Source organism: Pelobates fuscus, chromosome 2 (genome assembly GCF_036172605.1).
Source record: "Pelobates fuscus isolate aPelFus1 chromosome 2, aPelFus1.pri, whole genome shotgun sequence".
Lineage (NCBI taxonomy): Eukaryota > Metazoa > Chordata > Amphibia > Anura > Pelobatidae > Pelobates > Pelobates fuscus.
Genome location: NC_086318.1, coordinates 430,101,047 through 430,389,404, shown reverse-complemented (window position 1 = coordinate 430,389,404; position 288,358 = coordinate 430,101,047). Strand labels below are relative to the sequence as shown.

The following is a 288,358-nucleotide window of genomic DNA, read 5'->3' as shown; positions in this document are numbered from 1 at the left end:
GGCAAACCTAGTCTCTTATTTTAGATATATAGACGACCTTTTTTTTTATCTGGGATGGACCGGAAAAACATCTTATTGATTTTATTAACCATTTAAACACCAACAATAGAGGCATTATCCTTACACATGAATTCAGTAAACAATCCATCAATTTTTTAGATCTTAATATTTTCATTAATAAGGGACAACTCCAAACAAAAACTTTCTTTAAAAAAGTATGTGTAAACACAGCGATAGACAGATCCAGTTGCCACTACAAGCCTTGGTTAGAGAGTGCTCCTAAGAGTCAGTTTTTACGCCTCCGCAGAAACTGTTCAGAACTCATAGATTTTAATGAACAAGCAGAGGTTTTAAAAAATTAATTTATGGAAAAAAAATATTCAGAATCAGATCTAAATACCACAATCAATACAGTGAACCAAAAGGAACGAAAAGAACTTTTGATATACAAAAATAAAGAAAATAATGAAAATATATCACTTCCAGTTATTTTTAATTTTAATAATAAAAGCAACGATGTTAAAAAAATAATAAGAAAACACTGGCACATACTAAAACACGATGAGATACTCAATCCCATTATACCCGCTCACCCAAATATTGTTTTTAGAGGAGCACCCAATTTTAAATCAATTTTAACTACAAATTTTACTAAAAAATCTCCTCCAAAAAATCTATCCTTTTTCCCTCAGACTAAAGTTTTTTATAGATGTAAATTATGTATTGTGTGTAAAACTGTGGATCATGTTATTTTATCTAAAGTTACAAAATTCATGTCTAATCAAACCAAAACAGTGTATGATATTTATGATTTTATATGCTGCAATACGAAAAATGTTATCTATCTGCTCGAGTGCCCATGTGGCCTCCAATATGTGGGGATGACCACAAGGTGCCTAAAGATAAGACTGAGCGAACATTGCAGAAATATTAAAAATGGATACCTAAACCATACAGTATCCAAACATTTTATTATGCACAATAAAGACCCACGCCTACTAAAATGTATCGGTGTAAAAAAATGCTCTACCTCTTGGCGTGGAGGTGATATAAAAAAGTTACTTGGAAAAACAGAGATGGAATGGGTGTACAAACTTCAGACTCTTATACCCCATGGCCTCAATGCAGATTTTGATCTACACAATTTTTTATGAATATTTATGTAACTTGATGCCTGTACCTTTAAAGCAAGGTTTTACTGTCATTTATTTTATTTACATATATCATGGTTTTACTGCTACCTTTTAAAACCTAATTTTTTACTATAATCTTTTACTTACCCTGCTCATTTTATTAGTATTGTCCCCTTTTTAACATAAGGTGTACTTGTTCCTTTTATCATAAATGTATTAATGGTTTTTCCCATATCATTCCTCTTATTTTATCAGTTCCCTTTGGGTATTTGCCTCTTAGTTTTTTATCCTAACTACATTTCCCATATAGCATTTCGGCCACTATTGCCGAAAATCACGTGACCATTTCTAACTGTCTAAAACTACTATTTGGCATCTTCGTTTTTTTCAATCTACCCCTGAATTAACATTAGATGAACATGTGAAAATATATGTCTGAGTTTAAATGATTTTAGAAACGGCCGTTGCTCGCGGCCAAATTTAACTACATTTCCCATTGAGCATTGCGGCTAGACTGCCTCAGGATGCGTGCGACCTCCGCCCACCTCTACGTCATCACGCAAACGCCAAACGTGTGGTTTTCTAATGCGGTTATATTAAGACATAATGCTAATAAGGGCTTTATATGTTTCATTAAAGGTCAGGAAGACGAGAGGGGTAAATGCCAAATTCTGGCAGGTCTACGGATCCTTACCTGCAACTACATTAGCTTTCAACAAATAACTGTCCTGCAGAGCCGATGATCTTTCCATTCTTCCCTGGGTGCTGCGTTTTATAAAATATTAAAACCTGCAGCATAAAATGACACAATGGATAATCTGAAAGAGAAATCATACATTTAAAATTAACCCCCTTATTGCTGGGTGCTTTGAATTGCATTACCTAATAACTTCGACCAACTTTAATTAACGAACTCTTTTGCACATAGTGATTTCAGCACTATTTGCACCGATAGCAAGATGGTACCCCACAGACATCAGACGGGACATGGAACGTACAGCACATCGGGAATCTCCAAAAGAGGAAAGCCACGAGGAGAGCAAGATTGCACCCCTCGGACATAAGAGGAAAGCCACGAGGAGAGCAAGATGATGGCTAGGTGGAAGCCCAGTCCCCCACTTCAGAAATGTACCCTGCATTGAAAAAAAAATCCACCAAATGCTGCAGGATGTTTGGGGCACACTGCAAGCAGACTACGGCAGCTTTGTGGCGGACCTCCACAGAGACATTAAGGTGTTCAGAAAAAGTATTGAGACTACAGCGGACAAACTCTGTGTAGCACACAATGAGATAGTGGAGGAGCTAATGGCTTTGGAGAGAGAACAAAAGCGTATGCTGGATAGGATGGGATGCCACAATTTCAGGGTAAGAGGCATCCCCGAACATGTAGTATCAGAGGCCCTACCCCAAAACCTGCTTTTCCTCTTTATGGCCATCATGCCAGCCAATTCAAAAGGAGATTGGATAATAGACAGAGCCCACTGAGTCCCAAAATCTAAAGAAGTGGCTCTTGACATCCCCAAGGACATTGTAGTGCGCCTTCACTACTTTACTGCCAAAGAAGCCCACATATCCGCCACAAGGAAGCTCAAGCACCTACCTGACCCATTCAATGAGATGGCTCTTTTTGCTGACCTCTCCACTACCACAATGGCCCACTGCCATGACTTTATCAAAATAACTAAACTTATAAAGAAATCACCAAATTCTATACCGTTGAGGAACCCCACCAAGCTAATTATCTGGCATAATGGCTCAATGACAATAGTGAACAACCCTGAAGAGGGCCAACAACAACAGAAAACATGGAACATAGTAGCCATTTTCCGAAGATGCCATTACCTCTTCCCAAGGTTCTCCCACAGCACACAGCAGGACCTTACCCCATACAGACAACCAGATGATGAATGCTTCGGAACAGGTGACCTCTTCCCAGGTTTAATGCTTCCATCCAGTCCCTCTTATCATTGTGAGCAAAATGGTCCAATTTCTGGAATTAAAGGCCAGGTGTTCCTCCCTGTCAGATTTTAGTTGCTTTTTTTTGGGCCAATTATTGGTTCAAAATCTGATTTAATATAAAGTTCATAATAAACTGACTGTATCCTTGCATAAGGTGGCAAAAGGTCCCATTCTATAGTGAGCAAAGTACAATAAACAGTTAAAGTAATACCACTCGCCTCCACAAGAAGGCCTTATTCTACTCAACTACCAGACATTCGTTTTACACAGGATAAAAAAATGAACATAGAAAAATCATATGAGTGGATGGGACAAAATACGTAATTCGATTCCATTAATAAATGACAATTGCAAGCTATCTGCTCCATTTTTAATTTTCAGATCACTACGTTGCCATTTTATCCCGCAAGCCTACACAAGACATTGTGAGTGACGCATTAAATTTTTTTGTAAAAATAAACCATTACTCTACTTGCATACTAGCAGCTCACACATGGTTAGTTCTTCTAACAGCCCATGTTCTAATGTCTCTTATGCATTGGTCAATAATTTGTTAACTGTATTGTAGTGTGTTTTCTCCCCTGTTCTTTCATTCCTCTAACATCTCCCTCCCACGCACCCAACACCGTGGCGATCCAAAGCGGAGGATGGGTGACACCGTAATGCATATGGTGCCTGAATCCAACACATACCCAGAGCCACACGTCATTGTAACCAAGTGCCTTATTCCCACACCATCAACCATCTTGATTTACCCTACCAACACGAAGGGACTCAACAGCCCACACAAGAGAAGAATGGTACTCTGACACCAAAAAAGTAAATGTTGCAATACTCTGTATATTTGAAACACACTTTTGCATTGCGAATCCTTCAAAATTTTCCTCCAAGCTTTATCCCACCTCGTTCCATGCTTACCACCCAAGAAAATTAAAGGAGTATTAGTCCTGTTCGATAAAAGCTGGGCATTTCAAGTCAACCAGCTCCACATAGACCAGGGCAGTAGGTTGTTAATCATGGAGGAACTCCTTAATAACAAACAAACCACCATGACCACTCTGTATGGCTCCAACCAGGGTAAGATCCCTTTCCTGCAGAAAGCTTTCTGCAAAACCAACTCCATGAAAAAAGGCCACCTAGTTATTAGTGGTGACTTTAACTGCACACCAAACCCCCTGTTTGACACTACTATCGACTACTGTCGACCCCCTGCCAGAATAAAATTGCAGGGCAATCGAGACCTCATGTTTAGCAACACGGCACCTTCTTCTCCCATGTACACAAAAAATATTCCATCTTTGTCTTATGTATTCCCTAACCATACCATTCACGCTCTCAGTCAAAATAGGATCCATCAGCTGGTCAGACCATGCACCAGTAATGATAACCATCTCTACCAAATGAATGTGCAGAACCATGAGTCTCTCTCAACAGAGCTTTAATAATATAGTAATAGGTTTAGCTTGCTGGATGAACCTATCATTAAAGAAACTCTGCATAAAACACTTTCAGATTTTGGTAGCTATACAAATTCACCCGACATGTACATATAGTATGTATTGTAGGATTTCAGCATATTTAATTAACCTGCAGGACTTCCCCTAAATGAAACTAAATGAGTCCAGTCTAAAACACAAGAGATAGAATGGCATCTGTCTAAAACATGAGCAAATGGATGGGACTAGCATCCAGTCTCACCAGGGACGTGAGATGTGATGGAGTCAGTCTAAAACACAAGAGAGTGAATCGGCCCCTTCCAAAAAAGGAAAGATGGATATTTTACTTGAATTAAGGAATACCATATAGATCTTCACATATTTGTATACATTTACACGTAACAAATAATTGGTCTCTTCACACTATGAATCGATTGCCATAAGAAGACGTTATTGTGGGAATGCCATCTACAGTGTCTACATATCTGAGAATTTTTTTGGTTTAATGTTAAACATATTTGTTTTGATGCCCTTGTGTTTTGGTTTGTCCTTTGTTTACCATTAGTCAAAAACTGCATGCTATTATTAATGCAAAATGTGTTCTGGTTGCAAATGATCAGACCGAATATAGCTTCATTCTCAAAGCCATGATTGGAATCGAATGAAAATGTCTCTGCATTATGTTGCTCTCATGAAACATTAGCGCAATCTTTTCACTCGCCTCTCTGTCAGCCTTAATATCCCAATCTAAGGAGACATGATTATCTATCAAGGCACATATTTTATTGGTTTTCTGTGATATTTAGTAATGCTGGCAGAATCCAAAAAAAGGTTCTGACCCTTCTTAATAATGGCCCACAACATAGAGAACTTCTTATTAGCTGTGATTAATTGCAAGACACTCCGAAAAATTGAATATATATTTGCTCAAGAATGACAAGAATGACAGGTCGGGGGTAGCCGGGAGTGTCGACGGGGAGGCAGGAATGAGAGAGAGAGAGCGGTGCTGTATACGGTTATATTGACATATCTCTCCGTATGATTCAAGAGTGTCTTTTACTTTGAATAAAAGATAACTCGAATTTTCAATTACGGCCCTGTCATAAGTGAAGAAAATGTTAGACTTCATACAGCGACATTAAAGTTTCATTTTAAGTTTTTGCTTTATTGGTAGAAGCAGTTGTTAGAAGCAAAGCTAAAAATCTTGTTTCCATCGTAGTGGCGAAAAAGCAGCTTGTATTGTTGTAGATACATCGTGTTCTACACAACTTGCCATCTGACAGTTGGTGACTGGTATGTCACATCCAATTCGAATTGACTGCAGACATAGAGATAGACAGCTATATTTGTTAAAAATAATTAATTTAAACATGAGTTCTATGATTAAGTAGGGATACTTAACGGAACACTACACACACCATAACAAATATTGTCATTCTGTAGTGGTTATGGTGCCAGGAGTGCCCTGGTATGTAGTCAAACCATTTGAGAAATTACCGTCTCTTACACAAGATTTTCCTATCGGTTCCACCAGTCTGCTGGAGATGTGGAGGAGGGATTGGATCAGAATGCCCTGTTATCCAACCTTATTGGTAGATGATTAGGGACACCTTCACTGAAATCTTCGAACATCTGCCACTATACGCATTTAAAAATGTTTTGCTCCATGTCACATCCCTTCCGATGAAGTGTAACTGCTTTTACCTGTGCTCTGGAAGAAACCGGAGGATCCCATTAAACAGAACTGGTTGGATACAGTGGAAGATATTAAAGCAGCCAAATATTTCATAGCTTCCCTGATAGGCACTGGAGCTAAACACGCAGAACAGTGGTACCCATGGGACGATTGGGATGTCTGGTCAGGAGGGAGCGACAGGAATGGGAGGCAGATGTACTATACACATAGTCAGATTATCCCCGATGGGCTCCTTCTCTGGTTAACAAGATTGCCGATTTAGTGGTGATAGGGGCAATGGGTCAGAAAGATACACGGGGTGTGCCTAGGACAAGTAGGGGTGGGTACCTAGAACACATTGCGTAGTTGGTATTAATTCTATTTTCTTTCTTTCCAATACACTATTTTATCTTCTCTATTTCTTTAATTTGTTAACTTAACTACTGACTCAATTACCTGAATACTTTGGCATTATTCTTCCAATTCTTATTCGAGGCTGAATACATTGTTTTTTAACCAAGCTATATCCAAACAATTATGTTGTATATTACTGAGTGCTACTAACTGCTATATTTCTTTTTCCTATTCTGTAGGCTGATACTTGTCTGAAACAGCACAATAAAACACAAATTTAAAAAAAAAGAAAAAGAGGGAACCTGTCGACACCTCAACGTTATACAAAGAATTTGGACAAGAAAAAAAAAAGATTTAGTAGTATAAACATTACTATATAGTGCCAACACATTTTACAGCACTTTACAATTATCAATGTGGTTACTACTCAACAAGTAATAGACATAAATAAACTTCAGAGACGCAAGAGATAAAAGCCCTGCTCAAGCAAGCTGACAGTCTATTTATTTATCATTTATCCAATATATATTATTTAATCAACGAATGGACAGATCTCTGGAATCAATTATAGCCCACGATAGGTCCAACCAGGGCCGGATTTTCCTATAGGCTAACTAGGTTTCAGCCTAGGGCCTCAAGATCAAGAGGGGCCTACATTCAAATTGTTAGCAAAATTAAAATTACACTATTCTAAAAACAGTGAACACTAAAACACTGAACCGAAAATAAGGAGAAATTCGACGCATATGATATGACCAGTGGCGTACTAAATCACCCCCCTCCCTCTCACAATCACCCCCCTCCCTCTCACAATCAACCCCCGTCTCACAATCACCCCCCTCCCTCTCACAATCACCCCCCGTCTCACAATCACCCCCCTCTCCTCATTATCCCCCTCCCTCTCACAATCACCCCCCCTCTCCTCATCACCCCCTCCCTCTCACAATCACCCCCCCTCCTCATCTCGACTTTTTTATTATTTATTATTCGTGCCACATTTTTTATAAAGGTTAGTACCAATCACAACATGTTTCATTTAACATATTGATATATATCACAGTAATGATGTATTTTATTGTCTCTCGTGTAATTTACAAACTTAAAAATGGGAGGTGAAAGGGCCTCATAAGTGGAATAGCCTAGGGCCTCTTTTCATCTAAATCCGGCCCTGGGTCCACCTCTCGCACCCATATCAAGGGTGACTTACTTCCTTTTTCTTTCAACAACTTGAGGACCTCCGTTATATTTGCACAAATATTGTGCTAACTGTTGAATCACTTAAAAAACAAACCAGCGCATCTATGAATGAAATGACTGAATTGTATTTAAATTGATTTTATTCATTGAACAAGCTCATTTAAAGAATCCGAGTCTATGTGTACAAGTTACAGAACCTGCAGATTTTGGGTCTTCATCAGTTCCAGGATGTCTGCATCTTAGATCAGACGGCATTCTGACTCCAGTTTATCGCCTATGGTTATACCGGTCAGTGACCACAATTTGAAATAAAACTGGATTCTGATTGGCTGAAATAAAGAACAAAACACAGCTGTGATTATAGGTGGACCTGTTGGCATTGAGTTTCCTCCTGTCTTTTCCTGTAGTTTTTTATTTTAATCTGCCTTCTCTATATTTTTTTTCTATCCATGATTTTATTAACAAAACACTTTATAATATAGTCTTTCTTTCATATTTAAAGGTTAAAATTTGAAAACTTTATTAGTAAGAATTTATTAAATGGGGGTGGCGGAGCCAACGGCACACTGAGGCAGTCGCCATCTTCAACAGCTCCGTCTAGACGGCACAAAAAAAACCGAACAAAACCGGGACATAAACGAACGATCAACAGAAAAGGGCTACAGGCACAGACTCCATGCATCCAGCTGAATCTGCAGATGCCTTTCTTCCAACCAGCGGGCACAAAACGCCATGTCAAGGGAGCTGGGGCCTACCGCACACGCGACCAGAACCTCGCCAGAGAACTGACAGCGTGGCTGGAAGCAGGCCCGCGACTTACCACTGCAGACCCCCGTCTCATGGACGACATGGGACAGAAGTCCCACAAGCAAGCCTCAACGGCACACACATCCCACCAACATATAGGGAGCATGCTGCAAAACCCCCGGCCTGCACGGACCAGAGCGGCCACAGCAGCCTCCCAAGAGAGATCAGAGGACAAAGACTCCCTGCACAGTACGACCGCGGTCAAACTAGGCAGACCACACACCCACAACATGGATACTCCTGCCCCAGCAACCAAGCAGGACATTCAGACTATGCTGGCCGGTCTGCAATGGAATTTACAACAATTGTGGCAGGAAGACCTGAAAGGGCTGGCAGCAGAGGTGCAGGCGGTTTCAGCCCAGGCCACGGCACAGGACGTGAGTGAATTGCGCCAAGACCTACACTCAATGCGCAACAAAATTGCCCAGCTGCAAGCAGAACAGGCAAATACATCAAGGCAAGTTAATGTACTAGACGACAGGGGAAGGAGGAAAAATTTAAAGATCAGGGGGATATCCGAAGTGGTGCCATTGGAGGAATTACCCCACTTTATTAGATGCCTGGTGGTCTCCCTTATACCAAACAAGCAAGCAAAACACTTTACGTTTGACGGTGTATACCGCATCGCCAAGCCCCTGACGGACAAAATAGCCCTCATGGCAGCCCTAAAAGGACAGACGCCCTATAACTTTGAGACGCACCAGCTCTCCTTTTTTTCAGGACTTGTGCAGAGATACAGTGTTATGGCGGAAGAGCCTGCAACCAATAACCACCACTTTGCAAGCGGCAGGACTTAAATATAAATGGGCGACTCCCAGAGCGTTGTGGGTGACCAAAGGAGAACAGCACTATAAACTCACCAACGTAGAAGAAGGCCCAGCGCTGCTGAACACAATGGGACTTACCAATGGCGCTGCGGGACTAACCTCCCCGCAACCCGGACCAGCGACTTGAGTCCTGAACTGAGCATCTAATGCTACCGTTACCAGTGTCCATGTTGCCTGTTTAACATGTTTCTTTCTCGTTTTTCACAGGTTTTATTTTATTATGACAATTAACCTCTGACAAACCAATGTACTCTAGACACTTAGCCTTTCAACCGGACCTATCTGGCTCATACTGTGCTTAGGCTCCAACATACACCCTCCCCCCCCCCCCCCCCCCCAATGCCCCGGGGTTAAGGAGCATAGCGAAAAATGGAGCACCCACCCACTTACACTCTACTAACCCACGGGCACTACATAGTCTCAGATCCCAATCACAATGAACCGAGGCCTGCAAAGGCTCCAACAGCCAGGTTCCAAAAACACCTATCTCTCACATAGATGGTTTCTTAGCACCTAGCCCTAACTCCAACGCTTAATCCGGCGCACTATAGGGAGGCTTTCCAGCACCACACCGATGCCAGTGCCACACTCCTACAGTCTAGATTGACTGATATGACACTAGCTCATACCCATATAAACACCACTGACATAGGCCACCCAGACCATTGTAACAAAAAAGGTGCACAGATCATCCTTACCCCAGCAGCAGGATACTCAGATAATGTATTGTTTTTTTGTAGATGCTGTTGTGGTATACCCACAAATGTTTGTACTATTGATTCTGCACTGAAAAATAAAGAATTAAAAAAAAAAAATGTATGAAATAAGGTTGTTATCTCCACAGAAATCAGTAGGTGGGGGAGGGAAGGGGGGAAACATTCCATGTTTGGAAACCTGACTTCCATTATTAGGAGATAAAACATTGGTTTCTGGTGTACATTACTAAAGTCTGTGTAGAATGTGACTATTGGATTAAGATCCTTTTGAGATCAGGGTATTAAACGAATGTAGGGCACTGCAGTGCGTTCCGTCTGTCTCTGCAATCCGAGATGAAACATTTTCTAATTACAACAAGGCACCTTGATACATTTGCTAAATTAAACGTGGAAAAAAAGCATAGACGTGTAACCCGCTCACTGGGTGAGTAATTTACTGAACACAGAGTGAGTCAGCCATGAATGCACCCCTTTTAAATGTGCCTCATATTAGAATGCAAGGAATTATGACGCAGCTCTGAGACCAACAAAAAAATGTAATTTAGGAATGAGTAATCATAACATATGTCACTCTAATAAGAAAAATAAACACAATTAGAGGGTACTGTCACTTTTTATAACATACACCTTTGAATAAAAAATTTTTTTTAAATCACCTATAACTTGCATTAAACTTTTTTTCATGTGTATATGCATATAAACGCACCTTGACTTGGAATGTTGACCTTGACTTGGAATGTTGACCTTGACTAGTTTATCCATTGGTTTCTGTACTCCGACCTAGACCTTTGACTTGTATTGTCATCTTGTTGTCTTGCTGTATCCTTTGACATTGTCCTGTCCTTTGACCAGTGTTGCTTTTGATATAATGTTAAAGGACCACTAAAGTCACCCAGGCCATTTCATCTCAATGAAGTGCTTTGAGTGTAGTGGTCCTTTAGTTTTAACCCTGCAATGGAAAACAGTGCCATTTTTATGAACTGCAATGTTTACATTTCAGATTTAAACACAGCTCTAGTGTCTTTCTTCCTGACAACCACTAGAAATGCTTCCGTGGGACTGACCGAGTAAAACGTTATTCAATGCTTTATTATGGAGCTGTGCATGAGCATCAGGTCCCCAGTGAACCTCTGAGAGCTCCTCTTGAGCATCAGGTCCCCAGTGAACCTCTGAGAGCTCCTTTGGACTATGATTCCTCTGATGGGCAATAAAAGGATCGTGACAGTAGCCCACCAACATAGATTGCTTTCCTGAGTTGTCTCGCTGACAATTTGGTATTTGACTGTGTGACATAGTCACCGGTGTGAATCCTCTGGCAGCTTTTGTATAATCTAATAATGAAACAGATTTGGATCGGAGAGCAGCCCACAAGCGGAAAGACAGCATCGTTCATCCAGAAATGTGAGCAGCTGCTGTCAGACCCCCACCAAGCGACAAATAGCAAATGAAGGAGACAGAATGAGGACATGTCTGACGAGAGATACGCACTGTCAAGAACTTCTAGGAGGAGAGTTTTGATGTCCATCCTTTTCACCCTGTTTTAATTTGCAGAAAAATATAAAATGTGTTGCATGTTTTGACGTGTTATTTACCATATTTTGCCAATAATATATCTTGTTTTTAAGACAAGCAGTCCCTACATTGCCTTATGATATCTTTAAGATTCAATCACAATCTTTATATGTACTTCCAGTGGAGAGAAGTGAAGTATAAAACATATTTACTTCCATAGCACTTTGTGTCCAGGCACAGACATCCTCCACATTATTCCGAGTACACCAGTACATTCCTGAGTATCTGATTCAAAAGTGCTGTATGAGGGTGGGTGCTCTTAGGCCATCATTTGCATCATGTGCCCAGACTGTGCCAGGCAAGTTCACTATACAATTAGTAGAAGCTAGAACAAAATTGTTGTTAGCTATTAGAATAAGAGTTAATTTAACAAATTTCTGAAAGCTTCTAGGACAGATGAGCAGGGTTACATTTAACGCAGGGCAAACGGGGAAGCTGCCCCGGGCCAAGTGAGTTCAGGGTGCCCAAAGCAACTGCCCCATGTGCCCCGCTGCCCTCAAGAAAAAAATATCCGCCATTGCCGGGGGCCCACATACTAAGTAGGCCCACCAGGTGGCCCATGCACTTAGTGCCACCCGGTGGGCTTGTTTTTAGCAGGGGACCGTTAGCGTGCTGTGGCCCTTCAACAGTGCAACCGGGCCCCTTGAGAGAAGTCGTGCGGGAGGGGGCAGAAGTAGCCACGCGGGAGGGAGGAGGAGAAGGAGGCAGTGAGGAGGGGGGCTCCTCACTCCCATGAGCCTTAGGCACCACACTGGACCCCAGGGAAGCCACCTTCCAGAAAAAGGTAGGAAACTGGAGAGTGGTTTAAAAATGTAAACTGTACATGTATGTCAGTGTGTCTGTCTGTGTATGTATCTGTCTGTGTTAGTATTTATGTCAGTATATGTGAATGTGTGTAAGGGTTAGTATGTCTGTCTGTGTGTGTCAGTATCTCTGTCTGTGTGTCATTATGTCTGTCTGTGTATGTATCTGTCTGTGTTAGTTTTTATGTCAGTATATGTGAATGTGTGTGAGGGTCAGTATGTCTGTCTGTGTGTCAGTATGTCTGTCAGTGTATGTGCCTGTGTGTGTCAGTGTGCAGGGCTGGTGCAAGGATTTTTGCCACCCTAGGCAACAATCCATTTTGCCGCTCCCTCATGAATGCAACTACATTTCCTCAGAGGTTTATTCATTAGACTCTGAATTGCAGTGAAGAGACATTTAGAGAAAGGGACGCACTGGGTAGACATTAGAGGAAAACTATAGTGCCAGGAAAACAAACTTGTTGTTCTGGCACTATAGCTCCCCCCTCTGTCAAGGCCCCCTCCCTCTATGGTGCTGAAGTCCCCCTGCAGGGGAGACCTAATGCACATGCGTGGCAATGGCCGCCCTCACATAAGGATTTCCCAATAAGAAAGTATCATACAATGATTTTCTATGAGGTTCTGGATTACACTGGATGTTCCCATGCATACCGTGAGGATGTTCAGGGTCAGTTAGGCGACCAAAAGTCGCCTAACAGCTCGGAAGTCCCTGTAGGGGCTGTCTGGTAGACAGTTTCTTAAAAACTGCAATAATTACTGTTGCAGGGTTAAAAGACCTGCACGCATGAGAAAATGGTAGAGCCCCAGCTGTCAAAGCATTGCTGGAATTGCATGATAGATAAGGATCTACCTTCTGGCCACCCTTGCGATTAGGGGGGGCCCAAAAAAATTCTTGCACCAGGGCTATTTCAACTTTAGTCCGTCACTGCGTTGGGGTGGAGGTCTTGATTGCATGCCAGAGAGTGAGGCGGGTTGGCGGAGGCAGGGTCCAGGGGGCCCAAGCAAATGCTTGCCCAGGGTATGATCAATATTAAAGACGGCCCTGCAGATGAGTGAAAAGAATAGATGCTTAGTATTCACCTTCTGCTTTACTAGTCTATGTGGTAGTGAGATCTGCCTAAATGAAGAATGAATATATTGTGAGTTTAGCATCCATGAGGACTTGCATTGAGTCTTTGATCCTGTAATCTGACAAAGCGCGGGAACTTCTGAACCACTAGAACAGCATATATTTTATTTTATTACCCTCCAATCCACAGCCAATGGGATGGAGGAAGAGGTGGAGGTAATTTGTCCGTCTCCTAACCTTTAGTCAATTATTGTCCTGCAACTAGCACACAGAGAGCAAAGGATGAAATGATATTCTTCAAGTCTCATACCAGTCTGTGAAGTCACCCATTTGCATATTTTGGTTAGCCATTTGGCTCTCCTCGTCATAAGTCCCTTCAGGTTATTTGGAGTACAGACTCACAGTAAGAAATGTAAACGTGTTTATGTGTATTTTATTTCAGAACTAAAAAAGAGGGGGCATTTAGCCCCTCCTGGCTTCAGTCCTAAAGCGTTCATTTATCTTGTTTTGTTATTTAAATGACAGGACTTCGGAGGAGGCGATTGGGGAACAATTAGTGCATTCATTATTGGCAAATTGTACTAACCAATGAAAAAAGAAAACAGAAAATGATTTCTCATGCAAAAAACAATGTAAATGAATGATTTCAATATATGAAACATTTTTTTGAATATAGATAAAGAGAGAGGCAGTGCGATGCAGTCTGTTGGTGTCTGTCAAATATTTTCCTCAAACATGTAATACTTTTGTTTATGTTCACTGGTGCTAAAAACCTTTGCTTTAAACAATTGTCCCTGGATTTACAACAACCCCCTGCTTTCTAAGAGGTCAGCTCACCCCGTGTTCCATGGACAGTCTCGTTTAATGAGCTGGGAAACATTACATCAACATGTTCTATTACCTGCTATGTGACTTACTTCCTTTTAAACACTGACACATCTCCGCAGTTTGCAATCCTATAATTGGTGAAACGGGGTCTGACCAATTGTTTCCACTGAAGTAGGTCAGGTCACTAGAACAGGAAAGGCTTACATAGATTATATAGGAATTGCTGCTAATTGTTGAAGATAATGAATGAAACACACAGGTAACGTAAGAACCATTCTATAGAGCGATGGATAACCCTTCGTACACTGCTTCGCTGGCCTACACCATCCATGGTGCCGAAATAACATTTCAGCTCGAAATCCTGATAATTTGCATCAAGCACTGGAACGTCAAAGGTGGCTATCAATTCTAATATTCTACAAAAAAAAAAGACTTGCGTCCATCAAGTTCAGGTTGATCCAAAATTAGTAATAAGAAAAAAACAAAACAATCTGATGCTCTTTCCAATTTTGATGGAAACACTGAAAAACATCCATTTATCTTCTTTTTATATTGCATTTCATATCCAACATGCAATGTCCGAATAATAGATTGCATGTTGTTAATAGATTGCTGCATTGCTATACTTGGAATAGTTTGTTGTGTCTTATCGGCTGCTTTGTGTAAAATTAATTTATGTTATGTAACGTGATAGTATTTTTTTTTTGTTTTCATGTAAATTAAAAGCAAAAAAGTAGACTTTGTTGTTTATATTAAATGCTGAACTCCCAGATTATGAAATGCCTGAATGTCAAATCAGGCGTAATAATTATTTGAAGATGCAAATAGCATGTGGTTATTTATAGAGGCTTATTTAATGAGAAAATTGACTTCTGCTGGAAGTGTACGTTTTATTGAAATCAAACTGTGTATTTACATTCAATGTATTAAATGACATAATAACAGTAATGTATACAATACGCTGGTTATATAGATTTATACAGAATAAGGTTAGTTTGCTGTCATGTGGAATTGACATGGTAGATCTTCATGATTACTAACATTCAATCCATGCGTTATGGTAGTCTGATTGATGGTAAAATGATTGATGGTAAAATTTTAAAATGGGTCCATCATTCCATATAAATGTTGTCACTAATAGCAGGGTTTGGGGAACTTAGAACCCCTTAAGATGCAGGTCAAGATAGCTCTTAGAAATGTGCAGTATGTATGAGCGTTCTTCAAAGCTCCAAAACAAAGACTACGTTAACATGCATAGTGTAGGAGTGAATCACAGAGCTCCACCGCAATAAAACTCACAATAATGTACAGTGTGTGAGTGGCTTACAAAGATCCACCGCAATAAAACTCACAGCAATGTGCGGTGTCTATGAGAATATCACAGAGCTACCTCAACCTCACACTAATGTACAGGTTGTACAGCAATGTGACCTCCCCTAGGTTAGCCCACCCATATTAAGCATTTTAACAAAATATAATTCTATTTGTTAGATCATTGTTAGATCAACTGTTTTTGTTTTTAAAATAAATCCACTAGATCTATTCTAAAATATGCAAAATTAACACTTTGTTTTTGGGTGGGGGGGGGCCACCCCCCTCCACAAAATTGTGGACAAAATTTTATTGACTATGATAGCTCAACGTTAGATCAGGTTTGATCATGGCTGGTCCCACCTCAACTTCAATTTGGACAAAATGTTACTGATTTTGGTAGATATTCATTAGATCAGGTTTGAACAACTGTTTTTTCATTAGATCTATCAAGCGTGAGTATTCACAATCCTATTTTGTGTGTGGGGAAAAGATGAATACCTTTTAGTAATGCATTACAGAAGGTGATAGATACAATACCACACTGTCAGACAGGGTATAACGTGCATCTTCACTCCCATAACGAGTCACTTCCTTGTTGAAGTTAGAGCCGCACTGATAGGTGACAAATCTCTTTGTCCAGAACTTACTGTTAGTAGTATTCATTTAGAAGGTATTTTTATATCATGATATATTTTCTAAAAATACTAAGCTATATTTTAGCAGTGAGCACACCCCAATTTCCCCTGGCAGCAGACTCTGAGTGCCAGTCCTGTTTATAATTGCACCATTTATCCAGTACAAACTATAATTCTGGCCAAAGGAAAATACATTCAAATATTTTCCAGCCGGTTTGTTCATGGCGAAATACTTTGTTACTTTATGTTCAAAAATCAGCCTTCCAGTAAATCACATTTAATAGCAGCCATGGAAATCCTGACTGAATTTTAATGCAATTTCTCCTGTCGGTCGTGCAAGAGAAATGACAAAACGCTGTCATTATATATCCTTCATTTATCTGTGACAGCCTTTGCAATTCAGATGCCTTCTGACTTTGTAATTTTTAGATGAGAATAATCATGATGCAAATTATAAATTTGTTGATATGGTCAACGGATAACTATTTTTCATTAGGATTAACGCAGTGATTGTCCAATACAACAACTGAGCTTGACGGAGAATTGTCAGTTCTACTGGAATTCACACCACTGATAAAAACATTGAAAATCACCGATACCGTGTGTTGAACTTTTGTTGAGGCTCTGTTTTTATTCAAATTCATGGTGAAAGTTTAGCAAATGACATCATAATCCGGTTCAGACAAGGCAAAGCCAGGGCAAACATTGCCAATAAGGAGGAAACATATTATTTGATTTCTCCTCTTCCTTGTATCCATTCTCGATGCTGACTGACAGGTGATAAGGGCGGAGCTTATAACAATGACTGACGGAGCTAAGATGGAGGCGCCCGGTTGCAGGATAAAGATGGGTGGGTTTCTAAATGTAACTTTTATTTTTCACACCTGGTAGATGGGTGTTTGTTAAATACAGGATAACTAAATATGTAGTCACAGTTCTCCCTTGATTTCAGTAAATATGGTGCCCTAAGAAAGACAATTACTCTTTCTCTTTCCAATTTACAGAAATGGGAGACATGTTATTAAGAGTAATTTGTTTAGTATGTTTTTAATTCAGTGATGTTAATAATAATAGTAATATTTTGAATATCACACACTATTTTGCTGTCTGCTAATGATATTTATTTAAACCACACCAAAGTATTTTGCAAGTGGGCGTATTAATACATTGATGGACAACATGCTATTTTTAGATAAAATGTTGTGTTCCTCATAATATCATATAATATAATATCATATACACCAGTGAGCTACAGTAGAAGGACAACGTTTGAGATACATTTAGAATTATATAAACTCTAATCGTCCACTAATTTTACTATAGTATAACCTCATCCTTGTTTACACCCCAATAATAAATACTGTTTCATTTTATTTTTCTTACCTTGTCACCAAACTACATTAAATTAAACGTCCTAGCTCATGAGGTCACAACGAATTGTCACGATATTAGCAGCATCTCTTGCAATATCTAATTATTCATTAATCTACTAAAATCGGAACAAGAGTGGTGTACTCCACGTGAATCTGTGGACAATACCGCAAACTTCCATAGAAAACATGACATTCGTTTCAGATTTGTCATTGAAAACCTGGAAGACCCAACTACTGGAATGGTGGATTGTGGACAGATGAGAAAAACTTTGGACTTTTTGGTAAAAATGAGAAATATCTGTTTGACAAATATCCAATTTAGTTTGGCACATCAACACAAGTACCTTATCTCCTCCGTGAAGCAGGATTGAGGGAGATTATCATTCGAGGCTGCTCTGCAGGATCCAGATGGCATGCAATAATTGAGGGAAGTGAACACACTGGATTATGGCTCCAAAGTCGATGGAAGATGAGTTTGCCTATTCATAACTGGATCTTAACAGAATGGCTGAAACAGAGGAAATGATTTATGAAATGATTTATGAAAATGCAGTGTTTAATCTGTACTGAGCAGGCCATGCAAAGCAACTGGTAAATATCAATCACCTGAATCTATTCCTTGAAAAAGAATGAACCTCAATACCCACCAGCAGATGTATTGTTTAAATTTAAACCATTGATGGTAACATAGGTCAACAACATATAAATGTATGTTGGCACTCAGAACTGTAAATGGGTGCAGATATCGAGGTTAACCACCTACAATAAACTCAAAATATACATAAACAAAGTCAAAATAGTGATACCGCATACTAAGTTGATGCGCAAAAAATTTAAAGAATTTGAATTCATATTATACACAGGAATAAAGGTAATCAATTAGTGCATCCCTTTATATACTTCTACAATAGGAAAAAAACTCATTTTATGTACACACATAATAAATCCATACACTTCTACAATAGAAAATAACCCAAATTCATATTATGTTCATAAATTATATATAAAATACCTGAAAAAAAATCAAAGCCATAATCCATATTATATACATTAATTGAAAAACTGTTCATCAAGAAAAAAAGCATATGTCCTGAATCATGACCACATCAAGGACCAATACCTAGTAAATATTCTGAGGTGCCAACTACCATAGTCCATACTACTATGAAAGGATTGGGTTAATCTTCTTAGGCAATTACAAGATCTCTTAAAGAAGAAAAAATAAAAAAATAAAAAAATTGGGAAAAAATTGTAAAAAATATGTGTACAAATTTTTTATTAATAAAAAAAAATATGTATATATATGAGATATATATATATATACACATATTATATCTATATATATGTTTATATATCATATATAACATCATACTAAGTGTATTTTTATTAACATATACATATATTAATATAAAAATACACTAAGAGTAAAATTACACACATATATATCTATATATAAAATAAGTATAATAACTATATATATATTATATAAATATATTATTATAAAAAATAAATAATAATTAATTCAAAATAAATAAAAACATTTAAGAATAATAAAAACATTTTTTTATTTTATATATATATGTAATTTTATTCTAACTGTATTTTTATATTAATATATAAATAATTTCATATATAATAATTATATAAATAATTTCCAATATACACGTAGACTTTAAATATATTAATATGTATATATATTTAAATTCTACGTGCATATTTATGTAATATTTTTACATAATTAAGTAATTTTATTGATTGCAATTTGAGGGACCTGCCTGACAACCCAGGCCGAAATTCCAGAGAATTTACTTTGCTAGCACTGTATTTAACCCTGTAACTTTCCATGACACGCTAAAACCTGTACATGGGGGGTACTGTTGTACTCGGAAGACTTAGCTGAACACAAACATTAGTGTTTCAAAACAGTAAAACATAGCACAGCGATGATATTGTCAGTAAAAGTGACGTTTTTTGCTTTTTTCACACACAAGCGGCACTTTCACTGATGATATCATTGTTGTGATACATGTTACTGTTTTCAAATACTAATATTTGTGTTTAGCGAAGTCTCCTGAGTATAACAGTACGGCCCATGTACAGGTTTTATAGTGTTTTTGAAAGTTACCGGGTCAAATATAAGGCTTGATTTTCCATTTTTCAACATTTAAATTTGCCAGATTGATTATGTTGCCTTTGAGAGCGTATGGTAGCCCAGGAATGAGAATAACCCCAATGATGGCATACCATTTGCAAAATAAGACATGTTCAGTATTTTTTAGTAGCCACTTAGTCACAAACACTGGCCAAAGTTAGCATTCATAATTGTTTTTTGCATTTTTAACACACAAACAAATCTGAGCGCTAACTTTGGTCAGTGTTTGTGACTAAGTGGCTACTAAAAAAGACTGGACATACCCCATATTGAATACCCTGGGTTGTCTATTTTAAAAACATATGTACATGTTAGGTGTGGTTCAGAGATTTATGACAGATAACAGTGTTACAATGTCATTATTGATAAATTTGAAATATATATATTTTGAAACAGCAATGTCCTACTTGTACTCATAGCCCTATAATGTGCAAAAAAAGCTAAGAACATGTTAATATTAGGTATTTCAAAACTCAGGAAAAAATGTAGAAACTATTTAGCTTGGGTGTTTTCGGGTGGCTGAAGATGCGTAACAGATTTTGGGGGTCAAAGTAAAAAAAAAGTGTTATTTTTGACATTTTTTCATCATATTTTATAATTTTGTTTATAGTAAATTATATGCTATGATGAAAATAATGGTATCGTTAGAAAGACCATTTAATGGCGAGAAAAACAGTATATAATATGTGTGGGTACAGTAAATGAGTAAGAGGAAAATTACAGCTAAACACAAACACTGCAGAAATGTAAAAACAGCCCTCGTCCTTAACGGTAAGAAAATTGAAAAACGGTCTGGTCACGAAGGGGTTAATGGAAACAAGGAATACCCGATTTCTCTCCTTTATCCCTTACATACTATAACATCTTTAAGAACCTCTAAAACAAAGCCAATGGGTGAGGCGTATGGGGAACAAGTTCTAAGTTATTGGACTGAAGGGATTACGTACTAATCAGCCGCATATATTGATGAAAACATCATTAAACAATTGAACAAAAAATTCACAATAATCAATGTTCCATGTTTTTTATATTTTCACTTTAACTACCGAAATATGTTATCGCTACATAATGGCATTACCATGAAAATGCTTTCAGAAAATATTACATTCAAAATCTAGTGTTAAATGATCACTGTGTGGGTTTTTTTTGTGCAGAAAGAGAACAAACATGAACGTGATCAGACGAGTGTCCTAACTCAGGGATCAGGCATTGCTAATGTGAAGCTAACATACTTCAGACCTTTACTTTGGGGGTAGAACCTGAAGGAGCTCCCACAATCTGCATATCCTGGCTCAGATGTACCGGCAGCATCCACATTAGTTCTGCCCTGGTCTACCGAGACAGACTGGGTCTAAACCAAATCATTACACTTAGTTACATCTCAATGAATCTTTATTTAAAGGAGCACTATAGGGTCAGGAACACAAACATGTATTCCTGACCCTATAAGGTTAAAAACACCATCTAGCCCCCCTCCCTAAAAATAGTAAAAATTTACTTGTATTCAAGTCTGCAGCTGTTTCCTTTAGACCTGCCCACTGCCTGCTGACATCAGCAGAAGTGGTAGCCTGAACCAATCACAATGCTTCCCCATGGGATTGACTGAGACTGACAAAGAGGCAGATCAGGGGCAGAGCCAGCACCTCCTCATAGAGATGAATTGAATCAATGAATCTCTATGAGGAAAGTTCAGTGTCTGCATGCAGAGGGTGGAGACACTGAATGTTTGGATGCATTTTAGGCAGCCATGACCCAGGAAGGATCTCTGACAGCTATCTGAGGAGTGGCCAGTGAAGTTATCACTAGGCTGTAATGTAAACACTGCATTTTCTCTGAAAAGACTGTGTTTACAGCAAAAAGCCTGAGTGGAATGATTCTACTCACCAGAACAAATTCAATAAGCTGTAGTTGTTCTGGTGACTATAGTGTCCCTTTAACATTATTTTTTATTTTACTTTTTATCTAACATTATTCAATTGGCTACATTTCTAGCAACCTTTAATGCACCTAAGGGGTAAAAGAACTTGATAAATGTATAAAGAGGCATCATTTATTAATTAATATGACAGATGGTTTACAGTAGGAATTCACAACAGCTTGAATGATGGAACCATTACTGTCTGTAATTATCAGATCTTTTTACAAGAAAACTCAATTTCAACTACATTGGAAGCTCCGATTTGAATCCAGGTTGCATTTGACAACACAGAGCGCTCTAAGCAGACAGATGTTAGCTGATTGCTAGATGAAAAAGCCAATGACATTGGCCTGCGATGCCTGACTGCACTTCAATCGGAATCTATAACATCCAATTCTTTTCTTCCCAGATGAAGAACTTCAGATTTTCTTTGTAAATGAAAACCACCAGAGGAAGGAGGTAAATGATCAACCGAGTATTACTGAGTAAGCTGAGAAATATCTTCTAACTGGGCTTTCACTCTGAAACCGGCAGTGATCACGCAAACAAAATGTTTTTTATTTCTACTTTAGTAGCTATAACTTCAGTAAAGACTCATAAATCGCTGTGACTGTAAGATTTGTATCTCGCATTGGAAATGTTGTAGTGAAGTGTAGAAAAATCAAAATCGTTATTATATGTAGCGTGATATAGTGTTTATTTATTTATTCTATAATATGAGTTTGAGGGCCTGCTCAGTGAGTTTACATGTTAGAGGGAGTGGGGTATAGTGACACAGTAACAGAGGGATTGAGGGCCTGCTCAGTGAATTTACATGTTAGAGGGAGTGGGGTATAGTGACACAGTAACAGCGGGATTGAGGGCCCTGCTCAGTGAGTTTACATGTTAGAGGGAGTGGGGTATAGTGACACAGTAACAGAGGGATTGAGGGCCTGCTCAGTGAGTTTACATGTTAGAGGGAGTGGGGTATAGTGACACAGTAACAGAGGGATTGGGGGGCCTGCTCAGTGAGTTTACATGTTAGAGGGAGTGGGGTATAGTGACACAGTAACAGAGGGATTGAGGGCCTGCTCAGTGAGTTTACATGTTAGAGGGAGTGGGGTATAGTGACACAGTAACAGAGGGATTGAGGGCCCTGCTCAGTGAGTTTACATGCTAGAGAGAGTGGGGTATAGTGACACAGTAACATATGGATTGAGGGCCTGCTCAGTGAGTTTACATGTTAGAGGGAGTGGTGTAGAGTGACACAGTAACAGAGGGATTGAGGACCCTGCTCAGTGAGTTTACATGCTAGAGGGAGTGGGGTATAGTGACACAGTAACAGAGGGATTGAGGGCCTGCTCAGTGAGTTTACATGTTAGAGGGAGTGGGGTATAGTGACACAGTAACAGAGGGATTGAAGGCCTGCTCAGTGAGTTTACATGCTAGAGAGAGTGGGGTATAGTCACACAGTAACAGAGGGACTGAGGTCCTGCTCAGTGAGTTTACATGTTAGAGGGAGTGGGGTATAGTGACACAGTAACAGAGGGATTGAGGGCCCTGCTCAGTGAGTTTACATGCTAGAGGGAGTGGGGTATAGTGACAAAGTAACAGAGGGATTGAGAGCCCTGCTCAGTGAGGTTACATGTTAGAGGGAGTGGGGTATAGTGACACAGTAACAGAGGGATTGAGGGCCCTGCTCAGTGAGCTTACATGCTAGAGGGAGTGGGGTATAGTGACACAGTAACAGAGGGATTGAGGGCCCTGCTCAGTGAGTTTACATTCTAGAGGGAGTGGGGTATAGTGACACAGTAACAGAGGGATTGATGGCCCTGCTCAGTGAGTTTACATGTTAGAGGGAGTGGGGTATAGTGACACAGTAACAGAGGGATTGATGGCCCTGCTCAGTGAGTTTACATGTTAGAGGGAGTGGGGTATAGTGACACAGTAACAGAGGGATTGCGGGCCCTGCTCAATGAGCTTACATGCTAGAGGGATTGGGGTATAATGACACAGTGACAGAGGGGGTTGAGGGCCCTGCTCAATGAGCTTACATGCTAGAGGGAGTGGGGTAATGTGACACAAAGGGTATAAGTAGGGGTAATAAAATAGGTTGCTAGGATAGTATTCACTGAGGACTTGGGTTATTTTTGACAGTTGCAGGAGAGGAGTGATAATGTTTACATTATTATGTCTTACATCATGGACTAGATTTGATTTGTCTGAATTGGAATCAGTAATAATTCCATTCTTTAAAAATAGATACTTTTTAAAAATGATTTTTGTACAGAAGTCACAATTAAATTATATGGGAATAAGTAAATCATTTGAATTAATTTGTTTTTACCAGTATCACAAAATGCATGTTACGTATAAACCAGGCAATGCTCAGTTGTCTACTGGTATATACTTGTATATTTAAAAAAATGTACAAATATTTTTATCCAATACATTACAGAGCTCATCGTTTATTCCAGAATTTCTAGGTATAGATAACTTTTATTTATAATGATGCAAAGCAAAAGTTGCAAGTTTTATTTTTTTTAAAAATTCGGTTTTGCAGCTTTCTGCATTCATCTAAATCTATCAATATTCAGGTGAGAGCTAATGCAATTTATACAAATTGCTGCCCCATGCTGTGAAGTAAGCTTTAGTCTACATGACACAGCATAGTTGTCTCTGAATTTATTCTTCACAGGAGCAAGCTATCAGTGGGAGATTTTTAATTAATTATTTGATCACAGAAGGTCATCCCGAATTAGACAAAAATCAATGAGATTTGCCGACACAATGCAATTTTATATTTTATGCCTGCACCTTTTCAAGAATTAACTGCTCATTAGCGATGCCCTCCACGTTTAACTTGCAGTAAACGGAATGATTACTGAATTATAAATAAGAGACACAAGATTGGAATTATTGTAAGGAATACTCAGTGGGAAGACATGTGGGTTTGATTCAATCAAGAAAAAACACGAAGGTTAGAAAAATCCTTAATGTATAGTAGCATCCTGGCACCCGTATAATCTAACCAAAATTTATTATTCATTTGTTTACCCCTTAACTATCAAAAACTATCAAAAATACAACCCCAACGCTTTCCACAAAAACAATCCCTTTTTAAAAATGTTTGCACAGGAAACAATATGCTTACTTTAGAAATAAACAATATAGAATCAGTTTTCAAATATACTATATACATGACAGTCTATGTAAACGCAATGTGTTTATATTTGGAAAGGCAGATTAGTATAGATCTCTGGTTAAAACCTGGAAACTGTATATACAATGGAGTATATGTAGTCTTCCCTTCTATGGAGCTCAAAAAAGAAAGATATCCAAAATATTAAGCCTATTTAGCTGAATTAGATACACTTTTCAGTCTAGTTATTTTGACCTTAAATTTGAAATTGACTTTGACTATATCCTTTACATGTGTTTAAACGTACTCCTTCAACCTCTAGCAGCTTACTATTATTCTTTTTAATACCAATGGTTTTTCACTAGACGTTAACTGCTTCAATTTCAATAAAAAACTAAAATAAATGGAATGTTTGACGTACTATGTGTATCTTTATTTATCACGGGTATATCGTGTATATAAATGACTGCCTGTTATATCAATGTTTATATACCATGTTTTAGACTGCGCAGATGATAACACTGTTTGTGAAATTACCCCATTTAACAAACGGTTAATAATGCACGGATCACCCCTGTGAAGTCTGGTGGTCCCAATCTCAATGGACAGGCGTGTCCATTAAGGGCATTGCCAGTAAGGTGAGTCACATGGTGAGGCCTCCCCTTTCCCGATCTTTATACCTCATAATTTCAGAATGTGTATGCTTAAACTAACACTAATCCTAAACTAAAAATACCATGTCATACAAAAAATGCACAATAGGTAAGTGTGTTTTTTTTAGGAGACGATAATCTTTCTAAAGCTAAAAACTAAACATCTAAAAACCTAGAGTGTCCTAGAGACGGATTAATTTGAGGTCCCCCCTGTTAGCTGTAAAAAATGTAAAACAAAGCATTTTGCTCACCTTTTCTCGGCACGCCACCCATGCTCACTCACTCATCAATGGACAATCCAACATGCACTGATGTGCATATATGGCATTGAATTCAATGATTCCCTATGAGCTGCATTCATCCCATGACCTAGTTTTACTCGATTGTTCCTGCGGGAGTGCCTCTAGTGGCTGTCAGGTAAAATGACAAGATGTCAATGTTTTACATTGCAGAGTTCAAATGACAAGACCACTGCACCCAGGCCACTTCAGAGAGATGAACTGGTCCTTTGACAAGTGATGCTAGGAAATGATCTGATCATAGAAAAATGTTGACAATTTTATTTAATTTTTATTAGAAAACAATTGTTAAATGTGTCATGACAAGTGGCTAGATCTAAAGGAGATATTTTAATTCTGTCTCAAATTTCCTTTATACAAGGCGATACGTTTTATATCCAGGCATTATTCTTACAGTAGCTTTTTAATTCTTTCGCTTTATTGCAGTGTCTTTTTCGACCATGGAAGGTCATCCAGAAATAGCTCTTTTTCTCTTCCCTGGCACTTGTAGCCGGCTGTCTTCTATAGGAAGATAATTATCTTTTATGGCATCTTTCTTTAACATTACCCAGGGTATATTATCCTAATTATGGCATCATCAAGACTGTGGAATGTATAGAAATTGTCAGAATATATTTGCAATTCAGTAACATTTAGTATGGAAACGTTAACGTTCATGGGATATTTATTTCTGTTCATGGGGAGTTGAGGAAATGTTTCTTACCTATGTTCCCATATATAGAAATATATTGTAAACAGGAAGCTAGATCCTAAGGTCTAAGCCTTTTACATTGCTAAAGCCCATTCATTTTAGGTTTGTGGTTTTTAATTACATTTTATTTCCCTTCTTAATAACCAAAACACATATGTAGGAGGGGGGAGAGGGGGTAAAATCAGTAAACTCCAAATTGTTGGAAAATGTAAAACTGTCTGACAAAATGGCCAGGCTGTGATTATAGAGTTGGAGAATATTTGCTAATTTGTTGTTATTGCCTAAATGTTCCCATTCGTTTTCAATTTGCTACAATTTGGAGTTTAGTGAATCCATACTGCATAGACATTGCAGAGGGGGGCTTTGGGAACTGATGCCTATGGTGTGGGTCCCTAAAGCCCCAGATCTCTACAGTTGGTGGAGGGGACATGACAATGTTGTTGTTGTTTTTTTATTTTTCCCAGGCATGAGCATCTCAGAGTAGCCGCTCTACAAAATGAAAGATCAGTTGTATAGTAACCCTGTCAGGCACCAACCCCTCCGTCAAGTGAGAGGGTGGTGCCCCCCAGGTGACTGTCAGGGGCAGGGCCGGTGCGTCCATAAGGCAGCACAGGCGGCGGCCGCCTTAGGGCGCACCGGCCTGGGGGGCGCTAGATTAGAGTGACCGGCAGGAAGGAAGCGCACAGTGCTCCCTTCTGCCAGTCACTCAGTGTAGCGTGGCTGAGCGGAGCGGACGGCGTTACAGGAGATTCAGTTTTGCTTACTGAGAGTACGCTTCCTGTCTGTCCGGCCGGGTACAGGAAACAGAAGCTTCTGTACCGCAGTCCGCTCTGTGCGGCCACGGTACAAAGAGAAGTAGGAGGCACACCGGTGAGGGGAGGGGAGAGGAGGGGTGAGAGAGGAACACTATGGGAGAGGGGGCACTGAGGGAAAGGGGAGGGAAGGAAAGGGAACACTGGGAAAGGGGTGGGACACCACTAAAAGAAAGGGAGGGGAGAGGTACACTAAGGGGAGAGGAACATTAAGAGGAGTGGGGGCACTAAGAGACCTGGAAGGGAAAAATAACCTTAAGGAGAAGAGGGGGACCTCTAGAAGAGAGGGGAGAAGAACACTAAGGAGGATGGGGGGAACTAAGAAAAAGGTAAGGGGGGTGGGGGGCACTAAGAGACAGGTAAGGGGGGAAGAGAAACATTAAGGGACAGAGGATGGGGGAGAAGAACACTAAGGGACAGGGGAGGGAGGGGAGAGGACCACTGTAGGCACTCAGACCAATTTCTGAGAAACTGCAATAATTACCTCTGAGGGTTAACTCCTCCACTAGTGGCTGTCTACCAGACAGTCATTAGAAGGACTTCCAAACCGAAACAAAACTTTGGTCCGCTATCTGACGCTGGACATCCTCACACTGTGCATGAGGACCTCCAGCATCAGTTTTTCCCCATGGATCCCCATTGAATAATGGTTTCCTATGGGGAGATACCAATTCAAGAATTCTACAGTGCCAGGAAAACAGGTATGTTTTTCTGGCACTATACAATCCCTTAAGGGACAGGGGAGGGGAGAGGAACACTAAGGGACATGAAGGGGAGACGACCACTAATGGACAGGGAGAGGAGAGGAACACTAAGGGGACTACTAAGGGACATGGAGAGGGGGGTAATGGGAGGGGAGAGGAACACTAAGGGACAGGGAGGGGACTACTAAGGGACATGAAGAGGAGGGGAATGGGAGGGGAGAGGAACACTAAGGGACATGGAGGGGGAGAGTGGCACACAGGCAGGCCTGAGTGGGGAGAAAGACACACAGATGGACATGAGGGGGAGAAATATACACAGATGGGCCTAGTGGTGAGAATTACACACAGAGGGACTAGGGATGAAAGAGACACATAGGGGCTGGAGAAGAGGAAAAAGAGACATAGAGGGGCCGTGGGGGAGATGGACAGGCTGGAGGTGAAAGAGAAACACACTGAATAGCTGTAAAAGGCACAAAGGGGCTGGGAGAGAAGGAGACACACAAAGGGGCTGGGGAGAGTAGACACACAAAGATGGGTTGTAAGAGATACACAAGGGCAAAATAGGGCATAAGATACACTTAAGGGTGTAAGACATTTAACAAGGGGGATAAGAAACAAAAGGCGGGTTTAGAGGCACACAGGTGAATATGCTTTATTGGGGGGGAGGGAGGGTGCCTCAATCATCTTTGCCTGTGTATCCAAAAGGCCTTGCACCGGCCCTGGTCAGGTCAGGGGTGTTGGGGAACAGACTTTGCTGTACAGGCCTCTATTGGTTAGGGGATGGCACTGAATTCCTGGCTGCACGGTATGTGCTTAATTTCAGCTATGTGTTCACTGAATTCCCAGAGACCACTAGCAGCATACCGTTGACATGTAGAGAGGACAAGACATGACCTAAAAAGGCAGCGGGATTCCAAGATATATAACTATCTCTCTGTTAGTTGAGTGGCCATTGAGCTCAAGCCCCAGGTGTTTCCAGAACCTAGCACCGCGTCTGCCATAGTGTTTGACCAATGAGTACGATAGTGCTTGCTGTGTTTTTGTGACAGCCATACAGACAAGGAGACAGGCAGATGAATTGAGGTTGAGGGATTTAGGAAACAAATAAAAACACATTTGTTTTCTCATAAAAGTTTCTGATTAGCATTTCCACTAGGATATCCAGACTGTGTTTTATTTTCAATGTGGTCTAATTATACAATGTCTCCTTTGTTTTATATCTGGACTGGCCATTCTGTGGTCGCTTAATATGTTTATAGATTTAAATTGTATGGATACAGCAGGACAGCAACATTAAATACATCAATAATGGATAATTATTTTGCTTTGATTTTTCATCTGCTAGTTTCATTACGCCTGAAAGAATAACACAATCATTTTCATTTTAAATAATCTCATATTGGATGTAGCTAGTTTTTCCACGACAAATACATCAGTCAGTACTCTGAACAACAATAAGTGCGTGCAAATTATTTATTTTATATTAAGTGAAATCACCCTTTATTGCACAGATACCGAGGGAACAAAAAGCACATCCTATCAAGCAGATCTGTAATCAATGGTTGGGAAGTCAGAGGCCCCAGAAATTAAATTAAAGCAGCTTTTACTGAGTTTGTTTTGATGTAAAGTAGAAAAACACATTTTCAAACAGTTTATGCTTTGAAAAATGTCCGTCAAATTAATAACACTCATATTGTATCAATAAACGTTTCACAGAATCTTCATCAGTCGGTTAGTGTGATAATGAAGATAATGAAGGTTGATGTGCAACGCTGGTGCCATGTTTGATGTAAACGTGTTGCTCCCTTTACATTTTATTGATTCTACCCGGGGAAGGTTCTGGATGTCTATTGAATAACTACTGAAATGCTGGTCCTGGTGCATCTAATGGCACTGTTGGTATAGTTCCTCTTTCCTAACACTGCCATTGGAATGAAGGGAACAATGACACATGAATAGAAAATGTGATGTTAGTTTGATTTAAACAGTAATGTAATGCACAACATCAATAATTAATGTCACTAGGTTTTTACAGGCAGCGTGTCTGCCCCAACATCAGAATAAAGCAACGGATGCAGGTACACGGGGGAAACGTGAGATGGATTGCAGTGAAGCTATTCTTTGGTACCGTCACCCCGCTCCCCCACCTGCAAAATGAGTATTTCATAAAGATAACATGTTTATCAAATGCTCATTTTAAATGTATTGGAATTTACCTATGGAGGCGGCGGGATCCATTGACCTCAATGCTGAAGCACTAGCAATAGAAGAGAACTGGCCAGAGGAAGATGAGACACCTGCGAGGGGTAGGTTCAGGTAAGCAGAACTCATCTTTGCCTGTCACCCCCACCGGCCACGGGACCCACCAGCGGCGATGTCAATGTCGGGTGACCTTGAAAATGATGCAAAGTCCCCAGACCGTGACAGTGCCACTGTAATGTATAATGCACTAAAAGTCATATGCAATACAATAAATGCATTTACTCAAATCTTTGAGCTTTTAGCTTGAGCTCAGTTAGCTAACCATGATGCCCATTACACCTTCTATGGCATTGCTGAGCTTATTCTATATGGACCTCCTGTAACTGTGATATAAACAACTGCAACACCCAGAAACCCAAGTCATAATTTCACACACAGTAAAAGGGAAATCACTAGTTTCAGAAGAAAGGGCATAAACGACAAGTTCCTACATGACAGTTAATTATTTAAAATACTTTACTGTAACAATGAGTTTACATTACTTCCAAATAATGTTCCATCTCTTTTAAATCTGTGATTTTTAAATTATTCTTTTTTTTTATTATCATTTCACAATTTTATTATGTTTTTAATGTTCATTTCATTGCTCAGCATAAAAGAAGCATTCTGGTTACATCAAATAGTATTGCAAACACAGAGGATGGTGGAATGTTAGCATTATGAGTTCTTAGAAGCAGAGAGATGTAATTTGTTCCATAGGACTTCAAAAAAGAAATGAATTAACTTATGTAAAACCTCTGAAGAACATGTGATTTGTCATCTTTTAAAAGAAAAGAAAATCCAAGCGACTGGAAATTCTGCAAGAATTTGAGCAAACGTGGCATATTATTTAGCTAACCCTATGCTCTAAATTGGATTATGAAAAAGTACAATTTGGATCACGCACAGAGGGCCAAGCATGAGATATGGTTACTATTTTCGGAGCAATAGCTATTTCCGTAATCTCAGCAAAGTGCCAAAGAAGTCATCTCGTGGATTGTACTTCTCACAATTTATTAATTAGACCTGTGGGAGACGGAGTTATGGCATGGTAAAAAGCCAAATTCCACTAGATTAAGATAAACAGATTATCCCTATTATTAAAATTCTTTATTAGTCATCAGCAAGGGATTAGGTAGATGTCAACGGGAAAGAAAAAAGTGCGTAGAGATTTGATCTGCCGCCTCCAATAACAACCAACACCATATCTGATACAATCTGGATGGTTTCCATACTCTCTTAATTGACTTAAAGGGAAAATGTAAACACCAAAACGACTTTAGCTTAGTGAAGCAGTTTTGGTGTATAGAACGTGCCCCTGCAGTCTCACTGCCCAATTCTCTGCCATTTCTGAGTTAAATTACTTTGTTTATGCAGCCCTAGCCATACCTCCCCTGGCTGAGACTCACACTTGCTGAAAATAGACAAACTGTTTAGCTTCCCTTAAATCATTTTATTTCATTTAGAATGTATCTCCTACTCTTTAAATAGTCTGCTATAGCCGGCATGAGCCTCCTCTGCATGATTCAAGTTCAATTAACAAAGCAGGAGATAATAACTTCTAAATTAAACACATTGCCCTGGCGTTAACACATTTTGGCGTTATAGCATGTAATTATGTTCGCTTAATGCAAACATGGTTCATTTAAATTACCCGTGAAGGACGGTTTCATTTAATATCCTATATGTATACCTAAGTAAAATATTAAAAATGGGGGGGGGGGGGGGAATGAAACAAACAATAACATTTTGTCACATTTTTGCTTAAATTAACTTTTACACATTCAGTGAAACTAATTTAAAAAAACCTCAAACTAGATTAAATTAATTTTTGTAGTTAACACTATACTAACTATACCCCTTACCCAACGCATTAACTCTAACTTTATGCCTACCCTAATCGAACCCTTAACGTCAACCCTACCCTGTCTTTTACCCTCAAACTGCATTTGAGTTTAGTCTGAGCACAGAGCTCATTGGTCAGTCTGAGGCCACTAGAAATGGCCCCGGCTGATTAACAGGAGCCCCAGTTATCCATTCACGCCTGGGGTTAGTGGTGTGAGCAGGGATTCCTGCTCAAACTGCAAGCATTGTAATAGGCATTTAAATGCATGTTTAAAGAGCTGTTTGCAGAACTGTGGATTCCAGCACTTCAAACAGCTCATTGAAAAGTCTGGGGCTACTAACAATGGCCCCAGCTGACAGAGCGGAGCCCCAGGTATTCATTGCTACCTGTGACTCTCTGTTGTAACCCTGCTCACACCAAACCTGTAGGGCATGTCAAAATGCCATAAGTGCATTAAAGTCCATTATAGTTAGGACATAATGACATGCCCTAACATCATTAAGGGGTTAAAGGAAAACAGCAAATATAGCACCAAAAGGTCAAGAACACATTTTGATGGAAGATAAGCCATGTTGAGACAGAAACATGAAGAGCTGTCTCATACGTTACTGCGGTGAGCTGGACAGCTGTCCATACATTATAACTTGCTCACAGAGTTTCTGTAGAAAATATGTTGCGTAATTGAATGAAGGTCTGTTGTGGTGTTCGTCCATGCTGCTATCATCTCCGACCTCGAATACTGCAATCTCCTTCTCACTAGTCTTACGCGCTGCCAGTTTGGCCATGTTACACTCTAGATCCAATGCTATGGAAAGTCTCATCTTCCTGTCATCCCGACCTCCCCCCTCTATTGGTCTTTACACTGGCTCAGGGCCGGACTGGGGATACGGAGCAGCCCTGGCAATAAATATATGACAGCCCCATAAGTCATTGTGCTATGTAGTGTGTTATATACGTATATATGTATATTGTAACGAAACTCACTGTACTCCGACCGAGTACCTTCCATTAATGGACACTTCCTAGCCTGCGCCGAGGACCACAAGCACCGCACTGGACACCACAACCACTGCAGACTCCACAACTGCCGTAGCTTACCTGGAGTCTCGCCGTCTTCCTTCCACCCTGGATCAGCCTCTGTCCTCCAGGACCGTGTGGTGAAGACCTCTCCTCCAGGAGAGCGTATCAGGAACAAGCTCTTAAAAGAGCTAAGTGATTAAAGCTCAGGGGAGTATAGCTGTCCCCTCCAATAACTAGACGAGGCTACGTTTTGAAGGATAAAGAAGAACTGTCTAAAACTTTATTTTACTTGGGACTAGCCCATATGGTCATTACATTGACATTGCTATGAACTCAATAAAATAAAAAAAATAAAAAAGTCAAATCATAGCAGGCAACATACAGTGACTTATTATAACACAATGGCATATTTTTAAAGAGGTGGGGAAGACAATAATTAACAGAAAATATCTAACGTGCCTGCAGAATTAGCAATATGCAAATGTACCCAAATATGCAAATGGACCGGTCTTGCTATTCAGGTAGTGCATATTGCTGTTGCTACCAACAGAGGGCACTAGACAAGCTCCATAGCCAATTCCACAGGCAATACATCCCAGGGGCCATAGTCACATGGCAGGAGGCTGGCAATCAGTCTTCTCCAATGCCCAGTGGCGAGGCTGGGTCCGCCACATTTCTCCCCTTTCCCAAAAAGACTAACAAGGTATCGGGCCTCCTGTCAGTTAGTTCTTTGGTTAGTCCAGCAACCCACCCACAAAACATAGTCAGTAGTGCAGCCCACCCACAATGAAAAGTTACTGCACCTGGGGAAACGTGCAGCCAGTCTTTGTCCAGGGGCTCCATCACGGCTTTGTGGGGTATGGGTACTCCGGATCTGTGGGTTGCTGAGTGGGCAGAGACCAGCAGTACTCTGCCCTGATGCCAGCGCTTCAGCTGAAGTAGTCTGGTTGGAGCCCAGCTGTGAAGAGGGGGTAGTAGGCTCCTCTTCCTGGACCCTGTGCTGCTGCTGGAAGGGGAGACCGACTGTCTCCCCTATTGATAAACAGTCCTGCTGCTGGGGATCTGGACCAGCTACCCCACACCCCTGTAGATCGGGTGCAGAGACCGCGGTCCCAACTGCCCCATCTGGGAGAATAAGGTCTCCCCTTTGGGAAATAAGCTGCCGCTGGGGAGAGGTGGTTACCGGCTCCTCTCCTTTATACTCTCTTCGATGTTGGAGAGGGGGACCAACTGTCTCCCCTTCCTGTAATACACTCTGCCACTGGGGAGAGAGGGTGCTGTGCTAATCTCCCTGAAACACAGGCTGCCGTTGGAGAGGGAGACCGACTGGCTCCACTCCCGTAACATTGTCCTGCTGCTGGAGAGAGAGACCAACTGTCTCTGCTCCCTGTAGGACACACTGCTGCTGGGGGGGGGGGGGGGGAGGACGACACCTTCGGCCCCCTGGAACTCACACTGCCGCTGGGGAAGAAGGACGACACCTTTGGCTCCCTGGAACTCACACTGCCACTGGGGGGGAAGGACGGCACCTTCGGCTCCCTGGAACTCACACTGCTGCTGAGGAGGAAGGACGGCACCTTCGGCTCCCTGGAACTCACACTGCTGCTAAGGATGAAGGACGGCACCTTCGACTCCCTGGAACTCACACTGCCGCTGGGTAGAAAGGACGACACCTTCGCCTCCCTGGAACTCACACTGCCACTGGGGAGGAAGGGCGGCACCTTCGGCTCCCTGGAATTCACACTGCCACTGGGGAGGAAGGACAACTCCTTCGGCTCCCTGGAACTCACACTGCCACTGGGGGGGAAGGACGACACCTTCGCCTCCCTGGAACTCACACTGCCACTGGGGAGGAAGGGCGGCACCTTCGGCTCCCTGGAATTCACACTGCCACTGGGGAGGAAGGACAACTCCTTCGGCTCCCTGGAACTCACACTGCCGCTGGGGAGGAAGGACGACACCTTCAGCTCCCTGGAACTCACACTGCCGCTGGGGAGAGAGGCCAGCTGCCTCCTCACCCTGCAGAACTCACTGCTGCTGGAGAGAGAGACCGGTTGTCTCCTCTCCCTGGAACTCATTCTGCCGCTGGGGAGTGAGGCCGGTTACCTCCACTCCCTGTAGGGAACACTGTGTCAGGGTACCTGTGGTCTCTACCTCCGAAAGAGGTAGAGACTTAGCTGTTCCTCCATCCAGACGGTCTGATGGCTCCCTTCCCCGCGGTCTATCCGGTCATGCTAGGCCGGCCGCGAGGGAGTGACTGCCTTTTACAGCATCTAGGCAGGAAGTAGTCATCAGGACACTCCCCCAGAACAACCTGTCAGTCAATGGCTGCAGGACCAATCAGGACGCCTTGGGGGCGTGGTTACTGCTCTGAACAGGGTATTTGACAGAGCTTCTTTCATTAGCTCATTGCCCTGTCGTGGTTCTAGCTTGTTCTAGTCACTCAGTGCTTGTGTATTCTATTATCCCTTTTGGTTTTGACCCGGCTTGTTTACCTTACTCTGCTTATCTCTGTTACCCTTGATTCGGCTTGTCTCTCGCTTACCTGTCTTCTGTTACCCTCGACCTCGGCTTGTCTTTGACCATTCTATACTGTACTACTTACGTTAGTCCGGCCATTCTAAGGTCCGGTATACGTATCTGGCTACTGTTTGTACTCTGCGTGTTGGATCCCTGTCCCGATCCTGACATTACGACAGGGCCAATGGATCCTGCAAGTACAAACAGTCAGCTGGCTGCTCCTGATCCTAGGTTTGAAGCCATGGATCACAGAATGGATCAGATGGCGCTTGCGCTACAGGCTCTATTAGCTTGTGCCAATAAACCACCAGAGGAGATACGTAATACCCCTGTTTCTCCTGTCGGTTCAGGTCTAGAGGTAGCCACAGTGGGTGCTTCTTCTCACATTACCCCCCCAGTACGCTATGGTGGGGCTCCTGAGAAGTGTCGTGGTTTTTTAAACCAAATTAGTATCCACTTTGAATTGCAACCTCGCTCTTATCCTACAGATAGGGCAAAAGTAGGATTTATTATCACCCTACTCATTGAGAAAGCTCTGAGATGGGCCAACCCACTATGGGAGAACGATAATCCATTAGTTTATAACTATAACGCATTTGTAGCTGCTTTTAGAAGAACATTTGACCCTCCAGGTAGAAAGGTTAATGCAGCCAGATTACTGTTGCGCCTGAGACAGGAGAACCGAACACTGGTGGATTATGCACTAGAGTTCAGGTCTCTGGCGGCAGAAATCAAGTGGAATGAGCAGGCGTATATGGATGTATTTTTGAATGGCCTATCTGATGTAATCCTTGATGAGGTTGCTACCAGAGAACTCCCTGAGAATTTAGAGGATTTAATTTCGTTCATCTCTCGTATAGATGAACGTCTAAGAGAGAGACAGAACACTCGAGAGGGGAACCAGAGACCTTCTTTTAGGTTAGCTCCCGCTGTTCCAAGTCCTGACTCCACGATATCTTTGCTTACTGAACCTATGCAGAAAGGGTATACCCGCCTCTCTGAGGAGGAAAGACAGCACAGGAGAAGAGAGGGTTTGTGTATGTATTGTGGAGCCAAGGGTCATTTACTCTCGAACTGTTCTAACCGCCCGGGAAACGCTCGCACCTAAGTCTCTCTAGAGGACAGGCCTTGGGTGTTTCTATTTTGTCCTCTACTCCTGATTATAAAGATCACAGGCTTCTGCTACCAGTTTCCTTAACTTGGGGGAAGGAAGTAGTAAGGGCTATGGCATTGATAGATTCCGGTGCTGCTGAGAATTTTATCGACCAAGCCTTTGCTAGTAAGAACAATTTCCCATCCCAGCTAAGGGAGACACCTTTGGCCGTTGAGGCCATAGATGGTAGACCACTACTAGACCCTGTTATCTTTCGTGAGACCATACCCATTAATTTAAATGTGGGTATCCTACACGTGGAGAATTTATCTCTTCTGCTCATTTCGTCTCCTTCCGTTCCCATAGTTCTGGGGTACCCATGGTTGAAAAAACATAACCCTATTATCGATTGGGAGTTAGGAGAGATACTCTCGTGGGGCCAGGGCTGCCAGGATCGGTGTTTGTGCAAGGTTTCTCCATTAGCTAATATTAACATACCGGAGAATCCTACTCAGTCCACAGAAAGACAAATACCAGACCTTTACCTAGACTTAAGGGCAGTGTTTGACAAGAAGAATGCCGATTCTTTGCCTCCACACAGGTCATTTGACTGTAAGATTAAGCTTCTACCCGGCACTATGCCTCCGAGGGGCCATGTATATCCTTTGTCTGTTCAGGAAAACTCGGTTCTAGAGGAGTATATTCGGGAGAATTTAGAAAAGGGATTCATCAGGAGGTCTTCTTCTCCGGCCGGGGCTGGGTTCTTTTTCATTAAGAAGAAGGATGGCACGCTGAGACCTTGTATCGATTACCGAGGCTTGAATAAAATAACTGTCAGAAATGCCTATCCTATCCCACTGATTACCGAGTTATTTGATCGTCTTAAGGGCTCCAAAATCTTCACCAAGTTAGATCTCAGAGGGGCTTACAATTTGGTGAGAATCCAGCAAGGTCACGAGTGGATGACGGCATTCAATACCCGGTATGGCCATTACGAATACACTGTTATGCCATTTGGACTATGCAATGCTCCTGCAGTATTTCAAGATTTGATTAATGAGGTACTTAGGGAGTTTCAGCATGATTGTGTTATTGTTTACCTGGACGACATACTAATACACTCTAAGGAGATTGAGACTCACCATAGACAGGTCAGAAAGGTATTACACAAGCTGCTGCAACATGGTCTATATTGCAAATTGGAGAAGTGCAGTTTTGATCAGTCTCAGGTAGACTTTCTTGGATACGTGATTTCTGGGGAGGGTTTTAAAATGGATCCTGTAAAACTTCAATCTATTTTAGACTGGCCCTTGCCCAAAGGACTCAAGGCTATCCAAAGGTTTATTGGTTTTTCCAACTACTATAGGCGCTTCATTAAAGGATACTCCTCTATCATTGCGCCTATTACCAATATGACCAAACAAGGGGCTGATACTAAGTTCTGGTCTAAGGAAGCTCTGGGTGCTTTCAAGACTCTCAAGGAACTTTTTGCCTCGGCTCCCATTCTAGTCCATCCTGATACGACTCTGCCTTTCTTGCTCGAGGTCGATGCCTCTGAGACAGCAGTTGGGGCTGTTCTGTCTCAAAGGTTAGGGGTGGATAAACCGTTACACCCTTGTGGTTTCTTCTCTAAGAAATTTTCTGGGCCTGAGAGCAGATATGACATCGGGGAAAGGGAACTGTTAGCAGTCATTAAAGCCTTAAAGGAGTGGAGACATTTGTTGGAGGGGACCCTACACCCTATTACGATTTTGACGGACCACAAAAACTTGTCCTATATTGGGGAGGCTAAGCGCTTATCCTCTAGACAAGCTCGTTGGTCCTTATTCCTGACTCACTTCAATTATGTACTGACTTACAGACCTGGTTCTAAAAACTCTAAAGCCGATGCATTATCTCGCCAATATGAACCTTCTACTGTACCTGAACCAGTTCTTTCTTCTATAGTTCCGAAATGCAATATCATTGCTAATACGAATCTCAGGATTCATTCTCCATTACTGGCCGAGATCATTAAGTTGCAACATCTAGCACCTAAACAGACTCCTGCGGGCCGTCATTTCGTTCCTCCTGCTCTTCAACTGGAACTTTTACAGTGTTTACATAATAGCAAGATGGCGGGACATCCTGGTATCCGCAAAACTTACGCGTTGATCTCTAAGGACTTCTGGTGGCCTGCTTTACGGAGGGACATTGAGGAGTTCATCGCTGCATGTGAAGTTTGTACTAAAACCAAACAACCCCATACGCTTCCATGTGGATTCCTGCAACCCTTGGAGGTTCCAGAAAAACCATGGTCCTGTTTGGCCATGGACTTTATTGTCGATCTACCTATCTCTAAAAGACAGACTGTTATCCTCACCGTGGTTGACAGGTTTACTAAGATGGCACACTTCATTCCCCTGCCTAAACTCCCGTCTTCTCCCGAATTGGCAGAGATATTCGCTAAGGAGATTTTTCGCCTACATGGGATACCCTCTCAAATTGTATCGGACAGAGGCTCCCAATTTGTTTCCCGCTTTTGGAGGTCCTTCTGCTCTCAACTTGGTATTAAATTAAACTTTTCTTCTGCCTATCATCCTCAGTCTAACCGAGCTGCTGAACGTACCAACCAGAAAATTGAACAATATTTACGATGCTTTGTTTCTGAACACCAGGATGATTGGGTCGGTTTGATTCCTTGGGCGGAGTTTGCACACAACAATCTCGTTTGCGATTCTACTCATTCAAGCCCCTTCTTCATGAATTATGGTTTTCATCCGTCTATTCTTCCTTCGGATTCCCCTTCCCAGGGGGTGCCGTCGGTTGATGTTCATGTTGCCAATTTGAGGAAGTTGTGGGATCAAACTCGACAAATCCTTGTGCACAACTCTATGTTGGTCAAGAAACACGCTGATAAACGTAGAAGGGCGGCTCCGGTCTTTGTTCCAGGTGATAGGGTATGGCTGAGCACGAGGAACATCCGTTTAAAAGTGCCCTCCATGAAGTTCGCTCCTCGTTATATTGGACCCTACAGGGTGCTGACCCGTATCAATCCAGTTGCGTATCGTTTAGCTCTTCCTAATACCTTACGCATCCCGAACTCGTTTCACGTTTCATTGCTGAAACCACTCATATGTAACAGATTTTCCTCCACAATAGCCCCTCCTCGCCCCGTTCAGGTGGAGGGTCAGGAGGAGTATGAGGTTAACTCTATTATTGATTCTCGAATCTCCCGGGGGAGAGTACAATATCTGGTTGATTGGAAGGGATATGGTCCTGAGGAGAGGAGTTGGGTACCTCAGGAGGATGTTCATGCTCCCCGTCTCCGCAGGGCGTATCACTCTCGCTTCCCATCTCGTCCCGGTTCATTCCGCCCGGTGGGCGTATCTGAGAGGGGGGGTACTGTCAGGGTACCTGTGGTCTCTACCTCCGAAAGAGGTAGAGACTTAGCTGTTCCTCCATCCAGACGGTCTGATGGCTCCCTTCCCCGCGGTCTATCCGGTCATGCTAGGCCGGCCGCGAGGGAGTGACTGCCTTTTACAGCATCTAGGCAGGAAGTAGTCATCAGGACACTCCCCCAGAACAACCTGTCAGTCAATGGCTGCAGGACCAATCAGGACGCCTTGGGGGCGTGGTTACTGCTCTGAACAGGGTATTTAACAGAGCTTCTTTCATTAGCTCATTGCCCTGTCGTGGTTCTAGCTTGTTCTAGTCACTCAGTGCTTGTGTATTCTATTATCCCTTTTGGTTTTGACCCGGCTTGTTTACCTTACTCTGCTTATCTCTGTTACCCTTGATTCGGCTTGTCTCTCGCTTACCTGTCTTCTGTTACCCTCGACCTCGGCTTGTCTTTGACCATTCTATACTGTACTACTTACGTTAGTCCGGCCATTCTAAGGTCCGGTATACGTATCTGGCTACTGTTTGTACTCTGCGTGTTGGATCCCTGTCCCGATCCTGACACACTGCCACTGGGGAGAGAGGCCGACTGCCTCCTCTCCCTGCAGAACACACTGCTGCTGGGGAGAGAGACTGGTTGTCTCCTCTCCCTGAAGGACACGCTGTTGTTGGGGCACAGGGACAGAATACTTCACCATCTCTGCCCGCCATTCTGCTTCCTTCTGCATCTCCTCGGCCACGACTCTCCTCAGTTTCTGTATACTTTGCTCTGTTGGGTTGGGTCCATAGAGAGCCAACAGCCCCTTCAGTAAAGGGTCAAACCGTACGTGACTGTACCAATACTCCAGGCTTGCTTGGTGTTCCCAGGATGCTGCTCCTCGAACTAGGGAAGCCATCCCACAGCTACCACCACTGTAATGGAACTCTCCGTACTCCGACCGAGTACCTTCCATCGATGGACACTTCCTAGCCTGCGCCGAGGACCACAAGCACCGCACTGGACACCACAACCACTGCAGACTCCACAACCGCCGTAGCTTAACTGGAGTCTCGCTGTCTTCCTTCCACCCTGGATCAGCCTCTGTCCTCCAGGACCGTGTGGAGAGCATATCAGGAACACGCTCTTAAAAGAGTTAAGTGATTAAAGCTCAGGGGAGTATGCAGAGCATAGCAATCCCCAGTGTAAGTATAGCTGTCCCCTCCAATAACGAGACAAGGCTAAGTTTTGAAGGGTAAAGAAGAACTGTAGAAAAATGGATACAAGGTGTATTAAACAACAAATATTAGGGGTTGGCAGCTACATACATTCACAAGCGTCTGAAATTGAGTGGTAGCTCAAAAGAATATAAAAAAGTATGTGCGCTCAAGAATAGATGTTTAGAAAAATATGACTATTGTATTTATTGAGATATAACTCCTATACAATAAATATATTTATTTAAAAAATCAAGGGAAACATTAAATAAATAAAAAATCACAATGTGTGCACGGATCCACTATAATAAACAATGTACCAATCAACTCTCTCTTTTGAAAATATAATACAATACAGAGTGGAATGTAAATAATTTATCACCTAACTCTATATTGTGGGTACAAAGTGTAAAATAAAGTATAGTATCAAAACAGCTGCCAAAAAGATCAAATAATAACATAAAAAAGCAACCACAAAAAATGTATCTACAAACAATAAAGGAATGATAAATATAAAGAAAATATATAAAAAGTCAATAAACAATAATAAAAGTACCTGCCTCGGTGTGGGCCCCCCACCGAGGTAATGGAAGAAAAAACCCCCAAAAAACAGGGGGGGAAGAACTGTATAAAACTTTATTTTACTTGGGACTAGCCCATATGGTCATTAAAGGGACTCTCCAGGCAGAGTATTTTACTCACCTGGTTCCAGCGCCGGGAACCTCGTGAAGCCGCGCCCCCTATTTTGTCAAAATTCCGAAATAGGCAGGCGCGAGCAGGGAGCAATCGAACGCTTCCATTTGGAAGCGTAATTGCTCCCTTGTGCGCATGCGCGGCTTTGCCGCACATGCGCACATACTTCAGAGGGCGTCATTCATGCCGTCATTCATTTGCGGTGTGCGCGGCCGCGAGCTGAGCTGACTGACAGCTCAGCTCGCGGTCTTTTGTATCACTTCCCTTAAAGGACTAGGGCTGCAGCACCTTCCTTTACTGTGCGTCCAACTCGTCTTGTTGCCACTACTTGTTTGTTAGTCCACCTATTGTATATTGATGCAGAATTTGTTGTCACTTTATAAATAATAATAATAATAATAATACACAACTGTACAATTATGCTATTGTTGGGGTGCAGAAGTTAATAGTCCTCTATAAGCTCAAACAAAAAGCTCTCAATCATTTTGTACCTGGTTGAAGAAAACATAACTGGAGAAAGAGCAAAGCCAATAGCAAAGTTTGCTGCAAAGCAAAGTCGTTCAGAGTAAAGACCCTTTAACATGACAAGCACTGTCGTCCCTTTTAGATGGTGCAAAAATATAATTTTATAACATGACAGGAGGCTTCATATTTGCTTAAGTCTCTCTTTACTAGAACTCCACAGCAGTAAAAAACACAGAGAGTTAAACAACCAATCAGAAAATAGTAAGGAGACCATATAACTCCCTTCCCAGCATTCCATTTCCTCTTTCTTTACTGCTCCGCATCAGTAACAGGTCAGAGTACCACTGCCTCCTGCTTTTTAGTTGGTGGCTTTGGGTTTATTATTGGATATTATCTTACTTCATGTACTCTTATTGTGGGTTTATGTACTTGATGTGGTTTATGTATTTTATGTATTTTACTGTTCTGTCCATTTAAGATCTGGGGACTCCCTTTCATTCTGGTGTTATATCCCTCTGGGGATCTCTATCCCCGTTTCTCTCACTGTCCCCTTTTCTTCCTCCCTTTGGTGTCACACTTTTTTCCCTGCTCGGGGGTTTCTGGAGGCTGGCCCGTTCTGCCTCCTCCGATCCCCCCGAACACCGGGACCGCGGAGTACGTCTCCAGCGGTCCGTGAGGTTTTTTCCCCTCAGCTCCGGTCGCGGGGCGCTCGTTTCTGAGCGCTCTCCCGCCGACCGGAACTTTCACCACGTGGCCGCACCTCGCGGCCGCCCCGATCCGCGGACCGCGTGTGTCCGCCGGGCGGAGAAGGGAGCTCTTGCTCTCGCCCCCTCCCCCGCCCGTTTGATTCTCGGCGCCAGGCTCCCTGCTTCTCTGCCGGCGCGGGGGGCTCCCACTCACACAGACCGCGGCTGCAGGCCTGTGTGGGGTCTGGGAACCCCCTCTCCTCCCCTGTGTAGTACAATAATGGACAGTCCCAGGACTAAGTACTATTTTTAGTCTGAGGACAAAGCTCACTGATCTAATCCACCTACCTAAACAGTTATTTGGGTTTTTGTATACATTGGTCCCTTTCCTTGGCCCTGCTCAGGTAACTTTTATTTTTGGTGTACTGTTAACACCTCAAGGCAAAGGGCGTTCAGTGTCCCTTAAAGGTGTATGCCCCATTTTATTTACATGGTATATATTTCATCCTACACTACTATTTGAGAGCACGTACCCAGTTGCTTCTAGTGCACATGTGACTGTACATACGATATTGGCCTGCTGACACCGTGCATATTCTGGCCTGCTGTGTCTGTGCCCATTATACTGGCCTGCTGTGTCTGTGCCCATTATACTGGCCTGCTGAGTCTGTGCCCATAAGATTGGCCTGCTTTGCCTGTGCCCATAAGATTGGCCTGCTTTGTCTGTGCCCATAAGATTGGCCTGCTTTGTCTGTGCCCATAAGATTGGCCTGCGTTGTCTGTGCCCATAAGATTGGCCTGTTTTTTATCTGTGCCCACAAGATTGGCCTGCCTTGTCTGTGCCATAAGACTGCCTGCTGGGCCTGCGCCTTTGCCGGCCAGCCCTGACTATATTTACGCTCGGACCCCCTGCCTGTGCCCTATTACGAAGCCGGCTCTGACCGTGCTCAACCCCCATCGGCTGCTGGCCTATATTATTCAGTGGGGAGTTTATGCGGGGGTCCTCTGGGGCCATACTGTTGTCACTCATACATTGCTCTCATATTAACCGGGTCTCACCTGTCCTTTTTACTCCAGGCTCACGCTGCTGCCCTGAAATGGACGCTTCGACCCAAGAGAACTTGCAGGCTATGATCAATGCGGCCGTCGCCGCGTCAGTGGAAAAAGCGCTCTTGCGCGCTATGCCCCAGCCACCCCAAGAGAGGGAGGCACCGGAGGCCCAGCGCATGCTGGTCGAGTCCGAGCCCGACTCTCCAGACAGGAGCCAAGCACGCGCACCTAAGCGCTACTGGAAGGGTGCAGGCCCTGAGCATACTGCCCGGAAGGGCAAGGCTCCTGCTAAGCGGGCGTCCGCTTCCTCTCCAGCACGCCCGAGATACTTCCCCGAAGAGGAGGAAGATTTCACCCTTCCCGCGCCTCTGTCTGTCCTGGATGAATGGCGGGCGGACCAGTTCCCCTCGGAGGACGAGGGCGGGTGGGGTGGGGAAGATTCGGAGGAGGAGGCATACCATCAGGATGCCGACGAGACCACCTCGGAGAACCTACGCGCCCCTCTGGGGGAGGACGTGTTCCTGGATGCCACAGGCGTGCCCCTCTTTGATCCGCGCAACATCCGGCACCCCCGGTCTCCCGAGTGGTCTCTGCCTGATCACCTGGCCCAATTTGTTCACTATTGGGTCCGCAGACCCCTCGACTGGGCAGTTCGAAAGAGGCTGAGGGCTGAATGCCCGAGACCTACCTTGCCAGACAAGGTCGCTGTAACACCCGAATTTGATCCGATGATCTCCACCTACTTGACCCGGACTGGTCGCGACCCCAAGAAAGGGGTCGAGCGCAACCTCCGCCTCGCACAGGATAAAGTGCTGGACGTGCTCGGACCGCTATCGCGGATCCTGGCCATGGCGGATGAGGCCGTCACTCAGGGCTCACCCCTGGACGCTACTGCCATCAGGGATTGGGCATTGCGCTCTGTTTTCCTGCTGGGCAACTCCAACTCGGCCCTGTGCACGGAACGGAGAAGAGCAGTCCTCATGCGCATGGACGGCAAATTGTCGGAGCTGGGTTCCAAGGAGTTGGGCCCGTTGGCCAAGGGCCTTTTATTTGGCGAACCCTTCATCAAGGAGCTCCAGAGGCATGTTAACCTCTACACCACCCTGAATAAGGCGCAGACTTCGATAAAGAGGGTGTTTCGTTCCCACTCTACACGTGTTTTTGGCAGGGCTGGTAGGCAGCGGGGTCGTGCCTCCAGCCGCTTCTGGCCTTCGGGCCAACGAGGATCCCGCTCTCCATCCTTCTTCCCCAGCTACCGCCCGGGGTCCTTCACCTCGGACCGCGGCAGAAGTGACCGCGCCCGTGGTCGGGGCAGAATGCCATCAGGTGAGACACATGACACCACATGTTTACCACAGGTATTTGCATGCCGGCCGTTTACGTTTTTGTCTCGACAGGTGGAAAGACATCTCCTCGGACGCATGGATCCTCCAAACGGTCCGGGGTTACGTCATAGACTTCCATTCCCCTCCTGTTCAGGAATCCCTCCCCCGGATGCCGGTATCGTCGAGGGAATCAAAGGCCTTGGTGGACGCCGAGATACGAACCCTCTTCGACAAAGGGGCGGTTCAGTGGGCTCCGGACGACGGCGGTTTCTTCAGCTCGATTTTTCTGGTCAAGAAGAAGTCTGGAGAATTCCGACCGGTTATAAACCTGAGGAGTCTCAACGCCTTCGTTTCTTACCACCACTTCAAGATGGAAGGCATCCATCTACTACGGGACCTCTTGCATCAAGGAGATTGGTTCACTCGCCTGGATCTGAAGGACGCATACCTGTCCGTTCCGGTGGCGACGGAGCATCGTCGTTTTCTACGTTTCGTTTGGGAAGGAAGGCCTTGCCAGTTCACCTGCCTTCCCTTCGGCCTCAGCTCGGCTCCGTGGTGTTTCACCAAGCTGCTGAAACCGGTGACCGCATGCCTACGTTCCAGGGGCATTCGTTGCCTGATATACCTGGACGACTTGCTTCTCTTCTGCGAGGACGCCTCCAGGCTGAAATCTCAGACGGCCTTCACGGTCTCCTTGTTCGAATCCCTGTGATTTGTGGTCAACCGGGAGAAGTCAGCCCTGTCACCAACGCAGGTGGTTCAGTTTCTGGGTTTCGAGATCGATGCGGTTCAGTGCATCCTACGACTTCCCCAGACGAAGATCACGGCCATTCGGAAAGAGATTCGAAGGATTCTACGCCAGGTCACGATTCCTCTCAGGGTTCTGGCGCGAATAGTGGGTCTCCTGTCCGCCTCTATCCAAGCCATCTACCCGGGCCCCCTTCACTACAGGGCCATGCAGCGCCTGAAGGCGCGCTTCCTACGCCAGACGCCCTCTTACGACCAGCGAATATCCCTCACTCAGGAAGTCAAGACCGAGCTCCGGTGGTGGCTGTTACACATGTCGGCCTGGAACGGCAAGGCGATTTTCGGGCCGACCCCAGACTTTGTCCTAGAATCGGACGCGAGCTTGTGGGGCTGGGGTGCGACCTGTGCGACTGCCTCCACAGGAGGCCCCTGGTCGAACACAGAGGCAGGATACCACATCAACTGCCTGGAGATGATCGCGGGGTCGTTTGCTATACGCAGCCTTGCGGGCCACCTGTCGGATTGCTGCATCCTCCTGAGGATGGACAATATCTCGGCGGTGCAGTATATCAACCGCCTGGGGGGGGCACGTTCTCAAGCCCTGACGGAAGTCACGAAGGAGATATACAACTTTTGCCTTCAGCGCAATATCACCCTCCAGGCGGAGTATCTTCCAGGAGTATCGAACCTGACGGCAGACTGGTTCTCCAGACACTGGAGAGATGCCAGCGACTGGCGACTGCATCGGCAAGTCTTCCTCGAGGTGGCGCGACGGAGGGGCCCTTTCACGGTGGACCTGTTCGCATCCAGAACGAACTTCCAGGTCCCGAGGTACTTCAGCTGGCTCCCGGACCCGACGTGCACGGCGGTGGACGCCTTCCTTCAAGACTGGCCGTCGCTGGGAGCCTATGCTTTTCCGCCCTTCACTATGATACCCAGGGTACTACTTCAGCTACGACGTCAACGAGTGTCGTTAGTATTGCTGACACCTCTGTGGCAGGGCCAGGCCTGGTTCCCGGAACTGTTGGAGCTGTCTTGTCAACATCCGCTCCTTCTCCCGGAACTGCCGACACTCCTGTCAGACACTCAAGGCAATCATCACCCCCTCGTTCTGGAGGGCCATCTCCGTTTGGTGGCTTGGACTCTTTCCGGGGCTCCTGGAGGGTCGAGGACCTATCGGAATCGGCTAGGGACCTCCTATGGGACTCGTGGGCCCCGGGCACGAGAAGATGTTATTTATCCGCCTGGAACGTTTGGTGTCGCTGGTGCGTGGAACGGAGTGTCGATCCCTTTACAGCACCTGTCCCCAGCGTTCTGAATTTCCTTTCATACCTGTTTGTTCAGGGTAAATCTTATCGCTCAGTGAACGTGGCCAGGTCGGCCATCTCGGCGGCTCATGTCCCTCTCCTAGGGACGCCGATTGGACAGGATCCTTTGGTATGTAGGCTGTTGAGAGGGATCAGACTGTCGCGCCCCCCGGCTCCTAAATATACATCGCTCTGGGACGTTCATCGGGTCTTGGATTTCATTCAGTCTTGGCCGGAAAATCAGGATCTCCCTCTACGACAACTGTCGGCCAAATTTGCGCTTCTGTTATGTTTGGTGTCTTTTCGTCGGGTCTCCGACGTTAGGGCTTTCGATGTTAACGCCTTCTCCTTTTCCCCGGACGGGGTGACCTTTTCAATTACAAGGCGTACCAAATCTGACTCTTCTACAGTCTTCTACCCATTTTTTCGAGAAGCCCCTAGGCTCTGTGTAGTTTCTACCCTGTCTCGTTATGTGGCTGTTACCAAGCCGCTTCGACCCTCTCAATCAGGACAGCTGTTGATCTCCTACGTTCGCCCCCATAAACCGGTTTCGACCGTTACCCTGGCTCGCTGGATCAGATGGCTCCTGTCCTTGGCCGGTGTGGATTCGTCGTTCGGTGCTCACTCAGTCAGAGGTGCGGCAGGTGCTTCTCTCTCCGAGATTCTACGTTCAGCAGACTGGTCTCGAGAGGACACCTTCCGGAGATTCTACTTCAGACCGGCGGAACATGCATCGTTGTTTCTTCTGAATGAGCGTTAAAACAGCAAATATGAAGCCTCCTGTCATGTTATAAAATTGTAGATTATGCTAGCTTTAGTGTACCTATAATCTTAATTTTATTAATGACAGGAGGCGAATATTTCCCACCCTTTTTCCTTTCCCGACCCTTGGTTTTTTCTTGGTTATTGTATGTTTGTTGAATAAAGAATTACTATACCGTTCAGTTTCTATAGTGGTTATTTCGGTATTTTCTAATTCGGGGGCGGGCCCGATAGACTTGGTGGTTGGCTCTTACATATTGTGTTGGGTGGCTACATGATTTTAGAAGTACACTTCATTGGCTAATCACCCCTTTCGACTGTATTTTTCTCGTTTCAGTGTAAAGTTATCAAGATGAGGTCAAGTTCAAGTCCTCGTTTCGGTTGAACAGTTTCTGCATGGATCGTTATCTATGTCAAGAGGGACCTTCTGTTTATTGTGTTATGCTTTTCCTTACTTTATTTGTTGTCGCAGTTAGAAAGAGGAAATGGAATGCTGGGAAGGGAGTTATATGGTCTCCTTACTATTTTCTGATTGGTTGTTTAACTCTCTGTGTTTTTTACTGCTGTGGAGTTCTAGTAAAGAGAGACTTAAGCAAATATTCGCCTCCTGTCATTAATAAAATTAAGATTATAGGTACACTAAAGCTAGCATAATCTACAATTGACAAACTCCACCATCTCCACTAAACTACCCTGTCTCCACTAAACTCCACCGTCTCCCTAAACTATACAGTCTACACTAAACACTGTCTCCATTAAACTCCACTAAACTATACCGTCTCCATTAAACTTCACCATCTCCACTAAACACCACAGTATACACTCAACTTCACTGTCTCCTTAAACTACACAGTCTCCATTAAACTCCACTAAATTATACCATCTCCATTAAACTCCACCCTCTCCATTAAATTACACTGTTTCCATTAAACTCCACCATCCCCACTAAACAATACCATCTCCACTAAACTGCACCATTTTCACTAAACTCCACAGTCTCCATTAAACTCCACAGTCTCCATTAAACTCCACCATCTCCACTAAACTATACCGTCTCCATTAAACTTCACTGTCTTCACTAAACTATACCGTCTCCATTAAACTGCACCATCGTCACTAAACTTAACCGTCTCCATTAAAGTACCTCATCTTCACTAAACTCCACCGTCACCTTTAAATTAACTCTCCATTAAAATCCACTGTCTTCATTAAATTACACTGTCTTCAGTAAACTCCACTATCTCCATTAAATTACACTATCTCCAATAACCTCCACAATCTCTATTGAACTCCACCAGGGCTGGACTGGCCCACTGGCATACCGGAAATTTCCCGGTGGGCCGACGGCACCTTAGGCCACGGAGACATCTGGGTGACCTGCGGCCGCAGGGGGAACTGTGATGGCGGCCGCATATGGAGCTCTTCTGGCGGCCGCAGGGGGAGTTGGCTGTTCTGTCTCTTCTCCCCCATCCTCGCGCGCTTCTTAATAAGATCGGGGCCGAAATATGATGTCATATTATGGCCCCGGTCTCATTAAGCTGCGCGCTGGGGAGCAGAGACAGAACAGCCACCTCCTCCTGCGGCCGCCAGAACAGCCAGCTCCCCCTGCGGCCTCCATCAGAGCTCACCCTGCGGCCGCCAGCACACCCATCTGTCTGCCCACAGGTAGCAACAATTATGTGTGTCAGTCTGTCATTGGGAGTGTATGTGTGTGTGTCTGTGTGGTGCTGTGTGTGTCTGTCATGGTGTGTGTGTGTCTGTCTTTGTCATGGTGTGTGTGTGTCTGTGTAATGGTGTGTGTGTGTCTGTCATGGTGTGTGTGTGTGTCTGTCTGTCATGGTGTGTGTCTGTCATGGTGTGTGTGTGTCTGTGTCATGGTGTGTGTGTGTCTGTCTGTGTCATGTAATGTGTGTCTGGCTGTGTCATGTAATGTGTGTCTCTCTGTGTCACGGTGTGTGTGTGTCTGTATCATGGTGTGTGTCTGTGTCATGATGTGTGTGTTTGTCTGTGTCATGGTGTGTGTGCCTGTCTGTCTGTCATGGTGTGTGTATCTGTCTGTGTCATGGTCTGTGTCATGGTGTGTGTGTGTGTGTCTGTCATGGTATGTGTGTGTCTCTCATGGTATATGTGTGTCTGTCAAGGTGTGTGTGTGTGTCTGTGTGTGTTTTTCAAAATAGTGTTTTTACTAACCTTTTTTTCCCAACGTCGTGCTGGTCTCCCCTCGACTGGCCCTGCACTGACACAGGAAGCACCTCTAGTGACCGTCTGAGTGTCTGTCACTAGAGGTGTCACTAGGAAGCAATGTAAACACTGACTTTTCTCTGAAAAGTCAGTGTTTACATTGAAAAGCATGTAGGGACAGGCTATAGACACCAGAACCACTACATTAAGCTGTGTGTGTGTGTGTGTGTGTGCGCGCCTGCTAGTGAGTGAGCTTGCTTGCATGTGTGTGTGTGTGTGTGTGCCTGCTAGTGAGTGAGCTTGTGTTTTTATGTCAATGAGCTTATGTATATCAGTGAGATTGTTTGTCTATGAGGCTGTGTATCAATGAGCTTGTGTGTGTCAGTGTGATTGTGTGTGTCTGCATGTGAGTATGCTTACTTTATAATTAAACGTTTTACTCTGAAAGGACCAATATTTTATATTAGAAGATGCAATATATATTTTATATATTTCCTAGCCTGCGCCGAGGACCACAAGCGCCGCACTGGACACCACAACCACTGCAGACTCCACAACCGCCGTAGCTTAACTGGAGTCTCCCTGTCTTCCTTCCACCCTGTCTACTGCTTTGTATCCCCAGTCTGGCCCTGAACTCAACCGTCTCCATTAAATTACAGTCTCCATTAAACTTCATCTTTACTAAGCCTGCCTTGTGTCCCTAAAACCATTCCTAAAAGACTATAACACCCACCCTAGCTTTCCCTACCTTCCCTTTCCGAACTACGCCAAAAGAGCTCTTCCCCATCATACCTGTAAGCGGTGTGAAGAAATTACCCTGTTATTTCGGTACTTTGCAATTTTTTCCGTTCGGTAGTTGAAACTACCAACCACCCCACTGGCTCATTAACTTCAAAGAGAACACCAGTCAAACTTTACGAACACCTGCTTCCTTTTCCCAACCAGTCAGGAGAGCGCTGTTCAGTTGTTTTGTTCTAGGGGAACTAGGGGAACAAACGCTACTATGAGCCAGGGGGTACTGTTCGGTGATTTGTTCGGTTTACAGACTTTCCGAAATAGACCGACCGCACAACCTAAACTCATGGAACTATTTCTGGGCAAGAGCCTCATGTGTGGTCGGTCAAACTAAGACTTTCATGAAACTCCTAAACCCCTGAATTCATCTGGGTGATTTTTGGATATGATGGTCACCCAGATCAGGGCTATCAGGGGATGTAACATTTATGGGGATTTCATGTGTTTTGGGGTACTTTGGAGGAAGTACTTTGTACTTTGGGGAAGATGTGTTTTTTCTGCCTGGAGATAATTGAGTTATTGCAGTATCTGACTCAATTATCTCCCAGGCAGAGAGGAGGGATTGTATGTTTGTTATGGGAGTGTCATACTTTGTAACCCTGTTGTTATTGGTTTGTAAGTTTGTGTTGGAGTCCCCTACAAGGCCCATGTGTGGCACCATTAAAATCATTCATGTTACGCCTTTCATCTAGTTTCGACTGATGTTTGGGTACCTGTCTACTTTGCTGGGAGAATACACTTGAGAGGCCGACATTCGTATGGAGAATCGTTCGAACAACACCCGAACTGCGAGCTATAATCACTCAGCAGTTTGGGAAAAAAATAGGCAAATGGGTATCGGTTATACTAGTGGTCGTTACAAGCGGTCCTAGGGAGCCGGAGTAAGCCGTCAAGACTTCAAGGGGACCTAACTGTAAAGATCTAGAACTCCGGGTCGGCCACAATGAGTATCACTTCCCGGTCATATTCCATCTCTGATTTCACCCACTTTGCCTCAGTCTATGAGAGCACTATTTGAAAGGAAGGTACAACAGATACTATGGAACAATCGCTCCCTGAAAACCAGGGGGAGCCTCCTTGTTTCACCTGCCAGGAACACTCGTAAAATGACAGGCCGTCAGCACTAAACTCGAGGATCTGATTTTGGGCAGGATGTATCAAAAAGCCGGATAAAACTTTGTCTTTATGGCATTTTCCCAATTATTTATGGATCCAAGCTCTCTTTTGTCATGGGTGCACAGATCAGACCTTTCCAAGAATCTATCACATGTGGGGATTCAGGGTTGTTTTCCTCATGTTTTTGTATGCTGGGCTGTGTCCAGAAGATAATTAATTTAAATGCTAGATAATTAAATCGTCTGTTAGACACAGAGACCAAGGAGGGACTGCCTGTATTGTCAATGGAAACCCCCTGCTTATGGTCTGTGTATAAAAGTTTGCTTTGTCACCAATAAAGGTTGTCATTGTCCCAACATCAAGTGTCATCTGATGTGTAGGGGAAATAAAGGCTATAACAGTGCTTTCTTCGAGCTTGAGGGATAATCTAGCGGAGATACCCAACCAGGGTATTGGAGCTCCGCTACATACTCCAACTCCATTAAACTAAACCCTTTCCATTAAACTTTACTATCTCCATTAAACTACACTGCCTCCATTAAACAACATCTTCACTAATGTACACCGAGTAGTGGGAGAATTGTCTGTACAGAACTCCCACAAACTGATCCTAATAATATGATGTGTGACTTTGCTGTGTTTTTTGGAAGCAGATTACTTCATTCCACATCTGCGAATGTTGTGGGAAATGACTGCTGATGTACAGAGGAGCCAGATTTTTTTTCTCTCTTCGTGTTTCCATGTACACACATTAATTTCAGTCACTAAAGGTTTATCATAATATTCACCGCTGTAAATTGTGACTCCAGTGTAGATATACTCTCTGTTAATATCTCTGTAAAGACATACTTTGTGATTTGATCTCTACAGAAAGTGTTGTGGATGAATTGTATAACCTTTACGGAGAGTGGTAGGGACAGTGATTTAAAGTGGTCATGGTGCCTGGAGTCTGTATGTGTAGCATTTTCCTATGAAACTCTGGGCATTCTATGTTTAACCCCTTTGCTGCTGGAGACGTAACTCCACCTCCGGCAGCGTCACTCGGCATCATACGCCGACCAATGTCAAATGTTTCCTCATTCTAGAACACCATGGGAATATCTTGTATAAAATGTCTGCACATAATGCATTAGATTATTACGGCAAATGATCAAGTTGTGCCTATCTAAAATGGATTTGCCTTCATAAATATCATCAATGCCATTCTCTTAACGGTGAATAGATAGAAAATGGAAATCAGAGCTTGCCTGACCTTCGATTTTTGAAAAGCTTCACATTTGGTGAAATGACACACAGTGTGATAATGCTGCACTTATCTAACGGTTCTCTAAAACAGATTTCAGATTGGTGGAGTGCGATGGTTGCTGCATGTAAGCCTTACTACCTCAATGCTTCTATGAGAAGCATCTGATTGGACATAAGTCACAACCATTGAGGACTTTACCAGAGAAGGAGCAGCAGTACTAATATTTTGTACGTTTTAAAAAAAAAATTATTGAGGAAAGGTAACAATGTAACGTTAAAATGTAACTCCACACCTTGACAGCAATATGCGTTGGGTTTCGCTATGAATTACTGCACATAGAGAGTTTTAATGCCGCCTCTGACCACATTATCGGGCCGTCATTAGCCAAGAGCTCGGTTCAGCTAATGTGAATTTGATGCAAATTTGACATCTAATGCTAGCACGTACAGCATGCTGGCACCAATCAGCCATTGGCAGATCCATGCCCTCCCCTTAACTCTCCCTCCCTGAGTGTGATGTTAGCCTCGGAGGATCAAGGGTACTTTTATCTTAATTTAGTGTATTTCGGGGAGGGCAGACCAACACAGCGAGGTTTACTCTGGAGTAGCCTTTCAAGTGTAACATACTTATTTTTAAAGTTAACATGTTCTTTTAAGGCTGTCTGAGAATCATGGGAAATGTAGTTATGAAACATTTGGAATGCCAAGTTTACCCAGTTCAGCCCTATCTATAGAATTATCACCAAAACTTTTTTTTTTTGTACAGTGCATCTTATTTTGCAAATATTTCTGACAAGCAACACTGAACGCTAATTAGAAATGAAGAGTTAATGGGTTTTATTATCTGTTGATTTAAGTATAGAAGAGGCACAGTAACTGCAGTGATTGTTCAGAGAGCATGTCTGTGTGTGGCTGAGAAGTTAATTAACTGCAGACCTCAGAGACACGAGACCCAGACTATTATTGGCTCTCAACGTTATAGCAAGCATTTGCTCAGCACATGGCGAAGAAACAAGCGTTTCGCTAGGTCTATGTGCCAGCCGGCGCCGTTATCAAGAAATTTACTATGCAGATGTAAAGTTACCAGATGCTTTTGGCGAGCTGGGACCAGCTTAGCTGTGCTGTGATATGTATCTTTGTAAACCCACAGGAATGCTAATAATGGCATGCTCTTGAAGAAATAAATTCAAATGAAATATAATTTAGATTACGCCTCCTTTTTGCGCTTATCACTAAGCATTTTTTTCAGGAATACAAATTCCATTTTGCCCATTGTTTCTTATCTTCTAGTTACACAAAGGGTTTTGCCCACTGGGTGATGCAAACATGTGACTTTGGTGCCACAAATTTCAGAGGCATTGCTACAATAACAGCTAAGAGTGAGCGTTTAAAGGGAAACAGGCTATTTTATTTTGTTTTTGAGCCAACATATATTACTAACAGAGAAGTCTTGTTAACAGTAGTGAAGAAAAAAACTACTTACCCTTCTAAGTAACTTGATTTCTCTCACTTCTAGGCTTCTTATAATAATCTAGAACAGGGGTGCCCAAAAGGCAGATCCCCAGATGTTACATAAGTACAACTCCAATAATGCTTTCCATTCCTTGGCAAAGGTACGCTCTCTAGTTCTGGAGGTCCTACTTCATGACGTCATCATGAGCACGTTAATGAGGAGTGGTCCGATCGGCGTGGGGGACAGGGTCTCGTGCACTTTGATCACGGGTAAGCTTATCACTTTCTTTTAATTTTATCGGGTATATATACTCTGCATTATTGTTTATACAGCATCTTGATAAAGAACTAGTAGTTAATGTCGAAACATTGATTTCCTATGCAAATTTGAATACACGATCATTGACTTTTAGAAATTCCATCGAGTGCTCTCTTCTTGTCTTTTGGATATATATAGCAATATATAAATAAAAATAATATATGTATGTATATATACACACACACACATATATATATATATATATATATATATTTAAATTATAAATATATTTATATAATATTTTTACATAATTAAGTCATTTTATTTATTACAATTCAGGGACCTGCCTGATATCATTGTTGTGATTTGTTTTACTGTTTTGAAACACTAATATTTGTGTTCAGCGAAGTCTCCCACGTATAACAGTACCCCCCATGTACAGGTTTTATCGTGGTTTTGAAAATTACAGGGTCAAATAGAAGGCTTGATTTTCTGTTTGTTCACATTATAGTTTGCCAGATTGGTTACATTGCTTTTGAGAGCGCAAAGTTAGTGGCCAAAGTTAGCATTCATAATAGTGTAAAATATATATTTTAAAACAGCAATGTCCTACTTGTACTTATTGCCCTATAGCTTGCAAAAAAAAAAAGCTAGGAACATGTTAACATTGGGTATTTCTAAACTCTGGACAAAATCTAGAAACTATTTAGCATGCGTGTTTTTTGGCGGTTGTAGATGTGTAACAGATTTTGGGGGTCAAAGTTAAAAAAAGTGTTTTTTGTTTACATTTTTTCATCATATTTTATTATTTTTCTATAGTAAATTATATGATATGATGAAAATAAAGGTATCTTTAGAAATAATAATGGTGAGAAAAACAGTATACATGTGTGGGTACAGTAAATGAGTAAGAAAAAAATTACAGCTAAACTCTGACACCGCAGAAATGTAAAAACAGTGCTGATCCTAAACGTTAAGAAGGGGTTAAAGAAGTGAGTTTTTAATGATCTATTGAAGGAAATAAGACTGGACAGCATATTTTATTCCAATCCACCTATCCGTATCTTGAAGCCCAAATAACAGAGTAAGGATACAAACCCTGGAGGTGCAACCTACCTAACTTGTGACACGTGGACAATATATATATATTTCCCACTGTTGTCCATGCCTACTGTATACAATGTCTTCCAAAATGGGTGATTTACGGTTAGTCTACCTGTCTCGTCAGATGTCGTCTTTTTTGCGTATTTATGATATACTTGTCGTTAAAGGAAAATCAAGCACCATAACCAATACAGCACGCGGATTGCTCTCAGACAGACAATGAGATAAGTCCTGCATTGCAGGCCTTAGCTAATGGATGTTCCTGCTTAGGAACTCTTGCTTTCCGGCATTCGTAGTAGCAGAGAGAAGTGCCCAGCAAGCTGTAGTGGTAATAGCGATTGAAGTGTTGCTTTGATGTTCGAAAAATGTAATAAATGGTGGTGGCACAAGACTAAGCACATGTATGTGTGGAAATAATAGGCAGATCATGAAACAATACAACAGAGAGACTGTCAAAAAATATCTAGACTTTTCTCCTTACTAAGGGATAACGCACTAAAATTATCTTTTATATGGCATTTATCTATTTTAGAATTACATTAGACAGGACATAGTGAAGAATAGCATCTTCAATTGTGTTCAAAAGACATTGAAGGAAAAATGACAGATCTAATTGGATACCAGCTTCCATATTGTTTCCTCTTTTTTATTTTTTTTGTTTAAGCAATTTTTATTGAAGGACAATAACAGTACAAAAAAAAAACCAACCAAACAAACAAACGAAAAACTAAACATTACAATGGTGTTGAATTGCATAATATAACAAAGTTAACAGAAAATACAGGTAGAGAATGGGATCTGTATATAAAAAGCATATCTTAACATTATAAAATTCAACACGGTATAATAAACTGTAAATATTGACCCCCAAACATTTTTCATTATAGTTGTAAGAGGATAGAGTTAGCCCAAATAAAGAGGGTCAAAAACACAATGAAAAAAGAAAATGACTGTATTTTACAAACGATTTAAGTCAAAGTCATGTAAGTATAAATAACAGGACTCGAAAAATACAGTTCATGTGACATATTATAATACATGTAATTGATCAGCTGTGTCTAATAATGCATTTAACATTTTTCTTTATGACAACGTAGCGACCGATGGAATAGTGTGAGCTCCTACAGAACAGAAAGAAGCTCATATAATGTTTAAATAGTGTTTATTTTCTCAAACTTTTAAAAACACAGTTTTATTTGAAAAATCAGAAAACATTTATTTTTAACAATAACACGTCTGGCATTGTTACTGTGTTACAGTAAGACTGGATGTACAAGTGAATGTATATAAAACAATATCAATCTCCCATGTCCTAATAAAAGAAAATTTAAAAAAATAAGAACAGGGTGTATCAGACCCATGCTACTACTACAAGACAATGGCATAATAGCCCTACCTTTAGTACGGGTTGGTGTTGGTGACAAACAACAGTGGATACTGTTGAGCTCTATGGTTACATTTGCAAGACAATATTAGTGGTTCATCGTACAACATTGCCTTAAAGTTCATATTTGTAAAAGAAAGCTTTGTGGAAGATCACAATTAAAAAAAGTCGTCTCAAAGCACCAATATTCCCAAATTCATCAGATTACCCAATTTGGATATTATGAGAAGGTTACATTGCACAGTGAACACAATATGTATCAACAATTGCCTATGCATAATTGTGCTAGCAGAACTGTACTCACATATATAATACAAGTTGAGACAAAGTTTTAGGTGTGGCGGCTGAGCACTCATGGTGACTAAAGGAAGGGTACAATGGATACAAATAAGATATAAACACAACTTTCAATTCTGAAAACAGAACCAGGTGGGAGCCCAGTGTAAAGAGGGCACAGCTCTAGCCCAGCCCATGTGTGTAGGAAAGAGGCCTCACATCAAGTTTCAAACCGGTAGCCTACGTGTCCATTGGATTCCACAACTAAAATATGGACGGTGGTGAGGGAACCCTTTTTGTGAATCTTGCATTCGATCTTCTCACTTTAAACAAACTAGATTGATTGTAGTTGCATTGAGTGACTGATACTTTTATTATGGAAGGGACATACATAGAACCCGTGACTATCATTTAATCATAAAAACAGTATTCACATCTGTCTTTGTTAAAACAGAACGAGCACCATACTATGCAGTCTTGTCATATAACTAATACATTCAGGCAATGTTATGCTGATCACGATGTAAGTATAGAGGCATCACTTGTCCAATCGATTGTCTAGAACTATTTTTTTTTTTTTTTAAATCAGCTGCTGCCACTAGAAGGACTCAAGTGCATTCATCACCCAAAGCTGTTGCCAAGATGTCTGTAAAGGTGAATGTCTACTTGTCAACTGGACGCAACAGGAAAGGCATTGTTTTGGGCAGAAAAACTAAAAAAATGGACAGAATTTAGTGTCCTTGATATACCCCAGTTTTAGCCACCTAGCTCGGTAGCGAAGCACTGTGGCTTATTTACTGGTCTGGTCAAACATATAATTATTAAGTTACAACTACTGTACTTAATCATCAAGCACGATAGACCTGGCAATATTTGGACCCTCAGTGCAATCTTTGCCAAGCCTATAGACAGGTTTGTGTTTGAAGTTACCCTGATCATAAATTCTTGGCCAGATGTCTCCGTACAATTATGTGCAGGGAAACTGTCAAGAAAATGACAGTCCTCAACCAGCTTAGAGCAGGATTAACCATAATATGACCCCTATACAGCTACAAAGGTCCTACAGTTTAGACAGGGGCACTGGAGCCATTCCTATTTCAGGAATGAAAGAGGGCCCCAGATAGGTAACCTGCCTCAGCTTGTGGGATCTTAATCCTTTTCCGCATCAGCTTGAGAAGTAGTCCCTTGCCTACCCGTGGAAATACAAGACATTCACTCTCCAGGTGATCTGCTGAGCTGGAAATGTAATTTACCGTGATTTGCAGAATATTAATACAGAGAAAATATATTTTATGCATACGTGGAAAGCACATATGATCAAAGACCTCAGACGCATTTGATCCTTTAGAGGAAAAAAGAACCAATATTATTACAAAGTTTGATGACTAAAAACATCAGAGAGTGTACAGACATCATCACACAACAAAGGCATGGACATAAAGCTCATATCAAAGCTAAAATAGATACAATCTATTCAAATTTAAATGAGAAGTTCTATTTTTCTAATGTGACATGTAAATCCAGGTGTAGAATATGACAAATCTCTTAAATACACAATTGTTGGTTGCAGCCATGGACGTTTTGTAGTACAACCAATTCTGCATTTCAAACCGGGAACAACCATGTTACATCAATGACTTATGGACTTATGATCAGTCCCCAAAATTCCCAATTAGTGCATTAATGGACTTTACCATGTTTGTACAATGTGTGACCTCTAGCTCCAGCTTAATGATAACAGAGGCTGGCAGATATTGATGGGATTAGTTTCAGATACAGCAAGTGTGAGGCCAGTTGCACAGACCTGGACAAGACAAAACCACACTAAAATATCTTAAGCTGTAAAATTTAATTCAGCCCCTTCAGGTCCTAGAAAAAAAGAAGGGCAACTCACAGTGTTCATGCAGCTGGCCACGTACGGTGCTTTAATAAATATCTCAAAGGATTTAACCAGGTGCTTGTTGAGCGATCTTACTACCTGTTGCTTTTTATATAAATTTACAAACAGGGAATGATGGCCTCAGTGGATGATCAATGAAGCCAAGTAAACTGGTGTTTGATAAATGATCCTGGCAGAACCTTTATGGTTCTTTAACTTGCTAATAATAATAATACTAATAATAATAATAACTATTAAATATGAAAGTAAATCAATTATGCATTTTGGGAATATATCTAAAAACTATTTGCAAAAGTTGCAGATGTTGTCAGCAGCATTCGCAAGCCCTCCTGTTTTTCCCCAGCCCAGACTAACCTGGGGAAATTCTGTGACTGAGTTCTGCTGAGTTAAAATTATATTCGGATGACTTCTACTACAATTAACTAAACAATGATGGATTGAATTGAAGTTAAAAGTTGACAGGTTCTCCTGACATAAAATTAAAGATTGATGGGTTCCCCCGAGCCACAACTAAAATTTGCTGGGTTCTGGTGGCAGTTAAAACTAACAAGCTACCGTATACACAATTACAGGCATTAAATTAATGAGTACATCATGCTGACACTATGCCTTTTAAACTATTTATTTTACCCAATCTATACATAAAGTGTATCTCACAAATGCACCCTCCTATTAATATAAAACATATGTACGTAAACTGTGTTACTGTTTTACTTGGACAATAGTACGTTTCTTTCACTAGAGAACCTCATTGCTACATTCAATTGTTTAAATAAATAGACAAGATCCTTCAAATCTGCATAGTAACCTCAAATTATTGACAGTCTGAGCGATATCTTCAAATCCCGCTGGAAACACAAAATATATGGTAACAAGTATACAAAATACCCATTGTTGGGTATAAGGGTAATAATAATAGTGGTAAGTCACAGCTCAAAAACAGTTTTGGAAGCTAAATTTGAAATTTAGAGATGTACTTGGCAAAGACCAACTTTGGATTTGTAATAAAAGTACAAGAATGTTCTCTTGGTTATTCAATTTACTGTAAATTGTTGGGAATTCTCCTTAAGAGTTTAAATATTAGACCAAAAGATCGTAATTGGAAAATAAACTCTAAGTAACATAGTCCTTGATGATTTCAAGATAAGGACCTGTTTAGTTAGTAACTCTGGCAGTGTTTGTAAACTTGAGAATCTGCAAATCTGTCCTATATCGGGGAGCACCGCCAGTGAGTTCAATGCGTTGAAAGCATCACTTAGTTCTGATAACACCCTGGAAATGTAAGCAGATCATGTCATTTTCAGCTCTGAACATTGTAATTAATGTGGCTCAGAGTGGGAAAAACTTCATGGAAGTTCACAGAATCCCTACAAGCTCACCGAGCGGGTTGTGATCTTTCCTGTGTAAAGAAAAGTTGTAAATATAATCTTAGTGGTTAGAATTATCAAAGGGTGAGAAATACCTGTAAATGGTGGATTTTGGAATGGATTCAAACTCCTAAAATTGTCACCCAAATCTCCCATTTCATGATGCCCACAGTTAAAGTTTTAACCGAGTTGAACACGTAAATTAATTGGATAATTTCTCAAGTCTTCTAAACTTCAACAGTAGAATTTTCAGTTTAACACAACGCATTGCTTATTGAATAAACCTCAACGACGGCATCATTGAAATTAAAGGGAGTCCTACGACTTCTAATAAGAAAGATTTTTTCCTTTCTTTCCATAACTACATTAGGTGCTAAAGAACCGTACAAATTCTACTAAGGAAGTCGCCTAGTGGAAAGATAAGTTGTGGCTAAGGGGGTGGAGTTATAATGCAGAAAGTACCTTTTTTTCATTTTAAGTATTAGTAAATAGATTCGAATGTGGACAAAAATGCAGAGTGAACATGAAACAAATCCTATCAAATATACTTAAATTCTGTTGGTTCCAAAAGAGCCTGGTGCACCCTTTCAAAACGATAAATGGTTGGTTCGCTGTTCAAACAGGGTTATTTACCAAAATTAGAATTGTCAGGAATTTAAAGTAAATTTCAAATTTAAGGCCAAAACAAATGAACTGGAAAAATTCTCAAAGTCACAGTTCAGCTGCTTCGACCGTATATTAAAAATTCCGTTTGAACCCCCGCCAGTTCTCCATGTAAGAACCAATTTCTGAGTGACAGCTAAGACTTAAACACGGTGTTCTGGGGACTAATAGATACCGAAAGATAACAATTTCCCCTTCAATTTTTGCACTTTTCACATGTCTGACCTTTTACTGCTTGACAATTTACCCTCTAAATGTCAACTTACTAAACCTCTCCAAACCTACACTCAAACTGATTTATACTGTGCTTGTTTAAAAATGGGGTGGTTGCCATTGCATTGGTAAAGTTGTACGTTTGACAATGTAAGAATGGAAACTGGTTGAAAAACAGATTATCCCTGGTCATTGTTGACATAACAGAACAGGGCCAATCAAAAGCATTGCACAAATATCCTGTCTAAAAAAATGAGGGACAAGAAATTATAGTTTATGTTAATCTAATACAGAGAGAGTTTGAAGCAACAAACAGTATTTGAGTAAGTCTATGTATTGAGTAAGATCATGGATTACCTTTAAGTACGCTATTAATGAGTTTGGTCGTTTTTTTGTCTTTAACGGATTACTTCAAGCACTATGGCTTCTGTGATTTCAAGTAGTCATGGTGCCTGGAGTCTGTTGGTGCAGTGTTTCGGTAATGAAATGATGTCCATACGGTGTGGAACCCCTCTGCAGCTGGAGGTGAAAATCCCCCTCACTGGGGTGTCATCATTCCCATAAATTGTACAGCTTGTTAGCTATGAGGTTTCCTCACATGTGAGTCCTGTGACATGATGCTGTGATAGATGAGTGATTTTTGCAGATATAGACAGAGGGTTTACCACTTCCAGAACAAAACTACCGGTAATTAATAATAGAACAACGTTTATAGAAACATTGATAAGTTCACTTAAACATCAGAGATAAGAGTTGCAAAATATGTATATTTAAAAAAAAAAAAAAAACAGGTAGGAAAAAAAGCAAAAGTAAGTATATTAAATATTGCTTATTTTGCTGTAAAGTAGCATTTCTGCTTTGATTGTCAACTTGTCTAGAGGATTAACCCAAAAGAATATGGTCCGTGGTTAGGTTAATGTGACTCTCCAGCATCTGAAGCCTAAAATAATTATATATATAATATTTCTTAAAAATGTGGGGTGGGGGGGTCTAAAATTGTATCAGTTTAGTATTCTTAATCTACCCAGTAGTAATAATAAACTGAGAAAGAATATAAGCTTTTAATAAAGTTTATCAGAATTAAAAATGACAAAAATAAAAACAAAACTCATTCTAGTTTTTGCCGTGTATGCCAACCAAAATGATGTAAGCATTACGGTTGGGCTATTTCAAGCCCCCTCTCATTATTAAGGTAAGATTATTAATTTGGGTGAATCTGAAAATGGAGCAACATATATCACAGTGTAGTACAAATGCTCAGTGTTAAATTAGCCCCAGAGTACTGAGTGATCATTTTATAGGATATAACAGGGAGGCCGGGTTAGTCTATACAGTATAGAATAAAATTATATAATGTAATATGTATGCAGAGAGATATTGTAATTGTACATTGAATAACCGTTTTCTGCTTCATCAATAATTGGCTCATCTGATGCACCAAAAAAAATAAATAAAAATAAAAATGTTTTTTTGTAGGAACACTGCAAACCAGGAGGGTCCTGTAGCACAAAGAATATTTAAGGTCTTGTCCGTGAGAAGCTCTGCAGACACAGAAAGGGGTTTGCTGTGCATGCGCCTTGTGTCCCAATGTTTCTCTGTGCGAAGTATTGGATTAGCTGGGAGATCATCAGTTGAGATCATCTCCCAGAGGCGAAGCAGAGCTACGACAAGGAACCCACTCGTCGCAGGATTAGAGATAGATTAACTCTTTTCATAGGACATTATGGAGTGCCTAATAATCTAAAGGGTGTTAAACACTCCAAAATTATAGGTAAAAAAAGTTTTTAATTCCAATTCCTTCATCTACACATTGAAAAGAAGTTAAATATATTCACTTCAATTACAGGAAGTAATGGAATGATATATCTAGCACATCCTGAACTACACCTCCAGTGTGTAAGTGTACCTGAACTACACCTCCAGTGTGTAAGTGTGATCTATACCAGCGCTATTATTGTTTTTTTAAGTCTGCACTTAGTGTTGTATTTATTTCTTGTTTCCACATGCCCTTTTGGTTTGGAGTCTGAGGAGTCTACACTGTTCTACTATCAGCATTACACCTTTGTGATATGCCTACAATCAATTAATGTGTGTGAGTGCAACCTTGAATTAGAGATATTCCTTTATTTAGAATTTATTACCCTATGAGTTGTCTTTACTTTTCCCCTTTGTAGATATCTATTTTGTATGCATATCTAGCACATCCCCAGAACGCAGAATAAAGGAAACAGCATGCAATATCAATATTAAAAAACTATAAACAAGGACCAGCCATATATTCAAATGGCAGCATTCTATAACTAGTTAGATTAAAATTCTATTAACTCATGGTATTATTGTTTAAAACCCCTTAAGGACACACCTTCTGGAATAAAAGGGAATTATGACTGAATATTTCCGTCATGTGTCCTTAAGGGGTTAAAATAGATTTTTGGGAAGAAAGTTTTAGTGACAGTGTCAGAGGGCAGACCAGATGGGCCGAATGGTTCTTATCTGCCGTCACATTCTATGTTTCTATGTTTAAGACACTGAGGATACATTAACAGTAATTGCGTAATAAGGCTGACATGTCAGAGCAATGAATAACGCAGCACTGGCACTATTTATAATTTCTTCTATTTTGTAAACATGTCGTAGCAGCCACTCACATGCACAAATTCTTTGAAACATCAAAACAAATAAAAATTAAACAGGATCCTATGCAAAATACAGAGTTGGATTGATTCAAGTTAGAAGTAAGCCATAACACCTTCCTTCAAAGTTCCTTTAATTGATTGTCTACTTCGATTCCAATTTCTGGGTGCTTCCTGTCTGTAACAATGTGTGTCCAAACAACACAGCTTTGTAGGACACACCTACAAATAATAAAAATGCTTTAAATTTGATAAAGGGAGGAGCTTCTTGTCATTACAGATTTAGGTTAGCCCAATAAAAAGGTAATAATAAACAGCAATAATCATTATTTTGTATCTACACCTATAGGGACACAGATCAGACTCCGACATAGTGCTATAGTGTGCACTATCCCATTCATGTCACAATCAAAGCCAGATCGAAACATCAAGCGTTTATTGAGCCCCAATGTAATGGTGCTTCACTGATAAGAGTTTCCTTTTAAATAACATCAGTAGAGATACTTTCACCTGCATCCAAAGTTCTCAAACAAAGCATGACTGAGAACGCTAGAAGGCCCGAGAAGCACAAGTAACCTTGCGATTTAAGGATGTAACATTAAAAGGACAGCTGTTCACCTCTATGTAATGTATCATTCCAAATGGAATGTGGTGCATGCTATTATAGCACATACCTTTTTAAAGTGTATCCAATGCTACAGTATTAAGGTAATAAGGGCAGAATCTGTCTCTAAAGCCGTTTTGAACAGGAACTCGGTGGCAATTGGTGAAGTTTAAAGATGGAGGGATGCTTTAGTCTACCAGTAGAATTTGACTTTGCCCTCTGAAATGTAGGATCTGCCTTTTTACTCCCCGTGTATTCAAATCTTAACCCAATGAGAGGTTGTGCATTGTTAAACACCATACATTTATAGATATACAGACAGTATATTTTGGGTAAAAGCACTTTATGGAGAATCAACTCAAGTGTAACCGAATGACAGACCTTCGGTATTGGAAAATATGCAGGCCTATATTATAAAGTGCCCATGATCTGACAACCCATAGCCAATGGACGACTTCAAAAATCCGAGCCGGCTAAGAATGTCTGAGGTTACAGCAAGAGAATTATATCTATGCGTGTATGGTTTTTTATTTTATTATTTAAAAAAAAAAAAAAAAAAAATATTGCACCTATGGACCAGCCTTCACTGCTGCCATTATATGATTTCTGAGAAAATACAAGGATAAATATCTTGTAAGTAAAAAAACAAAAAAAATAATATTTCCCTTGATTGTCTACTAAGAATAAACAAGATTATACAAAATTCTGAATTTCATACGTTTTCCTATTACTTCCGTTCAGTAATATAACAGATTCATTGCACTTTTAACATACCTACACAAAACATTTCTTAACATCATTTCACAAAGTTAACTAACGATGCATTGTTAATATACGGTGGAATTACATTCAACAATGTGGTTTACACGCTTACTGATGGAATTATATATCACTGGAAATCCCACATATTTTTTGGCTTATTTTTCTTTTCTTTGCCTTTTTTTCTTTTTTTTTAATCAAGAAGTGCAAAATGTATCTTAAAAAACAGCAATGTGTTGTTTGGAAATATATATGTATACATACTTTATAATTGTATATAGCACTGGTGTCCCATTGTTGTTGGACTACAAATTGCCCTAAAATACTCCGAAATTCTACAGGTGATGTTATAGGAATTATGGGAAATGTAGCCCAACAAGGTAGTCCAGCCCAAGTGGACACCACTGATATACATTTTTCATGCAAAACTTGTCACGGTGTATAAAGTTTGTAGGTTATAGAGCTTAGTTTTATTCTTTTTTTTTTTCCGACAGAGCTTGGCGTTGCTTACTGGTGTAATACCTGTGACAGGCCAATTCAATGAGCTCAAGTCCACCAAAGAATTTTTCTTGGGCTACAAAAACCACAACCATAATTAGGAAATACCATCTGACACAGCTGTTCATGTATAGTACAACAAGCATTGCTATCGTAAAGGAGGTCCAGTAAAATAGGGAAGCAAACTTTATCAAGTGGACTCTGAATTCCGATTTGCAGGGTGGAATTCTACTCCGTCTTGAGGCGTCAAAATATTTTTCTCCTTCATAGAATGCACGCAGGCGCTCTTCCTTCTCCTCCCAACGCTCCTGGCACCAAAGCTGAAGTTCGTCTTTGGAAGCTGGAAGGCTACTTACTGGATATCTGCGGACATGGAAGTGGATCTCCTTGGGGAAATTTCCGTTAAGGATATGCTTCTCTGTTTGGGGAATGTTATGAGGGTATGCAACGGTTATATCATGGATGGCATCAAGATTGTTACCTGTAAAGAAAAACAGAGATAATAAGGACAAAAAAAAAAAAAAACAATCACACCAAGCACCTTTTAAAATGGTCATAGCGTTGAGACTTCAGCAGAGAAGAGTTGTTCATGGAGACACACGTGGTTAGGTCCACCATGCCCCATGCATGGTCCTGTACCTCTACTTTAGCTTAATTAAGCAGTTTTGGTGTATAGCTCATGTCCCTTCAGTCTCACTGCTCAATTCTCTGCCATTTCGGAGTGAAATCACGTTTATGCAGCTCTAGTCACACCTTCCTGCGGGTGACTTCCACAGCCTTCCTAAACATTTCCTGTAAAGAGTGATCTAATGTTTACACTTCCTTGCAAATTCTGTTTAATGTAGAATTTGTAATATCCTGTTCTGTTAATAGCATGCTGTATGTACTTGAAGTTTAAGAGACACTATAGTCACCAAAACAACGTTAGCTTAATGAAGAAGTTTTGGTGTATAGATCATGCTCCTGCAGTCTCACTGCTCAATTCTCTTCCATTTAGGAGTTGAATCACTTTGTTTATGCAGCCCCAACCACACCTTCCTGCATGTGACTTACACAACCTTCCTAAACACTTCCTGTAAAAAGTAATCTAATGTTTACACTTCCTGTATGGCAAATTCTGTTTCATTTGCAATTTCTTATCTTCTGCTCTATTAATAGCTTGGTAGGCCTTGCAGGAGCCTCATGTATGTAATTAAAGTTCAATTTAAAGAGCAGGAGATAAAAACTTTGAAATGAAGTTACATCTGATTGAAAATGAAACCATTTTTTTTTCATGCAGGCTGTGTCAGTCACAGCCAGGGGAGGTGTGTCAAGGGCTGCATAAACAGAAACAAAAGTCATTTTACTCCTAAATGGCAGTGAATTGAGCAGTGAAACTTCAGAGGCATGATCTATACAACATAGCTGCTTCGTTAAGCTAAAGTTGTTTTGGTGACTATAGAGTCCCCTTAAATTTACAGAGCAGCAGATAAAAACTTTTAAAGTGTGTTAACATCAGATTTAAAACAAAACCATTTTGTTTTCATGCAGGCTGTGTCAGTAACAACCAGGGGAGGTGTGTCTATAGCTGCATAAACTGAAACAAAGTGATTTAACACCTAAATAGCAGAGAATCAAGAAATGAAACAGATGCATGATATAAACACAAACACTGCTTCGTTAAGCTAAAGTTGCTGTGGTGACAATAGTGTCCCTTTACGTTAAAGTTGTTTTGGTGTGCCTTTAAAGATACAGTTAAGTTTATATGCAATGGAATCCATACCTGGTTTGATTTTACTTCTATTATTCCAAGGACAATACAAGGATTATACGTCTTGCCCTTAGAAATGCTGACTCGTATATTGAGAAAACCAGTTTGTTCACTTTATAATGCAGTCACTTTCTGGACAATTCAAACATTTCATTCTGACTGAAAAATATATATCTTATTTTTGGCAATCCATTTCTCCTCTGTCTACCATGGACAACAAATAACGCTTTTTACAAATATTCCAAAAATGCATTTACTGCTCGCAATCTCTTTTCACGGAATGAGCTGTAAAAGGTTGAGATCTCCACCAGATGTCATTTCAAGTATATAATTTTCTAAAGCAAACATTGATGGCAAAATTGCTCTGAGAGTCTCACAAAAAGCCATGAATGGTTTCACGAGCTCTAAATGTTAACATCATTGTGTTGAAAATAGTAAATACAAACTGCTTGTTTTAAGGACAAGCTGATTTAAAAAAAAATATATTTTAAAAGGAACACCATCTATGTTGTCCAATTAACTTTAACCCCTTCCCGACCGCGGACGTATCAGGTACGTCTGGCAGAAAACAGTCCATAATGACCTTGGACGTACCTGGTACGTCTGCACCTATTTTGAGCTCTGGAAGCTCTGATAGTATAGCAGTGATGTACTGCATGTGATGAGTGCCTTGAGGGGTCCTGGCACTCCGTGCATATAAAATAATATATATAAAAAAATAAATATAAAATAAAGAAAATGATCAATATTAACTCCCCCCCCTTTTTTTTTCGAAAGGCAGTGAATCATGGGGCTTCTGGGGGCGTCCCTAGCATGCCGCATCATAAGGGGCAGGCTGGAGTCATACAATCACAGCTTGCCCCATTAGCAATTTCATCCCAAGTGTGTTCCCCATTTCTCTGATTAGTGTGGATCTGCCTCCCTCTCTTCACTTGTGTTTTAGTGTGAGAGAGAGAGAGAGAGATCTGTGGTTTAGCTAGAGAGATTTAGGTATTTATAGGTAGGGATTTGTAAAATCTTGAGACCCAAAGGCTCTTTTCAGAGCCATTAACCCCTGTCTTGCCAGTGATCACTATAATCACTGGCTCTTGCACAGCAGATCTTTTCTGCTGTTTGTGCCTTTTTTTTAGGGGTTCATTTTTTTGTGATCTTTTTTGAGACCCAAAAGCTCTTTTCAGAACGATTAACCCCTGCCCTGCCAGTGATCACTATACAGATCACAGGCTCTTGCACAGCATCACTTATTTTGCTGTCTGTTCATTTTTTCAGGGGTTATTTTTTTTTTTTTTTTTGTGACAGGTCACTAAGTAAAGCAATTGTGATCATGGCACACGGGTCACGGAAGACAACCCGCGCTGAGCAGTCATATGCCACCCTTGCGCTAGAGTCTGACGCGTCTATGTCAGACTCTGACCCTGATTTTGACCCTGCCAGGTGCTCAGATACATCATCACTCGATACAGTGTCTACTGCTAGTGATGTATCTGGTGATGTTGTATCTGTGCCTGCTAGTCCCCCTGCCAGAAGGAGACGTGCTGCTCCAGCTGGCAGAACTGCTGAGGAGTGGGTAGTGCCTCATAACCAGAGGCCAGACATCCCATCCTTTACTGCAAATCCTGGCATTAATTTGGATGTCACAGGATTTAGCCCTCAGCAGTTTATGGAGGTGTTTCTGGGCGATGATGTATTGGGGAACATTGTCGCCCAAACTAATTTATATGCCCATCAATTCCGAGCTAAAAAACCGGACTCTTTTTTGGCAAAGCAGCAATGGGCCCCCATCGATGTGCCAGAATTTAAAAGATTCTGGGCATTGACTATGCTGATGGGCATCATAAAGAAGCCCTCCATCCGCTCCTACTGGAGCAGTAGCCCCATCTGCTCTACCCCCATTTACTCCCAATGTATGTCGAGGAAGAGGTATGAAATGATTCTGCATTTCATGCACTTCAGCGACAACAGCCTGTGTCCCCCTAGGGAGCATCCCCAGTTTGACAGGCTGTATAAAATCCGCCCCCTGATTACCCACTTTGCTGCCAGGTTTGCAGAGGCTTATACACCTGGAAGGAATATATGCGTGGATGAATCCCTGATGAAGTATAAGGGAAGGCTGGGATTCAAGCAGTATGTTCCTTCCAAGCGCTCTAGGTATGGTGTAAAGATGTATAAGCTCTGTGATAGCGAGACTGGGTATACTCAGGCCTTCCGGGTGTACGAGGGAAAGGATAGCCACCTTGACCCTCCAGGTTGCCCAGAACATATGGGAACCAGTGGCAAGATTGTCTGGGACCTGATATTCCCCCTGATGAACAAAGGGTACCACTTGTATACTGACAATTTTTATACAAGTGTCCCTTTGTTCAAGCTACTGTACTGTTTTGATACAGTAGCTTGCGGCACAATTAAAAAGAACAGCACAGGTTTCCCAGGACAACTTGCACGCACCCGGCTACGGAGGGGGGAGACCTCAGCTCTGCGCCAAGAGGAGCTGTTGGCAGTTAAGTACAGAGACAAGAAGGATGTGTACCTTCTTACCACCATCCACACTGAGGGGACTGTGGAGGTCCCTGTACGTGGCAGAGCTGAGAGAACGAGGAAGCCAGTGTGCATCAAGGCCTATAACCGTCATATGGGTGGGGTTGATCTGGCAGATCAGCTGCTGCAGCCCTACCTAGTTATACGAAAGACAAGGGCCTGGTACAAAAAGGTTGCAATCTACCTAATGCAGATTGCAACCCACAACGCTTTCTTGTTGTTCAAAAAAGCAAACCCCGGGACGCAACTGAGATTTTTACAGTTTCAGCTCCAGATCATTTCGGGGATTTTGTACCGTGATGCACCTGCTCCCCGGGCGGTGATGGGAGAGAGCAGAGTTGGGGCTACACATTTTATTTTTAAAATCCCCCCTACTGCGGCAAAACAGAGTCCCCAAAAAAGATGCAGGGTCTGTTCTAAGAGGGGGCAGAGAAAAGACAGTGTATATTACTGTCCTGATTGCCCTGGGCAGCCTGGACTCTGCATTGGAGACTGTTTCAAACGATACCACACGCTGGCCCATTTTTAATTTATTTTTTGCCGTTCAGTTATTTTTTTTTGGTGTCTTTTTCTTTGGGGGGGGTTGTTACATTTACCCCGTGCATGGGGGGCATGGGTGTCCTTAGGAGGCCTCGCAGAAAACAACCCTGTAAGGGGTCCGCGGGCGGCTAGTAGGGGAGGCTGCTCGCAACTCGCAGCACTCACCCTCAGTCCATCGCCGCCCGCGGTCTCCCCTCCTCCTACCTGTCGGCGAGCGGCGTCTCCTCTCCGCCGCTCGCATCCGTCACGCCTCCCAGCGGCAGCATGTATAACGCTGCACGCTGAAAGGTCGTTGATTTATGCAAACGCCGGGGTCACGTGAGTGACCCGGCGTTAAAGCAACAGTACCACAATCACAGTGGGAGGCTTAGATATCTCCCACATGTGATTGTTAATTCTGATTGGAAGTTATCCAATCAGAATTTAACCTAGGGTATTTATACTCACCTTTCCTGTTCCTCCCTGCCCTGTTGTGGTCTTTGCTGTATAGTATTGATTCTGAACTTGTGATTTGTGGTTACGTACTCTCTGGCTTGTTAAGCTGACTTTGTGACTTTCTCCTACCCTTTGACCTCGGCTTGTTTCTCGTTATTCTGTTTTCTGGTTCCCCTGACTATTCTGTGTGTGCTTAGCCCGGCCACTCTAAGGTCCGGTACGGCACCTTTTCTGTGTGTGTGTGTGTGTGTGTCTGTTAGCGTGTTAGGTTCCCGGAATCGTGATAAACCCGGGGTGTGTTCCACAGTCAAAAAGCGGTGTGCGTGTCTACGTTTCAAGTATGTACCCTTTTGTGGCGATATATAAAACTGGAGTATGTGTTAAGCCCCAAGCTAAAGATAGGCCTATCAGAAGACATACTCTCAATTTCAACTCAAATGGCAAGTCATTCAGTTGTTACCGTACCTTCCCCAAATCCTGGCAGACCTATGCATGGGGGGGGCATGGGTGTCCTTAGGAGGCCTCGCAGAAAACAACCCGGGGTGTGTTCTTGCAATAACCAACAGCGGGCTCTCCTAAATCACAGTCAAATAGCGGTGTGCGTGTGTAAAATTGAGGATTGAACAGTTACCTCCACACACGTTCTTCAACTTGTTTTATCTTTTTTCTGGCTAAAAAAAAGTTGCATCAAAGCACTCCACATACATGCAATACCTCGGGGTGTCTACGTTTCAAGTATGTACCCTTTTGTGGCGATATATAAAACTGGGGTATGTGTTAAGCCCCAAGCTAAAGATAGGCCTATCAGAAGACATACTCTCAATTTCAACTCAAATGGCAAGTCATTCAGTTGTTACCGTACCTTCCCCAAATCCTGGCAGACCTATGCATGGGGGGGGCATGGGTGTCCTTAGGAGGCCTCGCAGAAAACAACCCGGGGTGTGTTCTTGCAATAACCAACAGAGGGCTCTCCTAAATCACAGTCAAATAGCGGTGTGCGTGTGTAAAATTGAGGATTGAACAGTTACCTCCACACACGTTCTTCAACTTGTTTTATCTTTTTTCTGGCTAAAAAAAAGTTGCATCAAAGCACTCCACATACATGCAATACCTCGGGGTGTCTACGTTTCAAGTATGTACCCTTTTGTGGCGATATATAAAACTGGGGTATGTGTTAAGCCCCAAGCTAAAGATAGGCCTATCAGAAGACATACTCTCAATTTCAACTCAAATGGCAAGTCATTCAGTTGTTACCGTACCTTCCCCAAATCCTGGCAGACCTATGCATGGGGGGGGGGCATGGGTGTCCTTAGGAGGCCTCGCAGAAAACAACCCGGGGTGTGTTCTTGCAATAACCAACAGCGGGCTCTCCTAAATCACAGTCAAATAGCGGTGTGCGTGTGTAAAATTGAGGATTGAACAGTTACCTCCACACACGTTCTTCAACTTGTTTTATCTTTTTTCTGGCTAAAAAAAAGTTGCATCAAAGCACTCCACATACATGCAATACCTCGGGGTGTCTACGTTTCAAGTATGTACCCTTTTGTGGCGATATATAAAACTGGGGTATGTGTTAAGCCCCAAGCTAAAGATAGGCCTATCAGAAGACATACTCTCAATTTCAACTCAAATGGCAAGTCATTCAGTTGTTACCGTACCTTCCCCAAATCCTGGCAGACCTATGCATGGGGGGGGGCATGGGTGTCCTTAGGAGGCCTCGCAGAAAACAACCCGGGGTATGTTCTTGCAATAACCAACAGAGGGCTCTCCTAAATCACAGTCAAATAGCGGTGTGCGTGTGTAAAATTGAGGATTGAACAGTTACCTCCACACACGTTCTTCAACTTGTTTTATCTTTTTTCTGGCTAAAAAAAAGTTGCATCAAAGCACTCCACATACATGCAATACCTCGGGGTGTCTACGTTTCAAGTATGTACCCTTTTGTGGCGATATATAAAACTGGGGTATGTGTTAAGCCCCAAGCTAAAGATAGGCCTATCAGAAGACATACTCTCAATTTCAACTCAAATGGCAAGTCATTCAGTTGTTACCGTACCTTCCCCAAATCCTGGCAGACCTATGCATGGGGGGGGGGCATGGGTGTCCTTAGGAGGCCTCGCAGAAAACAACCCGGGGTGTGTTCTTGCAATAACCAACAGCGGGCTCTCCTAAATCACAGTCAAATAGCGGTGTGCGTGTGTAAAATTGAGGATTGAACAGTTACCTCCACACACGTTCTTCAACTTGTTTTATCTTTTTTCTGGCTAAAAAAAAGTTGCATCAAAGCACTCCACATACATGCAATACCTCGGGGTGTCTACGTTTCAAGTATGTACCCTTTTGTGGCGATATATAAAACTGGGGTATGTGTTAAGCCCCAAGCTAAAGATAGGCCTATCAGAAGACATACTCTCAATTTCAACTCAAATGGCAAGTCATTCAGTTGTTACCGTACCTTCCCCAAATCCTGGCAGACCTATGCATGGGGGGGGGCATGGGTGTCCTTAGGAGGCCTCGCAGAAAACAACCCGGGGTGTGTTCTTGCAATAACCAACAGCGGGCTCTCCTAAATCACAGTCAAATAGCGGTGTGCGTGTGTAAAATTGAGGATTGAACAGTTACCTCCACACACGTTCTTCAACTTGTTTTATCTTTTTTCTGGCTAAAAAAAAGTTGCATCAAAGCACTCCACATACATGCAATACCTCGGGGTGTCTACGTTTCAAGTATGTACCCTTTTGTGGCGATATATAAAACTGGGGTATGTGTTAAGCCCCAAGCTAAAGATAGGCCTATCAGAAGACATACTCTCAATTTCAACTCAAATGGCAAGTCATTCAGTTGTTACCGTACCTTCCCCAAATCCTGGCAGACCTATGCATGGGGGGGGCATGGGTGTCCTTAGGAGGCCTCGCAGAAAACAACCCGGGGTGTGTTCTTGCAATAACCAACAGCGGGCTCTCCTAAATCACAGTCAAATAGCGGTGTGCGTGTGTAAAATTGAGGATTGAACAGTTACCTCCACACACGTTCTTCAACTACTGTGGGGTGTAAACTTTTCAAATATATGCACGCTCATGGCAAGAAAATACATTGGGATATCTGATAAGGCCCTCAAAACAAGATAGGCAAACAAGATATATAAAATTTGAAAAACGCATATCAGACATTTTGCTTTGCACCCCCCCAGTGAACCCGACAAACGTATGCATGAGTGTTATCGCTGTACTCGGGAGATGATGCCAAGTACATATTGTGGTGTCCTTTGGCAGTAACACCTAACAGGAGCTTAGAATCTATGCACAAAGTAGAATGTGTGAGTGAAAAATAACACCACAAAAACGTTTGACAGAGACTGGTGGTAGAATTAGTGCATGTAAAGTGTTCAAATGCCACCATGTGAAATGCCCTAGGGTGTGTACTTTTCAAAAACATACAGTTTGACTGAGGTGAATTACATTGGTCGGCTTCAGACATGTTCCAACTGGGACATGGGTGCATGATGGCCAGCTGTGTTTTTTTTATCATATTTTACTTTTTTTATTCTAGTACATTATATGATATGATGAAAATGATGGTATCTTTAGAATGAACATTTAATAGCGAGAAAAATGGTATATAATATGTATGGGTACAGTAAATGTGTAAGAGGCAAATTACATCTAAACACAACCACTGCAGAAATGTAAAAAGAGCCCTGGTCCTTAACGGTAATACAATTGAAAAATGGCCTGGTCACTAAGGGGTTACAGGAACGTTATAGGCAGCAAATTGACAATCATATTACACATCACTGAAATCAACACTCAAAACACTGAAAATACAAAAAACAAAAATAGAAGAACAATTAACAAAAGCGCATGCAAAAAGAAAATGTATAATAACTACATATTATATCTATATAATTTATTATATATCAGCTCAAAGTTGTGTCTGTTCTACAAAACCAGCTTGTCTGGTAATGAAATATACAACTCCCCATATAAACAATACAGTTAATATTCTTTCTGAGCACTGGTAAACACATATAAACCTAACGCTTCAGAGTCTACGTTCATAGAAAGTCATATCCAAAGATTTTAACTTTCTTCATTTGTTATACAGTACAACAGAGAATTCTTCAGGAAATCACCAATCTAATTCTTACAAGAAACATAATTGGGAAATTCTGGAATGTTTGTCTGAATTGGGAATCACTGATCTACATTGGAGCTGAATGCATTGAATCCATGTTATTGATTTTACTCTTCCATATAGAATCGAGTCTAACCCAGGACCAGCGGAGGGCTGGTAGCCTCACAGGGGCAAATCCAGTCAAGTGGCCCATTGCACCACCAAATCAGCTCACCATCCATGTACACCTTTTCCTGGGGGTCAAGGTGTGAGGTAGGGGGTTTAAAAAAACTTAATGTTCCGGATTACATCTTTACGTCCGAACACCCAGATTTTGTGCGGACAAAGCTGCTTTAATGTTTTTTTTATAATTTATGTTTTACAATTCATTTTAGGAGTTCTTGGAATGACTGTTTCAGTGCCGAACATTCAAGTATTTCAGTGCATGTTTTGATCACCTACAGAAGGCCATTTCTGAAAAAATATTGTCTCTTAGTTTCATGTGTATAGATTTATCTCATTGACCAAAGGGAGAGAAGTAGCCACATAAAAGCAGAGCAGGTAGAGGACAAAAATCAGCCTGGGAAATAAATTCAATTTGTACAGCAATTTCAATGTGCTTATAATCTCTCTCTCTCTCTCTCTCTCTCCGCAGGATACACAAGATCAGCTCACAAGTTGCGCATGTAAAGTATAATTGAGACTGGCCGGAAATTACCAGGAGGCAGTATAATGAAAGCATGATGGGACTCTGCATTCGTTTTTGAAATATTTTACTTAATTTTTTTAATATACAAAAAAAAAAAAAAAAAAATGGAAACAAAAAGTGAATATTTAAAAAAAAAAAAAAAAAAAAGTAAAAAAGTCTGTAATTGATGTAATTCAATTAAAATTCCTCTTTACCCCGCAGGCCATGAAACACACTTTATTTACATTTAAAGGGGTTCTCAACAACGGTAAGTAAAGCATCCATAGCAGACATGCACAGACTATAGGTACTTTGTTATTGTGGTGGTCATATGGTGTGACTAAATTCGGACAATATTTCATGAGACAGGTGATTATAGTCCACTTTGTAAGATCAAAAACTGTATGTTTATTTTTTTTTTTTCAATTCTCTTGGTGTGTATTACATATAGTTTTCATGAAGCATTGCATTAATAAGTAAAAGATGAAACATTTTCAGAAATAGTAATGTCAACCTTAAAGGAGCAGTCCAATAAAAAGATATATATATATATATATATATATATATATATGCCATTCTCTGCCATTTAGGAGTGAAATCACTTTGTTTATGCAACTCTAGTCACACCTTCCTGCGGGTGACTTCCACAGCCTTCCTAAACATTTCCTGTAAAGAGTGATCTAATGTTTACACTTCCTTGCAAATTCTGTTTAATGTAGAATATATATAATAATTTAGTAGATATACCATAATTAAAACTTGCATATGTTTGCTACTGCACCTAAAACAGCTTGGGAAAGCTGCAGATGTCTTGTCCTCCCCTTCTATCCCGCCCAGACTTTGTGTCTGTCCAATCATAGACTTCCCAATGCAGCTAAATGAAAAGCCTTTACAAGGATGGTGCTCTCAGCAATTGCTGCCTTGAGGTGAGCTCCACTGAGCTAACCAAACCAGGAAGGAACGGTTGTCTGAGGATAAACTCTACAAAATAAAGCATTTCGGCGCGCTAATGAGCTTTGGGTTTTTGGAGTGGAGACTCTGTTACATCCTCACCCAGGACGCTAATCACCCCAAATTCCATGTCCTGATAGGCAACACATATCCTGTCCTTGCAAACCAGCAAACTTCACGACCAATCTGTTTACTTGACCAAAACTAGGGTACCTGTCAGGTTATTTCAAAATGAATTATTAGACTGTTCATTATGATTACAGATTGGGGAACACTGGCGGAGGTACAGAAACTAGAGGTTGTTATCGGTTATTCCTTTTTCCCAAATACTTATAAAAGCAGAGGTTTTCAAAGTGACAGCAAGTATGGGAATGCAAACAATGCCCTCTATTAATAATTTATGGATGGCTCGTATTGCGATTACCCAGCTCATTGGTGTCCACTTTATCAACCTCGGAGTGATGAGTAGATCATGCCACAAATTAAACTTGCCACCAAGAGGTATGAACAGGCACTAAAGCCAGCGACTTGGCAAACTGATTTACCATCACTTGCGTTTTCAGATTTCCTTTGACAACAGAAGGTTATTAAAGTTGAGAAGTTTTTACCATATTAGGCACTATTTAGTAAAACTCAGATATAATCCTGAAAGCAGTGATCTAGTGTAACAAAAGGAATTAGCAGTTTTAATAGAATCCAGAAATCCCATCAATTTCATGTAGATTGTACAAACAGCCTGGAATATTTGTAAATGAGGCTGGTACAGAAAATTTCAATGCACAGAGTGTATACAAATGTCAAATTGAGTGCTTTAAAGATTTTATGAAGGAATAATCAAAGTAGGCAATGGTTAGTAAGCTATATAATAGCCGGGTAAATGCATAATGTATAGTTCATTGTTATTCCCAGCAATACGTCGGATTGATGCTGCATAGCGTAGCCATATTAATAGGTTAAGAGTAATCTTTGATAGGCATCCATTTATATTAAAGCTGCAATATTCACTGCTGTCAGCAGCACACTTGCTTTCAAATTGCATAAACACAAAAACAAAAAAAATACAAAGAACGACGCTGTGTTTTTTTGCTGACATCAGTAGAAACTCACTGCCAGACAGAGACACGAAACACATGCTAGCGCTTACAATTTGCACAGATCAGAAATAGCAATATTAACGGTTGATTAATAAAACCAATAACAAACAGCAAAGTCTGGGCGATAAATTGGGCAGAAGCTGTGATCAATGAAAGGTACTATGTTACACATGGTGTGCTGGGCCATCTAAGGCAGGAAGGAATCATGGCGGCCCGTTCACTTACATGTGATGTCAGCAGCCCCTCCCACTTCCTCTATAGCGATAATACCCGATAATTACAATTATTTTGCTATTTTAATATATTCTACTTTACAAAGTTATAATTACCATATCCTTTAAGTGTAACAGATATTCGGGATTCTATCCCCAGGGTCGACCCCCCAAAACGTGTCTAGGCCTGTATGTCTCTTAAACCTCTGTTTTGTGTATCTTACCCCCCTTTTAGTCTTTCTTTTTCCCCCTTTTGAGTTCTCCTTTCTCCCTTTTTGAATGTGTTATGCTCCTTCATGCCACTTATCCCCTTTTGGTCTCTTACCCTCCCTTTGTGTCACTTAACCCACCTTGTGTTGTGGATCATGGGCACCTAAATTGAAGGTCCCAAAAACTAATGTGTGTCTTTTTCCCCCTTGTGTCAATTACTCATCCCCATAGGTCTCATCTCACTGTGTCTTTTACCCCTCCGTCTTTGTTTCTCTCAACCCCCTTTGTTTCTTGCTCTCCTCCCTTCTGTGTTTGTCTCCCACCCTCTGTCTGTAACGTGACCTCACAAACCATGGTAGAAGATCTACTGCTACATCAATTAAAGGAAGCTGCTCACTGCTCATTTCCCACTCCCCCCCAGCAAGCAGCACCGTGCCAAACTAGGTACAGAATAAATTAAATCCTCTACCCTGGGTCAATAGGCCACACTACAGAGAGTGACAGGCTGGAAGGGGAAGCTCTGTACACCCACCCGTCACCTGGATATAAAGAGGCTGCATGTGCCACCTGGCACTGATTCTATCCTCACTTTACCATGTCTGTCAGTGTCCCTCCAACCGGTCTACGGTCAGTGAACAAATGTCAGTGCCCCTCTAAGCAGGGATCACAGCAGAGGACATGGTATTTACCAAAAAACACCAATTACTTGAAACAGCTATTTTCAGAACTAAATTGATTTTATTTATAGGGTTTACGTAATGACACTGAAATATATACTGCCATTTTATGAGAAATGTGAGGGAGTATAGATAAATAGATTTATCTCCTGACATTCCTATTACTCCCTCTAAGAATGAGGTTGGTTTACAGAGTAGCAAAAAACTGCTACAAATGCAACAAAATATCAAGTTTTCTTTTCACACTAGTTTCTCTTTAAAGAGACACTTAAGGGTAGGCAAAAAAAAATAAATAAATAAACAACTATAATTGAATGAAGCGGTTTTGGTGTATACAGGTGATACTTGAAAAATTAGAATATAGTGCAAAAGTTCATTTATTTCAGTAATGCAACGTAAAAAAAAACGTTTGGCCAACATTCAAGTAGGTGAGCACTTGGGAAATAGTGATCACAATATAGTGTCCTTTGAAATAAACGCAAAAAAACAAAAGCACATGGGGTATACTAAAACATATAATTTTAAAAAGGCCAATTTCAATAAGATAAGGGAAGCTTTACATTATATTGACTGGCATAAACTCTTTAGTGAAAAGAACACTGAGGATAAATGGATCATCTTCCAACAAATATTAGAAAGGTACATTTCTCAGTATGTACCATTGGGAAATAAGTATAAAAGAAACAAATTAAAACCAATGTGGCTTTGTAGAGAAGTAAAACAAGAGATTAAAAATAAGAAAAGGGCATTTAAAGCATTTAAATCAGACAAATCAGATGCATCTTATAAAAGATATAAGAAAGCAAATAATGCGTGCAAAAAGGGAATTAAACTTGCTAAACTTCAAAATGAAAAAATGATAGCTAAAGAGAGCAAAACCAACCCCAAAGCATTTTTTAAGTACATAAATTCCAAAAAAAACAAAAATGAAAGTATAGGTACACTTAAAACTGAAACGGGGGTGTTAGTTAATGAAGACCAAGAAAAGGCAGGAATTCTAAATAACTATTTCTCCTCCGTATATATTAAAGAAGAACCCATGGCAATAGATGTGCAAATGATTGCTACTAAAAACTTGCAGAATAATTGTAATTGGTTAACTCAAGACAATGTGCTGCAGCAACTAAAGAAAGTTAATATAAACAAAGCTCCAGGGCCTGACGGTATCCATCCACGTGTACTTAAGGAACTAAGTGTAGAAATAAGTGAACCTCTGTTTTTAATCTTTCAAGATTCTTTTCTTTCAGGAAGTGTTCCGGAGGATTGGAGGAAGGCAGATGTGGTTCCTATATTCAAAAAGGGTTCAAAATCCTTGCCTGGAAATTATAGACCTGTGAGCTTAACTTCTGTGGCTGGTAAAATATTTGAAAGGTTATTAAGGGATAATATTCAAGAATTCCTTGAGAAGAATATGGTTATCAGCAAAAATCAGCACGGTTTTATGAAGCACAGGTCATGTCAAACTAACTTGATTGCGTTCTACGAAGAAGTAAGTAGAAGTATAGATCAGGGTGTTGCAGTGGATGTGATCTATTTGGATTTTGCCAAGGCATTTGATACAGTTCCACACAAAAGATTAGTGTTCAAACTCAAGGAAATCGGTCTCGATGAAAATGCTTGTTCTTGGGTAGAACATTGGCTTAAAAACAGAATACAAAGAGTTGTCGTTAATGGTAAATTTTCAAGCTGGACAGAGGTGGCAAGTGGTGTCCCTCAGGGGTCTGTTCTGGGACCCCTTCTATTTAACATTTTTATAAATGATCTTGAAGACAGCATTGAAAGTCATGTTTCAGTGTTTGCAGATGACACAAAACTTTGTAAAATAATACAATGTGAGCAAGATATTACTTTGCTGCAGAAGGATTTAGATAGACTGGAGGACTGGGCACTCAAATGGCAGAGGAAATTTAATGTTGAAAAATGCAAAGTTATGCACTTCGGCGTAAAGAATACACAAGCAACGTATACCCTTAATGGAAGTGAATTAGGGATAACAACACACGAAAAGGACTTGGGAATTGTTATAGACAACAAACTATGCAACAATGTGCAATGTCAATCAGCAGTGGCCAAGGCCAGTAAGGTATTGTCATGCATGAAAAAGGGCATTCATTCTCGGGACGAGAATATCATTTTGCCTCTCTATAAATCACTGGTAAGACCACATATTGAATATGCTGTGCAATTTTGGGCACCTGTTCTAAAGAAGGATATCATGGCACTAGAAAAAGTGCAGAGGCGGGCTACAAAATTAATAAAAGGAATGGAACATATCAGCTATGAAGAAAGGTTAACACATTTAAACCTATTTAGTTTAGAAAAACGTCGCCTGAGAGGGGATATGATAACATTATACAAATATATTCGGGGCCAATACAAACCATTGTGTGGAAATCTATTCACAAACCGGACTTTACATAGGACACGAGGCCATGCGTTTAGACTGGAAGAAAGAAGATTTCGTCTAAGGCAAAGGAAAGGTTTTTTTACTGTAAGAACAATCAGGATGTGGAATTCTCTGCCTGAAGAAGTGGTTTTATCAGAGTCCATACAGATGTTCAAACAGCTACTAGATGCATACTTACAAAGACAGAATATTCAAGGATATAATCCTTCAATGTAGGGTAATAACTGCTTGGTTCAAGGATAAATCTGACTGCCATTCTGGGGTCAAGAAGGAATTTTTTGTCCTAGCTTGTTGCAAAATTGTGCTTCAAACTGGGGTTTTTTTTGGGGGGGGGGATCAACAGCAAAAAACAGGTGTGAGGAAGGCTGAACTTGATGGATGCAAGTCTCTTTTCAGCTATCTAACTATGTAACTATGTAACTATGTGTTCATTTGGGGAACCATGTCATCTGCTGGTGTTGGTCCACTGTGCTTCATTAAGTCCAGGGTCAACGCATCCGTCTACCAGGAGATTTTAGAGCACTTTATGCTTTCTTCCGCAGACGAGCTTTATGGGGATGCTGACTTGATTTTCCAGCAGTACTTGGCACCTGCCCACACTGCCAAAAGCACGAAAGCCTGGTTCAATGACCGTGGGATTACTGTGCTTGTTTGGCCAGCAAACTCGTCTGACCTGGACCCCATAGAGAATCTATGGGGCAATGCCAAGAGAAAGATGAGAGACATGAGACCGAACAATGCAGAAGAGCTGAAGGCCGCTATTGAAGCATCCTGGTCTTCCATAACACCTCAGCAGTTCCACAGACTGATAGCTTTCATGCCACGCCGCATTGAGGCAGTAATTGCTGCAAAAGGGGCCCAAACCAAGTACTGAGTCCATATGCATGCTTATACTTTTCAGAGGTCCGATATTGTTCTATGTACACTCCTTGTTTTATTGATTGCATGTAATATTTTAATTTACGGAGATTGTGGATTTGGGGTTTTCATGAGCTGTAAGCCGTAATCATCGTACTTATGACAAATCACGGCTTGAACTATCTTGCTTTGCATGTTATGCGTCTATCTCATATTTTAGTTTCCCCTTTTACGTTGCATTACTGAAATAAATTAACTTTTGCACGATATTCTAATTTTTCGAGTATCACCTGTAGATCATGTCCTTGCAGTCTCACTGCTCAATTCTCTTGCATTTAAAAGTAAAACTACTGTGTTAGCCACACCTTGCTTCACAAACAGCCTTCCTAAACACTTCCTGTGAACAAACGTCTAATGCTTAGACTTCCTTTATTGCACATTCTGTTTAATTTTTGAATGTCTTATCTCCTAATCTGTTAATAGCTCGCTAGACCTTGCAGGAGATAAAAACGTATAAAGCAAGTTAACATTTGTAAGAAAATTAAACTTTTTTTTTCATGCAGACTGTGTTAGTCACAGCCAGGGGAGGAGTGGCTAGGGCTGCATAAACAGAAACAAATGTGATTTAACTCTTACATGGCAGAGAATTGAGTAGTAAGACTGCAGGGGCATGATCTATACACCAAAACTGCTTCATTTAATTAACGTTATTTTGGAGCCTTTAGTGTCCTTTTAAATTAAGGTAATTGGTTACAAAGGGTCAGCGAGTGGGCTTAAAATACTTCTTCTATACAAACATTATACCCATTGCCAAAGGTACAGTGATCAGTAAATCAAGTCACATTAAATCTCTTTTCTTCTAGTGCCACGGAGATGCAGGGACCAGGGAGACTAATGAGGTTCACAAGAATTAAGTCTGGGGTATGTGACAGATATGTCACAAATGCAAAGACCAACTTTATTTAGAAGTTCTAAGAAACATGTATGTAATCCTAGAAAATGGTTATAATCTGAAATAAGAGGACAGAATGAGGCGTAATGTAGGGAAAACTTTATAGAAAGAGTAGTAGATGTGTCACGCCTCTCAAAACTCTCATGTTTGATTTCAGGAACTGTGCAGCAAAGAGAGGCTGACAGCATGCTGCGTCAAGGACTACGTCCAATCCTCCAAAAAGATGGGATGTGTAATTTAGCTAATAACCTCTCTGTTAATGTATACATATGTTGGATATACATTGTTACTTTCTCCGGTATCGGAGAGATTCTTGGGCAGCTGGTGGGCACTCTAACAATAACTCGGGTGACTGGACAATGTTGAAAACAATATAGCCTGGGCTGGCTGGACATCATACAACCCTAAACATTAGGACACTGGAGATTTATTCTGAAAAGGCTGGACATTAGACAGATAACCCTGGACAGTAAAACACTGGAGACGTAACCTGTCTGGACACTATATCAAGCTATGACGGTCCAGAGGACCAAGAAATGACGAAGAGTCTTCCAAATAACGGAGAATGAGTGCAATGTGCATTAAGAAATAGGAACAATTGACGGGCCCAGTGATATTTTTGTGCTGTCACTAGGTATTACCGGTACATATCTATAATAATTGGGTTACAATGTATTTAGGCTGTCCAAACATCATGGAAACTGTAGCAAAACCATGGCTGGAGGTTTATACACGTTTCCTTCCTGCTGCAGACCGTATTAGTGCAATGAGTACAGAAATGCATGAAAAACAGAATCTGCTGGTACATAATGGAGAGCATTTTTCACTGAGACAAACGCTCTTGTCGTTGCCTTCATATCCTATGGTGCTATGTAAATCTCCTACACATGCAAGCCATACTTGGCACTTCTACATTCTATTTACATCTCTTGGTTGAACTATTTAAGAAAGCCAAAATTATTATCAGATACGCTGAGCTGTTACTTTGAAGATTCGCCTGTAATTTTCCTCAGTGAGGAAAGGCCATGGGGTCTTGAGCTTCAGCAATTTCATCAGGCAAAGCTCAGCTATTCTTTGTGCAGTTTAACAGAGATTCCATTACCCAGTTCTCCTCCCTCCTCCTCCCCACGGAGAGATGGAGGCTCTCACTGCCTTGACATCACTAAGGCCACTTCCTAATTCAGTCACATACACAGAAGCTGACTTACGTCAGCTGAAGATGAACACCTTGATTAATGGCTGCCTAGTGGCAGACCTAAGCTGAACTTCACATTATGTACAGGCTTTTGGTGTTAAAAGGATTCGCTGATGCGGCACATTGTGCTCAGGGCGTATTTTTGGAGTATCAGGCATTCAATCTAAGATCTGTGCTCCTCAATAATGTCGCCCATTTATTATATTGTGCAGTTTAACTCCACCGCCGTGATTGAAAGACAGATGCTCCAGAAATCCCCTTGAACGTTAAAGCAAACAATGTAACACTAGAGCAGATGCGTCCGATATTACCAAGGATTTCAGGTCCATCAAAGCTTGATTTGAGCCTGCTGAGTTGTTTGCTCTTCAAGGTCTGACACGATCTGCATAAACTATATACAGGGCTGAGGCACTAACAGTCGCAGCTAGCAGAATTGACGGAATGATTTCTGGGACAACTCGCTTTGAAGCAGTCACAGCGCAGCGTGTCACTAAACGTCCGAAGAACTGCAGCGTGGAACGAATAAAAAGCCCGGAATGAAACGACGTGGCAAAAAGAATAACATCACTTATACCCAGACTTCAATTATAAATATCAATCTGCGTTAGTTTTGTGTATTTTTAAAGGTGTTTAAAGGTATTTAAGGTGTTTTTTCCTTTATCTATACATTATTCTCTTTTTATAGACAGAGTTGTAGGTTAAACATACATTCTGTTATGAGTGAAATTACATGCATCCTTTGTGTTTCAGTATAAAGCAAGAAAGCCATACAGTAATTGTAACGGATCGCCTGGCACCCCGACTGGGTACCTCTGTTGAAAGATGCTCCTAGCGCTTCCAGAGGACTCCAAGCACTCCACCAGATACCATAAGCACCACAGGCAGCAGCTATCTCCCTTCAGAACGAAGCAGGAACAAGCTCTTACAAGAGCTCAGTGATTATAGCAAGGGAGTATGCCTAGCATAGCAATCCCTTGTAGCAGATTCCCCCAATAAGAGACAGGACTCAAGTTGAGGGTAAAAATAGAACTCTCTGGCTGCTAGCTTGCAGCCCTTTTTATTAGGTGCTCCCATGAAGGGGAGGGACACACACAGTAACGTACATTAACCAATCACACAATAGTTACATCCCACACATAGCCCTCCCCTCTACCTGTAAACTAATTATCTGTACACACAGGAAAATACAATTATCATAGGCAGGGAAAATACAGTTTTTACACAACATTCATAACTCCCAAAATATACATCACATTCGCATAAAAATACATATTCACAATCAATCCATTCAGGGGAACAACATACGGTACTCAAAAATCATACGAATTGGACCAGGGGTTCAAAAGTTAGTACAAATGTGCATTTGACCTTCTGGAAGCATGTTTTTTCCAGCTCAAACTAGTTCCCCAGAATCCTCTATCCTGGAGACAATGGAGAAGCTGATTTAATTATATCCAGGGACAAACACAGCCTCCATTAAGCACATGTTACCAGCAACCACCAAAAGACATAAAAATACATAACTCCTGTTATACTAAACAGAACCCCCACATTCAACCCATCCCCAGATGGCTTGGATCTGAGCGCTCAACATATCCAAACAGCGCTCAGATGCCACAACCATAGTTCAAACGCCATGGGGTTTAAGTTTCGTATGGGCTAATGAGAGGGCCCATAATCCTGGGGCAGCCCAATAACCCACAGTATGCTCAAATACCGTGCATAAAGGGCCAAATCGCCCAGGGACCATAGTCACAGGGTAAGAGGCGGGCAAGCAGCCCCCTCCAAAACACAGTGGCGAAGTGGCTTTCGCTACAGTAATTATCTTAATGTCATAACGAGAGACTCTTGTTTTCACATGGAAGCAATAGCTGCAGGGTTTCTACAAGCATCTAAAAACCTGTAAAGGAACATTCTCACCACCATAACAACTTTAGCTCACATTCTATGGGCAACTATGGGGTTTATTCTTTACTTACACATAAGGAAAAAGAGGCTTTATCTAGTAATGGTTCTTTTAACCCAAATTCTAAAATATGAAATGCAAGTCTCCCCACATGACCGTTTCCTAGGCAGGTAGGATGAGGTGATAGGAGTACTGAATTTGGGCTAATATAAGCATATGTGTATAAATCTGCGATTTAGCAGAAGATTTATTTTTTTTTTTTTACCAACTGTGCAAGTGTGAATTAAATTTGTAATTAGCTGCTCAAGTCATGCTGTTTAGTAGATTTGTACACTTATTGTCAATAATTCAGCTATTTTCAGAACTAAATTGATTTAGGTTATAGGCTTACGTAATGACCTTGAAATATATACTGCCATTATATGAGAAATGTGAGGCAGTATAGATATATAGATTTACTCCTGACATGCATATTACTCCCTCTAGGGATGAGGTCTGTTCTCAGTTGAATATGATCAATAACTTTTTTTCTCTAAAAAGAAAGAAAACAGAGAGGTTGTTCGGTAACAATGATTAATGACGCTTATCCCAACTGCTGTCCATTTGGACAATGTCTTGAAGAAAAAAAATAAAAAATCACAAATGTAAAGTTTGCGAATAATTCTCAATCTCACAGTGGATCTTAAAGGGACAGTGTAGTATTAGTAATACAAATAATAACACTAACACTAAAGTGTCCCTTCGCTCCAGGTCCCCCTGAATACGATAGGGTTGAAAATCCCCTTTTAAATTACTTACCTGATTCCACCGCCGATATACCTCGGCGTGGGTGGCGGTCCTTCCCCGTCGACATCAGCCAATGGGTGGGGACCAAATGTACATGTGCATTGAATCAATGCTTTCCTATGGGGTTTTCCTTAACGATAGCAAAGTGTGAGGACATCCAGCGTTGTGCAGGAAGCACCTCTTGTGGGTCTCTGGTAGACAGTCATTAGAGGCAGGCTTAGCAATGCGATATAAACATTGCAGTTTTTCTAAACACCCAGATAACTTCAATGACATGAAGTGATCTGGGTGCCTATAGTGTCCCTTTAATATTAATAATAAATTGAATATAAATAATAGATTATTTCAGTAACCGAGCATATCAACATATTTTCCAATTTAAAGTCTTCATATTGGGATGTGGTGGGTGTTAAAAGTACCTGACTAATATGGCTAATCCAATCTACATTTTATATATATATACACACACACACACACACACACACTATATATATATATACACACACACACACACACACACACACACAATATATATATATACATATATATATTTCCTACCTGTTCTATGTTAAAAATATATATATATATATACACATACATATATACACATATATATATAGATTTCCTACCTGTTCCATGTTAAATTTTGTATATATTGTGTATTAATATTGTTTTGTATTTTATTGTACCCTGCTGTATCAATGCAATGTTTTGTGGACCCAGGACATACTTGAAAACGAGAGAAATCTATCCTGTAGCGGAACACCTGGTAACCCGCCTGGTTACCTCCGCTATTTCTCTTCCTTCAGCTGAACAGGAACCATTTAGGATACAAAGAAACCTATTTCCCCACCAGTAACTGGACTACACACAGTTCTGAAGGTACAACAACACTATTGGCCACACACGGCTTTTAAGCATAACCTCATGCAAGGGGTGTAACACACAGCATATAATGTCCCCTCCCAGGGTACTCCCCCTCCTCGGGAACCTAACGCGGGAAAGGGCTTTGTCCATTTGTCTCCAAAAGCCCGCCACCCAAATACAGGGTTTCCCACATCTGGGGACAGGAGGGTCTTAATCCAATGAGCCTGGGAGACCAAGAACGGAAAAAAGGAACATTAAGACCCCACACCAGGCACATAATCCAAGCACCCAGCAGCGACCCAGGGTGAGAGACACCCAAAAGTGGGGCACCTAGGCACAATCCACACACAAGTTGAACAAATACTGGACAGCTCACAGCTACTCCACAACACACCCAAACACTCGTTACAACACGGGTCACAGGGGACTACGCCACACCACCCCAGACAACCCAGAAAACCAAACACTGGAAAAGGCAAGAGACCAGCGACCAGTCCCCAGCCCCACACGGTGGACAGAATAAGGCACGCCTGACCCTTACATCCCCCCCCTTTTTTTTTAATTTTTTTTTTTTTCCACCACAGGCCCCGAGGACACGTAACAGCTAGCGGTCCGCATTAAGCAAACACAGAACTAATGCACACTCCCACCCCCGCACAATCGAAACACACCACGTGGGCCTACCCAAAAAACAAAAATAGAAAAGGAGCGGCAGGCGCAAAGCCACATATCACCCCCTTACTCTCTCTTCAATGAACAGCCACAAACAAAAGATCCATATAGAGGGAATCCCCCCCCTCCCTGCCGCCCCCCCTTCCCCCCAACAAGTTCCCACCCACAAAAGTTCAACCCTGCAAATGCAGTGAGTACCCCAACACACTCGTACCGAGGATAACCCATGTCCAACGCAAACTTCATGAAATATGATACCAAGGTATAACAAAATGCTACGTACTTATATTCTTGGCATGTATTCCCAAAACAGGCTTTTGTATGATAGACAGTGTACGAGATCTAGAATTATCCCCTACCCCTCTCTTTTCTGTACCCCACCCCAAACCCAAGAGGAAAGCCTAACAGGTGCCGACACGAACGTAGAGGATGTTCACATGCATTTAACAGAGGTTGAAACCATCATTAAATAACTAGTATGTACTCCTGGACTGTTCGACCACCAGAACACGCACATGAATGTCTGGAGAAGCTTGTACCATAATCTCTAACTCCCCCTCTTCTCTTCTGTACCCCCCCCCCCCCCATGAAACAAAACTTTCAAAATAAAGAATTTATAAAAAAAAAAGAACGGAAAAAAGGGACCGTCCCTTTGTCTCCCAGGCACAGAGAGCCTGCCCGCAGAAAAAGAACTGGCCTCTTTGTCCCAGCAGACATCGCAGAGCCCGCCAAACTCGCCAGCGCCCCAGAAGTGTCCACACCAACCTCATGGACCCTCACGACGGCCCCTGTCGCGAACTGCCTCCATTCGCGGGGCCCTGTGTGGAAACTAGGCAAGGGAAACATCTCCTTTTGGGGTACGAATGCTCCCCCTGGGTGCCGTTCGCCTATACGAAATGGCGGCCACCCAGAGTAGCATTCATTAATTACATCCCTTGCGGTTTCACACTTATGTTGCGAGTGTGAACGCTCTAATTGATTGGCGCAACCATTCTAATGGGGCACTGGGGAGGCCCTCATTCAGGACATGAACGAGTCGGGAAACAATCCACGAACACTCCCCCTGGCTGGCGTTCATCTGTACGAACTAATTGCTTCCCTTGCGGTTTGACACTACATGGTGAGATGTGAAGGTTCTAAGCCAACATTCTAAATGGGGTATTGGGGTGGTCCCCATTTGGGATGCAAATGGATTCCCTTCAGGAAGCACTCCCGAATGGGGAGCGGGCAGAAGACACAAAAAGATGGGGAAACACACATAATATCAGACAGGCAATTCACGGACTGGCAGCGGCCCTGCCACATATCCTTCCTAGTAAAATATTTTAGAAAAAAATAAAATACACACACATGTGCACGCACGCGCGCGCGCACACACACACTACACACACTCCCTCAAACATAAACACTATAGTTATATTAGCTACATATCCACAACTAGCAAAAAACAGATACCTATAAACACTCGTAACACACACTGAAACCTTTTCCTGTGCGCATACACACTCACCTTTTTCTATATCTATATATTGCAATGTCACATCAACAAGGCCTACACATACACACTCTGTCATAACGGACATAACACACTTCAGCCAAGAAGTCCCAATAAGTAACTCACAAATGTAAATATTATGTAAAATACAGACAGACAGAAAGAATTGTACAGACATTTAATGTTATTCCATGTAGCTGGTTAAAAGGTAGCAATGTTTATCAAGACCTGTAATTAATGTGTTCTTGTTTGTGATGTCCTTCGCTACCTACTGCTCAGAATTCAATGTCATTTCATCAGAAGGACCTGTTTATTCCAGCTGTGTTGTTCAGTGAGGCTTATTCCGCATATAACACGCCATACATTAAACTACTCTAGATGTGCTGATGAATCAACGTAATACTATAAGCCAGCATGCGTTATTATTTATGTCACATTACGCAGGAATAAGATTTCTCTCTTCTCGGATAATTCAACGTCAAGGAACCCGTAGTACATCTCTGCTGGGAGAATATTTCTCAGAAATTGCCTTTCTATGGCCTGAGTTAGGAGACCTAGAAATAAAGTGGATGTTCTACACAAACATAGGCTCGTTAATGACCAGACTTTGGTGACGGCATATTATGTCAACGAGTGTTTCAAAATAAAAAGCTTGTTATTTAGAAGAACTGAGCATTCAAATGAGCATTATATTTCTGGATTAAAGAGTCACTATCAACTGGAAGATAATCTACAATACAATTAAAAGATAGCACAAAAAAAGAAGAAGATGCAGTAATGCACACCAAGACCCTCCTAGATCAGGAAGAGACTGCACCAAGGGGAGTTTATGTGAATTATAAGTTCAGCTCCAGCGACAGTTCCACTCAGACATGATGAGCAGAACTGCTCAATAACATGAGAGCAGCCACATCAACTACAGTTGTAATCAGCCTATTCACCGTTTTGCAGACAGTAATGATGAAATAAAATAACGTCCTTTGCCATCCATGTTAATAGGGCAATCCTGTAGCCGCAGTGACTTATGCAAAGCAAAGTCAATTTTAGAGGCCACTCTGTGCAAGGAGACAAGGACCAGGATATTCTGTGCATGTAACGAGCATATTCTGTTATGGTGCTTAGAGTGATGCTTTAAATTTTGTTACTTCACAAGAATATAAGTTTGTTGCAGGTGGACAGCTGGAGCCATCGGTGGTCATTATCAGTAGGCAACCAGTGGTGGATGCTGGGAAGGCAAAAGATGGTGGTTGTAGGTAAGATCAGACTGCCAATAGAGAGGATCCAGTTAAGGTCATTGTCCAGACAGAGTATTGATTAACTACTAAAGAAATCACATATCAAAGGTGCACTGGGTGAAAGTTGGCAACAAAATTATAAAACATATGATTCTGAAATGAATCAATAACAGATCTTCAATGTAACTCCAGGTGTCCAGATCAAGACTGACTGCGGGGATAGAGATGGCGTATGTTGGCACTGCATTTGCGATCAATATTTCTCATAATACTTATCCAGCAAACGGGGTCAAGTAATCTTGTGAAATGCAGTTCATGGAAATAGTTTGTCTGCGGATACGGCAGGATGTTTTGTAAATGTTAATTCATGCAATCTAACAGTGGATTAAATTAAACCATCTGGCAGGATTCGGGTAACACAGAATCAGAGGATAATTCCCCTGGGAAATGCTGGTCTACACTGCAGTCAAGGGTGACACTGTTAGGGAGTTCTTTAAACTCTGATAATGAGAGTGGAAACTTAATCTCTCAATTAATTCTTACGCTATCGATTTCACCAGTCATATGATGAATGGCTAATCTTAGTTCGCCCAAAACAACAGTTTGGGGTTTTGTAAGGGTGCACTCCTAATAAACATACATTCCCATACAGCTGGTCGGTACCTGACAGGGTGTCTGCACATATACCCACACAGGTTTAGCATGTACCTTCTGATAAATGCACACAGTAACACGCTTACACACACTGGTTTAAGCAATCATTACTTTCTTGTGCTATAATGAAATGCAGCCTCGCTGTACACAGTCTCCCATCTGACAGATTTTGTGGATAATGAGGGATATATTGATTGATATTCTCGTGAAGTTACTTTTTTTTGTTTTGAGATTCACCTATATATTAAATCTTGCATTAGGCAATCTGAATAGTCAAAGTGTGCTCTTAAAATCATCATTGTGGCGGGCTGAAATGCATTATGGGACTGCACCATCTATATGCTGATCTACATCAAACACATACATAAACATATGCACAGTCAGCAAAATATACTTTTAGAGCATGATTTCTACCTTAATCAGCAGATGATGTGCAGAGGTTTAACAAATATGCTATTTTAATAGTAAATAGGTCCCAAATGCAGATATATATATATATATATGGAATACTCCAGGCACCATAATAACACCATACATCATATAACATTTTTATGGTGCGATCCACAGGTGTACTTTAAGGTGTTAAACTGGTAATGAACAAATTAACCCCGAAGGTCTAAATCCGGTGTCAGATTGTTCTTTCCACCAACATCTGCCGCAGTCCATGGTATGAATCAGGAAGCCTTGGAGAGCTGATGTTCGTGGGCAGACCGATCTGGTCCCAGATTTAACAACTTGGGGTTAAACCATTTGTTAAAGGTTTAACCCCTTGAGGTGAGTTGGCTTCTGGGCACCTCCTCGCACCACAGCAACTTCATTGTCATGAAGTTGTTATGGTGCCCAGATTGTCCCTTTAACCCTTTAAGGACCAAACTTCTGGAACAAAAGGGAATCATGACATGTCACACATGTCATGTGTCCTTAAGGGGTTAAAGGACCACTATAGTGCCAGGAAAACACACTTGTTTTCCTGGCACTGTAGTGCCCTGAGGGTGCCCTCACCCTCAGGGCCCCACTCCTGCCGGGCTCTGGAGAGAGGAAGTTGATAAACACTTACCTTTCTCCAGCGCCGGGCGGGGAGCTTTTCTACTCCTCTCCTCCTTCCTCGCGACGTCATCGGCTGAATGCGCATGCGCGGCAGGAGCCGCGCACACATTCAGACGGTCGCATAGGAAAGCATTTACAATGCTTTCCTATGGACGCTGGCGTCTTCTCACTGTGATTTTCACAGTGAGAAGCACGCAAGCGCCTCTAGCAGCTGTCAATGAGACAGCCACTAGAGGCTCTGGAAGCTGGATTAACCCTCAGTATAATAAAAAAAAAAAATGTTTATAAAAAAAAAGGGTTAATCCTAGATGGACCTGGCACCCAGACCACTTCATAAAGCTGAAATGGTCTGGGTGCCTCGAGTGGTCCTTTAATACAATTATGTTACTCAACAGGATATGGCATAGATATTGTTCTGCTTGTGTAAGAATTAAAAGTATTTTATTTCTTCAAGGCACTAACCAATACCATGGTCAGGCACCTCTTTTATAGCCATCACGGAAACAAAGTGCCAAACAGTCTGCATTAAAGCAGCCCCAGACCCTTCGTTTCTGTAAACTTTGCACTGGACATCAATCTATATTTATCCCTGTGCATTATGTACCAGAGAACGCGGTCGCTCTCACATTAACGCTACCATATTAATAGCCTCTGTAGACAGTTGTGATGTTATAAATAGATTTTTATTATAAACACATCTATATCTATTACCAGCCTGGAGCAGATACATGTGCCTCGGCTCCTGTCTCCGCATCAGATCCGACATGCATTGTGTCTTGATTTCCACAATCCGGTTTGCGAGCCCAGACATGTTTGCACACAGCAGTGTCTTCTCATTAAAATTCAATCACAGTCCAAAAACAAGCCTGGCTTAAACTCGCTGAGGGTATAAACTTCATTTTCATTTCATTAGGCCACCTGGAATCCACAATCAATGAGCAGGCTTGACGTCAATAGTCTTTCAACTTCATTAAAATGTTCATTTCATGGCTTTAATTCCCCTCTTACAGCGAGCTGCTACAGGACATGCAACATGCCTTCACACGCCTGCTTCCGGACACAGCTTGCCATTGGCCATTCAAACACTGCTGAACTCCCCACAATACAATATAACACACACATATATATAGTGTATACACATATACACACACAGTGTATATAAAGAAAAGGGTATTCATACGTACCGTAATTTTCTTTTCCTAGTCATAGGCCATGGCAGCACAGCAATAGGTAGCTCCTCCCTATCCCTAATTAAACAGGAGCTAATTAAAAGAAACGCATGAATAACCCCTCCTAACCCCCTCTCTCAGTCTTGTCACCAGCAATATCCCAGGGCGGGATCTTTGTGCTGCCATGACCTATGACCAGGAAAATAAAATACCCAATAATGGGTTCTACCCAAGCAATAACCAAGGAAGGGAAAAGAAAAACTTAGACTCCAAATTATCTAATGCACAATCAAAAAATATGACATTCACACCAATAAATCAACTTATATGTGTCACGACTACTATAATATCCAACACGCAAAACTATGTAACATCTACATAGAACAGAAAAAGAGACAGAACGTAAACCGGTCCCTGGCATGGGAAACCAGAATTTAGAATAGTCAGGAATAGCCGAAGCCAAATAGCTGGAAGTCAAATAAAAGAACAAGAAAACACACTCTTGGATACCAAGAACGAAAACCTAGACAGGGCAATGAACTAAGGTATTGTGGGGTTTAAATACTCCTCCTTGGGCTTTGATTGGTCAGAGCTTGGCCTCTGACCCCAGAACGTGTGTGTGTGTGTGTGTGGACGTCGTGATGTCACGCACGGTCACATGATTTTTGGAGGAGGAGCTACAAATGGCTGCGACCTCACGGTTCGCGCCATCTTGGATCCAGCGCGTGGACACAATTATATGTATGTATACACACTAACTAGCTACATCTTGCTAGCCCCTTCCCGAAGTTAGGGTGTTCTATGCTGTTCTACAAAAGGAGGGATTTAACAAGGGCAGCATAGCCCTAACGATATGGTCCTCCCCTCTGTTCACTTTCTTACCCAAGGTGTGGTTGGCGATTGGGGGACATGCCTGACAACCCAACAGAGCTGAGTTTTTTTAAATATATATATATCTTGTATTTCTGAGCTTTAGATTTGAGAAAGTGAGGTTCTCCCGAAAGCTTGTCGTTAAAAATTTTTGTTAGTCCTATAAAAAAGGTATTACAAGATACAAATGTTTTTTTACATCTACATCACTGGACTAATACAGCTACAATCTCTACTTGAATACTATATATATATAAATAAAATGTCATTTTATGTGTAATTTGGATATAAATAGAATGCAGCATAAATAGTCAAGTGTGACAACTAAGTCTAACTGCAAATGAAATTTTCCTATCAGTTTCACTAATTTGACTTTGCTTGACAAGATTGTACAAATAGCTATAAATCACAACAGCCCAACAAAAACGCCAAAGAATTTAATTTGCAAGCCCTATATTTGACCCTGTAACTTTCAAAAACCCCATAAAACATGTACATGGGAGACATTGTTGTACTCGTAGGACATCATAGCATACAAATATGTGTAATTTATTGCAGTAAAAGCCAACAGTATAACATTCACAGTTACAATGCCATGCAGAACTTGGAAATGCCTTAATTTCTCACACTTTTTTTTTTTTCTTTTTAGATTTTATTAAAGGACCACTATAGTGCCAGGAAAACCTACTCGTTTTCCTGGCACTATAGTGCCCTGAGGGTGCCCCCACCCTCAGGGTCCCTCTCCTGCCGGGCTGGATGGAGAGGAAGGGGTTAAACTTACCTCTTTCTCCAGTGCCGGGCGGGGAGCTCTCCTCATCCTCTCCTCCCTCTTCGGCTGAATGCGCAAGCGCGGCAAGAGCACGCGTACATTCAGCCAGTCCATAGGAAAGCATTATCAATGCTTTCCTATGGACGCTGGCGTCTTTGCACTGTGAAAATCACAGTGAGAAGCACGGAAGCCCTCTAGCGGCTGTCAATGAGACAGCCACTAGAGGCTGGATTAACCCATAGGTAAACATAGCAGTTTCTCTGAAACTGCTATGTTTACAGAAAAAAAGGGTTAATCCTAGCTGGACCAGGCATCCAGACCACCTCATTAAAGTGGTCTGGGTGCCTATAGTGGTCCTTTGAATGATGTTTCATATGTAAATATCTGATGTAAGATGAACGCCCTATCTCTTCCTAATAAAATGATATATAATAAGTGTGGGTACACTTAATAAGAAAGAGGTAAATTATGGTTGAACAGACATATAGCTCAAATTCTAGGTTTTGTGTTCGTTCTGAACTTGGACAATTCCCTCCGTCCTTAAGCGGCTAATGTTTAGTCTGAGAATGTCCTTCAGACTTCCATCTGAGCTGATCTGAACTGGGCCAATGCCACAGTGACGAGCCTCGTCATGGCAAAATAGCTGAGCTAAGCTATGGTTTGTTCAAATCCTAACATGTGCTGTGACCCAAAACCTAAATTTAAACCCCTTACTGTCAACAGTGGCCACTGGTGAGTGAAAATGTAGCCCCAACGAGTAGACATTCTCCCGTGGTGTGAATGCTATAGCTTGCAGAAGTGAGTAGCTAGTGCTCAACTTGTAGGACACCCTGTTATGCACGTTGGCATGATTTACATGGGCTTTAAAGACCATGCTGGCCAGTATGTTTATTTTGTCAGTAGAAGTCAAAATTAGCTTTTTTTTGTGTTATCTTTTTTCTTTAAGTTGACAGATTAGAAATGTACAAGTCTTGAAGAGACACTCCAGGCCACAAATGCACTTTTGCATGACGAAGTGCTCTATGTGTGAAGAGTGTGACCTCTTTTTATCATTTTACAAATTGCAGATTTTTAATAGAAATGTACACTTTTATAAATTAACTTAGTTACACCCCAAACTTAGACACGGGCCCTGTTACTTCCTGGTTTGGTTAGCTCAATGGAGCCTAAACTCAAGAGGCAGCAATTGTTCAGAGCACCAGCCTTGCAAAAACTTCTCATTGAGCTGCATTGGGAAGTCTGTGATTGGACAGACAGAGAAAGTCTGGACGGGGTTAGAATGGGAGGGCTTACTAATGTTGCAGACAGGAGATCTGCATATTTTGCAAGCTATTTTTCGATATGCACCCAATTAAAAATGCATAATTAAATACATGTATATATATATTTATGTTTTTTTTGGTGGGGATTTGGGCAGTGGTGTGTCATTTAATTTCAGCCAGCTATTGCCTTATTTATAATCATGCAGGTAAGCATTTGTTATAAAAGACAGTTGGTAAATCTACCCAGGATTGTTTCAAATATTCCAAAAAATGGTTTTGGTGTGCCGGTGATCATCGTTCTTTCATTTCCTGGATGTTATTTATACAGGCACAGCTACATAATAAACAGAATAGACATTAACAAAACCTTGCAAACATGCACTGACGTCAATTATTCCCCTGGTCTACAAAATAGCGACTGAATTTTTCAGTCTTCTTATACATAGTTTACTGCATGTACAAAAAATATAAATATCTGCATAGTTCCTGCAGCTATTTATATTTCTCATACAGGTTCGAAAGCAGTGTGAGGTCCCTCTGCATTAGTACCGCGCCACTAGGTATTCTCATCCAGACACAGGAATAGATTTACATGGAATAAATTGAAGACAGCTGTTATCATAAAACATCAGGCGCTATAAAGCATCCATTATTGGAATTTGCATATAGCCACCTCGCGCACATTAACAATGCATCAAGCTTAACCAATATTGTACTCACAGAAGGCATGTCTGCAGGACGAAGGCCACAATTTGCTTTAATTCTAATCAAATATACAGCTGCTGAGAGCTACTTTAACATATTACAGCAGGTAACACATTTTGCTGCTAAATGTAATTAGGAAAGAAGAAAATTAAAATTGCCAAATACTCAGTACCATTATGTAATTTACAGAGCCTCTATCTATGAAATAACAGAGACCAATTTCCAACCAGAAAAAGAAATGAGCGAATATTTCAGATTTCAAGTTGAATATTTCCATTATTTTCGCAAAAATCTGAACACGACATGAAAGACATGTCAGCATGAATATTATATGACCTTTAACAGTTATCGTGTCTCCAGTAAATCTTTAATACATTTTCTGTAAGTATGATGAGGGTAGGAAAGTGCGGGATGCTGAAATGTGTGCCCGCAGTGACACGTGTTTCTGACGCTCTTTTATTTGAAACAATACACTGACACAGCGTTGTGGAGTTGTTAGTGCAATGATACACTCAGAGTTGACCATTTGAGGATTTTACTCAAAGTGTGAACACGCTCAGTGCCTCGAGTTTGTTGCGTGCCAATTCACAGCATTTGTTCAGCACAAGAGGGGGATGAGCACCTTGCTTTCTTGAAAGGTGTATATATACACAGTCTTTTCATGTTTAAGATTTTATCTTTATGATTTTTTTGCCAAGACTTAAACTCTGACATTTTTATATTTTTAAGCAAAGTTTTATTTTTGCTTTAAACAAAGTCCTGGAGAGGAGTGCTATTATTGTTTTTGCTAGAATATATTAATTGCGGACCGGGCACCGGGCATTAGAATTGTGTTTACTCTGGAGTGCAGCCTCTCAGGAGAAGTTATATATATATATATATATATATATATATATATATATATATATATATATATATATATATATATTATAATACCATAGTATTGCAGTAAGCATTGATACCTTTTTAAATTGGATTTTCCCTCTCTTTTTCAGGTCTGAAGCAATACTGATCAATCTGATTTAGTTTAACACTTAAAACAACTGATGTTAGAGAAGGGGAGGGAGCGTCATAAATAGCAGAAGATGGGCCTGAAAGTGAAAGGCACAGGTTAGCTGAGAATAGCCAGAAAAAGTAAATAAACACGGGAGCTAGTTGAAAAGAAAAAAACACAAAAAAGAGAGAAAAAACCCCTAGCAAACAGCAGAGCAGGGCATGCAAGTAAATAGCTGCATATATGTATGTATACAGTATAAACGGATCCAATAAAAGTGAAGCGAGAATATTGAAATAGAACTATATAATGCATTAAGATGTGTGTTTATATAAAGTTACAAATATAGCAGAAAAAACAGTAACCTTGTTGTGAGAAGTAACAGAGAGGTTACATAGATATAAGATACAAAGTACCACTGTTTTGGAGCGATATTTAGAACAATGTAACAGGAGCGTAGTACTACTGGATAGAGAGACACTAGGGTGCCTCCAGGACCCTAATGTTGTATATACTGTGTAGCGGAGCCCTAATCCTAGCAGAGACTTTCTCTCCGCTGGATCACCCAAGAGTAAAATCAGGAACAAGAAAACACCAAGTAGATATTCCACCTCCTCCCCAGCAACTGGACGACACACAGTTCTGGGAGTACAACTGTTTTTTTTCCTGCCACACAGGGCTTTTATACATTGCACCGAGCATGGGCTTTTCTTCCCAGGATCCTCTGTGCCCGAGAGATAATTGTGTGAGAAAAAACTATAACTCCATTATCTCTCAGGTACAGAAAAATCTACAATATTTAAAAACATCCCAAACTACATTTGAATAACTTGAGAACCCCACCGAATAGCTTGGATCTTAGCGCACACTTTGCCAAAATATCACTCAGATCCCTTCGGTGGTTCGGGAACGCCATTCGAATGAAGTTTTGACCGGTCGGCCACGACGTGATGCCCCAAAACAGTTCCAGAGAAAACAAGGCAACGACCGGTCATCTTTCGGAGGTTCGCACACGAACACTGATGAATCTATCCCCTGGCTGTTAGTTTACAAATGCTTCCCGTTTGGTAGTTTATGCCTCCCGAACGCCGTTCTAACTGTTCGGGAAGTTGCATGGGCAGCGGTACCAGTTTCCCGGGCATTTGCGGAGTCACATATCCGAAATTAGTTCCATGCCGTCAACGACCAAGTACCACTGCCCTCGTTTGGAAGACAAATGGCTGTCAATTGTTTGAACACATGCGTTCGGTTATACGAACGACTGCCAGACAGGGAAAGCACTTGAACTAATAAAGAATTTGTGGTTAACAGCCAGGTGTGGTCGTGATTATAAAGGTGCGAACAAGGGGCCACACAGCGATGGGGTTCGGTAAACGAACGGGGCATACCGAGAGCCAAACAAAAAGGGGAATAAAAGTTCTCCATTCTGCTTCATACTGTACAAGAAGTGAATATAGAAAGGTGATGTAGAACCAGTAGGGCACACCTTTACCAATGTAAGAATATCCCATTGTACAGCACTATGGAATTTGCTGGCGCTATGTAAATAATAAAATAATAATAATGTGTTGCCTACCTTCTATTGTACAAAGCTCCCTATCGGGTCAAAGGTGGCCTTTATAAGGGCCAAGATTTTAAAACTACCCCTACCACTCCAAGTACTGTACTCCATTTAAGGGACCATGTATCACCAATAACATAACATAACTTGTATGATTAAAAGGTGAGAAGCAAACTGTGCACTACAGCAAAACACGTTGCTGTTAAGTTAATGCACTAGGGCTGGCTTTCCCCCCTGTCTCTTCTTCTTTTTGTTTCCTTTCTCATGAGGATACTGATTGGTTTAACTTAATCAGAAAAGGTTTAAGTGTCACCAAAGTACGCCAAAGCTGAAGTGACCTGAGCCTATACATACTGGGCTCTTTACCACGTGAGTGGATCCATTTTTAAGTTAGTTCTCTGACTTAATATCTACATATCTACACTATATGTGTCTTTTTTATTTCTACAGTGTTATCATTTTTCAATCCCCTAGGGGGTAAGTGTAACATAATTTTAAGCACTACGCACTTTCTTTACTATTGGTATATCTTTACCATTTTAGTATATGATTGTATATTCAGTTGTATCAGTAACTGAATTAAGGGAAATGTCAGGCAATATCGATTCTACAAAAACAGGACAATGTGCTCGCATATAAAGAGAAGGGAAAAATCTGATATAAAGATCAATAAGTTATAGAGATGCGTACAGCCAGTCAAATGTATCACACACTTTGCCTTCACTTTACGTGTCCGTAGTTTTCATTGAGTCCCTTAGGCCAGATTATATCAAGAGTTCTGATCCAGAATAGTTCCCATTGCAAGAGAAGGTTCTTGCGGTCACCACCCTGTCTAAATGGTAGAAAATGATCAATGGCTAGGAATTTTAATATGGGTAGTAGATGTCACTTTTCAAGTTCCACTCTATGGTCTCTAAATGCAACCATAATGTTTGACCAGTGGTTTGTTATTCTCTGTCTGAGAGACAAGTCTGTTTTTTTCCAAAATAGGCTAATCCACGGGGACATTAACACTTATAGACTATGTAGACAGCGGTACATGTAAGTCTATACCGGATAAGGTATTGTTTCCCCGTATGGGGGTGTAAACTTGTATGTACTGTTTGGCAGAACTCCTGTAACACACTTCCAAAAGAAATTCGAGGACAAGATAATTGCTTTCTTATGATTTTTTTTTTTTTCAAGCAAAAAAAACCAAAACCAAAACAAAAAAAAACGTAAAAATTTCAATGTTTATTTTCTGCTCAAGAACCTATTATCCTGTCAAGGCTGCAATTTGTGTAGAGCGGACATTGCATCCCTTCCGACAAAGAATACAAAACAGTAGGCAACGATACCAGGCAATCGGCAAATGTTGCTTGGTTTAACCCTCTGAGCTGCAATTACGTGTCCAGTGAAAAGCACTGTTGTTATTAAAACGATAATAAAATATATATATATTTTTTTTTTTTTGCAGTGAGTCATAAATGCTGTCCATAAGAACACCGAGTATATAAATAGATTTCTTCTACAATGTACAATAGTCAAAGTTGTAGCAAAGCAGAGATTTACAGACATTTGTATTTGTGGGTTTTTTTTCTGGTTCAGTTGTTCCTGTACTTGGCCAATGAGTATATCCTAGCTCCCACCACGAACACACTATGTACCATTGTAATCAATGTAGAACACTTTCTGTTTATGGCTTTGTTCACATTATATATTTTTTAACCCGAAAATATGAAAGGAGGCTATTTACTAAACAGCAATTTACAAAGTGATAAGAGAACAGCAAAGCTGGATACCTCCCAACTTTATGGCCAAAAATGGTGGAATGATTAATTCTAAAAATATCACATTTAAAGAGGGGGAATACTGAGCTAAGATTTATTGTTACAAATGTCGTTAGTTTTATGTACGCTGCTGGACCAGATGATGTCATGCAGCGGGATGCTCCTCTCTGATGCTTAGGAAAGAATTAAAGACTTTTTAGAGGGCATTGCTGTAGACTAGAATATCTATGACTCCGTCCCAAAGATCAAGTAGTTTACAGCCATCTATGGAGGCTACCTAGCCATCACTGGTTCAGTTGCGCTTGTCCCAGGTTATATGAATGACATTCCAATCTGGACTTTCCATGATTTACTTTTTCTTATAACTTTTTTCATTAGGATAATGGTAGAGCAGTGGTTTCCAAACTTTTTAGTTTTAAGGCTCCCTTAATATTTCAGTATTTTTCCAAGGCACCCCAAGTCAAACTTTCTAGGTTGCATATCTGTACAGCACTGCGGCATTTACTGTAGTGTAATGTACAGTGTTGGTGTTTGAAGGGGTGCTTGTATATAGTTAGTGTTATAATACAGGGGTGTGTTTGTATGTAATGTTTGCGTTTGACTGCAGGAGTGTGTCTGAATGTAATGTTCACTTTTAAATGCAGATGTACATTTGTGTGAAATACTTGGGTTTGAGTGAAGGGGTGTGTTTGTATATATTTTAGTTTGAATGCAGGGGTGTGTGCATGTAATATTTGTGTTAGATTGCAGGAGTGTGCTTGTATGTTGTGGTGGTGTTTGACTGCTTGGATGTATGCACATAACTCTACCACATACATACATACATACTTACACAGGTATTCATGCACATTAACACACAGATGCATATAAATACACCGACACATACACACAGACATATACACACATGCACCCTGACACACACAAACAGAGATACATGACCACACCATGACACAAATACACATACTGACATAAAAACACACACCCTGACACACAGATGTGCGCGCAGACATAACAGCACACTGACATATATATACACACACACACACACACACACTCAAACTCATACACAAACGTGATTTAAAAAAAATAATTTATATCTCCAGCCACCCTCCAGTCTTCTTACCTTATGTGCCAGGAGGGTGGCTTGGAGTCCTGCTGCTGGTGGGAGTGAGGGGTCTGGAGCTCTTCGTACTCCTCTCCCCTCACGCTGCGGCTGCCTCCTCTCCCTCCCGCGCTGTCTCCCTGCAGGATGCTGGGAGAAACTGACAGGTTGTCATTTCCTCCCAGCTGTCCGACATTACAGGGCTACGGTTGTGGTCTTAAAGGACCGCGGCACCTGACCGGGCCCCTGTTCAGCAGTAATGTTTCCCCGGTGCTATGATTATAGCACCACTGGGGCACCGCGGCACACTGTTCGGGAACCGCGGTGGTAGAGGATTAGCGATCCACAAACCCACAGTTCATTAAGGATCCACGTACGCACATATTGCGGGCCTGTCTTGTAAAACTCACTGCTGGCTGACCTGTATGGGAAAACGGCTTTCCAGCTCTGTGGTGTAATACGTTAAAAAGGAATGACTTCAGGGAATCATTATTCTTTATTGGTTTCCAACACGGAACCTCAAATTTCATCCCCCCCACTCCCCCCCTGCATGGTAAGCAGGAAAACGCTCAATGAAGTCTTTAAAATCACATGTAGCGCAGTCATTGTCGGTGACGGGGAAGTGAGCGTGTTTTTAAATGAGTGGTTAGTAAGCTGCTTACAGTGCTAAATAGTTTTGTACTAAGCTATTATTAAATGTTACTAAGAAGGAAACGTTACCAAAATGTTCATTCCTTACAGAAAACAAAATGTAAAACACAGGCCCAAAGGTCTTCGATTTCAGCAATCGAAAAAAAAAAAAAAATGACAACTTGTGTTGTTTATATGCACATACATGTCATACATTATATTTATTTTCTCTCTCTCTCTTCAAAATTGATGCACAGAAACAAATGAAATCTAGAATCCCATTAGAATAAATACATAAAACATTTCCGGTTTGTGAATTATTGCAGAATTAATTTCACATTTAAGGTCAAAGTAGTTGAATTGGAAGCACAGGTGACTTGGAGATTTTTTTTCCCAGTTCGGCTAGTTTTGCTTTAAAGTTGAAATTCACTCTGAACTCGTCTTGAATTCCTCACAACTCTCTACTATTAGTAATGTGTACTGTATGAGAGGGCTCCGCAGGACTTAAACTCACAGTAATGTGCACGGTGTTTGAGTCATGGGAATCACAGCAATGAAACACACAGTGATGTCTTGTGAGTATGAGTGAATCACAGAGCTCCACAAACACCTAGTAATATGTACAGTCTGTATGAGTGAATCACAGAGCTCCACAAAACACCTAGTAATATGTACAGTCTGTATGAGTGAATCACAGAGCTCCACAAAACACCTAGTAATATGTACAGTCTGTATGAGTGAATCACAGAGCTCCACAAACACCTAGTAATATGTACAGTCTGTATGAGTGAATCACAGAGCTCCACAAAACACCTAGTAATATGTACAGTCTGTATGAGTGAATCACAGAGCTCCACAAACAGCTAGTAATATGTACAGTATGTATGAGTGAATCACAGAGCTCCACAAACTCCTAGTAAAATGTACAGTCTGTATGAGTGAATCACAGAGCTCCACAAACACCTAGTAATATGTACAGTCTGTATAAGTGAATCACAGAGCTCCACAAACTCCTAGTAAAATGTACAGTCTGTATGAGTGAATCACAGAGCTCCACAAATACCTAGTAATATGTACAGTCTGTATGAGTGAATCACAGAGCTCCACAAACACCTAGTAATATGTAGTCTGTATGAGTGAATCACAGAGCTCCACAAACACCTAGTAATATGTAGTCTGTATGAGTGAATCACAGAGCTCCACAAACACCTAGTAATATGTACAGTCTATATGAGTGAATCACAGAGCTCCACAAACACCTAGTAATATGTACAGTCTGTATGAGTGAATCACAGAGCTCCACAAACACCTAGTAATATGTAGTCTGTATGAGTGAATCACAGAGCTCCACAAACACCTAGTAATATGTAGTCTGTATGAGTGAATCACAGAGCTCCACAAACACCTAGTAATATGTACAGTCTGTATGAGTGAATCACAGAGCTCCACAAACTCCTAGTAATATGTACAGTCTGTATCAGTGAATCACAGAGCTCCACAAACTCCTAGTAATATGTACAGTCTGTATGAGTGAATCACAGAGCTCCACAAACTCCTAGTAATATGTACAGTCTGTATCAGTGAATCACAGAGCTCCACAAACTCCTAGTAATATGTACAGTCTGTATGAGTGAATCACAGAGCTCCACAAACTCCTAGTAATATGTACAGTCTGTATGAGTGAATCACAGAGCTCCACAAACACCTAGTAATATGTACAGTCTGTATGAGTGAATCACAGAGCTCCAAAAACACCTAGTAATATGTACAGTCTGTATGAGTGAATCACAGAGCTCCACAAACTCCTAGTAAAATGTAGTCTGTATGAGTGAATCACAGAGCTCCACAAACACCTAGTAATATGTACAGTCTGTATGAGTGAATCACAGAGCTCCACAAACTCCTAGTAATATGTACAGTCTGTATGAGTGAATCACAGAGCTCCAAAAACACCTAGTAATATGTAGTCTGTTTGAGTGAATCACAGAGCTCCAAAAACACCTAGTAATATGTACAGTCTGTATGAGTGAATCACAGAGCTCCACAAACACCTAGTAATATGTACAGTCTGTATGAGTGAATCACAGAGCTCCACAAACACCTAGTAATGTGTACAGTCTGTATGAGTGAATCACAGAGCTCCACAAACTCCTCTTAATATGTGCAGTGTGTATGAGTGAATCAAAGAGCTCCACAAACTCCTAGTAATATGTACAGTCTGTATGAGTAAATCACAGAGCTCCACAAACTCCTCGTGATATGTACAGTCTGTATGAGTGAATCACAGAGCTCCACAAACTCCTAGTAAAATGTACAGTCTGTATGAGTGAATCACAGAGCTCCACAAACTCCTCGTGATATGTACAGTCTGTATGAGTGAATCGCAGAGCTCCACAAACACCTAGTAATATGTACAGTCTGTATAAGTGAATCACAGAGCTCCACAAACTCCTAGTAAAATGTACAGTCTGTATGAGTGAATCACAGAGCTCCACAAACTCCTCGTGATATGTACAGTCTGTATGAGTGAATCACAGAGCACCACAAACTCCTCGTAATATGTACAGTCTGTATGAGTGAATCACAGAGCTCCACAAACTCCTCGTACTATGTGCAGTCTGTATGAGTGAATCACAGAGCTCCACAAACTCCTAGTAATATGTACAGTCTGTATGAGTGAATCAGAGCTCCAAAAACTCCTCGTAATATGTACAGTCTGTATGAGTGAATCACAGAGCTCCACAAACTCCTCGTAATATGTGCAGTCTGTATGAGTGAATCACAGAGCTCCACAAACACCTAGTAATATGTAGTCTGTATGACTGAATCACAGAGCTCCACAAACACCTAGTAATATGTAGTCTGTATGAGTGAATCACAGAGCTCCACAAACACCTAGTAATATGTAGTCTGTATGACTGAATCACAGAGCTCCACAAACACCTAGTAATATGTAGTCTGTATGAGTGAATCACAGAGCTCCACAAACACCTAGTAATATGTACAGTCTGTATGAGTGAATCACAGAGCTCCACAAACACCTAGTAATATGTACAGTCTGTATAAGTGAATCACAGAGCTCCACAAACTCCAAGTAAAATGTACAGTCTGTATGAGTGAATCACAGAGCTCCACAAACTCCTCGTACTATGTGCAGTCTGTATGAGTGAATCACAGAGCTCCACAAACTCCTAGTAATATGTACAGTCTGTATGAGTGAATCACAGAGCTCCACAAACACCTAGTAATATGTAGTCTGTATGAGTGAATCACAGAGCTCCACAAACACCTAGTAATATGTAGTCTGTATGAGTGAATCACAGAGCTCCACAAACACCTAGTAATATGTACAGTCTGTATGAGTGAATCACAGAGCTCCACAAACTCCTAGTAATATGTACAGTCTGTATCAGTGAATCACAGAGCTCCACAAACTCCTAGTAATATGTACAGTCTGTATGAGTGAATCACAGAGCTCCACAAACTCCTAGTAAAATGTACAGTCTGTATGAGTGAATAACAGAGCTCCACAAACACCTAGTAATATGTACAGTCTGTATGAGTGAATCACAGAGCTCCACAAACACCTAGTAATATGTACAGTCTGTATGAGTGAATCACAGAGCTCCACAAACTCCTAATATGTACAGTCTGTATGAGTGAATCACAGAGCTCCACAAACACCTAGTAATATGTACAGTCTGTATGAGTGAATCACAGAGCTCCAAAAACACCTAGTAATATGTACAGTCTGTATGAGTGAATCACAGAGCTCCACAAACTCCTAGTAAAATGTAGTCTGTATGAGTGAATCACAGAGCTCCACAAACACCTAGTAATATGTACAGTCTGTATGAGTGAATCACAGAGCTCCACAAACTCCTAGTAATATGTACAGTCTGTATGAGTGAATCACAGAGCTCCACAAACACCTAGTAATATGTAGTCTGTTTGAGTGAATCACAGAGCTCCAAAAACACCTAGTAATATGTACAGTCTGTATGAGTGAATCACAGAGCTCCACAAACTCCTAGTAAAATGTACAGTCTGTATGAGTGAATCACAGAGCTCCACAAACACCTAGTAATATGTACAGTCTGTATGAGTGAATCACAGAGGTCCACAAACTCCTAGTAATATGTACAGTCTGTATGAGTGAATCACAGAGCTCCACAAACACCTAGTAATATGTACAGTCTGTATGAGTGAATCACAGAGCTCCAAAAACACCTAGTAATATGTACAGTCTGTATGAGTGAATCACAGAGCTCCACAAACACTTAGTAATATGTACAGTCTGTATGAGTGAATCACAGAGCTCCACAAACACCTAGTAATATGTACAGTCTGTATGAGTGAATCACAGAGCTCCACAAACACCTAGTAATATGTACAGTCTGTATGAGTGAATCACAGAGCTCCACAAACACCTAGTAATATGTACAGTCTGTATGAGTGAATCACAGAGCTCCACAAACACCTAGTAATATGTAGTCTGTATGAGTGAATCACAGAGCTCCACAAACTCCTGGTAAAATGTACAGTCTGTATGAGTGAATCACAGAGCTCCACAAACTCCTCATAATATGTACAGTCTGTATGAGTGAATCACAGAGCTCCACAAACTCCTCGTAATATGTACAGTCTGTATGAGTGAATCAAAGAGCTCCACAAACTCCTCGTAATATGTGCAGTCTGTATGAGTGAATAACAGAGCTCCACAAACACCTAGTAATATGTACAGTCTGTATGAGTGAATCACAGAGCTCCACAAACACCTAGTAATATGTACAGTCTGTATGAGTGAATCACAGAGCTCCACAAACTCCTCATAATATGTACAGTCTGTATGAGTGAATCACAGAGCTCCACAAACACCTAGTAATATGTAGTCTGTATGAGTGAATCACAGAGCTCCACAAACTCCTGGTAAAATGTACAGTCTGTATGAGTGAATCACAGAGCTCCACAAACTCATCATAATATGTACAGTCTGTATGAGTGAATCACAGAGCTCCACAAACTCCTCGTAATATGTACAGTCTGTATGAGTGAATCACAGAGCTCCACAAACTCCTCATAATATGTACAGTCTGTATGAGTGAATCACAGAGCTCCACAAACTCCTCGTAATATGTACAGTCTGTATGAGTGAATCACAGAGCTCCACAAACTCCTCGTAATATGTGCAGTCTGTACAAGTGTAGAACCCTAAACATTACAAAAAACATTTAACATTTTCTTTTAAGGTTAAAACATTATTCATTGTGGCAGTTGTTACTGTAATCATATGATCTTTAACCATCATGATTCAATTATGTACACATATATACATTGTTAAAATCAGATAATCTGGCTAATGCTAGGATTTATTCTACAAATAAATTTCCAGTAGATAAAAAGGAATCTGCATTGTTTAGCTATTTCCTTTTGCTGCAAGACACCAGCATTAAAGGAACACTATAGTCACCTAAATTACTTTAGCTAAATAAAGCAGTTTTAGTGTATAGATCATTCCCCTGCAATTTCACTGCTCAATTCACTGTCATTTAGGAGTAAAATCACTTTGTTTCTGTTTATGCAGCCCTAGCCATACCTCCCCTGGCTATGATTGACAGAGCCTGCATGGAAAAAAAAACTGGTTTCACTTTCAAACAGATGTAATTTACCTTAAATAATTGTATCTCAATCTCTAAATTGAACTTTAATCACATACAGGGGCTCTTGCAGGGTCTAGCAAGCTATTAACCTAGAACAGAACTTGCAATAAAGAAAGCCTAAATAGGGCTCTCTTTACAGGAAGTGTTTATGGAAGGCTGTGCAAGTCACATACAGGGAGGTGTGACTAGGGTTCATAAACAAAGGGATTTAACTCCTAAATGGCAGAGGATTGAGCAGTGAGGCTGCAGGGGCATGTTCTATACACCACAACTGCTTCATTAAGCTAAAGTTGTTCAGGTGACTATAGTGTCCCCTTAATGTGCATTAATCTGGATAATCAGCTAGTATGCTCTTATACGTTATGTCTAATATATTTGCAAAATTACAAGAAATTGACACTTTTATAAATTAACCTGCTCCCCTTGGCTGTCCAGCAGACAGCCGGTCCTGTTACTTCCTGGTTTGGTTAGCTCAGTGTTGCTTAACTTAAGAGGCAGCAATTGCCCAGAGCACCTGCCGTGCAAAGACTCCTTATTGAGCTGCATTGGAAAGTCTGTGATTGGGCAGCCACCGAAAATCTGGGCGGGGTTAGAAGGGGGGTAAGGCATTTTGTAAAGGCTGCAGACAAGAGATCTGTAGGTTTTGCACACTTTTTATATACCACCAATGGAAAAAAAAAAAACATAATTAAATATGTATAGTGTTATATCTACTAAACAGTGATTTTATTTATTTTGTATTTGGGCAGGGGCACTTCACTGAACACGGTGCTGGCTACCACTTCAATACCTGTGGTTATTAGGGTTCCACGTCAGTTAGTTTATTTAGATTTATAAAATACATAGTGACCAGAACTGTACATCTGACAGATTATAGTTTAATTATGACATTGGTGATATCCATATAGGCTAGGATGGGTCTATGTCCATATGAGATCCATATCCATGGAAACCAGAACAGTACGCCTGATATAGGTTAAGTCACCCAGTTAATTTATGAGATCAGTGGTGGCTACAGTAGCCACCACTGGATTTAATGCAGAGTAGTCTGAACACAAATGTATCTAAACTCATCTTGGTTACAGGAAAATTAACCTAAGTGGTGATCTGGAGGTTATATTTTTTTTAAACAGCATGCCTTCACTGGAAAAAAAAATATTCATATTCCGCATGGCAACATGGTGAAAAAGTACTGAAAATATATAAGTGTGAAAAAACAAACACACACACACACACAATAAAACCAAACAGAGCATATAAATAAACTGAGCTAAAATTGAATTTGGAAAGAATTAAACATTTTATACTGTAACCAAGGATAGCGGCAGTAATAAAAAGCTGTTGAAACAATTAAAATAAAGCACGCTATTACAAAAGGTTTAATGAGCCAGGCGTCTCAGAAATTAATATGAACGCAGTGAGCTCTCTTACACAAACTGTACTTGTTTGTACTTAGAAAGCAATAAAAGGGAAGTTATAATATAAATACAATTGAAGAGACAAAGGGATCTGTTAACAGCTAAGGATAAAAAATTAAGTCTTAATGTGAAGGAAAAACAAAAACCCCGGGCACCGAGAATCGTTATAATAAACGTGCCCAAGGACTGCACTGAATCTCACTGAATTTAAATGTTATATGCCATTGGCAAGGCTAAACATGTCCTTACATTTGCTGCTGATTGGCAAAGGTATGTTCTTGCACTACGTTTATGGAATCTTTTTGCAGACGGAGGAGATTCTGCCATAATGTAGAATCTCCCATAGATGCTCATTTTTGGGAAGAAGCTATAAACCCCCCCTAGAGTATATTTCCCTCTTTAAAAGTACACTCCAAGCACCATAACCACTACAGTGTACAGAGCACCTGGTGTCCTCCCCAATGTCAAACTGTTAACAGTTATAAAAAAAAACGACTTAAAAAAAATCAATTTCCTTTTCACACGTACCATTGGGGATTTGGAGTCCTGGTTTGGGAACTGTAAAAAGGTGTCTTGGAAAACTGTAAACAGTTTGACTGTTATCTGGAGCCTATTGGATGTGTTGGAGCAGAGCCCTGCTTCTTAACCCTTTTTGGTCCAAGAAATTTAACTACATTTTTCAGCAGGTCTTTTTTTCTTTTTTGGGAAAAAAAACAAATACTTTATATAACTTTTTTTGTTATGACTGCAAACCAATTAAAAATTAGTATGCTAAAACTTTAAATTTTATGTTAGTCTTTATGTTTTTTTTCATTGTATGAAACTTTTTAAACCATACACCTGGGTGTAAGACATGTTTTCTTGGGCATGTTTCACAGAAGTAGGCAGTTTCTCGTCTTTGACCTTTGATTTTTCTGTTGCTACATACTTCACTATCAATTGTACTGTCCTTTTTTTTGTCATGGTGAAGTGGGGTTTACCATTTAGCCTGTCTTCAGTGTCTTGTGTTGAAGGCCTTCCCCGTTTTTGTGAATTGGCCTTTCGAACTGGCTAATTAGCTGCTCAATCAATGCCATTCGAAATGTTTTGTGTGTAACTACCTTTAATTTTCTCTGCTTTCGGCCTAGATTGTATAGCATAAAGCTGTTTACTTATGCTAATTCAAGCAGCCAAAAGAACATTTTCCTCCACCATTTCACAGACTTTCTGGCTTTGAAATTGTTACTAATTTGCCTCAGGCATCTATACGTTTAACTACTTCTGTGTCCGCAGTGTACTCCCTTGAACACATGGATACAATTATTTTATCTTTTCATTGCAGGGTTATGATTTTACTATCCTTCTGGTATGCTATGACCTTATCCACCTTTGCGGTTGGTCATAACCGTGCCAGTGGTGTGGATCCCAAGGCACATAGTTCTTCGCAAAGTTGACGTCCTGTGTAAAATCGGTCGGTGAACACACGATAACCTGTTTCTTGAGACAGTGAAAGTAACATATCGCACAAATGAAGGACAATTCTACTGGTAAATGGAAGGTCAGGGCAAACTAAACTCTTGCTGCAGTAGTTATGCCGAAATGGAAAACAAATGCTACTAGGTAATCGGTTTCTGTGGATTGTAACATTTCCACTGTCCATCTACGGCTTTATTCACCCGAGGTATAAATAGCTCACTGCACTTTTTGCTTATGTAGTCTACCGCACTTTTTATTTTGCTCCCCCAATGTAAAGCCATCATTGGCTACTTTAGTGGTGGATGGCACCAATGTAGCATCCACAAAATTTGTAAAATCTAGAAAACACATCAGTAAGGAAGGGCATGCGATTGAGCCAATTTTTTGGGGAAAACTCTTTAAACTCTAATTTTGTATTTAGAGCCATATTCATTATAACGCCCTGACAGGCTATTATTTCAGTCAAATTCAACTCCTTCCAAGTATTCCAAATGAAATATTGAGGCAGAGGAGATTATTCTTGTGCTTTTACGGTCGCATATCTGTTCATTTTGGCGACAATTTTATTCAGTAGCTGGTCAGTAAAAAAACTGAGTTAAAAATCGATTTCCTTTTCACACGTACCATTTGGGATTTGGAGTCCTGGTTTGGGAACTGTAAAAAGGTGTCTTGGAAAATTAGGACCAGTAGCAAGGTACCATTCCCAATTATTTATTTTGTTTGACCTATTTTCAGCAGGTACGTCTTTTTTTATTTTCCTCTGAAACATTTTCATTACTGAAATTTTCATCTTCTGTGTCACTAGAATTCTTACTGTTCTAAAACTGTATCACAATTACAATAAATAGCTGAAGTGGTTAAGATGTCTGGATTGTCCATTAAATAATAATATTAAAAATAAAATTAAAAAAAATCACCAATAAAGAACAGATAGTGTTTTGAAGCACCTACTTGAATTAAAAGATTTTTTTATATATGAAGCATTACGATTCACTAACGTATTTATGCCATTAATGCCATTCTGGCAGATGACTCAAACGCGTATTTTCCATGAGAAGTGCTGTATTTTAGGAGACCGTTTCACTGACAGAGATACATGAACATGATTTGATTTTTGGCCAATTCTTTTTTTGGATTTTCGCCATGGGCTTGGAAAGGAAAAAGCTTTTTGTTTTCTCCTTTTTATCACTGAACTGGCCACACGATGCCAGCATATTAAAACAGACAGGGTTTTTGGAATATTGTACTCCAGTGAGCAGTTTTAATCCACTCTTGATTATTCTGCTGATCTTATTTGATTAGTTGATATTTCGATTGCCAATTCATTTAAAAATGGATTGTTTAGAAAATTTAATAGGAGTGTACTGCAGCTTGTTCGGTCCTGCTAAACACATTGCAGATCTAGTGACCTCGCCAAACGTATTTCTTTTTGGAGTGTTGATTTTGGCTTTAAATTGCAAAAATGTAATGTTAAAGTGGAGCTATCATCTACAAGGCACACAGATAAAGTAAGCTGCCATTAAACTACATCCTATTTCTGGTGACAATATTTAATAGCCAGATGTTTAGTACACTCAGCATCCATTGATGGGGAGATGTCTTGAGCAGACAGTTGAAGAATGTGTTTTGCTGTTTTTTTTGTTTGTTTTTTTTTTTACAAAAAAACAATTAGCTGCCATTATTAATGATCAATGGAACATATTTATATTAAAATTAAAATGCAATCACGGCACAGGTTACTGGACAGCAATTGTTATTTGCGCATTGCAGTTCGTTAAGAAACCCTGTGTGTGTACGCTCACCAAATTAACTAATTGCCTAATTAGAAAAAAACTAAAACATTGTCCAATAGTAATGCACCCTCAATGCTTTTTTTTTTCATGGATGAATTAAAGGAACACTTCAAGCTCAATATCCACTACAAAACAATGTAGTGGTTATAGTTCTCCTCTTGATTATACTACCCCCCCCCCCCCCCCCCCATCACACTGCTAGAATAAGCAAGACATTCTTCCAACTGTACCTAGGAAAATGTGTCGGAACATCTAGCAATTTAGACAGGAATTATGTAAGGCTTCCTGGAATGTACGTTGTTTTCCCTCCTTAATTTGCTGAACTGTACTTGTTTTTAACATCCTTTTTATGTACAAACAATGGCACAAGAAAAAAAAAGTAATATAACATTAAGAATGTTTAAAAAAAAAATAAATTAAAAAAATCCTTCTTGGTTCCATGCCATAAAGGGGTGCATATAGGATTTATTTTGGGATTTTCACCCCAAGATCATAAAGCTATTTAATCAGACTTATAATAATAAAACGATTAACAATATAATTTCCCAATTTGGTATGGGTCCAAACTGAGCTGTTACACTCCATGTTTTAATAATCAGACACCGAAAATAGTACAAGCCATAGATTAAGTAAATATGAGTGTTATTTAATAATCTAATATACATGTACCATGGCCTAAATGCACTGTTTTGTTTTTAATTCCGCATAATCTAACCAGAGGCAACATACAACTGATTACATATTCACTGAATCCCATCGTCTGAGGATTCTGCAGTTGGCGAGTTGCAGTTGGTGATAATCTATGAGAGTGACGATAACGTGCGGTTTTCCAGTTTATCAGATAATAAATCTGCCTGAAGAATATATATTTCCAACTCACTGATTTGTTGATTGAAATAAACCGTGAACGTTAGCATATCAGCATGTTCTATCTCCTGTGTGTGTTTGCACTGCAGGATAAAATCCAGGAATAAAGTAATGATACCACACATTGATACATGCGGAAAAAAAAAAAATCTATGTTAAAGGAACATTCCGGGCACCATAAGAACTTCATCTCAATTAAGTGGTTATGGTGCCTGGAGGTCTTCACTCATCGTTCATGCTAAACCTGGCCATCCATTCACAAATAATATTTCCCTGGTTTAACAGAATTAGGGTCAATTTCCTTTACATCAATACTGCAATTCCCTTTTTCCATCAGTTCTATTAAAAATATATAAAGTAAGATACACAGATTTTTACATTTGAGAATGTGTTCAGAAGTGTACGGTTTTAAAATAAGTCATGGCAGAGCACACTGATGTCCCGAGCATTAATAATTCAGAAGATTTCATTTTGACGTCATTCTGAAAGATCGCAGTGTCTGCTTACGCTAACAGAAATCAATACGCATACTGAGCAGTTCAGGCAGCTATGGGTTCTTTTAAAGGAATATTTGGGGTAATGTTCAATCTTTGTTGTATATGTGATTTTTTTTATGATCTTTGATTTCTTTCGTAACAATTGTTTTAAAGCAATAGCTCAGATATTGCCAAATGTAGATCAGGTTCCGGACAATGAAGAATAATGTTGGTTCAGACATTCAGACAGGAGGATAGTGTAGGCTACAACCCTTGTAAGATTGGCTTATAAATAATAACGGCTCAAAAAGCGTAAATATATCAATATTTTGGTATCAACCTGTGCCGTTCGCTATCTGGTTGTACATATGGATGATTTGGTTTTCTTAAAAATTTGTTACAAATAAAGCTGCATTGTTTCCCTGTGACATTTCTGTATATGTTAGCAGCTGCACATTATGTTGAAATTATATAAATAAAAACAGTATGGTAGGCAGACACGCTGTATAACTCAATGATTGGGAACACAGCTTATGTCCAGTCCTGCAACTGGTCTTTCTCAAGGTGGAAAATATCAAAAAAAGACGAAGAGGTTACCAGGATATTAATGAACATAAAAACATTTCAATCAACAGCAAAAATATAACCCAATAAATTATTAAAGATCCTGCATAAATAATTCAAATCTATAATAAATCATAAGGAACACTATTTTTACAGATTTTGGCAAAAATAATTTGCAGAAATAACACGATAATATTGGCAGAACTTCAAATAGCAAACCCTTCCCTCCTCCCCAAAAAAAACAACTCCCCATAAATGGCAACATTGTCCGTATGTGGCACTTGTTCACGCTGGTTTACATAGTAAGGTTGATATCTTGAGGCGTGTACATCCTATAGTGAAGTTTACGATCTGTGATGTCTTTACAGTAATCCTTCTCTTGGGCTTCGCATTATTTCCTAATAATACTAAAAAATATGGAACTACCCATGAGGAGCTTACTGAGGGCTATAATCTAGCGACACTAATGAATGACCTGCTAATGAGCGAACAATAATGGGCCAACAGGGTGCCACAGGTTCCTAAATGCAAGTCTAAAGGAATAAGTCAAGAAGACCATGGTTCAGGGTGGCAGCAAGAGTATAAATTGGAAAAACATTTATTAAAAAAAGAGGGAACTCATTTGGTGTAAAGAACACAGTCCAAATTTCAGATCAGTATGAAGCCAAGCACCAAGCAGACAGAGGCACACCAAGACTCAAATCTGCAAGCGCTAGCAGGACTTTGCTAACACAGGAACATGGGAAGTATTTTATTTATTCTAAATCATACGCATGCAGCGATGCATGGCACAACAGCAACTATGTTAGTGAAGTGAAACACCTGCTATATATGCACACACTGTCGCTTTATGGAGTGATGTAGACCTGTGCAATTCGTTTCGGTCCGAATATGCATTCGGACAAATTTCGGGCAATTCGGACATTCAGGTACTTCCGAATTGCCGAGGTCCAGAAGTTCCGAAATTACCGAAGTACCGAAGTGTCAAAGTGTCAAAGTGTCAAAGTGTCAAAGTGCCAAAGTGCCAAAGTGCCAAAGTGCCAAAGTGCCGAAGTGTCGAAGTGTCGAAGTGTCGAAGTGTCGAAGTGTCGAAGTGTCGAAGTGTCGAAGTGCCGAAGTGCCGAAGTGCCGAAGTGCCGAAGTGCCGAAGTTCCGAAGTTCCGAAGTTCCGAAGTTCCGAAGTTCCGAAGTACAGTATTGCCTAAGTACTAATATACCTACCCAGTGAAAGAAGAAGAATATTACATTGTATACAATTTTAAATAAAAAGTATACAAACATAGCCAGGATTCACCTGTAAGCATTTGCAACACTTACAGCAATCAAGTAACACACATTCATATAAAATGTAAGTTACTTGGCCAGTCAATGTAATGACAGGAATGAATAGATAGACAACTCCCTATCTACTAAAAGGCTGAAAGACCTAAATTGGTCTTTCAGCCAAATTTACTAATACTAAGTAAAGATTACTTAGTATTAGTAAATTATGCCCCTACTCGCTATACCGCGATTTGCCCCCCCGCATCCCCACCCCTGAGCGGCGGGTGGGGGCCCTAAATTATAATAGGGGGGGAACCTAATGTCTTCCCCCCTGGCCCCCACCCCTGAGTGGTGGGTGGGGGCCCTAAATTATAATAGGGGGGGAACCTAATGTCTTCCCCCCTGGCCCCCACCCCTGAGCGGAGGGTGGGGACCCTAAATACTAATAAGGGGGATGGGACCTAATGTCCTCCCCCCTGGCCCCCACCCCTGAGCGGTGGGTGGGGGCCCTACAGTAAAATAAGGGGGGGGACCTAATGTCCTCCCCCTGGCCCCCACCCCTGAGCGGTGGGTGGGGGCCCTAAATACTAATAAGGGAGGGGGACCTAATGTCCTCCCCCCTGGCCCCCAACCCTTTTTTTTTTATTTATTTTTTTTTTATTGCGTCGGTTATTATGGTTTTTTATTTGGCCTTTTTTGGGGCTGAAAAAATAAGATTTTAGAAGAAAGAAAACATCGAATGGTAATTTTTTTTTTTTTTTACAGGTTCTTAGTTAAAGGCCCCCGCTCATTATTTTTAGGGTGAGGGGGGTAGGTAGGGGGATCATTTTTTTTCGGGGGGGAGGGGGTGACTAGGGGTTTGGGGACCCCTAGTCACCTGGGGGGACACATTTTTTTTAGGGCCCCCACCCGCCGCTCAGGGGTGGGGGCCAGGGGGGAGGACATTAGGTCCCCCCCTTTATTAGTATTTAGGGCCCCCACCCACCACTTAGGGTTGGGGGCCAGGGGGAAGGACATTAGGTCCCCCCCTTTTTAGTATTTAGGGCCCCCACCCGCCGCTCAGGAGATGGGGGCCAGGGGGGAGGACATTAGGTCCCCCCTCCCTTATTAGTATTTAGGGCCCCCACCCGCCGCTCAGGGGTGGGGGCCAGGGGGGAGGACAATAGGTCCCCCCATCATTTTACTTAAGGGCCCTTTTTTTTTTTTTTTTTTTAAACAGGCTGCTTACTGTTTACTAGACATGCCCCTACTCGCGGCAAAATGTACTAATACTAAGTCATTTTTACTTAGTATTAGTAAATTTGAATCACCAATTTAGGTCTTTCAGCATTTTGGTAGATAACTCCCTAATACTGTGGGAATTAGGGAGTTATCTACTAAGCGGCTGCAATAGAAGTCCCGAAAATTTTCCCCATGCACATGCCTAGAGTGATGCATTATAAATGTGCTACAGAACATTTAATCCAATGCTACGTTCTAACTTCACTAAACATTGCTTGCAGGAATGGCCGGGAAAGTGTTGACGGCGCTGTAACTAAGCTACAGTAGTTTACGTAGATGGACAAAAGATTCATTTTTCGTTCTAATAATGGGACGTTTGTTACGAGACACACTGTGGTGAAGGAGGGCCACTTCAGCTGCAGACAATGCTTCACGTTTCCAGACAGTGCCATGTTTCACAACCATTCAAAGTGGCGCTACCTAAATATTTTATTTCTGGATAATACCCGTTCCTGGAGCTTTGTATAAAGAAATCATAGATGCATCTCTTGCCGTCTGACAAGTATTGTACTTGTTCCCGTTTAAACAAAAGTCTCTTGAATCTTATTCCATAAGTATAGGAAATAAATAAAGTGGTCTTTGCTTGCATTAAGTATTCATGCCTGTCCAGTTATGTATTTTTAATATATTTCCATGTTGCTTTCCACTGCTGGCTAATTAGTTCCCAGAACTCTTACTGTGTTTCAAAGCCTGAAATGTAAGAAGATCTTATTTAATGACAAGTTTCCACTCGGCGGCAAAATACAACCTAGTGCGTTGTTCCTCCGTCATAATTTATTTATAGTATTAATATTATCAGACACGTTTGGTGTCCTGAAAAAAAACAAAAAAGAAAGGCTCGACTACACGACCATTGACATATTGTGAAAACAACACATCGTTAGTTTCTGCACAATGCAGAAAAAAAAAAACAACAACAGTGTACTGTTTGGATATTTATTATGTTCTACGGTTAAATTAGTCCTGTTACACTGTATTCCACAAGCCACGTACTGCAGTCTGCGGAGGTTGTAGGAAATCAGAGTGTGCTCTGCAGAGAAAATGTGCGTAAAACAATATACGCAAGTAAAAAAATAAAATAAGGACAGATCTAAAAAAACAGTACTAGTAGTTCGGATTTATTTCCCAGCTGAGTTACCAAGTTGTTGATTTGCTAAACTGGGATTTGTGGAGAATTAATAAGGGAGTAGCTAATTTTATTCCAAAAACCAGAAGTGAAAAAAATATTCTCTAACTCAAAAACGTTCAAGAGACACTACAGTCTCAATGAACAGGTCTGGGAGCAGTGGTCGCTGCGTTTTTTCTTTATAAAAGGCAAAGTTTCCGTTGCAGGGTTAGATCCAACTCTAGTGTTTTCCAGAAAAAGGCTCCAGGCACTCAAAAGAAAAAGACCTTTGAGTGCACCCTAGTTTTCCATATTAGAATATCAACAAGGGTTTGCACAAAGGAAATCACTTTTTTTTTTTATTACTCTGAAAAGGTGAGTGCCAAACTTGTCTTGTGTGTGTGTATATATCACACAACCACTATATTAGGACAACCACTACTTAATGTTTATCTGCTTGTGTAAGAACATATCTAAACCTATCTGAAAGCTTAAAGCTGTAATGGTAAAATGTATTAAACCAATGAGTTAGTCTATGCCTTTGAGAAAGCCCACCCTGGGCGAAACGCGTAAGTCACGTGGCACCGACATTACATACCTGGCGTTCAGGGAAGAGAAGGATCAAGCGAGACCATCAGTGGACTGTGAACTCAACAGCGATCTCAGCATACACCGCAAGAACTGTGAGCCAGCTATACAGATTTGAACTGTTTTAATTTCCTATTTTTTTTTTTTTTTTTACTATCTTCCATATCTTTCTGGAAACCTAATGAAGTGTGAATACATTGGAAACTGGATAGTCATACACTATCCATATTGTGCAATATACTGTGGGGCTAGTTAAAGTCCCTGCACCAGATACTAACTAGGAACTGGCACAGGTGCAGTGCAAGTGCACTCTCACAAGGTGAGATGTCCACAAGGGTGTGTATGGTGGAGGATTCTCACCTGATAATATTACACCATCTTAAGTTCCCCCCCAAAATTTTTTGAACCATACCCTCAGGAGTGTTGGAGACGTCTGGAAGGGGTGACTACATACTTGGTGTGGACTATACGATTAATAAATCGATAATAAATTATCATAAGAGCTCCGTCCGGGACAATGTTTATGTATACACCTTTTATGCTGCAAAATATTATTCTAAGTTCTGTCAATTTTAAATTTTCCCAATTTTGTGCTCTAACTCATTGGTTTAATACATTGGATGTGTGATTCTGATATACAGGGGAGAATTAGAGGACAGCGGCACAGCATTTGTAAATAATCATTCAAAGGGATAACCAGTTTATATTTTTCTTAAAGGGAAAGCGCCTCAGATTGTTTTGTATTGATATAATGGTGAAATAAATGCACAATAAATAAAATGTGTATGCATCTATATTCTGCTTATTTTACGAGAGTAAGGAAAATATCTATTTGCATAGCTATGTGGTCAGTAAAATATTCATACAAACACTGCTATAGCCAGCTGAAATGTAATTGGTGGGAACAGGTGATATTACCGAATCAGAAAACCTTTCATTCTGGCCATCCCATTGCCTTAATATTTCCAGCTTTGTGTAGATGGAGAGGGTAGCAACACATGTATTCTATAATTAGTAGGTGGCTTCCGGAGCCCATTTTGGTTGGCCACTATGATTAGTGATGGCTGTCAAGCAAGCCAGCTGCTACCAGGCAGGAAAAGAAAACAAGAAACAAGAGGCTTTCACAGCCGTGCAAAACTAGCTAAAATGTATTTCATTCAAATATTTAAAGAACAATCCTAAAACCAACTGCTTCTAAACCAACATTACCTTGTGTAAGGGGAAATTAAGGCATCACTAAAAGACCTGAATGGGGTCGAAACGTTGATTATTTGAAGCACAGATGTGATTTTTGTAACACATTAAACACTGCTGATTTTTGGAAAGTCCTGTATGCGCACCCTCTACAATGCGGGTAGGCACCTAGGCAATTTGCTCGTACCGAGTATTGGATAAGGAGAGTGACAATCTATATTATATATATATACACACGCACACGCACACACAACTTTAAAGCTGGAATTTTTGGGTACTTCTCCTTTACTACTCCCATTCTTCGCATTACTGGGTATCAATTATCCCACCTAGAAATGGGTAGAAAGATTTCCTTAAATTACACCAGCCTTCTATATTTTACCAGCTACAAATCATGCCATCTTCTACAGCTTTATGACATTAAAAAGTTGTTGAAATGTCCTATCATGCCACTTGCTTTGCATCAGCACTTTTTGTCAGGTTGTAGTTCTTGTGGATAATAAACACCAGGAATACAAACCCACATCTGAGAGAGATACATTAACAAATGTCATCCTAGACATCATATGAAAAGGAAAAATCCACCCAAAACATTTCGAGTGATCCCTACACTGAACATAGAAAGAATAGTTTATCTCACCCATTGACATAACCAGGCCTCATTCTGTCCACAGGGTAGAGAATATGGTAATTACACAAGATAGGAATTGCATCAAACACTTGGTCTCTTAGCATTATTATCACTGACAGGTTAATAAAATAATGGCACAATCTTCTGCAGGTTCTATGCTTATGATTTATTGTATTGAACTTAACTGCAATAGCGGACATTATTGCATGAATTAAGGTTTTTAAAGATATGTATTTTATAAGTAAAAAAATAAACTGAGCTATTTCTCGCTCTTTAACTTGACTATTTAGCCAAAATTTTGCAACTTGGTTGCCACCCGGCCACAGCACATGGCAAATAAATCCGCTAGACACATTCTGATTCTATTTCTTTGCTATCAAGGTAAGCCTCACTTTCGGTTGTTCTAAAATGGGCAACTGCACATTTCCATTTTTTATTATGTCTAATTCTACTCTGTACTTAAACGGACACCAAGTATCCAGGCCACTTCATTCATCTCAATGAAATGGTCTTGGGGCAGTGTCCTGCAGATTCGTTCCCGCAATGTAAAATCTATTTCTGAAATAGCCACCACTAGATGGTGCTTCTTCATCCTGAACAACGTAAGATGGATGTTCTGGATGTTGAAAGTCAATGCTTCACACATTGGTGTGTGGAAAGAACCAAGCACACAATGCTTCAGCATTTGATTGCACAGAAATGTCAGAGGTAGATCAAGCTGCACTGAAGAGACTGTGTTGGCACTGGACTACAGGTAATTAAAAGTAAAAAATAGTTTCACATTATTTATTTATTTATTTTGTAAAGGGGGCACCCGGAAATCTGAATGAGCCAACAAACTTGAGAGTTAAAATGTAATGCATTTAAAAAAAAAAAAAACAATCTAGTGTTCCTTTAAAATGTGAAAATAAATGTATTTAATTTTATTTAGCTCTATCCTGGAGGTTGTTAACTCACATTGTGGCAGGTTAAGGAATACACTTACAGTTTGTATTCTTTACCCTATAGTGTTGCCTCACAAGTGCAAAGTGGATATAGTACCACTTAATACTATGTAGCATTGGGAGGATCAGTCCCTAGTGTGTGTGGGATTCAATATTGCAAATGGCAAGGATTCACGACCAGGTAAAAATCCCTTCTTGAAATCTTTATTCAATGATAACCAGCATTAAAAAACAGTTCTCGAGTTTGAGTGTTTAAGATTCCTGGACCTCCTGAAATCAAATCAGTTTTTTTTTACAATTTGTTCAGTCCCTCTGTGGTGCTCCTACGAACACCACTTCACTCTGTGTAGAACAGCTCTTGCTTTCGGGTTTGCCACGGTTTTACAGCCTGATTAACTGTTCGTGAAGCTTTGCTGTTAAGGCTGACTGGCCTACAAATGACACAGACCAAGTCTACTGGTACTGGTCTCTCGACCAGCCTATTTAAAGGGATAACATAGCCACCCAGACCACTTCATTTAGATGAAGTGGTCTGTGTGCAGTGTCCCAGTCCCACTTAGTCCTGCACTGTAAAACACTGCAGTTTGTTAGAAACGGTAATTGTTACATTGCAGGACTAAGACTGCCTCTAGTGGTTGCCCATCAGACAGTCCTAACAAACATTTGGTCGCCTAACTGATGCTGGACGTCCTCATGCTATGCGAAGGAGAGGGGGACCAGACGGCTCTGTAGTGTTAGGAATACAGATTAAATTCCTACCACTATAGAATCCCTTTAAACTAAAAAAACAACACATTATAAGTGCTGAAAACAGGTTCCCCCAAGAGGTCAGGGGCCTGTCGGAAGGTGCCTACTATGCCTAATGGGAAATCCAGCCCTGCTCACATGTACATACTTGTTAAAGGAACGCTGTGTTAGGAATACAAATATTTATTCCCAACGCTACAGTGCCCTAATCACCGTCTAGGATAAAAAAAAGTGATTTACGTTTCAGCCCTCGCCACACCGGTCTCGCCAATTAAGCTTCACCTCTTTGGCTGAGATCATCAATGTAGAACATCTCAGTCAATCCAAAGCTTTCTCATAGAAAAGCACCTGGAGGCTAGAGTGCATTCAGATGGTCTCCTGCAGAATTTATAACTGAGGGATTAAAACGAGGGCACATGGCACCCAGACCACTTAATTGAGTTAAATATAGAGGAGAGTTCTATAAAAGTTGTGTTTCAGTGTCCAGATTACACCATGTTTGTTGCTAATGAGTCTGACATCACAGCTGCTCAGTGATTTGCAGGACTATTATTATAAGCAGTTATAAAGTGCAAGCAATTTCGCAGCACTTTACAATTATCAAATAGGGATATTTGACAAGTAATGGACATACAAAGCAATGCTGATTGTGACAAGATGGGAAGAAGGTGAAGAACTTGCAATCTGGGAGGAAGAGAATTAAAAACTAAAATGCTGAAAAATAATGAAAATGTGTATTTATTTTTTTAACCAGAATGACAAAATAATTGTAGAATATGTCTTAGATAAAAAAAATACTAAAAACAAAAAACAGAGACACACATTGCCTCCTGTATCCAATCAGAGACACACACTGCCTCCTGTATCTAAACATACACACTCTGTATCCCATCAGAGAGACACACCTGTCTCATGTATTCAGAGACACACACTGCCTCATGTATCCAAACAGAGACACACACTGCCTCCTGTATCCAAACAGAGACACACACTGCCTCCTGTATCCAAACAGAGACACACACTGCCTCCTGTATCCAAACAGAGACACACACTGCCTCCTGTATCCCAGTAGAGACACACATTGCCTCCTGTATCCCAGCAGAGACACACACTGCCTCCTGTATCCCAGCAGAGACACACACTGCCTCCTGTATCCCAGCAGAGACACACACTGCCTCCTGTATCCCAGCAGAGACACACACTGCCTCCTGTATCCCAGCTGAGACACACACTGCCTCCTGTGTCCCAGCAGAGACACACATTGCCTCCTGTGTCCCAGCAGAGACACACACTGCCTCCTGTGTCCCAGCAGAGACACACACTGCCTCCATTATCCCAGCAGAGACATACACTGTCTCCCTGTATCTAAACATACACATCATGTATCCCATCAGAGATACACACCTGCCTCCTGTATTCAGATACACACACTGTCTCCTGTATACCAGCAAAGACACACACTGCCCCCTGTATCTAAACATACACACACTGTCTCCTGTATCCCAGCAGAGATACACACTGCCTCCTGTGTCCCAGCAGAGACACACACTGCCTCCTGTGTCCCAGCAGAGACACACACTGCCTCCTGTATCCCAGCAGAGACACACATTGCCTCCTGTATCCTAGCAGAGACACACACTGCCTCCTGTATCCCAGCAGAGACACACACTGCCTCCTGTGTCCCAGTAGAGACACTGTCTCCCTGTATCTAAACATACACATCATGTATCCCATCAGAGAGACACACCTGCCTCCTGTATTCAGATACACACACTGTCTCCTGTATCCCAGCAGAGACACACACTGCCCCCTGTATCTAAACATACACACACTGTCTCCTGTATCCCAGCAGAGACACACACTGCCCCCTGTATCTAAACATACACACACTGTCTCCTGTATCCCAGCAGAGACACACATTGCCTCCTGTATCCCAAAGAAGGTATGGACTTCCTTCTAGCAGGGAATACTGGCTCCATCCACAAGTGTTCCATCCACCAAACACTTCAGAAGCATTTCCTGCAACCCTCCATCAAAACAATTCTAATTAACTGGATTAATCATAAACCAAGATGAAATCCACGTAAGTGTATTTTAAAATGTTCATGTGAACGTAGTAATAATTTTGCAGGAGGTTTTGTTTGCGGACAATGATGTATCTTTATTTCGGATAACAGCACTGGTTGGTCACATATTCCATTTGTTGTGAAGAAAAGTCATATTTATGTTTTATCTACACAGATATATTACAAATAAAAGTTGTTTTTTTTAGCTGCGTACAGCATAAACAGATGTATGCAAGCTGCCTTTTATTGACTCAAACTAGTTTTAAATGGGCCGGCTGCAAGAAATAAAATCATTCTGACCACTAGGGGTCACTAAGTGTTAAAGGGAGTAATTCGTATTTTGCATTGCAATTAGGATTAGTCATTGTCGTATGGAGGGCACAATACTTTCAATGTATCTGGCCCCAGGTCCTGTCATATTATACACTATAGATAAAAGGCAACAGAACCAAGCTTCAATGTAGCCATGAATTAACCATAATGTATCCTTAAATGTTATTTATCATAAATATGGCACAATAGGATATAAGCAATTAAAAAGCAAAATAGTTGTCACCTGCATGTAACACATATCGTTCAACCTTCCAGACGGCCATAGAGGGAAACTGCCATTGTCAGGGCTATGCCACAGTGTTCTTGATGACATTATCAGTGGTGGAACTACTGACTCAGACTGCACTGCCGATGCCTTGGGTCAATCAGGCCACGACAGACTCGGCAATAGTTCCTCCTGCCCCAACCACACATTCTAAGCAGTAACACTACAGACAAATGAACTCTTGGATTCAAACACCAACACTACAAACAAGCACACCCCTACATTCAAACGCCAACACTACAGACAAATGAACTCCTAAATTCAATCCCCAACACTACACACATTCAAACACACATACACTGCTCACAAATACAACCCAGGAAGGATGGGCACATAGTAGAGCTCCAGCTGGAAACGCATTGTGGGGGTTGTACGACATTTGAGGATATACGGTTTGGTCACTCTTGTGCTAGAGGGGGCCCAAGAAGAATTCTTGCACCAGGGCCCTCTCTACGTAAGTTCCACAACAGGACATTGTGACCCACGGATAACTTTTTGAGGAAATTAAAAAGCTTAGAACAACTCCAAAGTATCCGATTTACACAGACCGATTCCTAAACACATTTATTGTAGTTTAAAGACAACTAATGGATGTTTTATTGCTGCAAAGTGTTCTTATAAAAAAACATAGAGTAAAACTTGGGAGGTATGATTCTTTTGGAAGTTGTCGCTCAACAATGTGGCTTCACATTACCAGTAGTCCGCAATAATGCCAGCTAATGTCACCCAACGATGCCAACCCAATGCCATCACTCAAATAGCCAGCATCAATGTGACCCAACACTGCCCACTGTTCAGGTACCAAACTCAGCTGTATGTATCACCTAGGTACTTCTTCCAAACAATAAAATTAACCCACGTACCCAACCAAACAATGCCTATAACCCGACTCGGCAGGATGACCCATCATCAGGTATCCCATTCAACTAGATCACCACGCTGGCATTGGATTGTTTATTCCAAGCCTGATACAAGTAAAGTACTAGATTGCATTTGTGTGTATAACGTGGAATACTTTTTTTTTGTGGTATAGTGAACATGTATGTATGTATAAATATCTCTCTCTCAATAATGTATATGTACACACACGGCTGCACTGGAAACCTAGACTGATATCGCTGTTCCCCTAATCATGAATAACTTCAGGTCTAAAGAGAGGAAAAAGAAGTACGATGGCCAAGCAGAAAATGACGTTTGAGCTGAAAGGCTGGTGAGAGCGGGCGGTTGGTATCGGACTTTCCAGCGAGTGAACGATCGTTCCTCACAGCGTGGAGGATGAAAAGACACCATTTTGGGAGGGCATGTGCACCGGAATTACCATATATGGACATAGAGGGTGGGGTTTTTGTGATTATGTGTATGTGTTTTATAATTAATCAATTTTTTAACGAAGTATGCAGTATATAAACAGAAATTGTCTGATATGTTATCATTTCACCTGAGGAAGACCAAGAGAGTGGTCGAAACGCGTCGTGTTAGTCGTTTTTTATTGTGAATAAAGTATTTTACCTTCAACTTATCCTGGTTCCTGATTATATCCAGACGAAATCTGATGGTGGGACCAATCTGCACAAGAGCACTTTACTGGAAATACTTTTCTTTGTCTTCAAAGTAGAGAGCCGACTTATATGGCTCTCTGAAGTGTGAGTGCTTCATATTACTCCTTTTATTATTGGGATTTTATATATTGCCCTATGAAAGTTGTTTATCTTTCAGAATTTACTATACGTCCAATGTGTGCGCAAAACCTCCTTTCTTTTTATCCGAAGCTGAAAAATGCTTGATATTTAAATCAGCTGCAAATAAACGTCTTGCTGTGACGAGGTTGGTAAATAAATCACCGCTCAACCACACAAGAAGAGAAACGAAGCTTAGCCACCCAAAGACCAGTGCATACGGCAATGTAGTCATAGTAGCAGTATTGCCAGAATAATTAATTCATCCAAACAGCAATGCCATGCAATAGCAACTAACATCACTTTCAGCCACACTGAACTATTCTGTATTCTTGGGAATTAATGAGGATTTCTCTCTTGGAACTACCACCAAGCTTTTGCCTACTATGAATATACAAAGTAACAATCAAATCTTGTTTGGCATACCAGAGTTTAAATCAAGAGCCAATCAAGTTAATGATGTTTTGAAATTACATGAGCATTTACTCAATAAAAATGAATGCCAGTACAGGATGTGTATGTCTGTTCTCATTAATTGGATGGTTTATACTGCATGGTGTGTGTGGCTGTATACCGCATGGTGTGTATGGCTGTATACCGCATGGTGTGTATGGCTGTATACCGCATGGTGTGTATGGCTGTATACCGCATGGTGTGTATGGCTGTATACCGCATGGTGTGTATGGCTGTATACCGCATGGTGTGTATGGCTGTATACCGCATGGTGTGTATGGCTGTATACCGCATGGTGTGTATGGCTGTATAGTGTGTATGGCTGTATACCGCATGGTGTGTATGGCTGTATACCGCATGGTGTGTATGGCTGTATACCGCATAGTGTGTATGGCTGTATACCGCATGGTGTGTATGGCTGTATAGTGTGTATGGCTGTATACCGCATGGTGTGTATGGCTGTATACCGCATGGTGTGTATGGCTGTATACCGCATAGTGTGTATGGCTGTATACCGCATGGTGTGTATGGCTATATTTTTTTATCCCTATTATTGAAAGTTTGCCTTTTTATAAGACAGGACTAAGCGGTGTGGCTGCACGTGTGGAGGCATGGATATTGTCGCAATGCCAAGGTTTTCCGGAGATATTGCTCCTATTTTAGCGAGTCTGTAAATGTTCACAGTTGTGGTCTATTTTAAGAAGGTCCAGGTATCCTCATTGCCAAGCCCCATGCAGAGAGGGAGAAGAGTTTAATAGTCTGACAATCCTCAGAATGCTTGTTAAACTGCTTAACCCCTTAAGGACACATGACATGTGTTACATGTCATGATTCCCTTTTATTCCAGAAGTTTGGTCCTTAAGGGGTTAAAGGAATTTTTCGAAAAAAATCTAAATTGCACCCACAACCTACTATCAGCATAACAGCTACAGTTATGGCATCATACAGGTAATCCTGAAACAAGCAACACATGTAGCATCACATACCACTACATATCATGCCTTTCCTAAGGAAAACACATAGAGAAATGACTTGATATCTATAGTGTTCACAAGATCAAAACTCTGTTTGGCAACTGAAGCTGAAAGTGGCACAAAGTTCTGAAGATTTTTTTATATTTTATTTATTGCAAAAACTTGGATAACTCCAGAGATGCATAGTGAATCGAAACGGTCAGATGACATACGAATACATGTGTGGTCAAGTATTCCTTCCTCAGTAGTAGCGTGCATGCTGCTGGTCCCACTGGTATGGCATTGTTGTGATGTGTTACTTTAGAGCACATGGCATGTCGAGGATTTGCCAGGACATCAGGTATGCCATGTGAATTAAAAACAAAACTTTTAATAACCAACTGGGCTGTGCAAAAATCTCAGAGACAACAGGTTCCAAATGGTTTAACTACTTAAAGGATCACTATAGGGTCAGGAACACAAACACGTATTCCTGACCCTATAGTGTAAACACCACCATCTAGCCCCCCTGGACCCCTCATGCCTCCATAAATATAGCAAAACCTTACTGTACTCAAGCTTGAAGCTGTAACTCTGCATGCTGTTGGACTCAGAAAAACAAGCAGTCTGCTGACATGTGGTAGCCTGATCCAATCACAGTGCTTCCCAATAGGATTGGCTGAGACTGACAAAAAGGCAGATCAGGGGCAGAGCCAGCATGATTCAAACACAGCCCTGGCCAATCAGCATCTCCTCATAGAGATGAATTGAATCAATGAATCTCTATGAGGAAAGTTCAGTGTCTGCATGCAGATGAAGGAGACACTGAATCACAGGAGGCTGTGCACAGTGCTGCCCTGTGCTCTGCTGAAAGCAGATCAACTCGGAAGTCCATCTGGTGGCAGTCTGAGTGACTGCAACTGGAGGTGTTCCTAGCTTTCAATGTAAACACTGTATTTTCTCAGAAATGATTACATGAGAAAGGCTGCAGGGAGCTATAGTTCTCACCTGAACAACCTCATTAAGCTGAAGTTGTTCGGGTGACTATAGTGTCCCTTTAAAATGGGTTGGCGCAAGGACACTCCTAGTACACTTTAGGGGTTATGGTGTATTGAGTTTTCCTTTTAGCAAAGCGGTTATAAAGCAATATATTTTAGGAGTTAAACACTAAATGTGCAACGCACATTTTATTCTGCAAATCATGTGCGCTAGCTACAACGTTGAACTCCAGTTACTTTTGTGTTAATTCATTTTGTTTTTTGACAGACTCCATTCCTCAGGGGAGAAAAAATATTGCACGAGAGGGAATGAACATAGTTTTCATCTGAAAATAGTACGATAAATATAGTCACACTTATCAAATCTGCTTTCCAAGTCTGCAAGGAAAAACATTTAAAAAATCCCCATCCTCCCACCAAATTATTTTTTTTTTTTTAATAGAAGAATAAAAGAACTGCTCTGTGACTGGTCTGCATTAGCGAGACTGATGTGAATGGATTACCCACAGCTTCTATAAATCTTATATCCTGCATTGTACACGCCGTTGAAAAGCAGTGTAAATTCACGGCTCTGTTTGCTATAGCTCAGGACTATAGCATTTCTCATGCATCAAGCCAAGAAAAATGCAGAGTATACTTGCTAGGCAAATATTTGCCGTGTCCTAGCGCTGAACTGACTCACAGACTGCACTGTGTTCTGTACAGTACAACCCTTGTGGGGTGCAGACCTCGAAATCTCAAGAGCATTAACAAATCCAAAGCAAATACTGGACGGATAGCTATGATAGGGGATCAATGTGTGCAATATTGTAAAGGAAAATAAAGCCAAACTAGCAGGGGATTTATTAACCCGTATTAACCCTTGAAGGGACATTTAACACACTTGGACACATTCCATGCACATTAAACATCTTAAAGTGGCTCTGTCAGCAAAATAAAAAAATTGAGCATTTCATAAAATGTAACTTTACACTGAAATTCCAATGCAGTCAAAACATATCATAAGACCAAGACGGGACTATTCTGTGTTATGGCAAATTCCTAAACTTTACCAGATGCACAGCTACTCGTACCCGGTTTTGCCACATCCCCCAGCTGTAACTAGCGACAGTCGTAGGAATAACAAACTGAATGCAGTGCACACACTCACTAAATACCAGCTTCAAAGCTCACAGCCTGAAATGTAATTGTTTTTTTTCTTTCTTCAAACACCTGTCAGAAGACAATATCTATGGAGGCTACTGTGGTCTTATGGGATCCTCCATAGACATTAGTGTTGTGCCCACGTGCGTGGGCTCCTGGCGGGTGAAGCACCAAGAGCTGAAGAATGCAGATAACAGTGACAATGGGGGACAGTATCAGGAAAGTATAACTCACCTCTACTGCTTTACCGGGCCACCAAACTCCAAGTGGTGAAGTCACCATTGTGGGTCTTGCATAATATGCAGAGATCCCAGTAGCTTATTGTGCATAACATGCACTCGATACTAAATGCATTAAATTAAATCATGAAGAAAAGCTGCAGGTGAACGCTACATTCAATAAAAAAATGAAATACAAAACAGCATTAGATAAACTTAATCAGGGGATTGGATATTTCATAGAAACATAGAATGTGACGGCAGATAAGAACCATGCGGTCCATCTAGTCTGCCCAATTTTCTAAATACTTTCACTAGACCCTGGCCTTATCTTATAGTTAGGATAGCCTTATGCCTATCCCACGCATGCTTAAACTCCCTCACTGTGTTAACCTCTACCACTTCAGCTGGAAGGCTGTTTTTATTTTATCGCTTTAATCTACCCAACCTTAGACTCATCAAAATAGAACCAAATAGAGTCAATGATAAACTATATCGGGGACTCTTTAGGTGACACTGAAATAGCTTGCTAGCAGGAATTATCTACTTCACTATCAGACACAACTGAGTTTTAAAATGGATTCTCCAGTGCCAGGAAAACAAACCAGTTTTCCTGGCACTGTAGAATCTTGGTGTGCCCCCTCCCTCCCATCCCCCATTGCTGAAGGGGTTAAAACCCCTTCAGACACTTACCTGAATCCAGCGCCGATGTTCCCACGCTATTCAGACGTCGGCGGGGGAGATCTAATGCGCATTGGTGGCAATGGGCGCGCGCATTAGACCTCCCCATAGGAAAGCAGGAAAGCATTCTTCAATGCTTTCCTATTGGGATTCCGGGAACACTGGAGGTCCTCATGCATAGCGTAAGGACGACCAAAAGTCGTCTAAGAAGCCGGAAGTCCCTCGAGTGGCTTTCTGGTAGACGGACACTAGAGGAGGAGTTAACCCTGCAAGGTAATTATTGCAGTTTATAAAAAAACTGCAATAATTACACTTGCAGGGTTAAGCGTGATGGGAGTTGGCACCCAGACAACTTTAATGAGCTGTAGGGGTCTGGGTGCCTACAGTGTCCCTTTAACCAAACCTTACACCTAATATAATGCAAACAAGATGTGGTTGTCCTTTATCTAATTTACAACCTGTAGAGTGATCGATAACACTACAGATTAAAGGTACACTTCAGACCCTTAATGCAATTTAGCTAGCTGAAAAGCTTTGTGTGAAGAGTGTCTCCTCTTGTTTTCATTCTTAAAGGGTTACTCCGAGCATCATGACCACGTCAGTGATTTAAAGTGGTCATGGTGCCTGGAGTCCGTACGTGCAGTGTTTCGCTATGAAATGCTGCGCATACCGAGTTTAAAGACTTTGCTGTTGGAGGTATAACTCTACTTCAGGCAGCGTCACTGGGCCATCATTAGCGAGCCCAGAACATTAATTCTGTTCATATTAGAATGCACAGAATTACATTAATTGGCGGTCACCTGACACTCCCAGCCAATGAATGCAGCAGGGACCCCGGTAAGAAAGCAACCTACTGCAAAACAACTTGCCCCATTGGCAAGGAACGGCCCAGGGTACTCCAGACATTATAACTACTACAGTGGGGTGTAATGGCTAGGATGCTTAGAGTAACATTTTAAGGCACTGGAAGGAGGGGGTGTCACCAGAAGAATTTGTTATTACAGAATTATTACCTTCCCTCAGACGATCCACAATAAATGTAAACCCCGTGGTTCTTGGGTGTAACACATACTCATACTTCTTCAATTCGTTCTTTTCAGCAAATTCATTGCTACGAGCTTTTGTATTTTCTAAAAAAAAAAAAAAAATAAGTTACCACATGAAAGTTATGTAAACACTACTTTAACAAAGTTTTCCAAGGCTTGACAAATTTTCTCTGGGCACCATGACCACTTCATCAAAATTAAGTTGTTATTGTGCCAAAAAGTCCCTTGCACTAGCCTTTAAGGGTTTAACTATTAATGTTTAACAGTTTAACCTCAAAGTATTGAATCCGGTGCTGAATATAGACCCATGCACTATATAGAACCATACAGACCAATACACATATACCACATAGATCCACTCACAGACAGCCATACAGACCAATACACATATACCACATAGATCCACTCACAGACAGCCATACAGACCAATACACATATACCACATAGATCCACTCACAGCCATACAGACCAATACACATATACCACATAGATCCACTCACAGACAGCAATACAGACCAATACACATATACCACATAGATCCACTCACAGACAGCCATACAGACCAATACACATATACCACATAGAACCACTCACAGACAGCCATACAGACCAATACACATATACCACATAGATCCACTCACAGACAGCAATACAGACCGATACACATATACCACATAGATCCACTCACAGACAGCAATACAGACCGATACACATATACCACATAGATCCACTCACAGACAGCCATACAGACCAATATACACATATACCACCTAGATCCACTCACAGACAGCCATACAGACCAATACACATATACAACATAGATCCACTCACAGACAGCCATACAGACCAATACACATAGACCACATAGATCCACTCACAGACAGCCATACAGACCGATACACATATACCACATAGATCCACTCACAGACAGCCATACAGACCAATACACATATACCACATAGATCCACTCACAGACAGCCATACAGACCAATACACATATACCACATAGATCCACTCACAGACAGCCATACAGACCAATACACATATACCACATAGATCCACTCACAGACAGCCATACAGACCAATACACATATACCACATAGATCCACTCACAGACATCCATACAGACCAATACACATATACCACATAGATCCACTCACAGACAGCCATACAGACCAATACACATATACCACATAGATCCACTCACAGACAGCCATACAGACCAATACATATACCACATAGATCCACTCACAGACAGCCATACAGACCAATACACATATACCACATAGATCCACTCACAGACAGCCATACAGACCAATACATATACCACATAGATCCACTCACAGACAGCAATACAGACCAATACACATATACCACATAGATCCACTCACAGACAGCAATACAGACCAATACACATATACCCACTCACAGACAGCCATACAGACCAATACACATAGATCACATAGATCCACTCACAGACAGCAATACAGACCGATACACATATACCACCTAGATCCACTCACAGGCAGCCATATCGACCGATACACATATACCACCTAGATCCACTCACAGGCAGCCATATCGACCGATACACATAGATCACATAGATCCACTCACAGACAGCCATACAGACCAATACACATATACCACATAGATCCACTCACAGACAGCAATACAGACCGATACACATATACCACATAGATCCACTCACAGGCAGCCATACAGACCAATACACATATACCACATAGATCCACTCACAGGCAGCCATATCGACCGATACACATATACCACCTAGATCCACTCACAGGCAGCCATATCGACCGATACACATAGATCACATAGATCCACTCACAGACAGCCATACAGACCAATACACATGTACCACATAGATCCACTCACAGACAGCCATACAGACCAATACACATATACCACATAGATGCACTCAGATAACCATACAGAACCATGCACATATACTGAACAAATCCACTCACACACAGCCATATACTGTAGACCAAATCACACACAGCCATATACTGTAGAACAACTCACACACAGCCATATACTACAGAACGACTCACACACAGCCATATACTACAGAACGACTCACACACAGCCATATACTACAGAACGACTCACACACAGCCATATACTATAGAACGACTCACACACAGCCATATACTACAGAACGACTCACACACAGCCATATACTACAGAACGACACACACAGCCATATACTATAGAACGACTCACACACAGCCATATACTATGGACCAACTCACACACAGCCATATTCTATAGAATGACTCACACACAGCCATATATTATAGAACGACTCACACACAGCCATATACTATAGAACGAATCACACACAGCCATATACTATAGAACGACTCACACACAGCCATATATTATAGAACGAATCACACACAGCCATATATTATAGAACGAATCACACACAGCCATATACTATAGAACGACTCACACACAGCCATATATTATAGAACGACTCACACACAGCCATATACTATAGAACGACTCACACACAGCCATATACTACAGAACGACTCACACACAGCCATATACTATAGAACGATTCAGACACAGCCATATACTATAGAACGACTCACACACAGCCATATACTACAGAACGACTCACACACAGCCATATACTATAGAACGATTCAGACACAGCCATATACTATAGAACGACTTACACACAGCCATATATTATAGAACGACTCACACACAGCCATATACTAAAGAACGACTCACACAGAGCCATATACTAAAGAACGACTCACACAGAGCCATATACTAAAGAACGACTCACACAGAGCCATATGTAACGGATCGCCTGGCACCCCGACTGGGTACCTCCGTTAAAGGATGCTCCTAGCGCTTCCTGAGGACTCCAAGCACTCTGGCAGACACCACAATCACTGAATCCGAGAAACCTTTTAAATTCTCCCAAGCATATGAACCTTCTCAAGCATAGGAATGCTGTAGACCATTGAATAGGAACCATACGAATAGGCTTGTACTCCTAGCAGTCAACTGGAACAGCATGCAATAAATCCTTCCCCCCAATAATGAGACGACACATCACTTTGAGGGTAAAACAGGAACTCTGGACTGGGACACCCAGTCTGGCTTTTATTACAATAATCCACATACAGGCCACACCCAGGGGGAGGCATAAAATAACCAATCCGAGATATGGTACAACCCACACATCCCCTCCCCTTAGCCTGAGAGATAATCCACTTATTATACAGTTTAAAACATAACTTTTACACAATATCTGTAACTTCAAAACCATACATCCTATTCGCATAAAAAAACATATTCACAATCAATCCATTCGGGGGAACAACATACTCAAAAATTGCATGAATCAGACCAGGGGTTCAAGAGTTACTAAAAGTATCTTTTGGGCCCTGGCTTGCAGCATGGCACAATCTGGCTCAAACAGAAGTAAAACATCCCCCACAATGCATCCCGGCTTCCTCCCTTCTGCCCTGGAGGTAATTGGAGAAGTAATCCAATTATCTAGGACTAGAGTCAGACTCCATTAACCACATGGTTGCAAAAAGACAGTAAAAGACATAAAATTACATACTGATACATTTAACACATAAAACACACATTTCTACATATCCCCAGTTTAACTGAACACATAAATAGCTACATAATATTTAAGACAGTATTACTGTGATATGTTACAAAGTCTTAAAGGGACATTAGTCCCAAAAGTCCCAATATGTCCATCGCTGATTTTAAAGGGCCAGTAGCAGCAATATAAATTATTACATGCCCAAATATAGTTTTTAAAGTGCAATATGTCCAGGGGCCATAGTCAGCGGGCAGGAGGCTAGCAACCAGGCCTCTCCAGTTCACAGTGGCGAAGTTGGTTTCGCCACAATTCTCCCCTTTACCAATTAGACTAACAGGGTATCTGACCTCCTGCCGGTCAGTGCCCTTGTTAGTCCAGCAGCCCACCCACAAGACAGAAACAGCAGTACAGCCCACCCACAATAAACGGTTACTACACCTGGGTAAGGGAGAATCTTGTCCATGTCCAGGTGCCTTACCACGGCTGTGAGGGGGACTGGTAGGCTGTTTTGGTGGGTTGCTGAGTGGGCAGAGCCCAGCGGTACTCTGCCCTGGTGCCAGCACTACCCCAGGAGTAGTCTGGTTGGAGCCTGGTTGCTGGAGACTGACTGTCTCCCCTTTAGATGCACAGCTCTGCTGCCGGAGGGGGAGACCGACTGTCTCCCCTTTGGATACATAGCTCCGCTGTTGGAGGGGGAGACCGACTGTCTCCCCTTTGGCTAAGCTGCCTTGTTGCTGGGGGACAGGACTGACTGTCCTTACACCCTGTGCTGTAGGTGCAGAGACCACGGTCCCATCTGCACAGTTGTGGGGCTTACAGTCTCCCCCTGGTACATTAAGCTGCCGCTGGGGAGAGGTGGTAACCAGCTCCTCTCCCATTAGAACACTCTGCCGCTGGGGAATGGAGACTGGGCTCTCTATTCCCTGTACATTAATGATCCGCCGCTGGGGAGAGGTGGTAACAATCTCCTCTCCCATACATACTTCCAGTCTCTGCGGAGGGAGACCGACTGTCTCTCCTCCCAACACAGAGTCCTGCTGTTGGGGAAAGGAAGCTGGGCTCTCTATTCCCTGCTGGATACTCTGCCGCTGGGGAATGGAGACTGGGCTCCCAATTCCCAACAAATCACACTGCCGCTGGGGAGGGAGGACAGCCCCTTCAGCTCCCTGTAACTTGGGCGCAGAGACCACGGTCCCATCTGTGCTGGTGTGGGGCTTACTGTCTCCCCTTGGTGTGCTAAGCTGCCGCTGGGGAGAGGGGGTAACCAACTCCTCTCCCTTACACACTTTCAGCCGCTGGGGAGCAGGGCTGACCCTATGTACTCCCTGTAGGCAGGGCGCAGAGACCACGGTCCCATCTGCGCTGGTGAGGGGCTTACTGTCTCCCCTTGGTGAGCTGCGCTGCCGCTGGGGAGAGGGAATAACAAACTCCTCTCCCTTACACACCTTCAGCCGCTGGGGAGAGGAGATAACAGGCTCATCTCTCTGAACCGTAGACTGCCGCTGGGGAGCAAGAACGGCACCTTCAGCTCCCTGTAACGCACACTGCCGCTGGGGATCTGGGCCGACTGCCCAGCATCCCTGTAGGGCCGGTAGAGAGACCGCAGTCCCATCTCCACCTGCCATCTGTGGGTCTTCCCAGGACCCGTCGATAAGGTCCCTCATTTCTGGGGCTGGTTGGGTAGTAGGAGGTACTAAATGCAGGTCTCCTACTGACGGGCTTAGTTGTTGGGGAGGGGAAACAAAACTCACCGCTCCCAATGGTGTACAGTCCATAAGCCCCATCAGGTTAGAGACGGGCGGTATCACTGGATCGTATAAGTCCGCATAATTCTGTGCGATCTCCCACTGCTCTGGTGGTACTTGTGGGGTATAGGGTAACTGACTGGCGCTGAACAGGTGTTGGTAATCCTGCTCCAGCTCCCATTCCTGGACAGCCAGTTCAGTCAAGTCTGGCCTTAGGTCCTCGGCCATAGGGAGATCCAGCACGGCTTCTCTGTAGTCAAATATGTCCCAAAGCCGTGACTCTGCCGCACTCCCAAATTCTGGTTCTGCAAATGTCCCCCATAATAAGCCAGGGCCATTATAATCCTCGCCCTCGGGTTTGTCAAATTTGGCCATTCCAGGCACCCGCTGAACCGCGTACCAACGTAGCGCTTGGTATGCGTCCTCGAGACCCAGTTCTCTCCATGCCAGTGAATCAAGTCGCATCACCCATTCCTCCTGAGCCTGTTCTCCCAGCATAGGTATCCGTAGGGCCACTCTGGCTTGTAATCGCTGCTCCTTGCTGGGAAGACGCTCACCTCGCCAACGCTGGACACCCTCTAGGGTTTCTTCCCACATCTCTTGTCGTGCGCTCTCACTGCAGTCCAACCTGGTTGCCTCTACTATTGGCTTTACCAGTGGTGCTAAGAGGTTCTGTAACCTCCGGTTAAACTCCTCTTCCACCTGGAGCACTGTCCAGGGGCTCGCTGGTTCTATGCCACTCCATAATAATTCCTGTGTCTCCAGGGTGTTGTTCCTCTCACACCAGGACGCCATCCCACCGCTTGCCACCAATGTAACGGATCGCCTGGCACCCCGACTGGGTACCTCCGTTAAAGGATGCTCCTAGCGCTTCCTGAGGACTCCAAGCACTCTGGCAGACACCACAATCACTGAATCCGAGAAACCTTTTAAATTCTCCCAAGCATATGAACCTTCTCAAGCATAGGAATGCTGTAGACCATTGAATAGGAACCATACGAATAGGCTTGTACTCCTAGCAGTCAACTGGAACAGCATGCAATAAATCCTTCCCCCCAATAATGAGACGACACATCACTTTGAGGGTAAAACAGGAACTCTGGACTGGGACACCCAGTCTGGCTTTTATTACAATAATCCACATACAGGCCACACCCAGGGGGAGGCATAAAATAACCAATCCGAGATATGGTACAACCCACACATCCCCTCCCCTTAGCCTGAGAGATAATCCACTTATTATACAGTTTAAAACATAACTTTTACACAATATCTGTAACTTCAAAACCATACATCCTATTCGCATAAAAATACATATTCACAATCAATCCATTCGGGGGAACAACATACTCAAAAATTGCATGAATCAGACCAGGGGTTCAAGAGTTACTAAAAGTATCTTTTGGGCCCTGGCTTGCAGCATGGCACAATCTGGCTCAAACAGAAGTAAAACATCCCCCACAATGCATCCCGGCTTCCTCCCTTCTGCCCTGGAGATAATTGGAGAAGTAATCCAATTATCTAGGACTAGAGTCAGACTCCATTAACCACATGGTTGCAAAAAGACAGTAAAAAACATAAAATTACATACTGATACATTTAACACATAAAACACACATTTCTACATATCCCCAGTTTAACTGAACACATAAATACCTACATAATATTTAAGACAGTATTACTGTGATATGTTACAAAGTCTTAAAGGGACATTAGTCCCAATATGTCCATCGCTGATTTTAAAGGGCCAGTAGCAGCAATATAAATTATTACATGCCCAAATATAGTTTTTAAAGTGCAATATGTCCAGGGGCCATAGTCAGCGGGCAGGAGGCTAGCAACCAGGCCTCTCCAGTTCACAGTGGCGAAGTTGGTTTCGCCACACCATATACTAAAGAACGACTCACAGACAGTCATACAGACCCATGCACAGACTGCAATAGACGCCAGTGCTATAGAGAATAACACAAAAATGCTGATTAAAGAAACCTGTTCCATTATTATCTAAGCATATTAATCTGAAACAGTTTGCATTTCACTGTAACACCAATATATTAATTACTGAATGAGGGATATTAGAGGAACACAGATGCTGCTGTTCATGACTCGCTGAGTTTTTTTACATTTTCACACCAAGTCGTTCACATTCCGTGTTACCATGTTTGGAACTGTAGCAGACAGTGATCAGTCAACAATCATCAAGTCATCATAGCCATCAGATTATTTTAGAATATACACACAAAAAATATGGTCTAAAACTATAACTGGGAGAAATACTGAATTATGGAAAAAACATAACACAGTAGGTCAGTTTTAAGACTTTTAGCATTACTTCTCATTGAAACAATGTATAAAGAAAGGGAATACAGTGTGTGAGGTGGGGGGAGTGTACAATTCCTTGAAAGTATACATTTATTCGGGCACAGCAGTGCCAGGCACCAATTGTCAGCTTTTCTTTATCGTTCTAATAATAAAATCTCATGCATCACTCGGCTGAATCATATTTTGTCTGGCTCATTGTTGGAGGAAATTAGATCATCGCAGAGTCTGAAATAAAGCAGCTATGTACACGGAGAGCTCACAGGGAAGATGGGACTTTCTCTCCCTCATATGGTAGAATCTGGAAGAATTTATCTTTGCGTCCTGATGGAGCAGACTACACATTATTGGCATTCTAAAAAGGAATCCTGGCCCAAAATGTAAGCCTGGCTTCTTTCTGCCGCAAGGCGATTTAATACACAGGGTAGTAGACATGTAACATAGCCTTTCAGCGGTACAGGCATGAGGAAAACGTAATGATATTAAATAATAAAAGAGGATATCTGTGATTCCTTTGGTCTGGAAATTGCATAGACCTGTAACAATGTATACGGTAAGAGTAATGTTAAAGAATACTAAGCACCATAACCACTACAACAGTAATAATAACAATAGAAGCTATATTTTTACAAGCTCTGTCCTCCTCAATTTCCATCCAGTTTCGGAGCAATTTCGCCAAAGTTGGCGCCCTCACAATCCATTCTTTCTGCAAAAAATCCCCGTCTGTATTACCTGTATGAATCCATCCAAACTTGGATGGCAGTGACAGAACGTGAGATATACGGGTGTCGCAGCCCTTCCTGCCCGCTTTTGGCATGAAGAAGAAATGACCCAAAACTTGTATTTTAGTATGTGTTGTTAATCTAATAAAAAAAAGAAAACACATACTGCAAAACTTACTTATTTACCTGGGGAACTATTTCTGCAATAAACTCATCTTTCATTTTTTGTTCCTTTTCTTTAATTAGCTAAACAACAGAAAGCACTGATCAATATCATATTTACAAGGCCTCAGTGTGACCAGGTATTCCACATAAACTGTAAATCTGCCATAGTTTAGTCAATAGATTAAATTATCCACAGATATTCTCTGCACTGCAAGCTCCATTTACTCCGAGGTCCGGCCATATTGCCAATTTTACGATTATTCTTCTGAAACGCGACTGGTTTGATAAAATGCAGGACGTCTAGTAAAGGAGTGTAGAAAAGGAGTTTCTGGTTGGCTTTGCAAGTGTCACTCGGCAGATATTAAAACTATTAACATGTTTTCTGGCAAAATAAACCCTGGTGCCAGCAGTGTTTTAATTTAAGCAAACCGAACATGCCAGCGACAGCCGTGCGCGGATATAGACGTATATCTTATTTATGGCTCTATACTATATAAAGCTTAGCAACAACAATAGAAACATGCAACAACAAGGAAAAAAAAAAGTTTAAAGGGACATTCGTACAGGCATCATTATGCTAAAAATGCTGCTAGTACTGCGATTCTTCCCAACGTGTAACTTTATCTCTTGTCAATCTGCCAGCCCAGAACAAGAGTTTCAGGATGGCTTTATCAATGTTCTAAGTTATGTATGCGGCATTAATTTCATATAATTTAGGCTAGAACATGTCCAACCATGAAGCCCAAAAATGAGCATGGGTGCAGGGCAATATGTTCACTAAATGGCTCATTGGTTGCCAGTTAAAAAAAAATAAAAAATTCAGTACTGGTTGGTGGTGAATGCGTATTAATAAAAGATGAATAGATTTGACTTCCACTGGCATCCTATATATCATTGTTCATTTTGTTATGAAATCGAAGTGGTTGGGCCGCGTGTCATGTGAGAACTGGATGCACCGCACATGATGCAGGTGACAAATGGAGGGCTTCGATGGGTATTTAAAGAAATGTGGGAGAGTTGTGTACAGAATGCCATACGGGTGTAACTTGGATGCCATGTCATATGTTTATACAAAATATAATGAAAATGTATTTTTGTGTGTGCGATGTTCATTTATCTGTACTTTGTATAACATTTTGGTCTTTACGGCAGCACCACTGCTGAAAAATGCATATTCTGGTTGTGCCACCAATTCCGCTTTTTTCTTTGTGATAAGTTTGTGTCTATATCAGTATCCTATTATATTATTGAAAGCTTCATCACATGTCAAAAATTAGAACACAACGTCATCTTTCTAAATCTCGAACATGTAAATTGTGTCAGAAGGTCCCTTTCATGTCGCACAATTTATGTTGAGAGTCACATATTGTAACTGTAACGAACTCTCCAACAATCGATGCTCCTAGTGCTTACCAAGGACCAGATACCATAAGCACTGCAGACCCCACGAACCGCCGCAGCTTGTCTGGGAACTCGCCGTCTCCTACCCATATACATTCTAATTCCAGGTGCAAGCCCTCTTTAGTGGCGTCATTCTCACTTCTCTAAGCTCTACAAAATTTCTACGACCTTTGTGTCGCATGATTTCAGGAGTAATCCCTCTATTTACTTGTGTCACTCTCGCCTTTTCTCTGTGCAAAATTGAGGACTTTAACACGATAAGTGATGCTATATAATCACTGTTCATATTCAGTGTCGCTACATGTATTCAATATTATTCCACCCGATAAAACAATTGAAATTATAAACGCGAAATGATGACGCTCAATATAAAATCTGCTTAATTGAAACACTAAACTCGTCTACAACCTAAATTTGTTGCTGGCTCCTAAAACCAGACTTATTTTGCCAAGTCTTTTAACCAATTTCAGGCTCTTCCAACATCCCTTTTCGGTTACAGTTTGTAGAGCATGACACCAGCAAGGAATGTTTTTGCCCAAAAGTAGAAATTGTATTCGTCCAAAGCATTATTGGATAATGTATCTATATTCCACTTAGCATAGTCGGAATGTGACTTCTATTAAATATGTTTCTGTTTTCTGTTACTCTCCTTAACAGAAAACTAGCAGAACAAATATGAATCTGATTAACAGTCAACAAAGCATGTAAAAATACAGATCCTATTTTGCATTAAGCCTCATTTATTGTATGATCCATTATTAGAGCCAGTTGAGTCAACCTAAACAAGCATTTGTATGAATAGGAAGGTTTTCTCTATCTATAGGGAAAGGGCAGAACAGGAACGTAGAAAGTATTGGACGTTTAAATCTATTTATCTTTTACAGAAAACCTGGGGAAGTGCAGCTTTTTAGTAGGCAATGTTCTGTGGCTGGTGGGCACTTCCGTGGCTCCACACTTTCTGAGTGATGTAACAAAATAAGTCACATAACAGTAGCGTCTTCCAGTAAATAATAAAGAGCTCTCTCTGTGAATGGTGCATCAATAGAACGCTTACACCAACAATAGATGCATGGGGGTATAAGTGCTAGATCGCAAGCTTCTACAATAACCCAATCTTACTACACTGCTCGGAAATATAAAATAAACAAATAGGAAACATATAGTGTAGTGCATTTAATGCAACACTTTAAAAAGAACTGTCACTTCGCATTTTTTATTTTTGGCAAAGACCTTTTCAGGTGACATGTTCCACTACATGCTGGTAACCAGAGGGGGCGGTTACAAGAATACAAGGCCAGGCTCCTAAGGAACATCATTTAAAACTGTGAAATCCTCCAGAGATCTTCTTGTACGTGTACAATGGGCGGGTATGTGGGCAAAGCACCGGAACTCTGTAATTAGTAGAGGGGGCAGGAGGATTTTAGCGATTTTTTATTTTTACATCAAACACCTTTCATAAAAATAAAGATCAGAATTATAGGGCTCTGACAGGTAACTGAAGGGGTGGAGGTGGTGCCCAGCCAGGTGACTGCTGGAATGTAGCACAGGTGAACATAATTGCTAAGCTTGCCTCTATTAGACAGACTTAATTAAACTGGATACCTGGTCATGTTTTTATTGAGTATCAGCAACACGGTGTTCAGGGGTGGAGAGGAGGGAACATAACACAAATAGGTGGGGATCTGTTATGATATATCCAGAACACTCTGTTAGTGTAGGGGTCATCAAGTTTTCATTTCCAGATAGGTGGGAGACATAGACACCTGTCAGAAGCTGATGAAAAGGGCAAGTTAACTGGAGAAAAGTTCTGTTGTTTTTTTTTTTTTTGTGCAATATTTTGCCCAAACTCCTTGTGTACACATAAGACAAAAGCAGTCCATAATTGGTCTTACAGCATCTTTTGATTGAGAGACTGTGGCTTTTTAAAGGAGAAATGTCCCTTCCTAGGGTTTTTAATACTATGAATATTTATTAAATGAAGAAATCCGCACAGCTGTATGTACCTCTATTCTATAAATCAGAGCCAACGTCTTAGCTGTTCTTTTACTGCCATTTAACAAAGCTAGAGAGGAGGAACAAAAATGTTTGTTTTTGTCCTGATTTGCATTATGAGCCCTGACCATGCCTGCACTGACGGATGCAAGATCTGCAATATACATTTAAAATAAAGAGTCACACAAAAAAAAAGGTCGCAGGCTCTCTTAATTGTTTCCGTCAATAGGGTAATTCCCATAGATGGTCCAACAGGATATTTAAATAGATAAGAGAATCTGGACGGTTTATGAAAAAGAGTGCAAATGGTGGACAAAATGCATTCAGAGTTCATTTGGTGCCCACAAAAGTTTTGCACTGCAACATTCAAGGTGAAGAGTATTCTTTGTGTAAATGATCAACTCCAAGCGGCTGAAAGTAAATATTCGTTTCCATGAAGGAGGGGAAATATGCAAGCAGCTGCATAACTGCACATGCAAGATTTTGCAACCTTCTGTTCCAAGCATGCAGGCACATACCAGAAGTTGTGCGATACTGTTGCACCACTTGGGGGCAGTGTGACTGTGCAGGCAGCTGTCCATAGCCCCCACTGATTTAGTGTTTACTGCTGCACCAAATGTTTAGCAGCAAAGCCCAGGAAGGTCAGCATTATTATACGCTCAGCCCCTGCACGAGTTCACACCTCTCATTCCATTTAGGGAGATTTGTCAGGATTGCTAAAGCAACTGAAATATAGAAAATCCCACCAGGCAGGAAATATTGAGGAAAAACAGATGAAAATCAATATTCAGACTGTACATTCAGGCTGCAATGGCTCAGAGAATGGGTGAAACACCTCGCTGCTCACACAATGCCCTTTCAAATGTTTCTTCAAAGGAGAACGATCACTTCCAATGATTTTTAATTTTTATATTAGATTTATGAAATCTTTTATTTGGTTGGAAAATAAAATACAATTTGGAAATTCACACATATTTAGCCTCCATCTTTGCTCCCTGTCAGTCACGGTTATAAACTCTGCACCTGACAGCATGGAGAGAGCAGACAGGGAAGAGGAGAAATGAAACCGTATCTCTAGATCTTCTCATTGGCAAAGAATGCGCTTGTTATGCATTGTGTGAACTGGATTGTGATGGCAAAAGCCAATATCTTTAATTAAAATTTAAAGGAAAATAGAGTATCTAATTAAAAAAGAGTGGCACGGTTATAGTTGAGTTTTAATGTTTTATTCAATGGGGTACATTTCTGAGAAGGGACGTTCCCCTTTAGGAATACGTTCTTTGAAAAGTCCTACATGTGTGAATATTAGAAAACTCAAAAGTGCAGTTGTATAATCACTGCTATAGGGAGAGTGCAGTTGTATAATCACTGCTATAGGGAGAGCGCAGTTGTATACCGTAATCACTGCTATAGGGAGAGCGCAGTTGTATAATCACTGCTATAGGGAGAGCGCAGTTGTATACCGTAATCACTGCTATAGGGAGAGTGCAGTTGTATAATCACTGCTATAGGGAGAGTGCAGTTGCATAATCACTGCTATAGGGAGAGCGCAGTTGTATACCGTAATCACTGCTATAGGGAGAGCGCAGTTGCATAATCACTGCTATAGGGAGAGCGCAGTTGTATACCGTAATCACTGCTATAGGGAGAGCGCAGTTGTATAATCACTGATATAAGGAGAATGCAGTTGTATACCGTAATCACTGCTATGGGGAGAGTGCAGTTGTATAATCACTGCTATGGGGAGAGTGCAGTTGTATAATCACTGCTATAGGGAGAGTGCAGTTGTATAATCACTGCTATAGGGAGAGCGCAGTTGTATACCGTAATCACTGCTATAGGGAGAGCGCAGTTGTATAATCACTGATATAAGGAGAATGCAGTTGTATACCGTAATCACTGCTATGGGGAGAGTGCAGTTGTATAATCACTGCTATGGGGAGAGTGCAGTTGTATAATCACTGCTATGGGGAGAGTGCAGTTGTATAATCACTGCTATAGGGAGAGTGCAGTTGTATAATCACTGCTATAGGGAGAGCGCAGTTGTATACCGTAATCACTGCTATAGGGAGAGCGCAGTTGTATAATCACTGATATAAGGAGAATGCAGTTGTATACCGTAATCACTGCTATAAGGAGAGTGCAGTTGCATAATCACTGCTATAGGGAGAGCGCAGTTGTATACCGTAATCACTGCTATAGGGAGAGCGCAGTTGTATAATCACTGATATAAGGAGAATGCAGTTGTATACCGTAATCACTGCTATGGGGAGAGTGCAGTTGTATAATCACTGCTATGGGGAGAGTGCAGTTGTATAATCACTGCTATAGGGAGAGTGCAGTTGTATAATCACTGCTATAGGGAGAGCGCAGTTGTATACCGTAATCACTGCTATAGGGAGAGCGCAGTTGTATAATCACTGATATAAGGAGAATGCAGTTGTATACCGTAATCACTGCTATGGGGAGAGTGCAGTTGTATAATCACTGCTATGGGGAGAGTGCAGTTGTATAATCACTGCTATAGGGAGAGTGCAGTTGTATAATCACTGCTATAGGGAGAGTGCAGTTGTATTCCGTAATCACTGCTATAAGGAGAGTGCAGTTGCATAATCACTGCTATAGGGAGAGCGCAGTTGTATAATCACTGATATAAGGAGAGTGCAGTTGTATAATCACTGCTATAGGGAGAGTGCAGTTGTATAATCACTGCTATAGGGAGAGTGCAGTTGTATAATCACTGCTATAGGGAGAGTGCAGTTGTATAATCACTGCTATAGGGAGAGTGCAGTTGTATAATCACTGCTATAGGGAGAGTACAGTTGTATAATCACTGCTATAGGGAGAGTGCAGTTGTATACCGTAATCACTGCTATAAGGAGAGTGCAGTTGTATAATCACTGCTATAGGGAGAGCGCAGTTGTATAATCACTGATATAAGGAGAGTGCAGTTGTATACCGTAATCACTGCTATAGGGAGAGTGCAGTTGTATAATCACTGCTATAGGGAGAGTGCAGTTGTATAATCACTGCTATAGGGAGAGTGCAGTTGTATAATCACTGCTATAGGGAGAGTGCAGTTGTATACCGTAATCACTGCTATAGGGAGAATGCAGTTGTATACCGTAATCACTGCTATGGGGAGAGTGCAGTTGTATAATCACTGCTATAGGGAGAGCGCAGTTGTATACCGTAATCACTGCTATAGGGAGAGTGCAGTTGTATACCGTAATCACTGCTATGGGGAGAGTGCAGTTGTATAATCACTGCTATGGGGAGAGTGCAGTTGTATAATCACTGCTATAGGGAGAGTGCAGTTGTATAATCACTGCTATAGGGAGAGTGCAGTTGTATACCGTAATCACTGCTATAAGGAGAGTGCAGTTGCATAATCACTGCTATAGGGAGAGCGCAGTTGTATAATCACTGATATAAGGAGAGTGCAGTTGTATGATCACTGCTATAGGGAGAGTGCAGTTGTATAATCACTGCTATTGGGAGAGTGCAGTTGTATAATCACTGCTATAGGGAGAGTGCAGTTGTATAATCACTGCTATAGGGAGAGTGCAGTTGTATAATCACTGCTATAGGGAGAGTGCAGTTGTATAATCACTGCTATAGGGAGAGTACAGTTGTATAATCACTGCTATAGGGAGAGTGCAGTTGTATACCGTAATCACTGCTATAAGGAGAGTGCAGTTGTATAATCACTGCTATAGGGAGAGCGCAGTTGTATAATCACTGATATAAGGAGAGTGCAGTTGTATACCGTAATCACTGCTATAGGGAGAGTGCAGTTGTATAATCACTGCTATAGGGAGAGTGCAGTTGTATAATCACTGCTATAGGGAGAGTGCAGTTGTATAATCACTGCTATAGGGAGAGTGCAGTTGTATAATCACTGCTATAGGGAGAGTGCAGTTGTATAATCACTGCTATAGGGAGAGTGCAGTTGTATAATCACTGCTACAGGGAGAGTGCAGTTGCATAATCACTGCTATAGGGAGAGTGCAGTTGTATACCGTAATCACTGCTATAGGGAGAGTGCAGTTGTATACCGTAATCACTGCTATAGGGAGAGTGCAGTTGTATACCGTAATCCCTGCTATAAGGAGAGTGCAGTTGTATAATCACTGCTATAGGGAGAGCGCAGTTGTATAATCACTGATATAAGGAGAGTGCAGTTGTATACCGTAATCACTGCTATGGGGAGAGTGCAGTTGTATAATCACTGCTATGGGGAGAGTGCAGTTGTATAATCACTGCTATAGGGAGAGTGCAGTTGTATAATCACTGCTATAGGGAGAGTGCAGTTGTATAATCACTGCTATAGGGAGAGTGCAGTTGTATAATCACTGCTATAGGGAGAGTGCAGTTGTATAATCACTGCTATAGGGAGAGTGCAGTTGCATAATCACTGCTATAGGGAGAGTGCAGTTGTATACCGTAATCACTGCTATAGGGAGAGTGCAGTTGTATACCGTAATCAATGCTATAAGGAGAGTGCAGTTGTATAATCACTGCTATAGGGAGAGCGCAGTTGTATAATCACTGATATAAGGAGAATGCAGTTGTATACCGTAATCACTGCTATGGGGAGAGTGCAGTTGTATAATCACTGCTATAGGGAGAGAGCAGTTGTATACCGTAATCACTGCTATAGGGAGAGTGCAGTTGTATACCGTAATCACTGCTATAAGGAGAGTGCAGTTGTATAATCACTGCTATAGGGAGAGTGCAGTTGTATAATCACTGATATAAGGAGAATGCAGTTGTATACCGTAATCACTGCTATGGGGAGAGTGCAGTTGTATAATCACTGCTATAGGGAGAGTGCAGTTGTATAATCCTGCTATAAGGAGAGTGCAGTTGTATAATCACTGCTATAGGGAGAGTGCAGTTGTATAATCACTGCTATAGGGAGAGTGCAGTTGTATAATCACTGCTATAGGGAGAGTGCAGTTGTATACCGTAATCACTGCTATAAGGAGAGTGCAGTTGTATAATCATTGTTATAGGGAGAGTGCAGTTGTATAATCACTGCTATAGGGAGAGCGCAGTTGTATAATCACTGCTATAGGGAGAGCGCAGTTGTATAATCACTGATATAAGGAGAGTGCAGTTGTATACCGTAATCACTGCTATGGGGAGAGTGCAGTTGTATAATCACTGCTATAGGGAGAGTGCAGTTGTATACCGTAATCACTGCTATGGGGAGAGTGCAGTTGTATAATCACAGCTATAGGGAGAGTGCAGTTGTATAATCACTGCTATAGGGAGAGTGCAGTTGTATAATCACTGCTATAGGGAGAGTGCAGTTGTATAATCACTGCTATAGGGAGAGTGCAGTTGTATACCGTAATCACTGCTATAAGGAGAGTGCAGTTGTATAATCACTGCTATAGGGAGAGTGCAGTTGTATAATCACTGCTATAGGGAGAGCGCAGTTGTATACCGTAATCACTGCTATAGGGAGAGTGCAGTTGTATACCGTAATCACTGCTATAAGGAGAGTGCAGTTGCATAATCACTGCTATAGGGAGAGCGCAGTTGTATACCGTAATCACTGCTATAGGGAGAGCGCAGTTGTATAATCACTGATATAAGGAGAATGCAGTTGTATACCGTAATCACTGCTATGGGGAGAGTGCAGTTGTATAATCACTGCTATGGGGAGAGTGCAGTTGTATAATCACTGCTATAGGGAGAGTGCAGTTGTATACTGTGGCGAAACCAACCTCGCCACTGGGCCCTGGAGAAGCCTGTTTGCTAGCCTCCTACCTGCTGACTATGGCCCCTGGGTTATTTGGGGCATATTGTACTGTATATTGCTGCTACTGGCCCTTTTAACAGCATCTATGGACATATTGGGACTTTTGGGACTACTGTCCCTTTAAGACTGTGATACATATTCTAGTGTACTGCCTGTAATATTATATGTGTATTAAGTTTAACCTGGGATATGTATGCAGCATTCACCTGATTGTTCGGTAGAATCACTCCATTTATTATATTGAGTGAAACTACCGAACAACCAGACCACCCAGGAATAAGTGTGCCTCCAATTACAGTTTGCAACAATGTTGCAAACGGGTAATTGGCAATCCGTGTAATGTATTCTTTGTCCTCTGGGTGGCCGCCATTCGGGAAACAAACACGTGGCGGCGGCCATCTTAAACTACCGAACAGCGGTGTTTTGCCGTCGAGTGTCTGGAACTAAAATCGGACACTTGACTAGGCAAACACCGCTGAGACCTCCATACTTCCAGAAATTCGTATGGAAACTACCGAATGACCCGCCGTTCGGTAGAAAGAACCCCATAAACAAGGGAATTCATTCAAACCCTCTCCAGGCTCTATAGCACAGGCAATTCGCCTGTTTTCATTCCCTTGTTTGTGACCGACCGCAGGGCCAAAATGCATGGAACTGTTTTCGGATACTTTACCCATGCGGTCGGTCAAATCTTTGGAACCCCATATCTCACGAACCATTCATCCGAATTACTTGAATTTTGGATATGTTGTCCCCCTGAATAAGGGCTATCCAGCGATGCTGGATTTAAAGGTGTACCCCCGGGTTTTGGGGTACATCCAGAACTTGGCTGAAAAAGTGTACCGGATAATTGAGTTTAATGTTATCTGAGGGGAGGGGATGTGTGGGCTGAACCATGTATGTGATTGGTTATTTTATGCCTCCCCCTGGGTGTGGCCTGTATGTGGATTAGTGTAATAAAAGCCAGGCTGGATGAGCCAGTCCAGAGTTCCTGTTTTGACCCTCAAAGTGATGTGTCGTCTCATTATTGGGGGAAGGATTTATTGTATGCTGTTCCAGTTGACTGCTAGGGGTACAAGCCTATTCGTATGGTTCCTATTCAATGGTCTACAGCATTCATACGCTTGGGAGAATCTAAAGGTTTCTTGGATTCGGTGATTATGGTGTCTGCCAGAGTGCTTGGCGTCCTCAGGAAGCACTAGGAGCATCTTTCAACGGAGGTACCCAGTCGGGGTGCCAGTGGATCTGTTACATTGGTGGCAAGCGGTGGGATGGCGTCCTAGTGCGAGGTAAAGCAGCTCGGAGACACAGTGCGTTTGGATTTACAATTGAGGGCGACGCTGGTGTGCATACAGCGTCCCTGTTTACATAAAGATTTGGGAAAATGGTGTTCGTAGACCCCTGGGCAACACACACACCTGAGGAAGAGAGTGAATTAGAATGGAGAGATAATGCCCGGATAGAATTATGGTACGATGCCCTGGAGGAAGTCCAGTATCAACGGCAGCAGCGCCTTCCTGGTGTCGCATACCGGTTGGAGGAACAAATGGCCTGGCGGATGCCGCTTCTGGGAGACCAACCTGGAGGGCAGCGGGTAAGACAACTCGAGTACCTCGTGGAAAGGGAACTGAGCTTGGACACCTCATACCGGGCACTGTGGTGGTGCACTGTCCAGCCAGAGACGTGGAGGGCAGAGGGCATCCAGCCAGAGGGGGAGAACTACACGAGCCCTGGCCTGTTGTGGAAAGCCTTAGTGGAGGATGTCGACTTCGGCAGTCCAGCAGAGTCACGGTACTGGGCTATCTTACATTACCGAGGTGAGATGATACAGGGCCCGAGATCTATTGGACTGGGACAAGACCTCCGCCGTTTCGCTGCCATGGAACGAGAGCTGGAGATGGACTATGTAGAACTATTAAATTCCTGCCAGCCGCAGAGCAGGGACGCAGACCGGGAAAACTGGGTGGCAGACCCAGACCTGCTAGCCTACAGCTGGGAAAAGGTGGCTGAGGTACCCCCTGCTTCACTACCAGCTGCAGAAGTTGGGGACCTCATAGACTGGTCCTGGAGAGACCCACAGATGGCAGGTGAAGATGGGACCGAGATCTCTCTACCGGCCCTACAGGGATGCTGGGCAGTTGGCCCAGATCCCCAGCGGCAGTCTACGGTTCAGGGAGAGGAGCCTGTTATTACCTCTCCCCAGCGGCAGCACAGCTCACCAAGGGGAGACAGTAAGCCCCTCACCAGCGCAGATGGGACTGTGGTCTCTGCGCCCTGCCTACAGGGAGTACAGAGGGTCAGCCCTGATCCCCAGCGGCAGTCTACAGTGCAGGGAGAGGCGCCTGATACCCCCTCTCCCCACCGACAACCTAACCCACCAAGGGGAGACAGAAAACCCCTCACCAGCGCAGATGGGACCGTGGTCTCTGCGCCCAAGTTACAGGGAGCTGAAGGGGCCGTCCTCCCTCCCCAGCGGCAGTGTGATTTGTTGGGAATTGGGAGCCCAGTCTCCATTCCCCAGCGGCAGTGTGAATCACAGGGAATTGGGAGCCCAGTCTCCATTCCCCAGCGGCAGGCTGAGTTACAGGGGGCAGAGGTAGTTGGTCCTTCCCCCCAGCAGCAGAGTGATATGCCGGGAAGGCAGTGTGAAGTGCAGGGAGAGGAGAGCAGCGTCCTCCCTCCCCAGCGGAAGGCTGAGTTACAGGGGGCAGAGGTAGTTGGTCCTACCCCCCAGCAGCAGCATGATTGTTTGGGAATAGAGAGCCCAGTCTCTATTCCCCAGCAGCAGGACACTGAATTGGGAGGAGAGACAGTCGGTCTACCTCCACAAAGACTGAAAGTAGGCATGGGAGAGGAGATTGTTACCACCTCTCCCCAGCGACGGATCATCGATGGGCAGAGTGTTCTAATGGGAGAGGAGCTGGTTACCACCTCTCCCCAGCGACAGCTTAATGTACCAGGGGGAGACTGTAAGCCCCACACCTGTGCAGATGGGACCGTGGTCTCTGCACTTCCAGCACAGGGGGTAGGGACGGTCGGTCCTGCCCCCCCACAACAGGGCTGTTTAGCCAAAGGGGAGACAGTCTGTCTCCAGCAGCAGAGCTGTGTAACTAAAGGGGAGACAGTCGGTCTCCAGCAGCAGAGCTGTGTAACTCAAGGGGAGACAGTCGGTCTCCAGCAGCAGAGCTGCGCAGCTAAAGGGGAGGCAGTCGGTCTCCAGCAAGGCTCCAACCAGACTACTCCCGGGGTAGTGCTGGCACCAGGGCAGAGTACCGCTGGGCTCTGCCCACTCAGCAACCCACCAAAACAGCCTACCAGTCCCCCACACAGCCATGGTGAGGCACCTGGACCTGGACAAGTTTTTCTCTTACTCAGGTGTAGTAACCATTTATTGTGGGTGGGCTGTACTGCTGTTTCTGTTTTGTGGGTGGGCTGCTGGACTAACAAGGGCACTGACCGGCAAGAGGTCAGGTACCCTGTTAGTCTGTTTGGAAAAGGGGAGAAATGTGGCGAAACCAACCTCGCCACTGGGCCCTGGAGAAGCCTGTTTGCTAGCCTCCTACCTGCTGACTATGGCCCCTGGGTTATTTGGGGCATATTGTACTGTATATTGCTGCTACTGGCCCTTTTAACCCCTTAAGGACAGAGCTTCAGAAGCTTGACTTACGCTTAATGACACAAGCAATTTTTGCATTTTCTTGCTGTTTGCGTTCAACTGCAATTTGCATCTCTCATTTATTGCACCGACACATATTATATACTGTTTTTTAAAGGACAGAAAGGGCTTTAATTTGATATAACATATATATATATATAAATGCTTACTTATTATAAAAAAAATACAGAAAAATGCAAAAAAAATGAAAAATATTGTTTTTTTTTACAGTTTTTGCAATCATAATGTGTGCATAATTAGTGCAGGTTAAGGAAAGTAATTAAAAATAAATTCATTTATTTGTTCTGATTTACAGAATATATAATGTGTCTGGGATTTTAAGTTTTTTTTGGTAGTTACAGGTCACAAAGCACAAGGAGTAAAATAAAATTTTAATGTGGAGCGATTTTAGAATTTGGTATGTTTGTCTTGTAAGCCTAATAGCCATAAAATAAAACAAAATTGCCACACAAAAGTATATATTTATATAAAGTAGACATCACAGGCTATTTACCTAAGGTTGTTTTGACACTTTCTACGTAGCCATTTTACCGCCAACCTCTGCTAAATATTGGAGTAAAATTGTGTTTTTGGGGGGTTTTCGCACACAAACGTATAACAAAGAACTTCTCATGTGTATTTTGTAAAGTTGGTGTGTGCTATTCCTGTACAAAGTTTTATTATGTGTTCAGTTACTTCTGCTGAGTACAACGGTACCCCCATTGTATGTCTTTGGCACTATTTTGTGAAGCTACAGTGCCATATAGGAGACCTGTCCTTTTCAGTATTCACAGTAGAATTTTGAGAGACGGATTTAATGAGCCTATGCTTCCATTTGGGGTATTATAACAGTTTGACTGTTCAAAAACCCCAACAAAGGCCTACCATTTGTAAAAGTAGACACTCCAGGGTATCTCATAAGGTGCATATTGTGCCTTAACATGCCCCCATTTTTTTACCATTACATGCCAAAGTATGTGGTAAAAAATAATTTTGTGCATTTTTTACATACGGATTGCATTTTTGCTGGGCATTTTGTATATTTCATATGTGCCACTAAGTTCAAACCCCCAAAATTATGCTCAGCTAAGTCTTCTGAGTAAAAGGACACCCCCATTGTATGTCTATGGCACTATTTCGTGAAGCTACAGTGCCATACAGGAGACCTGTCTTTTTCAGTATTCACAGTAGAATTTTGAGAGACGGATTTAATGAGCCTATGCTTCCATTTGGGGTATTATAACAGTTTGACTGTTCAAAAACCCCCACAAAGGCCTACCATTTGTAAAAGTAGACACTCCAGGGTATCTCATAAGGTGCATATTGTGCCTTAACATGCCCCCATTTTTTTACCATTACATGCCAAAGTATGTGGTAAAAAATAATTTTGTGCATTTTTTACATACGGATTGCATTTTTGCTGGGCATTTTGTATATTTCATATGTGCCACTAAGTTCAAACCCCCCAAATTATGCTCAGCTAAGTCTTCTGAGTAAAAAGACATCCCCAATGAATGTCTTTGGCACTATTTTGTGAAGCTACAGTGGCATATTGGAGACCAAGCCATATCAGTTTTTACAGAACTTTGAATTTTGACGCTGGGCCTATATGCAATTTCCAAGCATCTTCGTAAGTTTTAAATTCAAACTACCCCACAAAGGCCTACCATTTCTTAAAGTAGACACCCCAGGGTATTTCAAAAGGCATATTTTGAACCTTAGCGTGGGATAATTTTTCCGCTAGCTTGTACCAGGTGTAGTGGTAATAAGCGTTTTTTCTGCCTTTTTGACACACAAAGTGAGTTTGCACAGTATATTTTGCAAACCTTATGTGTACCACCACTCTATAATACTTTATATGTTGCTCAGCTATGTCGGCTGAGTACAAAAATACCCCCGTATGTACCTTTGCCAGGTATATGTGGACATCGGAGGGGCACATTTGGGACACAGCCATTCCATTTTTTTTCAAACTTTAAATTTTTACGCTGTGCCCATGTCCCATTTTAGAGTATTTTACCAGGCTATATAATCCAAATACCCCATAAAGCCATACCATTTCTTAAAGAAGACATCCCAGGGTATTTCAAAAGGCATATTTTGAAAATTAGTGTGGGATCATTTTTCCGCTAGCTTGTACCAGGTGTAGTGGTAATAAGCGTTTTTTCTGCCTTTTTGACACACAAAGTGAGTTTGCACAGTATATTTTGCAAACCTTATGTGTACCACCACTCTATAATACTTTATATGTTGCTCAGCTATGTCGGCTGAGTACAAAAATACCCCCGTATGTACCTTTGCCAGGTATATGTGGACATCGGAGGGGCACATTTGGGACACAGCCATTCCATTTTTTTTCAAACTTTAAATTTTTACGCTGTGCCCATGTCCCATTTTAGAGTATTTTACCAGGCTATATAATCCAAATACCCCATAAAGCCATACCATTTCTTAAAGAAGACATCCCAGGGTATTTCAAAAGGCATATTTTGAACCTTAGCGTGGGATCATTTTTCCGCTAGCTTGTACCAGGTGTAGTGGTAATGAGCGTTATTAAATTAATTTTGTAACTTTTTAAAACTTTTTTTACTTTTTAAAACTATTTTTTAAACTTTTGTTTTGCTTATTAATTTTTTTAAAGTTTCCTAAACTTTCGTAAAACTTTTTTTTTACAGATTTAACATTTTTCTAAGCTTTTTCTTTTACCGTTAACCCCTAACTAGCAGTAAGCAGCACTAACAGTAAATTCCCCATTTTCCCATAACTCCCACCCACCCCAGCTAGCAAAATATTTAATTATACAATATTTAAATTAGTTAATTAAATTAATTTAACCCCTGAGGGTTAAAAAATAAATAAAAGTTAATCGTCAGGGGTTAAAAAAAAATTAGATCACAGTATAATACTGTGATCTGTATTTTGATCACTGTAGGCAGTGATAGACTGGCAGGTAAGGGGTTAATTTTTATTTGGACTGGGTAAAGGGTTTATTTTTTTTTTATTTTTTACTTAAACGTTAATAAAACTTTTTTTTTACTTAATTTTTTAACTTTTTAAAGCTTATTTTAAAACTTTTTTTAACGTTAACCCCTAGTTAGCCTAACACTAAATCCCCCAATTCCCCACTAACTTCCACCCTCCCCAGCTAGCTAAATTTATCATTTTAAAATATTTAAATTAATTAATAAAATAAATTTAACCCCTGAGGGTTAAAAAAAAAAAAGAATTAACCCTCAGGGGTTAAAAAAAAAATCAGATCATATTAAAATGTAATCCCTGCCAATTGATCACTGTAGTCAGTGATCATTTGGCAGGGAAGGGGTTAATTTTTTATTAATATGGGTAAAGGGGGGTGGGATTTTAATTTAACTTTTTTTTTTAACACCAGGGGGCAGGATCATCACTGATCCGGCTCCCTGCACTTCACAGTGAACCCGGAAGTGCAGGGAGGCGGAGGTGAGTATACAGAGCACATGTGCCCGCTCTGACATGCTGTCAGAGCGGGCACATGAGCTGGGACAGCCCGATCCGGTGCTCCCGGTCTGCCTCTAATGCAGAGGCAGACCGGAGCACCATTAACCCCACGATCGCCGCGATTGCGGCGATCTGGGGTTAATTTTACCGCGTGACGGACGAGGTCCGTCACCCGTCGTTAAGGGCATCCCCAGGATGACGGACCTCGTCCGTCACCCGTCGTGAAGGGGTTAACAGCATCTATGGACATATTGGGACTTTTGGGACTACTGTCCCTTTAAGACTGTGATACATATTCTAGTGTACTGCCTGTAATATTATATGTGTATTAAGTTTAACCTGGGATATGTATGCAGCATTCACCTGATTGTTCGGTAGAATAACTCCATTTATTATATTGAGTGAAACTACCGAACAACCAGACCACCCAGGAATAAGTGTGCCTCCAATTACAGTTTGCAACAATGTTGCAAACGGGTAATTGGCAATCCGTGTAATGTATTCTTTGTCCTCTGGGTGGCCGCCATTCGGGAAACAAACACGTGGCGGCGGCCATCTTAAACTACCGAACAGCGGTGTTTTGCCGTCGAGTGTCTGGAACTAAAATCGGACACTTGACTAGGCAAACACCGCTGAGACCTCCATACTTCCAGAAATTCGTATGGAAACTACCGAATGACCCGCCGTTCGGTAGAAAGAACCCCATAAACAAGGGAATTCATTCAAACCCTCTCCAGGCTCTATAACACAGGCAATTCGCCTGTTTTCATTCCCTTGTTTGTGACCGACCGCAGGGCCAAAATGCATGGAACTGTTTTCGGATACTTTACCCATGCGGTCGGTCAAATCTTTGGAACCCCATATCTCACGAACCATTCATCCGAATTACTTGAATTTTGGATATGTTGTCCCCCTGAATAAGGGCTATCCAGCGATGCTGGATTTAAAGGTGTACCCCGGGTTTTGGGGTACATCCAGAACTTGGCTGAAAAAGTGTACCGGATAATTGAGTTTAATGTTATCTGAGGGGAGGGGATGTGTGGGCTGAACCATGTATGTGATTGGTTATTTTATGCCTCCCCCTGGGTGTGGCCTGTATGTGGATTAGTGTAATAAAAGCCAGGCTGGATGAGCCAGTCCAGAGTTCCTGTTTTGACCCTCAAAGTGATGTGTCGTCTCATTATTGGGGGAAGGATTTATTGTATGCTGTTCCAGTTGACTGCTAGGGGTACAAGCCTATTCGTATGGTTCCTATTCAATGGTCTACAGCATTCATACGCTTGGGAGAATCTAAAGGTTTCTTGGATTCGGTGATTATGGTGTCTGCCAGAGTGCTTGGAGTCCTCAGGAAGCACTAGGAGCATCTTTCAACGGAGGTACCCAGTCGGGGTGCCAGTGGATCCGTTACATATACCGTAATCACTGCTATGGGGAGAGTGCAGTTGTATAATCACAGCTATAGGGAGAGTGCAGTTGTATAATCACTGCTATAGGGAGAGTGCAGTTGTATAATCACTGCTATAGGGAGAGTGCAGTTGTATAATCACTGCTATAGGGAGAGTGCAATTGTATACCGTAATCACTGCTATAAGGAGAGTGCAGTTGTATAATCACTGCTATAGGGAGAGTGCAGTTGTATACCGTAATCACTGCTATGGGGAGAGTGCAGTTGTATAATCCTGCTATAGGGAGAGTGCAGTTGTATAATCACTGCTATAGGGAGAGTGCAGTTGTATAATCACTGCTATAAGGAGAGTGCAGTTGTATAATCACTGCTATAGGGAGAGTGCAGTTGTATAATCACTGCTATAGGGAGAGTGAAATTGTATAATCACTGCTATAAGGAGAGTGCAGTTGTATACCGTAATCACTGCTATAGGGAGAGTGAAATTGTATAATCACTGCTATAGGGAGAGTGCAGTTGTATACCGTAATCACTGCTATAAGGAGAGTGCAGTTGTATAATCACTGCTATAGGGAGAGTGCAGTTGTATAATCACTGCTATAGGGAGAGTGCAGTTGTATACCGTAATTACTGCTATAGTCTGGAGTGGGTGAGAGGATAAATGGTCTTTGACCAAGACAGGCATGATTACTCTAACCAAAGCCATAAAAAAACACATTTTTTTTGGTTATAATAACCCATTAGAGGGATAAATCACAGTCTGCATGTTTCAACAGGACAGTATTTACATCCATAATACATGATTACAATCACTCAATTTTAAAAGAACTAAAAGTAACATGACCAATTAATCTACTCCTATACTAGTAGCAAATACGAATACCCGAAGACTAACACGTTATAATTATAATAGCCACAGAAAGAAAAACAAAAGGGTGGAGAACACGATCTGAGCAATTTACTGCAAAGAAACACTGTGCTTGTGTAAAATGCAGCCATACAGAAAGCAAGGGACGAGGAGTGGACCTGGAAATTGCCTACCCTCACTGACAAGGGGCTAATATCATTTACTGGATATCACTAGGCAGCACCATTACTTTTATAATAATTCATTTTAAGTGACACTTGTCTCATACCATTTTATTTCAATATATCACTGCTCTCCCAAGCAACACAGGCTATTCCTGTGCACATTGATAAAAACATTGATAAAGACAATGTTATTAAATTTCATATCGCACATATTAGGGAACATAATGCTATCCCAGAGTCCGGGAAACTTGACAAATGCCGCCAATGCCACTCAAAACACATAATATAATAAAATAGTCACGGTTGTGTTCTAGCATAAATATAGATATAGATCAATCTGCGTCTGTGAGATATAGATTATTTGTATAGTGTATCAATTTATTTAAATGTATTACACAGCATAATACATATATCACAGACGAGATACATAATGACAATCGGTATATTATAGGTAAATAATGCCATCACAGTCTCAGAACACAGAGGTATCACTACTATTATTTTCTCATAGTACATACTTCACTGTATTTTACATGTATAGATTAATTTCAGAGCTAGGCAAGAGTTTCTTATCTTGTGTCCTGATCTACCTGACAGTGGTAGGAGTCAAACGGGGCAGCTGCCCCGGGCCCAGTTACTTCAGGGGGTGGAGGGGCAGGGGAGCAAGGTAGCTGCCCCATGGGCCCTAGTGTACACAATATTGTTTTGGTTTTTTTGCCCCACGGGCCCATCTGTGCTGCCTAAGAGGGCCTATTGGGGCGCTGTGGTCCTTTAACAGTGCGACTAGGCCCCCTTGCTTTACGCAGCAGGCTGCCGTGAGTCACTTCCTCCCTGATAGAGTGAAGCTGCGTGGGATGGAGGAGAAGGCCTTCAGGAGGGGGATGGATTGCCAGAGCCTCACACTCCCAACTACCTCAGCGAGCCGGCCAATGGACCCCACCATTGAAGCCACCATCCTGAACCCACAAGGTAGGAAACTGTAGGATGGCTTTAAAAAAATGTAAATTTGGTATGTGTGTCAGTATGTATGTATGGCCTTGGGAAATAAGGCTTCAGAGTGAGCATCCTAATCTTTGTGTTCTATGGCTCTGCGTTGATTTGTCTTATATGGCTGTTTGTCAAGTGTGCATACCTGTTCTGCATTAAAGTATGTCTGTGTGTGTCAGTTTGTTTGTCTTGTCAGTGTGTATGTTCAAATGTCAGGCATAGTCACCCAGACCACTTCAGCTTTCCTATGGACACTTTGAATGCGTGCGCGTTCCACTGACGTCAGACGGGGGAGCTGACGTTGGCGGGGAAGGAGAGGTAAGGGAGCCCGGCGGTGGAATAAGGTGCGTAACTGAAGGGGTTTTAACCCATATAATAAAGTACATTTTATTTAATTGGTTGTGCTCCTCATTCATTATTATAGATTACTTATGTATGGCCTTGGGAAATAAGGCTTAAGAGTGAGCATCCTAATCTTTGTGTTCTATGGCTCTGCGTTGATTTGTCTTATATGGCTGTTTGTCAAGTGTGCATACCTGTTCTGCATTAAAGTATGTCTGACTGCCAGCCTCCTGCCATGTGACTATGGCCCCTGGGATGTATTGTCCTTTAACCCCTTAAGGACACGTGACGTGTGTGTGACATGTCATGATTCCCTTTTATTCCAGAAGTTTGGTCCTTAAGGGGTTAAAGACATGATTTGGGCATAATGGATTTGTGTTGTGCTGCTGCTGGCCCTTTAACTCCCAGAGAAAGGATTTGTACTTTTAAACTGGCACTTCGGATGCAGTCGAAGTAGTCGAAGTGGCCGCCATTCGAAAATCGAACACGTGGCGGCGGCCATTTTAATTTAGACGAACGCGGTCAGCGGTGCGTGCCACTGAATCTATGGAACTAAAATCGGCTACACATTTGCACGAACACCACTGACCGTTACCTTCTCAGGAACTTCGACTGGAATCGAAGTGCGTTCGACAATGCAAACGCACTGTTAGACTGGGCTATTTGCACGAACGGCCCCGTTCCCATTCGAATGGGACTTATACATTTTTCTGTGTGAAATTGACCGACCGCAGTCAAATAGGACTTTCCCTTAACTTTTTAACCCCTGAACCGATTGCCCTGATTTTTGAGTATGTGTATATTTCAAGCATGCTGATTATGAAAATGTATGTTTTATGTGGATGGCATGTATATTTTGTAAAAACTGTATTTCTCTGCCTGTGATAATTATATTACCCATTGTGTTCAGTAATCATATCACAGGCAGAGGGGAGGATTTTGTGTGGGAGTGTCTGTGTGTATTGTACAGATTGATTGGTTGCATTTCAAAACCCTGTGGGCAGTACTATGTTTGTGGATTGTGAATAAAAGAGGCTGTATGTGCCAGTACAGTCAGTTCTACTTCACCCTCAAAACGAAGTGTCGTCTCGTTATTGGGGGAATTGGATGGTATGCTGATTGCCAGGAGTGACAGACAGAAGAAATCACAACAGATATGCACAGGGACACATCACAAGCCACTGAATATCTTGTGTTCTGAATAAATCTTTACAAAGGAAGAATTCCAATAACTATTAAATGTCCATTTGCAGCACAGTAATGGTTCATTATTTAGAGGAGCATGGCTTCAATAAACCACCCTAACCAGTTCAGAGTCAGACTGATGGGCAGGGAATAGGCTGTTACTATTATTTATTGTGGTTATTGTTGAAGCTGTTTTGCGGAAGTTTTGGAGCAGTTATTTTTTGGAGTTCGTTGGGGAAAGCAAGTAGCAGTACAGGAGCACAGACAGCCTTACTAATTTTCAGGCTGTTAGTGTGTGTGCTCTAGACCCCTTTTTATTCCTCGGACATGACGTTTGATCTATCCAGAGCAGCAGAAACCTTTATCTCCATTTTATCCAAGATCCTGGGATGTTAAGTATAAAATGTTATAATTTCTTTATTTTTGTTTATACTTGTGTTTAGATTAAATTGCTTGGATTGCCTTTAATGTGTCTTAAATGCAATTATGGGAAATATACAATTAGCACTGCAAAAGATAATTGTTTAGTTAGTATTACAATTGTTTAGCTAGTATATGTTTATTAATATTTGTTATATTTTCTCAATCATCTTTCTTTTAAACATTATCTTTTGCTGCACTCTGAGTGATTGTCATTTAGTGGTTAAATGTAAGGAGATATCTCTGCCAAAATCCCTTATGCAGCTAATAATCTAAATTATAGCTGTACAAAATTAGTTGGGTTGGTTTGGAATGCTTGTAAATATATGTGTGATTCCAGTCACTCTATTGTTCATGTAACTAGGTGATGACTATTGTTAGTGTAACTAGGTTACACCAGGACACGACTGGTGGCCATCTTGATGCTCTTTGAGAAACATGGTCAGCAGCCATCTTGGTGCTCCTGAAAGTATAACAGTTGTTGTTGTGAAACCCTTTAGCCCCTTAAGGACACATGACATGTGTGACATGTCATGATTCCCTTTTATTCCAGAAGTTTGGTCCTTAAGGGGTTAAAATTGTGCAAACTAATTCATTCAAAACCACGAACCCCAACAATTCCCCACAACTCCTACTTTAATTAATAACCTAGAAAGAGTATAAGCAGAGCTAACGAAAAATAACTTACAAAAAAAGTAAATACTTTAAAAAAAGTATTGTGAGTGCCTTGGAATCTTAGCTGGTAATAGGTCTTATATTAAAATATTTACACACAATAATCAATCATCTTCTGTATATTATTGATTTGCACTAAGAGTAAACTCGAAAACTTCCAGACACATTCACATTATTTTCTTTAATAAAGGCTTAACATGTCTTAATAGAAATTCAGACTGCATTAAACTGATGTCATTTGTTGTTTGTGAAATCAAAGCGTGGACTGGTACAAGCTGTTCTTATTTTGATATATACAATCCATTTCGCTCAAAATAACTGTTAAATAAGTGAGCACCTTAGCATTTAAGGTTTAGGCATTTGTACATGCAATCACAGTTTAAGATTTCCAATAAAATACTTTGATAATGAAATAGCAAAACTACAACAGGGACATCAGAGAGAGCACACAATAATGTAATTCCATTTAATCGGTTATAAACATGCTTGGAGACAATAGCACAATGCTATTTATAGATGGTGTCAGAGAAAAGGCCCTTGTCTTTGGAAAGATTAGTGGGTCAGTGATCTGCAGGACATGGCAGCCGGATGTCACAATACCGGTCAATCTGGTCACACTATAGCACTTCCGGTCACTCACTGTATCTGACCTGATTCTATGCCATCGACTTAGCTAGAGAGCGATGCCAACTGCTCACTGTATCTGGTTCAAGAAATCTTTAGTGTTTCCGGACCATTAACTTAAAGGGAAACTATAGCCATCAAAACAACTTTAGCTTAATAAAGCAGATTTGGTGTAGAGATCACGCCCCTGCAGTCTCACTGCTCAATTCTCTGCAATTAGGAGTGAATTCAATTTGTCCTGGGCACACCTCCCTGCATGTCACTTACATAGTCCTCCTAAACACTTCCTGTAAATAGAGAACTAATGTTTAAACGTCTGTCATTGCACAGTCTGTTTAAATGAGATTTTTTTATTTTCTGCTCCGTTAATAGAATGCTAGACCTTGAAGGAGCCATCAGTGTGTGATTAAAGTTCAATTTACAGAGCAGGGGATAAAAACTTCTTAAGTAAATTAACATCTGATTGAAAATGAAACCATACATTTTTATGTGTGCGTCACAGCCAGGAGAGGCATAAACATAAAGAAAAGTAATTTAACTCCTAAATGGCAAAGAATGGAACAGAGAGAATTCAGAGGCATGATCTATACACCAAAACTGCTTCGTTAAGCTAAAGTTGCTTTGGTGCCTTTACTGTCCCCTTAAGTGTTTGTCAGCTTTGCCCTTGATAGATACTTGGTTATGCCTGACCTTTGCGATCCATAACTGACATTTCAAATTCTGTATCGCTCATATAAATATGACAAACCATGTAAGAGTGCTAAATAGACAGTGCTAAACAGGATAAGCTTCCTTAAGGGACCAACCCAAATGTTTTAAGCATTTTAGCTTGCTGAAGTGCTTTCTGTGCGAAGAGTGTGTCCTCTTTTCATATTTCACAAAAGTTTTCAATAGAACTCAAGACGTAGCAATTGTCCAGAACACCTGCCTTGCAAAGACTTCTCATTGAGCTGCATTAGGAAGTGTGTGATTAGACAGCAGGAGAGAGTCTGGGCGGGACTAGAAGGGGTGGGCTTGTAAAGGCTGCAGACAAGATATATGCAGTTTTTGCAAGCTATTTTCAGATATACCGCCTTAACCCCTTAAGGACACATGACATGTGTGACATGTCATGATTTCCTTTTATTCCAGAAGTTTGGTCCTTAAGGGGTTAAAAATGCATGCATGTTTTCACTGGGGTATAGCTACTAAATTATTTATTTTTTGCGCTTTTTATTTGGGATGGGGAGTGTTTTCTAGCTTTTTTCTTTAATTTAGTACAATCACACACAAAATATATTTGGCTAAAAAAAGTGTTAGAAATGAAACTAAGAATAGGAGAGGCTTTTGCTTAGGCACAAAGAGCTCTGTAAGGGGACAGAGTATATGGAAGGATTGGGGTGTACGAACATCGGTAACAAAACAAATTTACTTTAATTTAATTAGACAGAATGGAGATGGATAGTGATCCACAGCTTGTCCCCGTACAGACAGAGAAGGATGTGCCGCTAATATCCACATATTAAAAAAGACTATTTCTCAGAACAATCAAACCATTGGCTACAAGGTTATATTACATCTAGGATGAAGCTTATGTAGAGAAATCTGACTAACAAACAGTTTTTGGCAATATGACTAGTGTTGTCGCGAACCCGGAATTTTCGGTTCGCGAACGGCGAACGCGAACTTCCGCAAATGTTCGCGAACCGGCGAACCGCCATTGACTTCAATGGGCAGGCGAATTTTAAAAACAACAGGGACTCTTTCTGGCCACAATAGTGATGGAAAAGTTGTTTCAAGGGGACTAACACCTGGACTGTGGCATGCCAGAGGGGGATCCATGGCAAAACTCCCATGGAAAATTGCACAGTTGATGCAGAGTCTGCTTTTAATCCATAAAGGGCAGAAATCACCTAACATTGACACCTGTCCTCAAAGCCTAGCCCTGATACACACTGACACAGAGCAGAATAGAGACTGTTCCCCCTACATAGGGTCACTTGGCAGATATGGATTGACACCTGTCCTCAAAACCCATGATACACACTGACACAGAGCAGAATAGGGACTGTTCCCCCTACATAGGGTCACTTGGCAGATATGGATTGACACCTGTCCTCAAAACCCCTGATACACACTGACACAGAGCAGAATAGAGACTGTTCCCTGTCCACAGAGACCATGATACACACTGACACAGAGCAGAATAGGGACTGTTCCCCCTACATAGGGTCACTTGGCAGATGTGGATTGACACCTGTCCTCAAAACCCCTGATACACACTGACACAGAGCAGAATAGAGACTGTTCCCTGTCCACAGAGACCATGATACACACTGACACAGAGCAGAATAGGGACTGTTCCCCCTACATAGGGTCACTTGGCAGATATGGATTGACACCTGTCCTCAAAACCCCTGATACACACTGACACAGAGCAGAATAGAGACTGTTCCCTGTCCACAGAGACCATGATACACACTGACACAGAGCAGAATAGGGACTGTTCCCCCTACATAGGGTCACTTGGCAGATATGGATTGACACCTGTCCTCAAAACCCCTGATACACACTGACACAGAGCAGAATAGAGACTGTTCCCTGTCCACAGAGACCATGATACACACTGACACAGAGCAGAATAGGGACTGTTCCCCCTACATAGGGTCACTTGGCAGATATGGATTGACACCTGTCCTCAAAGCCCCTGATACACACTGACACAGAGCAGAATATAGACTGTTCCCTGTCCACAGAGACCATGATACACACTGACACAGAGCAGAATAGAGACTGTTCACCGTCCACAGAGACCATGATACACACTGACACAGAGCAGAATAGAGACTGTTCCCCCTACATAGGGTCACTTGGCAGGTATGGATTGACACCTGTCCTCAAAGCCCCTGATACACACTGGGGGGAGCTACTGTCCTCCCCAACCCCTGAGCGGTGGGTGGGGGCCATAAATCACCATGGGGTGGCCTACTTTCCTCCCCCCGGCCCCCATCCCTGCGCGGTGGGTGGGGGGCATAAATCACAATGGGACGGACCTACTGATAGGAGTGGAGTATTGTTCATATCAGTTTAATACCTTCCGCGTCTCCTATCAGTGGACGTGTAAATGGCAGAGATTTTTAATTGTTGAATCACCTCCCCTTTTTAGGCCAAGGTGGGAAGATGCTTAGACCACTGGTATATTGGTGCCATCTTGGAGGATTTTAATTTTTGGTTTGGTTTTTGAAGCCACAGTGCTGCACCAGTGGGCCTAAAAATTAGGCATGTACACATGCCTGAAAAATTTGGTATTGTTGCAGCCGCTGCTGTAGCAGCGGCCAGAAAAATTGATGTTTGTTTCACAGGCAGAAAGTGCCCTAAAACATGGCGGCTTGAACCCTAGTTGGTGGCGGATAAGTCACGCAAGTCAAACGTCATTCAGAGGTAAAATACAGCAGCGTGTGGACCATTTTTAGCCCAAGGCAGCTCATCTCATCAGGCCTTTTTTAATCGAATGTATCGCCCAGTGTCAGTCCCTTCGGGATCCATCCCTCATTCATCTTAATAAAGGTGAGGTAATCTAGACTTTTTTGACCTAGGCGACTTCTCTTCTCAGTGACAATACCTCCTGCTGCACTGAAGGTCCTTTCTGACAGGACACTTGAAGCGGGGCAGGCCAGAAGTTCTATCGCAAATTGGGATAGCTCAGGCCACAGGTCAAGCCTGCACACCCAGTAGTCAAGGGGTTCATCGCTCCTCAGAGTGTCGATATCTGCAGTTAAGGCGAGGTAGTCTGCTACCTGTCGGTCGAGTCGCTCTGTGAGGGTGGATCCCGAAGGGCTGTGGCAATGCATAGGACTTAAAAAGGTCCGCATGTCCTCCATCAACAACACGTCTTTAAAGCGTCCTGTCCTTGCCGGCGTGGTCGTGGGAGGAGGAGGAGGAGGATGACTTCCACCTCTCCCCCTGTTAGATTCCCGTTGTGCTGTGACATCACCCTTATACGCTGTGTAAAGCATACTTTTTAATTTATTTTGCAAATGCTGCATCCTTTCCGACTTGTTGTAATTCGGTAACATTTCCGCCACTTTCTGCTTATACCGGGGGTCTAGTAGCGTGGACACCCAGTACAGGTCGTTCTCCTTCAGCCTTTTTATACGAGGGTCCCTCAACAGGCAGGACAGCATGAAAGACCCCATTTGCACAAGGTTGGATGCCGAGCTACTCATTTCCCGTTCCTCCTCCTCACTGATGTCATTGAAGGTATGTTCTTCCCCCCAGCCACGTACAACACCACGGGTACCAGATAGGTGACAACGAGCACCCTGGGATGCCTGTTGTGTTTGGTCTTGCTCCTCCTCCTCCTCCTCAAAGCTACAATCCTCCTCTGACTCCTCTTCCTCACAATCCTCTTCCAGCGTTGCCGCAGGTCCAGCAAGCGATGCTGATAAGGCTGATTCTGGTGGTGATGGTGACCACAACTCTTCCTCTTCCTCTTCACGCTCATCTACAGCCTGATCCAGCACTCTTCGCAGGGCACGCTCCATGAAGAAAACAAATGGTATGATGTCGCTGATGGTGCCTTCGTTGCGACTGACTAGGTTTGTCACCTCCTCAAAAGGACGCATGAGCCTACAGGCATTGCGCATGAGCGTCCAGTAACGTGGCAAAAAAATTCCCAGCTCCCCAGAGGTTGTCCTAGCACCCCGGTCATACAAATATTCATTAACAGCTTTTTCTTGTTGGAGCAGGCGGTCGAACATTAGGAGTGTTGAATTCCAACGTGTAGGGCTGTCGCAAATCAAGCGCCTCACTGGCATGTTGTTTCGCCGCTGGATATCGGCAAAGTGAGCCATGGCCGTGTAGGAACGCCTGAAATGGCCACACACCTTCCTGGCCTGCTTCAGGACGTCCTGTAAGCCTGTGTACTTATGCACAAAGCGTTGTACGATCAGATTACACACGTGCCATGCACGGCACATGTGTCAACTTGCCCAACTTCAATGCCGCTATCAAATTTTTTCCGTTGTCACACACCACTTTGCCGATATCCAGTTGCTGCGAAGTCAGCCACTTTTCCACCTGTGCGTTCAGGGCGGACAGGAGTGCTTGTCCGGTGTGACTCTCTGCTTTCAAGCAAGTCAAACCCAAGACGGCGTGACACTGCCGTATCCGGGATGTGGAATAGTACCTGGGGAGCTGGGGGGGTGCCGTTGATGTGGAGCAAGAAGAAGCGGCACAAGAGGACTCAACCGAGGAGGTTATGGAAGAGGATGGAGTAGGAGGAGTAGAGGAGGTGGCAGCAGGACTGCCTGCAATTCGTGGCGGTGTCACCAACTCCTCTGCAATGCCACGCATTCCTTGCTTGTCAGCCGTCAGCAGGTTTACCCAATGCGCAGTGTAGGTGATATACCTGCCCTGACCATGCTTTGCAGACCAGGTATCAGTGGTCAGATGGACCCTTGCCCCAACACTGTGTGCCAGACATGCCATGACTTCCTTTTGCACAATCGAGTACAAGTTGGGGATTGCCTTTTGTGAAAAGAAATTCCGGCCGGGTACCTTCCACTGCGGTGTCCCAATAGCTAAAAAATTTTTGAACGCCTCAGACTCAACCAGATTGTATGGTAAAAGCTGGCGGGCTAATAGTTCGGACAAGCCAGCTGTCAGACGCTGGGCAAGGGGGTGACTTGGTGACATTGGCTTCTTACGCTCAAACATGTCCTTGACAGACACATGACTGTGGGCAGATGAGCGGGAACTGCTCAAGGCGGGAGACGGAGTGGCGGATGGTTGAGAGGGGGCAAGAAGGACAGCAGTGGTTGACGTGGCTGAAGATGCTGGACCAGGAGGAGGATGGCGGCTTAGAGTAGGCGTGCTGCTTGTACTCATGTGTTGATCCCATAGGCGTTTGTGATGTGAGATCATGTGCCTACGCAAAGCAGTTGTACCTAGGTGGGTGTTGGACCTCCCACGACTCAGTTTCCTTTGGCACAGGTTGCAAATGGCATCGCTGTTGTCAGAGGCAGACACACAAAAAACATGCCACACTGCTGAGCTCTGCAATGACGGCATTCTGGTGGTGGACACAGCATGCGTTGATTGGCGTGCTGTCGGGCTGACCCCGGGTGCCGATGCATGCTGTCTGACTGTGCCACTAGCTCCTTGCGACGACCCCCCCTGCTTCCAAGCTTAACCAATTGTTAAAACAGATATGAGTGGTGGCACTGGGCAAGTAGGCACAGTATCCAATGTGAACCTCACACAGAAGCTGGCAGGCAGGCAACTGCTCTTCTATTACAGTGGAAACAAAATTTTGGTTGTAAAAGCACGCTATAGAGACACCAGATATGAGTGGCAACTGTCAAAGTACGCTGGCAGGGTTGTGCAGGGCACACGCTGAAGTAGGCCTGACAGAGCCGCTTGAAGGACACTGACTGTCTGCTATTAGCTTACAGTGGAAACCTTTTTTCTTTGTAAAAGCACGCTAAAGAGACACCAGATATGATTGGCAACTGTCAAAGCACGCTGGCACAGGTCTGCAGAGCACACGCTGAAGTAGGCCTGACACCCAGACGCTTGCAGACAACTAACTGCTCTTCTATTACAGTGAAAAAAAATGATTTCTTTAAAATCTAAAGCTTAAGCTATTGTTAAAACAGATATGAGTGTGGCACTGACTGTGCAAATGGGCAAGGCATCCAACCTGACACAGAAGCTGGCAGGCAGGCAGGCAACTGCTCTTCTATTACAGTGAAAACAAATTATTTATTTTAAATGTAAAGCTTAACCAATTGTTAAAACAGATATGAGTGGTGGCACTGGGCAAGTAGGCACAGTATCCAATGTGAACCTCACACAGAAGCTGGCAGGCAGGCAGGCAACTGCTCTTCTATTACAGTGGAAACAACATTTTGGTTGTAAAAGCACGCTATAGAGACACCAGATATGAGTGGCAACTGTCAAAGTACGCTGGCAGGGTTGTGCAGGGCAAACGCTGAAGGAAGGCCTGACAGAGCCGCTTGAAGGACACTGACTGTCTGCTATTAGCTTACACTGGAAACCTTTTTTCTTTGTAAAAGCACGCTAAAGAGACACCAGATATGATTGGCAACTGTCAAAGCACGCTGGCACAGGTCTGCAGAGCACACGCTGAAGTAGGCCTGACACCCAGATGCTTGCAGACAACTAACTGATCTTCTATTACAGTGAAAAAAAATGATTTCTTTAAAATCTAAAGCTTAACCAATTGTTAAAACAGATATGAGTGGTGGCACTGACTGTGCAAATGGGCAAGACATCCAACCTCACACAGAAGCTGGCAGGCAGGCAACTGCTCTTCTATTACAGTGAAAAAAAAAATATATATTTTAAATGTAAACCTTAACCTATTGTTAAAACAGATATGAGTGGTGGCACTGGGCAAATAGGCACAGTATCCAATGTGAACCTCACACATAAGCTGGCAGGCAGGCACCTGCAATTACATTACACAGGAAAAAAAAAAAAAAAAGCAGCCTGATGTTATAGCCCTAAAAAGGGCTTTTTGGGGTGCTGTCCTTACAGCAGAGATCAGATGAGTCCTTCAGGATTGTAGTGGACACTGAATACCCTAGCCTAGCTATCAATTTCCCTATCTAATCAGCAGCAGCTAAACTTTCCCTCCTCTCACTAAGCATGCATCTTCCGAATGAATCGAAAATGGATGCTGGGAGGGAGGTTGGAGGGTGTGGAAGGGAGGGAGTGCTGCTGATTGGCTGGAATGTGTCTGCTGACCGAGAGGCACAGGGTCAAAGTTTGCCCAATGATGACGAATAGGGGGCGGATCAAACTGCGCATGTGTCCGCCCGCCGTGGCGAACGCGAACACGCTAATTTCGCCGGGAACTGTTCGCCAGCGGACAGTTCGGTACATCACTAAATATGACAGCAAATTATGTATTTTCTGAGACCTCCAGAGAAGGAGCCTATGTAGGGCAGAAATGTAACTATGAGCAATTTATTAAAAGAACAGAATTAATCAAAAGAGAAGGGAGCGCACATGCAGTGACCCTGCCCGGGGGAACATCCTGCATTACAAAATATGAAAATGAAATTGCAGAAAATGATTACTAATCTAAAAGTAGAATGCACAATATAATGCATGTTTGCATAATGGGTATATTTACTCATTACAGACATGGAATAGATGGAATTTCTATGTAAATAGGAAGCCTAGACTGCCCATCTTAAAATCTTCTTACAAGGAACCATGGTGAGATAATGCTTTCTAGGAAATAATATTTTAGCTACACATTATGAATGCAAATCTAGAATTTTTCTTTATTGGCAAAAATAAGCAGTGATGCTGCTGATGGGGTGAAGGTTGGGGCAGATCTTGGCTGGAGCCAGAGAAACCCAGACTTTGGTTTTGAGATGAACCTTTGCATCTTCCTTTTTGTGCTCTTCCAACTGTAGCCCAGAAGCCTTTAAAAAAAAACCTGATTAGTGGAACCAATTGGACATCTAGAGGGTCCTATGTAATGGATGCTTTGAGTGCTCCGATACAATTCCATTTCCAAAGTGAACCTTCAGAAACCTAGTGTGGTCTTCCTAACAGAAAACACAATTGCTGCAATATTCTGACAAGAGAAATAAAGAAATACATTGCAAAGAAGTGTAAACTCCAAGGAGGTTCAAAGTTATCAGCCAATGAAAAAGAAACTTTACTAAAATAATATATCGTAAAAAAAAAAAAAAAAAATCGTAATGAGATCTCCAGAAAAAGATGGGGTTATTAAACTCCATAAATGCATGTATTCAAAACGTAAAGAGCTCTAACACAAGGATAACTAAACAGAACGTTAGGCATCCACCTTTTCCAAGGAACTCTGTTTTTAAAGTGCCTTGGGCAATTAAAATGCAATTGTCACTTTCCAGGAGGTTTACAATTATATTTCTACATTAATTAAATTGTGAGGTCTGGAAAATGAAATTCAATGCAGTAATCCACACAGCTCTATCTGTGAACGGAGTGCTTCCATCTTGGCCCTTTGTCAATCATTGTTATAAACTCTGCCTTGTTCGAACAGTAAATATAGCATGTGGGGAAGGACAATCATAAACAATGCTACGGTTTCTCCACTCCAATGCAATGTGCCTTGGCTGTGCCAGGACTTCACTGGACGGCGATGGCAATTGCTAAACCTTTACTGCACATTTAAAAGAATACGGAGTATCACGTGAAGAAAAAGAAGAGAACACGTGTAATAAATAGGTATATGGGTGATTAGAGTCTTTGTTATGTATATATCCTCTTGTAGGAATGGCTTACCGTAATATACCTCTTTATCACCCAAAAATATACATTCATTCTCTTCACAATGCAAACCGCAATACATCCGTAGAAACTTAAATTATACAGCTTAATGATGATACAGAGATAGAGCAACCGAAGAGTAGGAGAACGTGGTCCTTGATCTACTATTCTTTTATAAACATCAGGGATTCTCAAATCCTATCGCCCGGGACGTCGTCCTTCAAGGCATCCAGGGCTGGCGTGTCCAAAACACACTACATAACCTACACAAATACACACTACATCCTTATCCCACCTTACACTATGTTTCTTATACACACTGCAACGCCTACACACTACATAGCTATCCCACCCACACTATATTCTCAAAGACCAGTTTTGAAAGGGGAGCTCTAGGCACCAGAACTACTACAGTTAATGTAGTGGTTCTATAGCAAAGGGATTGACCCTATAGGCTCAGCAGTGTAAGCACTGCCTTTTCTGTAACCAAGCATGTCAATGGATATAAATGGCCTCATGAGGTTGCCTCAGTTAATTATTATATTTTTGATAAAGTAAGTTACAATTCTTTTTTCAAACTTATTCTTTTTAAGTTCACTTCCTACTTGCATTTGTTGATTGCATTTAAGTATTGTTAGGTCTGTCTCCTAAGTTACTATAAAGACCTTATTTAAATACAGTTTTGATTAAAATAATTTTTTGTATCAGGACAAGTAGATTGTCACGACGGACAAGTAGACTGGGCAAATGCTTTAGTCCCTGGGCAAGTAGTTTGTTTGTTTTATTCCACACCCCTGAAACATGACTATAATGACATCAGATCATTTAGCTAAAACACTGCCCAGATAAGGACACATATGGAGACACTCGACCCTCAATCTTCTCATTATACATCCATATTACAGACTTCTCGTAGTACAACATCATAATTTATCATCTGTTATTTTTAACCTACATATCTAATACGAGTATAAATAGGAATAGGAACATTGAATATGTAATATTCTAAAAGTAAAGTTATTTTTTATGTTTTATCATAAGGTGAAATTGTCTCCTGTGATGGCAATGATGCACACATGCTGGTGTAACTACAACACACAAGTTGATGATAGTTTAATAAGAGGCGTAAAGAATAAAATGAATATAAAGCAAACATATATCAAGTCCTATTAATAAATTGTCGAATGTCTTTAACTACAGACATGCATAACGATTTCTGGCCAGGTTATGCCACTTCTTGCCAAGTCCATTCTTTCTACCTTTGTCACTGCTAATCTCAAGTATGTGTTACTACCTCAATTCACCTCAGTCATCATCTTTCTTTCCCTGGCCTAATCCATTCCTTCGATGTCCATATTTCATGGAACAAGTTGTAGGTTAAAGAATTGTTCTTCAGATCCGTGTGCCAGCTGGCAGTTCTCAACGTATGGTTTTAGGAGTTGTCACGATTTTCCAATGTTCTTCAGCCTGGTTTGGAAGAACAAGTTCCAGAGCTTATACTGAAGTGACAGCATCTTAGTAGTTGATTTAAACACACATTTCATCGCCACAGTTTTTCTTGGATCAACAATAAAAAAAAGTAAAAATAGATATGAGCACAGGATGTAATGATGTAATGTATATATTTTCTTTTGAATTGAATGATAAAATAAATCTTAGTTGAGTATTCTTTCATTTTTGATTAGTCTCAGTTACTGGCATACCATGGCGAACTGTTAGAAAATATATAATTTTCCAGATTGTGGTTTAATAAATCCATTTCATATAAAGAAATATAACAACATGAAACAGCACTGGACATCCTCACATTTTGCATGAAAAACCGCACAGGAAAGCATCAACTCAATGCTTAGAACACCTAATGTGCGCGCAGCACTTGTCATTATTTGGGTTAAAAAACCAAAGCTGCAGAGAAGGGAATGCGGGGGCAGAGAGAAACTATAGTTTTGGATTCCTAAAGTGTCCCTTTAAGCATTGTTCGTTCCGATAACTAGTTGCATGGCACCTTTTGTGTTGTAAATACTTTCCAAAAAGCCTATAACTTGGTGAAACACGTTCATGTACACTTTGAAAAGCCTATAACTTGGTGAAACACGTTCGTGTACACTTTGAAAAAGCCTATAACTTGGTGAAACACGTTCGTGTACACTTTGAAAAAGCCTATAACTTGGTGAAACACGTTCGTGTACACTTTGAAAAAGCCTATAACTTGGTGAAACACGTTTGTGTACACTTTGAAAAAGCCTATAACTTGGTGAAACACGTTCGTGTACACTTTGAAAAAGCCTATAACTTGGTGAAACACGTTCGTGTACACTTTGAAAAAGCCTATAACTTGGTGAAACACGTTCGTGTACACTTTGAAAAAGCCTATAACTTGGTGAAACTCGTTCGTGTACACTTTGCAAAAGCCTATAACTTGGTGAAACACGTTCGTGTATTTTAATATTTGTATTTATAACAACAAATGTAATCCCTTTTTACACCATTCTGGACTCTACTGGAAGTTTTTTGAGAAGATTTTATCAAGAGGAAAACTCCAGCTACAAACTTAGTGCGGATTATACCATGTACGCGATTGGGATTGTGAGTACCTTTTTATTTTATTTATTTTGACGTTCGATTTTATACCAGTGAGCACTATTTGCGGTTTTGTTTTTTGCATACAAATCTAGCTTTCAAGTTTGTAGATACACACAATTTCTACTGCAATCAGATCCAGATACAACACCTGCCAAGGCCCTACAGAACCACCACCACATCAATAGGCACTACCATCTGGAGCTGATCTATAGCACCTGAAAATTGTAAGTGTGTGTTTTATAGGCTTCCTATCACCAACTGTTAGAAGATACTACACTATATTGTTTTCTCTTGTTTCTTTTCTCTCCACATATCCACTGACCATCTCCTGGATTCGAGACTATCTGCAAGGTGCTGCTCCCAAACTGAACTTTTTACCAGAAGGAAGAGACTCTGGGTTGTTTTAGCTGCCTACTAATACGCTCATTAGCGCTAGAAATTATTTATTTGTTTGTTTTATTAGATTTATAGCTTTACTCACACTGCTATGAATAGTCATAGAATCATTAAGATCTTAGCAGCCAATATCAGCTATGCAGTACTTCATTCATCTCATTGAGATGGTAAAACAAATTAAGTACAATAAAAATAAATACCATTTGTAATGCTTAAGACTATAAAAAGAGCAAAATGATGGGGGAAAAAAAAGTAAATGAATCCCATTTATTTCAGAAGTATAAATATAGATATACTCACGCTGATAGATATATTAACACATACATTTATTATTTGTAATTTATTTATTTTTACAGAAAGACTTGTAGGTGCATAGGAAAGTCTTCTTGACAAGAGAGAAATGATTGCAGTTTGTGGCAAACACGATGCCTGTATTGAAATGAAGTCCTGATATTGTGAAGAAAAAGTGCATCTCACAAAACATCTAAGTGCTAGAAATCAACCTACAGCTGACCTTGAAGTCTGTGCGTCACTATGAATGAATGAAGCGAGGCACACCGAAGGTTCCTTCTTTATGCAGGAGAGATCTCTCCGTGTAAAAACTGTTAACACATGCGATGAGAGATAAGAAGGGATCACTAGGGATGGAAGCCTAATCCGTCTCATATTTATTCGCGTTATCACAACTTTTGTTCACAGATAGATATGTCTCTATATCATCTTGTATATCTACCACAAAAATAAAATTAAAGTAATTCCCCACGAGAGGGTCCCCAATATACCATAATAACCACGGTGGGACCAAAACAAGCTAACTTGTCTACCCTCAACACTTGGGGGAGGTAATGGGGTAAAATGGTGAGTACACCCAAGATCCCTGGAACAGTAATGAAAGTGTATTTTGTATAAATATTGTGTATTTGTAAAATATTTTTAGCAACACTGCTAAATAATAACGCATGTTCTGGGTAGTGCCTCTTGAATATTTTTTTATTTCTATATGTACTTTGTGACCAGCAGTATACCACATTGCTACACCCTGCGACCAGCGGTATACCACATTGCTACACCCTGCGACCAGCGGTATACCACATTGCTGCACACTGTGACCAGCGGTATGCCACATTGCTACACCCTGTGACCAACAGTATACCACATTGCTACACCCTGTGAACAGCAGTATACCACATTGCTACACCCTGTGACCAGCAGTATACCACATTGCTACACCCTGTGACCAGCAGTATACCACATTGCTACACCCTGTGACCAGCAGTATACCACATTGCTACACCCTGTGACCAGCAGTATACCACATTGCTACACCCTGTGACTAGCAGTATACCACATTGCTACACCCTGTGACTAGCAGTATACCACATTGCTGCACCCTGTGACTAGCAGTATACCACATTGCTGCACCCTGTGACCAGCAGTATACCACATTGCTGCACCCTGTGACCAGCAGTATACCACATTGCTTCACCCTGTGACCAGCAGTATACCACATTGCTGCACCCTGTGACCAGCAGTATACCACATTGCTGCACCCTGTGACCAGCGCGATACCACATTGCTGCACCCTGTGACCAGCGCGATACCACATTGCTGCACCCTGTGACCAGCGCGATACCACATTGCTACACCCTGTGATCAGCAGTATACCACATTGCTACAAACTGTGATCAGCGCGATACCACATTGCTACACCCTGTGACCAGCGGTATACCACATTGCTACACCCTGCGACCAGCGGTATACCACATTGCTACACCCTGCGAACAGCGGTATACCACATTGCTACACCCTGCGACCAGCGGTATACCACATTGCTACACCCTGCGACCAGCGGTATACCACATTGCTACACCCTGCGAACAGCAGTATACCACATTGCTACACCCTGCGACCAGCGGTATACCACATTGCTACACCCTGCGAACAGCGGTATACCACATTGCTACACCCTGTGACCAGCAGTATACCACATTGCTTCACCCTGTGACCAGCAGTATACCACATTGCTGCACCCTGTGACCAGCAGTATACCACATTGCTGCACCCTGTGACCAGCGCGATACCACATTGCTGCACCCTGTGACCAGCGCGATACCACATTGCTGCACCCTGTGACCAGCGCGATACCACATTGCTACACCCTGTGATCAGCAGTATACCACATTGCTACAAACTGTGATCAGCGCGATACCACATTGCTACACCCTGTGACCAGCGGTATACCACATTGCTACACCCTGCGACCAGCGGTATACCACATTGCTACACCCTGCGAACAGCGGTATACCACATTGCTACACCCTGCGACCAGCGGTATACCACATTGCTACACCCTGCGACCAGCGGTATACCACATTGCTACACCCTGCGAACAGCAGTATACCACATTGCTACACCCTGCGACCAGCGGTATACCACATTGCTACACCCTGCGAACAGCGGTATACCACATTGCTACACCCTGCGAACAGCGGTATACCACATTGCTACACCCTGCAAACAGTGGTATACCACATTGCTACACCCTGCGACCAGCGGTATACCATATTGCTACACCCTGTGATCAGCGGTATACCACATTGCTGCATCAAATGACCATCAATGTTGTATCAAGTGTCACATTAAAGGCACTTTCCACATTTACAGGATTAAAGGTGTACACTAAGTACCAAAACAACTCTAGCTTAATGAAGTCACATGCAGGGAGGTGTGACTAGGGCTACATAAACACAGTAATTCACCTCCTAAATGGCATCTGACACATGGGTCCTGGATGACAGTAAGCACTCACACAGTCAAGGCCAGGCATCAAAACTTCCCCCAGCCACTGACGAGTTAGAAATTGAGCCCTGTAGAGTAGAGATCCATTCCTGGTGAGTGAGCCATGGACCCTCCAGGCTTGCATTGGTGAGTAACGTTTAGCTTGGGTAGTAGCATAGAATGTGACATTTTGAACCCTGGTCTAGGCCATCTGTGGTTTGATTCTTACAATAACTTCACCACATATCTCGGATTGTGAAACCTTCCTCAATTACTGCAGGCCAAACAACAAACAGGACAGTGAACCTAAACTGGTAAACATTTCTGAAAGGCTGAATATATTTAACTCTAGATGGACCAAGGACATTATTTGTCGAAATCAAATTCTGTCTGTAATTAACTATTTTGTAGGTCTGTATAGGTATCTGAGTTTGCTACAGTGGCAGGAGAGATCAATATTTCGCAATGCTAGGACTAGCACACGGTGTATACATTTATAAATAAAACGCTCCTATTAATACTCCCAATGTTACGTTCTGTTGACGTCCATCCTGCACGCTGACAAAAATAGTCAGGTGGAAACGTAATCCCAGGATACTATGCAAAGCCAGTGAGATAATCTCAGCCAGACTTTATTCAGCTTCCTCCTCCGTTCATTTTCTATGAGCAGTATTATAGATTAGCTGCCATTTACGCAAACTGCCAAAGCTGAATGAGGGATAAACCGCTACGTAACATTTTGCCTTTGTCTAAATGCCTTTAATAAGAATTCAGTGACATAATCCAAGTCTTTCTTTGGAAACCTTACGAAAGGTGCAATAAAAAGAAAATTTATCAGCTGAATAGCGGCTTTCAAAGCGTATCTAAAAGTGGCAGCAATTTATATTTGAAATTATGAAAATGGAATGAAAGGAACTCTGTGTTATTATATACCAAAAAGTATTGATTTAATAGCCACCTACCAAAATCATTTTAGCTATGAAACACGCATAATGGTAAAATACCATAAGACACACCAATGCTGCTCCCACGCAAGTACTGGTGAAATACACACCATAGGCCTTCTGGATTGAATTGCTAAACACGGACTTGGAGAGCTCACTTAGATAGGTCGGTAGAGAATGTGGATATAAGGGAAAGTGTCATTGTAGGTAGGAATGAATTAATGAATGGTCTATTTGCTGAAACAGGTTAAAAAAACAATACAAAAACGAAAGTACATGCATGACTTTTCAGATCTGTGAAACGGTTACGACTGCAAAGTGATAATTCCACAATTGGAATGGGCAGACCTAGACACGCAGTGGGCAGAACTAAACGACGTCAGAGATTGGCTACCAGGCACAAGTCATTGCATCCAAAGACTATGAACAAAGCAGGACTTTTTTTTTTATCATTTTGCTTTTAATAAACGGTTTACTAACCTGTGAGATCAGTTCCTTCTGGGAAGATGAGCAGCTGGAGGGGTTCATTTATGTCACAAAAATAGTCCAGCATGGCTTCAAAGTGATTTTTATCCTCCTCCCACTTCCTACGGATGAAAATGAAGGCAGCAACTTGCATGGCCCAACCTAGAAGAAGAAGAAAGTAGATTTTAAAAGATAGAAAACATATTTTGAAGAAAACAGCCAGAATGAGCACCTGATCACCTACGTCTATACATTTATCCAAAAGAAATAACTCTTTGGCTTTGACATTAAAATTAAGAATTTATTTTGACAACATAAGAAGCAAAAAGAAAATAAATTAAAATATACACATATTTTACAAGGATAGCCCTCTCTGCATCATGACCACTTCAGTAATTTGAAGTAGTCATAGTGCCTAAAGTCTATACGTGCACCATATACAGCTTAAGCTATCTGCTGCTAGAGGTGAAACCCCACCACCAGTTGCATTATTAGCCAGCCCGCATACCATGAATTGTATGCACATTTGGCACCTGACCCGAGCATGCACATTATGGCAGGCTCCTCTCAGTCTGTATTCCTTAACATTACAGTTGAAGGAACACCACTCACAGTCCCAAAGCTGCTTCCATACACTAGGATCTCTCCTCCAGTACCTTCTTGTCTCCGGCCGGATCTGCACAGATAGAGGCTTTAAGAATGGGAAACTGTCGCATGCCGAAGCTTGCCACCAGCACTACATGCATGAAGTCCCAATGAACTTCCTCAGTAGAGGTTGTTGGAGAAGCACTATAGTCACTCAGACCGCTTTGTCTTAATGAAGTGCTCTGGGTGCAGTGGGTGTGGAAACTCCAATGTTTACATTGCAGGGTTAAAACACACCTGTAGTGGTTGTCTTCCTGACAGCCACTAGAGGCACCTGCTGCTCTAAAACCAAGTAAAACTCGGTCATGTGACCAAGTGCAACACTGAATTCAATGTTTTCGTCTGAGAAGCATTTTATTGGATGCATGCGCTGTGCTCATTCTCCAAAGCTCCTCTGCTGAGAGAGCAACACGTGCCAGGTGATGATGCAGAAGGCGGAACAGGCACAGAGGAAGTTTTGCTTATTGAAAAAAGGTAAGTAAAGTTTTTTTTTTTACTATATTTATTGCAGTTGGGTGTGTCCTAAATAAGGAATATGGTAGAGTTGTGACAGCTCTAAAAGCATTTGTATTTTCACCAATGAGCAATAAAGCAGTGATTATACTTTTTTTCAGACAGTATTATATTTGCTGATGTAAATTGCTATTTAATAAAAAATAAAAAAAGATAAGAATATCTGCTCTGACCTATCCTCTCATGTTACGGTAAAACCATAACTACTTGGCGTACCCGTGAATAATCTGGGTTACAGAAGTATATTGCGACACTGGACCATTGTGGATTAGCCTACGCACTACAATTGAACTATTTGAAGCAACCATTGCAGTTGAAAAATGAAGCTTCTCGTGTCGTCATTTCTGAAGAGACAGGATGAAATGCATCTCTGACCTACATCACTTTCTTTACGGTTTGTCCTTAAATATTGATTGCCAACTAGAGTCAACAGATTTCCATTACCTGGATCTCAGTGACTAGACTATTTAATATGTAGGTAGGGGTTTATTTTAGTCCAGAATGTTTACATTTACAAACATGAACGTAACACAATATTTTCCTTTATCCAAAGCTCACAATGAAATGTCAACGTATTGGGCAATGAAATCGGTGAAGATCAAGCTGAGACTTGTAAATGTCTTTAAAGTCACAAATAGGGCTAAGTATGATATCACAGGCTCAAATCTGGAAACTATAGAACGCTATAGGAAGCATGCTATTCTGAAATAAACACTAATTCACATGATAATCATATTGTACATGAGTACCTCTGGCTATATCGAAACCTTACTACTAAATCGATTAAACACAGCCATGAATTCTCTTAATGGAATTAGCCATTGCTTGGTAATAAAGGATTTTTAGTACACCATGGCCTGACGGTCAGGATGCCAGAGGCAAATTCTATACATATTGCCAGAAGAGTCGGTTTTGAAAGATATCAGCCAAAGAGGTGTCGTTTATCGCAGCGAGTTCAAATGGTTTGTATTCCCGAAGCAATGGAAAGGTTGGTAATCCCAAGTAATCTAGATTTTTAAATAAGACTTTTGAGAAGGATATTACGTCACAGTTTATGAAGGTAAAGAAGTCTCAACAGTGAAGTGTGTGTGAGAGGCATTATTGGAGACTATATACGCTTACTTACCACATCTATAAATCAGGCAGACTTTTCAGTTTAATTTATTTCTATTTATTCATTCTTAAAAGAACTGCTCCGAAATAATCTATTCTTATAATAATTAATACAGGCAGCAGCAAAAAATCATCTTGATTATTATTTTAATGAATTTTTTATTACACTGCACATACAGTTCCCCTACCACTGCGACTACTTATTTTTTTTATTTTCAAAGTCTTTATTTGCTGGAGAAGGTTTGCAGATTATCACAAAAGCAAGCTTGTACGCTGCATTTACCAATGAAGGATCGATCTCCCAATCCCCACCTGCTTTTTCACCGTAACACGGACCATGACCACTTCTAAATGCAGAAGTGATTGTGGTGGTTGGAGTAACCCTTTAATTTAACAGGGGGCACAGACATGATAGAAAACTGCTCACATTCTCTCATCTAACATGAACAAAAATTGCCACAGAATGATAAAGCCTGATAAGTTGATATTTATAAATAAATAGTGAAAACACTTTTACTCTATATCACTGTAAGCACAGAGATGTAAATTCTGTTTCTGTAGAGCAAACATGTCAAACTTGCGGCCCACAATGAATATATTGACGGCTCGCCTGCTCTGGGGCCACTTTGTGCTGTGGCTGCAGCAGGTGCCTTGCCATGGCCAATTGCGTGCTTTGGCGGCCGCAAGACTGCTAAGCATTAGTCCATGCTGGCTGCGCGGCGCTAGAATGCAGAAAGTTGCTACTCCCCCTTCCCTCCTGCTAGCAGTGCCAGAGGAGCGTCTGGCCCGCTTGAGCAGAGAAGAGCTGGACTGGAACTGGAGGACTTACAGCTCATCTTAAGGTAGGGGAAGAGAGGCTTGGGGGACTTTCCTGTGTACTGTGTTGAATGTATAGTACATAAGGTGCAGTGTATTAAATTCGGGGTGGGGGAGGGAACATGCAGTATATTAATTTGGAGGAGGGAGGGCGAGGCAGTGTGTTAGAGTGGGGGGACAGAGCAGTGTATAAGGAGGGAGGGGGATGTGTATTATATTTGGGGGCAGTGTATTGAATTTGGGTCAGTGTATTAGAATGGGTCTGCATGGAGATACTGATTGGCAGTGCAGCGTTTTGACACACATGCATAATAGCCTCCCATAGGAAAGCATTGGATTGGCTGAGATCATCAAGTTTGATGATCTCAGCCAAGTGCAGAACACACTCATAGGACTTCAAAATCAACAAGATAACGTCATTTAAAAAAAAAAAAAAAAAAATTTTATCAGCTGTGCGACAGCATACATTCACCATTTCAGTCCCATTACCAAACTTTTCTTAATATGTCAAGGTAGGTGGATTGAAACACGTTATATGCAAATACACGTCTTCTTAAAATAAATGTGCTATTTTGTTTACTTTGAAGCCCTATGAGCGTGAGGACATCCAGTGTCAGTTAGGCCCGTGTTAGCCTTTGAGTTTGACATACTTGCTGTGGAGTGACGAATTATATTAGTCATTCACAACAGAAACAAAATGTAAAAGTATGTACTGAAAAATAGAACTTTAGATAACTGACGTCAGGCTGGGATGTGTAGGCCCTTCTAAAGTACACATTCCCCAGTCGGTGTAAACCTTTATCCCAGGAAAGATACACACATACCAGGTTTTTATTATCAGATCTGTTTAGTACGTTTACACCTACCTTTTATGCTGAAATAATAATTACATTCACTGTCAGAGAGAGTATGGATCTAGGATAAATTCAGATCAAGTAAATTTCTGTTTGCCTCTGATTATCTCTCTCTCACACACGCACCCACGCTACTACAAAATAATACAGCCATGTCCTGGTCCTAGAAAAAGTCACTGGAGAAGGATCTAATTCCTTTGAAAACCTGCAAAAGGGGAACATCTGCAAGTATCTTTTTATTAATCATTTTACATGTTTTTGCTTCATTGATGGCCCTACGATAAAACAGATCTCCAGTTCCGTATGTAATATTCTACACAGGTTTATTCACTATAATATAGATAAATTCAAAGTGAGAATTTAAGAGCCAAGGTGTAATAATTCTCTAAGCTAGGCTTTTAATTTAGCGACAGAAAAACAACAATTAAGTATGCACAGCAGTCTCAGTGTGAGAGTGGGACTGTTTGCATATTCTGGAAAATCTATACAGCGCGGTAAAGTCAAAAATCCAACATTTGACTGTCCAAATAATCTGGTAAAGATATTCCTATAAAATAAAGCATATACAAATAATCCTACAATCCCTTGCCAATCTAGAGTGCTTAGGGAGATAATAATGCTTAATCTGTATCCTCACTTGACCCTATTAAATAAGCTTTATTGTGATCTGCTCAGGGGTATAGATATCAGAATAGCAAAATCTCCGTCTACTAGACACCCCAGAAAATGTCAATGTTAGTATAAATATATGCTCCAAAATTGAGCCGTGTCCATATCAGAGAGAGCGACAGAAATTAACACGGAAAATAGAGCGTCAGTCATAAAAAGACTGGCAGTAGTAATTAAGAAAGCCTCTCTCCCTGTAAAACTAACTAGACAGGCAAAGGAAAGAAAATGAGAAATTAAGTAAATAAATAAATCAAATAGTGATCATGGTGCTACAGACACCAGTGCCCAGTGCAAAAAAAGGGGGGTGCCCGACGTACGTTTCGGTGCTTAGGAGATGCACCTTCGTCAGGGGCTAAACTAAGACTGATAGGGAGTCTCTTAAATAACCAAGTGCCAGAACTAATGCATACCTTCTGGCCAATTGCGTGTGGGGGTGTGTGTGCACAGCTGAATGTTATAACTTAGTAAACGGGCTCGGCAATTCTCGCCACACATTACCGTGGTGATTGTATACAAGTCCGGTCCCGGTCACATGACCTTCTGTGCCGTGCATCACGTGACGTCAAAACCACCTGACGTGTCCGTCACATGATGTGTCTCCAGCCAACCTGTGTGGGCGGGGTTACCACAACATCCCCACTTCTCTCCGCCCATCGAACTGCAGTGGGCGGACGCAAAACGTCCATATGGAGCTAGAATAACTTACGATACCGACGGGTCAAAAGTGCCCAACATGAGAAATTGTATCGATATATACATGTGTCACTACCTAACCAGAGGTGGACAGGTGTAATATCGATGTAGTGTACTAAATAAAATGTCCGATCTCTGGGGTATGCCCAGGGTGAAATGTACAACAGGTGATCATAATGTGATGGAGGCACATAGAGGTATATGGATAGATATAGCAGGGTCTATATGAACATCAGGTACCATGTGTAGGAATATCCATAGCAGTAGTATCTCCAGCCCATGTGTACCCATTGCTATATGTTAGTGTAACCAATACACTCCATGTGAGTAATTCCTTAGTACGGGTATACCCTGGGACATTAATGAGAGACATTGGAAGATGTGATCGGCCAGCTACAGGCACAGGACATTATCTCCAGGTGCAGGTGTGATGAATATAATAGAGATAATGCATCCATCTTGATTATACTAGGTGGCCTTCTAGGTATGCTACTCATTCTATGACAGTCATGTCAAAGTGATAAAGAAATAATCCAAATAAAACAAAAGAAAAATAAATAAATTATACTTAAATTATACTAATATCATGTACATGTAATATAACAAAACACACGCTCTATTTACAAATTTACAAGTATACGACAAGCCAGTAAAAATGTACAACCCAACTCATATATACCCTTAGCGTACAAAGGTTGGGGACACGTAAATGTTACTCTACGGTATCAGAACTCTGAGATGAAAGGTGTATATGAGAAACCCTCATTTAAACCAGAGGGAGACAGGGTTTTAAGCTTATAAATCCAGAAGCTCTCTCTTTGGAGTAGCTTCTTGTCCAGATCTCCACCTCTTGGTCCCAGTGTAACCCTCTCAATGCCACTAAATCTAATTCCTTCAGGTGACCCATCATGGTACAGTTTCAGGTGTTTTGAGACTGGGGTATCAATTTGTCTTCTGGGGTTAACCGAGTTGACATGTTCCCGTATTCTGAGTTTGAAGGGGCGGAAGGTTTTTCCCACATATAGTTTTTTACATGAGCAAGAGAGTAGGTATATAAGGCCCTTGGACTGACAGTTAAAAAAGTTTTTTACTTTAAATTCCTGTGTACCAAGGGAATCTGAAAATGTTTTAGAGGGTCTGCGGATAAAGCGGCACGCCTTACATCTCCCACATTGATATGTCCCCGCAACTGGGGAATTTAGCCATGATGTTTTTTGCGGTGCGCTTTTTAAGTGGCTGGGGACCAACATATCCTTAATGTTGCGTCCCCTTCTTGCTGTCACCGAGGCCTTAGATGTAATTACCTTATGTATATGTGGATCCTGATGTAAAAGGGGCCAGAATCTATCCAAAATTTGCATAATTTGGTGCCAGCCGGCATCGAAATTCCCTATGCATCTTATAATTTCCTGTGTTGCCCCTAGATTATGTTCACCCAGTAGATCCTTGCGGTCCGACAGAAGAGCCCGTTTATATGCCTTCTTCAGGCATCTGTTCGGGTATCCCTTCTGTTTGAATTGGTACTGTTATGCCTTGGAGAAGGATCTAATTCCTTTGAAAACCTGCAGAAGGGGAACATCTGCAAGTATCTTTTTATTAATAATTTTACATATGTTTTTGCTTCATTGATGGCCCTACGATAAAACAGATCTCCAGTTCCGTATGTAATATTCTACACAGGTTTATTCACTATAATATAGATAAATTCAAAGTGAGAATTTAAGAGCCAAGGTGTAATAATTCTCTAAGCTAGGCTTTTAATTTAGCGACTCTGGCCTTAAATTGGAAATTAATGTAGAAAAGAATCCAGGCACTCCAAGGTATTCCAACAGATAGGCAATTTTATTGTACCCAAGCAAGGAATACCTTGGAGTGCCTGGATTTTTTTCTACATTTATATCTGATATTTGGTCCCTTTACTGGCACTGGCGCTTATCCAGCCTATTGTATCCAGGATTCCAGGACAAGGGATAGTGTGCATTTCCATCACCTATACTTAAATTGGAAATGGTCTTGGATTTCACTGTGAATTCTCAGTAACCCCCACAAACTCAAATAAACTTCATACACAGGAAGTGTCAGAAGGCAGGATTTGACGAAATCCCTGTATGGTGTTTCATAGATCTTATAATGACCTTATCGTGATGCCCCCTTGTATGGAGACAAAGTTACCCATGAAAATTCAGCCAAATGAAAAGGAAACCAAGTAAATAATTGGATACCATTAAGGTAATAATCAGACTGAACAGTCGTGTTATAGAATAAGGGTTTGCCATTTGGCACATTTTCAACAGTTACAACAACATCGGCTGTAAGTGCGAACACTTGAAATAACTAAATTAGAGACAAGATGACAGCTACAGTCATGTTATCAATACGAGCTCTCTTAAGCATGCGCGTACAACGTTCTGGAAATAAAGAAAAGGGTGGAACGCTCAACCAATACGGGTTTCGAAAGCTGGAATGATGCCTTTCCCATCATGCCCAACACTCCTCATTTAATGAATGCAGCCCATTAATAAAGTGCCTACATTACACAGCATACGTCTTCCCCCAGGCAGAAGTAGACTGAGGACTTCTTGGCTCTATTGCATTTTACCCAGTCTTGCAGTAGAACAACTTGTTGCTACTGCTTGTATGTTATTCCATTGTATATTGCGGCAGGGAAGTCACCCGTGTGCTTGGAGTGACCCTGGCAGCTTTGTGTATGATAGGTTTCATATTTTACAAACCCATTCCCTGTATACAGTACAAAATGACCCTTATGGTGAGGAAAGTGATCTGTATACACTACACGCACCCATTTTTTATCAAATTTTCACATATTACTTGAAAAGCGCTTTTTATTTTAAAAAGATCCTTTGGTGATACTTTCTACGCACTCTGCAAAGCAGACGTACAGTTTATAAGGGTTCTTTTTTAGGAATGCAGATTGTAAGCAAATCCTCACTTACCAAGTTTTCCACTTGTAAAATAACGTAAAAACTCAATGTATATACAATGACAAAAGAGACACAACATTTTAACTGTGAAATGTTTCTGTCGATGGTTTTAACAACCTTTTAGTGAGATACTGAAAAGGCCTTAAATTCCTTTCACATTGTAAATGCTTTTAATGGATAATTTTATACCCAGTGCAGACAGATAGGGAGCCGCGTGGGAGAGCATCACATCGTTATGTGACAAGGGATCTAAGGATATTAAATACTATATAAAATGTTTGAATAAATGTTAACAGAGTGCTCGCTGTAAACAACGTATACATGAAACTGAGTGTGCCCCATGTACCCACACTATATGTGCTACATGCGCAAAAGGAAATTGTGCACTAATGCTCTGTTAAACAAGTGACACATCTTAGCTCTGGTGTCCCCTAGAGAAGCGAAGGTGGTAGTGTGCCAGATTGGCACTGTAGGATAATCTATTCCTGGTCTTAACTCATTGGAAAATCAAAATCGCAGATCTCTGCCAATCTGAGAATTGCATTGTAAATACCAATTTATAAACAGTAGTTATTAAATATTAAAAGGGCCATCACACTTCAAGGACTATTGGCAGTTATTTAGCTTGAAAAAATGATGAGACAAAATGTTCAATTTCTCCTCTGACCCATTTCTTTACAGCCATAAGCAGAAACCTCACTCCCTGATATCACAGAGATATACAAGATGTTGTATAGTCATGTTTATGCACATTAGTAAATGTAACATACTGTCAGTATTCTATGAGAAATCCTGTGGAGCAGGTGTAAACATGTGCAGTTATGAGTGACTTCATTCATGAAAGACCATGAATGAAGCTATTCAGATAACCAATTAAAACCGCAATACACTTTCTGTTATCTGTGACAGGGAGGATATGTTATTCCATAGAACTCCCACTGAAAGCAATGAGAACACCAGGATTGGAGGGTCGGTCATTTTCTATACCTGCATCGGATTCAGATTGGCATCTAATAAAAACACCAAGGCAATTAAAGATGTCATAATAATGCCAGTATATTATCAGACGTGGCAGAGAGAAAGACGGTGATGCCTCAAGAGAAGCACAGGGACAGTTCTTTAAAGAAATATTCTAAGCACAGTTTTGGTGTATAGAAATCTGTGTTAGGACAGTTGCTATGTGCAATCTCCGATATCTATCACCTAATGTCACATTCCAAAGCATTACATACTCCTCACTAGTTTTAAGACCACCAAATTATTTGGCAGACATGAGTTCTATACAAGTTGTGTGACAGAGCTATTTCCATTACAGTCTATCCTTGTCTTAGATACAACCCACATGTTAGAACACTGCATTCAAAGACCTGGCAGTAACAAATTGCTGCCTGCCAATTTTAACTGGTATATTGCCCAACCACCCAATTGTCATGGTAGGGAGGAGTGATCGTCGCAACTACAAGGTCCTCTAATCTTAATCTTCACAAACGTAATTCTCCTAACCCCAATTCTTGTAACCCTAAAATTCATTCTCCTAACCATAATTCTTTTAAAAATAACCTGCTATTCTCTAAAAAATGCCCAGCCTGTGTGTTCCCAAACGAGGTATGACCTGCAGTGTCTTGTAGATAGAGGAAGATACGCATGCTTATGTAAATAAGTCATTGGGCAATTGACCAAAATATTCCATAATGTGATAAAAATATCTGACATATTAGCAAAATGACACTTCTTAAATGTATATTGCCAGGAAAAAGTTTGCTCAAAAAGAATGCATTTCACTGAATGTACCATGCAACTACGATATGACCTTATATAGTCATATTTCTTAAAATTCAACCAAGGTTGTGATATTCAGTCAAAAGACCATTCGACCATTAAAGGTAATACAGTATATCTTACAAAAACAAGATTACAAAGGAGACACAATGTGACACAAACAAAAGACTGTATGGGGAGTAAAAAGGTGAAATCAGTCAAAACTCTGGAATAGCTTAAAGCATAAAAAGAAATTAACTATTTCATATAGAACATCTGGTAAATGCCTAAAACAAGTACCACTACTCCTTTAGCACTCTGGGTTATTTGTGACATCTACTGTAGCAAATCCTATGGTAACCATTTAAACATGCAGAAAGTTCTCTAAAGAAATTTAAAATATTAGTGCTGGCACAAAAACTATCTTCAAAGCTTGCACTCTATCTGAGCACTACACTTGCTCTAGCACCCGATATACAGTTCTAGAACAATGCTTTCTATGTCCTGTTACATCAAGGAAGCTAGTTGTGTATGCTGCTTATTCCGAGTTCCATAAATGTGAAATAACCTCAGACAAAATATCAAATCTTCCAATACATAAACAAAAAGAATAAGTGCTGTAATGCATTGGCTGCATGTCATAAGTTGGAATTTAGGAAGTCCACCTTGGGCACAGAAACTTATAGAAATCATGTTTCCACAATTATCTCAAGAGTTCTCAGCTTGACATGCAAATAAGTGCAGGCATGCATTGTGGTTCAGACTCTGCATTTTTGTAGTTACCCATGGCAATGAACACTTTCAAACTCAGCTTTTTTTTTTTTTTAAACCATAGCATGAGTTGTCATCCAAAAAGTCCAGTGAACTGAAACCATGGTTATTTCTATTCTTTCCTCGGGACATTCTTGCGCCAAGATTTAAACATAGGAGCCCAGAACACAGGACTGCATAAGCATCGCTGCCACCAAACCAGATAGTGAAAAGATCAGTTGAACTCAACGTCAACTCTCATGTTGATGAGCAACTATCAGTCAAGAAAATCCCAGGTGGGGATCATACCACCAACACTATCATCATATAGCATTGAGCCAGCTCTACACTTGTGAGTACAATTTTGTTTAATTTTATACAGTTTTTATTGTCTTATTGAGAGCACTATTTGTGGCTATTTTTATTCCCTCTCTAAGTACTTTGACAACCACCTGCTTTGAACGACCATCATATTCCATAAGTGGAGATTATACCACTATATGCGATACACACTGGAGCTGGTCATAGCTCTCTTACATGTGAGTGCAATATCACTAATATCTACGCATTGCCTATAAAGTCTTGACATATTGCACTATTAGGTTATTTTGTCTCTCTTCTACCCACATACAGAGACTAAAGACACTCAGACCTTCCACATCCCCAAAGCATAAAGAACTTTGAAACCACTGTTGCACCTACTTCTTGAAAAAGATTCACAGTACTATTTGTTTAATTTTATGTGGCGCTGTCCTTCTCTTTTTCCTTGTGTTATTTTGAAGGGTTGAGAGGGATCCCCTTCATAGGGTTGCAGCATTGTTGTCCATTTTTCTTTGTTACTAAGCGCTGACCCATTTGTGTGTTTTTACTAATAGGATATGCAGAATCAATAGAGTTTGAATCTGCTGTAGAGCTAAAGGATCTGCTGTAGAGCTAAAGGTGCCGCAGAGGGAGAAAGAAAAAGGATACAGTAATGCTAATAAGAACAACTACCCATACTCTGTATGACCTGAAGGCAGCAATCATGCTTATTGGCAATAGTTATATATAAGCACACTATTTGAAAAGCTGGAGGTTCAATTTCTGCCATAGCCAACTCCGTCCTTCTAAGGTGAATAAACCGAGCACCATTAAGTTGAATAATAGGAAGAAAAGTTAAATATACTTTATGTGCATTATTAATTCTGAATCATTATTGTATACCAGATTTATCTCTGTATTATAAAAGAGACATTATTTCTGCATCTTGCTGGCTCAATTAAGAAGCTCTATGTGATCTGTGAAGCAGGTGTTTAGTGAGTGAGTGAGTGCCCTGGATCATGTATGTTGTATGAATTGACCCCAGTAGCACCTTAAAATGTATGCATGTTCAGGTGAGTGCAGCCCACCTGCACTCACCTGTTTTCATATGGAACTATATTAGGAAGTCCAGGCCAAGTACCTTGGTTTTGCATCTCTCTCCGTCACGGGTGCCTCATTTCAAGGCCCTATTTAAAGGAAAACTATAGCCATCTTAAAGAAAGTCTGGGTGCAGTGTTCCTGTCCCCTTCACTTTGCAATGTAATACATTGCAGTTTTTGAGAAGTTGCAATGTTTCTGCTGCATGGTTAACTCCTTCTCTAGTGGTTGTCATACTGAGCTTTTGCGGGACAGGCAGAGTAAAACTCGGACGCATGACACGTAAAGTATGTGTTTTTGGGGTTTTTGTTTTTGTTTTGTTTTTTTGCTCCGAGGGGACCCCTGACACATACCAGGGAGAGGGACACTACAGTGTTAGGAGTATTCCTGTATTCCTAACACTATCGTGTACCTCTAACCTGGCACTGCAGAGAGCCCCAGGAGGATGGATTTCCCAAGTAGGTGGGGTAATCTCGTAAGAGCAGGCACTAGGTTGCTACGATAGGACATGCCAAGAATGGGGTACATTGGCGTTGTGACAGGCTTATGCAGTGTCTGATCATATACTGTAACTAAATCCCCGATATTCTATATACTTAATAGAGTTAGGCGGTTTTAAAAAATTATATACTTTTTTAGCTTTTAAGTTGGTGTATATAGAACAAAACAATTATCGGCACTCTGCCTCACTTTAAAATGCATTGGTGCTTCCAACACTATATTTAGCAATGCTTACTAAAAACGGAAGCACTCTCAACAACGAGCCTTCCCTTTATTCAGAAATTTTTTAACATGACTGACATTAGTGACTGATCTTGAGAAAGGCCCATGGAGTGGCCAAAACGTCAAACATGAAAATCATAACATGGTGTATTTATACTACAAATATCAATTACACTTACCTATCCATGTGGACTTCTAAATGCGTGCTGCACCCTCTGAGTATTGGACGCACCTTGAGGACGTGAAATCCCATGTTTCCCATCACCATAGTAACCCGTAATTATACATACATAATATATATGTATATATATATAAAAACAACTCATCAAATACATAGGTAAACTGTATATCATTTGCACCAACACTTGAAAAAATAGGCCTGAAAGCGGTCAGTAGAGGGCAGCAGTGAATGACTTTCTGATTTAATCAATTTTATAGAACATACAAAAAACATAAAACTAAAATGTAAATGTATATTATATTATAATGAACACTACAGCATACATGATTAAGGCTTAACACTGAAATGTTGCAGATAATTTTGTTCACCTGATTATCAATAAAAACAACCAAGCATTGTATTCATTATTATCCTATTGGCTTCTATGTCACCATTTACTTCTAGGGCCCCCTGCATGGACTGACTGTTCAGGACCTAGGTGGGGATCTGAGCCCTGGAGTAGCCTTTAGCTACCCGATATCCTGTATGTTTTAGACAGATATCGTTCTACGCTTGTAAAGACATATCCACCGTTTCAGATTAGATGTCTCTATCCAGACCACAGTGACTGCAAATTGTGTGAGGACTCCTGTTTGTTAACACTGTAGTTATACGCAGACACTCTATACAGAAAGGTACCGAATACGTACAAGCAGAATGTTCAGACTTGCTAAATTCTTGATGAGTGTACTTTGTTGTTTTAGCTCTATCACTGAGCTGCATGCATACTCCTTAAGTTTATTCCTATTAAGCTCTTTTTAGATGCTTAACGAAACTATTTGGGCATTATAACAACGTTATCAAAATATTAATTTTTCATTATGTTTTTTTTTTTATAAATGGGAGTTACTGACTGGCTTAGAGCAAAAGTTGTCCTGCCCAATGCTGACTGAGCCTTCCATTAAGAAAAAAAATTAGAAAGCGGAAGGAAGGGTGAGGGGTAGATAATGAAGGGGGATGGGCGTAGAGCTAAATAGCACTGGAGAGAAGACTTTGGGGTTAAACCATTTATAAAGTCAATTGATGGTACCCAGCGTGTTCCTTTAAGTGGAGTTGGTTAATATTTCCATTTTTACCATTTTGGCCTAAAATTTGCAAGTCCTTACTAAGTTCTCTCCAGTTCATAGTTTAGCAAATAAACCCCAATGTAATTATGTACCATGTCCAATACCTTACTTCCAGAACAGATGTGGCCAATCCTGGAGACCACATTTTTAGAAGATGATTAACACAGAGAAAATTCCAATAAGGGCCACTAGAATTCTGCAAGCATTGTACGATATTACACATGAACATATACTGAAATGTATAACTTTACATGTAGATAGAATAGCAGGTGACCGTAGAAATCAAGAGATATCTCTACAAATGTAACAAGAGACGTGCTGTTTTCTAGGGGAAAAGATGTATATCTTTTTTTTGTGTGTGATTCTTGGTGGTTGCGGTTACTCAAATGGTGGAAACATAAGCAGCTCTGCAGATATGGGCTCAGGATATCATAGTGTAGTGCCCACTTGTAAGTATAGATGGTGGTATTTTCCCTCCAGAAATATAGGAGAACAAGGAAAAAGAAAAACCAAAATAGTGTGTACCGTAAGGCACAGAATACAATTAAAGTGGTGAGAAATTTACTCACATTTGATGGAGCAGATGTGGACTGCGCTATCCCTCGGGCTTGGGTGGTACAATCCCCACTACCATACGGTAGTTCAAGCAGAATAGCAGCAAAGGTTGGTCCAATGAAAAAGTACTTTTATTTAAAGGTAATAAATATAGAAATATAAAACGAGAAAAAATACACTCAAAGTGAGGTAGATAATAAGTGTATTTATTATTATCTACCTCTCTTTGAGTGTATTTTTTCTTGTTTTATATTAATTACCTTTAAATAAAAAAAGGTATATATTACCTTTTATATTAATTACCTTTAAATAGAGCAGTCCACATCTGCTCCATAAAATGTGACTACATTTCTTACCACTTTAATTTTATTCTGTGCCTTACGGTACACACTATTTTGGTTTTTCTTTTTCCTTTTTCTCCTATATTTTTGGAGGGAAAAGACCACCATCTATACATACAAGTGGGCACTACACTATAATATCCTAAGCCCATATCCGCAGAGCTGCTTATGTTTCCACCATTTGAGTGACCGCAACAACCAAGAACCACACTATATCCATAGGCGGGGATTGTTCCGCCCAGGCGTTGAAGTTGGAGCTACAATTTTAGATCCTGGAAATTGTGAATGTGTTTCTTTTGTTTTATTCTATTTATTTGGACAGTGACATATTTTCCTTTTTTTAACTCCCTGTTTTTTATATATTTAACGACTCTTTAAGCGCTGCACCACTCCTTGTAATTTCATCTGTTTGTGGACGGGACGAGAGGCCCCGGCTCCGGTGATTTAGCTGCCGTTTGGATAGTTCCAGTAATTGCTTAGCGCTGAATACCCTTTAGCTTTTTCAATTTTAGGAAATATGTTTTATCCACTGTCAGAAATCTAGGTTTCTGATGGGTTGTTCACTATTCCACACAGAGAAGGAATAATAAATCATGGCATGGCTTGGATACACAAATAAAAAGAAAGCTGAAAATAGCTGGATTTGCATGCTGTGCGCCATTTGTAATACACACCGTGATGTTGTAAGTACAGCGGTTGTTGTTCTGAGTCACTATGCACTGTACACATAATCAGAACACATGCATTCTGGACGGCATCCTGTATTTTGTTGTAAAATTGATACCGGAGAAACTGACGGAAGCCAAGCACAGAGAGATGGACACAGGTTTCTTCAGGAAGGAAGAGATTCTTTATTGGATCACCGATCGGGACTCAGAGGGACTAGCGTCACCAAAATACAGCAAAGTCTGAGTACTGAATACATAGAGTACATTCCTTATATAGCACTGTAGCTCCTCCCACAATTAACTACACCCACACATACCCTTAACCTATTTAATGAATAGAGTCTAAACTCATCCATCCGGTCTAACCACGTGGCTCATCTGATACAAAGGAGAGGGACGCGTAATTCCAGTTCTTACATTCCTGCACCTGGTCAGTACAGTGATGACAGTATCTTAGCTACGTGTAATTAACCAACTGATACTACAAACACATATACATACATATGCCTTGTGGCAATCTTAGCCTGCTAAACTTGTATTTTACTGGAATTACATCACATTCCCCCCTTTGATGCCTCTGATATTTCACAATTACTTGAGGCATCACTTAACCTTGGTTTGCATATACCTCAGGTTACCATGAACCAGACCAGACTTATCTTATGATGTGAATCTTCAACATTCATCTTCTTGCATTGGTTCTCCCTGATCTAGAGCCTTATACTTATATATCGCCATTATCTGTGCAGCAGCCTTCCTCTCTGCTATACTTCCTATCAGGCTTTGCACAGACCTAACTACTAAGGGTATAAGACACGGTAGGAGTAGACACAACAGTAAAATCAGTAGGACTCCACCTACCACTGCCTTAAGCCCTCCAAACCACTCATACCAGCTACCAAACCAACTACTTGGATTGTACCCTTTCCATACCTGAGTAGGCACATGCGCTAGTTTAACCATATGGCTAGTAAGCTCAGCTATTGCTTGCCCTTCGTCATCTATTTGAAGACAGCAATTACTTAGGTTAAACTTCCCACATACACCTCCCTCTACTGCCAAAAGGTAATCCAAGGCTAATCTATTTTGGTAGACTGCTGTCCTCATCCTGGTGTTATGCTTCGCTAGAAGATTGAGCGCTTGTGATGTCTCATTTGTGATAATCTCAACCACCGCCTGTAATCTTATAATACGGTTGAGCATATAAATAGGGGTTCTATAACCAAAGGTACCATCCTCAGCCCACGTGGCTGGCCCATAGTAATCTATAATACGCTGGGGAGGCCATTCATTATCTTCCCAGGCGCCTATCTCTATGGGTCCCCTTTTCTTCCTATGATTCACATCATACACTTTAACACCTAAAGTCTCACCTGTTTCAATCGGTAACAAGAAGCAGGATGGTTTGAGCATACCCAACACACATGCCCCTTCCCAGTCCTGTGGCAACTCCGAATAGGCTTTCTTACCACAGATCCAGTACAAATTTGCTGGGGCTCTCCAAGTAGATGTGATGGATAGATCAAACCACACATCCTTTAAATTGGCATATCTAGCAAACGGGTTAGATGGTTCTGAGACATTTGAAGCCGACCACCAAGTTGTATTCTTTGTATCATCATCATAAGCTTTTTGCCCTAGACAAGTTAATTCTCCTACAGAAGTATTATACATTATTCCTTTCCTTGCTATGCAAACATAACCTATGATGGAGGTCTTTAATCTCCACTCAGATTTACCTCTAACACTCATATGATAATCGGCTTGTGTAGATATTAATTGGTCAACTGCCTCAGAACCGGACATTACCTCCTTTGCTTCCTAAGGCCATTGGTCTCCCATGTTAGTACCTCCACACACATAGCAGTTGGTAACATTAAGACTACCGGCAATACTTTCAGCTAAATCGATGAACAGGTTTTTAGCATTATGGGGGATCTTATTATCTATACTCATCTCTTCGTAAAAGGAATGGTATACTTGATGAGTCTGGGAGGATACCGTATCAGTCTCTATTCCTATAAACAATAATGTCCCAGGATCTAAACCCGTCCCGTATATTTGAAACCCAAATAAATTTCCATACTTATCTAAGAACTTGTCGGGGTTATTAATGAGTATATGGACTGGGTTGCATTCCATAGACTTACAATAAGGGCTAGTCGGCAACTTAGTCACTATCATGTCTTTGTCTACTGTCTGTCCCCAAGTTGCCCACCCCACACAAGACCAATATGGGCAAAAGTTATAATCTCTATTTGGGCATCTAGGACTTACATATTTATTTTTGCTACTGGGACAAATATATTTATCGTTAGACCCATACGTCCTCTCCCATCTAAGATCCCCACATACATTCCACGGCTTTCTACCACTCGATATCGCTTTACACGCATCAAATAGCAGAACACCCGAAGAATGTACGGATTCTAACACCGTTTTATTAATTAGGGTCCCCTGAGGATCTCCATTCCTGAGAGTCAACCAGATTGTACGAGGCTGATACTCCGGACTGAAGCACTTAGGTTCTCCTACTCCTAAATGGCACACACTATAATCTATATTTAAGTATCTACATCTCGATACATCTCCTTTACACTCGTATTGTGAATGCCAAATTAGGGTTTGGGAAATATGGTTACCTGTTCTCGTAGTCTTAATGCATACCTCACAGCTAGGAGTGTCGGTACCTCTACCTTCCTGAATATAAAAACACATATAAATAAACACTATCAAAAGCACATCTTTCGCCGTCATCCTCAGTCTTCGTCCGTGCGATGGCGCCTCAGCTTCCAGGATGTGAGGGGCTGCAGGGAATGGAGTTCTGCTCATCTTCACAGGTGTCCCTTCGAGACTTTCCTGGCTTATACACTATGTGATGGTAAGCGGACAGGCTTTATTATGGCCTTCTCACTCACACCTGTAACAATAAAATTTGTAATCCACAATAATTCCTCGTTACTCCGACTGAGTAGTGCGTTTTAACCGGATCTTGCAGGGATTCTCTGGATCTGCTGTAACTTGCCAAGAATCGACTGCTGCTGGTTTAACCCTGGAGTGATGTATCCACGGAGTCACTTCTGCTACTTTTATTGCTGTAGGGGTAGACAAAAGAACAACATAAGGACCTCTCCACTTGGGCCCTAACGGTACATTATTCCACTCTTTAATCCACACTTGGTCTCCTGGATGGTAACTATGAACAGGGGGATAAATATTCACAGGTAATCTATCTTGTACCCATTTCTGTACCTCCTCCATAGTCTTACCCAACTCTACAACCTGCTGCCGGGTAATTCCTTCTCCCAACTGACTCAAGTCCCCCCTTAAGTTACCAAGTACGGGAGGTGGTCGCCCATACATGATTTCAAAAGGAGAGAGGCCCATCCTTCTGGTAGGGGTACTGCGGATTCGCAATAAAGCTATGGGTAAGAGAATGTTCCACTTAAGTTGGGTTTCCTGACACATTTTAGCCAACTGGTTCTTTATAGTTCTATTCATTCTCTCTACCTTACCAGAACTCTGGGGTCTATATGCAGTATGAAGCCTCCACTTTATACCAAGCATATGAGTCAGTTGTTGTAGGCACTGGTGAACAAAAGCTGGACCATTGTCCGATCCTATAGAACAGGGTAGTCCATATCGGGGTATTATTTCTCGTAGCAGGAATCTCACAACTTCTCCTGCTTTCTCTGTACGAGTAGGACATGCTTCTACCCAGCCTGAATAGGTGCACACAATTACCAGCAGGTAACGATGTCCACCCGATTTAGGCATCACTGTAAAGTCTATTTGTAGATCGGACATGGGGAGTCCCCCCTTAAACTGAACTCCTGGTGGCTTTACTGGTCCTTGTCTTGCATTATTCTTAGCACACGTTACACATCTGCGTACAATGGCCTGAGTCAAGTTGGACAATCTTGGTATGTAGAAATGTTTTCTAAGAGATTCTTCAGTACTGTCTCTCCCAGAATGTGTCCCGTTGTGATAATTTTGGACAATTTCTACCGCTAGCGATGCTGGTATAACTATTCTTCCATCTTCTAGCTGATACCACTTGTTCTCCAGATACTTTCCCGGTTCAGTCTTTAACCACTCCTCTTCTTGAGCTGTATAAACTGGAGTCCATTGGGACAGTGGAGTTGGTATAAGAGCAGCTATATGCCCCACATACTCCTGTCTTCCTGATTCAGCAGCACGCTTAGCTGCACTATCTGCCATCCGATTTCCTTTGGTTACATCACCATCTCCTCTCAGATGCGCTCGACAATGTATGATACCGACTTCTTTCGGCTCCCACACTGCTTCCAATAGTTGTAGGATTTCGGCTGCGTACTTGATTTCTTTGCCTTCTGAATTCAGTAGTCCTCTTTCTTTATACAAAGCTCCGTGGGCATGAGTGGTTAAAAACGCATACTTAGAGTCCGTATAGATATTTACTCTTAAACCTTCAGCCAATTGTAACGCTCGTGTTAGTGCTATTAATTCTGCCTTTTGTGCTGATGTTCCTTTCGCCAGTGGCCGAGCTTCTATCACCTTGTCTATGGTTGTTACTGCATATCCTGCATAGCGGATCCCTTCTTTCACATAACTACTGCCGTCGGTGTAATATTGAACATCGGGGTTCTGGATGGGAAAATCACGAAGATCTGGTCTACTTGAGAATACTTCATCCATTACTTCCAAACAATCATGTTGACTTTCAGTAGGTTGTGGCAAAAGGGTAGCTGGATTTAAGGTGTTTACAGTCTCTAAATGCACTCTTGGGTTTTCACACAACATTGCTTGATACTTGGTCATACGGCTATTACTAAACCAATGATTTCCTTTGTAATCCAACAACGTCTGTACTGCATGTGGGACTCGTACATAAAGTTCTTGACCCAGAGTGAGTTTATCGGCTTCAGCTACTAGCAGGGCGGCTGCAGCTACGGCTCTTAGACAAGGTGGAAGTCCGCTGGCCACTGCATCCAGTTGCTTAGACATGTAGGCAACAGGTCTTTGCCATGATCCCAAGTACTGTGTCAATACTCCCACAGCCATTCTTCTTTGCTCGTGTACATATAAGTAGAATGGTCGTGTGTGATCAGGTAGACCTAATGCTGGGGCACTCATCAAAGCCTTCTTCACATCTTCAAATGCCGTTTGCTGTTCTTGGGTCCATAAGAAGGGGTCGTGCTCTGTACCTTTGATGGCTGCGTACAGAGGTTTTGCCAGTATCGCATAGCTGGGAATCCATATCCTACAGAAGCCTGCTGCCCCCAAGAATTCTCGCACTTGTCTTCTATTCTTGGGTATTGGTATTTGGCAGACAGCTTCTTTTCTCTCTGGCCCCATAATTCTTTGACCTTCAGAGATATGGAATCCTAGATACTTGACAGTTGGCAAACACAACTGAGCCTTCTTTCTAGACACCTTGTATCCTGCCTTCCAGAGAATGTGTAGTAGATCGTGCGTTGCTTGCTGACAGATTTCTTTTGTAACTGCTGCTATCAACAAGTCATCTACATATTGTAACAATACACACTCTCCTGGGATGGACTCGAAATCCAATAGATCTTGACTTAGGGCTGAACCAAATAGGGTAGGTGAATTTTTAAACCCTTGGGGCAGTCTTGTCCAAGTCATTTGGCGTTTTGAGCCCGTTACAGCGTTCTCCCATTGGAAAGCAAAAATACATTGACTTTCTGCGGCAATTCGGAGGCAAAAGAAGGCATCTTTGAGGTCTAAAACTGTGAAGTAAGTAGCCCCGCCCGGAATTAAAGCAAGCAGGTTATATGGATTGGGTACAACTGGATGTATGCTAACAACCGCATCATTGACTGCTCTTAAGTCCTGCACAGGTCGATACTCATCTGTGCCGGGCTTTTGAACAGGCAGCAATGGGGTGTTCCAGGGGGAAGTACAGAATTTTAGGATACCATACCGTATGAACTTATCCAGATAGGATTGGATGTTCTTCTTAGCCTTCTGCGGAATGTGATATTGTCTTAGGCTCACTGGATAAACCCCATGTTTCAGTTCAATTTTTATTGGTGGAATATTGCGGGCCAGTCCTGGTGGGTTGTTCTCTGCCCAAACTCCTGGTATGTTAAACAATGTCTCATCACTCCTAGGGTTTTGGCTAGTCAACACTGTATAAAGTCGCCACTCTTCTTCCTTTGGTACGGATAAAGTCATAATACCTGAAGGTCCATTAAACTTTAAAGATGTTGTTCCATCTGGTAGGAACGTAATCTGCGCTTGTAATTTGGATAGCATATCACGTCCCAGCAATTGGACTGGACATTCAGGCATATAAAGGAATTGGTGTTTTACTACGTGGCCTCCCAATGTACAGAGTCGACTTTTAAGAACCGGTCTTTCAGCACTTCTTCCAGTTGCTCCTATCACAGTAATAGTCCTTCCAGATGGAGGAACAACTAGATTAGTCACCACTGAATGTTCAGCACCAGTGTCGATCATGAACGCACTCCTTTTCCCCCCTATTGATACATCGACCATAGGCTCCGCTCGACCAAGGGGGATGGAGCCCGGTCGGTATCAATAGTCCTCCATGACCGTGTCAGCCAATCCTACAAAGTCCCTACCTTCTCTATCGCGAGACCTTTGCGCTGCTGGAATATACCTGTCTTCCCTAACACTTCCTCTGTTCCCATTACTCCCTCTATAACCATTACTCCCTCCGGGACCTCCTCTACCTCTCGCTCTGCCTCTAAAGTTTCCGTAGCCTGCCCTGGGTTGGTCTCTCTCGTACTGCTCTCTTTGCGGACATTCGTTCCTCCAATGCCCTTCTTCCTTGCAATACGCACACTGATCCCTACTCAAAGGCTCCCTACTCCATCTATTATTGCCTCTATCTGGGCCCCGTTTATCTACGCCTGCGATCGCTACCGCTAGCATATCAGCCTTTTTACGCATCTTGCGCTCCTCCTCTTTCTTGCTTTCTGTTTCCCTATTCATATAGACCTTATTAGCTACCTCCATTAGTTGGGAGATTGACATACCTGCAAACCCTTCTAACTTTTGTAGCTTGCGCTTAATATCTCCGTAAGCTTGGCTGACAAAGGCGGAGTTAACCATTCGGGAATTGTCTGCGTCTTCCGGATTAAAGGGGGTGTACAAGCGGTACGCCTCCAATAATCGGTCATAAAAGACACTGGGCGCTTCATCGCTTTTCTGAATCACCTCAACTGTCTTTGACATATTAATAGCCTTCTTTCCTCCGGCTTTCATGCCAGCAATTATAGCGTCTCTATAGGCTCTGAGTTGAACCATATCAGCACCATTTACGTTCCAATCGGGATCAGTGTTGGGATAATGTGTTGCGGCCCATGCTGCTGGATTAGCTTGGTTCAAAGCACGGCTCTATCTTCTAATGCTTTAATGGCTGCTTGATTTATTCTTGTCCTTTCCTCATTGTTAAATAAAGTCATTAGTAACTGCTGGCAATCAGCCCATGTCGGATTATGCGTCTGTACTATTGAGGTGAACAGATCAGTCATGGCTTGTGGTTTCTCAGTATACGAGGAATTATGGGTCTTCCAGTTTAAAAGGTCGGTAGTGGTGAAAGGGACATATACGAAGACAGGGTCAGCGTGTGCCATTTGACCTGCGGCATCGATATAAGCTGACCCGGGATTTAAGCGAAGAGGCATCTGATAGTGCTTTAATTGTTGGGCACCAGTCAACTGTCGGGTTTGGATGGGGCTACGTAGGGAAGCGTCAGTCATGGGTTCCGGTCGGGGAGATATAGGGTATGGGGATGTGGGAGGTTGGTTTTGGGAAAAGGTAGTGAATAGAACACTTCGGGCCGAGCTAGATGAAGCTTGACCGGAAGTCTGAAGTGGCGCCAAATCAGGATATTCGTTTCTAATGGGGGTGGGTTCTGGTTCCGGAAGGGGAGATTTAGTACGAGGGGGGGTGGATCCTGTACTGGAGGAGGAAGCGGAAGTGGATGAGGGTAATGAGGGAAGGGTTACAGGACTTCCTGTATTTGCGTCACTTCCTCTTACCGGAAAGTAAGGGGGCGGCAAAGGGATCTCGGACTCAGGGGGCGTGTCCAAAATGGGCCTAACACCAGCCCTAGTGGACGAACAAGTCCTAGCTACCATGAGGCGACACTGTTCCTCGTGGCATGTCCGGAGCCATTTTGGCGAGTCATTTACGGCCTGTCTCCAACAATCAATATAAGGAAACTGGCCGTAAAGTTCAGGCCTACCTGATACAGCCACGTGTAAGCGCTGTACCAGAGTTGGATCCAAACTGCCACGTGGCGGCCATGCCGCAACCAAAGTAGGCCACTCCCTAGTGCACAAAGTGACCAAACGTACAGGGGACATCTTAACCCCAAAATCACAAACTTTGAATCCCTTTTTAAAATTCTTAACCATACATCCTAAGGGATCCGGAATCGTTGACTGCGACGCACCCATATTTAACAGTGGAACGTCGTCGACAACGATTACTATACACGCGTACTATTCAACAGTCACACCCGTTTCCTCTGGCAACAGCACCACGTGGTACGGTTACCAAGTGAAACGTACACAATAACAATAAACACTCAGGGAATTCCCGTACACACACAGCTGCTACACCAGTCACTATATAATCAATATTATGCCCTTTGGCGTAACTACACAGTCACCCACGCTATAATTCTCTATATACGAATTACCCGTCTATAACACACCCCAGTAACATCGTCTTTTACAAATAGCGGTTACAGTACGGTTAGCATAGGTCAAAGCACAAGTTAAGGTCACAATACAATTATTAGTGGTTATGGTGTTAAACATGCAATGGACGACAATGATTAGTACTTATTATATAATGTCAGTAAATATACAGGGTTATGGTACCGTGCACTATAATACAGCAACACACTATTAACACTCTCGCTAGACGGCTGAGCTCGCGCTATCTAACAAGATATACACTTTACTAAAACAATCGTTAACACATTTACAATTCCCAACTAAACTATTGGCCAGTACCTTGAATGGACTACCTAAAACTATATACACCCGTTTTGGTTAGCCACACTGCCCAATCACCACATATACATAGCGAGCTAGAGAACCGAATTTACACAGGCGCCTCTTAGTCGCACTATACAACGAGCTAGAGATCCGAATTTACACAGGCGCCTCTTAGTCGTACTATCAAAAGTCTAGTGGGTTCCAAATTTACACGCCTTCCCACTTAGCCCAGATAGGATGAGAACTAGCGAACCGAATTTACACAGGCGCCGCTTAGTCTCCCGGTCCCTCCGACCTAGCGAACGTAATATACACCCTAGAACGCTAGTCTAGACAAGACACCGGTGTCCGGCTAGGGCTATTTACACCAGGACCCCGCCTGACTAACCAAATCAAACGGTCTGACTAAAGAGCGTTCGATCGAGCGGTGCGCCTTCGCTCCTTCCCTCCGACAGAGGGGGCAGATACAGATTCAAAAACCCCTTTGGGCCTACCGCACAATCGGTATACCCCTAGCGGGTCCTGCCGTCTAAAACAGCAGTTATCTTACCTCCTCGTTCCTGAACCTGAGTTCACACTCATCGACGGGGACACCCCAGCACTTCTCACGTAGAGGCCGATGATCTCCTGGACAACAGACCAGTGGCGCCGAGACGAAGGGAGGTCCACGCAGAAGTTCAGGGGTGCAGCCGTAGAGAACGTGGGCAAAGATAGACCGTCTCACGCCTCTGCCTCTCAGCTACCGTTGAACGATGAGCTTCCCGGCCAATGCACCAAATGATACCGGAGAAACTGACGGAAGCCAAGCACAGAGAGATGGACACAGGTTTCTTCAGGAAGGAAGAGATTCTTTATTGGATCACCGATCGGGACTCAGAGGGACTAGCGTCACCAAAATACAGCAAAGTCTGAGTACTGAATACATAGAGTACATTCCTTATATAGCACTGTAGCTCCTCCCACAATTAACTACACCCACACATACCCTTAACCTATTTAATGAATAGAGTCTAAACTCATCCATCCGGTCTAACCACGTGGCTCATCTGATACAAAGGAGAGGGACGCGTAATTCCAGTTCTTACATTCCTGCACCTGGTCAGTACAGTGATGACAGTATCTTAGCTACGTGTAATTAACCAACTGATACTACAAACACATATACATACATATGCCTTGTGGCAATCTTAGCCTGCTAAACTTGTATTTTACTGGAATTACATCACAAAATCTGTCATGTTTGTTTCACTTAAGATGAAATTGATTACAAATTTGCTTGGTTTCTGGAAATGTGGTCAATGTGAGCAGATGATAGTTTATATATAAATGATATCTACAGTTTAAGAAAGTACAGTCTGACATATATATCCGGAGTTGGAGGGGAGAATGGGTTCATAGAACAAGAGGGAAATTCAGCTTCTAACCTTTACAATATAAAGGGGGTTAGGAGGGGAAGAACAACAAAAAAGGCCCACGAGATTGGACGAGCTAAAGAAAGAAAAAGGTGCAGCAGAGATACGGCGGAAGAAAGACAGGGAAAGAGAGAAGTGGGAAGAAAGAAAGAGTAAATAAAGGGGGAGATTTAGGAGGAGAAAGGGCAAACGACAAGGCAGGAGATATAGAGGGGAAAACAAACAAAACAATCCCAAAATATGAGTGCCTCTGCATTCTTTATCAGATTTTTTCAAATAAAAACAATAGTGTAAGAATATATAAACATTGATCCAAAATTAATATAAAATGCACTCTCACTCTCTCACACAGAAGGCATATCACCGGAGGATGGGGGAAGGAGGGGGGTGGGGGGGTGGAGGGGGAGGAGTGTAACCCAATAAGGGGCAAGGGAGCATTCAGTGAAATATAGATGTGTAATATTACATGGGTTGAAAGATTCCCTTCACAACATGCACACTATGTAGAGTAACCCACCAAATCCAGGGACGGCTTTCAGACTCGACTTGAGGCAAATCTTCTCCAGCCTAAGGTAGCTGTACCTCAGCAAGCAGTTCCAAAGAAACATCCAGTCCAGCCGTGTCCGATGGTTCATTATGATCACACTCCTTTCTCCAGGAATAAACCCATCGCCCGTGATAACCACTTTAGCCCCAAACACCAATTCCAACAAAGCCTAGTAGAAAGGAAAAAAAAAAAAAATATATATATATATATATATAGTATAAATTACTGGTTCATTAAACCTACATGACAAAACATGAGTTCTGAGTTACGTAGTTATTTATTTATTCTTAACAGAGCGTTCTGACAGTGAAGTGGTTATGTTTAAGAAAAAAATGCCTCATGTATGTGATTAAAGAAAAAATTAACAGAGCAGGATATCAGAATGTCAAAAGGAAACACACTGTGCTCTCAGATCTGATTGAAACTGAACTATTTTTTTTCATGGAGGCAGAGCTGGGGAGTTGTGGCTAGGAAGTGATTTAACTCCTAAATGGCAGAGAACTGAGCAGTGAGACTACAGGGGCATGAACTATACACCAAAACTGCTTCATTGAGCTAAAGTTAATTTGGTGCTTAGAGTGAGAATTTAACAGTGTGGGGGGTCAACACCTCTGTAACAGGTCAGGTAGGTGACTGCCATAAAAATGGCAGTCACCTACCCAATGTGTTTACCTTAAGATAGAGGGGACCACACACCCTTCACATGAAAGCCTGTTTATTCTCTTTTAAGTAGTGAACCTCCTATGTAGCTAACTGGCTATAGGAACTGAAATCACCTCTCTACCAGGTGATGTATTTTTGTGGTCAGTGTCCTAAAAGTAACTTTAGATCCAAAGTTCAGGAATTAACATGGGGTATGTGGCTCTTTTGAAAGAGGACAACAAACATGAGTATATACGTTTGTTTGTTTTTTGAAAACTTGGTTACATTCAGTTTGAAAGGATAATGTGTATTTGTTGAAATATTTATAAAATAATGCAGCCTATGCTCTACATTATGGAAAAATAAATATTAATTTTATTTTTCTGGCATATTGTGTGGTGTCTTATTAAAGCACGTGATCTCCTGAATAATATCGGTCAAAAGGGGTTAACAAAATACTGAGAATTAATCATAATTAAATTAGTTTTCTCCCAAGAGTTAAACAGTTTGCACTTTCTATACAATTTCTATTACTATCCAGGAATAAATAAATGCACCTTTGATCACTGGATAGATGAGACATTCTATATAAGCCTGCTGGCAGAGAATTGAAGGAAATGCGGCCCTACAATATCTCGGGGGCAAACATGAACTCCCTTGGGTTAAACGATAACAACAAAGGAAAGAGAGAATACAGCTTTTGAAAATTGAAAATGAAATAAAATAAATAGTTTAAAACAGTGCCTGGTCACAGCTATGCTACAAGCTTCACGCACAGAATTATTTTATCAAGACATAATAGATTTAGTGCCAGCATGTGCACAAAGTGACCCCAATAGCTTCCCCTGGAACACAGGGATGAGGCTCATCTCCAAGTCTCCCAGAAAGGCAAGAATAGGGAGGCTAGGAGGCCATCATTATAAGAATGGAAAGAAGAAAAAAATAAAAATAAAATGTGTTTATATGAATGTATGTGCGTTAATGGTATGAAACGCCAACAAATTATTTTGTCCTTTTACCAAGTAACCTAGGTACACCTTTATACTGTGAGCTTAATGTTACTTACTGTTGTCGTATGTCATACATGTTATGTTAAATGCCAGTTTTGTTTGCCATTGTACAGCGCTGTGGAATATGTGGGCACTATATAAACAACTGTAATTGTACACTTCTGATGCCGATGAAAGAGTCAAGAATTACACCGAAACCCCAATACATTTGGGGCTTCGAGGTCTGAAGCTTAATAAACTTGATGTAAAAGGAAATCAAGTACATGGATAACATATAATCGATAAAATCTTACCACGGGTAAAGTTAGCCAAGTGGCTACAACGCGGTCAGTTATCCAGCGATACCAACCGGGAGAAATTAACATCAAAGGAAGGAACGGGCCAAGCATAAAAATACTTCCGAAAAAACTCCCCATGAATAAGGCAAACACAAAATAAATGCCTTTCCATGACACCATGGCTCTGAAATACAATGAAGAAATAGACATTGTTAGGAAACACATGTAAGGTACACCACAATTTTGGGACTACAAATCCAATTACCAGATAGGTTGTGGATAACATTTATGGTTTTTTTTAGTGCATGAACAGAAGGGAGGCAGTAGATACCCAGTTAGTAGTTGACTGATAGTGATGGAAACCTAAACACTTCTGCGATAAAATGTTTTTCCAACAAAATAAAGAGCATTGTTAGGATATGGTAGTGTGAAAGAGGGTTTCAGAGAATTCCAGAGCACGAAAGGGGGACAGTGAGAAGAAAGGAACGAGAGAGGTGGGGTGAAAAGAGTGAGCATTGGGAGAACCAATAGATGAGATGTGAAAGCAATTTATTTGAATTAACCTTCTGGGTACTAAATAATGAATAACGAACGTGCAGAAAACCTGCAAACATAATATCTATTACAGGCATTAACGTGCAGGAGTGTGAGTAACAACAAGGAAAAACAAGAGCAGATGCTTTCTGGTCTAATAAGCAGCATTAACAGGATACATTTTCCATTAACATGCTTGGGAAGCATGGTGCGGCCCTTCTGGGACAGAAAACGGAAAGTGCAACGCAAACACCAGCCCGTGTCTGCCGTTCCACTGAGTTTACACTCTTCTGGCTCTGTGCCACGTCAACAGTCACGGCATAAAATACTCTCAAACGGCTGAGCCCTGACGTGTGTATAGCCGCAGTGTGATGGTTTATTTCTTCATTTTCTCATGAGCACAGGGGCCCATTACAAATCAATATACAGAGCATATTGGACATACCATAGCAATTAGTGCATCATCTGCTTACATATGTTCAATACCCTCACCAGGTAACAGAGAGGGCAAAACCAGCAAGGCTCACGCCCTGTGGCCAAAGGATGTAACATTTTAGGGTCCTAGGGATTACACATGTCTTCATCGTGTAGAGTAACCAGTGTGTGCATTCTATATAATCGTTCCCGTTACAAAATGTGCAGTCTATTCCTTAACAAGGTGTAGGAGCATTAGGGTATTACACTGGGGGCTCAAAGTATATATTTAATATATCTGCCACTAGCAAACCCTAGAAAAATAAATAGCAACAATTAAAAAAAATCCTTTACATGTCAGGTTATCTGCAAGGTTTCTGCATTGCAACATGTTACATACAATATAACTATATTTGTGTACATATATACAAACAAATTTGGAATTTTTATAAAAATATTAAATAAAAAAAAAAAGAAAACCCCAAAGACAACTTGATTAGATTTCTTATAACGATTATTTTTACAGGAGAGCCTCCAGTCCCGATATTGGAGTACTCTAGTGCAGAGCTCGGTTTGTCCCCTGATGTCCTGTACTTGGGAACACGAGAAACCAAATCCACAGGGCATGTACACCATGACAAAGTGCACTTGGGGCAATTAGTGAATAAGTAAAGTGTGGCTCCATGTCAAATGCATGCACAACAGTTTGTGGGAGAATTATCTTCATGTTTTGGGTGAGTCACCCCTTTTCTAGAGCAATTCCATCCCTCATCACTTCATGGTAGATCAACCTACTTGGGCCCACTACCCCATCCCAAGTTCACTCTTTGCATGTTGGGAGGAACAATCAAATTGTGCTGGAATTTCATTGAAATTCTAATTCAATCAAAAGATATCATAGAACAAAGTAGGAGCCAGCTTCCACTTGAAGCTTCTTCCTGTTTAACAACAGCTAACGGGAACAAGCATTGTCTGGCGCAATGTGCAATAGAAGCCTACAACATCTAATGGAGAATGTACGAGCAGAGCTACAGGTGATGTCAACCTCACAGGTAAGTAGAAGCTCTATCCAAGTTGTTGCACTTCCTGCTATCAGCGGACAACAACATGAAAGTAGTGCAATAAAAAAAAAAAATGGGGGGGGGGGCGGTGCCTGACTGCACAGCAGGACGGTCGCAGGTCTCTGTTGCTTCTGCACTCTACCGCACTAAGAACCGATTACCGCGGAGCAGAACCTGTGACCCGATTTCTCTCGGCTCCCAAATGACTTGGGGCACCGAGACCTGCACAATGACACCACTCAAGAGGCTCACCGCACTGTTCCCGCTCGCACAGCCATTGAGGCCTACACACGTGGCAGACGCGGGGGAGGCGGCCGCTCTCCCGCTGTCCCACCGCAATAGGAGACAAGGTTTGAGCCACCGTTCCCCCCCCTATGGACCGGCGTGGGTTATCCCGGTCCTCACCAATCTGACACACACAGCCACAAGGCCTACGACTGCCCACCCTGGCTGGGGCCCTGTCAGTACTGAGCCCAACAACCTGGCGGACGAAATACCAAGGCCTCCACCTACACAACCCCACTTTACCAGCCTGGACCTGATCTTTCAGAAGTTCTGGGACAGGCTGGAAAAACGCCTCGCCAAGACCTCCCTCGTCCATGGAGTGCAGACAGTGGGGATGGTGAAGAGGAGACGGAGCGGACCAACCCCGGGTAAAGCCTGTACCCTTACGCCCGCAACAACCGCTGTCCGCCCACCTGAGCCGCAGGTCACTAGGGGGCACCCTCTAAAGCTTCAGCCACCTCGCCGGAAGCCCACCGCTGGCGAAACACCGGGGCATATCCGCAGCGCCCATTCAGGGAAAAGCTCGGCTCAAATGCATGCCCACCAAGAAGCTTGGGGCTGGGGAGCGGTCCCTCCTTTCTTACGACTACCCTGCACACTCCAGATCACCCACGCTCCGACCGCCACGCGTCTTATCACGGGCATTGTACCTGCAACAAGGGAGACTGTGCGGCTGCACACTCCACGGGGCACCGCGAGAGCCGACCGCCGCACCAGAGACAGCGGAATCAAGGTACACAATAAAAAGGAGGATGATAGTGTCCGAGATGAAACACCCAATACACTGCTTCACATGGGTATCTGTAGCAGGGACTGCCCCGAGCTCTCTTCATAGTTAAATACCCACCCTCAGTCATCTCAGGCCTATACCACATAGACTATGCTCCTATGTCAGCACTAACCTGCTATTCTAATGTACTTTAAGATGTAACCTGCCCCTAGCGATGTATTACACAGTAGGACTGGAAAGCATACACCTAATGATACCTAGCCTACCTATGCATAGCACAATATATCACAGTCAGCTTGGTAGCAGAGTTTACCTTGTTTAACCACATATCTGACTAGTTTTTTCTTCTGCCATTTAAAGCATATAGTCTATGCTACTAAGCATGATGTTACTTGTAAAGCAAAGCGCATACTCAGTATCAAATACTCGTTAACAATGTAGACCACTGTAGGCTGAGATATATAGTCTATTGGCAATGAACATAAGTATTCGCCATAATCTCGTTTAAAATATGTTTTAAGCTTGTTTCTTTAATCCATAAAAACGTGCAATTGTTTCTCATGTCATGGCACTGTATACAAATGTTTGACCACATTAAGTCTGTTGAAGCTGTCATGGCTTCGCAAGCCTGTATGTTATTTCTTTTATTGCACATCAAAATAAAGAATAAAAAAAAAAAAAAAAAGGATTAAATATATGTTAATGGGAGAACTGTTGTTCTATTCCCAGAGTTAAGTTTAACTTTATCTTTAAATAAAAGTCCATAAACCTAAAGACTTATTAAAACACTAACTGAGCAACAAATGAACAATAGGATTTGCATCATTGTTAATAAAATATAATGCAACAATTTGCATTACAAGTAACTGTTGACATCTGAGCTCACACGTTCTTCTACCTGCAGGGAACGCGGGCTTCATGCACATGTATTCTCATTAAAGAGAAGCCCAATGCTGGAGGAACACTAGTTTTTTAAAGCAATATCCAGATAGCCCATCAACAAAACCCAACACAAATAACATCAAGAAATGAATGAGCAATACAACAAGCAAGGACCTGGGTCACAAGTACTTGGGGAACCCTGATTCATTTTGAGGAACAATTCAACACAGAATCAAGGGACAGCTCCTGTGGTCACATACCACCATAACCACGGAGACAGACTGTAGTAGTAATGGTGCTTAAAATGCCCCTTTAAACTTGCTTATTTCATAGAAGGTACAGTTAACATTAAAATGCAGTTTTTAGATCGGCTGAACACTGCCTTGCAGCTGATCAGGCGAAACACCATTGACAGCACTGACAGGTGCCCCAACCATCAGCAGTGCTGGTCAGTCAGGCAGTTGTCATAACCTTTCCATAGCGCTAGGGGACCTACTTTGTTTTCTGATAGAATCAATATAGCAGACTTAACGAGTGCTGAGTGACTGTCACTGACTATAGCGGAGAGCAGTATAATCCACAAGATCTCCGCTGGTAGACAGGAACACAGGCAATAATCAGCATAGGCAGGTACAGCATACAATATTCCAGGTAGCGTAATAAGAATCCTTCCCTCCCAAGAACTAGACGAGACATAGGCTGGGAGTCAACTGAGTGCTTTATTCCAAGTTCCAGTATTTATGCAGGTCCCCATGCAAGGGGTTTCCATAATGCCATAGCAGGGGCATTCCCCACATTTCTCCCATCATGCATTGCATTTCTCCCATCAGGCACTGCTGGACGAGAGGGATACTCCCACTGGAATATACAGTTAAGTGGATTATCCCCTCGTGCAGCAGAACCGACAATTTACATTTAAAATCCATAACTTGGGTAATATTCGGTACATTAACATGGATGGACGTTGGGTAGATAGCTGGGGTCTGAGCGCACATTTCGTGAAAGTACCGCTCAGATCCCAGCTTAAATAACCGAACGCCGCACGAAATACATATTATACTTATGCTTGCTTCAAACTACCGATTGAGCTTAGGGGACCACATTACCGAAAGACCGGGGCTCCCGAACGGCTTGGAAGTCCAGCGGTATTCGTGCCATCGAGTAGTCGATTTTAGTTCCAGGCGCTCGACGACCAAATACCGCTGGACGAACAAAGGATCCAAAATGGCCGACCGCCGCATGGTCTGTAGTCGAACGACGGCCACCCTGAATCCTCTTAAATACCGATTGCAACATTGTTGCAATCCTTAATGGGGGCCACACGACCTGTGTGTGGTCTCCATTCGGTAGTTTGTTCGTTTCACGAATCGTGTTGAAATTAACCGTTCGTGAAACGATTACCTGAATGCTGGCGGTTTTCATGCCGTCAGCATACGAATGCTAGCATTCCCCTGAACCATAGTACACATAATACATATACGCTTGGTTCTTTTAAAGGGGTATACACAAGCATTAACAGTGTTTATACATACAGGACAATATATAGTGGCTGTATTTGCCACACTGACCATTGCAGCCTATATGGAGCCATTGAATCCTCCTGGCTTGGAATAAAATGACAACTTATCAGAGGGACAGTAAGCACTATAACAACTACAGCTTATTGCACTGGTCATGGTGCACGATGTCTTGGGTGCTATATCCTTTCCACCATCGATTCCCCCTTCCTCCTCATCCACACAAATCTGCCATGAATAATATTGCCCAGAGCTCTCGCACACAATGCTGGTAGATTACTGGTTGCGCAATGTGATGTCATTCCATTGCGTTTCAACAGCCCATCTTTTGAATTCAGCAATATAATCTTCAACGGGTCTATTTCTTTGCTGTAGTGTTCTGATTGTTAAATCAGCTGTAGCTTGTTTATTAGGATCTTCATAGAGAAGAGACATGGCTTCAAAAAATTCATCCAGTGAGCCTAAGATGGGGTCATCATTGTCCAAAAAGGTATGGGCCCAGAACATAGGTTCACCTCTTAGAAAGGAAATAACTGAAAAAACCTTAGATCTTTCTGTGGGATAAGCTCTAGGTTTTAAAGCAATCAATAGTTTGCAGGAATAAAAAAACTCCTTATATTTGGAACGATCACCATAGAATTTTTCAGGGTTACATACAGCAGGATCACTAGCCGAGAGCAGAGTAGTATGAGGAGTACGAGTTTGTAAATCTCTGACATAAGTGAGAAGTCTTTCGTTAGTGACTTGCAGGTCTTGCACATCTTGGGTTAGTGTATCAACTCTTTGATTCAGCGTAGTTATAGTAGAATCGAAATCTGCTGGATCCATTACAATGGCTGGATTATTCTGTCACGTTTAAACATTTGTTATGAAGGAACACAACTGCAGATTTCGTATAGTTGAATATTTATTAAAGAAAGTAAAAGGTAAAAACTTTAATTCCAAATTACAGGCACTGTAGCTTAAGTAGTAAATGATAACTGAAGTCCACAGTTACAGGCACTGTAGCTTTAAGTAGTAAATGATAACTGAAGTCCACAATTACAGGCACTGTAGCTTTAAGGAGTAAACGATAGAAAATTGCAGACACTGAATCAATAAAGAGTCTCTTAATAGAGTTAACGGTTTAGGTGAGAAGTAATTACAATAGCTGTTCCATACTTTAACTTAAGCAAGCCAGATGCAGATAACTGATATGAAGTATGAGTTGAAGTTAGCTGTAACAGGATTGTTTTTACCGAAGGACTTTTGGAGACAGGTAATAACAGCTTTTAGATGCAACTCTTATCACATTGGTTTTACTTAGCTTCCTGCACATAGAACACTGGTTCCCGAGATATCCTCAGAGGCGTATGAAGAGTGTTTAATCTTTAGTCTTGGATGAGGAGAGGTGAAGGGAACTTTGCAGAGTCTTTCAGTCCGGTTTGGTAGCAGAGGCTTTCACAACGAAGTTGTAGCCTGGTTGTGAGTAAGGAACGTAGTTCAATAATCCAGCCCTGATCAGCTGGTGCAGTCAGATTAAATAGGCAGACCGTGTCATAGAGGGGTGTGGCTAGACTCCGTGGAACCAGGAAGTAAGAGGATACCATAGTTAAGGCATTACAGCAGGCTTACTAAGTAAACTCTGCATTTCAGTTTATTAAAATACAAAGTCGAGGCTAAAACAGACTTTGTTGTTACTATAGCTGACGGGAGTATTTTTTTGAAAATTGCAAGCTCTAACCTTAACAGATGAATTTTCTATACCTGCTTTTTTGTCTACATGCGTCAATTTTTTTTTGTTCAAAACGTTATCGTATGCCAATATGTATGGCAGCCCTATACGCAAACAAACTGAAAAGATCAAACAACTTTTGACCACTATAAGGCACCCACTATATAAAGGACCACTGTGGGCACCAAGACCACTTCAGCTCAATGAAGTGGTCTGGGTGCCAGGTACCCCTAGTTTTAACCCTGCAGCTGAAAACATAGCAGTTTCAGAGAAACTCTGAAACTCTCCCTGACAGCCACTAGAGGCGCTTCCGCAATTTACACTGAGTAAATCACACTTATCTGACGTCCTCATGGAGTCCAGCGTCAAATAAGATCCCCATAGGAAAGCATAGAGTAATGCTTTCCTATGTGCAGATTTGAATGCGAGGGCGCGCGTGCCTCTGGCCGCACTTGGGCATTCGGCACTACTTGGGAGCTGACAACGGGGAGGAGAGGTCACCAGCGCTGGATTAAGGTAAGTGGCTAAAGGGGTTTTAACACCTTCAGGGAGGGAGGGGGGACTCCAAGAACCTGTAGTGCCAGGAAAACTGGTTTGTTTTCCTGACACTATAGGATCCCTTTAAGGTAACACTCTAAGTTAGAAATGCAAACATATATTCCTAACATTAGGGAGAGGCAGTGGCCAGAAAGAATAAAATAGGAAGTGTAAGTTACCTTTAGTCCCTCAGTGCACGTGTCTCCACTGTTCCTCTGGCTGAGATAATCAGTGCTGATGATCTCAGCCAATCCAATGCTTCCCCTTAGAGTATCAATAGGAGGCTAGTTTGCAGGTATGGAAATTGCCTTAAAGCTCCAATCAACATCTTCTCATTGAGATTAATCATCTCAATGCATCTCTTTGGGGAGAGTTTGGGTCTCCATGCAGATCGCAGAAACTTGGAACGTTGGCCCTGCAAAGGCTGCAGGACCACAACCAGGAAGCATATCAGAATACAACAAGAGCTAAAGAGTACACCCTCTTTTACCTGCATGTTCCAGTTATAGAAGAGACACACTGCTGTATGCTGCATTGTAGTTGCATGTAACATTACAAACAGAACTGTAGTAATAATGCACCATTATTACAGGAACTTAAAGGGACACTATAGTCACCTGAACAACTTTAGCTTAATGAAGCAGTTTGGGTGTATAGAACATGCCCCTGCCGCCTCACTGCTCAATCCTCTGCCATTTAGGAGTTAAATCCCTTTGTTTATGAACCCTAGTCACACCTCCCTGCATGTGACTTGCACAGCCTTCCATAAACACTTCCTGTAAAGAGAGCCTTATTTAGGCTTTCTTTATTGCAAGTTCTGTTTAATTAAGATTTTCTTATCCCGTGCTATGTTAATAGCTTGCTAGACCCTGCAAGAGCCTCCTGTATGTGATCAAAGTTCAATTTAGAGATTGAGATACAATTATTTAAGGTAAATTACATCTGTTTGAAAGTGAAACCAGTTGTTTTTTTTCATGCAGGCTCTGTCAATCATAGCCAAGGGAGGTGTGGCTAGGGCTGCATAAACAGAAACAAAGTGATTTAACTCCTAAATGACAGTGAATTGAGCAGTGAAATTGCAGGGGAATGATCTATACACTAAAACTGCTTTATTTAGCTAAAGTCATTTAGGTGACTATAGTGTTCCTTTAACCAACAATAAAGTTTTACAGTTTAGGACAAAGTGGTAAATGTGTTGCAATCCCCATAGAAACCACATAGGTATTGCCAACGGATTGCCCCATTGCATATTTAGAATGCCAGTGCTGTTACAGTATCTGCTGTGACAGGTCACTAAATGCCTCGGCTGCTTTTCAATGTATTCATTCTGTCGCAAGCTATGGTGACAGACCGGTTCACTCCCTGCCCTCTCCAACATCTTATCGCTGCTGGTAGGACAGAGAAACTTCACTTTTACCCATCCCACCAAACTGATTGTGCCATGTATGGAGGAATATATTATTATTATTATTAGCATTTATAGATCTCCAAACAAGCTTACATAAGACAAGTAATCCTTCCTTCTTGTTCAAAAATTGATGTACTACTGCAAAATCTCACAATTTAGCTTGCCTGGATACAAAGATCATACATAACGTGTGTATTGCGGAAACATTATGCCTTTCGGCACAAATTCCTGTGCCGAAAGAACAATTCGCAAAGTGCAATTTTTAAATGTGAGTGCGGAGAGTGAAAAATACCAGGGAATCAGCCGTTTCTGAGACCATTAATCATTCCAGGGCCAAAGTCACTGAGATACCAGTTATTCTCCATTTTGGACACACAGTCTCTGAGCAGTGATGGCCAAACCCTGATTGATAATAAAGAGTATTGAAAGTATTCTTCCTCATTCTCTCTCTGGGTCAACAAACACTATTTGCTCCGTGAACAGTAGGGGGTCAAGAAAAGAAATGTGGGTGCACACCCTTACTGCACACTGAATCAAAAACATATACCGTATTTAGAATATACCCACAGATCATTTACTGCCTGCAAGTCACCTGGCTTGATAAATCTAGAAGCCAGCTAAAAAATGTAGGATTTTTTCAACTTCAAAAATACAATTCTTAACCCCTTAAGGACTGAGCCAAATGTACACGTTGAGAACAAAACAAAACGTAAACAAAACCTGGCATTTGCGCTACATGTCTGTCCAACCGTAATTCACCTCTTTCATTTTAAATGCACCCACCCTGCTCTCTCCTATGGGACAGTGCTTTGCTCTCTCCTTCCCTCTGCTTCACTCCTACTTGATATTTCCTGTCCTAATGTTTCTAATACCCCACCTCCTATAGTCTGTAAGCTCGTTTGAGCAGGGTCCTCTTCAACCTATCGTTCCTGTAAGTTTTCTTGTAATTGTCCTATTTATTGTTACATCCCCCTCTCATAATATTGTAAAGGGCTACGGAATCTGTTGGCGCTATATAAATGGCAATAATAATAATAATAATATATCATTTTATTCAGGGGAAACAGGGCTTTCAGTTAATATCAAATATTTAGCTATGAAACAATTTAATATGAAAAAAAAGGGAGAAAATAAGAATTTTTTTTAATTTTTTTTAGTTTTACATGACATTTTAACTGTCAATGTCATAATACTGTTTGCTTTTACTGCAATAAAATACACATATTTGTATTCAGCAAAGTCTCACATGTAAAACAGTATCCCCTATGTACAGGTTTGATGGTGTTTTGGGAAGTTACAGGCAGGGGCGTATTAGCCGCGAGGCAAACAAGGCATTTGCCTTGGGCGGCATTTTCCAGGGGGCGGCAAAAAACGCCGCCCCCAAATGCCCAAGGCAAATGTCTTGTTAGCCTTGCGGCTAACAGACATGCTGGGCTGGTTGCTGGGCGGCCGGCGAGGGAGCTCTTCCCCTGAGCTCTCTGCTCAGCTCCCTCGCGCACCGCCCGCAGAGTGAGACTGGGAGCCGGAATATGACGTCATATTCCGGCTCCGCCTCCCAGCCTCACTCTGCGGGCGGCGTGCGAGGGAGCTGAGCAGAGAGCTCAGGGGAAGAGCTCCCTCGCCGGCCGCCCAGCCTGCCCGCCAGTGCCGCCCTGCAGCCACTGGACCACCAGGGAATGGGAGAACCCCCCCACCCCCAGCATTCCCAAAGGTAAGGAGGCTGAGGAGGGGGGGGGGGGGGATAAAAAAAAAATGTGTTAATGTGAGTGTGTGTGTGTGTGTCTGATAGTGTGTGTGTGTGTCTGTGACTGTGTGTGTTAGTGTGTGTGTGTGTCTGTTAGTGTGTGTCTGTGACTGTGTGTGTTAGTGTGTGTGTGTGTGTGTGTCTGTTAGTGTGTGTGTCTGTTAGTGTGTGTGTCTGTTAGTGTGTGTGTCTGTTAGTGTGTGTGTCTGTTAGTGTGTGTGTCTCACTGTGTGTGTCTGTTAGTGTGTGTGTGTCCGACTGTGTGTGTCTGTTAGTGTGTGTGTGTCCGACTGTGTGTGTCTGTTAGTGTGTGTGTGTCCGACTGTGTGTGTTTGTTAGTGTGTGTGTCTCACTGTGTGTGTCTGTTAGTGTGTGTGTGTGTCTGTTAGTGTGTGTGTGTCTCACTGTGTGTGTCTGTTAGTGTGTGTGTGTCCGACTGTGTGTGTCTGTTAGTGTGTGTGTGTGTCCGACTGTGTGTGTCTGTTAGTGTGTGTGTGTGTCCGACTGTGTGTGTTTGTTAGTGTGTGTGTCTCACTGTGTGTGTCCGACTGTGTGTGTTTGTTAGTGTGTGTGTCCGACTGTGTGTGTTTGTTAGTGTGTGTGTCTCACTGTGTGTGTCTGTTAGTGTGTGTGTGTGTCCGACTGTGTGTGTTTGTTAGTGTGTGTGTCCGACTGTGTGTGTTTGTTAGTGTGTGTGTGTCCGACTGTGTGTGTTTGTTAGTGTGTGTGTCCGACTGTGTGTGTTTGTTAGTGTGTGTGTCCGACTGTGTGTGTTTGTTAGTGTGTGTGTCTCACTGTGTGTGTCTTTTAGTGTGTGTGTGTCCGACTGTGTGTGTTTGTTAGTGTGTGTGTGTGTCCTACTGTGTGTGTCTGTTAGCTAGTGTATGCGTATCTGTCAGTGAATGTGTGTGTATTTAGAAGGCGGGGCAGGGGGGAAGGGTTGGGTGGGGGTGGCGCGCGCGCGGGGGGGGGGGGGTGTCTGAGTTTTGTCCTGCCTAGGGCAGCACAAAACCAAGATACACCACTGGTTACAGGGTCAAATATAGCACGTTACATTTGAAATTGAAATTGTACACCCATAATGGCATACCATTTGCAATAGTAGACATCCCAAGGTATTGCAAACGGGGTATGTCCAGTCTTTTTTAGTAGCCATTTGGTCACAAACACTGGCCAAAGTTAACGTTAGTATTTGTTTGTGTGTGAAAAATGCAAAAAAACGCCAATTTTGTCCAGTGTTTGTGACTAAGTGGCTACTAAAAAAGACTGGACATACCCTGTTTGCAATACCTTGGGTTGTCTACTATTGCAATTGGTATGCCATCATAGGGGTAATTTTCATTCTTGGGCTACCATAGGGTCTCAAAGGCAAGGTACCCAATCTGGCAAATTTTAATGTTAAAAAAATGAAACATAAGCTTATATTTGACGCTGTAACTTTTGAAAACACCATAAAACCTGTACATGAGGGGTACTGTTGTACTCGGGAGACTTCGCTGAACAGAAATATTTGTGTTTCAAAACAGTAAAAAGTATCGCAGCAATAATATCGTCCGTGTAAGTGCTGTTTGTGCGTGAAAAATGCGAAAAACGTCACTTTTACTGGCGATATCATCGTTGTAATACATTTTACTGTTTTGTATTTGTATTCAGTGAAGTCTCCCGAGTAGAACAGTACCCCCCATGTACAGGTTTTATGGTGTCTTGGAAAGTTATAGGGTTAAATATAGTGCTAGCAAATTAAATTCCCTTTACTTTCGGCATGGGTTGTCAGGCAGGTCCCGCTAATTGTAATTAATTAAGATACCTAATTATGTAAAAATATTACATAAATATCTATGTAGAATTAATGTATATATAATTTTTTTTTATATTTTTATTTATATATAGGTATATATATATATATATATATATATATATATATATTATTTCGTTCTACGTGTATTTTATATATATATATATATATATATATATATATATATATATATATATATATATATATATATATGAAAAAGCAATAAAGGGAGCACACTAGGTCTTGATTGTAGTGCAAAATTATTTACTGCATTCCCAATGAATACATAGCTGTGGTTTAAGCAAAAAAATCTAAGTTTCGACCCTGCTGGGTCTTTATCAAGATCAGCAGGGTCGAAACGTTGATTTTTTTGCTTAAACCACAGCTATGTATTCATTGGGAATGCAGTAAATAATTTTGCACTACAATCAAGACCTAGTGTGCTCCCTTTATTGCTTTTTCATATATATAACGCGGGATTGCACCTAGGCTTATTTATATTTGAGAGTTTTCTTACAAGGAGGAGTGCCTGGCTCCGGATTTTGTTTATATATATATATTTAATCAGTATCAGTCTACGTGTAATTTGATATTAATATATATATATATATATATATATATATATAGTAAAATACACCTAGACAATGTATGTATGTATGTATGTATGTATGATCCAAGTATATAATTTGTTTTCTTTTTTTACACTGATTTAATTTAATTTTATTTGAATTCAGCCAGCAGGGGGACTAACTGTCATTACAGGCAGTCCCCCTGCTGGCAATGCAGCAGCCAGCTAACCCGGCCATGTGATTGTGAGGTCCTCGCAAGGACCTCACTCTCACATGGCCGGTGGGGGCTGCAGGAGGTCGGAAGTGCCGCGGGGGGCTTCCTGGGAGTCCCCCCAACCACGATCGCCGGTGACCGGGTAAGTAAAAAAAAAAAAAAAACGGAGGGCATACTATTACGCCCGGCGGCGTTTAGAGCCGCTTAAAATAGGGCGTAATAGTACACCCTCCGGTCTTAAGGGGTTAAATTGATACTATAGTCACCAGAACCACTAGAGCTTAATGTAGTTGTTCTGCTGTCTATAGCCTGTACTTGCACACTTTTCAATGTAAACACTGCCTTTTCAGAGACACTCTGCATGGAAAGGCTTAATCCTCCCCACAGATATGCATTGATTCAATCCATCTCTATGAGGAGATGTTGATTGGCGCAGTTTGGCATTTTATCACACATGCGCAATAGCCACCCAATGCTTTCCTGTAGGAAAGGATTTGACTTGAGGGGATCATCAAGATTGATTATCTCAGCCATGAAGGAGGGGCCAGCTGTGGCGAGATCGACATGGCGTGGGAAAAAGGGGAGTAAAAACAACTTTCCCATCTGATTGGAGTGGGTTTGATCACCTAAACAGACACTCACTGACACACAGACACATACTGACAGACACACACTCACTGATCTGACACACACGGATACTGCAACACTCACACATTTTCTCACACACTGCCACACTACCTTTGGAAGAGCTGGAGTAGGTCGGCTATTCCTGGAGTCCAATGGGGCTACTATCATCTTGCTGCTCTGCTCCCTAGTACACTGTTTAGTAATGCCGGGGTGACTTCATATTCCGGCTCCCTTCATCACTAAAGGGAGTTTGAGGGAGCAGAGCTGGGAGATTATAGCTTCCTCGCTACCGCTGCTCTCCCTGAGCCGTTTGCCCACCTATTTTCTTACTGAGCAGGCCAGCCACCTCCACTCTACCTCAGCCATCTTGGGGGATAAATGGACTGACAAATCCCTGGCGCCAGGATAAATTTCCTAGTCACCTTGGCGACTTGGCACCTGGGATTTGTCGAGCCCTGCTTTAAGCACGTTTGTGACTTACCGATCAACTAAATGAATCAAAAATAAATGCAACACAGCGAGAATAGCTTTTTTCAGCACTGTACGGACTCGTTAAACCGTAGCCTCCGTAATCTGATAATAAATATATCACTTAACAGCTTAAAGGCTTATGCAAAACATACAACAATGTAATGTTTAATATCACAGCATCTAAACGCACACATTACTTAACAGAAATAATAATTGAATGCATTTATATATAATTAGTAGTGCATATTCACCCTCAAGCTGTTCATCACCATCATTCTTCTCATATTGTTTTTGGAACTCGATAAATTAACAGAGAAGTGGCTGAGAATGTTTTTGAATTATTCGATCTAGATGCAGCATTAGCGCATGATGTGCCTTATCAAATAACGTTTTATTTAGCGGCTTACTCTACCTACAGTAAGTGGACAAAATGATGCAACATGAACTTGTAAGAAGGACAAAGATGCCAATCCATGGCTTTATATTAAACCACTTGAGCAGATTAAAGTAAAATGTCCAAAAAGATCATTAAACCACTTGTGTAATCGAATTGTCGCAAATGCAACAAAACAGGGGATAACTTGTGGAAAATGATGAGCCAATGGTAATAATGGCACAATGTGTTCCCATTAGGAAAGGGAAGTCGGTCCCGGTCCTATGGTTCCATGTATACAAATCGGCCTATAATATCTCTGGATACCGCACAAACAACTGTCCCATTCAATATCACAGGAAGTAGCCATAAAAGCACAGGTTTATTGCCACAAAAATAGTATATAAAGATACATATAGCAGACACAATCATTTCACAGACCCCACATTGTAGAGGTATATCCAATAACAGAGAAATTGCATAAAATGCAAAAATAAAATAAACAGCCACCAGTACCTGTATTGGTGAGAGAGAGAAGGGGATAAGGGGGGGAGGGATATCAGACAAAATGCTGATAAGCTGGATGGAAAGACTTCTTTAAGCAATCCCCTTGCCTCATTGAAACTGAAATACAATTCGCAAAATGCAAGTTTTAAATGTAAAAGATTATGATGAAAGGAATTGATGACGCTGCAAAAAGTTCCCCTTGACATCTGTCCCCCTCCGATGAAGGAGAGTGACATTAGTGGAGCCAGATGTGGCTGCATGGAGAACTTGGCATCGGCACTGGAACAGAGGTAAGTTTTAGCAGTTTTCTTTATTTTTATTGCTTTTTGGAGGGTTGGGACTGTATACAAAGGGTTACTTTGACCAAAACCAGTACTTTCTTAAAACGCTGTTTTTTAGTTTGACACAGACATGCTCAGAGCTCCGCAGAAGCCAGAAGGGAGATAAACCTCTAAGCTCGGCAGGGACCTAGGTAAGAGGACAAACTATTCCTCCCTCTACATTCCTTAAAGGACACATGTAGTGTCCAAAACTACTTTAGCTCATGAAAAAAAGAGCATTCAATTCCATCTATACATTTTGCTAGAACAACATATAGATTGGGAGAAAAAAATAAGCTTTTCTCCCACATGCCCATTAATTCCTTGGCAGACACTCAATGCCCAGGAAATACTTTATAAAGGAGAGAAAAAGAGACACATGAAGTCCTTCTGCTCTCTACCCATAGCAACCACAAGGAACTTTAACCCTCAATGAATCACAAAGTTAAGTGGAGGGGTATGTGGTATATGGAGGATTAGGCGAGTGGGAATAATGAGTCCTTGATGAGGTCAGGACCATTCCGCGTCACTTCCGCCTATTCAGGAAAAAGAGTGGGATCAGCTGGGACCGTCAATCCCCTTGAAATCAGACGTCCATGGTGGACCAGTAAGAAAAGAGGTGAACCAATAGGATCGCGTCCGGACGATTGAAAAGCATCCAGACATGGGAAGTAGATTCAACTGATTGAAAAAGCCATTGGAAATTGCGAAACGCGTCTCAGGAAGATCCAAGCACCTTAGATCTGGTTATATATTGTTTCTATAGAGTTATTCTATGTATTAATAAGCATCAGTTATTTTTTGGAATCCACTGCCTGGGGCTATCTTCAGAATCTACTTCAATTCCAAGGAGAGGGCAGTGTTCCCCTGAAGTGGCACTAAGGATATTTCACTTAGAGCAGAGTTTTAAGGCTCTTAAGAATGTGAGCAGTTTGTATATATGCTTTGCACTAAGTCACTTTGGATTGGTTGGCATACTTCACCAGAAGCTATCGCTTCCATTTGTTTTATTTTCTTCTCTTGATCATATTCGACTAAGAACAAGATTGATAGTGTCACCTTAGAACACATCTCCAAGAGTGATTTGAGCCTGTCTCATTGGCTCTACACTTGTGAGTGCGATTTAATAAAATATGTTGTCACATTTGGTTTTAGATTTTATTGCACCATGTTGTGCTTTATTTTATATTATAGTTCTCATTGTAAATGGTATCCCTTATTGCATACAGGTAAGTGTCTTTATTTGAGAGCTCCACTATATGCACTGGTGGTAGTATAATCACTTAGTACACCTGTTCATATTCTCTACTCTGTGTGCAGTTGGGGAGAGACTCACATAAAAGTGGTAGCAGCCTTTTAGATATTCATATATTCCCAATTCAGTTTTAAAGCGCAAGATTGCACAGCTATTTTCTTTATACACAGCACACATACACACAAACCAGAACACAGCCACAGCAAACATCACATACACTCAAAGCCAGCAAAGATAACTTACACACAGCCAGCAAACATCTCACACACTGTCACAACTTACCTCTGTAACTAAAATATACCCCAACTCGCAGGATTCAACTTAACAAAAGACAACACAGAGGAGAGATACGTCTACCGGACCTTAGAATGGCCGGACTTGACGTATATGAAAGGAGACAGAGTCAGGAACGATCCAAGGTAAAGGGCACAAAGAGACAGCGTAAACTAGGACTAGCTGGGGTCTGGTACACAGTAAACAGCAAGCCGGCAAACAGAACAGATAAGGATAAAGAGATAACGTAGTCAGAAACAAAGCCAAGGTCAATACGAAGGAACACAACTGAACACCACAAGCGCTAAAGGGAACTGCAACAGAAACCACGATAGGGCAAGGACTAAGTGAAAAGGGTGAGTATAAGTACCTTCTAAATTAATGTGATTGGCTCCTGTCATATCCACACCCCCAAAAGGTAAGTGTATGGGGAGTGTGGCATGACAGGGGCCAATGGGAGCCTTTTGCCAATTTAGGCTCCCACTGTTTCTTTAAGAGCGCGCCCAAGACCCGCGGCGCGCTCTTAGATTCAGACGGGACACGTGACCGCTTCTCGCGGTCACTGCCCGCCTTCCTGTTGCAGCCGTCGGATGAGCCGGGCGGCTCGAAGAGAGGACCGCGGCCGGCCCCTGGATAAGGTAAGTAACGCTACAACCTCTCCTCCCTCGCTGCTCTCCCAGCACATCCATGTCGCAGACACCCAAACTTGCTATGAAAAGGGGCAACCCGCGACCTCTGATCCGATATGCATCACGTCTCCTGGGCAACACGAGAGGCCAGGGAGACACGCACGCTCAAAATATGCCAGAGGGCAGCCCAGTGGGTGCAGCTAATGACAGGGCACTCTTCTCTGGTAACCCCAACCTCCCTGACAGCCTCCACATAATGGGGCAGTATAGAGGCATAACTTCTTGAAGGCTACCCTTTTTAAACACAGAACATCTGTGCTGTTTTCAGTGAACACTTGGCTACTTTGTGGCTGTTTGACTGGATAACTAACCCTTGGCTTGTTTCACCACTTTGGAACCTTGCTGCCTGGATTTCTGACCTTTGGACCGTCTTGATTGTTGTGCACTTTACTCCATTGTCAATTCACCTCAGTAAGTACTGCATTCTGGGTTTCAGTGAAAGACTCCCTGACAAACATGCATGACTGAAGTGAAAATCAGCAGGTCACGACAGCAATTCTGGAACAAGAGTAAAGTTGAACAATGGTTTCCTAATGTTGCTATTTTGACCTAGTTTTTGCAATGTGGTCATCAACTAACCAACATTATCAGATCAGTGAATATATCACAAGTGGCGGAACCAACCTCGCCACTGAGAACTGGAGAAGCCTGGTTGCTAGCCTCCTGCCCAGTGATTATGGTCCCTGGGAGATATTGCCCTTTAAGGGACTGAATTGGGGCTTATGGACTGCTACCATAATGTACTGACCCTTTAAGAACTACTTGTGGGCATGTGGATTGTATAATACTGTCCCTAGCCCTTTAAATACTTTGGGGACAGATTGGTACTTTTGTATATGGCACTTCAGACACAGTCGAAGCAGTCGAAGTTGTCGAAGTGGGCGGTATCGGACAAAGGACCACGTGGCGGCGGCCATTTTAACTTCGAACACCGCCGACCCTTAACATCAACTGCACTTCGACACTTCGACTAAAGTCGAAGTACAGGCACACTTCAAATGGGACTTAGCCGTTTTTATGCCAGGAATTGACCGACCGCACAGCCCAAATCTATGGAACTGTGTTGGGCAAGAAAATGTGCTTGCGGTCGGTCATAAAAGGACTTCCGTGTAACTTTTGATCCACTGGAGGGATTTGCCTGAATTTTGTGTTTTATGTTTAAAGTATGCTGAGTCTGAATATGTGATTTGTATGTGAATGTGATGTATGGTTTTGAAGTTACAGATATTGTGTAAAAGTTATGTTTTAAACTGTATAATAAGTGGATTATCTCTCAGGCTAAGGGGAGGGGTTGTGTGGGTTGTACCATATCTCGGATTGGTTATTTTATGCCTCCCCCTGGGTGTGGCCTGTATGTGTGAGATGGAAATAAAAGCCAGGCTGGATGAGCCAGTCGAGAGTTCCTGTTTTACCCTCAAAGTGAAGTGTCGTCTCATTATTGGGGGAAGGATTTATTGCATGCTGTTCCAGTTGACTGCTAGGAGTGTAAGCCTATTTGTATGGTTCCTATTCAATGGTCTACAGCATTCCTATGCTTGAGAAGAGTCATATGCTGCATCGGTTCGGTGATTGTGGTGTCTGCCAGAGTGCATGGAGTCCTCAGGAAGCGCTAGGAGCATCCTTTAACGGAGGTACTCAGTCGGGGTGCCAGGAGATCCGTTACATCACATTTCTAAAACAATTTGATTTTATCTACCAACAAGCATCCATTATTCTGCAATAATTGGCAGGGCAGGCGTTTTTAATTTCTCCACAATATTACTATTAGAATTAAAAAAGGTTTATTATTGATTGAAAAATTCACTGAAGAAAGAAACATAGTATCTAAGTATGGAAGTGAGAGCATGACTGTTTAGTACTTAAGTGGCTTTATATATAAATCAATAATAAAGATGATGGGTTGATGGTCAGTAGAAGGCATCCCATTTTTAACAACGGCACAGGCCATCTGAGTGACTTGCTGGTTTTGGAGTTACGCCAAACACGCAAAAACTCTCACATACACAAGCACTTCAGGACACGGACACAAACTTTTCCTAACACTCAGACACTGTAAAAGGCTCGCATTCACACAAACACTGCCCGACGGTCCCACACTTCAGGTAAATTACACACACTATACTGTTCAGCCTTCCATCCTGTGGTGGTGCTATATGAAGGAAAATGCGGCTGGCAGGGATATCATTCACCTACCAGACCTGTCCACTAATGCCTGAAAGACAAGTACATGTTTTTAACCTTCTTGTAAAGCACTAATTATCAGCCTTCCTGCTTCTCAGCAGGCTGAGCCCATATAGTTTACTCTGCATTAATTCTATAAATCATCTTGCTGCGGACATCACAACCTGTGCGATGCTCTGCATGAATTATACAGATCGTTCTGCTGACAGTACAACCTGTGCGATGCTCTGCTCTATGCATCAGGCTCTCCCTCTCCCTGCTTGAGATTGCACAGCAAAAATGTTGACCCAGGACACTACCACAGGCAGAGCACTTCGCTTTCCTCTGTACTTTGCCTTGACTGTTTTAAACAAGGAGAGTCTGCTTTCTGCTAATGATGGACATTTAGGAGAAATGTGACTACCTCCCCAACTGGTCACAGTGCTCCCAGTCTCAGCATACAAGTGTTGCGAGGCACAGTGGGATATATACAGGCACTAGAAATGCATCAAAAAGAGCACTTACCGTTTGATGATCCTGTGTTTGCGACAAATTCTGGATATTTGCAGCTTCATACAGTGAGCTGTGTGCAGACTAGGAAGCAACAAACACCTATTTGCCAATCACATACAGGGGTTTACTGGATATGTTATTTGTAGCAGCAGTTCTACTCACAGGAGTTTTAAAAACTGACACATTGTTAGGCTATTAAAAGAAAGGAGATGTGAATTGATGAGGAATTTTTTAACAAAAACCTATTTGGGTGATGTGAAAAATAAAATTAACTGTAAAGATCAATAATTCTTTATCCTAACAACTGGGCGCCTCCCTTTGAGGTCCCTTTTAATCATAGTTATAAGCTCTGTACTTTGTCCCTGTATTACAGAAGTAATGTTTTTATTTATCTTCCTCATTTGCAATGTGTGCCCTGGCCGTGCCAAAACTGAACCGGGCTCTAATGCCAGTTGCTAAGTCTTCAAATTAGGAAAACAAGAAAAGAGTCCCACATTAATAAACAAGTTCTAGTCGATATTTAACATTTTATTCAATGTGTAATGTCACAGTTCCACTTTAATTCTTTGTTTGCCTAATTGCACCCTAAATCCAGGGCCGCCATCAGGGGATGACAACTATGATGGTTGTCCCGGGCCCGGCGGTCCTGGGGGGCCCGGACTGTTTTCATGTCAGTCCCGGGCTCCACTTTCCCTCTCTGCACACATAGATAGCGAATATCGCTATGTGTGCAGCTGCGGGCCCCCGGCTCCCTGTTACCGCAGAGGGGGCCCAGCACACTGCCTCTTCTCTTCTAATAACTCTTGCGAGACCCGCGGATTTGTGAGCGTTGCCATGGCAACGCTCCTCGCGGCACGCAGGCCGCGGGTCTCGTGAGAGCTATTAGAAGAGAGGAGAAGAGGCAGTGTGCTGGGGCCCCCTCTGCGGTAACAGGGAGCCGGGGGCCCCCCATGCCACCGGACCACCGGAGAATGGAATCTCCCCCCTCCCTGGACACAGGGAGGGGGAAGAAACATTTAATTAAATAGGAATTTTTTGTGAAATTCCCCTTCCCCCATCCCCCCGATTGCACATTTACACACACTGCATACACCAATACAACACACACACTCTGCATACACCAATACAACACACACACTCTGCACTTCAGACACAGTCAAAGCAGTCGAAGCTGTCGAAGTTACCGAAGTTGTCGAAGTGGGCGGTATCGGACAAAGGACCACGTGGCGGCGGCCATTTTAACTTTGAACACCGCCGACCCTTAACATCAACTCCACTTCGACACTAAAATAAAATAAAACATTATATATATATATATATATATATATATATATATATATTAATCATTAACTTGGCTAGAGCTTTAGATAGCATGTATCTGTTACACGGAGCATCAATATAAATGCGTATCTTCCAACTGTAATGTGACACATCAGCATTTTCATTTATAAAAGTTACCGGTCTAAGAGCAACCTTGGCAAAGTGTCATGGGAGATGTAGTTTTGCAGCTGATAGCAAGCTGTAACTCGGCCGTCCCTCACATACAACCCTGAACCACAAACAACTTATGTGGCAAAGTCTGCATCACGTATTGAAATACAAACTATACATTACGCAAGCTATGCAATATGAAGGCTCATTGCATTCCCCCCTGTGCTAGACATTATGTGGAACAACCATTGCCATCACAAGAGTATATGAATGTGCACAATAGTGACATATAGCTTTACAGCTTAATTAAAACTGTATTCTTAAATTATCTGTAGATTCTGTATACAGAATAACAGATAAGCATTTAAATGTCTGTCAAAAATAAAAACTTTTTTTTTTTTTTTTAAATCCGCTTTTACACCCAGAGATTACACCAGCCACTTCCCATTCTTATGGTCTGTGTAGCCTCATAAGGCACCGCAAGTTTGCTCAGGGAGAAAAAATGTAAAATCCATCTGTGATCCCTGCACATACGGCTCAAAAAACAAAACAGGACATTTCTGAACCATAGCCATTTCATATTTTTTAAACAATTCATTTTCTATAAATATACTGAAATACACAGTTTGGACCTGCACTACTAAAAGTCATGGGAACAAATGGTAATTTATTGTCCCTGTTTTTACTCAGCTTCTCTTCCTCCCCGTTCTAATTCACTCTCTATTTGTGAAGCACTTAGTGTCATCTGCATCATGTATTCTGCTCCTATCCCTTCTTCAGTGCCATTATCAACCTGTCATTCTCTCTTTAACCCTCCTTGTTCCACCCTGACTGTTCGTTTATTTAAAAAGGACCCTGAAGGGATTGGAATTGCTTCACTTCATTGAAGTGGTTATAGTGTCTAGAGTCCCATGGCACTGTCCTTCTATTCAGCGTTAATCCATTTCGAATGCAGTAATGTGAAGGGAAAGTCCCTACTAACCCATCCCCTCTGTGCTGCTTGGGCTAAGCATTAGATTGGCTGATATAATCAATCTCGATGATCTCAGCCAAGGAGGAGGGAGGCTGGTTACCTCTGCAGCTACCAGGGCACTATAAGCATTCTTGATGCTATGGTGTTCCTTTAAGAGCAAGATCCAAATATACATGTAGCAAAAGTGATACGTTTCAGCCACTTAACATCCAGTAGGAACTCTCGGGCCACAGCCCACTTTTTAATTAATCATAACACAACAATTAGAAGTGTCTAAAGTTTCCAAATACTGGGAAAAAATAAAAAAATTACATACCATAAGAGTGTTTTGTTTTTTCAGGCAACTCTGCTATTTCTTTATCACTCACAATCATGATTATTGGGGTCTGTTAATTAAACATTGAATGGCAATACCATAACAGCTGAATGGTGTTTTGGTTAAAAGGACTAACCCGAAACAAGCACTCAGCTATTCAAAAAAGGTAAACTTTGTTCTTTCGACTTCCAATTGGCTAGTCTCTGACTGGTTCAACTACTCACCAACAGACAAATTGCCCAAAATTGTCACCCCAAATCACTACCACTTTCCCAAATTACTCTTATCTATATACCGATAGTCTCAATTTCAAACCCCTCAAAACCTACTCTTACTTCATCATGCAGCAATAAGATCCATTTCAAAACAGCATAAGTCCATTTGACTCAGTTTGATTAGAATTCGGTTGTTATTGAATACAGTCAGGGCCGGCCTTAGGCATTTGGGCGCCCTGTGCAAAAAAATCTTCACAGCGCCCCCCCCCTTCCCGTCCCCCCCCTCCCCCACTCCTTACCCCTTCCCACACACACACACACGCAGACAGTCACACACACGCGCAGACAGTCACACACACACACACACACACAGGCAAACAGACACACACACACACACACAGTCAGACACACACACTCACTAACAGACAAACACACTCACAGACACACACTAACAGACACAGACACACACACTAACATACAGACACACACTAACATACACACACTAACAGACACACACACACTAACATACACACACACACACTAACAGACACACACTAACATACACACACTAACATACACACACACACACACACACACACACGCGCAGTCTCACACACACACACACACACACACAGGCAAACAGACACACACACACAGTCAGACACACACACTCACTAACAGACAAACACACTCACAGACACACACTAACAGACACAGACACACACACACTAACATACACACACTAACAGACAGACACACACTAACATACACACAGACACACACTAACAGACACACACTAACATACACACAGACACACACTAACATACACACACTAACATACACACACACACTAACAGACACAGACACACACTAACATACACACTAACATACACACACACACTAACATACACACACTAACAGACACAGACACACACTAACATACACACTAACAGACACAGACACACACTAACATACACACACACACACAGACACACACTAACACACACACACACACACACACACACCCACATTAACACATTTTGTAACATTTATTTAGACCCCCCCCCCCAGCCTCCTTACCTTTGGGAATGCTGGGGGGGGGTCTCTTCCTCCCTGGTGGTCCAGTGGCTGCTGGGCGGTCGGGCGGCGCTGGCGGGCGGGCGGCTGGCGAGGGAGCACTTCCTCTGAGCTGTATGCTCAGCTCCCTCGCGCGCTGCAGAGTGAGGCTGGGAGCCGGAATATGACGTCATATTCCGGCTCCACCTCCCAGCCACACTGTGCGGCGCGCGAGGGAGCTGAGCATACAGCTCAGAGGAAGTGCTCCCTCGCCAGCCGCCCGCCAGCGCCGCCCGACCGCCCAGCAGCCAGGCATGTCTGTTAGCCGCAAGGCTAACAAGACATTTGCCTTGGGCATTTGGGGGCGGCTTTTTTTGCCGCCCCCTGGAAAATGCCGCCCAAGGCAAATGTCTTGTTAGCATTGCGGCTAACAGACATGCCGTGTGAGCTATGCGGCCGCAGGGCGCCCCCTGCACCATGGCGCCCTGTGCGGCCGCACAGCTCGCACACCCCTAAGGCCGGCCCTGAATACAGTGACCTACAAAAATAATTTTAACAACCAAATGCAGGAGAATTGAACAGAATGCAAGCAGCAACATTTGCAAAATCTAATTTGACATTTAGTGGATAGATCCATTTGTCGCGGGCAAACACTTAAATTTGGTGCAATCGCCCTAGATTCCAACAGAATGTTGTCTGCCAGGTGTTCCATATTTAGAATGTCCCCCAGATTTTTTTCAAGCACTTCTTTGGTATATATTGGAGAATTGCTTCTCTTGCAATAAAAGAATAAACCCACCTTTGATAAAATGAGAAAATCCTTAACTCTTGAACAATTGGAAATGATGTAAAGATGTATTATTCCAGTTACAAATCGCAGCCATTTGAGATTAAGACAGCATTTCTCAGGTCACCCTGAAGTCCTCTTTAGAATCAATCAATAAAAGTACTTCAAAAGCAGCTGGTTCAAAGTGTCAGGGCCTAAAACACAAAAAGAGAAGTTCATAAATCGATCAGTTTTTTTTTTTGTATCTTACCAAAACAGAGAAAAAGAAGAAAACAAGCCAGCTACAAATAGGAATGAGACCTGTTATATGGATAGTACAAAAAGCCATACACCGCACAAAGAACTTTAACACAACAATAAAAAGATTTGATCCTATCTGTGTAATTAATCTGTGTCACTCATGCATTGGCCTACTGGAACGGTCTTCTCTGTGTTGTTTTTTGTAATCTGCCAGGATTTACTATAACAATATATTATTGCAAAGATTTAATAAGGTGTCAAGGGACGCTGAGGGCACGGCAAGCATTTTAATATTTCCATGCAAGTCTCATCAGTTTAGCAAGCAAAAACATATGTTATCCCTTTAAGTCCGGAGGACGTACTATTACGCCACGCAGAAACCGGCTCTAAACGCCGGCGGGCGTAATAGTACGTCCTCGCTTTTATTGCCGCCCACGTGGCCGGCAGTATTCTCCCGCTGCAGATCGCGGTCGGGGGGGATGCCTGGCCCCCCGGGCAACCCCCCCTGTGGCCGGTGACCGCGATCTGCAGTCTCTGATCGCAGTGACAGGCTGTCACTGCGATCAGTATTCAGCGTGTGTCAGCCGATTTCAAATCGGCTGACACACGTGGCGGCAGCTCTCCCCTTGTGCAGATCGCGGTCGGGGGACTTACCTGGCCCCCCAGGCAGTCCCCCTGGGGTCAGTGACCGCGATCTGCTAAGTCTGATCGCAGTGACAGGCTGTCACTGCGATCTCAAAGCACTCTGATCGCAGTGACAGCCTCTCACTGCGATCAGTGTTACATGTGTCAGCCTAATGGCTGATACATGTAACAGGCGCCATGATCCCCCTGCAGATTGGTAGGGGGGAGTGCTTGTACCACCCAGGCACTCCCCCCCTGTGGTCAATTACCCAATCTGCAGGAGGTGATCACAGTGACAGCCAGTCACTGTGATCACTGTTGGCATGTGTCAGCCAATGACCTCAGGTCACTGGCTGACACATTGTCTCTGCCCCTCTCCTCACCTCACTTCGATCTGAGAGAGAGAGGCAGAGACATCGTTGTTTTACAGCTCCTGTAAAAAGAAGAAAAAGTTTTACTTTCTAAAAGTTTGAATTTTTTTATTTTATTTAACCCTTTCAGTGCTGATCACAGCATATTACTGTGATCAACCTGATTAGGGCATCTAGTACCCTTGTTACTATATTTATTAATTTTTTTGGGGTCAAAAAAAATAATTTCTCATTTTTTTTGACCCTTTGTGTCAGTCGCAGCAACCCAAATCTCCATTACCCTTTCCCCGCTGCCGTGATCACTATACTGTACAGTATATCTGCTGTACAGTACTGTATCAGTGATCACTGTGATCAGAGGGCTCTCTGATCAGACTGACCTTTTTTAGGGTTATTTTTACAGATCAAAAAAATAACCCTTTCAGTTTTAAAAACTTTTTTGGGTCAAAAAAATTATTTCTAATTTTTTTTGACCCTTTGTGTCAGTTGCAGCAACCCAAATCTCCATTACCCTTTCCCCGCTGCCGTGATCACTATACTGTACAGTATATCTGCTGTACAGTACTGTATCAGTGATCACTGTGATCAGAGGGCTCTCTGATCAGACTGACCTTTTTTAGGGTTATTTTTACAGATCAAAAAATAACCCTTTCAGTTTTAAAAACTTTTTGGGGTCAAAAAAATTATTTCTAATTTTTTTTGACCCTTTGTGTCAGTTGCAGCAACCCAAATCTCCATTACCCTTTCCCCCGCTGCCGTGATCACTGTACTGTACAGTATATCTGCTGTATGGTACTATATCAGTGATCACTGTGATCAGAGGGCTCTCTGATCAGACTGACTTTTTTTTTTTAGGGTTATTTTTTTCAAAACTTAAAAATAACCCTTTCAGTACTGATCGCAGCTGCCTATACTGTGATCAGTACATTTATTTTATTTTTGAGGGTGGGTAGTGCGTGTTAGGCAGGTAGTTAATTAATTAGCCCCTTAGTTAGCCCCTTTCACTTAATTAATTTTTCCCCCTAGAATGGCACGTCGCTACTCAGCCGAGGAGGCGTATGCCATTCTGGCAGGCAGTGATAGTGACACTCTGCAAGACAGTGACACTATCACTGCCTCTGACATTGAGCCTCTGAGTGAGACCTCAAGTGATGGTGCCCCACCACCACTCACAAGAGGACGCTCAGAATGCCCAATGCCAGAGGGAGACTGGGTGCCTTCAAACATGATGGCACCAGAAATACCGCCGTTCACTGTTACACCTGGCATCACTGTAACAGTGGACGACTGCGAGCCAATTCGTTTTTTTGAGCTCTTTATGTCTGATGATGTATTTGAGCTCATGGCTCAGCAAACAAATTTGTTTGCTATGCAGTATCTCTCTGCACATCCGGGGTCCCATCATAATCGCAGGAATATGTGGAGACCCACGGATGTCGCAGAGATGAAGCGGTTTTGGGCTTTAACCCTAATGATGGGTATTGTTAAAAAGCCCAGTATCAGGTCCTACTGGAGCAAGCAACGCATCCTGGCTACACCTCTTTTCCCTGAGGTTATGCAGAGGGATCGCTATCTGCGACTGCTGCGATTCCTTCATTTTAATGACAACTCACTGTGTCCCCCTAGAAATGACCCACTGTTTGACAGGCTCTATAAAATTCGGCCCTTTATCCAACTCCTGTCAGACAGATTTTCTGAAAATTATATCCCCGAGAAAGATATTTCAATTGACGAGTCCCTTATGAAATTCAAAGGTCGACTGCTATTTAAGCAATATATTCCATCGAAGCGGTCCCGATATGGCGTTAAATTTTATAAATTATGCGAATCCTGTACTGGTTACACATGGGCGTTTCGCATTTACCAGGGGAAGGATAGCCATCTTGACCCACCAGGATGCCCTGATTCTGTGGGTACAAGTGGCAAGATTGTTTGGGATCTAATCCTTCCCTTGTTGAATAAGGGATATAGGCTATGGGTTGACAATTATTATACCAGTGTACCGTTATTTAAAAATTTATATTACTTTGAAACCCTAGCCTGTGGCACAGTGAGGAAGAATCGCAGGGGTTTCCCCCAAACCCTGGCAAGAGGCAGAAGTAGTAGAGGTTCCTCTTCAGCCCTCCGCCAGGATGAGTTGCTTGCCCTTCGTTTCACAGATAGGAAGGATGTATACATGCTGTCTACAATGCATGACGAAAGTACAGTGCCAGTGTCTGTGAGAGGTAGCACTGAGCGTTTGGAAAAGCCGAAGTGCATTGTAGACTACAGCAAGTTTATGGGGGGAGTAGACTTGGCTGACCAATGCATACAGCCCTATCTAGTGAACCGGAAAAGTAGGACCTGGTACAAGAAAATTGCAATCTACGTGACCCAGATTGCAATTTTCAATGCCTATGTGCTCTATAAAAAAGAGGTCATAGGTAAGCCCTGCCCTTTCCTAGACTTCACTCTTAGCCTTTTGTCTCATTTATTATTTACCCAGCCCCCCAATCCCACTTTGGGATCAGTAGATCTCCAAAGACTTTGTGGCAGACACTTCCCTTCCCGAATTCCTGCCACCGCCCGTAAAATAAATACCCAAAAAAGGTGCCGTGTTTGCTACACGAAAGGAGTCCGAAAGGACTCTAGTTATTATTGCCCAACCTGCCCATCTCAACCCGGCCTCTGCATAGCAGACTGTTTCAAAGTCTACCATACAGAGCTGAACTTCTAAATCACTCTGTATGGGACTTTGGCAGTTTGTTTGCTTGATTTCCCTGGATTACTGACCTCGGCTTGTCCTGACTACGCTTTGTTAGCTGCCTGTACCGACCCATTGGCTTGCTTTACCGACTACTCTTACTTCTGGATTCCCCTGACCTTGGCCTGTCCCTGTTTACGCTAGCCATTCTAAAGTGGCTACACCAAACAACTCAAATTACTACAATTGTAGTATTTGAAATGTGCCTTCACAAAAAAAAAGCAAAAAACTAATCACAGGGTTAATGCTACAGAGTCAAAGATTTATCTGCCTCTCTCTGCCTTCAGATCAAAGTGTATGTGGGGGTACTGTTCTATTCCTGTGGTATAATAAAAACCTTGAAACATTTTACATGTGTTCTATTCAGAAGACCGTGTTCAATCAAAATACTGAGGGTTTAGTGCACTAACTAATACCAGGATGTAACGGATCACCTGGCACCCCGACTTGGTACCTCCGTTAAAAGATGCTCCTAGCGCTTCCAGAGGACTCCAAGCACTCCACCAGACACCATAATCACCGAATCCAAGAAACCTTTACATTCTCCCAAGCGTATGAATGCTGTAGACCATTGAATAGGAACCATACGAATAGGCTTGTACCCCTAGCAGTCAACTGGAACAGCATACAATAAATCCTTCCCCCAATAATGAGACAACACATCACTTTGAGGTTAAAACAGGAACTCTGGACTGTCTCATCCAGCCTGGCTTTTATTACACTAATCCACATACAGGCCACACCCAGGGGGAGGCATAAAATAACCAATCACATACATGGTTCAGCCCACACATCCCCTCCCCTCAGATAACATTAAACTCAATTATCCGGTACACTTTTTCAGCCAAGTTCTGGATGTACCCCAAAACCCGGGGGTACACCTTTAAATCCAGCATCGCTGGATAGCCCTTATTCAGGGGGACAACATATCCAAAATTCAAGTAATTCGGATGAATGGTTCGTGAGATATGGGGTTCCAAAGATTTGACCGACCGCATGGGTAAAGTATCCGAAAACAGTTCCATGCATTTTGGCCCTGCGGTCGGTCACAAACAAGGGAATGAAAACAGGCGAATTGCCTGTGTTATAGAGCCTGGAGAGGGTTTGAATGAATTCCCTTGTTTATGGGGCTCTTTCTACCGAACGGCGGGTCATTCGGTAGTTTCCATACGAATTTCTGGAAGTATGGAGGTCTCAGCGGTGTTTGCCTAGTCAAGTGTCCGATTTTAGTTCCAGACACTCGACGGCAAAACACCGCTGTTCGGTAGTTTAAGATGGCCGCCGCCACGTGTTTGTTTCCTGAATGGCGGCCACCCAGAGGACACAGAACACATTACACTGATTGCCAATTACCCGTTTGCAACATTGTTGCAAACGGTAATTGGAGGCACACTCATTCCTGGGTGGTCTGGTTGTTCGGTAGTTTCACTCAATATACTGAATGGAGTGATTCTACCGAACAATCAGAATGCTGCATACAAATCACCCAGGATAAACTTAACACATCTATAAATACATATATAATATTACAGGCAGTACACTTGAATATGCTTCACAGTCTTAAAGGGACAGTAGTCCCAAAAGTCCCAATATGTCCATAGATGCTGTTAAAAGGGCCAGTAGCAGCAATATACAGTACAATATGCCCCAAATAACCCAGGGGCCATAGTCAGTAGGTAGGAGGCTAGCAAACAGGCTTCTCCAGGGCCCAGTGGCGAGGTTGGTTTCGCCACATTTCTCCCCTTTTCCAAACATACTAACAGGGTACCTGACCTCTTGCCGGTCAGTGCCCTTGTTAGTCCAGCAGCCCACCCACAAAACAGAAACAGCAGTACAGTCCACCCACAATGAATGGTTACTACACCTGAGTAATGGAAAAACTTGTCCAGGTCCAGGTGCCTCACCCCGGCTGTGTGGGGGACTGGTAGGCTGTTTTGGTGGGTTGCTGAGTGGGCAGAGACCAGCGGTACTCTGCCCTGGTGCCAGCACTACTACAGGAGTAGTCTGGTTGGAGCCTGGTTGCTGGAGACCGACTGTCTCCCCTTTAGCTGCGCAGCTCTGCTGCTGGAGACCGACTGTCTCCCCTTGAGTTACACCGCTCTGCTGCTGGAGACCGACTGTCTCCCCTTGAGTTACACAGCTCTGCTGCTGGAGACCGACTGTCTCCCCTTTAGTTACACAGCTCTGCTGCTGGAGACAGACTGTCTCCCCTTTGGCTAAACAGCCCTGTTGTGGGGGGGCAGGACCGACCGTCCCTACCCCCTGTGCTGGAAGTGCAGAGACCACGGTCCCATCTGCACAGGTGTGGGGCTTACAGTCTCCCCCTGGTACATTAAGCTGCCGCTGGGGAGAGGTGGTAACCAGCTCCTCTCCCATTAGAACACTCTGCCCATTGATGATCCGCCGCTGGGGAGAGGTGGTAACAATCTCCTCTCCCATTAGAACACTCTGCCCATTGATGATCTGCCGCTGGGGAGAGGAGGTAACAATCTCCTCTCCCATGCCTACTTTCAGTCTTTGTGGAGGGAGACCGACTGTCTCTCCTCCCAATTCAGTGTCCTGCTGCTGGGGAACGGAGACTGGGCTCTCTATTCCCAAAAAATCACGCTGCTGCTGGGGGGTAGGACCAACTACCTCTGCCCCCTGCAACTCAGCCTGCCGCTGGGGAGGGAGGACGCTGCTCTCCTCTCCCTGCACTTCACACTGCCTTCCCGGCATATCACTCTGCTGCTGGGGGGTAGGACCAACTACCTCTGTCCCCTGTAACTCAGCCTGCCACTGGGGAATGGAGACTGGGCTCCCAATTCCCTGCAATTCACACTGCCGCTGGGGAATGGAGACTGGGCTCCCAATTCCCAACAAATCACACTGCCGCTGGGGAGGGAGGACGGCCCCTTCAGCTCCCTGTAACTTGGGCGCAGAGACCACGGTCCCATCTGCGCTGGTGAGGGGTTTACTGTCTCCCCTTGGTGGGTTAGGTTGTCGGTGGGGAGAGGGGGTAACAAACTCCTCTCCCTTACACACCTTCAACCGCTGGGGAGAGGGGATAACAGGCTCCTCTCCCTGCACCGTAGACTGCCGCTGGGGAGCAAGAACGGCACTTTCAGCTCCCTGTAACGCACACTGCCGCTGGGGATCTGGGCCGACTGCCCAGCATCCCTGTAGGGCCGGTAGAGAGACCACAGTCCCATCTCCACCTGCCATCTGTGGGTCTTCCCAGGACCAATCCGTGAGGCCCCGCAACATTTGTGAGTAAGGGCCCGGTGGAGAGACCTTGGTCCCATCTCTACCTGCCTGTTGTGGTTCCTCACAGGACCAGTCTATGAGGACCCCCACTTCGGGTTCCTCCCGCCGCCTCAGGGAAAGACGGCTAACCTCCTCGGATGCAGCCTCTACTCGGCTGCTGTACCGCTCCTGCTGCTGAGCATACTTCCTCTCTTTTGCCAACCGGAATTCTCGGTCCAGCCTTGTGTTTCGCTCAGCCATGACCTGGTTCCAGATCACCCGGCGTGTCTCCATGGGTATATCATCCCCATACTCGGCCACTCGCTGCCTCACCTCGGCCAGCCAATCATCTCCAGAGCCAGAACCTTCCATACTTGTCTGCTCCCAGGGGCGCTGCACGACTGCTAGCGTTGCCCTCAATTTGTAATCCAAACGAACTGTGTCTCCGAGCTGCTTTACCTCGCACTAGGACGCCATCCCACCGCTTGCCACCAATGTAACGGATCACCTGGCACCCCGACTTGGTACCTCCGTTAAAAGATGCTCCTAGCGCTTCCAGAGGACTCCAAGCACTCCACCAGACACCATAATCACCGAATCCAAGAAACCTTTAAATTCTCCCAAGCGTATGAATGCTGTAGACCATTGAATAGGAACCATACGAATAGGCTTGTACCCCTAGCAGTCAACTGGAACAGCATACAATAAATCCTTCCCCCAATAATGAGACAACACATCACTTTGAGGTTAAAACAGGAACTCTGGACTGTCTCATCCAGCCTGGCTTTTATTACACTAATCCACATACAGGCCACACCCAGGGGGAGGCATAAAATAACCAATCACATACATGGTTCAGCCCACACATCCCCTCCCCTCAGATAACATTAAACTCAATTATCCGGTACACTTTTTCAGCCAAGTTCTGGATGTACCCCAAAACCCGGGGGTACACCTTTAAATCCAGCATCGCTGGATAGCCCTTATTCAGGGGGACAACATATCCAAAATTCAAGTAATTCGGATGAATGGTTCGTGAGATATGGGGTTCCAAAGATTTGACCGACCGCATGGGTAAAGTATCCGAAAACAGTTCCATGCATTTTGGCCCTGCGGTCGGTCACAAACAAGGGAATGAAAACAGGCGAATTGCCTGTGTTATAGAGCCTGGAGAGGGTTTGAATGAATTCCCTTGTTTATGGGGCTCTTTCTACCGAACGGCGGGTCATTCGGTAGTTTCCATACGAATTTCTGGAAGTATGGAGGTCTCAGCGGTGTTTGCCTAGTCAAGTGTCCGATTTTAGTTCCAGACACTCGACGGCAAAACACCGCTGTTCGGTAGTTTAAGATGGCCGCCGCCACGTGTTTGTTTCCTGAATGGCGGCCACCCAGAGGACACAGAACACATTACACTGATTGCCAATTACCCGTTTGCAACATTGTTGCAAACGGTAATTGGAGGCACACTCATTCCTGGGTGGTCTGGTTGTTCGGTAGTTTCACTCAATATACTGAATGGAGTGATTCTACCGAACAATCAGAATGCTGCATACAAATCACCCAGGATAAACTTAACACATCTATAAATACATATATAATATTACAGGCAGTACACTTGAATATGCTTCACAGTCTTAAAGGGACAGTAGTCCCAAAAGTCCCAATATGTCCATAGATGCTGTTAAAAGGGCCAGTAGCAGCAATATACAGTACAATATGCCCCAAATAACCCAGGGGCCATAGTCAGTAGGTAGGAGGCTAGCAAACAGGCTTCTCCAGGGCCCAGTGGCGAGGTTGGTTTCGCCACATTTCTCCCCTTTTCCAAACATACTAACAGGGTACCTGACCTCTTGCCGGTCAGTGCCCTTGTTAGTCCAGCAGCCCACCCACAAAACAGAAACAGCAGTACAGTCCACCCACAATGAATGGTTACTACACCTGAGTAATGGAAAAACTTGTCCAGGTCCAGGTGCCTCACCCCGGCTGTGTGGGGGACTGGTAGGCTGTTTTGGTGGGTTGCTGAGTGGGCAGAGACCAGCGGTACTCTGCCCTGGTGCCAGCACTACTACAGGAGTAGTCTGGTTGGAGCCTGGTTGCTGGAGACCGACTGTCTCCCCTTTAGCTGCGCAGCTCTGCTGCTGGAGACCGACTGTCTCCCCTTGAGTTACACCGCTCTGCTGCTGGAGACCGACTGTCTCCCCTTGAGTTACACAGCTCTGCTGCTGGAGACCGACTGTCTCCCCTTTAGTTACACAGCTCTGCTGCTGGAGACAGACTGTCTCCCCTTTGGCTAAACAGCCCTGTTGTGGGGGGGCAGGACCGACCGTCCCTACCCCCTGTGCTGGAAGTGCAGAGACCACGGTCCCATCTGCACAGGTGTGGGGCTTACAGTCTCCCCCTGGTACATTAAGCTGCCGCTGGGGAGAGGTGGTAACCAGCTCCTCTCCCATTAGAACACTCTGCCCATTGATGATCCGCCGCTGGGGAGAGGTGGTAACAATCTCCTCTCCCATTAGAACACTCTGCCCATTGATGATCTGCCGCTGGGGAGAGGAGGTAACAATCTCCTCTCCCATGCCTACTTTCAGTCTTTGTGGAGGGAGACCGACTGTCTCTCCTCCCAATTCAGTGTCCTGCTGCTGGGGAACGGAGACTGGGCTCTCTATTCCCAAAAAATCACGCTGCTGCTGGGGGGTAGGACCAACTACCTCTGCCCCCTGCAACTCAGCCTGCCGCTGGGGAGGGAGGACGCTGCTCTCCTCTCCCTGCACTTCACACTGCCTTCCCGGCATATCACTCTGCTGCTGGGGGGTAGGACCAACTACCTCTGTCCCCTGTAACTCAGCCTGCCACTGGGGAATGGAGACTGGGCTCCCAATTCCCTGCAATTCACACTGCCGCTGGGGAATGGAGACTGGGCTCCCAATTCCCAACAAATCACACTGCCGCTGGGGAGGGAGGACGGCCCCTTCAGCTCCCTGTAACTTGGGCGCAGAGACCACGGTCCCATCTGCGCTGGTGAGGGGTTTACTGTCTCCCCTTGGTGGGTTAGGTTGTCGGTGGGGAGAGGGGGTAACAAACTCCTCTCCCTTACACACCTTCAACCGCTGGGGAGAGGGGATAACAGGCTCCTCTCCCTGCACCGTAGACTGCCGCTGGGGAGCAAGAACGGCACTTTCAGCTCCCTGTAACGCACACTGCCGCTGGGGATCTGGGCCGACTGCCCAGCATCCCTGTAGGGCCGGTAGAGAGACCACAGTCCCATCTCCACCTGCCATCTGTGGGTCTTCCCAGGACCAATCCGTGAGGCCCCGCAACATTTGTGAGTAAGGGCCCGGTGGAGAGACCTTGGTCCCATCTCTACCTGCCTGTTGTGGTTCCTCACAGGACCAGTCTATGAGGACCCCCACTTCGGGTTCCTCCCGCCGCCTCAGGGAAAGACGGCTAACCTCCTCGGATGCAGCCTCTACTCGGCTGCTGTACCGCTCCTGCTGCTGAGCATACTTCCTCTCTTTTGCCAACCGGAATTCTCGGTCCAGCCTTGTGTTTCGCTCAGCCATGACCTGGTTCCAGATCACCCGGCGTGTCTCCATGGGTATATCATCCCCATACTCGGCCACTCGCTGCCTCACCTCGGCCAGCCAATCATCTCCAGAGCCAGAACCTTCCATACTTGTCTGCTCCCAGGGGCGCTGCACGACTGCTAGCGTTGCCCTCAATTTGTAATCCAAACGAACTGTGTCTCCGAGCTGCTTTACCTCGCACTAGGACGCCATCCCACCGCTTGCCACCAATGTAACGGATCACCTGGCACCCCGACTTGGTACCTCCGTTAAAAGATGCTCCTAGCGCTTCCAGAGGACTCCAAGCACTCCACCAGACACCATAATCACCGAATCCAAGAAACCTTTAAATTCTCCCAAGCGTATGAATGCTGTAGACCATTGAATAGGAACCATACGAATAGGCTTGTACCCCTAGCAGTCAACTGGAACAGCATACAATAAATCCTTCCCCCAATAATGAGACAACACATCACTTTGAGGTTAAAACAGGAACTCTGGACTGTCTCATCCAGCCTGGCTTTTATTACACTAATCCACATACAGGCCACACCCAGGGGGAGGCATAAAATAACCAATCACATACATGGTTCAGCCCACACATCCCCTCCCCTCAGATAACATTAAACTCAATTATCCGGTACACTTTTTCAGCCAAGTTCTGGATGTACCCCAAAACCCGGGGGTACACCTTTAAATCCAGCATCGCTGGATAGCCCTTATTCAGGGGGACAACATATCCAAAATTCAAGTAATTCGGATGAATGGTTCGTGAGATATGGGGTTCCAAAGATTTGACCGACCGCATGGGTAAAGTATCCGAAAACAGTTCCATGCATTTTGGCCCTGCGGTCGGTCACAAACAAGGGAATGAAAACAGGCGAATTGCCTGTGTTATAGAGCCTGGAGAGGGTTTGAATGAATTCCCTTGTTTATGGGGCTCTTTCTACCGAACGGCGGGTCATTCGGTAGTTTCCATACGAATTTCTGGAAGTATGGAGGTCTCAGCGGTGTTTGCCTAGTCAAGTGTCCGATTTTAGTTCCAGACACTCGACGGCAAAACACCGCTGTTCGGTAGTTTAAGATGGCCGCCGCCACGTGTTTGTTTCCTGAATGGCGGCCACCCAGAGGACACAGAACACATTACACTGATTGCCAATTACCCGTTTGCAACATTGTTGCAAACGGTAATTGGAGGCACACTCATTCCTGGGTGGTCTGGTTGTTCGGTAGTTTCACTCAATATACTGAATGGAGTGATTCTACCGAACAATCAGAATGCTGCATACAAATCACCCAGGATAAACTTAACACATCTATAAATACATATATAATATTACAGGCAGTACACTTGAATATGCTTCACAGTCTTAAAGGGACAGTAGTCCCAAAAGTCCCAATATGTCCATAGATGCTGTTAAAAGGGCCAGTAGCAGCAATATACAGTACAATATGCCCCAAATAACCCAGGGGCCATAGTCAGTAGGTAGGAGGCTAGCAAACAGGCTTCTCCAGGGCCCAGTGGCGAGGTTGGTTTCGCCACACAGGATTATGACATTTCTAGTGAAAATCCAATTTATGTGATTAAAAAGACAAAACTAAAAGTAGATATCGCTACATGGGCCCAGCATTTCTGTTAAAATGGCTAGACCAAACATCTCAAGGTCTGCATTTTGTGGCACTCTGGGTTGCCTACTTTTGAAAATGGTATGCCATAACGGTGGAAATGTTATTACCCAGGCTGCCATGCTCTCTGAATAGCCACATAGGCCCAGAAAATCACTTTGCCAAACTTACAAGCTAAAAAGGCATCTAATATATTTTGCCTTGTACTTATTGGAAAAATCTGAAATAATGATACGTGGGGGTACCGTTATATTCAGAAGACCGTGTTCAATCAAAATACTGAGGTTTTAGTGCACTAACTAATACCAGGATTATGACATTTCTAGTGAAAATCCAATTTATGTGATTAAAAAGATAAAACTTAAAAGTAGATTTCGCTACATGGGCCCAGCATTTCTGTTAAAATGGCTAGACCAAACATCTCAAGGTCTGCATTTTGTGGTACTCTGGGTTGCCTACTTTTGAAAATGGTATGCCATAACGGTGGAAATGTTATTACCCAGGCTGCCATGCTCTCTGAATAGCCACATAGGCCCAGAAAATCACTTTGCCAAACTTACAAGCTAAAAGGGCATCTAATATATTTTGCCTTGTACTTATTGGAAAAATCTGAAATAATGATACGTGGGGGTACCGTTATATTTAGAAGACAGTGTTCAATCAAAATACTGAGGTTTTAGTGCACTAATACCAGGATTATGACATTTCTAGTGAAAATCCAATTTATGTGATTAAAAAGATAAAACTAAAAGTAGATATCGCTACATGGGCCCAGCATTTCTCTTAAAATGGCTAGACCAAACATCTCAAGGTCTGCATTTTGTGGTACTCTGGGTTGCCTACTTTTGAAAATGGTATGCCATAACGGTGGAAATGTTATTACCCAGGCTGCCATGCTCTCTGAATAGCCACATAGGCCCAGAATATCACTTTGACAAATTTCCAACTTTGAAATCTAATATTTTGTCCCCGTGACTACCCCCCAAAAAACAGAAAATCTGGTACATGGGGGTACTGTTATATTCAGGAGACAATGTTTAAAAAAAATAGTGAGGCTTTGTTGCAATAACTCATACCAGGAATAGGAAATGTCCTGTGAAAAGTGAGTTCATGTGTGGAAAAAAGCACAAATAAATCTATTACCGCTAGGTGGGCCCTTCATTTCTGATAAAGTGGTTAGACCAAACATCTTAAAATGCACCATTTGAAATACTCTGGGTTGCCTACTTTTGAAAATGGTATGCCATAATAGTGGAAATGTTATTACCCAGGCTGCCATGCTCTCTCAACTGCGATATAGGCCCAGAAAATCACTTTGCCAAAATTGAAACTTTGAAATGGACATCTAATATATTTGTCCCTGTTACTTCCCCAAAAAACAAAAAATCTGGTACATGGGGGTACTGTTATATTCAGGAGACAATGTTAAAAAAAATAGTGATGCTTTGTTCCAAGAACTCATACCAGGAATAGGAAATGTCCTGTGAAAAGTGAGTTCATGTGTGGAAAAAAGCACAAATAAATCTATTACCGCTAGGTGGGCCCTTCATTTCTGATAAAGTGGTTAGACCAAACATCTTAAAATGCACCATTTGAAATACTCTGGGTTGCCTACTTTTGAAAATGGTATGCCATAATAGTGGAAATGTTATTACCCAGGCTGCCATGCTCTCTCAAAGGCAAGATAGGCCCAGAAAATCGCTTTGACAATTTTCAATGTTGAAAACCAAAAATGGACAGGCGGATATTTGACCGTGTAACTTTCCAAAACCCCATAAAACCTATACATGGGGGGTACCATGGCGCTCGTGAGACATCACTGAACAGAACTAGGAGTGTTTCAGGGCAGTAAACTATATACTAACAATAATATTATCAGTGAAAGTACAGATTTTATGTAAAAAATGCAAAAAAAACAAACAAACGCTAACTTTGGCTAGGGTTTGTGCCCAAGTGGCTACTACAAAAGACTGGGCATACCCCATTTTGAATACCATGGGATGTCTACTTTTTCAAATGGTATGCCATGATGGGGGTAAATTTCATTTTGTGGCCGCCATACGGTCTCAAAGGCGGCCTTGTCACAGCAGACTAATCTGACAAATTTGAATGTGAAAAAGCATATATGGATAAGCCTCATATATGACCCTGTAACTTTCAAAAACCCCATAAAACCTATACATGGGGGGTACCATGGCGCTCGTGAGACATCACTGAACAGAACTAGGGGTGTTTCAGGGCAGTAAACTATATACTAACAATAATATTATCAGTGAAAGTACAGATTTTATGTAAAAAATGCACACAAAAAAACAAACGCTAACTTTGGCTAGGGTTTGTGCCCAAGTGGCTACTACAAAAGACTGGGCATACCCCATTTTGAATACCCTGGGATGTCTACTTTTTCAAATGGTATGCCATGATGGGGGTAAATTTCATTTTGTGGCCGCCATACGGTCTCAAAGGCGGCCTTGTCACAGCAGACTAATCTGACAAATTTGAATGTGAAAAAGCATATATGGATAAGCCTCATATATGACCCTGTAACTTTCAAAAACCCCATAAAACCTATACATGGGGGGTACCATGGCGCTCGTGAGACATCACTGAACAGAACTAGGGGTGTTTCAGGGCAGTAAACTATATACTAACAATAATATTATCAGTGAAAGTACAGATTTTATGTAAAAAATGCACACAAAAAAACAAACGCTAACTTTGGCTAGGGTTTGTGCCCAAGTGGCTACTACAAAAGACTGGGCATACCCCATTTTGAATACCCTGGGATGTCTACTTTTTCAAATGGTATGCCATGATGGGGGTAAATTTCATTTTGTGGCCGCCATACGGTCTCAAAGGCGGCCTTGTCACAGCAGACTAATCTGACAAATTTGAATGTGAAAAAGCATATATGGATAAGCCTCATATACGACCCTGTAACTTTCAAAAACCCCATAAAACCTATACATGGGGGGTACCATGGCGCTCGTGAGACATCACTGAACAGAACTAGGGGTGTTTCAGGGCAGTAAACTATATACTAACAATAATATTATCAGTGAAAGTACAGATTTTATGTAAAAAATGCAAAAAAAACAAACAAACGCTAACTTTGGCTAGGGTTTGTGCCCAAGTGGCTACTACAAAAGACTGGGCATACCCCATTTTGAATACCCTGGGATGTCTACTTTTTCAAATGGTATGCCATGATGGGGGTAAATTTCATTTTGTGGCCGCCATACGGTCTCAAAGGCGGCCTTGTCACAGCAGACTAATCTGACAAATTTGAATGTGAAAAAGCATATATGGATAAGCCTCATATATGACCCTGTAACTTTCAAAAACCCCATAAAACCTATACATGGGGGGTACCATGGCGCTCATGAGACATCACTGAACAGAACTAGGGGTGTTTCAGGGCAGTAAACTATATACTAACAATAATATTATCAGTGAAAGTACAGATTTTATGTAAAAAATGCAAAAAAAACAAACAAACGCTAACTTTGGCTAGGGTTTGTGCCCAAGTGGCTACTACAAAAGACTGGGCATACCCCATTTTGAATACCCTGGGATGTCTACTTTTTCAAATGGTATGCCATGATGGGGGTAAATTTCATTTTGTGGCCGCCATACGGTCTCAAAGGCGGCCTTGTCACAGCAGACTAATCTGACAAATTTGAATGTGAAAAAGCATATATGGATAAGCCTCATATACGACCCTGTAACTTTCAAAAACCCCATAAAACCTATACATGGGGGGTACCATGGCGCTCGTGAGACATCACTGAACAGAACTAGGGGTGTTTCAGGGCAGTAAACTATATACTAACAATAATATTATCAGTGAAAGTACAGATTTTATGTAAAAAATGCAAAAAAAACAAACAAACGCTAACTTTGGCTAGGGTTTGTGCCCAAGTGGCTACTACAAAAGACTGGGCATACCCCATTTTGAATACCCTGGGATGTCTACTTTTTCAAATGGTATGCCATGATGGGCGTAAATTTCATTTTGTGGCCGCCATACGGTCTCAAAGGCGGCCTTGTCACAGCAGACTAATCTGACAAATTTGAATGTGAAAAAGCATATATGGATAAGCCTCATATATGACCCTGTAACTTTCAAAAACCCCATAAAACCTATACATGGGGGGTACCATGGCGCTCGTGAGACATCACTGAACAGAACTAGGGGTGTTTCAGGGCAGTAAACTATATACTAACAATAATATTATCAGTGAAAGTACAGATTTTATGTAAAAAATGCAAAAAAAACAAACAAACGCTAACTTTGGCTAGGGTTTGTGCCCAAGTGGCTACTACAAAAGACTGGGCATACCCCATTTTGAATACCCTGGGATGTCTACTTTTTCAAATGGTATGCCATGATGGGGGTAAATTTCATTTTGTGGCCGCCATACGGTCTCAAAGGCGGCCTTGTCACAGCAGACTAATCTGACAAATTTGAATGTGAAAAAGCATATATGGATAAGCCTCATATACGACCCTGTAACTTTAAAAAAACCCGTAAAACCTATACATGGGGGGTACCATGGCGCTCGTGAGGCATCACTGAACAGAACTAGGGGTGTTTCAGGGCAGTAAACTATATACTAACAATAATATTATCAGTGAAAGTACAGATTTTATGTGAAAAATTAAAAAAAAAAAAAATAACGCTAACTTTGGCTAGGGTTTGTGCCCAAGTGGCTACTACAAAAGACTGGGCATACCCCATTTTGAATACCCTGGGATGTCTACTTTTTCAAATGGTATGCCATGATGGGGGTAATTTTCATTTCTGGGCTGCCATACGGTCTCAAAGGCAACCTAGGCCACTCAAACCAATCTGTCAAATTTCTATGTAGAAAATAAAATAATGGACAAGCCGTATATTTGACCCTATAACGTTCCAAAACCCCCAAAAAACCTATACATGGGGGGCACTGTTTTAATCGTGAGACATTTCTGAATACAAATATTATGTTTTATTGCAGGAAAACCGAACAGTATTCTGACATTAACAGTTAAATTGCCATGCTGAAATTGAAAAATAACAAGATTTCTTTAATTTTTCAAGTTTTTTAGATTTTATTCATATAAAATGGAGTTCCATATGTGAATGTTTGATATGAAATGAAAGCTCTGTTTCTCCTGAACAAAATGATATATAATAAGTGTGGGTGCACTTAGTATGAAAGAGGTAAATTATTGTTGAACAGACATATAGTAAAATCCTGTGGTTTGTTTACATTTTTTTCTGTTCACAACTTGTACATTTGGCTGCGGTGTTAAGGGGTTAAAGGAACACTCCAATGTTAAAAATAAAATAATTTAACATTAGTGGCTTACTTTTTTTATTTTAGATTCTTGGCACTCATATTTTAAATATAAACACACAAAAAACTACTTTTATAAAGTAATTAAACGTATCTGTTATCCCAGTTCCCCTTAAAAGGGACTCTCCACTGCCCAAATACAAATAAAATGAAAAAATAAAATCACTATTTAGTAGTGAAACCCCAAATTAAAACATTCATGCATTAAATTGTGCATTCCTTCATTGTGGGTATATCTAAAAACAGCTTGCAAAGATGCTGATCTCTTGTCTGCAGGCTTTGCAACTTTTTTGCAAAAAAAAACAAAAAAAATTAGATCATGGGTGTCCAAAATGTTGGCTTCCACGGGCCACACTGAGCGAAGAGGAATTGTCTTGGGCCACATAAAATATATAATGTAATTAATTAAAACTTGTTTTCTTAATTCTGATATTTCATTTACTTAGTAGATAACTCCCTTATTTGTTAAAGGATCACAATAGGGTCAGGAACACAAACACGTATTCTTGACCCTATAGTGTAAACACCACCATCTAGCCCCCCTGCGCCCCTCATGCCTCCATAAATATAGTAAAAATCGTACTGTATTCAAGCCAGAAGCTGTAACTCTGCATGCTGTTTGCCTAAAAAAAAAAAAAAAGCAGTCTGCTGACATCATCAGAAGTGGTGGCCTGATCCAATCACAGTGCTTCCCCATAGGATTGGCTGAGACTGACAAAGGGGCAGAGCCAGCATGATTCAAACACAGCCCTGGCCAATCAGCATCTCCTCATTGAGATGAATTGAATCAATGAATCTCTATGAGGAAAGTTCAGTGTCTGCATGCAGAGGGAGGAGATACTGAATGTTTGGATGCATTTTAGGCAGCCATGACCCAGGAAGGATCTCTAACAGCCATCTGAGGAGTGGCCAGTGAAGTTATCACTAGGCTGTAATGTAAACACTGCATTTTCTCTGAAAAGACAGTGTTTACAGCAAAAAGCCTGAAGGGAATGATTCTACTCACCAGAACAAATCCAATAAGCTGTAGTTGTTCTGGTGACTATAGTGTCCCTTTAACCTTATGTGGGAGGTTACTCTGGGAGGGCTGGGGTGGATCCTCTCCCTGATGGCTAGCAGTTGCTACTGTGGTGGGATCACTGTACTCTTTCTGCACAGGTCCCTCTCGCGCCCAATAGTAATGCCGAGTGTTTTACTTTGTTCAAGAAAAGGGACATCATCTACTCACCAGAAGTAGTGCATTACGTGTAGTGGTTTAGAGCTTCACAATGCCCCTTTAACCCCTTAAGGACCAAACTTCTGGAATAAAAGGGAATCATGACATGTCACACATGTCATGGGTCATTAAGGGGTTAAGTTACTGCAAATATGGCAAAACCTTCACCTTCACCAATATGGTAACAAAATGAGGAACATGGTTAAAAACTCCTGTCGGCCCTAAAATCCGGATCCTCCAGGCTCACTCTAGACCTTAACCCAACCTTGAAAAATGTTAACCTTGTATTCATGCAATCTTTTCCTTCACTTTCAAATCTCTTGAGTAAAAAGTGTTAAAGCTACCTGCTGCAGGGGTGGGAGTCTGACAGCCTAAGCTGACGGTCGCATGTGTGTGGGGCTCCGACCAACGAGGGTAATATTCACCTATTTTCTGGCGCCCAGACCAGCTTTCTCGTACCCTGAACATCCCCTGGCATACCTATATCCAAATGGGGAAGAAATCCAAAAAACTACGGCAAGATGCTCCCCGAACGGGATTTATGTCGGCAGGCCCAAGGCGCACAAGGGCCCAAAATGGCGACCATCACGGGGGATTGCTCGGATCTCTCCGATGATTTCTCATGTGGAACAGAGGAGGGCTATACGCCGACACCGGTGCTTCCACCACCGCCGATCCCACCTGCGAAGCCAGATGCAGCTCCGGTGACAGCCACACTCCTAAAGGAGCTACTGGGGGAATTACAAAAAAACCTGCAGGCAGACATGGCAACATTACGCCAGGATCTGAAAGGTCTGACAGGCCGCATAGGAACACTGGAAAACACCTCCCTCTCCTGTAAGCAGCAGCTCACGACCCTCCAACAAGAGGTCAGAGACCTGCAAACGCAGAATTACTCCTATGAATGCCGCTTTGCCGCAATGGAAGATTCCCGTCGCAAAAACAACCTGAAAGTTAGGGGAATCCCTGAACACATGCCTGAAGCTGAGCTCCCACACGCAGTAAGGAGATTACTAGCAGTCCTACTGACACCCAAAATCTCCAAAACGATGGTGATAGAAAACATATTTCGGGTGCCTAAACCCGCTAAGGCACCACCCACAACATCAAGGGACTTAATCATACAATTTCAACATGGAAGGGACAAAGCCGCTCTCCTGACTGCACTAAGGGGCATTACACCATAAAACTTCGAGAACATGTCATTGTCATTTTATGCAGACCTCAGCGGCAGCACATTGGCATGGCGCCGAGACCTAAAACCGCTCACTAGCCTGTTACAACAACACAAAATCAACTATAGGTGGCGCCCAACCAGGTCCCTATCCATCCTCCATGGAACCTCTACTTACACCATACGCAACCTTCAAGAAGCCGCAACGATTCTGCAGCGCATGGGATTACCCCAACACTCTCTCAACATGGACACCCCACCTCCGGCTCCCCAGCCAGCCCACAGATGGGACCCAGGAACCACCGTGGACTTCGTACCCAGACAGACCGATGTGGGCGCCAAAGCCAGACCCACAACTTGAAAACACAAGGGACTGCCTCTTACGATGCGGGACTCATACAATTGAATAGTCCTACACGCACAGGGCACAGAACCCTATTCCTTCACCTCCACACACAGCTTGAAGCTTACCTGGACCTTTCTCAGACCACGTAGCAATTTTTCTCCACTGGTTATCCCCTCCCCCCCGGCTTACATTTTCATAACCCCAGGGGTTACATCCACGAGGTAACGAACACAGGTATTCACCATAAGCTCGATTAGGCAGCTCATTAGGGCAGAAAGCCTATATTTACATTTACCTAACACTAGACCATCTCAGCTGCTCTTCCAACCACCCCTCCCTTTTATTTTTATTTTTTTACTCTACTTATCTACTCGCTGCTTACCGAGTGCTCCATGCACTGTCTACTTATCAATAATCTGCCTAAGTTACCCAATCGTTCATTAAGTTCATTAAGTTTAACCCCTTAAGGACCAAGCTTCTGGAATAAAAGGGAATCATGACATGTCACACATGTCATGTGTCCTTAAGGGGTTAAGCCTTTAAGTTCTTCCATTTACATGTCTATTGCAAATGCCACTATGTACAACCCTTTAAAACTGAACATACGATGTTATCCTGTAAGGTTACTATTTTAACAAAAATGTGCAGACTGTAAAACATGCTATCCAAATGTTAAAATATGTTTAGTAATAAGCTTGTCAAAGCCGTTGGGGCATGTCAGGCCCACTTGTTATATTTTCCATGCACACCAAAATAAAGAATTAAAAAAAAAAAAGCTACCTGCTGCATGGCCTTGGCTCCTCTTCAAGTACTTCCAACAAAGCAACTTCCATATTAGAATTAATCGGTGTAAGCATTCAGCCAATGAGAGATCGCTGTAAGCCAAGTTGCTGTCATGACTCCACTCTATAACATAGTCCTTATTACATGCCCCCCTCTTCTGTTAACACAGCAAGGGACACTGTAGACATTCTAACCATTTCTGGTAGGGATCGACCGATATTGATTTTTTTTTTTAGAGCCGATACCGATAATCTGTGAACTTTCAGGCCGATAGCCAATAAGTTACCGATATTCTGGACATTTACCATTTTGAAAAAAGAAACTAATTTTAAAGGTAAAATATTCATGCCATGTGTAGTGGATGCAGTGTGTGTTTGTGTAGAGTGTGTATAGTGGATGCAGTGTGTGTTTGTGTAGTGTGTATATAATGCAGAGTGTGTGTATTTGTGTAGTGTGTGTGTGTGTGTGTGTATAGTGAATGTAGTGTGTGGTGTGTGCAAAGTGAATGCAGTGTGTGTGTAGTGTGCGTAAAGTGAATGCAGTGTGTGTGTAGTGTGGTAAAGTGAATGAAGTGTGTGTAGTGTGCGTAAAGTGAATGCAGTGTGTGTAATGTGCGTAAAGTGAATGCAGTGTGTGTAATGTGCGTAAAGTGATGCAGTGTTTGTGTAGTCTGTGTATATAATGAATGCAGAGTGTGTGTTTGTGTAGTGTGTATATATAACAAATGGAGAGTGTGTTTGTGTAGTGAATGCAGTGTGTTTGTGTAGTGTGTATATATAATGAATGCAGGGTGTGTGTTTGTGTAGTGTATGTATATAATGAATGCAGTGTGTTTGTGTAGTGTGTCAATATAATGCACAGTGTGTGTTTGTGTAAGTATGTAATATTGTGTAAAATGGGGGTGGGGGGACATTTTTTTTCACTTTTTTAAAATATTTTAATTTTTTAGTCCTCCCCCCTCTTCCTGCTTCTTACTTTGCCAGGGAGGGGGATAAAGCATTCCCTGGTGGTCCGGTGGCATGGGCTGTGCAGTGGGGGCCCAGCAAGCTCTTACTTACCTTCCCAGCAGCTCCCTTTAGCTCCTCTGTGTAAATCTCTCGGCCTGCGTGCCGCACGGAGCATTGCCATGGTAACACGTGGCAACGCTCTGACGGCCACGGGACTCGCGATATTTACACATTCATTATTCAAGTAAGAGCTTGCTGGGCCCCCAGGCTTGTCATGGGCCCGGCGGTCCTGATCAGCAATATCGGTAACTTTATTGGCCGATAACGATATTGCCGAAAATACTGAATATCAGCCGATAATATTGGCCAGACCGATAATCGGTCGATCCCTAATTTTCGGTCATTGTCCGTTCATTCTATATTAGACAATTTTCAAGCAGTTTAACATTAAATAAGGATTCCTGGCCACCCACAGCCCCGCCCCCACTGGAGGTATAGCTAAGGCAGAGATAACATACTTCCTTCTATCCATTATAATTCATACCAGCAACTGGTGCTGTGATAGGCTGAAAGTGGTCAGATTACACTCTCTGCTAATCACAGACACTCAATGCTACACAGGCAAATACTACCTCGCTGGTTTAAGCAGCACAGAGAGGATGGGCTGCTGGGGATTCTCATTTAACATTATAACATGAAAAGCTGTTTACCACCAAACGGAAGGACAACTCCAGGGGGCGCCACACACTATAACCACTTCAATGAGATATTGCACTGACAGCGCCTATGATGTCCCTTAAAATTACTACACATGAGTGGAAGATAGTGATTGGCTGATGTGCTGTCACAATGATCTCTCATAGGATAAGCTGAGTACATCTAATAAGGAAGCTGCTGTGTGACAGGGGAAGACAAGACCAGGAGGGCAGGGTTACTATATACTGTATATATATATATATAAAAAAAGTTTTGCAAGTTTTTCCAAAGTATAAATAAACAGAGTGGAAAATACAACATGAATGAGGCCAAAATCTATCATGGTGGGGCGCAATCTACTAAACAACTGACAGGGATTAGCCAGTTATACAATATTCAATGATATCGGGAACATCCCTGAACCATTCCTAATCTCAGTGCTTGTGCCATGGGTAAGGTTGACAAAGACGTGACTGAATATAACAACCTTCCACCTAATTTGCGGAGTGCTGAGGGTTAGCTACAATTGGGATCAGCTAGGGGTAGAAGTAGTGTAACAGACAGAGGTGGATCACTATGGTGGATGGATAACTTTACCAGCAGGGTCTTTAAGGTGCAAGTACAGAGGCATAATTAGGGCATGTTTCTAATCCGGCCCTGTAAATTCTCGAAAAACCTGGCAAAGGTATACATGTGAGGCATTGCTGTACATGCAGATAGGGTGCTAATACAAATCTGATGTTTATGAACTAAAACAAACAATGATTATTAATCATTAAAGTCACATTTTCTGTTAAGTATACCAGCTCAATTGTACTTATATCATTGACCTCAGAAGGCTGAAATAACTCTACATGAAAACAGCCTGCATTTCTCAATTTGAACCAGGCTTAACAGGTAGCACATTAACCCATTCTGCTATCTCCGCAACTTGCATTCACGTGGAACAAAAATTTAGCCTACAGGATTGTTTACAGATTCCTACTGCCATGCAGGCTGTACCTCATCCTTAATTAAATGGTGTTGTAAAGCATTACATGTGAACATGAGTCACGTACAGACAAAGCCATAGTAGTTACAATACAATGTGAATAAACAGGTACTTTAAGCGGTATTTCTCCTACTCAATTCAGATTCACACCCACGACTGCAAATAAAATCCGGAGAGACGGGTATATTGCAATTGATTTGCGCTCCTTTCAATACCCTAATATTGAAATTTAAATGAAGCGATATAGAACTGAATAACTTGACCTATATTTAAAATAGCTAATTACCAACGATAGTTACAGTTACTCATTAATTATAGAAAGATATGCATGGTTAGTGGCTCACGTTCCATATATGGAAAATACACAGAACCGGTAACTAGTTGTAACCTACTGCGCAGAATTTGTTCTCTCTATATATACACAGGTTCTATCTCTGTATTACCTCTATATACAGGTTCTCTCTCTGTATTAGCTCTACACACACATGTTCTCTCTCTGTATTAGCTCTACATCTCTGTATTAGCTCTACACACAGGTTATCTCTCTCTATGTACAGGTTCTACATCTCTGTATTAGCTCTATATGGAGGTTCTACATCTCTGTATTAGCTCTATATGGAGGCTCTACATCTCTGTATTAGCTCTATATGGAGGTTCTACATCTCTGTATTAGCTCTATATGGAGGCTCTACATCTCTGTATTAGCTCTATATGGAGGTTCTACATCTCTGTATTAGCTCTATGTGGAGGTTCTACATCTCTGTATTAGCTCTATATGGAGGTCATACATCTCTGTATTAGCTCTATATGGAGGTTCTACATCTCTGTATTAGCTCTATATGGAGGTTCTACATCTCTGTATTGGCTCTATATGGAGGTTCTACATCTCTGTATTGGCTCTATATGGAGGTTCTACATCTCTGTATTGGCTCTATATGGAGGTTCTACATCTCTGTATTGGCTCTATATGGAGGTTCTACATCTCTGTATTGGCTCTATATGGAGGTTCTACATCTCTGTATTGGCTCTATATGGAGGTTCTACATCTCTGTATTGGCTCTATATGGAGGTTCTACATCTCTGTATTGGCTCTATATGGAGGTTCTACATCTCTGTATTGGCTCTATATGGAGGTTCTACATCTCTGTATTGGCTCTATATGGAGGTTCTACATCTCTGTACTGGCTCTATATGGAGGTTGTATCTCTGTATTGGCTCTATATGGAGGTTGTATCTCTGTATTGGCTCTATATGGAGGTTGTATCTCTGTATTGGCTCTATATGGAGGTTGTATCTCTGTATTGGCTCTATATGGAGGTTGTATCTCTGTATTGGCTCTATATGGAGGTTGTATCTCTGTATTGGCTCTATATGGAGGTTGTATCTCTGTATTGGCTCTATATGGAGGTTGTATCTCTGTATTGGCTCTATATGGAGGTTGTATCTCTGTATTGGCTCTATATGGAGGTTGTATCTCTGTATTGGCTCTATATGGAGGTTGTATCTCTGTATTGGCTCTATATGGAGGTTGTATCTCTGTATTGGCTCTATATGGAGGTTGTATCTCTGTATTGGCTCTATATGGAGGTTGCATCTCTGTATTGGCTCTATATGGAGGTTGTATCTCTGTATTGGCTCTATATGGAGGTTGCATCTCTGTATTGGCTCTATATGGAGGTTGTATCTCTGTATTGGCTCTATATGGAGGTTGCATCTCTGTATTAGCTTTATATGGAGGTTGTATCTCTGTATTAGCTCTATATGGAGGTTGTATCTCTGTATTAGCTCTATATGGAGGTTGTATCTCTGTATTAGCTCTATATGGAGGTTGTATCTCTGTATTAGCTCTATATGGAGGTTGTATCTCTGTATTAGCTCTATATGGAGGTTGTATCTCTGTATTAGCTCTATATGGAGGTTGTATCTCTGTATTAGCTCTATATGGAGGTTGTATCTCTGTATTAGCTCTATATGGAGGTTGTATCTCTGTATTAGCTCTATATGGAGGTTGTATCTCTGTATTAGCTCTATATGGAGGTTGTATCTCTGTATTAGCTCTATATGGAGGTTGTATCTCTGTATTAGCTCTATATGGAGGTTGTATCTCTGTATTAGCTCTATATGGAGGTTGTATCTCTGTATTAGCTCTATATGGAGGTTGTATCTCTGTATTAGCTCTATATGGAGGTTGTGTCTCTGTATTAGCTTTATATGGAGGTTGTGTCTCTGTATTAGCTTTATATGGAGGTTGTATCTCTGTATTAGCTCTATATGGAGGTTGTATCTCTGTATTAGCTCTATATGGAGGTTGTATCTCTGTATTAGCTCTATATGGAGGTTGTGTCTCTGTATTAGCTCTATATGGAGGTTGTGTCTCTGTATTAGCTCTATATGGAGGTTGTGTCTCTGTATTAGCTCTATATGGAGGTTGTGTCTCTGTATTAGCTCTATATGGAGGTTGTATCTCTGTATTAGCGTGTGGGAGGGTCACCTGTTGCTGCCGGGCTCGGTCTCCCCATTGAGTGCCGGCCTGCGGGGAGGAAGGGGTTAATGGCAGCTGCTCCGGTCCAGACTGCTGGCAGCTTCCCGTCCAGGTGACGTCACATCGGCGCAGAGCTGTTGCGTCACGGTCCATGGCCTGGGCGGGGTTAAGAGTGTGGGCGGGGCCAAAGGAAGATATTGTGTTCTGTGTATAGAATCCAGACTTGGAGACAGTATAAACCACACAGACAGAGACAGTATATATCTCACACACAGTAAATATCTCACAGACAGAGACAGTATATATCTCACACACAGTAAATATCTCACAGACAGAGACAGTATATATCTCACACACAGTAAATATCTCACAGACAGAGACAGTATATATCTCACACACAGTAAATATCTCACAGACAGAGACAGTATATATCTCACACACAGTAAATATCTCACAGACAGACAGTATATATCACAGAGACAGTATATATCACACAGACACAGACAGTATATATCACACAGAGACAGTATATATCACACAGACACAGACAGTATATATCACACAGAGACAGTATATATCACACAGACACAGACAGTATATATATATATATATATATATCTCACATACAGATACAGTATATATCACACAGACAGAGACAGTATAAACCACACAGACAGAGACAGTATATATCACAGAGACAGACAGTATATATCTCACAGACAGAGACAGTATATATCACACAGACAGAGAAAGTATATATCTCATAGACAGAGACAGTATATATCATGGAGACAGTATATATCACACAGACAGAGACAGTATATATCACACAGACAGTATATATCACACAGAGAAAGTATATATCACACAGACACAGACAGTATATATATATATATCACATACAGAGACATTATATATCACACAGACAGAGACAGTATAAACCACACAGACAGAGACAGTATATATCACAGAGACAGACAGTATATTTCTCACAGACAGAGACAGTAAATATCACACAGACAGAGACAGTATATATCTCATAGACAGAGACAGTATATATCATGGAGACAGTATATATCACACAGATAGAGACAGTATATATCACACAGACAGTATATATCCCACAGAGACAGTATATATCACACAGACACAGACAGTATATATATATCACACATACAGAGACAGTATATATCACACAGACAGAGACAGTATATACCACACAGACAGAGACAGTATATATCACAGAGACAGACAGTATATATCTCACAGACAGAGACAGTATATATCATACAGACAGAGACAGTATATATCTCACAGACAGTATATATCTCACAGACAGAGACAGTATATTACAGAGACAGTATATATCACACATAGACAGTATATATCTCACAGACAGAGACAGTATATATCACACAGACAGAGACAGTATATATCTCACAGACAGACAGTATATATCACAGAGACAGTATATATCACACAGACAGAGACAGTATATATCACACAGACAGATACAGTATATACCACACAGAGAAAGTATATATCACAGAGACAGACAGTATATATCTCACAGACAGTATATATCTCACAGACAGTATATATCACAGAGACAGAGACAGTATATATCTCACAGACAGTATATATCACAGAGACAGTATATATCACAGAGACAGTATATATCACACAGAGACAGTATATATCACACAGACAGAGACAGTATATATCACACAGACACAGACAGGATATATCACACAGACACAGACAGTATATATATACCTCACATACAGAGACAGTATATATCTCACAGACAGAGACAGTATATACCACACAGACAGAGACAGTATATATCACAGAGACAGACAGTATATATCTCACAGACAGAGACAGTATATATCACACAGACAGAGACAGTATATATCTCACAGACAGAGACAGAATATATCTCACAGACAGAGACAGTATATATCACGGAGACAGTACATATCACACAGACAGAGACAGTATATATCACACAGACAGAAACAGTATATATCTCACAGACAGTATATATCTCACCGACAGAGACAGTATATTACAGAGACAGAGACAGTATATATCACACAGAGACAGTATATATCTCACATACAGAGACAGTATATATCACACAGACAGAGACAGTATATATCTCACAGACAGACAGTATATATCACAGAGACAGTATATATCACACAGACAGAGACAGTATATATCACACAGACAGAGACAGTATATACCACACAGAGACAGTATATATCACAGAGACAGACAGTATATATCTCACAGAGACAGTATATATCACACAGACAGATATCTCACAGACAGAGAGAGTATGTATATCTCACAGACAGAGACAGTATATATCACAGAGAGAGACAGTATATATCACACAGACAGTATATATCACACAGACAGAGACAGTATATATCTCACCGACAGTATATATCTCACAGACAGAGACAGTATATCACAGAGACAGATACAGTATATATCACAGAGACAGTATATATCACACAGACAGAGACAGTATATATCTCACAGACAGAGCCAGTATATATCTCACAGACAGTATATATAGCACACAGAGACAGAGCCAGTATATATCTCACAGACAGTATATATATATATATCACACAAGTACAGTATATATTATATCTCACAGACAGTATATATCTCACAGACAGAGACAGTATATATCACAGAGACAGTATATATCTCAGAGACAGTATATATCTCACAGACAGAGGCAGTATATATCACACAGACAGAGACAATATATATCTCACAGACAGAGACAGTATATATCACACAGAGAGAGACAGTATATATCACACAGACAGAGACAGTATATATCTCACAGACAGAGACAATATATATCTCACAGACATAGACAGTATACATCACAGAGACAGAGATAGTATATATCTCACAGACAGAGACAATATATATCTCACAGACAGAGACAGTATATATCACAGAGACAGAGATATTCTATAGAGACAGAGATAGTATATATCTCACAGACAGAGACAGTATATATCACACAGACAGAGACCGTATATATCTCACAGACAGAGACAATATATATCTCACAGACAGAGACAGTATATATCACACAGACAGAGACAGTATATATCACACAGACAGAGACAATATATCTCACAGACAGAGATAGTATATATCACAGAGACAGAGATAGTATATATCACAGAGACAGAGATAGTATATATCACACAGACAGAGACAGTATATATCTCAGAGACAGTATATATCTCACAGACAGAGACAGTATATATCTCACAGACAGAGACAGTATATATCACACAGACAGAGACAGTATATAATAGGAGTAGGTGATGTGTAGAGTCCCACAAGGGGAAACCAACACCAGGAGAGCTCCACTGTATAAGAAATGAGGAAGGGAGGCCCTACCTTTAATCAATCTAAGGATAAAAAGGGATATGCAAACAAAAAGTATAACTTGGAAAAAAGGGAGATCTACTAAACGGTGCCCAGGGGATCAATTGTCTGGAGTACTAGCTAGCATCTAAGTTCCAGTTCCCCTAGTGTCTGACTGACAGGAAGGTAGTGTAAACGAGGTTAGGGAGAGAGAAGAGGCACGGGGTCCCCAGAGAACAAGGGACCAGGTAATCAGGTCTAAAAGCAGATGAAAAGCCTCACACAAAAAATAAATAATGAAATAAATCTCTCAATTCACCCTAAAAGTTACCTCGACACCGTGTGAGTGTCTGAATCTGTGTGGGTGTCTGCATCTGTATGTCTGTATGAGTGTCTGAATCTGTATGTCTGTGCGAGTGTCTGAATCTGTATGTCTGTGCGAGTCTCTGAACCTGTATGTCTGTGTGAGTGTCTGAATCTGTATGTCTGTGTGAATGTCTGAATCTGTATGTCTGTGTGAATGTCTGAATCTGTTAGTGTGTATCTGTATGTAATTGTGTGTGTATCTGTATGTCTGTGTATGTGTATGTGTGAGTATGTGTATCTGTGTGCCTGTATCTGTGATGTAGATTAATTTAGAAATAAACAAATATGTTTAAATGTCTATCTGTTCCTGTCCAAATCTGAGATGATTAAATTGCGTATACGCAGAAGTAAGCTCACACTGACACATGGAGTTCAGGTTAAAAGCACTTCAGAAAATTTAATACAATCTGGTTGGAAAACAGTTGTGCAGATCTTTTTAAAAGCAAAATGACATCATCATTGAATATCAGATAATAACAAATAAACATCATTGATTGGATTAAACATTATGTGACTAACTTCGTGTCCACCCACCAATATTATTAATTGGCTCAGGGGTTTGAGTGACCAGCTAGGTGTCCTCCCACCGGGAGGTGGTATTGTTCTGGACAAGGGTGTGGACAGAAGGCTCAGGCGCCATCTTTCCCAGCATGAGGTTTACTCGGTGGAAAGGGGGGCTTGAGCGTCATTTTACACAGTCAGTGATATCAGGCCTCATGTCCAGGTGCAAGGTCTCTTATGAATAGAACATTTCATTACTACTGTGTTCTCGTGGCCTTCAAACTATACTATCTTACAAGTCCTAAGGAGTAGCCGGCAAGTCTTAAGGAGTAGCCAGCACCTCCTGGTACTTGTCCTTGTAGGAAACACGGTCTTTGTCTACTGTATTAATTGGGTTGAGAAGTTCAGTCACGTAAGGTAGTTTTAAAATGAACAAGTTAAGTCATGAGGACAAAATGGAGGATTTGAAGAAGTCAGGTTAGGAGGACAAAATGGAGGATTGTCACAATATAAGGTTAAAATGGAGTTAGTACAATAATTCAATACAAGTACAATAATAATTTTTAATAATTCCACATCAGTCCCCCCTATGAAATGTTAGATTCTAAGAGATAAAACTTTATTATGTTAGTATCAGAAGACGTGTTAACCCAAAGGCACAAAAATGACTGGAGTAACGGTTCTCAAAGTCTTCTTAGTTCTTCAGAGGGACATCATAAATAGACAAGCTTACATTACCATATGGACTTGTGTTATCTGGAATATAGGCACAAGTAGTCATGGTGACAGGTAAACGTTGTTGGTTGCAATAGGTATAATAAATGCAAATCAAAATATTATTATTATTATTAGCAGTGACGGTTGGGAAAATGGACTCAAACTTTCCTTTTACTGCAAAATCATCTGGTACCCCCCTTGGCACACCTATGGCATCAATATATATATATCAATCAAACTTTCCCTTTAGAGGGGTGCTCCTCTTTATGTTCTGAAGCATGAATGTGGTGTGTCAAGAGTACCTTGTCATGTATTATGTGTATGGACATAATAACCTTGGCTAGGGCGCATTTGCTTATGCATTGTAGTATTAAACCTGTCCCACGCTACATCAGCGTAGGTGGACTCGGATCATTTAGTCAATATTAATATCACCACAAACTCAGGATGGGCAAATAATCCTGAGGGAGCTTGGCGTTTGGATCTTTTTAGCTTCACGAGGTCTCCTTTTGGGGTCCTCGGCTTTCCATCGATGGCAGGTGGTCAGGCATTATTATGGCCATCAAACACCTACTTGCTGGTATCTTTTTATTTAACAAGTCATTTTTTCTTTAGAGTCAAAAGTGTGTCAAAATCAACAAATGTCACTTCTCATGTTGCAGAGAGAGTCTTGAATCTGGAACAATGAATCCACTGAGTGATCTCTGCAACTTTCACAATGCACTACTGGGTATATGGTCTTGGATGTCACATTGATGACCGGCTAGACTTCTGGCCATCCTGACAAAATGTCTATGATAACTAGTGCATATTTGACCCAGTAGCTCTTTGTCATCTGGATTCTTGAAAGGGATATTAAGAGTTAGCTAGGTGCTTAGGAGTATTTTAGAGATCAAAGAGTTCATGAGGGTCTTGGATAGGTATAAAGTTCCATGGGCTCACTGCCCAGTACATGTTTTTGGGTAAACAGAGCTTAAGAGCGTTGGAGTACAGCCCGTATTCAAGGGTTGCCCCTTTCTGTTTTTCCAGCTTTGTATTTCTTCAGGGTCAGTAGCTGCTTGTCATTCTTTCAGAAGCTTGAGATCTGTAGGTAGGATCTACATGGTGAGTATAGAAGTTTCTTTAGCGGACACCATTCTGTCCACTTCCCTTGGTGCACTTGTGGCTTGGTTGGCAGCTTTTAGTCAGCTGAGTGGTGCTTCTTATCTTCCAGATTGATCCAAAATAATGTGCTGCACCCAGGGCATGTCTTGAGTCAGTGTAGATATTGGCATGTCTTCCTTCAGGCATTTTGTATGCCACTGAGAAGGCTGTCAATTCAGCGTCTTGAGCAGATGTGAGTGAGGAAAGTGAAGGTGCTTGACGTACCTGATCTTCTGTAGCAACAGCAAATCCAGTATGGTACCTTTCCTCTTTATCCGCAAACAGAGTGGAGTCAGGATCTGGTAAAGCTACTGCATGCTCTGTTGAAAGGTGTCTTGTTTCTTCTTTCATCTGTTCAAAGCAACCATGAGGAGCAGTAGAAGAGGTTTCCTCACCTATTTCTGTGTGAGATTGGGGGGTATTTGTCTTTCTATTCACAGTTCTCTTGCTGACCCCCCTCTGTAGAGACCTGTAAATTGAATGTTCATGTTTTGTTCTAATGAGTCAGGTTCCTTTCATGAGATTTCTGGGGACTTAGTGTAGAAAAAACATGAGGGACAGCCACCTCCCTTACAGGTGTCTTACTTCCATGGGAATCTGGGTCAGGACCGCACTATTTCCTTGAGAGTGCCCAAAACAGTTCTTTCATGTCTGAATAATTTAAATTTTTCGTTAGTGTGGTATTCCCCCCTGGGAAGTGGCGGAAGAGTGGCCAGAGCAACTTTTCTTCAAAATATAATGTTGTCAGGTAGAGGCAGAGTCGTCTATGAGTGGAGGAAATTGGTAAGGAATAAGAAGGGAGGAAGCATATAAAGGATACAGATATGGTGGTGGGGAGATGGAAGAATGAGTAGCGGATAGAGTGAGAGGGAAGAAGGTGGAGTAGGAGGAGGAGAAGGAGGAGTAGAGGAGAAGTAGGAGGAGAGAGGAGAAGGTGGAGTGGAAGGAGAAAGTGGAGTAGAGGGAGGAGTAGGAGGAGGAGTAGAGGGGAAGTAGGAGGAGAGAGGAGAAGGTGGAGTAGAGGGAGGAGTAGGAGGAGAAAGTGGAGTAGAGGGGAAGTAGGAGGAGAGAGGAGAAGGTGGAGTAGAGGGAGGAGTAGGAGGAGGAGAAGAGGAGAAGTAGGAGGAGAGAGGAGAAGGTGGAGTAGAGGAAGGGGTAGGAGGAGAAAGTGGAGTAGAGGGAGGAGTAGGAAGAGGGGGAGGAGTAAGAGCAGGAAGGAGGAGTAGGAGGAGGAGAAGGTGGAGTAGAGGGAGGAGTAGGAGGAGGAGTAGAGGGGAAGTAGGAGGAGAGAGGAGAAGGTGGAGTAGAGGGAGGAGTAGGAAGAAGAAGGAGGAGTAGAGGGGAAGTAGGAGGAGAGAGGAGAAGGTGGAGTAGAGGGAGGAGTAGGAGGAGGAGAAGAGGAGAAGTAGGAGGAGAGAGGAGAAGGTGGAGTAGAGGAAGGGGTAGGAGGAGAAAGTGGAGTAGAGGGAGGAGTAAAAAGAGGGGGAGGAGTAAGAGCAGGAAGGAGGAGAAGGTGGAGTAGAGGGAGGGGCAGTAGGGGAAAGTGGGGGACTGCAGATGAAGGGGAGGGATCGGTGGGAGGAATAAGCGGGGGTGGGCAGGTAAGGGAGCAGACAGGTGATGTAGCAATGGAGGAGACATCAGAAATCAAGACTAGGTAGAAATGCAATGGAGGCTGCAAATAGCCCATGTACAACACCTATTAACTGGCCCTATGCTTTCCCTAGAGAAAAATAATAAAAGGCTAACATGCTCATCTTGTCTCCACAAGCCTCGAACGTTTCACTCCCATGGGTGGCCCATGATGGCTTGCCCACCACTTCTCCACACGGGGCCTTGTACCCGCGGAGACAGACGCTATCCCTGACTCTCGTTCTTAATTTAATAATTTATATCTAACATCTCAAAATGTAATTCCTACTTATATCACAAATATACATTATCACAATTTTATGTCTCGTAAATGGGATAAAATTTATTCTACTCTTCACTGATAATGTATTTTTAAAACATACAAAATAGACAAATAACATTGCCTTCTGCAAAATAAATGGAAAAGATAATGGAGATTTTGTTAAGCTTATAAATGGCTATACATTAATTCACATTTCTTGTTCTCCAGTTTCTGGCTGTTGATGACAATGTACAATGTAATAGAGCAGCGGAAAATGCTAGTAGAATGCTTGGTTGCATAGGGAGAGGTATTAGCAGTAGGAAGAGGGAAATGCTCATGCCATTGTACAGAACACTGGTGGGACCTCACTTAGAGTACTGGATACAGTACTGGAGACCATATCTTCAGAAGGATATGGATACCTTAGAGAGAGTTCAAAGAAGGGCTACTAAACTGGTTCATGGATTGCAGGGTAAAATTCACCAGGAAAGGTTAAAGGATCTTGACAGGTATAGCTTGGTGAAAAGACGAGACAGGGGAAATATGATAAAAGCATTTTTAAATACATAAAGGGAAACAACACAGTAAAAGTGGAGACTATATTTAAAAGAAGTAAAACTACCATAACAAGAGGACATAGTCTCAAAAATAGAGGGACCAAGGTTTAAAAATAATATCAGGAAGTATTACATTACTGAGAGGGTAGTGGATGCATGGAATAGCCTTCCAACTGGAGTGGTAGAGGTTAACTCAGTAGAAGTGTTTTAAGCATGCGTGGGATAGGCATAAGGCTAAGCACTTGCTGCTAGTAACAGATCTAGAATTAATATACTATAATGCCCAAAGTCTCAATTCCTACGCATATGCAATAATAAAATATCTGGGCTTACAACAAAAATTATGTTAGTCAGTCTTTAAACTTGGCTTATTCATTTGTTCAAGAAATCTTGGTTTATTAGAACTTTCTTTTAGTAAATGTTCTTTAAGATAACCCTTCTTTCAGCATGTTATCAATCTTTGTACACAAAGCTAAAACACACTTGTTACTTATACATGAAACGATAGACATATATATTCTATCTACATATTAACCAATACTTGTCACAGACACCTTCCTGACACAGGGAAACTAATAGCAGGATAATCCTAGTAACCGTAACCTTTTTGTTCATAATATATGGGAATTAAGGAAGACAGCATGTCTTTAAGATAGGATGAGCATGACACAATACACGGGCGGAAAATAAATAAATAAAATAAATAAATAAACTCACGGAATGCAAACAATATACCTACAGCCATTAATCACTTTTCCTCTTCACAATCTAGCTTAACAACTTTGCATATTCCCTCTATCCACATTGCATAGCAATGCAACAAATCACACTTGCCTTTACATTTTTAACTCGTCCAAATAATTCTCTATTCCTGCATCAGATTCACTTTCCTAACCTTCGTAATAAACACTGAGCTACATCCCTGACTCCTTATCTTATACAACAGTCTTGGAGAAAATACTTTGTTCCATTGCTAAATCTTATTAGTTTCTGAATAATTTTACTGAACGCAGAACTGAAAAACCAGGAATGTCACCCCTCCCTCTCCCCCCTCGCGTCTCACAGAAGGCAAGGAGAGAGCCAGCATGAAGTTTTTTAACCATGTCAGCGCTGGAAAGACAGTTACGTTACAATTATTGCAAAAGCAAAGAGACACAAAAACACAACATTTAATAATACTCTTCAGTGAAACTCAATACAAAACCCCCACCCTCTACCAGGGTAATGGCTAACACAAAATACAAAAAACAATTATTATAATATACATACATTCTTAACCCTTTGTGATCTAGTTCTTCCTCAACCCTACCTTCCTGCTGAATAGCATTGCTACTCTGTACCAGTAAGCTTGCTTTCTTCTCTGTCAGTAATCTACCACATGAAGGCACAGCAATTTTACACACTTTAGCAATCTCTATCTTCAACTAGATCACACGCGCTAGCCAGCCCTTATTGGGCTTTTCCTAACCCTGTTCCATTCCCCTCCTATACAGGCATCCCAGATATAGGGGAAAGAAGATTAAACAGATTATCTACAATGGTCAGCTGCCACTCAGAAAGGGTGGGTCCCTCCAAGTGCATCTTCCCAAAACGCAGACTAGTCACTAATTCCGTGTACCCGAGGTGGTAGCCACGGATTGGAGTGGGGTGAGAAGTGTGTGACCAATCACTTCTCTCACAAGAGAAATAGTAGAGGATAGTATAATAGTATAGGAAGTGTAGAAAAGATAAAAAGGTAAGGAAATCCTTAGAGACAGACACAGGAGTTCATGAGACTCCTAATTAAACAGACAAGACAACAATACAGTTGAAATACAGTGCATGCATCACAGTTCAAATGAAATCAACAGTAATTCCTTTCCTTTACTCGTGTGCTTACTCCAAAGTCACCTCCCTCAATCCCGTAGTATCTTACTACCAACGGCCAAGGATAACAACTAACACCAGTCCGAAATCCATATGCCTCCCTCGTCACAGCAGCCCACTAATAGTGTCTGCGCTACCCTCACTCTTGTAGTGCCCCTATAAAGACCCACTTTATAAGTCCCACTACTCCGTGGTGATGAAGACAGCAATGCCTGCCCGAATTCACACACCACAAAATAAAAATTGGAATGGCTCCAGCTCAGCGCTCAAAGCTGGAGGGTACCACCACTCTGCAAGCAGAGTAACGTGCACAGAGAAGCTAGCTAGGCTATCAAAGTGACACAAGAAGGATCCCCAGGAAACTATGAGTCTACACAATCTCCACAGATCCAACACACCTCTTTTTCCCTACAGCCCCAGCCACGAGGCTCCTAAAAGAGTTAAACAGGAAAAGATGACCCCCAGGAACACATCCACAGGTCAACCCCCCTTTTTCCCTACAACCACAGCACCGTGGTTCCTAAAAGGGGTAAAACAGGCAACAGAAGACCTAGGCAAATCCCCTCAGGTCCACCCCCCTTTATCCCAAAAGAGGTAAAATACAAACAGATAAACAGACAAACCGAAGACCCAGGCAAGTCCCCTCAGGTCCACCCCCCTTTATCCCAAAAAGGGGAAAACAAGCAAGACAGAACCCCAGGCAAATCCCCTGCAGGTCCACCCCCCCTTTATCTCAAAATGGGGAAACAGGCAAACAATTCAAACACAATTCAAACACACCCAGGCAACAGATAGACTAAAATTGCAGGTAAACAAGTGAGTAACGAGACACCGGGCAAGATATTACCTGTCTTTGATGTCCTCCCGGGAAGCAGTCACAGACACGTGGACGGGTCAATCAAAGGGGCCGGAACATACCGGTGGCTCTGCAGAAGTCTCTACCGTGTACTTGGAGGTGATCAGTCTCCCTTCCTACCCCCAGGATTCCCCCGTCCAACAGCATCTTCCTTAGGACGGCTCACCGGCCAGACATAGCCCGATGCCCCACGTTGGATGCGCCAAATTGATGTAGATTAATTTAGAAATAAACAAATATGTTTAAATGTCTATCTGTTCCTGTCCAAATCTGAGATGATTAAATTGCGTATACGCAGAAGTAAGCTCACACTGACACATGGAGTTCAGGTTAAAAGCACTTCAGAAAATTTAATACAATCTGGTTGGAAAACAGTTGTGCAGATCTTTTTAAAAGCAAAATGACATCATCATTGAATATCAGATAATAACAAATAAACATCATTGATTGGATTAAACATTATGTGACTAACTTCGTGTCCACCCACCAATATTATTAATTGGCTCAGGGGTTTGAGTGACCAGCTAGGTGTCCTCCCACCGGGAGGTGGTATTGTTCTGGACAAGGGTGTGGACAGAAGGCTCAGGCGCCATCTTTCCCAGCATGAGGTTTACTCGGTGGAAAGGGGGGCTTGAGCGTCATTTTACACAGTCAGTGATATCAGGCCTCATGTCCAGGTGCAAGGTCTCTTATGAATAGAACATTTCATTACTACTGTGTTCTCGTGGCCTTCAAACTATACTATCTTACAAGTCCTAAGGAGTAGCCGGCAAGTCTTAAGGAGTAGCCAGCACCTCCTGGTACTTGTCCTTGTAGGAAACACGGTCTTTGTCTACTGTATTAATTGGGTTGAGAAGTTCAGTCACGTAAGGTAGTTTTAAAATGAACAAGTTAAGTCATGAGGACAAAATGGAGGATTTGAAGAAGTCAGGTTAGGAGGACAAAATGGAGGATTGTCACAATATAAGGTTAAAATGGAGTTAGTACAATAATTCAATACAAGTACAATAATAATTTTTAATAATTCCACATCAGTTGCATGTTTTGTTGGTGTGTGTAACAGTGTGTCTGTGCAACTGTATGTGCGGCAGTGCTTGTATCTGTGTGTCTTTACATCTGTATGTGTGGCAGTGTTTGATACACATACTGAACCACATGCAGATGCACAGACACACATACAGTTGCACAGACACACTGATACACACATACAGACACACATGCAGATGTACAGACATACAGATACAAACATTGCCACACATGCTGATACGTAGACACATAGATGCAATCACTGACACATGCAGATACACAGGCACACTGATACACATACTGACACACATGCAGATACAGTGTGTCTGTGTATCTGCATGTGTGTCAGTGTTTGTATCTGTGTGTCTGTATCTGTATGAGTGTCAGTGTATCTGCATGTATGGCGAGCCTGGGGCAGAAAGAAGAGCAGGGAGAGCCTGGGGCAGAGGGGGAGAGCCTGGGGCAGAGCAGGGAGAGCCTAGGGCAGAGGCAGAGAGCAGGGAGAGTCTGGAGCAGAGCAGGGAGAGCCTAGGGCAGAGGGGGAGAGCAGGGAGAGCCTAGCGCAGAGGGGGAGATATGGGAGAGCCAGGGGCAGAGGGGGAGTGCAGGGAGAGCCTAGGGCAGAGGGGGAGTGCAGGGAGAGCCTAGGGCAGAGGGGGAGAGCAGAACAGGGAGAGCCTGGGGCAGAGGGGGCCTGTTCATATGTTTTTCCTTATAATAACCTGTGGTGATTTTAAAATTACTTGTCTGTATTAGCTTATTGTTATTGCCTCTGCATTGTGGGTGACACCCCCTTTTGACTGAATTATTAAACTTTTGTGACTGACACCACTTCAAATTTGTGGGTGGGGGGGTGGAGCCAGCAACCAATCGAAGAAGACGCATATCAACTGAGTTCCACCAACACAAGCCTGAAAAATGCAAATTTATTGCCCAAAACCCACCAATAACGCAATACCACGAGATGGGGAAGAAATCTAAGCACCAGGGAGCCGCAAAACCGGAGGGGGCCTGCGACATAGGAGACCTTCTCCTCCGCCCCGTGAAGGCCGCATGAAAACCCGCGCCAAACTATATTGGCGACACAACCTCTGCCTCCTCAGGAGAACAGGCACTGGATGAGCTGGATGAGTTCCCCAGCACTGGGGGCGACCAGAACCCCAGCGGATATCCCGAGGTATGTTATCCTGCAACTACAGACAAGATCATCCCAGCTAACCCTCACGGCAGGTCACTTACCCCTTCAAGACAGCCAATCTGTCCTTCTTCCGAGACCTGTCCAGACACACTCTGATATGGAGAGGCCTCCTCAAACCCCTGACTGCCACACTCTGCCAGCATGCAATAACATACTGCTGCGCATCCCCCAGAAGCCTAATTATCACACATGGGTGCCCAATAACCCGTGTGACCGACCCCTCAGAAATGGACTCGGTACTGACAACGCTGGGCCTGTCACCGCAACAGGAACACACCACCCCAGCTCAGAGACCACAGACCCCACACACATGGGACATAGTGAACATCAGACCGTTCCAGCCAGCAGGCCCCACCACCTCGTTCTCCATGGCCTTCAAGGCACAACAGGCAAGCCGGCAACCTACAGGCACTTGAGCCCCTGAGAAGGCAATAGGTGCCCAGACTGAAAGGACTCCCAAACAAGACTGCCAACAAGTTAAGTTACCATTATTTTACTTATTCATTCTTTTTCCGTTGGTCCAACACCCAGACAAGCCCATGGTTCCCTAGCCGCAACCTCACCACAGAACCGGAAAGGGACAGGGACTACTGGCGGGCTCGTACATGCAACACACAATTGTGAGCCAAGAACGCAGCCTGGGACTGGAGGGAAACCTAGTATAACCCCTGGACTTGGTTTTAAACCACATAAATACTGGAGCATGTGAATAAAATCGTCAGTTGACTCCCAGAACTCTGTTTCGTCCGGTTACTGGGGGATTTGGGATATTGCCTTCATTTTCAGCACTTTCCTTGGATTACCTTCTTTTACCAGCGGAGATATTGGGATTTAATATTGCAGCTCCGCTACAATTGGTGGCAAGCGACGGGATCCAACCTTGTGTTCGGGTAATTGAAACTGCCGAATGGGAAAGCGAATGGCAATTCGTTTGCAACACAGAGGTGAATGGAGACAGATTATACTGCATTGAAACGGCAGATGTTGAAGGAACTATTGGAAGCAAGGGGTAAGATAGCCAGCAATAAGGCGAAGGCTGTACTTATTGCCGAAGTGATGGAGGGAGACAGAGCTCGCAGCGCTACACCTCCACCAGACATTCCAGAAAGAGGTGAGAACCAGGCTGGAAACCACTGGAAATGCTGACGGTACTGATGGCGGATGTGCAGGAGTATGTGATGGTACACAGACCGCAGGATTTACCCTCCAGAGCAGAATCTACTGCTGCTTCAGTCACCAACCAGGTAAAGCCCAAGATACCGCATCATGCGCTTAAAATGTTTTGTGAAGACAAAGATGAGATTGATGGGTATCTACAGGATTTTGAGAGACTGTGTGACCTGCATGATCTGGAGCAGGCAGTGTGGGTACCTTTACTGGCAGGCAAATTATCCGGTCTGGCAGCCGAAGCATATCGGGCCATGCCCAGAGAGGACAGCAAAAATGATGCCAGGGTAAAACAAGAAATATTGGAGAGATACGCCATTACCCCGGAGGCATACCAGCGCAAGTTTCGAGGACTGCACAAACCGGATAAAGACTCCCACGCAGATTGGGCACACAAGCTGGATCAAGCCTCCCAGGGGTGGATACAAGCTAGCCAAGCTACCACCATGGAGGAGTTACGTCAACTGCTATTGTTGGAGCAGTTTTACAATGGTCTGACACCAGAGGCACAAGAATGGGTGAGAGACAGAAAACCCTTCACCCTAACAGAAGCTGCATGACTGGCGGACCAGCACTATGATGCCAGGAGACATTATGGTAACGTCAATCGAGGGTATCCTCGACCTTCCACCCAACCTCCTACATCTACTATTACCGCACCCACAACAACCCCATTCCGGCCAGCAACTGGGGGGCAAACTCCAATACAATAGCCGATCTAACATTCAGTGCCATACCTGCAAGCAATGGGGCCACATGGCGAGAGAATGTACGCAGAACCGGAGCCATCAAGCATGGAGCCAAGTACGACCAAACCTAGCACCACGAGCAGCCGCACTCCTGCACTACCAGGCAGACCCAGCACCCCAGGAGCTAATGTTTAATCACACCGAAGAGCCCCTGGGAATACTGCATGACGTGATGTCTGTACAAGCCACAGACAATAGGCATCCTCATCGCCAGATGGTAACCTTGGAGGGGAAAAAGGTACAAGGGCTCCAAGATTCGGGGGCCACTCTGACTCTAGTAGCACCTCATTTGGTTCCAGGCTCGGCACACACAGGTGGATCCGTGGCAGTCCGAGTAGCAGGGGGATCGATGTACCGATTGCCAACTGCAAAAGTACATTTGAATTGGGGTGTGGGGGAAGGGCTAGTAGAGGTGGGCCTGATGCAAAAACTGCCAGCAGATGTCGTATTGGGAAGCAACCAGGGCAGAATGACTTCAGCTTTTGTACCTCAAGCCCCACTCCAAGAGGCGCACCCGGTAACCACAAGCCAACAGGCTCGCACCGCGGCTTCATCACCACACTCTGAGGCTCAGGTAAGAGACAATGTACCCCCTATGACTTGTGTTCCCTGGGATACCCTGACTGAATTTGGGGCAGAGGTTAAGGTAGACCCTACGTTGAAAGTGTATAGAGATAGGTTGACCTAGGATCCGGCAGGGAGCGGTATGCTTGGGAAAAGGGGTTATTCTACCGTATTGCTGAAAGGGTAGTGGGGGGATCTGTAAATGTTACTACTAGACAGCTGGTAGAACCCCAGAAATATCGACAGGAACTCCTTAGGATCACTCGTGACATTCCGTTGTCTGGGCATCTGGGTATGACCCAAACTAGATACCGATTGACCGATGCATTCTTCTGGCCAGGTATATCTAAAGAGGCAATAATGCTAGACGTGCGACATCTGTCAGAGAGTAGGCAAAAGGGGTGACCGACACAAGGCCAAATTATGCCCGCTACCCATCATAGAAGAGCCGTTTAGTAGAGTGGTCATAGACATAGTAGGACCCTTACCCAAACCCAGTCCCTCCGGCAAGAAGTACATCTTGACCGTGGTTGATTTTGCCACTAGGTATCCCGAGGCAGTAGCCCTCTCTAATATCCATGCAGAGACGGTGGCAGAAGCCTTAATTAAAGTATTTTCCCGGGTGGGGTTCCCCCAGCAGATACTCTCAGATAGGGGTACGCAATTCACAGCCGAAGTAACCAACCAACTCTGGAAAATATGTGGCATTAAGCCTATTGTGAATTCTGCGTACCACCCTCAGTCCAATGGGTTATGTGAAAGGTTCAATGGAACTTTGAAGCAGATGCTCCGTACATTTGGAGAGGCCCATAAGGACTGGGAGCGATTCTTACCCCATCTGCTGTTCGCCTACCGAGAGGTACCTCAAGAGTCCACCGGGTTTTCCCCCTTTGAATTACTGTTTGGGAGAAGGGTGAGAGGACCCCTAGATTTAATTAGAGAGCATAGGGAAGGGGAAAGCAGTGCAGATGGGATATCCATTGTACCATATGTGCTGGAGTTCAGGGACCGCTTGGAGGCACTGACCCAGACCGTATGGGTAAACCTCCAGGCGGCCCAACAACGGCAGCGCCGATGGTATGATAAAATACAATTTATGGATTTTTATGTAAAAAGCCAGTTCTGCTGTACGGAGGGATAATCCACTTAACAGGATATTCTAGTGGGAGTATCCCTCTCGTACAGCAGTGCATGATGGGAGAAATCTTCAATATGTTACGTTCCCCATGTAGTCCCCTACTGTATAGCCCCTATAAAGTCAGTAAGGAAACCCCTTGCATGGGGAAGCACATAAATACTGGAGCTTGTGAATAAAATCATCAGTTGACTCCCAGAACTCTGTTTCGTCCGGTTACTGGGGGATTTGGGATATTGCCTTCATTTTCAGCGCTTTCCTTGGATTACCTTCTTTTACCAGCGGAGATATTGGGATTTAATATTGCAGCCCCACTACAATTGGTGGCAAGCGACGGGATCCAACCTTGTGCTCGGGTAATTGAAACTGACGAACGGGAAAGCGAATGGCAATTGCAACAAAGAACCGAACACAGAGGTGAATGGAGACAGATTATACTGCATTGAAACGGCAGACATTGAAGGAACTATTGGAAGCCAGCGGTAAGATAGCCAGCAATAAGTCGAAGGCTGTACTTATTGCCGAACTGATGGAGGGAGACAGAGCTTGCAGCGCTACACCTCCACCAGACATGGAAGAGACCCCATTCTAGAAAGAGATGAGAACCAGGCTGGAATTCCTACCCCAGCCAGTATCACTGGAAATGCTGACGGTACTGATGGCGGATGTGCAGGAGTATGTGATGGCACACAGACCGCAGGATTCACCCTCCAGAGCAGAATCTACTGCTGCTTCAGTCACCAGCCAGGTAAAGCCAAAGATACAAAGGAGAAAAGGCTATTTTTAGTTTTGTGACATTTTATATCTCAACACAGAATACAAAAGTTAGAAATGAATCTAGATGGTGTTTTCTTCAGGGACCACAGCTTGCAAGTGGGACAGAAAGTTTTGATTTTAAAACCTGTCCGCAATGACAAGCTGCAGCCCATACCAGGTGGAGGAACAGAGATGTGACACCACCTATGTGATTGGCCCCTGCTCAGGGGTAGGGAAGAGACGCATGCTCCACGTGAATATGCTCAAACCCTACCATGAGAGGATAGAGGACGTGGTGGCTATATGTACATCAGCTTCTGAGGATCAGGAGAATCTTCCGCTACCCGATTTATTAGAGAGAGAGGATCAAGCAGAGAACTCCGCAGGTGTTCAGCTGGGGGAGCGGCTAAGTCCTCAGGAGCATGCCCAAGTACAGGAGTTAATTGCGGCTAAGGGAGCCACTTTCTCCAATTTACCAGGGTACACTCCGCTAGCCTGGTAGAGACCCCAGGACAGCTACCGATGCGACAGACCCCATACCGTATCCCTGAAGCAGTCAGGGAACATATGCGGAAAGAAATTGAGGAGATGTTGCAGCTAGGGGTTATCAAACATTCCGATACCCCCTGGGCATCGCCGGTAGTGCTAGTACCCAAGAAGGAGGTCACGACACGCTTCTGTGTTGACTACCGGAGGCTAAATGACAAAACAATGTCTGATGCCTACCCGATGCCCCGGATAGACGAGCTGCTAGATAAGATGGCACAAGGCCAGTACCTCACTACGATAGACTTGTGCAAAGGGTACTGGCAGATTCCTTTAGCCGAGGATGCCATCCCCAAGTCGGCGTTTGACACCCCGTTTGGCCTTTACCAGTTTCGAGTCATGTTATTCGGGATGAAGAATGCTCCAGCTACCTTTCAAAGAATGGTAGATCGGCTACTGGATGGGTTCCAGGAGTATGCATGTGCATACCTGGACGATATCGCCATATATAGCCAGACGTGGTCCAACCATCTGCGACACATTGGAGCTATCATTGACCGTATTGGAGTGGCGGGGTTGACTCTAAAACCCAGCAAGTGTCATATAGGGATGGCAGTGGTACAGTATCTTGGGCACAGGGTAGGGAGTGGGCAGCAAAAACCGGACCCAGCCAAAATAGAGGCTGTAGCTAAGTGGCCTACCCCCCGAACAAAACCCCAAGTGTTAGCCTTGCTGGGTACCACAGGATACTACCGGAATCTTGGGCACAGTATCTTGGGCACAGGGTAGGGAGTGGGCAGCAAAAACCGGACCCAGCCAAAATAGAGGCTGTAGCTAAGTGGCCTACCCCCCGAACAAAACCCCAAGTGTTAGCCTTGCTGGGTACCACAGGATACTACCGGAAGTTTGTACCCAATTACAGTGCCCTGGCCAAACCCCTGACTGATGTGACCTGCAAAAATCTTCCTCGACAGGTTATCTGGGCCCCAGAGTGTGATCAGGCATTTCAACAACTCAAGACTGCTTTAACCAATGCACCTGTACTTGCTGCTCCTGATCCAACTAAACAATTTCTTGTCCACACAGACGCTTCAATGTTTGGATTGGGAGCAGTGCTGAGCCAAGTTGGAGCAGATGGCAGAGAACATCCCGTAGCTTACTTAAGCAGAAAGTTATTGCCACGTGAAGTAAGCTACGCCGCCATTGAGAAAGAATGCCTGGCCGTGGTGTGGGCCCTCAAAAAGTTGCAACCTTACCTGTATGGACAACCCTTTTCCTTACTCACAGATCACAACCCGTTGGTGTGGCTAAACAGTGTGGCTGGGGACAATGCCAGGCTACTACGCTGGAGCTTGGCGCTGCAGCCATTCAATTTTACTATTCATTATTGCCCCGGAAAGCAATACGGTAACGCCAACGGGTTATCCAGACAAACTGAACTTGAAAAATGATCTGTGAGTACTCCTCCGGACATCCCCAAGCCGATCCGGTGGGATCAGACTGTGTATGCCGGCTTGGTTCTGGGGGAGCATTGTGGCAAACCTAGCCACTTCAGACTATTTTGTTTCACTTTAAGGGTTGCCCTAGAAAGACTGGTTTATATATGCAGTTTGATGTCTCTGTTTAAAATGTGAAAGAGGGAATTTGTGTGCTAGTGGCACGAAAGCCGCTAGCATTCATATGGTAGTTTCACGAACAGTGATTTTCAACACTGTTCGTGAAACGAACAAAGTACCGAATGGGAGCCCACACACAGGGAGTCGTGTGGCTCCCATTAACCGATCGCAACATTGTATCTATCAGCTCTTAATTGATTCCCGGGTGGCCGTCGTTTGGCTACCAACCACAAGGCGGCGGCCATGTTGGATTTCCTTTGTGCCCAGCGGTGTTTGGTCGTCGAGTGCCTGGAACTAAAATCGGCTACTCGACGGCACGAACACCGCTGGGCTTCCAGGCCGTTCGGAAGCGCCGGTCTTTCGGTACTTTTTCCCCACCTATGTATTTGTGACTTTTATGATGAATGTATGTTAAAGTATATTTTGTGCGGCGTTCGATTTAATATTGCAGCTCCGCTACAAAAATGCTAATGGTTAAGCATTCACTCAGTATGCCGCCCATCCCATGTGTTCCCTATTAAGGGTTAATAAGTATGTAGGGTTGTAAATAAAAAAATACCCCTTTCTGTCTCATTAGAGATATCTTTGCCAGAAGCTCAAGGAAGCAAGGTGAAAGATCAGTGTAGGAACCCACCTTGGGGGGTCTGCCTTGACGTTGGCAGACGGGCATTCTCTCCAGTGGCCATTGGAGTAACTAAATGACCTCCATTTGTTTAAATATGCAAAGGGATTTAGGAGAGAGCGCAGGTAACTTTTTCTTTGGCTTTTACTGTATGTGTTGGGGCTGATGTGTACTGTGGTCGTTGCTGCTGCCCAGGAGTGATGGGAGTGAGTGCAGGACTTGTTTTTTGTATTTGTATTCACTACTTGCTAAAATTGCTTTGGGCATCCATTAATAATAGTTATTAAACAATTAACTTTTTATTAACTATGCACATTAGGTCTTTTATACCAAATTCATGGGAAAAGAATGATTCTTCAAGGCAGAATCATGATATAAATCTGAGCGACCATCGCCATAGGAAAAGGCTAGCAATCACTACACAGCCCAACAGTTGACCATCTGCTAGAAACATTTCATGTAACATACAAAGTACCTGTGGGATTTTTATACTCTGACTGCATTCTATGCATAACTTAACATCTACAAAGGAGGAAAGGCTATTTTTAGTTTTGTGACATTTTATATCTCAACACAGAACAAAAAAGTTAGAAATGAATCTAGACGGCGTTTTCTTCAAAGATCGGATGTAGCAATAGTTAGATTCATGACATTTAATTGATTTAAAGGGAAACTGTCGCTTTCTGTGACTTTTCTATTTTTTTAACATTATTTCTGCAGTGCATTGCATACATTTAGCATTTCAGCAATAAAGGTAGTGTAAACAAGATAAAGACATATTTTAGCTTCCCATGACTTTTAATAACGTCTTTACTTATTACTATATTTAGCCCCTTAAGGACACATGACATGTGTGACATGTCATGATTCCCTTTTATTCCAGAAGTTTGGTCCTTAAGGGGTTAAAGGACCACTATAGTGCCAGGAAAACAAACTTGTTTTCCTGGCACTATAGGGTCATTCTCTCCCCCCACCCTCAGGGCCCCCCTCCCGCTGGACTGAAGGGGTTAAAAACCCTTTAGCCACTTACCTTTCTCCAGCGCCGGGCTCCCTCTGTGCTGGGGAACTCTCCACCCCCTGCCGACGTCAGATCCGAATGCGCCTGCGCGGCAAGACCCGCGCGCGCATTCAAACCGCCCATATGAAAGCAGAACTCAATGCTTTCCTATGGACGTCCAGCGTCTTCTCACTGTCATTTTCACAGTAAGAATCGTGGAAGCGCCTCTAGCGGCTGTCAGTGAGACAGCCACTAGAGGCTGGATTAATCCTCGGTGAAACATAGCAGTTCTCTGAAACTGCTATGATTTCAGCTGCTGGATTAAAACTAGAGGGACCTGGCACCCAGACCACTTCATTGAGCTGAAGTGGTCTGGGTGCCTATAGTGGTCCTTTAACAAAAATGTATTACAGAGCTGTGACAAATAGAATAAAATTTAGAAATCTACTATTCTTTATCTTGCAGCTGGGCACCTCCATCTTTGCTCCTTGTTAATAATTATTGTTATAAACGCTCTGCTTTTCACCTGGCAGTCAACATGGAAAAAGCATAGAGAGCAGAGGAGAAATGTTACAATGTTTCTATTCCTCCTCTTCATTGTTTGTCATCGCCTTGTCTGAACTGGATTGTGATATTGTTTGCTGAATCTTTAATATAAATTTAAACATAAACAAAGCAAATTATGGAAAAAAAATTATCATCTGTTATCGGTAATGTTCAACGGTCTATTCAATTGTGTAAATTCCAAATAAGTGACAGGTTCCCCTTAAGGACCGGAAATTTCTGACACCTAGTTGATTCCATTTTCTACAATGCTCTCAAATGACTTCCGAGAACACATCTTTATTATACAAGGGTTTGATTAAACATATCAATAAGTAAATCAAGTAAGCCAAATTGATCAGTTACTCGATGTATAGAGCACGCACACTTTGAGGGCACACATCTTTTTACGAATATATTTGTTTATTAAATCCTTGGAGGCAAGGAGTATTCAAGTATTTATAGCTCCAAGTACTGCTAAAGGGGACGTTTCAGATGGTAGCTGACCACTCTTTGTATTATTCGTTAAATACATAATATATTATAATGTACGCCCTGTTCCAAATTATTATGCAAATTATATTTTTCTCATTTACCTAAATAATTGATGTAAATAACAGTCAGCATAATTCTCATGTTATCAACTATTAAGAGTACAATTTAAATTTTATTGAACAAACCTCCTAATGATAACAGTATTTTTTTAAACATAACAGACTTGCAATGCACTGTTCCAAATTATTACGCACAGTAAGTTTCAAAACACTTTATAGGTTGTAAAGAACTGAAAATTGTCATTTGATGTGTTTGCAGCATATTTACTGAAATCAAAAGCTATTTCAATCAAACTTATAACAACATTTTAACTTTTAAACATTTTAGCAAGTCACGTTACATTTTAACATGGGACCCCTTATTTGATAGCAGTTTCACAAGTCTTGCATCCATTGAACTTGTGAGTTTTTGGACAGTTTCTGCTTCAATTTGTTTGCAAGATGTCAGAATAGTCTCCCAGAGCTGCTGTTTGGATGTAAACTGCCTCCCACCCTCATAGATCTTTTACTTGAGGATGCTCCAAAGGTTCTCAATAGGATTGAGGTCAGGGGAGGATGGAGGCCACACCATGATTTTCTCTCCTTTTATCCCCATAGCAGCCATTGATGCAGAGGTATTCTTTGTAACATGAGATGGTGCATTGTCATGCATGAAGATGATTTTATTACGGAAAGCATAGGTCTTCCTTCTGTACCAGGGAATGAAGAAATAAGTCAGTCAGAAACTCCACATACTTTGCAGAGGTCATCTTTACACCTTCGGGGGCCCAAAACATGACTCCACCACCGCCTTGCTGACGTCGCAGCCTTGTTGGAACAGGGTGGCCGTCCACCAACCATTCACTACTCCATCCATCTGGACCATCCCCGGTTGCACGGCACTCATAAGTGAACAGGACTGTTTGAAAATTAATCTTCATGTATTTTTCTGCCCAATGCAGCTGTTTCTGCTTGTGAGCATTGGTTAGTGGTGGCCAAATAGAAGGTTTATGCACGGTTGCAAGACTCTGGAGGACTCTAGACCTTGATGTCCGTTGGACTCCAGAGGCACCAGCAGCTTCAAATATCTGTTTGCTGCTATGTAATGGTATTTTAGCAGCTGTTCTCTTGATCCGATGAATGGATCTGGCAGAAATCGTCCTCAATGTGCCTTTATCTACACGAACCCGTCTGTGCTCTGAATCAGCCACAAATCTCTTAATAGTGCGATGACCACTCTTAAGATTTCGTGAAATATCTAATGTTTTCATACCTTGTCCAAGGCATGGAACTATTTCACTCTTTTCGACAGCAGAGAGATAATTTTTCTTCCCCATATTGCATGAAAATGGTGCTCTGCTTAATAATGTGGAACACCCTCCTTTAGTAGTTTTTCCTTAAATTGGGCTCACCTGGCAATTTAATTATCACAGGTGTCCGAGATTGTTTTCAGTGATCAAAAGAGCAATGAATTGACAGCAATAAAAAGTAAAAAAATATTCTCCTATTGGAAGTAACTGCATTTGCGGCAAAAGCCCATATTTAATATTAAAGTAATGCAGGCAATCACTTGACTTTCCATTACTATAAAAATACCAACAATTAGCAATCTTAAAGGGATCCTATAGTGCCAGGAAAACAAGCCCGTTTTCTTGGCACCCTAGGCTCTTCGAGTGCCCCCCTCCATCGAGGCTCCCCCCCCTCCCTCGGGGCTCCCAGTGCTGGTGACCTCTCCTTCCCTGCGCACGTCAGCTCCCGTGTGGAGCCGCATGTGCGGCCAAAGGCACGCATGCATTCAAACCCGCCCAGAGGAAATCATTACTCAATGCTTTCCTACAGGGATCTTATTTGATGCTGGACTCCATGAGGACGTCCAGTGTCAAATAAGTGCGATTTACTTGCAGAAGCGCCTCTAGTGGCTGTTAGAAAGACAGCCACTAGAGACTGGAATAACCCTGCAGTGTAAACATAGCAGTTTCTCTGAAACTGCTATGTTTTCAGCTGCAGGGTTAAAACTAGGAAGACCTGGTACCTAGACCACTTCATTGAGTTGAAGTGGTCTGGGTGCCAATAGTGGTCCTTTAAGCCAAATTATTGCTTTTACTCTCAATTGCACCATAGGCAGTCGTCAAAAACAGCCTGCATCAGCATGTTGTATGTCAAATTTCTTATTTTACTTGTTTTTCTGGACTGTCTGATACCTACAAAATGTTTGTTGGACTCTGAGCAGGGGCTAGATGGCAATTTGTAATGTAGAGAGAGTGATTAATTTGTAGAGATGTGTAGGAAGGGAAGAAAAGAGAAATGGGATAATATGTAATGAGAGGGAGAGGGTGTGATAGGGAATCTGTCATGGGGTGACTTAAAGAAGTTATGGTCACATTGTAATGGAGGGAGAAATAGAGGAAAACTCTTAATACAGTGGAGATGTGGAATCTGGAATGGGGGCCTGGTTAGCGGTCTGTTTCCAATGACAGTCCTGGTCTTATCTAGGAATAGAGGAACAATTCAAGCGGTGGATTTATTAAGCAAATATCTCCTGCATGGATTAGCCAGATAAAAACTAGGATGCAAAGTGCTTCGACACCACTA

The 288,358-nt window shown here is 42.2% G+C and overlaps 1 protein-coding gene across 1 annotated transcript; it reads right to left on the bottom strand.

Annotated features, from left to right (window-relative positions):
- Nucleotides 1-66,220: 66,220 nt before the first annotated feature.
- Nucleotides 66,221-236,854, bottom strand: LCLAT1 (lysocardiolipin acyltransferase 1). Its single transcript, XM_063444077.1, has 6 exons — nucleotides 236,704-236,854; nucleotides 211,337-211,505; nucleotides 209,362-209,560; nucleotides 182,739-182,885; nucleotides 134,723-134,839; nucleotides 66,221-67,308 (listed from the first exon to the last, which is right to left on the bottom strand). Exons 2-6 carry the CDS (start codon nucleotides 211,499-211,501, stop codon nucleotides 66,800-66,802), a joined length of 1,137 nt encoding a protein of 378 aa, XP_063300147.1. The 5' UTR covers nucleotides 211,502-211,505; nucleotides 236,704-236,854; the 3' UTR covers nucleotides 66,221-66,799.
- Between the last annotated feature and the right edge of the window lie 51,504 nt (nucleotides 236,855-288,358).

Bases quoted from the DNA above. Each gene is read 5' to 3' on its own strand.
- LCLAT1 (XM_063444077.1), bottom strand. From the start codon at position 211,501: ATGGTGTCATGGAAAGGCATTTATTTTGTGTTTGCCTTATTCATGGGG. The intron at 182,886-209,361 runs GTGGGTTACTCT...TTCTTCTTCTAG, and splicing joins GAAAGCCGTCCCTGGATTTG to GTTGGGCCATGCAAGTTGCT. The intron at 134,840-182,738 runs GTTAGTAAACCG...TTTTTTTTTTAG, and splicing joins AGAAGGAACTGATCTCACAG to AAAATACAAAAGCTCGTAGC.